The following is a 210,691-nucleotide window of genomic DNA, read 5'->3' as shown; positions in this document are numbered from 1 at the left end:
GAGAAGCGATAACCGTGAAAGGGGCGGGCCCAACAAGGTCCCCTTCATGGGCACTATCACTGCTTGCTGTCAGGGAGGCTGCCAGACAATTTTCCATGCACACTCTGGGCTGGGGGGCAGTCAACCACCAGTACACACAGCAGAACCTAAACCCATACCATTATTGCTAAGCAGCAAGACAGGGGCCCATTGCACTCCCACGGGGCCTTTTTAAATGCAATCCATAACCCGGATTTGCCAGGAACCCTTCTTACTCCTCCTACTTGCATGTGACACTGGGCTTAGGATCTGCATAGGAAACACACACACAAGCACACACCTACCTTTGTTGCCTGCAGATGCCTCCTTGGCTGTCCCCAAACGGTATCAAACCAACACCCACGGGAAGCTGTAAGCATAGAGGACATGCCTGCACCCCATTGGACTTACCTGTGTGGGTTAAATCCGGGTTATTTGACAACCTATGGCGGTGATGGTTCTGCTCAGGCAGAGCAGTGCTGATGCTCCTCATAAAGCTGTCGCTGCTGTGAAGGTTCTAGGTGACATCACAAATCCCTATGGTTACATACACAACAAAGCTGGGTTGTTGTTGTTTACACTCTGCAAGGCCTGTGGAAGTGAGTGACATCATAGCACTGTAGTTCTGAGGGTTCTAGATGGATGCAACAATCTCCTGTTGCTTCTATGAAGGCCATAATAGACGACATCACCAAACAGCTCCATAGTCACATACACAGCAAAGGAGAGATGTTGTTTACACCTAGTGATGTCAGTGGTATTGAGTGACATCACAGCACAGTGCTAAGGCTCCTGGGCCTGGACACAGCAGCGGCTGCAATATCTCAACGGAGAATACGTTTATATATATGTGTGTGTGTGCGCGTATGTATATATATATATATATATATATATATATATATATATATTTCTCCGCCGAAATCACTTTTAAACCCATTTCCACCTTTTTTTCCCTTCTCTTCCTCTTACTTTTTTTTCACGTTTTTTTACGTTTTTCTCCTTTTCGCCTCTTTTCTGGGCGTATTATTCTTCTTTTTCTTCTTTTTTTTCGTCTAATGCATACCCCATCAGTGCAGCAATGCTTATTCAATACCGCCAGCAGATGGAGACACTGGGGGATAATTTTCTAAGGATTTATACTGATTTTTCCTGTCTGAATTTGTCGCACAGAAAGTTGCAGGCCAAATATGTGTGACATTTCTGCGACTTTAGCTTCTAGAGCATTTTTACAACATTATACATAGGTGCTGAATACATAAAAAGCGACTGTTCAGCGACAGACAAGTCGCATCGGCTGAAAGTAGGCCAGAATGTCAGTCCATGTTGGAGCAGGTTTAGATACAGTCTAAAGCATAGATCTCAAAGTCTGTGCACAGAATTTAGCAAGGGCCTCGCACCTTCTGATGCATCAGGTAGGTGCACAATAGCATAGCCTAACCCTCTGTACTTTGGTCTATATTGATGCGGGACATAGACAGCCAGCTGATGACCAATCCATTAGTGCAATGGATGGCTGGAAGCATTTGTCTTTGCCTTTGCAATACCACAGAAGCAATGCATGGTCAATGTACAGCAATGACACACCTGTGTGAACAGCCAGGAGACCCCCCCCCCCCCCCCATGTTATGTTACATAGTTACATAGTTAGTACGGTCGAAAAAAGACATATGTCCATCAAGTTCAACCAGGGAATTAAGGGGTAGGGGTGTGGCGCGATATTGGGGAAGGGATGAGATTTTATATTTCTTCATAAGCATTAATCTTATTTTGTCAATTAGGAACATTCAGCACCCACCCGCTATCAAGGCAGCTGCCTATCATGTCATGCCCTACCTGCACAGGTGTGCTGGCTACTCAAATGATCCAATTAAGGAGGCCATTTAGTCAGCAGCAGCAGAAGTCCTGTGCCTGGACGCTCCAACAGCGGCCAGACACAAGCAGAAGCAGAAGCAGCAGCAGCACCACCTTTTGTTTTTTGGCTGCAGCAGCAGCAGCAGCAGCAGCAGCAAGGCCCACAGGGCTGGCTAGCTGGCTAGCCAGCAAGCAGGTTGCAATGAAAGTAGGAATCTTTCTTTTTAACCCTGTAAGGGGGTGGTGCACTGTACCCGAAGATACTGCCATATCGGGTCAATGCATAGGGCGACGGAAGCAAGCTTCGAAATCGGCCCCCGTTCTCAAAAATCCATTTAATATATGGTCCCCAGATAGGGGACGTATCAGATATTAAACTGATAAGAACAGATACTACACTTGATCTTAGCCAAAAGGCCGAGAAGCGATAACCGTGAAAGGGGCGGGCCCAACAAGGTCCCCTTCATGGGCACTATCACTGCTTGCTGTCAGGGAGGCTGCCAGACAATTTTCCATGCACACTCTGGGCTGGGGGGCAGTCAACCACCAGTACACACAGCAGAACCTAAACCCATACCATTATTGCTAAGCAGCAAGACAGGGGCCCATTGCACTCCCACGGGGCCTTTTTAAATGCAATCCATAACCCGGATTTGCCAGGAACCCTTCTTACTCCTCCTACTTGCATGTGACACTGGGCTTAGGATCTGCATAGGAAACACACACACAAGCACACACCTACCTTTGTTGCCTGCAGATGCCTCCTTGGCTGTCCCCAAACGGTATCAAACCAACACCCACGGGAAGCTGTAAGCATAGAGGACATGCCTGCACCCCATTGGACTTACCTGTGTGGGTTAAATCCGGGTTATTTGACAACCTATGGCGGTGATGGTTCTGCTCAGGCAGAGCAGTGCTGATGCTCCTCATAAAGCTGTCGCTGCTGTGAAGGTTCTAGGTGACATCACAAATCCCTATGGTTACATACACAACAAAGCTGGGTTGTTGTTGTTTACACTCTGCAAGGCCTGTGGAAGTGAGTGACATCATAGCACTGTAGTTCTGAGGGTTCTAGATGGATGCAACAATCTCCTGTTGCTTCTATGAAGGCCGTAATAGACGACATCACCAAACAGCTCCATAGTCACATACACAGCAAAGGAGAGATGTTGTTTACACCTAGTGATGTCAGTGGTATTGAGTGACATCACAGCACAGTGCTAAGGCTCCTGGGCCTGGACACAGCAGCGGCTGCAATATCTCAACGGAGAATACGTTTATATATATGTGTGTGTGTGCGCGTATATATATATATATATATATATATATATATATATATATATATATATATTTCTCCGCCGAAATCACTTTTAAACCCATTTCCACCTTTTTTTCCCTTCTCTTCCTCTTACTTTTTTTTCACGTTTTTTTACGTTTTTCTCCTTTTCGCCTCTTTTCTGGGCGTATTATTCTTCTTTTTCTTCTTTTTTTTCGTCTAATGCATACCCCATCAGTGCAGCAATGCTTATTCAATACCGCCAGCAGATGGAGACACTGGGGGATAATTTTCTAAGGATTTATACTGATTTTTCCTGTCTGAATTTGTCGCACAGAAAGTTGCAGGCCAAATATGTGTGACATTTCTGCGACTTTAGCTTCTAGAGCATTTTTACAACATTATACATAGGTGCTGAATACATAAAAAGCGACTGTTCAGCGACAGACAAGTCGCATCGGCTGAAAGTAGGCCAGAATGTCAGTCCATGTTGGAGCAGGTTTAGATACAGTCTAAAGCATAGATCTCAAAGTCTGTGCACAGAATTTAGCAAGGGCCTCGCACCTTCTGATGCATCAGGTAGGTGCACAATAGCATAGCCTAACCCTCTGTACTTTGGTCTATATTGATGCGGGACATAGACAGCCAGCTGATGACCAATCCATTAGTGCAATGGATGGCTGGAAGCATTTGTCTTTGCCTTTGCAATACCACAGAAGCAATGCATGGTCAATGTACAGCAATGACACACCTGTGTGAACAGCCAGGAGACCCCCCCCCCCCCCCATGTTATGTTACATAGTTACATAGTTAGTACGGTCGAAAAAAGACATATGTCCATCAAGTTCAACCAGGGAATTAAGGGGTAGGGGTGTGGCGCGATATTGGGGAAGGGATGAGATTTTATATTTCTTCATAAGCATTAATCTTATTTTGTCAATTAGGAACATTCAGCACCCACCCGCTATCAAGGCAGCTGCCTATCATGTCATGCCCTACCTGCACAGGTGTGCTGGCTACTCAAATGATCCAATTAAGGAGGCCATTTAGTCAGCAGCAGCAGAAGTCCTGTGCCTGGACGCTCCAACAGCGGCCAGACACAAGCAGAAGCAGAAGCAGCAGCAGCACCACCTTTTGTTTTTTGGCTGCAGCAGCAGCAGCAGCAGCAGCAAGGCCCACAGGGCTGGCTAGCTGGCTAGCCAGCAAGCAGGTTGCAATGAAAGTAGGAATCTTTCTTTTTAACCCTGTAAGGGGGTGGTGCACTGTACCCGAAGATACTGCCATATCGGGTCAATGCATAGGGCGACGGAAGCAAGCTTCGAAATCGGCCCCCGTTCTCAAAAATCCATTTAATATATGGTCCCCAGATAGGGGACGTATCAGATATTAAACTGATAAGAACAGATTTTTTTTTTTTTTTATCTAAAGCCGAGGAACGTGCTTTCGATTCACCCAAAGTGCAAGAAAAAGTGCAAACGTGTTACACTAAAAAAAACGTGCACAAAGGATGCGGTCTATCGCAAGCCCTTCTCCGATAGGAGAGAGGCCCCCCAACAAACCTTACCCTTCGCCTCCGGACCAAAAGGTACCTGCGAGGTTCCAGGTTCGATGTCCCTTTTCGCCGAAGCTACTAGGAGACCACAAATGCTCCCGGCATCCCCCTTGGCGTTAGCCAAGGTATCTGCCCGCAGAGCCGATTACGGTAGGTACCCTGCGAAGCAGGAGTACCCGGGGTGTTTGCAGGGAGGTGCGGAACCTAATGGCCACACACACCTCCCCTAGACCGCCAGGAGGGACACCCAGAAGGGCTACCGCATCCTGACAAATCCTGTGAACACACAACACGCAAAAAGTGACACAGTGAGACAAAAAATAAATAAATAAGTGAATGTGTGCAGATATACTGCCCGGACATCCGGCCGGATCTATAAAAATTTCTCTGATCCTAGCCAGAAGGCCGGGAATCAAGAGGTGAGTGCCACAAGGTGAAGAGATTATGGTGCCCGTGCTTCAACTCAGTGAGCCTATTCTCCCAGTGAGTTTCGGCACCTCGGGGTCTCACCACTCCCCGAGGCACAAAAGTACCTCGGCTCTAGACCCTCTCAGCCTCATGGCGAGACCCGGAGGGAACAGGTCACATCGGGGCAGCCGTCGAGCTGATTCCTCAGAACCAGCCCCGGAAAGCCCTGGTACACCTGCATCCTCCATGCAGCACCCATCCCCACCAGCATGAAAACTGATAAGAACAGATACTACACTTGATCTTAGCCAAAAGGCCGAGAAGCGATAACCGTGAAAGGGGCGGGCCCAACAAGGTCCCCTTCATGGGCACTATCACTGCTTGCTGTCAGGGAGGCTGCCAGACAATTTTCCATGCACACTCTGGGCTGGGGGGCAGTCAACCACCAGTACACACAGCAGAACCTAAACCCATACCATTATTGCTAAGCAGCAAGACAGGGGCCCATTGCACTCCCACGGGGCCTTTTTAAATGCAATCCATAACCCGGATTTGCCAGGAACCCTTCTTACTCCTCCTACTTGCATGTGACACTGGGCTTAGGATCTGCATAGGAAACACACACACAAGCACACACCTACCTTTGTTGCCTGCAGATGCCTCCTTGGCTGTCCCCAAACGGTATCAAACCAACACCCACGGGAAGCTGTAAGCATAGAGGACATGCCTGCACCCCATTGGACTTACCTGTGTGGGTTAAATCCGGGTTATTTGACAACCTATGGCGGTGATGGTTCTGCTCAGGCAGAGCAGTGCTGATGCTCCTCATAAAGCTGTCGCTGCTGTGAAGGTTCTAGGTGACATCACAAATCCCTATGGTTACATACACAACAAAGCTGGGTTGTTGTTGTTTACACTCTGCAAGGCCTGTGGAAGTGAGTGACATCATAGCACTGTAGTTCTGAGGGTTCTAGATGGATGCAACAATCTCCTGTTGCTTCTATGAAGGCCATAATAGACGACATCACCAAACAGCTCCATAGTCACATACACAGCAAAGGAGAGATGTTGTTTACACCTAGTGATGTCAGTGGTATTGAGTGACATCACAGCACAGTGCTAAGGCTCCTGGGCCTGGACACAGCAGCGGCTGCAATATCTCAACGGAGAATACGTTTATATATATGTGTGTGTGTGCGCGTATATATATATATATATATATATATATATATTTCTCCGCCGAAATCACTTTTAAACCCATTTCCACCTTTTTTTCCCTTCTCTTCCTCTTACTTTTTTTTCACGTTTTTTTACGTTTTTCTCCTTTTCGCCTCTTTTCTGGGCGTATTATTCTTCTTTTTCTTCTTTTTTTTCGTCTAATGCATACCCCATCAGTGCAGCAATGCTTATTCAATACCGCCAGCAGATGGAGACACTGGGGGATAATTTTCTAAGGATTTATACTGATTTTTCCTGTCTGAATTTGTCGCACAGAAAGTTGCAGGCCAAATATGTGTGACATTTCTGCGACTTTAGCTTCTAGAGCATTTTTACAACATTATACATAGGTGCTGAATACATAAAAAGCGACTGTTCAGCGACAGACAAGTCGCATCGGCTGAAAGTAGGCCAGAATGTCAGTCCATGTTGGAGCAGGTTTAGATACAGTCTAAAGCATAGATCTCAAAGTCTGTGCACAGAATTTAGCAAGGGCCTCGCACCTTCTGATGCATCAGGTAGGTGCACAATAGCATAGCCTAACCCTCTGTACTTTGGTCTATATTGATGCGGGACATAGACAGCCAGCTGATGACCAATCCATTAGTGCAATGGATGGCTGGAAGCATTTGTCTTTGCCTTTGCAATACCACAGAAGCAATGCATGGTCAATGTACAGCAATGACACACCTGTGTGAACAGCCAGGAGACCCCCCCCCCCCCCCCATGTTATGTTACATAGTTACATAGTTAGTACGGTCGAAAAAAGACATATGTCCATCAAGTTCAACCAGGGAATTAAGGGGTAGGGGTGTGGCGCGATATTGGGGAAGGGATGAGATTTTATATTTCTTCATAAGCATTAATCTTATTTTGTCAATTAGGAACATTCAGCACCCACCCGCTATCAAGGCAGCTGCCTATCATGTCATGCCCTACCTGCACAGGTGTGCTGGCTACTCAAATGATCCAATTAAGGAGGCCATTTAGTCAGCAGCAGCAGAAGTCCTGTGCCTGGACGCTCCAACAGCGGCCAGACACAAGCAGAAGCAGAAGCAGCAGCAGCACCACCTTTTGTTTTTTGGCTGCAGCAGCAGCAGCAGCAGCAGCAAGGCCCACAGGGCTGGCTAGCTGGCTAGCCAGCAAGCAGGTTGCAATGAAAGTAGGAATCTTTCTTTTTAACCCTGTAAGGGGGTGGTGCACTGTACCCGAAGATACTGCCATATCGGGTCAATGCATAGGGCGACGGAAGCAAGCTTCGAAATCGGCCCCCGTTCTCAAAAATCCATTTAATATATGGTCCCCAGATAGGGGACGTATCAGATATTAAACTGATAAGAACAGATACTACACTTGATCTTAGCCAAAAGGCCGAGAAGCGATAACCGTGAAAGGGGCGGGCCCAACAAGGTCCCCTTCATGGGCACTATCACTGCTTGCTGTCAGGGAGGCTGCCAGACAATTTTCCATGCACACTCTGGGCTGGGGGGCAGTCAACCACCAGTACACACAGCAGAACCTAAACCCATACCATTATTGCTAAGCAGCAAGACAGGGGCCCATTGCACTCCCACGGGGCCTTTTTAAATGCAATCCATAACCCGGATTTGCCAGGAACCCTTCTTACTCCTCCTACTTGCATGTGACACTGGGCTTAGGATCTGCATAGGAAACACACACACAAGCACACACCTACCTTTGTTGCCTGCAGATGCCTCCTTGGCTGTCCCCAAACGGTATCAAACCAACACCCACGGGAAGCTGTAAGCATAGAGGACATGCCTGCACCCCATTGGACTTACCTGTGTGGGTTAAATCCGGGTTATTTGACAACCTATGGCGGTGATGGTTCTGCTCAGGCAGAGCAGTGCTGATGCTCCTCATAAAGCTGTCGCTGCTGTGAAGGTTCTAGGTGACATCACAAATCCCTATGGTTACATACACAACAAAGCTGGGTTGTTGTTGTTTACACTCTGCAAGGCCTGTGGAAGTGAGTGACATCATAGCACTGTAGTTCTGAGGGTTCTAGATGGATGCAACAATCTCCTGTTGCTTCTATGAAGGCCATAATAGACGACATCACCAAACAGCTCCATAGTCACATACACAGCAAAGGAGAGATGTTGTTTACACCTAGTGATGTCAGTGGTATTGAGTGACATCACAGCACAGTGCTAAGGCTCCTGGGCCTGGACACAGCAGCGGCTGCAATATCTCAACGGAGAATACGTTTATATATATGTGTGTGTGTGCGCGTATATATATATATATATATATATATATATATATATATATATATATTTCTCCGCCGAAATCACTTTTAAACCCATTTCCACCTTTTTTTCCCTTCTCTTCCTCTTACTTTTTTTTCACGTTTTTTTACGTTTTTCTCCTTTTCGCCTCTTTTCTGGGCGTATTATTCTTCTTTTTCTTCTTTTTTTTCGTCTAATGCATACCCCATCAGTGCAGCAATGCTTATTCAATACCGCCAGCAGATGGAGACACTGGGGGATAATTTTCTAAGGATTTATACTGATTTTTCCTGTCTGAATTTGTCGCACAGAAAGTTGCAGGCCAAATATGTGTGACATTTCTGCGACTTTAGCTTCTAGAGCATTTTTACAACATTATACATAGGTGCTGAATACATAAAAAGCGACTGTTCAGCGACAGACAAGTCGCATCGGCTGAAAGTAGGCCAGAATGTCAGTCCATGTTGGAGCAGGTTTAGATACAGTCTAAAGCATAGATCTCAAAGTCTGTGCACAGAATTTAGCAAGGGCCTCGCACCTTCTGATGCATCAGGTAGGTGCACAATAGCATAGCCTAACCCTCTGTACTTTGGTCTATATTGATGCGGGACATAGACAGCCAGCTGATGACCAATCCATTAGTGCAATGGATGGCTGGAAGCATTTGTCTTTGCCTTTGCAATACCACAGAAGCAATGCATGGTCAATGTACAGCAATGACACACCTGTGTGAACAGCCAGGAGACCCCCCCCCCCCCCCATGTTATGTTACATAGTTACATAGTTAGTACGGTCGAAAAAAGACATATGTCCATCAAGTTCAACCAGGGAATTAAGGGGTAGGGGTGTGGCGCGATATTGGGGAAGGGATGAGATTTTATATTTCTTCATAAGCATTAATCTTATTTTGTCAATTAGGAACATTCAGCACCCACCCGCTATCAAGGCAGCTGCCTATCATGTCATGCCCTACCTGCACAGGTGTGCTGGCTACTCAAATGATCCAATTAAGGAGGCCATTTAGTCAGCAGCAGCAGAAGTCCTGTGCCTGGACGCTCCAACAGCGGCCAGACACAAGCAGAAGCAGAAGCAGCAGCAGCACCACCTTTTGTTTTTTGGCTGCAGCAGCAGCAGCAGCAGCAAGGCCCACAGGGCTGGCTAGCTGGCTAGCCAGCAAGCAGGTTGCAATGAAAGTAGGAATCTTTCTTTTTAACCCTGTAAGGGGGTGGTGCACTGTACCCGAAGATACTGCCATATCGGGTCAATGCATAGGGCGACGGAAGCAAGCTTCGAAATCGGCCCCCGTTCTCAAAAATCCATTTAATATATGGTCCCCAGATAGGGGACGTATCAGATATTAATTAAACTGATAAGAACAGATACTACACTTGATCTTAGCCAAAAGGCCGAGAAGCGATAACCGTGAAAGGGGCGGGCCCAACAAGGTCCCCTTCATGGGCACTATCACTGCTTGCTGTCAGGGAGGCTGCCAGACAATTTTCCATGCACACTCTGGGCTGGGGGGCAGTCAACCACCAGTACACACAGCAGAACCTAAACCCATACCATTATTGCTAAGCAGCAAGACAGGGGCCCATTGCACTCCCACGGGGCCTTTTTAAATGCAATCCATAACCCGGATTTGCCAGGAACCCTTCTTACTCCTCCTACTTGCATGTGACACTGGGCTTAGGATCTGCATAGGAAACACACACACAAGCACACACCTACCTTTGTTGCCTGCAGATGCCTCCTTGGCTGTCCCCAAACGGTATCAAACCAACACCCACGGGAAGCTGTAAGCATAGAGGACATGCCTGCACCCCATTGGACTTACCTGTGTGGGTTAAATCCGGGTTATTTGACAACCTATGGCGGTGATGGTTCTGCTCAGGCAGAGCAGTGCTGATGCTCCTCATAAAGCTGTCGCTGCTGTGAAGGTTCTAGGTGACATCACAAATCCCTATGGTTACATACACAACAAAGCTGGGTTGTTGTTGTTTACACTCTGCAAGGCCTGTGGAAGTGAGTGACATCATAGCACTGTAGTTCTGAGGGTTCTAGATGGATGCAACAATCTCCTGTTGCTTCTATGAAGGCCATAATAGACGACATCACCAAACAGCTCCATAGTCACATACACAGCAAAGGAGAGATGTTGTTTACACCTAGTGATGTCAGTGGTATTGAGTGACATCACAGCACAGTGCTAAGGCTCCTGGGCCTGGACACAGCAGCGGCTGCAATATCTCAACGGAGAATACGTTTATATATATGTGTGTGTGTGCGCGTATATATATATATATATATATATATATATATATATATATTTCTCCGCCGAAATCACTTTTAAACCCATTTCCACCTTTTTTTCCCTTCTCTTCCTCTTACTTTTTTTTCACGTTTTTTTACGTTTTTCTCCTTTTCGCCTCTTTTCTGGGCGTATTATTCTTCTTTTTCTTCTTTTTTTTCGTCTAATGCATACCCCATCAGTGCAGCAATGCTTATTCAATACCGCCAGCAGATGGAGACACTGGGGGATAATTTTCTAAGGATTTATACTGATTTTTCCTGTCTGAATTTGTCGCACAGAAAGTTGCAGGCCAAATATGTGTGACATTTCTGCGACTTTAGCTTCTAGAGCATTTTTACAACATTATACATAGGTGCTGAATACATAAAAAGCGACTGTTCAGCGACAGACAAGTCGCATCGGCTGAAAGTAGGCCAGAATGTCAGTCCATGTTGGAGCAGGTTTAGATACAGTCTAAAGCATAGATCTCAAAGTCTGTGCACAGAATTTAGCAAGGGCCTCGCACCTTCTGATGCATCAGGTAGGTGCACAATAGCATAGCCTAACCCTCTGTACTTTGGTCTATATTGATGCGGGACATAGACAGCCAGCTGATGACCAATCCATTAGTGCAATGGATGGCTGGAAGCATTTGTCTTTGCCTTTGCAATACCACAGAAGCAATGCATGGTCAATGTACAGCAATGACACACCTGTGTGAACAGCCAGGAGACCCCCCCCCCCCCCCATGTTATGTTACATAGTTACATAGTTAGTACGGTCGAAAAAAGACATATGTCCATCAAGTTCAACCAGGGAATTAAGGGGTAGGGGTGTGGCGCGATATTGGGGAAGGGATGAGATTTTATATTTCTTCATAAGCATTAATCTTATTTTGTCAATTAGGAACATTCAGCACCCACCCGCTATCAAGGCAGCTGCCTATCATGTCATGCCCTACCTGCACAGGTGTGCTGGCTACTCAAATGATCCAATTAAGGAGGCCATTTAGTCAGCAGCAGCAGAAGTCCTGTGCCTGGACGCTCCAACAGCGGCCAGACACAAGCAGAAGCAGAAGCAGCAGCAGCACCACCTTTTGTTTTTTGGCTGCAGCAGCAGCAGCAGCAGCAGCAGCACAGCGCCACAGGGCTGGCTAGCTGGCTAGCCAGCAAGCAGGTTGCAATGAAAGTAGGAATCTTTCTTTTTAACCCTGTAAGGGGGTGGTGCACTGTACCCGAAGATACTGCCATATCGGGTCAATGCATAGGGCGACGGAAGCAAGCTTCGAAATCGGCCCCCGTTCTCAAAAATCCATTTAATATATGGTCCCCAGATAGGGGACGTATCAGATATTAAACTGATAAGAACAGATACTACACTTGATCTTAGCCAAAAGGCCGAGAAGCGATAACCGTGAAAGGGGCGGGCCCAACAAGGTCCCCTTCATGGGCACTATCACTGCTTGCTGTCAGGGAGGCTGCCAGACAATTTTCCATGCACACTCTGGGCTGGGGGGCAGTCAACCACCAGTACACACAGCAGAACCTAAACCCATACCATTATTGCTAAGCAGCAAGACAGGGGCCCATTGCACTCCCACGGGGCCTTTTTAAATGCAATCCATAACCCGGATTTGCCAGGAACCCTTCTTACTCCTCCTACTTGCATGTGACACTGGGCTTAGGATCTGCATAGGAAACACACACACAAGCACACACCTACCTTTGTTGCCTGCAGATGCCTCCTTGGCTGTCCCCAAACGGTATCAAACCAACACCCACGGGAAGCTGTAAGCATAGAGGACATGCCTGCACCCCATTGGACTTACCTGTGTGGGTTAAATCCGGGTTATTTGACAACCTATGGCGGTGATGGTTCTGCTCAGGCAGAGCAGTGCTGATGCTCCTCATAAAGCTGTCGCTGCTGTGAAGGTTCTAGGTGACATCACAAATCCCTATGGTTACATACACAACAAAGCTGGGTTGTTGTTGTTTACACTCTGCAAGGCCTGTGGAAGTGAGTGACATCATAGCACTGTAGTTCTGAGGGTTCTAGATGGATGCAACAATCTCCTGTTGCTTCTATGAAGGCCATAATAGACGACATCACCAAACAGCTCCATAGTCACATACACAGCAAAGGAGAGATGTTGTTTACACCTAGTGATGTCAGTGGTATTGAGTGACATCACAGCACAGTGCTAAGGCTCCTGGGCCTGGACACAGCAGCGGCTGCAATATCTCAACGGAGAATACGTTTATATATATGTGTGTGTGTGCGCGTATATATATATATATATATATATATATATATATATATATATATTTCTCCGCCGAAATCACTTTTAAACCCATTTCCACCTTTTTTTCCCTTCTCTTCCTCTTACTTTTTTTTCACGTTTTTTTACGTTTTTCTCCTTTTCGCCTCTTTTCTGGGCGTATTATTCTTCTTTTTCTTCTTTTTTTTCGTCTAATGCATACCCCATCAGTGCAGCAATGCTTATTCAATACCGCCAGCAGATGGAGACACTGGGGGATAATTTTCTAAGGATTTATACTGATTTTTCCTGTCTGAATTTGTCGCACAGAAAGTTGCAGGCCAAATATGTGTGACATTTCTGCGACTTTAGCTTCTAGAGCATTTTTACAACATTATACATAGGTGCTGAATACATAAAAAGCGACTGTTCAGCGACAGACAAGTCGCATCGGCTGAAAGTAGGCCAGAATGTCAGTCCATGTTGGAGCAGGTTTAGATACAGTCTAAAGCATAGATCTCAAAGTCTGTGCACAGAATTTAGCAAGGGCCTCGCACCTTCTGATGCATCAGGTAGGTGCACAATAGCATAGCCTAACCCTCTGTACTTTGGTCTATATTGATGCGGGACATAGACAGCCAGCTGATGACCAATCCATTAGTGCAATGGATGGCTGGAAGCATTTGTCTTTGCCTTTGCAATACCACAGAAGCAATGCATGGTCAATGTACAGCAATGACACACCTGTGTGAACAGCCAGGAGACCCCCCCCCCCCCCCCATGTTATGTTACATAGTTACATAGTTAGTACGGTCGAAAAAAGACATATGTCCATCAAGTTCAACCAGGGAATTAAGGGGTAGGGGTGTGGCGCGATATTGGGGAAGGGATGAGATTTTATATTTCTTCATAAGCATTAATCTTATTTTGTCAATTAGGAACATTCAGCACCCACCCGCTATCAAGGCAGCTGCCTATCATGTCATGCCCTACCTGCACAGGTGTGCTGGCTACTCAAATGATCCAATTAAGGAGGCCATTTAGTCAGCAGCAGCAGAAGTCCTGTGCCTGGACGCTCCAACAGCGGCCAGACACAAGCAGAAGCAGAAGCAGCAGCAGCACCACCTTTTGTTTTTTGGCTGCAGCAGCAGCAGCAGCAGCAAGCCACAGGGCTGGCTAGCTGGCTAGCCAGCAAGCAGGTTGCAATGAAAGTAGGAATCTTTCTTTTTAACCCTGTAAGGGGGTGGTGCACTGTACCCGAAGATACTGCCATATCGGGTCAATGCATAGGGCGACGGAAGCAAGCTTCGAAATCGGCCCCCGTTCTCAAAAATCCATTTAATATATGGTCCCCAGATAGGGGACGTATCAGATATTAAACTGATAAGAACAGATACTACACTTGATCTTAGCCAAAAGGCCGAGAAGCGATAACCGTGAAAGGGGCGGGCCCAACAAGGTCCCCTTCATGGGCACTATCACTGCTTGCTGTCAGGGAGGCTGCCAGACAATTTTCCATGCACACTCTGGGCTGGGGGGCAGTCAACCACCAGTACACACAGCAGAACCTAAACCCATACCATTATTGCTAAGCAGCAAGACAGGGGCCCATTGCACTCCCACGGGGCCTTTTTAAATGCAATCCATAACCCGGATTTGCCAGGAACCCTTCTTACTCCTCCTACTTGCATGTGACACTGGGCTTAGGATCTGCATAGGAAACACACACACAAGCACACACCTACCTTTGTTGCCTGCAGATGCCTCCTTGGCTGTCCCCAAACGGTATCAAACCAACACCCACGGGAAGCTGTAAGCATAGAGGACATGCCTGCACCCCATTGGACTTACCTGTGTGGGTTAAATCCGGGTTATTTGACAACCTATGGCGGTGATGGTTCTGCTCAGGCAGAGCAGTGCTGATGCTCCTCATAAAGCTGTCGCTGCTGTGAAGGTTCTAGGTGACATCACAAATCCCTATGGTTACATACACAACAAAGCTGGGTTGTTGTTGTTTACACTCTGCAAGGCCTGTGGAAGTGAGTGACATCATAGCACTGTAGTTCTGAGGGTTCTAGATGGATGCAACAATCTCCTGTTGCTTCTATGAAGGCCATAATAGACGACATCACCAAACAGCTCCATAGTCACATACACAGCAAAGGAGAGATGTTGTTTACACCTAGTGATGTCAGTGGTATTGAGTGACATCACAGCACAGTGCTAAGGCTCCTGGGCCTGGACACAGCAGCGGCTGCAATATCTCAACGGAGAATACGTTTATATATATGTGTGTGTGTGCGCGTATATATATATATATATATATATATATATATATATATATATATATTCTCCGCCGAAATCACTTTTAAACCCATTTCCACCTTTTTTTCCCTTCTCTTCCTCTTACTTTTTTTTCACGTTTTTTTACGTTTTTCTCCTTTTCGCCTCTTTTCTGGGCGTATTATTCTTCTTTTTCTTCTTTTTTTTCGTCTAATGCATACCCCATCAGTGCAGCAATGCTTATTCAATACCGCCAGCAGATGGAGACACTGGGGGATAATTTTCTAAGGATTTATACTGATTTTTCCTGTCTGAATTTGTCGCACAGAAAGTTGCAGGCCAAATATGTGTGACATTTCTGCGACTTTAGCTTCTAGAGCATTTTTACAACATTATACATAGGTGCTGAATACATAAAAAGCGACTGTTCAGCGACAGACAAGTCGCATCGGCTGAAAGTAGGCCAGAATGTCAGTCCATGTTGGAGCAGGTTTAGATACAGTCTAAAGCATAGATCTCAAAGTCTGTGCACAGAATTTAGCAAGGGCCTCGCACCTTCTGATGCATCAGGTAGGTGCACAATAGCATAGCCTAACCCTCTGTACTTTGGTCTATATTGATGCGGGACATAGACAGCCAGCTGATGACCAATCCATTAGTGCAATGGATGGCTGGAAGCATTTGTCTTTGCCTTTGCAATACCACAGAAGCAATGCATGGTCAATGTACAGCAATGACACACCTGTGTGAACAGCCAGGAGACCCCCCCCCCCCCCCCATGTTATGTTACATAGTTACATAGTTAGTACGGTCGAAAAAAGACATATGTCCATCAAGTTCAACCAGGGAATTAAGGGGTAGGGGTGTGGCGCGATATTGGGGAAGGGATGAGATTTTATATTTCTTCATAAGCATTAATCTTATTTTGTCAATTAGGAACATTCAGCACCCACCCGCTATCAAGGCAGCTGCCTATCATGTCATGCCCTACCTGCACAGGTGTGCTGGCTACTCAAATGATCCAATTAAGGAGGCCATTTAGTCAGCAGCAGCAGAAGTCCTGTGCCTGGACGCTCCAACAGCGGCCAGACACAAGCAGAAGCAGAAGCAGCAGCAGCACCACCTTTTGTTTTTTGGCTGCAGCAGCAGCAGCAGCAGCAAGGCCCACAGGGCTGGCTAGCTGGCTAGCCAGCAAGCAGGTTGCAATGAAAGTAGGAATCTTTCTTTTTAACCCTGTAAGGGGGTGGTGCACTGTACCCGAAGATACTGCCATATCGGGTCAATGCATAGGGCGACGGAAGCAAGCTTCGAAATCGGCCCCCGTTCTCAAAAATCCATTTAATATATGGTCCCCAGATAGGGGACGTATCAGATATTAAACTGATAAGAACAGATACTACACTTGATCTTAGCCAAAAGGCCGAGAAGCGATAACCGTGAAAGGGGCGGGCCCAACAAGGTCCCCTTCATGGGCACTATCACTGCTTGCTGTCAGGGAGGCTGCCAGACAATTTTCCATGCACACTCTGGGCTGGGGGGCAGTCAACCACCAGTACACACAGCAGAACCTAAACCCATACCATTATTGCTAAGCAGCAAGACAGGGGCCCATTGCACTCCCACGGGGCCTTTTTAAATGCAATCCATAACCCGGATTTGCCAGGAACCCTTCTTACTCCTCCTACTTGCATGTGACACTGGGCTTAGGATCTGCATAGGAAACACACACACAAGCACACACCTACCTTTGTTGCCTGCAGATGCCTCCTTGGCTGTCCCCAAACGGTATCAAACCAACACCCACGGGAAGCTGTAAGCATAGAGGACATGCCTGCACCCCATTGGACTTACCTGTGTGGGTTAAATCCGGGTTATTTGACAACCTATGGCGGTGATGGTTCTGCTCAGGCAGAGCAGTGCTGATGCTCCTCATAAAGCTGTCGCTGCTGTGAAGGTTCTAGGTGACATCACAAATCCCTATGGTTACATACACAACAAAGCTGGGTTGTTGTTGTTTACACTCTGCAAGGCCTGTGGAAGTGAGTGACATCATAGCACTGTAGTTCTGAGGGTTCTAGATGGATGCAACAATCTCCTGTTGCTTCTATGAAGGCCATAATAGACGACATCACCAAACAGCTCCATAGTCACATACACAGCAAAGGAGAGATGTTGTTTACACCTAGTGATGTCAGTGGTATTGAGTGACATCACAGCACAGTGCTAAGGCTCCTGGGCCTGGACACAGCAGCGGCTGCAATATCTCAACGGAGAATACGTTTATATATATGTGTGTGTGTGCGCGTATATATATATATATATATATATATATATATATATATATATATATTTCTCCGCCGAAATCACTTTTAAACCCATTTCCACCTTTTTTTCCCTTCTCTTCCTCTTACTTTTTTTTCACGTTTTTTTACGTTTTTCTCCTTTTCGCCTCTTTTCTGGGCGTATTATTCTTCTTTTTCTTCTTTTTTTTCGTCTAATGCATACCCCATCAGTGCAGCAATGCTTATTCAATACCGCCAGCAGATGGAGACACTGGGGGATAATTTTCTAAGGATTTATACTGATTTTTCCTGTCTGAATTTGTCGCACAGAAAGTTGCAGGCCAAATATGTGTGACATTTCTGCGACTTTAGCTTCTAGAGCATTTTTACAACATTATACATAGGTGCTGAATACATAAAAAGCGACTGTTCAGCGACAGACAAGTCGCATCGGCTGAAAGTAGGCCAGAATGTCAGTCCATGTTGGAGCAGGTTTAGATACAGTCTAAAGCATAGATCTCAAAGTCTGTGCACAGAATTTAGCAAGGGCCTCGCACCTTCTGATGCATCAGGTAGGTGCACAATAGCATAGCCTAACCCTCTGTACTTTGGTCTATATTGATGCGGGACATAGACAGCCAGCTGATGACCAATCCATTAGTGCAATGGATGGCTGGAAGCATTTGTCTTTGCCTTTGCAATACCACAGAAGCAATGCATGGTCAATGTACAGCAATGACACACCTGTGTGAACAGCCAGGAGACCCCCCCCCCCCCCCATGTTATGTTACATAGTTACATAGTTAGTACGGTCGAAAAAAGACATATGTCCATCAAGTTCAACCAGGGAATTAAGGGGTAGGGGTGTGGCGCGATATTGGGGAAGGGATGAGATTTTATATTTCTTCATAAGCATTAATCTTATTTTGTCAATTAGGAACATTCAGCACCCACCCGCTATCAAGGCAGCTGCCTATCATGTCATGCCCTACCTGCACAGGTGTGCTGGCTACTCAAATGATCCAATTAAGGAGGCCATTTAGTCAGCAGCAGCAGAAGTCCTGTGCCTGGACGCTCCAACAGCGGCCAGACACAAGCAGAAGCAGAAGCAGCAGCAGCACCACCTTTTGTTTTTTGGCTGCAGCAGCAGCAAGGCCCACAGGGCTGGCTAGCTGGCTAGCCAGCAAGCAGGTTGCAATGAAAGTAGGAATCTTTCTTTTTAACCCTGTAAGGGGGTGGTGCACTGTACCCGAAGATACTGCCATATCGGGTCAATGCATAGGGCGACGGAAGCAAGCTTCGAAATCGGCCCCCGTTCTCAAAAATCCATTTAATATATGGTCCCCAGATAGGGGACGTATCAGATATTAAACTGATAAGAACAGATACTACACTTGATCTTAGCCAAAAGGCCGAGAAGCGATAACCGTGAAAGGGGCGGGCCCAACAAGGTCCCCTTCATGGGCACTATCACTGCTTGCTGTCAGGGAGGCTGCCAGACAATTTTCCATGCACACTCTGGGCTGGGGGGCAGTCAACCACCAGTACACACAGCAGAACCTAAACCCATACCATTATTGCTAAGCAGCAAGACAGGGGCCCATTGCACTCCCACGGGGCCTTTTTAAATGCAATCCATAACCCGGATTTGCCAGGAACCCTTCTTACTCCTCCTACTTGCATGTGACACTGGGCTTAGGATCTGCATAGGAAACACACACACAAGCACACACCTACCTTTGTTGCCTGCAGATGCCTCCTTGGCTGTCCCCAAACGGTATCAAACCAACACCCACGGGAAGCTGTAAGCATAGAGGACATGCCTGCACCCCATTGGACTTACCTGTGTGGGTTAAATCCGGGTTATTTGACAACCTATGGCGGTGATGGTTCTGCTCAGGCAGAGCAGTGCTGATGCTCCTCATAAAGCTGTCGCTGCTGTGAAGGTTCTAGGTGACATCACAAATCCCTATGGTTACATACACAACAAAGCTGGGTTGTTGTTGTTTACACTCTGCAAGGCCTGTGGAAGTGAGTGACATCATAGCACTGTAGTTCTGAGGGTTCTAGATGGATGCAACAATCTCCTGTTGCTTCTATGAAGGCCATAATAGACGACATCACCAAACAGCTCCATAGTCACATACACAGCAAAGGAGAGATGTTGTTTACACCTAGTGATGTCAGTGGTATTGAGTGACATCACAGCACAGTGCTAAGGCTCCTGGGCCTGGACACAGCAGCGGCTGCAATATCTCAACGGAGAATACGTTTATATATATGTGTGTGTGTGCGCGTATATATATATATATATATATATATATATATATATATATATATTTCTCCGCCGAAATCACTTTTAAACCCATTTCCACCTTTTTTTCCCTTCTCTTCCTCTTACTTTTTTTTCACGTTTTTTTACGTTTTTCTCCTTTTCGCCTCTTTTCTGGGCGTATTATTCTTCTTTTTCTTCTTTTTTTTCGTCTAATGCATACCCCATCAGTGCAGCAATGCTTATTCAATACCGCCAGCAGATGGAGACACTGGGGGATAATTTTCTAAGGATTTATACTGATTTTTCCTGTCTGAATTTGTCGCACAGAAAGTTGCAGGCCAAATATGTGTGACATTTCTGCGACTTTAGCTTCTAGAGCATTTTTACAACATTATACATAGGTGCTGAATACATAAAAAGCGACTGTTCAGCGACAGACAAGTCGCATCGGCTGAAAGTAGGCCAGAATGTCAGTCCATGTTGGAGCAGGTTTAGATACAGTCTAAAGCATAGATCTCAAAGTCTGTGCACAGAATTTAGCAAGGGCCTCGCACCTTCTGATGCATCAGGTAGGTGCACAATAGCATAGCCTAACCCTCTGTACTTTGGTCTATATTGATGCGGGACATAGACAGCCAGCTGATGACCAATCCATTAGTGCAATGGATGGCTGGAAGCATTTGTCTTTGCCTTTGCAATACCACAGAAGCAATGCATGGTCAATGTACAGCAATGACACACCTGTGTGAACAGCCAGGAGACCCCCCCCCCCCCCCATGTTATGTTACATAGTTACATAGTTAGTACGGTCGAAAAAAGACATATGTCCATCAAGTTCAACCAGGGAATTAAGGGGTAGGGGTGTGGCGCGATATTGGGGAAGGGATGAGATTTTATATTTCTTCATAAGCATTAATCTTATTTTGTCAATTAGGAACATTCAGCACCCACCCGCTATCAAGGCAGCTGCCTATCATGTCATGCCCTACCTGCACAGGTGTGCTGGCTACTCAAATGATCCAATTAAGGAGGCCATTTAGTCAGCAGCAGCAGAAGTCCTGTGCCTGGACGCTCCAACAGCGGCCAGACACAAGCAGAAGCAGAAGCAGCAGCAGCACCACCTTTTGTTTTTTGGCTGCAGCAGCAGCAGCAGCAGCAGCAGCAAGGCCCACAGGGCTGGCTAGCTGGCTAGCCAGCAAGCAGGTTGCAATGAAAGTAGGAATCTTTCTTTTTAACCCTGTAAGGGGGTGGTGCACTGTACCCGAAGATACTGCCATATCGGGTCAATGCATAGGGCGACGGAAGCAAGCTTCGAAATCGGCCCCCGTTCTCAAAAATCCATTTAATATATGGTCCCCAGATAGGGGACGTATCAGATATTAAACTGATAAGAACAGATACTACACTTGATCTTAGCCAAAAGGCCGAGAAGCGATAACCGTGAAAGGGGCGGGCCCAACAAGGTCCCCTTCATGGGCACTATCACTGCTTGCTGTCAGGGAGGCTGCCAGACAATTTTCCATGCACACTCTGGGCTGGGGGGCAGTCAACCACCAGTACACACAGCAGAACCTAAACCCATACCATTATTGCTAAGCAGCAAGACAGGGGCCCATTGCACTCCCACGGGGCCTTTTTAAATGCAATCCATAACCCGGATTTGCCAGGAACCCTTCTTACTCCTCCTACTTGCATGTGACACTGGGCTTAGGATCTGCATAGGAAACACACACACAAGCACACACCTACCTTTGTTGCCTGCAGATGCCTCCTTGGCTGTCCCCAAACGGTATCAAACCAACACCCACGGGAAGCTGTAAGCATAGAGGACATGCCTGCACCCCATTGGACTTACCTGTGTGGGTTAAATCCGGGTTATTTGACAACCTATGGCGGTGATGGTTCTGCTCAGGCAGAGCAGTGCTGATGCTCCTCATAAAGCTGTCGCTGCTGTGAAGGTTCTAGGTGACATCACAAATCCCTATGGTTACATACACAACAAAGCTGGGTTGTTGTTGTTTACACTCTGCAAGGCCTGTGGAAGTGAGTGACATCATAGCACTGTAGTTCTGAGGGTTCTAGATGGATGCAACAATCTCCTGTTGCTTCTATGAAGGCCATAATAGACGACATCACCAAACAGCTCCATAGTCACATACACAGCAAAGGAGAGATGTTGTTTACACCTAGTGATGTCAGTGGTATTGAGTGACATCACAGCACAGTGCTAAGGCTCCTGGGCCTGGACACAGCAGCGGCTGCAATATCTCAACGGAGAATACGTTTATATATATGTGTGTGTGTGCGCGTATATATATATATATATATATATATATATATATATATATATTTCTCCGCCGAAATCACTTTTAAACCCATTTCCACCTTTTTTTCCCTTCTCTTCCTCTTACTTTTTTTTCACGTTTTTTTACGTTTTTCTCCTTTTCGCCTCTTTTCTGGGCGTATTATTCTTCTTTTTCTTCTTTTTTTTCGTCTAATGCATACCCCATCAGTGCAGCAATGCTTATTCAATACCGCCAGCAGATGGAGACACTGGGGGATAATTTTCTAAGGATTTATACTGATTTTTCCTGTCTGAATTTGTCGCACAGAAAGTTGCAGGCCAAATATGTGTGACATTTCTGCGACTTTAGCTTCTAGAGCATTTTTACAACATTATACATAGGTGCTGAATACATAAAAAGCGACTGTTCAGCGACAGACAAGTCGCATCGGCTGAAAGTAGGCCAGAATGTCAGTCCATGTTGGAGCAGGTTTAGATACAGTCTAAAGCATAGATCTCAAAGTCTGTGCACAGAATTTAGCAAGGGCCTCGCACCTTCTGATGCATCAGGTAGGTGCACAATAGCATAGCCTAACCCTCTGTACTTTGGTCTATATTGATGCGGGACATAGACAGCCAGCTGATGACCAATCCATTAGTGGAATGGATGGCTGGAAGCATTTGTCTTTGCCTTTGCAATACCACAGAAGCAATGCATGGTCAATGTACAGCAATGACACACCTGTGTGAACAGCCAGGAGACCCCCCCCCCCCCCCCCCATGTTATGTTACATAGTTACATAGTTAGTACGGTCGAAAAAAGACATATGTCCATCAAGTTCAACCAGGGAATTAAGGGGTAGGGGTGTGGCGCGATATTGGGGAAGGGATGAGATTTTATATTTCTTCATAAGCATTAATCTTATTTTGTCAATTAGGAACATTCAGCACCCACCCGCTATCAAGGCAGCTGCCTATCATGTCATGCCCTACCTGCACAGGTGTGCTGGCTACTCAAATGATCCAATTAAGGAGGCCATTTAGTCAGCAGCAGCAGAAGTCCTGTGCCTGGACGCTCCAACAGCGGCCAGACACAAGCAGAAGCAGAAGCAGCAGCAGCACCACCTTTTGTTTTTTGGCTGCAGCAGCAGCAAGGCCCACAGGGCTGGCTAGCTGGCTAGCCAGCAAGCAGGTTGCAATGAAAGTAGGAATCTTTCTTTTTAACCCTGTAAGGGGGTGGTGCACTGTACCCGAAGATACTGCCATATCGGGTCAATGCATAGGGCGACGGAAGCAAGCTTCGAAATCGGCCCCCGTTCTCAAAAATCCATTTAATATATGGTCCCCAGATAGGGGACGTATCAGATATTAAACTGATAAGAACAGATACTACACTTGATCTTAGCCAAAAGGCCGAGAAGCGATAACCGTGAAAGGGGCGGGCCCAACAAGGTCCCCTTCATGGGCACTATCACTGCTTGCTGTCAGGGAGGCTGCCAGACAATTTTCCATGCACACTCTGGGCTGGGGGGCAGTCAACCACCAGTACACACAGCAGAACCTAAACCCATACCATTATTGCTAAGCAGCAAGACAGGGGCCCATTGCACTCCCACGGGGCCTTTTTAAATGCAATCCATAACCCGGATTTGCCAGGAACCCTTCTTACTCCTCCTACTTGCATGTGACACTGGGCTTAGGATCTGCATAGGAAACACACACACAAGCACACACCTACCTTTGTTGCCTGCAGATGCCTCCTTGGCTGTCCCCAAACGGTATCAAACCAACACCCACGGGAAGCTGTAAGCATAGAGGACATGCCTGCACCCCATTGGACTTACCTGTGTGGGTTAAATCCGGGTTATTTGACAACCTATGGCGGTGATGGTTCTGCTCAGGCAGAGCAGTGCTGATGCTCCTCATAAAGCTGTCGCTGCTGTGAAGGTTCTAGGTGACATCACAAATCCCTATGGTTACATACACAACAAAGCTGGGTTGTTGTTGTTTACACTCTGCAAGGCCTGTGGAAGTGAGTGACATCATAGCACTGTAGTTCTGAGGGTTCTAGATGGATGCAACAATCTCCTGTTGCTTCTATGAAGGCCATAATAGACGACATCACCAAACAGCTCCATAGTCACATACACAGCAAAGGAGAGATGTTGTTTACACCTAGTGATGTCAGTGGTATTGAGTGACATCACAGCACAGTGCTAAGGCTCCTGGGCCTGGACACAGCAGCGGCTGCAATATCTCAACGGAGAATACGTTTATATATATGTGTGTGTGTGCGCGTATATATATATATATATATATATATATATATATATTTCTCCGCCGAAATCACTTTTAAACCCATTTCCACCTTTTTTTCCCTTCTCTTCCTCTTACTTTTTTTTCACGTTTTTTTACGTTTTTCTCCTTTTCGCCTCTTTTCTGGGCGTATTATTCTTCTTTTTCTTCTTTTTTTTCGTCTAATGCATACCCCATCAGTGCAGCAATGCTTATTCAATACCGCCAGCAGATGGAGACACTGGGGGATAATTTTCTAAGGATTTATACTGATTTTTCCTGTCTGAATTTGTCGCACAGAAAGTTGCAGGCCAAATATGTGTGACATTTCTGCGACTTTAGCTTCTAGAGCATTTTTACAACATTATACATAGGTGCTGAATACATAAAAAGCGACTGTTCAGCGACAGACAAGTCGCATCGGCTGAAAGTAGGCCAGAATGTCAGTCCATGTTGGAGCAGGTTTAGATACAGTCTAAAGCATAGATCTCAAAGTCTGTGCACAGAATTTAGCAAGGGCCTCGCACCTTCTGATGCATCAGGTAGGTGCACAATAGCATAGCCTAACCCTCTGTACTTTGGTCTATATTGATGCGGGACATAGACAGCCAGCTGATGACCAATCCATTAGTGCAATGGATGGCTGGAAGCATTTGTCTTTGCCTTTGCAATACCACAGAAGCAATGCATGGTCAATGTACAGCAATGACACACCTGTGTGAACAGCCAGGAGACCCCCCCCCCCCCCCCCATGTTATGTTACATAGTTACATAGTTAGTACGGTCGAAAAAAGACATATGTCCATCAAGTTCAACCAGGGAATTAAGGGGTAGGGGTGTGGCGCGATATTGGGGAAGGGATGAGATTTTATATTTCTTCATAAGCATTAATCTTATTTTGTCAATTAGGAACATTCAGCACCCACCCGCTATCAAGGCAGCTGCCTATCATGTCATGCCCTACCTGCACAGGTGTGCTGGCTACTCAAATGATCCAATTAAGGAGGCCATTTAGTCAGCAGCAGCAGAAGTCCTGTGCCTGGACGCTCCAACAGCGGCCAGACACAAGCAGAAGCAGAAGCAGCAGCAGCACCACCTTTTGTTTTTTGGCTGCAGCAGCAGCAGCAGCAGCAGCAGCAAGGCCCACAGGGCTGGCTAGCTGGCTAGCCAGCAAGCAGGTTGCAATGAAAGTAGGAATCTTTCTTTTTAACCCTGTAAGGGGGTGGTGCACTGTACCCGAAGATACTGCCATATCGGGTCAATGCATAGGGCGACGGAAGCAAGCTTCGAAATCGGCCCCCGTTCTCAAAAATCCATTTAATATATGGTCCCCAGATAGGGGACGTATCAGATATTAAACTGATAAGAACAGATTTTTTTTTTTTTTTTTTTTTTTTCCTCAGTTACAGACTATTGTTCAAGCGATCATCAGGTCACCTACCAAAACTCATCACTTCTAAACAAAGTCTGAAAAAACATCATGCGGAAAAATATCTCAATAAGAAAACTATAAGAGAAGCACAAATTCAAAACCTTGATCAGGATACTTACAACTTTCTCCATTCCTTGTATCTCCAAATCTTTTCATCCTCTTCCTCTCCCATTCTCTTCTTGTCAAATAGAAAAATAATAAACAACCTTCCAAAAAAAAGTCTCTTCAACTCCCTTGGAGAAATACACACATTTTTAAAAACAAGCAGGTTTCTAGAATCCCATAAAACTTCTTTAAAAACAGAAAATACAATCCAGCTTTCACGTGTGTCCTCTCTCCTGCTAAAATCCTGACCAATAAAAATCTTCTCAAAATTAAAATCAACATATCCCGTGATTGCAGAAAAAAACCTCTGTAGAAGCATAAAAAATTCTCTTGCATAAAAACAGTTCCAAAATAAGTGCACTGTATCCTCCCTGCCTCCACAACCCTCTCTTGGACATTTCTCGCTCACTCTTATTCCTCGTCCATTCAGGAAAGCTCTGGTTGGGAGGCAGCCATGAAAAGTCATCCAGTTTACATCTCTCTGTCTATTGGATAATCCTCTAACATTAAAAAAATTCCAGATCTTCATAGACTGAGCAGTAGTGCAGAATGGTACTTCATATAATCTCTCATTTTTTCTTATTTCATTTTCAATTTTCTTTTTCTCAGGTTTTCCCAGGGAACTCAAACCAAATTGATCACTGAAAGACCCGAGAACCACATAGAAGGTAGGTATAACTTGCGCTATTGGTCTCCTCAGATCCTTCTCACACCAGCCCCATTTGGAAAACAACCATCCTGCCAAATACCTGCTCATGTCTGCCACCCAATTATTGCACTGAGACACTTTATAAATTAAAAGAAAGTAATGAGTCTTTAAAAACAGATTAATATCCGGGAAATTATATCCGCCTTTCTTCACGCTCTTCATCACTTCCTCCCTCTTCATCTTTTCCATCTTTGAACCCCAGAAAAAAATAAACAACTTCCTTGTCATCCTTCTGGTCCATAATTTGCCGGGTGGGAAAACCATTGCAGTATATAATAGTAGTGGCAAAATTACTGCCTTTAAAATCAGAACTTTACCTTTAAGGGACAAGTTTCTCAATTTCCAAAAAGATAATTTCTTCTCTATCTTCTCCTCCAACTTCTCATAACTTTTCCCTCCTTTTAGATTTTTTTCAAAAACAACCCCTAACACTTCAATATCTTCCTTCTCATCCACGCCATCCACCACCACTTTTCCTTGCTTTCCAAAATTACTCAATTGGCACTTCCCCCAATTGACTTTCATACCAGCAATACAACAAAAAATCTTTACATGCAAATTCACTCTATTAAGATCAGCTTGGGAAGTGCAAGTAAAAACCACATCATCCATGTAACTTAAAACCTTCAAATTCCTTCCATTACTTCCCGGGATAAAAACACCACTCACACATTTGTCCTTCTGTACATTTTTGAGCAAGGCCTCAATGACACAAATGAATAAAATTGGGGAGAGTGGGCATCCCTGTCGTACTCCTGATAAAATATTAAAACCCGGCCCCACATGTCCATTGACTAAAATCTGACTTGTTGCCCCATAATAAAAACTTTTAATCACAAACAGTAGCTTCTCAGGAATACCCATATGCTTTAAAACCATAAACATAAAATCATGAGCAACTCTGTCATAAGCTTTTTCAAAATCAATGGATTCCACAAAAAGTGCATTCTTATTAAAATTACTATAATAAATAGAGTCTCTTAAAACTAATAAATTATCAGTTATTCTCCTATTTGGCACTGCACAAACTTGGTATTCTCCAACAAGGTGCTCAACTATGTCACTCATCCTGTTCGCCACAATCTTTGCAATGATCTTATAATCTGTATTCAATAATGTGATCGGCCTCCAGTTTTTCAAATCTCTTTCATCACCTTTCTTATGTATCAAGGTAATAACTCCTTTCTTCATAGACTCCGCTAAAATACCTGAGTTAAAAACATATTGCACCACCCGTGTAAAATCTTGCTTTAAAATATGCCAAAAAACTGAATAAAACTCAAAGGGGAGGCCATCACAGCCCGGTGTCTTCCCTTTCGCTGTCTTGTCCAGAGCCTGCTTGATCTCCCCTTCACAAACTTCCTCAATTAAAAATGCACTTTTTCCTTCAGGGACATTATTCTCTAAAATATTACAATAATCATTCATCTCCGTCTCACTGGCTCTGCTCTTATTACTAAAAAGTGTTTCATAAAATCTGCCAATCTCCTTCACCATCTCATCACCAACAACTTCCCCTGTAGGAGTTAAAACAGACTTAAAAACACCCCTAGCATTAAAACATTTTTTAAAGAAATATCTTGTACATTGTTCATTTTCCTCCAAATGTTGAACTTTGGATTTAAAAACAATATTTCTACCTCTTTCCAACAACCTGTTCTTCATCTCAATTTTCACCTTCTCAATTTCCTCCTCCACCTCCACACCAACATGTTTAAACTTAAAGAGAGTTTCTAAACGTGAGATAAGCCTTTCATAACCCCTCCTCTTTTCTTGTGCCCTCCTTATGCAAATGAACTTAAAATACTTAGCAAACTCACTTTTTGCCCAATCCCACCAAGCTAAAACATTACTAAAAACAGATTGTTTAGAAGTACAAGATAAAAAAAAATCTTTAAAACCGGCCAGTACTTCTTCATCTTCTAATAGACTTACATTTAATTTCCAGAGCCCTCTACCAAAATGAAAGGACTCTGCAATACTTATTTCTGCCGACACCATCTTATGATCTGAGAAAGTTGACATCATTTGATTGCACCGGACCACCTTAATCCCCTCAGAGACAAGAATGTAATCAATCCGGGATTTACAGCGGCCACTATCTGATATATAGGTGTATCTTTCATCAGTGCTAACCATCAGTCCCACATCAGAATAATGTAAGTCTTGTATAATTTGGTTTAAAACATTTGAAGTAATATCAGTTCTAACCTTAGCAGAGCTCTCACGATCATTGACGGATCTAATGCAGTTAAAATCACCAACAATAATAGTACCATCACGACCAGGAATAAAAAGTTTAAGAGACTCTAAAAATAACACACGTGCCTGTTTTTCTGCTGGCGCATATACATTAAAAACTCTCATTCTCTGGCCTAAAAACTCAAAATTTAAAACCATACAACGACCTGGTACTAAAACTTGGCAATTTAAAACTTTAATGTCCCTGTTACACAATAAAATCCCCACACCTTCATTTTTATTCTCTGTGCATGTAGACCAAAAAGACTGCCCTCTCTTCCATTCATCTACATAAGGTGCAGACTTAATTGCACACTCCTGTAAACAAAATATATCTCCCTTCACATTCTCCAAAAAATCAAAAACTGCTGCTCTTCTGATGGTTGTTCCTATACTCCGAACATTAAGAGTAGCCACAACCAATGCCATTAAAAAGGAAAGAAGGCAATCCCTTTTCTTAACATCCATTTTAACTAGAAGTTAGTATTCTGACCTTCAACCTTCCTTAGCAGCATCCCATAGCAATCAGGCGACCCCACTTGAGAGTCCCTGTCCATCATTTTCTCACCTCCATACACAGGATCCGTCTGATCCCCTGACCAACTCCCTTTCTTACACCTTTTACTTTTACCTTGAAAGCCTCCATTTGCATCTTCATCTTCATCTTCCCCCTCCTCCTCCTCCTTCTCCTCCTCTTCAGATGTTACATTCTCCTCCCCACTAATCACCCTCTGCCCAGGTGTTAGGGATCTCTCACTCTCATTCTCCTGAAACTCCATCCCCTCCTCCTCCCCCACCACTGGGTTTGGGCATTCAAAATCCTCAATTGTTTCTTCACATGGGGGAACCTCCCTACACACAGTCTCCACACTCTCCACCACTTTCTCTTTTTTCCCTTTACGTGCTTTCTTCTTACTGACCTCAGTAAACTCTTCACCAACACCAGTCTCCTCACAATGCACACCAGTGGAGTCACCCTCCTCCCCTTTTCCAGATTTTTCCTGAGTATTCATGTGCTGCACTGTCACACCTGCTGCACTCCCTTTTACAGAGTTCTCGTCAATCACCTGAGTCACCTCAGCATTCACACCAAAAACACGTGGAAATGGCCTTTCTCCTCTTTCCTCTCTTCTATTTCCTGCTGCGTCAGCATAGCTCATTTTCTTTCTATACCATAAACTGCATCCTCTAGCCAAATGCTCCTCACTACCACAGATATCACACGTTTTCTTCTCAGTACATTCACCCGAGTTGTGACCTGATTTCCCACAATTCCTACAGCATACTCCTTGCTCAGGGCAAGACTCCTGTACATGTCCATAAGCGTGACAACGTCTACAGTACTGCAACTGTCCTTCATAAAAACAAAAACCTCTTTCTCCTCCAATAGAAAATACCTGTGGTATACTCTTCCTTCCCTCTTCCATTCCTTCGTCCTTTTTAAATTTTACAACAAATTTCCTTTTACAATTAAAGTACCCATGTCTGTTCTTGAGTCTTCCAAGAAATTTAACTTCATCACAATATCGGTACAAAAAATTGGTCACCATCTCATCCGAAACCTTCGGGTTGTACATATGGACTATAACAACCTTAGACATATTCATGAATAATGGCTCCACTTTCACCTTACTCATTATAGCTGGCTCATTCCTCCTCTTCATCACTTCTAAGTCCATGTAGACCCTCTGGCAAACCTCAGAATCATAAAAGGTTATATCGTAAATCCCTTGCCTAGGGAAGTCTTGCATAGCGATTACATGCCATACCTGAAGGTACTGGAGCTTGCGAAGAATCTCCAGCACAACTTGATCCAATCCAATCGTCCCCCGGTGTTCGCCAGGAACGTAAATCCGCACCGTATCCTCGAGTCCTCGAGTCCTCTCTCCGCTCATTTTTGCAGGTTAAGATACCCACTATCGCAACCCAGTAACAATCCAGGGCCCCCCGCAAAAGAGGGCCCCGATCACCACCCCTTCCGACTCCTACCCTGCCCGGTAAACCGCACAGGATCGAAGCCAAAAGGCCGAGAAGCGATAACCGTGAAAGGGGCGGGCCCAACAAGGTGCCCTTCATGGGCACTATCACTGCTTGCTGTCAGGGAGGCTGCCAGACAATTTTCCATGCACACTCTGGGCTGGGGGGCAGTCAACCACCAGTACACACAGCAGAACCTAAACCCATACCATTATTGCTAAGCAGCAAGACAGGGGCCCATTGCACTCCCACGGGGCCTTTTTAAATGCAATCCATAACCCGGATTTGCCAGGAACCCTTCTTACTCCTCCTACTTGCATGTGACACTGGGCTTAGGATCTGCATAGGAAACACACACACAAGCACACACCTACCTTTGTTGCCTGCAGATGCCTCCTTGGCTGTCCCCAAACGGTATCAAACCAACACCCACGGGAAGCTGTAAGCATAGAGGACATGCCTGCACCCCATTGGACTTACCTGTGTGGGTTAAATCCGGGTTATTTGACAACCTATGGCGGTGATGGTTCTGCTCAGGCAGAGCAGTGCTGATGCTCCTCATAAAGCTGTCGCTGCTGTGAAGGTTCTAGGTGACATCACAAATCCCTATGGTTACATACACAACAAAGCTGGGTTGTTGTTGTTTACACTCTGCAAGGCCTGTGGAAGTGAGTGACATCATAGCACTGTAGTTCTGAGGGTTCTAGATGGATGCAACAATCTCCTGTTGCTTCTATGAAGGCCATAATAGACGACATCACCAAACAGCTCCATAGTCACATACACAGCAAAGGAGAGATGTTGTTTACACCTAGTGATGTCAGTGGTATTGAGTGACATCACAGCACAGTGCTAAGGCTCCTGGGCCTGGACACAGCAGCGGCTGCAATATCTCAACGGAGAATACGTTTATATATATGTGTGTGTGTGCGCGTATATATATATATATATATATATATATATATATATATATATATATATATTTCTCCGCCGAAATCACTTTTAAACCCATTTCCACCTTTTTTTCCCTTCTCTTCCTCTTACTTTTTTTTCACGTTTTTTTACGTTTTTCTCCTTTTCGCCTCTTTTCTGGGCGTATTATTCTTCTTTTTCTTCTTTTTTTTCGTCTAATGCATACCCCATCAGTGCAGCAATGCTTATTCAATACCGCCAGCAGATGGAGACACTTGGGGATAATTTTCTAAGGATTTATACTGATTTTTCCTGTCTGAATTTGTCGCACAGAAAGTTGCAGGCCAAATATGTGTGACATTTCTGCGACTTTAGCTTCTAGAGCATTTTTACAACATTATACATAGGTGCTGAATACATAAAAAGCGACTGTTCAGCGACAGACAAGTCGCATCGGCTGAAAGTAGGCCAGAATGTCAGTCCATGTTGGAGCAGGTTTAGATACAGTCTAAAGTATAGATCTCAAAGTCTGTGCACAGAATTTAGCAAGGGCCTCGCACCTTCTGATGCATCAGGTAGGTGCACAATAGCATAGCCTAACCCTCTGTACTTTGGTCTATATTGATGCGGGACATAGACAGCCAGCTGATGACCAATCCATTAGTGCAATGGATGGCTGGAAGCATTTGTCTTTGCCTTTGCAATACCACAGAAGCAATGCATGGTCAATGTACAGCAATGACACACCTGTGTGAACAGCCAGGAGACCCCCCCCCCCCCCATGTTATGTTACATAGTTACATAGTTAGTACGGTCGAAAAAAGACATATGTCCATCAAGTTCAACCAGGGAATTAAGGGGTAGGGGTGTGGCGCGATATTGGGGAAGGGATGAGATTTTATATTTCTTCATAAGCATTAATCTTATTTTGTCAATTAGGAACATTCAGCACCCACCCGCTATCAAGGCAGCTGCCTATCATGTCATGCCCTACCTGCACAGGTGTGCTGGCTACTCAAATGATCCAATTAAGGAGGCCATTTAGTCAGCAGCAGCAGAAGTCCTGTGCCTGGACGCTCCAACAGCGGCCAGACACAAGCAGAAGCAGAAGCAGCAGAAGCAGCAGCAGCACCACCTTTTGTTTTTTGGCTGCAGCAGCAGCAAGGCCCACAGGGCTGGCTAGCTGGCTAGCCAGCAAGCAGGTAGCAATGAAAGTAGGAATCTTTCTTTTTAACCCTGTAAGGGGGTGGTGCACTGTACCCGAAGATACTGCCATATCGGGTCAATGCATAGGGCGACGGAAGCAAGCTTCGGAATCCGCCCCCGTTCTCAAAAATCCATTTAATATATGGTCCCCAGATAGGGGACGTATCAGATATTAAACTGATAAGAACAGATACTACACTTGATCTTAGCCAAAAGGCCGAGAAGCGATAACCGTGAAAGGGGCGGGCCCAACAAGGTGCCCTTCATGGGCACTATCACTGCTTGCTGTCAGGGAGGCTGCCAGACAATTTTCCATGCACACTCTGGGCTGGGGGGCAGTCAACCACCAGTACACACAGCAGAACCTAAACCCATACCATTATTGCTAAGCAGCAAGACAGGGGCCCATTGCACTCCCACGGGGCCTTTTTAAATGCAATCCATAACCCGGATTTGCCAGGAACCCTTCTTACTCCTCCTACTTGCATGTGACACTGGGCTTAGGATCTGCATAGGAAACACACACACAAGCACACACCTACCTTTGTTGCCTGCAGATGCCTCCTTGGCTGTCCCCAAACGGTATCAAACCAACACCCACGGGAAGCTGTAAGCATAGAGGACATGCCTGCACCCCATTGGACTTACCTGTGTGGGTTAAATCCGGGTTATTTGACAACCTATGGCGGTGATGGTTCTGCTCAGGCAGAGCAGTGCTGATGCTCCTCATAAAGCTGTCGCTGCTGTGAAGGTTCTAGGTGACATCACAAATCCCTATGGTTACATACACAACAAAGCTGGGTTGTTGTTGTTTACACTCTGCAAGGCCTGTGGAAGTGAGTGACATCATAGCACTGTAGTTCTGAGGGTTCTAGGTGGATGCAACAATCTCCTGTTGCTTCTATGAAGGCCATAATAGACGACATCACCAAACAGCTCCATAGTCACATACACAGCAAAGGAGAGATGTTGTTTACACCTAGTGATGTCAGTGGTATTGAGTGACATCACAGCACAGTGCTAAGGCTCCTGGGCCTGGACACAGCAGCGGCTGCAATATCTCAACGGAGAATACGTTTATATATATGTGTGTGTGTGCGCGTATATATATATATATATATATATATATATATATATATTTCTCCGCCGAAATCACTTTTAAACCCATTTCCACCTTTTTTTCCCTTCTCTTCCTCTTACTTTTTTTTCACGTTTTTTTACGTTTTTCTCATTTTCGCCTCTTTTCTGGGCGTATTATTCTTCTTTTTCTTCTTTTTTTTCGTCTAATGCATACCCCATCAGTGCAGCAATGCTTATTCAATACCGCCAGCAGATGGAGACACTGGGGGATAATTTTCTAAGGATTTATACTGATTTTTCCTGTCTGAATTTGTCGCACAGAAAGTTGCAGGCCAAATATGTGTGACATTTCTGCGACTTTAGCTTCTAGAGCATTTTTACAACATTATACATAGGTGCTGAATACATAAAAAGCGACTGTTCAGCGACAGACAAGTCGCATCGGCTGAAAGTAGGCCAGAATGTCAGTCCATGTTGGAGCAGGTTTAGATACAGTCTAAAGTATAGATCTCAAAGTCTGTGCACAGAATTTAGCAAGGGCCTCGCACCTTCTGATGCATCAGGTAGGTGCACAATAGCATAGCCTAACCCTCTGTACTTTGGTCTATATTGATGCGGGACATAGACAGCCAGCTGATGACCAATCCATTAGTGCAATGGATGGCTGGAAGCATTTGTCTTTGCCTTTGCAATACCACAGAAGCAATGCATGGTCAATGTACAGCAATGACACACCTGTGTGAACAGCCAGGAGACCCCCCCCCCCCCCATGTTATGTTACATAGTTACATAGTTAGTACGGTCGAAAAAAGACATATGTCCATCAAGTTCAACCAGGGAATTAAGGGGTAGGGGTGTGGCGCGATATTGGGGAAGGGATGAGATTTTATATTTCTTCATAAGCATTAATCTTATTTTGTCAATTAGGAACATTCAGCACCCACCCGCTATCAAGGCAGCTGCCTATCATGTCATGCCCTACCTGCACAGGTGTGCTGGCTACTCAAATGATCCAATTAAGGAGGCCATTTAGTCAGCAGCAGCAGAAGTCCTGTGCCTGGACGCTCCAACAGCGGCCAGACACAAGCAGAAGCAGAAGCAGCAGAAGCAGCAGCAGCACCACCTTTTGTTTTTTGGCTGCAGCAGCAGCAAGGCCCACAGGGCTGGCTAGCTGGCTAGCCAGCAAGCAGGTAGCAATGAAAGTAGGAATCTTTCTTTTTAACCCTGTAAGGGGGTGGTGCACTGTACCCGAAGATACTGCCATATCGGGTCAATGCATAGGGCGACGGAAGCAAGCTTCGAAATCGGCCCCCGTTCTCAAAAATCCATTTAATATATGGTCCCCAGATAGGGGACGTATCAGATATTAAACTGATAAGAACAGATACTACACTTGATCTTAGCCAAAAGGCCGAGAAGCGATAACCGTGAAAGGGGCGGGCCCAACAAGGTGCCCTTCATGGGCACTATCACTGCTTGCTGTCAGGGAGGCTGCCAGACAATTTTCCATGCACACTCTGGGCTGGGGGGCAGTCAACCACCAGTACACACAGCAGAACCTAAACCCATACCATTATTGCTAAGCAGCAAGACAGGGGCCCATTGCACTCCCACGGGGCCTTTTTAAATGCAATCCATAACCCGGATTTGCCAGGAACCCTTCTTACTCCTCCTACTTGCATGTGACACTGGGCTTAGGATCTGCATAGGAAACACACACACAAGCACACACCTACCTTTGTTGCCTGCAGATGCCTCCTTGGCTGTCCCCAAACGGTATCAAACCAACACCCACGGGAAGCTGTAAGCATAGAGGACATGCCTGCACCCCATTGGACTTACCTGTGTGGGTTAAATCCGGGTTATTTGACAACCTATGGCGGTGATGGTTCTGCTCAGGCAGAGCAGTGCTGATGCTCCTCATAAAGCTGTCGCTGCTGTGAAGGTTCTAGGTGACATCACAAATCCCTATGGTTACATACACAACAAAGCTGGGTTGTTGTTGTTTACACTCTGCAAGGCCTGTGGAAGTGAGTGACATCATAGCACTGTAGTTCTGAGGGTTCTAGATGGATGCAACAATCTCCTGTTGCTTCTATGAAGGCCATAATAGACGACACCACCAAACAGCTCCATAGTCACATACACAGCAAAGGAGAGATGTTGTTTACACCTAGTGATGTCAGTGGTATTGAGTGACATCACAGCACAGTGCTAAGGCTCCTGGGCCTGGACACAGCAGCGGCTGCAATATCTCAACGGAGAATACGTTTATATATATGTGTGTGTGTGCGCGTATATATATATATATATATATATATATATATATATATATATTTCTCCGCCGAAATCACTTTTAAACCCATTTCCACCTTTTTTTCCCTTCTCTTCCTCTTACTTTTTTTTCACGTTTTTTTTACGTTTTTCTCCTTTTCGCCTCTTTTCTGGGCGTATTATTCTTCTTTTTCTTCTTTTTTTTCGTCTAATGCATACCCCATCAGTGCAGCAATGCTTATTCAATACCGCCAGCAGATGGAGACACTGGGGGATAATTTTCTAAGGATTTATACTGATTTTTCCTGTCTGAATTTGTCGCACAGAAAGTTGCAGGCCAAATATGTGTGACATTTCTGCGACTTTAGCTTCTAGAGCATTTTTACAACATTATACATAGGTGCTGAATACATAAAAAGCGACTGTTCAGCGACAGACAAGTCGCATCGGCTGAAAGTAGGCCAGAATGTCAGTCCATGTTGGAGCAGGTTTAGATACAGTCTAAAGTATAGATCTCAAAGTCTGTGCACAGAATTTAGCAAGGGCCTCGCACCTTCTGATGCATCAGGTAGGTGCACAATAGCATAGCCTAACCCTCTGTACTTTGGTCTATATTGATGCGGGACATAGACAGCCAGCTGATGACCAATCCATTAGTGCAATGGATGGCTGGAAGCATTTGTCTTTGCCTTTGCAATACCACAGAAGCAATGCATGGTCAATGTACAGCAATGACACACCTGTGTGAACAGCCAGGAGACCCCCCCCCCCCCCCCATGTTATGTTACATAGTTACATAGTTAGTACGGTCGAAAAAAGACATATGTCCATCAAGTTCAACCAGGGAATTAAGGGGTAGGGGTGTGGCGCGATATTGGGGAAGGGATGAGATTTTATATTTCTTCATAAGCATTAATCTTATTTTGTCAATTAGGAACATTCAGCACCCACCCGCTATCAAGGCAGCTGCCTATCATGTCATGCCCTACCTGCACAGGTGTGCTGGCTACTCAAATGATCCAATTAAGGAGGCCATTTAGTCAGCAGCAGCAGAAGTCCTGTGCCTGGACGCTCCAACAGCGGCCAGACACAAGCAGAAGCAGAAGCAGCAGAAGCAGCAGCAGCACCACCTTTTGTTTTTTGGCTGCAGCAGCAGCAAGGCCCACAGGGCTGGCTAGCTGGCTAGCCAGCAAGCAGGTAGCAATGAAAGTAGGAATCTTTCTTTTTAACCCTGTAAGGGGGTGGTGCACTGTACCCGAAGATACTGCCATATCGGGTCAATGCATAGGGCGACGGAAGCAAGCTTCGAAATCGGCCCCCGTTCTCAAAAATCCATTTAATATATGGTCCCCAGATAGGGGACGTATCAGATATTAAACTGATAAGAACAGATACTACACTTGATCTTAGCCAAAAGGCCGAGAAGCGATAACCGTGAAAGGGGCGGGCCCAACAAGGTGCCCTTCATGGGCACTATCACTGCTTGCTGTCAGGGAGGCTGCCAGACAATTTTCCATGCACACTCTGGGCTGGGGGGCAGTCAACCACCAGTACACACAGCAGAACCTAAACCCATACCATTATTGCTAAGCAGCAAGACAGGGGCCCATTGCACTCCCACGGGGCCTTTTTAAATGCAATCCATAACCCGGATTTGCCAGGAACCCTTCTTACTCCTCCTACTTGCATGTGACACTGGGCTTAGGATCTGCATAGGAAACACACACACAAGCACACACCTACCTTTGTTGCCTGCAGATGCCTCCTTGGCTGTCCCCAAACGGTATCAAACCAACACCCACGGGAAGCTGTAAGCATAGAGGACATGCCTGCACCCCATTGGACTTACCTGTGTGGGTTAAATCCGGGTTATTTGACAACCTATGGCGGTGATGGTTCTGCTCAGGCAGAGCAGTGCTGATGCTCCTCATAAAGCTGTCGCTGCTGTGAAGGTTCTAGGTGACATCACAAATCCCTATGGTTACATACACAACAAAGCTGGGTTGTTGTTGTTTACACTCTGCAAGGCCTGTGGAAGTGAGTGACATCATAGCACTGTAGTTCTGAGGGTTCTAGATGGATGCAACAATCTCCTGTTGCTTCTATGAAGGCCATAATAGACGACATCACCAAACAGCTCCATAGTCACATACACAGCAAAGGAGAGATGTTGTTTACACCTAGTGATGTCAGTGGTATTGAGTGACATCACAGCACAGTGCTAAGGCTCCTGGGCCTGGACACAGCAGCGGCTGCAATATCTCAACGGAGAATACGTTTATATATATGTGTGTGTGTGCGCGTATATATATATATATATATATATATATATATATATATATATATATTTCTCCGCCGAAATCACTTTTAAACCCATTTCCACCTTTTTTTCCCTTCTCTTCCTCTTACTTTTTTTTCACGTTTTTTTACGTTTTTCTCCTTTTCGCCTCTTTTCTGGGCGTATTATTCTTCTTTTTCTTCTTTTTTTTCGTCTAATGCATACCCCATCAGTGCAGCAATGCTTATTCAATACCGCCAGCAGATGGAGACACTGGGGGATAATTTTCTAAGGATTTATACTGATTTTTCCTGTCTGAATTTGTCGCACAGAAAGTTGCAGGCCAAATATGTGTGACATTTCTGCGACTTTAGCTTCTAGAGCATTTTTACAACATTATACATAGGTGCTGAATACATAAAAAGCGACTGTTCAGCGACAGACAAGTCGCATCGGCTGAAAGTAGGCCAGAATGTCAGTCCATGTTGGAGCAGGTTTAGATACAGTCTAAAGTATAGATCTCAAAGTCTGTGCACAGAATTTAGCAAGGGCCTCGCACCTTCTGATGCATCAGGTAGGTGCACAATAGCATAGCCTAACCCTCTGTACTTTGGTCTATATTGATGCGGGACATAGACAGCCAGCTGATGACCAATCCATTAGTGCAATGGATGGCTGGAAGCATTTGTCTTTGCCTTTGCAATACCACAGAAGCAATGCATGGTCAATGTACAGCAATGACACACCTGTGTGAACAGCCAGGAGACCCCCCCCCCCCCCCATGTTATGTTACATAGTTACATAGTTAGTACGGTCGAAAAAAGACATATGTCCATCAAGTTCAACCAGGGAATTAAGGGGTAGGGGTGTGGCGCGATATTGGGGAAGGGATGAGATTTTATATTTCTTCATAAGCATTAATCTTATTTTGTCAATTAGGAACATTCAGCACCCACCCGCTATCAAGGCAGCTGCCTATCATGTCATGCCCTACCTGCACAGGTGTGCTGGCTACTCAAATGATCCAATTAAGGAGGCCATTTAGTCAGCAGCAGCAGAAGTCCTGTGCCTGGACGCTCCAACAGCGGCCAGACACAAGCAGAAGCAGAAGCAGCAGAAGCAGCAGCAGCACCACCTTTTGTTTTTTGGCTGCAGCAGCAGCAAGGCCCACAGGGCTGGCTAGCTGGCTAGCCAGCAAGCAGGTAGCAATGAAAGTAGGAATCTTTCTTTTTAACCCTGTAAGGGGGTGGTGCACTGTACCCGAAGATACTGCCATATCGGGTCAATGCATAGGGCGACGGAAGCAAGCTTCGAAATCGGCCCCCGTTCTCAAAAATCCATTTAATATATGGTCCCCAGATAGGGGACGTATCAGATATTAAACTGATAAGAACAGATACTACACTTGATCTTAGCCAAAAGGCCGAGAAGCGATAACCGTGAAAGGGGCAGGCCCAACAAGGTGCCCTTCATGGGCACTATCACTGCTTGCTGTCAGGGAGGCTGCCAGACAATTTTCCATGCACACTCTGGGCTGGGGGGCAGTCAACCACCAGTACACACAGCAGAACCTAAACCCATACCATTATTGCTAAGCAGCAAGACAGGGGCCCATTGCACTCCCACGGGGCCTTTTTAAATGCAATCCATAACCCGGATTTGCCAGGAACCCTTCTTACTCCTCCTACTTGCATGTGACACTGGGCTTAGGATCTGCATAGGAAACACACACACAAGCACACACCTACCTTTGTTGCCTGCAGATGCCTCCTTGGCTGTCCCCAAACGGTATCAAACCAACACCCACGGGAAGCTGTAAGCATAGAGGACATGCCTGCACCCCATTGGACTTACCTGTGTGGGTTAAATCCGGGTTATTTGACAACCTATGGCGGTGATGGTTCTGCTCAGGCAGAGCAGTGCTGATGCTCCTCATAAAGCTGTCACTGCTGTGAAGGTTCTAGGTGACATCACAAATCCCTATGGTTACATACACAACAAAGCTGGGTTGTTGTTGTTTACACTCTGCAAGGCCTGTGGAAGTGAGTGACATCATAGCACTGTAGTTCTGAGGGTTCTAGATGGATGCAACAATCTCCTGTTGCTTCTATGAAGGCCATAATAGACGACATCACCAAACAGCTCCATAGTCACATACACAGCAAAGGAGAGATGTTGTTTACACCTAGTGATGTCAGTGGTATTGAGTGACATCACAGCACAGTGCTAAGGCTCCTGGGCCTGGACACAGCAGCGGCTGCAATATCTCAACGGAGAATACGTTTATATCTATGTGTGTGTGTGCGCATATATATATATATATATATATATATATATATATATATATATATATATATATATATTTCTCCGCCGAAATCACTTTTAAACCCATTTCCACCTTTTTTTCCCTTCTCTTCCTCTTACTTTTTTTTCACGTTTTTTTACGTTTTTCTCCTTTTCGCCTCTTTTCTGGGCGTATTATTCTTCTTTTTCTTCTTTTTTTTCGTCTAATGCATACCCCATCAGTGCAGCAATGCTTATTCAATACCGCCAGCAGATGGAGACACTGGGGGATAATTTTCTAAGGATTTATACTGATTTTTCCTGTCTGAATTTGTCGCACAGAAAGTTGCAGGCCAAATATGTGTGACATTTCTGCGACTTTAGCTTCTAGAGCATTTTTACAACATTATACATAGGTGCTGAATACATAAAAAGCGACTGTTCAGCGACAGACAAGTCGCATCGGCTGAAAGTAGGCCAGAATGTCAGTCCATGTTGGAGCAGGTTTAGATACAGTCTAAAGTATAGATCTCAAAGTCTGTGCACAGAATTTAGCAAGGGCCTCGCACCTTCTGATGCATCAGGTAGGTGCACAATAGCATAGCCTAACCCTCTGTACTTTGGTCTATATTGATGCGGGACATAGACAGCCAGCTGATGACCAATCCATTAGTGCAATGGATGGCTGGAAGCATTTGTCTTTGCCTTTGCAATACCACAGAAGCAATGCATGGTCAATGTACAGCAATGACACACCTGTGTGAACAGCCAGGAGACCCCCCCCCCCCCCATGTTATGTTACATAGTTACATAGTTAGTACGGTCGAAAAAAGACATATGTCCATCAAGTTCAACCAGGGAATTAAGGGGTAGGGGTGTGGCGCGATATTGGGGAAGGGATGAGATTTTATATTTCTTCATAAGCATTAATCTTATTTTGTCAATTGGGAACATTCAGCACCCACCCGCTATCAAGGCAGCTGCCTATCATGTCATGCCCTACCTGCACAGGTGTGCTGGCTACTCAAATGATCCAATTAAGGAGGCCATTTAGTCAGCAGCAGCAGAAGTCCTGTGCCTGGACGCTCCAACAGCGGCCAGACACAAGCAGAAGCAGAAGCAGCAGAAGCAGCAGCAGCACCACCTTTTGTTTTTTGGCTGCAGCAGCAGCAAGGCCCACAGGGCTGGCTAGCTGGCTAGCCAGCAAGCAGGTAGCAATGAAAGTAGGAATCTTTCTTTTTAACCCTGTAAGGGGGTGGTGCACTGTACCCGAAGATACTGCCATATCGGGTCAATGCATAGGGCGACGGAAGCAAGCTTCGAAATCGGCCCCCGTTCTCAAAAATCCATTTAATATATGGTCCCCAGATAGGGGACGTATCAGATATTAAACTGATAAGAACAGATTTTTTATTTTTTTTTCTAAAGCCGAGGAACGTGCTTTCGATTCACCCAAAGTGCAAGAAAAAGTGCAAACGTGTTACACTAAAAAAACGTGCACAAAGGATGCGGTCTATCGCAAGCCCTTCTCCGATAGGAGAGAGGCCCCCCAACAAACCTTACCCTTCGCCTCCGGACCAAAAGGTACCTGCGAGGTTCCAGGTTCGATGTCCCTTTTCGCCGAAGCTACTAGGGGACCACAAATGCTCCCGGCATCCCCCTTGGCGTTAGCCAAGGTATCTGCCCGCAGAGCCGATTACGGTAGGTACCCTGCCAAAGCAGGAGTACCCGGGGTGTTTGCAGGGAGGTGCGGAACCTAATGGCCACACACACCTCCCCTAGACCGCCAGGAGGGACACCCAGAAGGGCTACCGCATCCTGACCAATCCTGTGAACACACAACACGCAAAAAGTGACACAGTGAGACAAAAAAGAAATAAATAAGTGAATGTGTGCAGATATACTGCCCGGACATCCGGCCGGATCTATAAAAATTTCTCTGATCCTAGCCAGAAGGCCGGGAATCAAGAGGTGAGTGCCACAAGGTGAAGAGATTATGGTGCCCGTGCTTCAACTCAGTGAGTCTATTCTCCCAGTGAGTTTCGGCACCTCGGGGTCACCACTCCCCGAGGCACAAAAGTACCTCGGCTCTAGACCCTCTCAGCCTCATGGCGAGACCCGGAGGGAACAGGTCACATCGGGGCAGCCGTCGAGCTGATTCCTCAGAACCAGCCCCGGAAAGCCCTGGTACACCTGCATCCTCCATGCAGCACCCATCCCCACCAGCATGAAAACTGATAAGAACAGATACTACACTTGATCTTAGCCAAAAGGCCGAGAAGCGATAACCGTGAAAGGGGCGGGCCCAACAAGGTGCCCTTCATGGGCACTATCACTGCTTGCTGTCAGGGAGGCTGCCAGACAATTTTCCATGCACACTCTGGGCTGGGGGGCAGTCAACCACCAGTACACACAGCAGAACCTAAACCCATACCATTATTGCTAAGCAGCAAGACAGGGGCCCATTGCACTCCCACGGGGCCTTTTTAAATGCAATCCATAACCCGGATTTGCCAGGAACCCTTCTTACTCCTCCTACTTGCATGTGACACTGGGCTTAGGATCTGCATAGGAAACACACACACAAGCACACACCTACCTTTGTTGCCTGCAGATGCCTCCTTGGCTGTCCCCAAACGGTATCAAACCAACACCCACGGGAAGCTGTAAGCATAGAGGACATGCCTGCACCCCATTGGACTTACCTGTGTGGGTTAAATCCGGGTTATTTGACAACCTATGGCGGTGATGGTTCTGCTCAGGCAGAGCAGTGCTGATGCTCCTCATAAAGCTGTCGCTGCTGTGAAGGTTCTAGGTGACATCACAAATCCCTATGGTTACATACACAACAAAGCTGGGTTGTTGTTGTTTACACTCTGCAAGGCCTGTGGAAGTGAGTGACATCATAGCACTGTAGTTCTGAGGGTTCTAGATGGATGCAACAATCTCCTGTTGCTTCTATGAAGGCCATAATAGACGACATCACCAAACAGCTCCATAGTCACATACACAGCAAAGGAGAGATGTTGTTTACACCTAGTGATGTCAGTGGTATTGAGTGACATCACAGCACAGTGCTAAGGCTCCTGGGCCTGGACACAGCAGCGGCTGCAATATCTCAACGGAGAATACGTTTATATATATGTGTGTGTGTGCGCCTATATATATATATATATATATATATATATATATATATATATATTTCTCCGCCGAAATCACTTTTAAACCCATTTCCACCTTTTTTTCCCTTCTCTTCCTCTTACTTTTTTTTCACGTTTTTTTACGTTTTTCTCCTTTTCGCCTCTTTTCTGGGCGTATTATTCTTCTTTTTCTTCTTTTTTTTCGTCTAATGCATACCCCATCAGTGCAGCAATGCTTATTCAATACCGCCAGCAGATGGAGACACTGGGGGATAATTTTCTAAGGATTTATACTGATTTTTCCTGTCTGAATTTGTCGCACAGAAAGTTGCAGGCCAAATATGTGTGACATTTCTGCGACTTTAGCTTCTAGAGCATTTTTACAACATTATACATAGGTGCTGAATACATAAAAAGCGACTGTTCAGCGACAGACAAGTCGCATCGGCTGAAAGTAGGCCAGAATGTCAGTCCATGTTGGAGCAGGTTTAGATACAGTCTAAAGTATAGATCTCAAAGTCTGTGCACAGAATTTAGCAAGGGCCTCGCACCTTCTGATGCATCAGGTAGGTGCACAATAGCATAGCCTAACCCTCTGTACTTTGGTCTATATTGATGCGGGACATAGACAGCCAGCTGATGACCAATCCATTAGTGCAATGGATGGCTGGAAGCATTTGTCTTTGCCTTTGCAATACCACAGAAGCAATGCATGGTCAATGTACAGCAATGACACACCTGTGTGAACAGCCAGGAGACCCCCCCCCCCCCATGTTATGTTACATAGTTACATAGTTAGTACGGTCGAAAAAAGACATATGTCCATCAAGTTCAACCAGGGAATTAAGGGGTAGGGGTGTGGCGCGATATTGGGGAAGGGATGAGATTTTATATTTCTTCATAAGCATTAATCTTATTTTGTCAATTAGGAACATTCAGCACCCACCCGCTATCAAGGCAGCTGCCTATCATGTCATGCCCTACCTGCACAGGTGTGCTGGCTACTCAAATGATCCAATTAAGGAGGCCATTTAGTCAGCAGCAGCAGAAGTCCTGTGCCTGGACGCTCCAACAGCGGCCAGACACAAGCAGAAGCAGAAGCAGCAGAAGCAGCAGCAGCACCACCTTTTGTTTTTTGGCTGCAGCAGCAGCAAGGCCCACAGGGCTGGCTAGCTGGCTAGCCAGCAAGCAGGTAGCAATGAAAGTAGGAATCTTTCTTTTTAACCCTGTAAGGGGGTGGTGCACTGTACCCGAAGATACTGCCATATTGGGTCAATGCATAGGGCGACGGAAGCAAGCTTCGAAATCGGCCCCCGTTCTCAAAAATCCATTTAATATATGGTCCCCAGATAGGGGACGTATCAGATATTAAACTGATAAGAACAGATACTACACTTGATCTTAGCCAAAAGGCCGAGAAGCGATAACCGTGAAAGGGGCGGGCCCAACAAGGTGCCCTTCATGGGCACTATCACTGCTTGCTGTCAGGGAGGCTGCCAGACAATTTTCCATGCACACTCTGGGCTGGGGGGCAGTCAACCACCAGTACACACAGCAGAACCTAAACCCATACCATTATTGCTAAGCAGCAAGACAGGGGCCCATTGCACTCCCACGGGGCCTTTTTAAATGCAATCCATAACCCGGATTTGCCAGGAACCCTTCTTACTCCTCCTACTTGCATGTGACACTGGGCTTAGGATCTGCATAGGAAACACACACACAAGCACACACCTACCTTTGTTGCCTGCAGATGCCTCCTTGGCTGTCCCCAAACGGTATCAAACCAACACCCACGGGAAGCTGTAAGCATAGAGGACATGCCTGCACCCCATTGGACTTACCTGTGTGGGTTAAATCCGGGTTATTTGACAACCTATGGCGGTGATGGTTCTGCTCAGGCAGAGCAGTGCTGATGCTCCTCATAAAGCTGTCGCTGCTGTGAAGGTTCTAGGTGACATCACAAATCCCTATGGTTACATACACAACAAAGCTGGGTTGTTGTTGTTTACACTCTGCAAGGCCTGTGGAAGTGAGTGACATCATAGCACTGTAGTTCTGAGGGTTCTAGATGGATGCAACAATCTCCTGTTGCTTCTATGAAGGCCATAATAGACGACATCACCAAACAGCTCCATAGTCACATACACAGCAAAGGAGAGATGTTGTTTACACCTAGTGATGTCAGTGGTATTGAGTGACATCACAGCACAGTGCTAAGGCTCCTGGGCCTGGACACAGCAGCGGCTGCAATATCTCAACGGAGAATACGTTTATATATATGTGTGTGTGTGCGCGTATATATATATATATATATATATATATATATATATATATATATATTTCTCCGCCGAAATCACTTTTAAACCCATTTCCACCTTTTTTTCCCTTCTCTTCCTCTTACTTTTTTTTCACGTTTTTTTACGTTTTTCTCCTTTTCGCCTCTTTTCTGGGCGTATTATTCTTCTTTTTCTTCTTTTTTTTCGTCTAATGCATACCCCATCAGTGCAGCAATGCTTATTCAATACCGCCAGCAGATGGAGACACTGGGGGATAATTTTCTAAGGATTTATACTGATTTTTCCTGTCTGAATTTGTCGCACAGAAAGTTGCAGGCCAAATATGTGTGACATTTCTGCGACTTTAGCTTCTAGAGCATTTTTACAACATTATACATAGGTGCTGAATACATAAAAAGCGACTGTTCAGCGACAGACAAGTCGCATCGGCTGAAAGTAGGCCAGAATGTCAGTCCATGTTGGAGCAGGTTTAGATACAGTCTAAAGTATAGATCTCAAAGTCTGTGCACAGAATTTAGCAAGGGCCTCGCACCTTCTGATGCATCAGGTAGGTGCACAATAGCATAGCCTAACCCTCTGTACTTTGGTCTATATTGATGCGGGACATAGACAGCCAGCTGATGACCAATCCATTAGTGCAATGGATGGCTGGAAGCATTTGTCTTTGCCTTTGCAATACCACAGAAGCAATGCATGGTCAATGTACAGCAATGACACACCTGTGTGAACAGCCAGGAGACCCCCCCCCATGTTATGTTACATAGTTACATAGTTAGTACGGTCGAAAAAAGACATATGTCCATCAAGTTCAACCAGGGAATTAAGGGGTAGGGGTGTGGCGCGATATTGGGGAAGGGATGAGATTTTATATTTCTTCATAAGCATTAATCTTATTTTGTCAATTAGGAACATTCAGCACCCACCCGCTATCAAGGCAGCTGCCTATCATGTCATGCCCTACCTGCACAGGTGTGCTGGCTACTCAAATGATCCAATTAAGGAGGCCATTTAGTCAGCAGCAGCAGAAGTCCTGTGCCTGGACGCTCCAACAGCGGCCAGACACAAGCAGAAGCAGAAGCAGCAGAAGCAGCAGCAGCACCACCTTTTGTTTTTTGGCTGCAGCAGCAGCAAGGCCCACAGGGCTGGCTAGCTGGCTAGCCAGCAAGCAGGTAGCAATGAAAGTAGGAATCTTTCTTTTTAACCCTGTAAGGGGGTGGTGCACTGTACCCGAAGATACTGCCATATCGGGTCAATGCATAGGGCGACGGAAGCAAGCTTCGAAATCGGCCCCCGTTCTCAAAAATCCATTTAATATATGGTCCCCAGATAGGGGACGTATCAGATATTAAACTGATAAGAACAGATACTACACTTGATCTTAGCCAAAAGGCCGAGAAGCGATAACCTTGAAAGGGGCGGGCCCAACAAGGTGCCCTTCATGGGCACTATCACTGCTTGCTGTCAGGGAGGCTGCCAGACAATTTTCCATGCACACTCTGGGCTGGGGGGCAGTCAACCACCAGTACACACAGCAGAACCTAAACCCATACCATTATTGCTAAGCAGCAAGACAGGGGCCCATTGCACTCCCACGGGGCCTTTTTAAATGCAATCCATAACCCGGATTTGCCAGGAACCCTTCTTACTCCTCCTACTTGCATGTGACACTGGGCTTAGGATCTGCATAGGAAACACACACACAAGCACACACCTACCTTTGTTGCCTGCAGATGCCTCCTTGGCTGTCCCCAAACGGTATCAAACCAACACCCACGGGAAGCTGTAAGCATAGAGGACATGCCTGCACCCCATTGGACTTACCTGTGTGGGTTAAATCCGGGTTATTTGACAACCTATGGCGGTGATGGTTCTGCTCAGGCAGAGCAGTGCTGATGCGCTCCTCATAAAGCTGTCGCTGCTGTGAAGGTTCTAGGTGACATCACAAATCCCTATGGTTACATACACAACAAAGCTGGGTTGTTGTTGTTTACACTCTGCAAGGCCTGTGGAAGTGAGTGACATCATAGCACTGTAGTTCTGAGGGTTCTAGATGGATGCAACAATCTCCTGTTGCTTCTATGAAGGCCATAATAGACGACATCACCAAACAGCTCCATAGTCACATACACAGCAAAGGAGAGATGTTGTTTACACCTAGTGATGTCAGTGGTATTGAGTGACATCACAGCACAGTGCTAAGGCTCCTGGGCCTGGACACAGCAGCGGCTGCAATATCTCAACGGAGAATACGTTTATATATATGTGTGTGTGTGCGCGTATATATATATATATATATATATATATATATATATATATATATATATTTCTCCGCCGAAATCACTTTTAAACCCATTTCCACCTTTTTTTCCCTTCTCTTCCTCTTACTTTTTTTTCACGTTTTTTTACGTTTTTCTCCTTTTCGCCTCTTTTCTGGGCGTATTATTCTTCTTTTTCTTCTTTTTTTTCGTCTAATGCATACCCCATCAGTGCAGCAATGCTTATTCAATACCGCCAGCAGATGGAGACACTGGGGGATAATTTTCTAAGGATTTATACTGATTTTTCCTGTCTGAATTTGTCGCACAGAAAGTTGCAGGCCAAATATGTGTGACATTTCTGCGACTTTAGCTTCTAGAGCATTTTTACAACATTATACATAGGTGCTGAATACATAAAAAGCGACTGTTCAGCGACAGACAAGTCGCATCGGCTGAAAGTAGGCCAGAATGTCAGTCCATGTTGGAGCAGGTTTAGATACAGTCTAAAGTATAGATCTCAAAGTCTGTGCACAGAATTTAGCAAGGGCCTCGCACCTTCTGATGCATCAGGTAGGTGCACAATAGCATAGCCTAACCCTCTGTACTTTGGTCTATATTGATGCGGGACATAGACAGCCAGCTGATGACCAATCCATTAGTGCAATGGATGGCTGGAAGCATTTGTCTTTGCCTTTGCAATACCACAGAAGCAATGCATGGTCAATGTACAGCAATGACACACCTGTGTGAACAGCCAGGAGACCCCCCCCCCCCCCCATGTTATGTTACATAGTTACATAGTTAGTACGGTCGAAAAAAGACATATGTCCATCAAGTTCAACCAGGGAATTAAGGGGTAGGGGTGTGGCGCGATATTGGGGAAGGGATGAGATTTTATATTTCTTCATAAGCATTAATCTTATTTTGTCAATTAGGAACATTCAGCACCCACCCGCTATCAAGGCAGCTGCCTATCATGTCATGCCCTACCTGCACAGGTGTGCTGGCTACTCAAATGATCCAATTAAGGAGGCCATTTAGTCAGCAGCAGCAGAAGTCCTGTGCCTGGACGCTCCAACAGCGGCCAGACACAAGCAGAAGCAGAAGCAGCAGAGAGCAGCAGCAGCACCACCTTTTGTTTTTTGGCTGCAGCAGCAGCAAGGCCCACAGGGCTGGCTAGCTGGCTAGCCAGCAAGCAGGTAGCAATGAAAGTAGGAATCTTTCTTTTTAACCCTGTAAGGGGGTGGTGCACTGTACCCGAAGATACTGCCATATCGGGTCAATGCATAGGGCGACGGAAGCAAGCTTCGAAATCGGCCCCCGTTCTCAAAAATCCATTTAATATATGGTCCCCAGATAGGGGACGTATCAGATATTAAACTGATAAGAACAGATACTACACTTGATCTTAGCCAAAAGGCCGAGAAGCGATAACCGTGAAAGGGGCGGGCCCAACAAGGTGCCCTTCATGGGCACTATCACTGCTTGCTGTCAGGGAGGCTGCCAGACAATTTTCCATGCACACTCTGGGCTGGGGGGCAGTCAACCACCAGTACACACAGCAGAACCTAAACCCATACCATTATTGCTAAGCAGCAAGACAGGGGCCCATTGCACTCCCACGGGGCCTTTTTAAATGCAATCCATAACCCGGATTTGCCAGGAACCCTTCTTACTCCTCCTACTTGCATGTGACACTGGGCTTAGGATCTGCATAGGAAACACACACACAAGCACACACCTACCTTTGTTGCCTGCAGATGCCTCCTTGGCTGTCCCCAAACGGTATCAAACCAACACCCACGGGAAGCTGTAAGCATAGAGGACATGCCTGCACCCCATTGGACTTACCTGTGTGGGTTAAATCCGGGTTATTTGACAACCTATGGCGGTGATGGTTCTGCTCAGGCAGAGCAGTGCTGATGCTCCTCATAAAGCTGTCGCTGCTGTGAAGGTTCTAGGTGACATCACAAATCCCTATGGTTACATACACAACAAAGCTGGGTTGTTGTTGTTTACACTCTGCAAGGCCTGTGGAAGTGAGTGACATCATAGCACTGTAGTTCTGAGGGTTCTAGATGGATGCAACAATCTCCTGTTGCTTCTATGAAGGCCATAATAGACGACATCACCAAACAGCTCCATAGTCACATACACAGCAAAGGAGAGATGTTGTTTACACCTAGTGATGTCAGTGGTATTGAGTGACATCACAGCACAGTGCTAAGGCTCCTGGGCCTGGACACAGCAGCGGCTGCAATATCTCAACGGAGAATACGTTTATATATATGTGTGTGTGTGCGCGTATATATATATATATATATATATATATATATATATATATATATATTTCTCCGCCGAAATCACTTTTAAACCCATTTCCACCTTTTTTTCCCTTCTCTTCCTCTTACTTTTTTTTCACGTTTTTTTACGTTTTTCTCCTTTTCGCCTCTTTTCTGGGCGTATTATTCTTCTTTTTCTTCTTTTTTTTCGTCTAATGCATACCCCATCAGTGCAGCAATGCTTATTCAATACCGCCAGCAGATGGAGACACTGGGGGATAATTTTCTAAGGATTTATACTGATTTTTCCTGTCTGAATTTGTCGCACAGAAAGTTGCAGGCCAAATATGTGTGACATTTCTGCGACTTTAGCTTCTAGAGCATTTTTACAACATTATACATAGGTGCTGAATACATAAAAAGCGACTGTTCAGCGACAGACAAGTCGCATCGGCTGAAAGTAGGCCAGAATGTCAGTCCATGTTGGAGCAGGTTTAGATACAGTCTAAAGTATAGATCTCAAAGTCTGTGCACAGAATTTAGCAAGGGCCTCGCACCTTCTGATGCATCAGGTAGGTGCACAATAGCATAGCCTAACCCTCTGTACTTTGGTCTATATTGATGCGGGACATAGACAGCCAGCTGATGACCAATCCATTAGTGCAATGGATGGCTGGAAGCATTTGTCTTTGCCTTTGCAATACCACAGAAGCAATGCATGGTCAATGTACAGCAATGACACACCTGTGTGAACAGCCAGGAGACCCCCCCCCCCCCCCCATGTTATGTTACATAGTTACATAGTTAGTACGGTCGAAAAAAGACATATGTCCATCAAGTTCAACCAGGGAATTAAGGGGTAGGGGTGTGGCGCGATATTGGGGAAGGGATGAGATTTTATATTTCTTCATAAGCATTAATCTTATTTTGTCAATTAGGAACATTCAGCACCCACCCGCTATCAAGGCAGCTGCCTATCATGTCATGCCCTACCTGCACAGGTGTGCTGGCTACTCAAATGATCCAATTAAGGAGGCCATTTAGTCAGCAGCAGCAGAAGTCCTGTGCCTGGACGCTCCAACAGCGGCCAGACACAAGCAGAAGCAGAAGCAGCAGAAGCAGCAGCAGCACCACCTTTTGTTTTTTGGCTGCAGCAGCAGCAAGGCCCACAGGGCTGGCTAGCTGGCTAGCCAGCAAGCAGGTAGCAATGAAAGTAGGAATCTTTCTTTTTAACCCTGTAAGGGGGTGGTGCACTGTACCCGAAGATACTGCCATATCGGGTCAATGCATAGGGCGACGGAAGCAAGCTTCGAAATCGGCCCCCGTTCTCAAAAATCCATTTAATATATGGTCCCCAGATAGGGGACGTATCAGATATTAAACTGATAAGAACAGATACTACACTTGATCTTAGCCAAAAGGCCGAGAAGCGATAACCGTGAAAGGGGCGGGCCCAACAAGGTGCCCTTCATGGGCACTATCACTGCTTGCTGTCAGGGAGGCTGCCAGACAATTTTCCATGCACACTCTGGGCTGGGGGGCAGTCAACCACCAGTACACACAGCAGAACCTAAACCCATACCATTATTGCTAAGCAGCAAGACAGGGGCCCATTGCACTCCCACGGGGCCTTTTTAAATGCAATCCATAACCCGGATTTGCCAGGAACCCTTCTTACTCCTCCTACTTGCATGTGACACTGGGCTTAGGATCTGCATAGGAAACACACACACAAGCACACACCTACCTTTGTTGCCTGCAGATGCCTCCTTGGCTGTCCCCAAACGGTATCAAACCAACACCCACGGGAAGCTGTAAGCATAGAGGACATGCCTGCACCCCATTGGACTTACCTGTGTGGGTTAAATCCGGGTTATTTGACAACCTATGGCGGTCATGGTTCTGCTCAGGCAGAGCAGTGCTGATGCTCCTCATAAAGCTGTCGCTGCTGTGAAGGTTCTAGGTGACATCACAAATCCCTATGGTTACATACACAACAAAGCTGGGTTGTTGTTGTTTACACTCTGCAAGGCCTGTGGAAGTGAGTGACATCATAGCACTGTAGTTCTGAGGGTTCTAGATGGATGCAACAATCTCCTGTTGCTTCTATGAAGGCCATAATAGACGACATCACCAAACAGCTCCATAGTCACATACACAGCAAAGGAGAGATGTTGTTTACACCTAGTGATGTCAGTGGTATTGAGTGACATCACAGCACAGTGCTAAGGCTCCTGGGCCTGGACACAGCAGCGGCTGCAATATCTCAACGGAGAATACGTTTATATATATGTGTGTGTGTGCGCGTATATATATATATATATATATATATATATATATATATATATTTCTCCGCCGAAATCACTTTTAAACCCATTTCCACCTTTTTTTCCCTTCTCTTCCTCTTACTTTTTTTTCACGTTTTTTTACGTTTTTCTCCTTTTCGCCTCTTTTCTGGGCGTATTATTCTTCTTTTTCTTCTTTTTTTTCGTCTAATGCATACCCCATCAGTGCAGCAATGCTTATTCAATACCGCCAGCAGATGGAGACACTGGGGGATAATTTTCTAAGGATTTATACTGATTTTTCCTGTCTGAATTTGTCGCACAGAAAGTTGCAGGCCAAATATGTGTGACATTTCTGCGACTTTAGCTTCTAGAGCATTTTTACAACATTATACATAGGTGCTGAATACATAAAAAGCGACTGTTCAGCGACAGACAAGTCGCATCGGCTGAAAGTAGGCCAGAATGTCAGTCCATGTTGGAGCAGGTTTAGATACAGTCTAAAGTATAGATCTCAAAGTCTGTGCACAGAATTTAGCAAGGGCCTCGCACCTTCTGATGCATCAGGTAGGTGCACAATAGCATAGCCTAACCCTCTGTACTTTGGTCTATATTGATGCGGGACATAGACAGCCAGCTGATGACCAATCCATTAGTGCAATGGATGGCTGGAAGCATTTGTCTTTGCCTTTGCAATACCACAGAAGCAATGCATGGTCAATGTACAGCAATGACACACCTGTGTGAACAGCCAGGAGACCCCCCCCCCCCCCCATGTTATGTTACATAGTTACATAGTTAGTACGGTCGAAAAAAGACATATGTCCATCAAGTTCAACCAGGGAATTAAGGGGTAGGGGTGTGGCGCGATATTGGGGAAGGGATGAGATTTTATATTTCTTCATAAGCATTAATCTTATTTTGTCAATTAGGAACATTCAGCACCCACCCGCTATCAAGGCAGCTGCCTATCATGTCATGCCCTACCTGCACAGGTGTGCTGGCTACTCAAATGATCCAATTAAGGAGGCCATTTAGTCAGCAGCAGCAGAAGTCCTGTGCCTGGACGCTCCAACAGCGGCCAGACACAAGCAGAAGCAGAAGCAGCAGAAGCAGCAGCAGCACCACCTTTTGTTTTTTGGCTGCAGCAGCAGCAAGGCCCACAGGGCTGGCTAGCTGGCTAGCCAGCAAGCAGGTAGCAATGAAAGTAGGAATCTTTCTTTTTAACCCTGTAAGGGGGTGGTGCACTGTACCCGAAGATACTGCCATATCGGGTCAATGCATAGGGCGACGGAAGCAAGCTTCGAAATCGGCCCCCGTTCTCAAAAATCCATTTAATATATGGTCCCCAGATAGGGGACGTATCAGATATTAAACTGATAAGAACAGATACTACACTTGATCTTAGCCAAAAGGCCGAGAAGCGATAACCGTGAAAGGGGCGGGCCCAACAAGGTGCCCTTCATGGGCACTATCACTGCTTGCTGTCAGGGAGGCTGCCAGACAATTTTCCATGCACACTCTGGGCTGGGGGGCAGTCAACCACCAGTACACACAGCAGAACCTAAACCCATACCATTATTGCTAAGCAGCAAGACAGGGGCCCATTGCACTCCCACGGGGCCTTTTTAAATGCAATCCATAACCCGGATTTGCCAGGAACCCTTCTTACTCCTCCTACTTGCATGTGACACTGGGCTTAGGATCTGCATAGGAAACACACACACAAGCACACACCTACCTTTGTTGCCTGCAGATGCCTCCTTGGCTGTCCCCAAACGGTATCAAACCAACACCCACGGGAAGCTGTAAGCATAGAGGACATGCCTGCACCCCATTGGACTTACCTGTGTGGGTTAAATCCGGGTTATTTGACAACCTATGGCGGTCATGGTTCTGCTCAGGCAGAGCAGTGCTGATGCTCCTCATAAAGCTGTCGCTGCTGTGAAGGTTCTAGGTGACATCACAAATCCCTATGGTTACATACACAACAAAGCTGGGTTGTTGTTGTTTACACTCTGCAAGGCCTGTGGAAGTGAGTGACATCATAGCACTGTAGTTCTGAGGGTTCTAGATGGATGCAACAATCTCCTGTTGCTTCTATGAAGGCCATAATAGACGACATCACCAAACAGCTCCATAGTCACATACACAGCAAAGGAGAGATGTTGTTTACACCTAGTGATGTCAGTGGTATTGAGTGACATCACAGCACAGTGCTAAGGCTCCTGGGCCTGGACACAGCAGCGGCTGCAATATCTCAACGGAGAATACGTTTATATATATGTGTGTGTGTGCGCGTATATATATATATATATATATATATATATATATATATATATTTCTCCGCCGAAATCACTTTTAAACCCATTTCCACCTTTTTTTCCCTTCTCTTCCTCTTACTTTTTTTTCACGTTTTTTTACGTTTTTCTCCTTTTCGCCTCTTTTCTGGGCGTATTATTCTTCTTTTTCTTCTTTTTTTTCGTCTAATGCATACCCCATCAGTGCAGCAATGCTTATTCAATACCGCCAGCAGATGGAGACACTGGGGGATAATTTTCTAAGGATTTATACTGATTTTTCCTGTCTGAATTTGTCGCACAGAAAGTTGCAGGCCAAATATGTGTGACATTTCTGCGACTTTAGCTTCTAGAGCATTTTTACAACATTATACATAGGTGCTGAATACATAAAAAGCGACTGTTCAGCGACAGACAAGTCGCATCGGCTGAAAGTAGGCCAGAATGTCAGTCCATGTTGGAGCAGGTTTAGATACAGTCTAAAGTATAGATCTCAAAGTCTGTGCACAGAATTTAGCAAGGCCTCGCACCTTCTGATGCATCAGGTAGGTGCACAATAGCATAGCCTAACCCTCTGTACTTTGGTCTATATTGATGCGGGACATAGACAGCCAGCTGATGACCAATCCATTAGTGCAATGGATGGCTGGAAGCATTTGTCTTTGCCTTTGCAATACCACAGAAGCAATGCATGGTCAATGTACAGCAATGACACACCTGTGTGAACAGCCAGGAGACCCCCCCCCCCCCCATGTTATGTTACATAGTTACATAGTTAGTACGGTCGAAAAAAGACATATGTCCATCAAGTTCAACCAGGGAATTAAGGGGTAGGGGTGTGGCGCGATATTGGGGAAGGGATGAGATTTTATATTTCTTCATAAGCATTAATCTTATTTTGTCAATTAGGAACATTCAGCACCCACCCGCTATCAAGGCAGCTGCCTATCATGTCATGCCCTACCTGCACAGGTGTGCTGGCTACTCAAATGATCCAATTAAGGAGGCCATTTAGTCAGCAGCAGCAGCAGAAGTCCTGTGCCTGGACGCTCCAACAGCGGCCAGACACAAGCAGAAGCAGAAGCAGCAGAAGCAGCAGCAGCACCACCTTTTGTTTTTTGGCTGCAGCAGCAGCAAGGCCCACAGGGCTGGCTAGCTGGCTAGCCAGCAAGCAGGTAGCAATGAAAGTAGGAATCTTTCTTTTTAACCCTGTAAGGGGGTGGTGCACTGTACCCGAAGATACTGCCATATCGGGTCAATGCATAGGGCGACGGAAGCAAGCTTCGAAATCGGCCCCCGTTCTCAAAAATCCATTTAATATATGGTCCCCAGATAGGGGACGTATCAGATATTAAACTGATAAGAACAGATACTACACTTGATCTTAGCCAAAAGGCCGAGAAGCGATAACCGTGAAAGGGGCGGGCCCAACAAGGTGCCCTTCATGGGCACTATCACTGCTTGCTGTCAGGGAGGCTGCCAGACAATTTTCCATGCACACTCTGGGCTGGGGGGCAGTCAACCACCAGTACACACAGCAGAACCTAAACCCATACCATTATTGCTAAGCAGCAAGACAGGGGCCCATTGCACTCCCACGGGGCCTTTTTAAATGCAATCCATAACCCGGATTTGCCAGGAACCCTTCTTACTCCTCCTACTTGCATGTGACACTGGGCTTAGGATCTGCATAGGAAACACACACACAAGCACACACCTACCTTTGTTGCCTGCAGATGCCTCCTTGGCTGTCCCCAAACGGTATCAAACCAACACCCACGGGAAGCTGTAAGCATAGAGGACATGCCTGCACCCCATTGGACTTACCTGTGTGGGTTAAATCCGGGTTATTTGACAACCTATGGCGGTGATGGTTCTGCTCAGGCAGAGCAGTGCTGATGCTCCTCATAAAGCTGTCGCTGCTGTGAAGGTTCTAGGTGACATCACAAATCCCTATGGTTACATACACAACAAAGCTGGGTTGTTGTTGTTTACACTCTGCAAGGCCTGTGGAAGTGAGTGACATCATAGCACTGTAGTTCTGAGGGTTCTAGATGGATGCAACAATCTCCTGTTGCTTCTATGAAGGCCATAATAGACGACATCACCAAACAGCTCCATAGTCACATACACAGCAAAGGAGAGATGTTGTTTACACCTAGTGATGTCAGTGGTATTGAGTGACATCACAGCACAGTGCTAAGGCTCCTGGGCCTGGACACAGCAGCGGCTGCAATATCTCAACGGAGAATACGTTTATATATATGTGTGTGTGTGCGCGTATATATATATATATATATATATATATATATATATATATATATATATATTCTCCGCCGAAATCACTTTTAAACCCATTTCCACCTTTTTTTCCCTTCTCTTCCTCTTACTTTTTTTTCACGTTTTTTTACGTTTTTCTCCTTTTCGCCTCTTTTCTGGGCGTATTATTCTTCTTTTTCTTCTTTTTTTTCGTCTAATGCATACCCCATCAGTGCAGCAATGCTTATTCAATACCGCCAGCAGATGGAGACACTGGGGGATAATTTTCTAAGGATTTATACTGATTTTTCCTGTCTGAATTTGTCGCACAGAAAGTTGCAGGCCAAATATGTGTGACATTTCTGCGACTTTAGCTTCTAGAGCATTTTTACAACATTATACATAGGTGCTGAATACATAAAAAGCGACTGTTCAGCGACAGACAAGTCGCATCGGCTGAAAGTAGGCCAGAATGTCAGTCCATGTTGGAGCAGGTTTAGATACAGTCTAAAGTATAGATCTCAAAGTCTGTGCACAGAATTTAGCAAGGGCCTCGCACCTTCTGATGCATCAGGTAGGTGCACAATAGCATAGCCTAACCCTCTGTACTTTGGTCTATATTGATGCGGGACATAGACAGCCAGCTGATGACCAATCCATTAGTGCAATGGATGGCTGGAAGCATTTGTCTTTGCCTTTGCAATACCACAGAAGCAATGCATGGTCAATGTACAGCAATGACACACCTGTGTGAACAGCCAGGAGACCCCCCCATGTTATGTTACATAGTTACATAGTTAGTACGGTCGAAAAAAGACATATGTCCATCAAGTTCAACCAGGGAATTAAGGGGTAGGGGTGTGGCGCGATATTGGGGAAGGGATGAGATTTTATATTTCTTCATAAGCATTAATCTTATTTTGTCAATTAGGAACATTCAGCACCCACCCGCTATCAAGGCAGCTGCCTATCATGTCATGCCCTACCTGCACAGGTGTGCTGGCTACTCAAATGATCCAATTAAGGAGGCCATTTAGTCAGCAGCAGCAGAAGTCCTGTGCCTGGACGCTCCAACAGCGGCCAGACACAAGCAGAAGCAGAAGCAGCAGAAGCAGCAGCAGCACCACCTTTTGTTTTTTGGCTGCAGCAGCAGCAAGGCCCACAGGGCTGGCTAGCTGGCTAGCCAGCAAGCAGGTAGCAATGAAAGTAGGAATCTTTCTTTTTAACCCTGTAAGGGGGTGGTGCACTGTACCCGAAGATACTGCCATATCGGGTCAATGCATAGGGCGACGGAAGCAAGCTTCGAAATCGGCCCCCGTTCTCAAAAATCCATTTAATATATGGTCCCCAGATAGGGGACGTATCAGATATTAAACTGATAAGAACAGATACTACACTTGATCTTAGCCAAAAGGCCGAGAAGCGATAACCGTGAAAGGGGCGGGCCCAACAAGGTGCCCTTCATGGGCACTATCACTGCTTGCTGTCAGGGAGGCTGCCAGACAATTTTCCATGCACACTCTGGGCTGGGGGGCAGTCAACCACCAGTACACACAGCAGAACCTAAACCCATACCATTATTGCTAAGCAGCAAGACAGGGGCCCATTGCACTCCCACGGGGCCTTTTTAAATGCAATCCATAACCCGGATTTGCCAGGAACCCTTCTTACTCCTCCTACTTGCATGTGACACTGGGCTTAGGATCTGCATAGGAAACACACACACAAGCACACACCTACCTTTGTTGCCTGCAGATGCCTCCTTGGCTGTCCCCAAACGGTATCAAACCAACACCCACGGGAAGCTGTAAGCATAGAGGACATGCCTGCACCCCATTGGACTTACCTGTGTGGGTTAAATCCGGGTTATTTGACAACCTATGGCGGTGATGGTTCTGCTCAGGCAGAGCAGTGCTGATGCTCCTCATAAAGCTGTCGCTGCTGTGAAGGTTCTAGGTGACATCACAAATCCCTATGGTTACATACACAACAAAGCTGGGTTGTTGTTGTTTACACTCTGCAAGGCCTGTGGAAGTGAGTGACATCATAGCACTGTAGTTCTGAGGGTTCTAGATGGATGCAACAATCTCCTGTTGCTTCTACGAAGGCCATAATAGACGACATCACCAAACAGCTCCATAGTCACATACACAGCAAAGGAGAGATGTTGTTTACACCTAGTGATGTCAGTGGTATTGAGTGACATCACAGCACAGTGCTAAGGCTCCTGGGCCTGGACACAGCAGCGGCTGCAATATCTCAACGGAGAATACGTTTATATATATGTGTGTGTGTGCGCGTATATATATATATATATATATATATATATATATATATATATATATATATATATATTCTCCGCCGAAATCACTTTTAAACCCATTTCCACCTTTTTTTCCCTTCTCTTCCTCTTACTTTTTTTTCACGTTTTTTTACGTTTTTCTCCTTTTCGCCTCTTTTCTGGGCGTATTATTCTTCTTTTTCTTCTTTTTTTTCGTCTAATGCATACCCCATCAGTGCAGCAATGCTTATTCAATACCGCCAGCAGATGGAGACACTGGGGGATAATTTTCTAAGGATTTATACTGATTTTTCCTGTCTGAATTTGTCGCACAGAAAGTTGCAGGCCAAATATGTGTGACATTTCTGCGACTTTAGCTTCTAGAGCATTTTTACAACATTATACATAGGTGCTGAATACATAAAAAGCGACTGTTCAGCGACAGACAAGTCGCATCGGCTGAAAGTAGGCCAGAATGTCAGTCCATGTTGGAGCAGGTTTAGATACAGTCTAAAGTATAGATCTCAAAGTCTGTGCACAGAATTTAGCAAGGGCCTCGCACCTTCTGATGCATCAGGTAGGTGCACAATAGCATAGCCTAACCCTCTGTACTTTGGTCTATATTGATGCGGGACATAGACAGCCAGCTGATGACCAATCCATTAGTGCAATGGATGGCTGGAAGCATTTGTCTTTGCCTTTGCAATACCACAGAAGCAATGCATGGTCAATGTACAGCAATGACACACCTGTGTGAACAGCCAGGAGACCCCCCCCCCCCCCCCATGTTATGTTACATAGTTACATAGTTAGTACGGTCGAAAAAAGACATATGTCCATCAAGTTCAACCAGGGAATTAAGGGGTAGGGGTGTGGCGCGATATTGGGGAAGGGATGAGATTTTATATTTCTTCATAAGCATTAATCTTATTTTGTCAATTAGGAACATTCAGCACCCACCCGCTATCAAGGCAGCTGCCTATCATGTCATGCCCTACCTGCACAGGTGTGCTGGCTACTCAAATGATCCAATTAAGGAGGCCATTTAGTCAGCAGCAGCAGAAGTCCTGTGCCTGGACGCTCCAACAGCGGCCAGACACAAGCAGAAGCAGAAGCAGCAGAAGCAGCAGCAGCACCACCTTTTGTTTTTTGGCTGCAGCAGCAGCAAGGCCCACAGGGCTGGCTAGCTGGCTAGCCAGCAAGCAGGTAGCAATGAAAGTAGGAATCTTTCTTTTTAACCCTGTAAGGGGGTGGTGCACTGTACCCGAAGATACTGCCATATCGGGTCAATGCATAGGGCGACGGAAGCAAGCTTCGAAATCGGCCCCCGTTCTCAAAAATCCATTTAATATATGGTCCCCAGATAGGGGACGTATCAGATATTAAACTGATAAGAACAGATACTACACTTGATCTTAGCCAAAAGGCCGAGAAGCGATAACCGTGAAAGGGGCGGGCCCAACAAGGTGCCCTTCATGGGCACTATCACTGCTTGCTGTCAGGGAGGCTGCCAGACAATTTTCCATGCACACTCTGGGCTGGGGGGCAGTCAACCACCAGTACACACAGCAGAACCTAAACCCATACCATTATTGCTAAGCAGCAAGACAGGGGCCCATTGCACTCCCACGGGGCCTTTTTAAATGCAATCCATAACCCGGATTTGCCAGGAACCCTTCTTACTCCTCCTACTTGCATGTGACACTGGGCTTAGGATCTGCATAGGAAACACACACACAAGCACACACCTACCTTTGTTGCCTGCAGATGCCTCCTTGGCTGTCCCCAAACGGTATCAAACCAACACCCACGGGAAGCTGTAAGCATAGAGGACATGCCTGCACCCCATTGGACTTACCTGTGTGGGTTAAATCCGGGTTATTTGACAACCTATGGCGGTGATGGTTCTGCTCAGGCAGAGCAGTGCTGATGCTCCTCATAAAGCTGTCGCTGCTGTGAAGGTTCTAGGTGACATCACAAATCCCTATGGTTACATACACAACAAAGCTGGGTTGTTGTTGTTTACACTCTGCAAGGCCTGTGGAAGTGAGTGACATCATAGCACTGTAGTTCTGAGGGTTCTAGATGGATGCAACAATCTCCTGTTGCTTCTACGAAGGCCATAATAGACGACATCACCAAACAGCTCCATAGTCACATACACAGCAAAGGAGAGATGTTGTTTACACCTAGTGATGTCAGTGGTATTGAGTGACATCACAGCACAGTGCTAAGGCTCCTGGGCCTGGACACAGCAGCGGCTGCAATATCTCAACGGAGAATACGTTTATATATATGTGTGTGTGTGCGCGTATATATATATATATATATATATATATATATATATATATATATATATATTTCTCCGCCGAAATCACTTTTAAACCCATTTCCACCTTTTTTTCCCTTCTCTTCCTCTTACTTTTTTTTCACGTTTTTTTACGTTTTTCTCCTTTTCGCCTCTTTTCTGGGCGTATTATTCTTCTTTTTCTTCTTTTTTTTCGTCTAATGCATACCCCATCAGTGCAGCAATGCTTATTCAATACCGCCAGCAGATGGAGACACTGGGGGATAATTTTCTAAGGATTTATACTGATTTTTCCTGTCTGAATTTGTCGCACAGAAAGTTGCAGGCCAAATATGTGTGACATTTCTGCGACTTTAGCTTCTAGAGCATTTTTACAACATTATACATAGGTGCTGAATACATAAAAAGCGACTGTTCAGCGACAGACAAGTCGCATCGGCTGAAAGTAGGCCAGAATGTCAGTCCATGTTGGAGCAGGTTTAGATACAGTCTAAAGTATAGATCTCAAAGTCTGTGCACAGAATTTAGCAAGGGCCTCGCACCTTCTGATGCATCAGGTAGGTGCACAATAGCATAGCCTAACCCTCTGTACTTTGGTCTATATTGATGCGGGACATAGACAGCCAGCTGATGACCAATCCATTAGTGCAATGGATGGCTGGAAGCATTTGTCTTTGCCTTTGCAATACCACAGAAGCAATGCATGGTCAATGTACAGCAATGACACACCTGTGTGAACAGCCAGGAGACCCCCCCCCCCCCCCCATGTTATGTTACATAGTTACATAGTTAGTACGGTCGAAAAAAGACATATGTCCATCAAGTTCAACCAGGGAATTAAGGGGTAGGGGTGTGGCGCGATATTGGGGAAGGGATGAGATTTTATATTTCTTCATAAGCATTAATCTTATTTTGTCAATTAGGAACATTCAGCACCCACCCGCTATCAAGGCAGCTGCCTATCATGTCATGCCCTACCTGCACAGGTGTGCTGGCTACTCAAATGATCCAATTAAGGAGGCCATTTAGTCAGCAGCAGCAGAAGTCCTGTGCCTGGACGCTCCAACAGGGGCCAGACACAAGCAGAAGCAGAAGCAGCAGAAGCAGCAGCAGCACCACCTTTTGTTTTTTGGCTGCAGCAGCAGCAAGGCCCACAGGGCTGGCTAGCTGGCTAGCCAGCAAGCAGGTAGCAATGAAAGTAGGAATCTTTCTTTTTAACCCTGTAAGGGGGTGGTGCACTGTACCCGAAGATACTGCCATATCGGGTCAATGCATAGGGCGACGGAAGCAAGCTTCGAAATCGGCCCCCGTTCTCAAAAATCCATTTAATATATGGTCCCCAGATAGGGGACGTATCAGATATTAAACTGATAAGAACAGATACTACACTTGATCTTAGCCAAAAGGCCGAGAAGCGATAACCGTGAAAGGGGCGGGCCCAACAAGGTGCCCTTCATGGGCACTATCACTGCTTGCTGTCAGGGAGGCTGCCAGACAATTTTCCATGCACACTCTGGGCTGGGGGGCAGTCAACCACCAGTACACACAGCAGAACCTAAACCCATACCATTATTGCTAAGCAGCAAGACAGGGGCCCATTGCACTCCCACGGGGCCTTTTTAAATGCAATCCATAACCCGGATTTGCCAGGAACCCTTCTTACTCCTCCTACTTGCATGTGACACTGGGCTTAGGATCTGCATAGGAAACACACACACAAGCACACACCTACCTTTGTTGCCTGCAGATGCCTCCTTGTCTGTCCCCAAACGGTATCAAACCAACACCCACGGGAAGCTGTAAGCATAGAGGACATGCCTGCACCCCATTGGACTTACCTGTGTGGGTTAAATCCGGGTTATTTGACAACCTATGGCGGTGATGGTTCTGCTCAGGCAGAGCAGTGCTGATGCTCCTCATAAAGCTGTCGCTGCTGTGAAGGTTCTAGGTGACATCACAAATCCCTATGGTTACATACACAACAAAGCTGGGTTGTTGTTGTTTACACTCTGCAAGGCCTGTGGAAGTGAGTGACATCATAGCACTGTAGTTCTGAGGGTTCTAGATGGATGCAACAATCTCCTGTTGCTTCTATGAAGGCCATAATAGACGACATCACCAAACAGCTCCATAGTCACATACACAGCAAAGGAGAGATGTTGTTTACACCTAGTGATGTCAGTGGTATTGAGTGACATCACAGCACAGTGCTAAGGCTCCTGGGCCTGGACACAGCAGCGGCTGCAATATCTCAACGGAGAATACGTTTATATATATGTGTGTGTGTGCGCGTATATATATATATATATATATATATATATATATATATATATATATATTTCTCCGCCGAAATCACTTTTAAACCCATTTCCACCTTTTTTTCCCTTCTCTTCCTCTTACTTTTTTTTCACGTTTTTTCACGTTTTTCTCCTTTTCGCCTCTTTTCTGGGCGTATTATTCTTCTTTTTCTTCTTTTTTTTCGTCTAATGCATACCCCATCAGTGCAGCAATGCTTATTCAATACCGCCAGCAGATGGAGACACTGGGGGATAATTTTCTAAGGATTTATACTGATTTTTCCTGTCTGAATTTGTCGCACAGAAAGTTGCAGGCCAAATATGTGTGACATTTCTGCGACTTTAGCTTCTAGAGCATTTTTACAACATTATACATAGGTGCTGAATACATAAAAAGCGACTGTTCAGCGACAGACAAGTCGCATCGGCTGAAAGTAGGCCAGAATGTCAGTCCATGTTGGAGCAGGTTTAGATACAGTCTAAAGTATAGATCTCAAAGTCTGTGCACAGAATTTAGCAAGGGCCTCGCACCTTCTGATGCATCAGGTAGGTGCACAATAGCATAGCCTAACCCTCTGTACTTTGGTCTATATTGATGCGGGACATAGACAGCCAGCTGATGACCAATCCATTAGTGCAATGGATGGCTGGAAGCATTTGTCTTTGCCTTTGCAATACCACAGAAGCAATGCATGGTCAATGTACAGCAATGACACACCTGTGTGAACAGCCAGGAGACCCCCCCCCCCCCCCCCATGTTATGTTACATAGTTAGTACGGTCGAAAAAAGACATATGTCCATCAAGTTCAACCAGGGAATTAAGGGGTAGGGGTGTGGCGCGATATTGGGGAAGGGATGAGATTTTATATTTCTTCATAAGCATTAATCTTATTTTGTCAATTAGGAACATTCAGCACCCACCCGCTATCAAGGCAGCTGCCTATCATGTCATGCCCTACCTGCACAGGTGTGCTGGCTACTCAAATGATCCAATTAAGGAGGCCATTTAGTCAGCAGCAGCAGAAGTCCTGTGCCTGGACGCTCCAACAGCGGCCAGACACAAGCAGAAGCAGAAGCAGCAGAAGCAGCAGCAGCACCACCTTTTGTTTTTTGGCTGCAGCAGCAGCAGCAAGGCCCACAGGGCTGGCTAGCTGGCTAGCCAGCAAGCAGGTAGCAATGAAAGTAGGAATCTTTCTTTTTAACCCTGTAAGGGGGTGGTGCACTGTACCCGAAGATACTGCCATATCGGGTCAATGCATAGGGCGACGGAAGCAAGCTTCGAAATCGGCCCCCGTTCTCAAAAATCCATTTAATATATGGTCCCCAGATAGGGGACGTATCAGATATTAAACTGATAAGAACAGATACTACACTTGATCTTAGCCAAAAGGCCGAGAAGCGATAACCGTGAAAGGGGCGGGCCCAACAAGGTGCCCTTCATGGGCACTATCACTGCTTGCTGTCAGGGAGGCTGCCAGACAATTTTCCATGCACACTCTGGGCTGGGGGGCAGTCAACCACCAGTACACACAGCAGAACCTAAACCCATACCATTATTGCTAAGCAGCAAGACAGGGGCCCATTGCACTCCCACGGGGCCTTTTTAAATGCAATCCATAACCCGGATTTGCCAGGAACCCTTCTTACTCCTCCTACTTGCATGTGACACTGGGCTTAGGATCTGCATAGGAAACACACACACAAGCACACACCTACCTTTGTTGCCTGCAGATGCCTCCTTGGCTGTCCCCAAACGGTATCAAACCAACACCCACGGGAAGCTGTAAGCATAGAGGACATGCCTGCACCCCATTGGACTTACCTGTGTGGGTTAAATCCGGGTTATTTGACAACCTATGGCGGTGATGGTTCTGCTCAGGCAGAGCAGTGCTGATGCTCCTCATAAAGCTGTCGCTGCTGTGAAGGTTCTAGGTGACATCACAAATCCCTATGGTTACATACACAACAAAGCTGGGTTGTTGTTGTTTACACTCTGCAAGGCCTGTGGAAGTGAGTGACATCATAGCACTGTAGTTCTGAGGGTTCTAGATGGATGCAACAATCTCCTGTTGCTTCTATGAAGGCCATAATAGACGACATCACCAAACAGCTCCATAGTCACATACACAGCAAAGGAGAGATGTTGTTTACACCTAGTGATGTCAGTGGTATTGAGTGACATCACAGCACAGTGCTAAGGCTCCTGGGCCTGGACACAGCAGCGGCTGCAATATCTCAACGGAGAATACGTTTATATATATGTGTGTGTGTGCGCGTATATATATATATATATATATATATATATATATATATATATATATATATATATATATTTCTCCGCCGAAATCACTTTTAAACCCATTTCCACCTTTTTTTCCCTTCTCTTCCTCTTACTTTTTTTTCACGTTTTTTTACGTTTTTCTCCTTTTCGCCTCTTTTCTGGGCGTATTATTCTTCTTTTTCTTCTTTTTTTTCGTCTAATGCATACCCCATCAGTGCAGCAATGCTTATTCAATACCGCCAGCAGATGGAGACACTGGGGGATAATTTTCTAAGGATTTATACTGATTTTTCCTGTCTGAATTTGTCGCACAGAAAGTTGCAGGCCAAATATGTGTGACATTTCTGCGACTTTAGCTTCTAGAGCATTTTTACAACATTATACATAGGTGCTGAATACATAAAAAGCGACTGTTCAGCGACAGACAAGTCGCATCGGCTGAAAGTAGGCCAGAATGTCAGTCCATGTTGGAGCAGGTTTAGATACAGTCTAAAGTATAGATCTCAAAGTCTGTGCACAGAATTTAGCAAGGGCCTCGCACCTTCTGATGCATCAGGTAGGTGCACAATAGCATAGCCTAACCCTCTGTACTTTGGTCTATATTGATGCGGGACATAGACAGCCAGCTGATGACCAATCCATTAGTGCAATGGATGGCTGGAAGCATTTGTCTTTGCCTTTGCAATACCACAGAAGCAATGCATGGTCAATGTACAGCAATGACACACCTGTGTGAACAGCCAGGAGACCCCCCCCCCCCCCATGTTATGTTACATAGTTACATAGTTAGTACGGTCGAAAAAAGACATATGTCCATCAAGTTCAACCAGGGAATTAAGGGGTAGGGGTGTGGCGCGATATTGGGGAAGGGATGAGATTTTATATTTCTTCATAAGCATTAATCTTATTTTGTCAATTAGGAACATTCAGCACCCACCCGCTATCAAGGCAGCTGCCTATCATGTCATGCCCTACCTGCACAGGTGTGCTGGCTACTCAAATGATCCAATTAAGGAGGCCATTTAGTCAGCAGCAGCAGAAGTCCTGTGCCTGGACGCTCCAACAGCGGCCAGACACAAGCAGAAGCAGAAGCAGCAGAAGCAGCAGCAGCACCACCTTTTGTTTTTTGGCTGCAGCAGCAGCAAGGCCCACAGGGCTGGCTAGCTGGCTAGCCAGCAAGCAGGTAGCAATGAAAGTAGGAATCTTTCTTTTTAACCCTGTAAGGGGGTGGTGCACTGTACCCGAAGATACTGCCATATCGGGTCAATGCATAGGGCGACGGAAGCAAGCTTCGAAATCGGCCCCCGTTCTCAAAAATCCATTTAATATATGGTCCCCAGATAGGGGACGTATCAGATATTAAACTGATAAGAACAGATACTACACTTGATCTTAGCCAAAAGGCCGAGAAGCGATAACCGTGAAAGGGGCGGGCCCAACAAGGTGCCCTTCATGGGCACTATCACTGCTTGCTGTCAGGGAGGCTGCCAGACAATTTTCCATGCACACTCTGGGCTGGGGGGCAGTCAACCACCAGTACACACAGCAGAACCTAAACCCATACCATTATTGCTAAGCAGCAAGACAGGGGCCCATTGCACTCCCACGGGGCCTTTTTAAATGCAATCCATAACCCGGATTTGCCAGGAACCCTTCTTACTCCTCCTACTTGCATGTGACACTGGGCTTAGGATCTGCATAGGAAACACACACACAAGCACACACCTACCTTTGTTGCCTGCAGATGCCTCCTTGGCTGTCCCCAAACGGTATCAAACCAACACCCACGGGAAGCTGTAAGCATAGAGGACATGCCTGCACCCCATTGGACTTACCTGTGTGGGTTAAATCCGGGTTATTTGACAACCTATGGCGGTGATGGTTCTGCTCAGGCAGAGCAGTGCTGATGCTCCTCATAAAGCTGTCGCTGCTGTGAAGGTTCTAGGTGACATCACAAATCCCTATGGTTACATACACAACAAAGCTGGGTTGTTGTTGTTTACACTCTGCAAGGCCTGTGGAAGTGAGTGACATCATAGCACTGTAGTTCTGAGGGTTCTAGATGGATGCAACAATCTCCTGTTGCTTCTATGAAGGCCATAATAGACGACATCACCAAACAGCTCCATAGTCACATACACAGCAAAGGAGAGATGTTGTTTACACCTAGTGATGTCAGTGGTATTGAGTGACATCACAGCACAGTGCTACTAAGGCTCCTGGGCCTGGACACAGCAGCGGCTGCAATATCTCAACGGAGAATACGTTTATATATATGTGTGTGTGTGCGCGTATATATATATATATATATATATATATATATATATATATATATATTCTCCGCCGAAATCACTTTTAAACCCATTTCCACCTTTTTTTCCCTTCTCTTCCTCTTACTTTTTTTTCACGTTTTTTTACGTTTTTCTCCTTTTCGCCTCTTTTCTGGGCGTATTATTCTTCTTTTTCTTCTTTTTTTTCGTCTAATGCATACCCCATCAGTGCAGCAATGCTTATTCAATACCGCCAGCAGATGGAGACACTGGGGGATAATTTTCTAAGGATTTATACTGATTTTTCCTGTCTGAATTTGTCGCACAGAAAGTTGCAGGCCAAATATGTGTGACATTTCTGCGACTTTAGCTTCTAGAGCATTTTTACAACATTATACATAGGTGCTGAATACATAAAAAGCGACTGTTCAGCGACAGACAAGTCGCATCGGCTGAAAGTAGGCCAGAATGTCAGTCCATGTTGGAGCAGGTTTAGATACAGTCTAAAGTATAGATCTCAAAGTCTGTGCACAGAATTTAGCAAGGGCCTCGCACCTTCTGATGCATCAGGTAGGTGCACAATAGCATAGCCTAACCCTCTGTACTTTGGTCTATATTGATGCGGGACATAGACAGCCAGCTGATGACCAATCCATTAGTGCAATGGATGGCTGGAAGCATTTGTCTTTGCCTTTGCAATACCACAGAAGCAATGCATGGTCAATGTACAGCAATGACACACCTGTGTGAACAGCCAGGAGACCCCCCCCCCCCCCCCATGTTATGTTACATAGTTACATAGTTAGTACGGTCGAAAAAAGACATATGTCCATCAAGTTCAACCAGGGAATTAAGGGGTAGGGGTGTGGCGCGATATTGGGGAAGGGATGAGATTTTATATTTCTTCATAAGCATTAATCTTATTTTGTCAATTAGGAACATTCAGCACCCACCCGCTATCAAGGCAGCTGCCTATCATGTCATGCCCTACCTGCACAGGTGTGCTGGCTACTCAAATGATCCAATTAAGGAGGCCATTTAGTCAGCAGCAGCAGAAGTCCTGTGCCTGGACGCTCCAACAGCGGCCAGACACAAGCAGAAGCAGAAGCAGCAGAAGCAGCAGCAGCACCACCTTTTGTTTTTTGGCTGCAGCAGCAGCAAGGCCCACAGGGCTGGCTAGCTGGCTAGCCAGCAAGCAGGTAGCAATGAAAGTAGGAATCTTTCTTTTTAACCCTGTAAGGGGGTGGTGCACTGTACCCGAAGATACTGCCATATCGGGTCAATGCATAGGGCGACGGAAGCAAGCTTCGAAATCGGCCCCCGTTCTCAAAAATCCATTTAATATATGGTCCCCAGATAGGGGACGTATCAGATATTAAACTGATAAGAACAGATACTACACTTGATCTTAGCCAAAAGGCCGAGAAGCGATAACCGTGAAAGGGGCGGGCCCAACAAGGTGCCCTTCATGGGCACTATCACTGCTTGCTGTCAGGGAGGCTGCCAGACAATTTTCCATGCACACTCTGGGCTGGGGGGCAGTCAACCACCAGTACACACAGCAGAACCTAAACCCATACCATTATTGCTAAGCAGCAAGACAGGGGCCCATTGCACTCCCACGGGGCCTTTTTAAATGCAATCCATAACCCGGATTTGCCAGGAACCCTTCTTACTCCTCCTACTTGCATGTGACACTGGGCTTAGGATCTGCATAGGAAACACACACACAAGCACACACCTACCTTTGTTGCCTGCAGATGCCTCCTTGGCTGTCCCCAAACGGTATCAAACCAACACCCACGGGAAGCTGTAAGCATAGAGGACATGCCTGCACCCCATTGGACTTACCTGTGTGGGTTAAATCCGGGTTATTTGACAACCTATGGCGGTCATGGTTCTGCTCAGGCAGAGCAGTGCTGATGCTCCTCATAAAGCTGTCGCTGCTGTGAAGGTTCTAGGTGACATCACAAATCCCTATGGTTACATACACAACAAAGCTGGGTTGTTGTTGTTTACACTCTGCAAGGCCTGTGGAAGTGAGTGACATCATAGCACTGTAGTTCTGAGGGTTCTAGATGGATGCAACAATCTCCTGTTGCTTCTATGAAGGCCATAATAGACGACATCACCAAACAGCTCCATAGTCACATACACAGCAAAGGAGAGATGTTGTTTACACCTAGTGATGTCAGTGGTATTGAGTGACATCACAGCACAGTGCTAAGGCTCCTGGGCCTGGACACAGCAGCGGCTGCAATATCTCAACGGAAAATACGTTTATATATATGTGTGTGTGTGCACGTATATATATATATATATATATATATATATATATATATATATATATATATATATATATTTCTCCGCCGAAATCACTTTTAAACCCATTTCCACCTTTTTTTCCCTTCTCTTCCTCTTACTTTTTTTTCACGTTTTTTTACGTTTTTCTCCTTTTTGCCTCTTTTCTGGGCGTATTATTCTTCTTTTTCTTCTTTTTTTTCGTCTAATGCATACCCCATCAGTGCAGCAATGCTTATTCAATACCGCCAGCAGATGGAGACACTGGGGGATAATTTTCTAAGGATTTATACTGATTTTTCCTGTCTGAATTTGTCGCACAGAAAGTTGCAGGCCAAATATGTGTGACATTTCTGCGACTTTAGCTTCTAGAGCATTTTTACAACATTATACATAGGTGCTGAATACATAAAAAGCGACTGTTCAGCGACAGACAAGTCGCATCGGCTGAAAGTAGGCCAGAATGTCAGTCCATGTTGGAGCAGGTTTAGATACAGTCTAAAGTATAGATCTCAAAGTCTGTGCACAGAATTTAGCAAGGGCCTCGCACCTTCTGATGCATCAGGTAGGTGCACAATAGCATAGCCTAACCCTCTGTACTTTGGTCTATATTGATGCGGGACATAGACAGCCAGCTGATGACCAATCCATTAGTGCAATGGATGGCTGGAAGCATTTGTCTTTGCCTTTGCAATACCACAGAAGCAATGCATGGTCAATGTACAGCAATGACACACCTGTGTGAACAGCCAGGAGACCCCCCCCCCCCCATGTTATGTTACATAGTTACATAGTTAGTACGGTCGAAAAAAGACATATGTCCATCAAGTTCAACCAGGGAATTAAGGGGTAGGGGTGTGGCGCGATATTGGGGAAGGGATGAGATTTTATATTTCTTCATAAGCATTAATCTTATTTTGTCAATTAGGAACATTCAGCACCCACCCGCTATCAAGGCAGCTGCCTATCATGTCATGCCCTACCTGCACAGGTGTGCTGGCTACTCAAATGATCCAATTAAGGAGGCCATTTAGTCAGCAGCAGCAGAAGTCCTGTGCCTGGACGCTCCAACAGCGGCCAGACACAAGCAGAAGCAGAAGCAGCAGAAGCAGCAGCAGCACCACCTTTTGTTTTTTGGCTGCAGCAGCAGCAAGGCCCACAGGGCTGGCTAGCTGGCTAGCCAGCAAGCAGGTAGCAATGAAAGTAGGAATCTTTCTTTTTAACCCTGTAAGGGGGTGGTGCACTGTACCCGAAGATACTGCCATATCGGGTCAATGCATAGGGCGACGGAAGCAAGCTTCGAAATCGGCCCCCGTTCTCAAAAATCCATTTAATATATGGTCCCCAGATAGGGGACGTATCAGATATTAAACTGATAAGAACAGATACTACACTTGATCTTAGCCAAAAGGCCGAGAAGCGATAACCGTGAAAGGGGCGGGCCCAACAAGGTGCCCTTCATGGGCACTATCACTGCTTGCTGTCAGGGAGGCTGCCAGACAATTTTCCATGCACACTCTGGGCTGGGGGGCAGTCAACCACCAGTACACACAGCAGAACCTAAACCCATACCATTATTGCTAAGCAGCAAGACAGGGGCCCATTGCACTCCCACGGGGCCTTTTTAAATGCAATCCATAACCCGGATTTGCCAGGAACCCTTCTTACTCCTCCTACTTGCATGTGACACTGGGCTTAGGATCTGCATAGGAAACACACACACAAGCACACACCTACCTTTGTTGCCTGCAGATGCCTCCTTGGCTGTCCCCAAACGGTATCAAACCAACACCCACGGGAAGCTGTAAGCATAGAGGACATGCCTGCACCCCATTGGACTTACCTGTGTGGGTTAAATCCGGGTTATTTGACAACCTATGGCGGTGATGGTTCTGCTCAGGCAGAGCAGTGCTGATGCTCCTCATAAAGCTGTCGCTGCTGTGAAGGTTCTAGGTGACATCACAAATCCCTATGGTTACATACACAACAAAGCTGGGTTGTTGTTGTTTACACTCTGCAAGGCCTGTGGAAGTGAGTGACATCATAGCACTGTAGTTCTGAGGGTTCTAGATGGATGCAACAATCTCCTGTTGCTTCTATGAAGGCCATAATAGACGACATCACCAAACAGCTCCATAGTCGCATACACAGCAAAGGAGAGATGTTGTTTACACCTAGTGATGTCAGTGGTATTGAGTGACATCACAGCACAGTGCTAAGGCTCCTGGGCCTGGACACAGCAGCGGCTGCAATATCTCAACGGAGAATACGTTTATATATATGTGTGTGTGTGCGCGATATATATATATATATATATATATATATATATATATATATATATTTCTCCGCCGAAATCACTTTTAAACCCATTTCCACCTTTTTTTCCCTTCTCTTCCTCTTACTTTTTTTTCACGTTTTTTTACGTTTTTCTCCTTTTCGCCTCTTTTCTGGGCGTATTATTCTTCTTTTTCTTCTTTTTTTTCGTCTAATGCATACCCCATCAGTGCAGCAATGCTTATTCAATACCGCCAGCAGATGGAGACACTGGGGGATAATTTTCTAAGGATTTATACTGATTTTTCCTGTCTGAATTTGTCGCACAGAAAGTTGCAGGCCAAATATGTGTGACATTTCTGCGACTTTAGCTTCTAGAGCATTTTTACAACATTATACATAGGTGCTGAATACATAAAAAGCGACTGTTCAGCGACAGACAAGTCGCATCGGCTGAAAGTAGGCCAGAATGTCAGTCCATGTTGGAGCAGGTTTAGATACAGTCTAAAGTATAGATCTCAAAGTCTGTGCACAGAATTTAGCAAGGGCCTCGCACCTTCTGATGCATCAGGTAGGTGCACAATAGCATAGCCTAACCCTCTGTACTTTGGTCTATATTGATGCGGGACATAGACAGCCAGCTGATGACCAATCCATTAGTGCAATGGATGGCTGGAAGCATTTGTCTTTGCCTTTGCAATACCACAGAAGCAATGCATGGTCAATGTACAGCAATGACACACCTGTGTGAACAGCCAGGAGACCCCCCCCCCCCCATGTTATGTTACATAGTTACATAGTTAGTACGGTCGAAAAAAGACATATGTCCATCAAGTTCAACCAGGGAATTAAGGGGTAGGGGTGTGGCGCGATATTGGGGAAGGGATGAGATTTTATATTTCTTCATAAGCATTAATCTTATTTTGTCAATTAGGAACATTCAGCACCCACCCGCTATCAAGGCAGCTGCCTATCATGTCATGCCCTACCTGCACAGGTGTGCTGGCTACTCAAATGATCCAATTAAGGAGGCCATTTAGTCAGCAGCAGCAGAAGTCCTGTGCCTGGACGCTCCAACAGCGGCCAGACACAAGCAGAAGCAGAAGCAGCAGAAGCAGCAGCAGCACCACCTTTTGTTTTTTGGCTGCAGCAGCAGCAAGGCCCACAGGGCTGGCTAGCTGGCTAGCCAGCAAGCAGGTAGCAATGAAAGTAGGAATCTTTCTTTTTAACCCTGTAAGGGGGTGGTGCACTGTACCCGAAGATACTGCCATATCGGGTCAATGCATAGGGCGACGGAAGCAAGCTTCGAAATCGGCCCCCGTTCTCAAAAATCCATTTAATATATGGTCCCCAGATAGGGGACGTATCAGATATTAAACTGATAAGAACAGATACTACACTTGATCTTAGCCAAAAGGCCGAGAAGCGATAACCGTGAAAGGGGCGGGCCCAACAAGGTGCCCTTCATGGGCACTATCACTGCTTGCTGTCAGGGAGGCTGCCAGACAATTTTCCATGCACACTCTGGGCTGGGGGGCAGTCAACCACCAGTACACACAGCAGAACCTAAACCCATACCATTATTGCTAAGCAGCAAGACAGGGGCCCATTGCACTCCCACGGGGCCTTTTTAAATGCAATCCATAACCCGGATTTGCCAGGAACCCTTCTTACTCCTCCTACTTGCATGTGACACTGGGCTTAGGATCTGCATAGGAAACACACACACAAGCACACACCTACCTTTGTTGCCTGCAGATGCCTCCTTGGCTGTCCCCAAACGGTATCAAACCAACACCCACGGGAAGCTGTAAGCATAGAGGACATGCCTGCACCCCATTGGACTTACCTGTGTGGGTTAAATCCGGGTTATTTGACAACCTATGGCGGTGATGGTTCTGCTCAGGCAGAGCAGTGCTGATGCTCCTCATAAAGCTGTCGCTGCTGTGAAGGTTCTAGGTGACATCACAAATCCCTATGGTTACATACACAACAAAGCTGGGTTGTTGTTGTTTACACTCTGCAAGGCCTGTGGAAGTGAGTGACATCATAGCACTGTAGTTCTGAGGGTTCTAGATGGATGCAACAATCTCCTGTTGCTTCTATGAAGGCCATAATAGACGACATCACCAAACAGCTCCATAGTCACATACACAGCAAAGGAGAGATGTTGTTTACACCTAGTGATGTCAGTGGTATTGAGTGACATCACAGCACAGTGCTAAGGCTCCTGGGCCTGGACACAGCAGCGGCTGCAATATCTCAACGGAGAATACGTTTATATATATGTGTGTGTGTGCGCGTATATATATATATATATATATATATATATATATATATATATATATATTTCTCCGCCGAAATCACTTTTAAACCCATTTCCACCTTTTTTTCCCTTCTCTTCCTCTTACTTTTTTTTCACGTTTTTTTACGTTTTTCTCCTTTTCGCCTCTTTTCTGGGCGTATTATTCTTCTTTTTCTTCTTTTTTTTCGTCTAATGCATACCCCATCAGTGCAGCAATGCTTATTCAATACCGCCAGCAGATGGAGACACTGGGGGATAATTTTCTAAGGATTTATACTGATTTTTCCTGTCTGAATTTGTCGCACAGAAAGTTGCAGGCCAAATATGTGTGACATTTCTGCGACTTTAGCTTCTAGAGCATTTTTACAACATTATACATAGGTGCTGAATACATAAAAAGCGACTGTTCAGCGACAGACAAGTCGCATCGGCTGAAAGTAGGCCAGAATGTCAGTCCATGTTGGAGCAGGTTTAGATACAGTCTAAAGTATAGATCTCAAAGTCTGTGCACAGAATTTAGCAAGGGCCTCGCACCTTCTGATGCATCAGGTAGGTGCACAATAGCATAGCCTAACCCTCTGTACTTTGGTCTATATTGATGCGGGACATAGACAGCCAGCTGATGACCAATCCATTAGTGCAATGGATGGCTGGAAGCATTTGTCTTTGCCTTTGCAATACCACAGAAGCAATGCATGGTCAATGTACAGCAATGACACACCTGTGTGAACAGCCAGGAGACCCCCCCCCCCCCCCCCATGTTATGTTACATAGTTACATAGTTAGTACGGTCGAAAAAAGACATATGTCCATCAAGTTCAACCAGGGAATTAAGGGGTAGGGGTGTGGCGCGATATTGGGGAAGGGATGAGATTTTATATTTCTTCATAAGCATTAATCTTATTTTGTCAATTAGGAACATTCAGCACCCACCCGCTATCAAGGCAGCTGCCTATCATGTCATGCCCTACCTGCACAGGTGTGCTGGCTACTCAAATGATCCAATTAAGGAGGCCATTTAGTCAGCAGCAGCAGAAGTCCTGTGCCTGGACGCTCCAACAGCGGCCAGACACAAGCAGAAGCAGAAGCAGCAGAAGCAGCAGCAGCACCACCTTTTGTTTTTTGGCTGCAGCAGCAGCAAGGCCCACAGGGCTGGCTAGCTGGCTAGCCAGCAAGCAGGTAGCAATGAAAGTAGGAATCTTTCTTTTTAACCCTGTAAGGGGGTGGTGCACTGTACCCGAAGATACTGCCATATCGGGTCAATGCATAGGGCGACGGAAGCAAGCTTCGAAATCGGCCCCCGTTCTCAAAAATCCATTTAATATATGGTCCCCAGATAGGGGACGTATCAGATATTAAACTGATAAGAACAGATACTACACTTGATCTTAGCCAAAAGGCCGAGAAGCGATAACCGTGAAAGGGGCGGGCCCAACAAGGTGCCCTTCATGGGCACTATCACTGCTTGCTGTCAGGGAGGCTGCCAGACAATTTTCCATGCACACTCTGGGCTGGGGGGCAGTCAACCACCAGTACACACAGCAGAACCTAAACCCATACCATTATTGCTAAGCAGCAAGACAGGGGCCCATTGCACTCCCACGGGGCCTTTTTAAATGCAATCCATAACCCGGATTTGCCAGGAACCCTTCTTACTCCTCCTACTTGCATGTGACACTGGGCTTAGGATCTGCATAGGAAACACACACACAAGCACACACCTACCTTTGTTGCCTGCAGATGCCTCCTTGGCTGTCCCCAAACGGTATCAAACCAACACCCACGGGAAGCTGTAAGCATAGAGGACATGCCTGCACCCCATTGGACTTACCTGTGTGGGTTAAATCCGGGTTATTTGACAACCTATGGCGGTGATGGTTCTGCTCAGGCAGAGCAGTGCTGATGCTCCTCATAAAGCTGTCGCTGCTGTGAAGGTTCTAGGTGACATCACAAATCCCTATGGTTACATACACAACAAAGCTGGGTTGTTGTTGTTTACACTCTGCAAGGCCTGTGGAAGTGAGTGACATCATAGCACTGTAGTTCTGAGGGTTCTAGATGGATGCAACAATCTCCTGTTGCTTCTATGAAGGCCATAATAGACGACATCACCAAACAGCTCCATAGTCACATACACAGCAAAGGAGAGATGTTGTTTACACCTAGTGATGTCAGTGGTATTGAGTGACATCACAGCACAGTGCTAAGGCTCCTGGGCCTGGACACAGCAGCGGCTGCAATATCTCAACGGAGAATACGTTTATATATATGTGTGTGTGTGCGCGTATATATATATATATATATATATATATATATATATATTTCTCCGCCGAAATCACTTTTAAACCCATTTCCACCTTTTTTTCCCTTCTCTTCCTCTTACTTTTTTTTCACGTTTTTTTACGTTTTTCTCCTTTTCGCCTCTTTTCTGGGCGTATTATTCTTCTTTTTCTTCTTTTTTTTCGTCTAATGCATACCCCATCAGTGCAGCAATGCTTATTCAATACCGCCAGCAGATGGAGACACTGGGGGATAATTTTCTAAGGATTTATACTGATTTTTCCTGTCTGAATTTGTCGCACAGAAAGTTGCAGGCCAAATATGTGTGACATTTCTGCGACTTTAGCTTCTAGAGCATTTTTGCAACATTATACATAGGTGCTGAATACATAAAAAGCGACTGTTCAGCGACAGACAAGTCGCATCGGCTGAAAGTAGGCCAGAATGTCAGTCCATGTTGGAGCAGGTTTAGATACAGTCTAAAGTATAGATCTCAAAGTCTGTGCACAGAATTTAGCAAGGGCCTCGCACCTTCTGATGCATCAGGTAGGTGCACAATAGCATAGCCTAACCCTCTGTACTTTGGTCTATATTGATGCGGGACATAGACAGCCAGCTGATGACCAATCCATTAGTGCAATGGATGGCTGGAAGCATTTGTCTTTGCCTTTGCAATACCACAGAAGCAATGCATGGTCAATGTACAGCAATGACACACCTGTGTGAACAGCCAGGAGACCCCCCCCCCCCCCCCCCCATGTTATGTTACATAGTTACATAGTTAGTACGGTCGAAAAAAGACATATGTCCATCAAGTTCAACCAGGGAATTAACGGGTAGGGGTGTGGCGCGATATTGGGGAAGGGATGAGATTTTATATTTCTTCATAAGCATTAATCTTATTTTGTCAATTAGGAACATTCAGCACCCACCCGCTATCAAGGCAGCTGCCTATCATGTCATGCCCTACCTGCACAGGTGTGCTGGCTACTCAAATGATCCAATTAAGGAGGCCATTTAGTCAGCAGCAGCAGAAGTCCTGTGCCTGGACGCTCCAACAGCGGCCAGACACAAGCAGAAGCAGAAGCAGCAGAAGCAGCAGCAGCACCACCTTTTGTTTTTTGGCTGCAGCAGCAGCAAGGCCCACAGGGCTGGCTAGCTGGCTAGCCAGCAAGCAGGTAGCAATGAAAGTAGGAATCTTTCTTTTTAACCCTGTAAGGGGGTGGTGCACTGTACCCGAAGATACTGCCATATCGGGTCAATGCATAGGGCGACGGAAGCAAGCTTCGAAATCGGCCCCCGTTCTCAAAAATCCATTTAATATATGGTCCCCAGATAGGGGACGTATCAGATATTAAACTGATAAGAACAGATACTACACTTGATCTTAGCCAAAAGGCCGAGAAGCGATAACCGTGAAAGGGGCGGGCCCAACAAGGTGCCCTTCATGGGCACTATCACTGCTTGCTGTCAGGGAGGCTGCCAGACAATTTTCCATGCACACTCTGGGCTGGGGGGCAGTCAACCACCAGTACACACAGCAGAACCTAAACCCATACCATTATTGCTAAGCAGCAAGACAGGGGCCCATTGCACTCCCACGGGGCCTTTTTAAATGCAATCCATAACCCGGATTTGCCAGGAACCCTTCTTACTCCTCCTACTTGCATGTGACACTGGGCTTAGGATCTGCATAGGAAACACACACACAAGCACACACCTACCTTTGTTGCCTGCAGATGCCTCCTTGGCTGTCCCCAAACGGTATCAAACCAACACCCACGGGAAGCTGTAAGCATAGAGGACATGCCTGCACCCCATTGGACTTACCTGTGTGGGTTAAATCCGGGTTATTTGACAACCTATGGCGGTGATGGTTCTGCTCAGGCAGAGCAGTGCTGATGCTCCTCATAAAGCTGTCGCTGCTGTGAAGGTTCTAGGTGACATCACAAATCCCTATGGTTACATACACAACAAAGCTGGGTTGTTGTTGTTTACACTCTGCAAGGCCTGTGGAAGTGAGTGACATCATAGCACTGTAGTTCTGAGGGTTCTAGATGGATGCAACAATCTCCTGTTGCTTCTATGAAGGCCATAATAGACGACATCACCAAACAGCTCCATAGTCACATACACAGCAAAGGAGAGATGTTGTTTACACCTAGTGATGTCAGTGGTATTGAGTGACATCACAGCACAGTGCTAAGGCTCCTGGGCCTGGACACAGCAGCGGCTGCAATATCTCAACGGAGAATACGTTTATATATATGTGTGTGTGTGCGCGTATATATATATATATATATATATATATATATATATATATTTCTCCGCCGAAATCACTTTTAAACCCATTTCCACCTTTTTTTCCCTTCTCTTCCTCTTACTTTTTTTTCACGTTTTTTTACGTTTTTCTCCTTTTCGCCTCTTTTCTGGGCGTATTATTCTTCTTTTTCTTCTTTTTTTTCGTCTAATGCATACCCCATCAGTGCAGCAATGCTTATTCAATACCGCCAGCAGATGGAGACACTGGGGGATAATTTTCTAAGGATTTATACTGATTTTTCCTGTCTGAATTTGTCGCACAGAAAGTTGCAGGCCAAATATGTGTGACATTTCTGCGACTTTAGCTTCTAGAGCATTTTTACAACATTATACATAGGTGCTGAATACATAAAAAGCGACTGTTCAGCGACAGACAAGTCGCATCGGCTGAAAGTAGGCCAGAATGTCAGTCCATGTTGGAGCAGGTTTAGATACAGTCTAAAGTATAGATCTCAAAGTCTGTGCACAGAATTTAGCAAGGGCCTCGCACCTTCTGATGCATCAGGTAGGTGCACAATAGCATAGCCTAACCCTCTGTACTTTGGTCTATATTGATGCGGGACATAGACAGCCAGCTGATGACCAATCCATTAGTGCAATGGATGGCTGGAAGCATTTGTCTTTGCCTTTGCAATACCACAGAAGCAATGCATGGTCAATGTACAGCAATGACACACCTGTGTGAACAGCCAGGAGACCCCCCCCCCCCCCCCCCATGTTATGTTACATAGTTACATAGTTAGTACGGTCGAAAAAAGACATATGTCCATCAAGTTCAACCAGGGAATTAAGGGGTAGGGGTGTGGCGCGATATTGGGGAAGGGATGAGATTTTATATTTCTTCATAAGCATTAATCTTATTTTGTCAATTAGGAACATTCAGCACCCACCCGCTATCAAGGCAGCTGCCTATCATGTCATGCCCTACCTGCACAGGTGTGCTGGCTACTCAAATGATCCAATTAAGGAGGCCATTTAGTCAGCAGCAGCAGAAGTCCTGTGCCTGGACGCTCCAACAGCGGCCAGACACAAGCAGAAGCAGAAGCAGCAGAAGCAGCAGCAGCACCACCTTTTGTTTTTTGGCTGCAGCAGCAGCAAGGCCCACAGGGCTGGCTAGCTGGCTAGCCAGCAAGCAGGTAGCAATGAAAGTAGGAATCTTTCTTTTTAACCCTGTAAGGGGGTGGTGCACTGTACCCGAAGATACTGCCATATCGGGTCAATGCATAGGGCGACGGAAGCAAGCTTCGAAATCGGCCCCCGTTCTCAAAAATCCATTTAATATATGGTCCCCAGATAGGGGACGTATCAGATATTAAACTGATAAGAACAGATACTACACTTGATCTTAGCCAAAAGGCCGAGAAGCGATAACCGTGAAAGGGGCGGGCCCAACAAGGTGCCCTTCATGGGCACTATCACTGCTTGCTGTCAGGGAGGCTGCCAGACAATTTTCCATGCACACTCTGGGCTGGGGGGCAGTCAACCACCAGTACACACAGCAGAACCTAAACCCATACCATTATTGCTAAGCAGCAAGACAGGGGCCCATTGCACTCCCACGGGGCCTTTTTAAATGCAATCCATAACCCGGATTTGCCAGGAACCCTTCTTACTCCTCCTACTTGCATGTGACACTGGGCTTAGGATCTGCATAGGAAACACACACACAAGCACACACCTACCTTTGTTGCCTGCAGATGCCTCCTTGGCTGTCCCCAAACGGTATCAAACCAACACCCACGGGAAGCTGTAAGCATAGAGGACATGCCTGCACCCCATTGGACTTACCTGTGTGGGTTAAATCCGGGTTATTTGACAACCTATGGCGGTGATGGTTCTGCTCAGGCAGAGCAGTGCTGATGCTCCTCATAAAGCTGTCGCTGCTGTGAAGGTTCTAGGTGACATCACAAATCCCTATGGTTACATACACAACAAAGCTGGGTTGTTGCTGTTTACACTCTGCAAGGCCTGTGGAAGTGAGTGACATCATAGCACTGTAGTTCTGAGGGTTCTAGATGGATGCAACAATCTCCTGTTGCTTCTATGAAGGCCATAATAGACGACATCACCAAACAGCTCCATAGTCACATACACAGCAAAGGAGAGATGTTGTTTACACCTAGTGATGTCAGTGGTATTGAGTGACATCACAGCACAGTGCTAAGGCTCCTGGGCCTGGACACAGCAGCGGCTGCAATATCTCAACGGAGAATACGTTTATATATATGTGTGTGTGTGCGCGTATATATATATATATATATATATATATATATATATATTTCTCCGCCGAAATCACTTTTAAACCCATTTCCACCTTTTTTTCCCTTCTCTTCCTCTTACTTTTTTTCACGTTTTTTTACGTTTTTCTCCTTTTCGCCTCTTTTCTGGGCGTATTATTCTTCTTTTTCTTCTTTTTTTTCGTCTAATGCATACCCCATCAGTGCAGCAATGCTTATTCAATACCGCCAGCAGATGGAGACACTGGGGGATAATTTTCTAAGGATTTATACTGATTTTTCCTGTCTGAATTTGTCGCACAGAAAGTTGCAGGCCAAATATGTGTGACATTTCTGCGACTTTAGCTTCTAGAGCATTTTTACAACATTATACATAGGTGCTGAATACATAAAAAGCGACTGTTCAGCGACAGACAAGTCGCATCGGCTGAAAGTAGGCCAGAATGTCAGTCCATGTTGGAGCAGGTTTAGATACAGTCTAAAGTATAGATCTCAAAGTCTGTGCACAGAATTTAGCAAGGGCCTCGCACCTTCTGATGCATCAGGTAGGTGCACAATAGCATAGCCTAACCCTCTGTACTTTGGTCTATATTGATGCGGGACATAGACAGCCAGCTGATGACCAATCCATTAGTGCAATGGATGGCTGGAAGCATTTGTCTTTGCCTTTGCAATACCACAGAAGCAATGCATGGTCAATGCTGTGTGAACAGCCAGGAGACCCCCCCCCCCCCCATGTTATGTTACATAGTTACATAGTTAGTACGGTCGAAAAAAGACATATGTCCATCAAGTTCAACCAGGGAATTAAGGGGTAGGGGTGTGGCGCGATATTGGGGAAGGGATGAGATTTTATATTTCTTCATAAGCATTAATCTTATTTTGTCAATTAGGAACATTCAGCACCCACCCGCTATCAAGGCAGCTGCCTATCATGTCATGCCCTACCTGCACAGGTGTGCTGGCTACTCAAATGATCCAATTAAGGAGGCCATTTAGTCAGCAGCAGCAGAAGTCCTGTGCCTGGACGCTCCAACAGCGGCCAGACACAAGCAGAAGCAGAAGCAGCAGAAGCAGCAGCAGCACCACCTTTTGTTTTTTGGCTGCAGCAGCAGCAAGGCCCACAGGGCTGGCTAGCTGGCTAGCCAGCAAGCAGGTAGCAATGAAAGTAGGAATCTTTCTTTTTAACCCTGTAAGGGGGTGGTGCACTGTACCCGAAGATACTGCCATATCGGGTCAATGCATAGGGCGACGGAAGCAAGCTTCGAAATCGGCCCCCGTTCTCAAAAATCCATTTAATATATGGTCCCCAGATAGGGGACGTATCAGATATTAAACTGATAAGAACAGATTTTTTTTTTTTTTTTTTTTTTTTTTTTATCTAAAGCCGAGGAACGTGCTTTCGATTCACCCAAAGTGCAAGAAAAAGTGCAAACGTGTTACACTAAAAAAACGTGCACAAAGGATGCGGTCTATCGCAAGCCCTTCTCCGATAGGAGAGAGGCCCCCCAACAAGAGAGGCCCCCCAACAAACCTTACCCTTCGCCTCCGGACCAAGAGGTACCTGCGAGGTTCCAGGTTCGATGTCCCTTTTCGCCGAAGCTACTAGGAGACCACAAATGCTCCCGGCATCCCCCTTGGCGTTAGCCAAGGTATCTGCCCGCAGAGCCGATTACGGTAGGTACCCTGCGAAGCAGGAGTACCCGGGGTGTTTGCAGGGAGGTGCGGAACCTAATGGCCACACACACCTCCCCTAGACCGCCAGGAGGGACACCCAGAAGGGCTACCGCATCCTGACAAATCCTGTGAACACACAACACGCAAAAAGTGACACAGTGAGACAAAAAATAAATAAATAAGTGAATGTGTGCAGATATACTGCCCGGACATCCGGCCGGATCTATAAAAATTTCTCTGATCCTAGCCAGAAGGCCGGGAATCAAGAGGTGAGTGCCACAAGGTGAAGAGATTATGGTGCCCGTGCTTCAACTCAGTGAGCCTATTCTCCCAGTGAGTTTCGGCACCTCGGGGTCACCACTCCCCGAGGCACAAAAGTACCTCGGCTCTAGACCCTCTCAGCCTCATGGCGAGACCCGGAGGGAACAGGTCACATCGGGGCAGCCGTCGAGCTGATTCCTCAGAACCAGCCCCGGAAAGCCCTGGTACACCTGCATCCTCCATGCAGCACCCATCCCCACCAGCATGAAAACTGATAAGAACAGATACTACACTTGATCTTAGCCAAAAGGCCGAGAAGCGATAACCGTGAAAGGGGCGGGCCCAACAAGGTGCCCTTCATGGGCACTATCACTGCTTGCTGTCAGGGAGGCTGCCAGACAATTTTCCATGCACACTCTGGGCTGGGGGGCAGTCAACCACCAGTACACACAGCAGAACCTAAACCCATACCATTATTGCTAAGCAGCAAGACAGGGGCCCATTGCACTCCCACGGGGCCTTTTTAAATGCAATCCATAACCCGGATTTGCCAGGAACCTTTCTTACTCCTCCTACTTGCATGTGACACTGGGCTTAGGATCTGCATAGGAAACACACACACAAGCACACACCTACCTTTGTTGCCTGCAGATGCCTCCTTGGCTGTCCCCAAACGGTATCAAACCAACACCCACGGGAAGCTGTAAGCATAGAGGACATGCCTGCACCCCATTGGACTTACCTGTGTGGGTTAAATCCGGGTTATTTGACAACCTATGGCGGTCATGGTTCTGCTCAGGCAGAGCAGTGCTGATGCTCCTCATAAAGCTGTCGCTGCTGTGAAGGTTCTAGGTGACATCACAAATCCCTATGGTTACATACACAACAAAGCTGGGTTGTTGTTGTTTACACTCTGCAAGGCCTGTGGAAGTGAGTGACATCATAGCACTGTAGTTCTGAGGGTTCTAGATGGATGCAACAATCTCCTGTTGCTTCTATGAAGGCCATAATAGACGACATCACCAAACAGCTCCATAGTCACATACACAGCAAAGGAGAGATGTTGTTTACACCTAGTGATGTCAGTGGTATTGAGTGACATCACAGCACAGTGCTAAGGCTCCTGGGCCTGGACACAGCAGCGGCTGCAATATCTCAACGGAGAATACGTTTATATATATGTGTGTGTGTGCGCGTATATATATATATATATATATATATATATATATATATATTTCTCCGCCGAAATCACTTTTAAACCCATTTCCACCTTTTTTTCCCTTCTCTTCCTCTTACTTTTTTTTCACGTTTTTTTACGTTTTTCTCCTTTTCGCCTCTTTTCTGGGCGTATTATTCTTCTTTTTCTTCTTTTTTTTCGTCTAATGCATACCCCATCAGTGCAGCAATGCTTATTCAATACCGCCAGCAGATGGAGACACTGGGGGATAATTTTCTAAGGATTTATACTGATTTTTCCTGTCTGAATTTGTCGCACAGAAAGTTGCAGGCCAAATATGTGTGACATTTCTGCGACTTTAGCTTCTAGAGCATTTTTACAACATTATACATAGGTGCTGAATACATAAAAAGCGACTGTTCAGCGACAGACAAGTCGCATCGGCTGAAAGTAGGCCAGAATGTCAGTCCATGTTGGAGCAGGTTTAGATACAGTCTAAAGTATAGATCTCAAAGTCTGTGCACAGAATTTAGCAAGGGCCTCGCACCTTCTGATGCATCAGGTAGGTGCACAATAGCATAGCCTAACCCTCTGTACTTTGGTCTATATTGATGCGGGACATAGACAGCCAGCTGATGACCAATCCATTAGTGCAATGGATGGCTGGAAGCATTTGTCTTTGCCTTTGCAATACCACAGAAGCAATGCATGGTCAATGTACAGCAATGACACACCTGTGTGAACAGCCAGGAGACCCCCCCCCCCCCCATGTTATGTTACATAGTTACATAGTTAGTACGGTCGAAAAAAGACATATGTCCATCAAGTTCAACCAGGGAATTAAGGGGTAGGGGTGTGGCGCGATATTGGGGAAGGGATGAGATTTTATATTTCTTCATAAGCATTAATCTTATTTTGTCAATTAGGAACATTCAGCACCCACCCGCTATCAAGGCAGCTGCCTATCATGTCATGCCCTACCTGCACAGGTGTGCTGGCTACTCAAATGATCCAATTAAGGAGGCCATTTAGTCAGCAGCAGCAGAAGTCCTGTGCCTGGACGCTCCAACAGCGGCCAGACACAAGCAGAAGCAGAAGCAGCAGCAGCACCACCTTTTGTTTTTTGGCTGCAGCAGCAGCAAGGCCCACAGGGCTGGCTAGCTGGCTAGCCAGCAAGCAGGTAGCAATGAAAGTAGGAATCTTTCTTTTTAACCCTGTAAGGGGGTGGTGCACTGTACCCGAAGATACTGCCATATCGGGTCAATGCATAGGGCGACGGAAGCAAGCTTCGAAATCGGCCCCCGTTCTCAAAAATCCATTTAATATATGGTCCCCAGATAGGGGACGTATCAGATATTAAACTGATAAGAACAGATACTACACTTGATCTTAGCCAAAAGGCCGAGAAGCGATAACCGTGAAAGGGGCGGGCCCAACAAGGTGCCCTTCATGGGCACTATCACTGCTTGCTGTCAGGGAGGCTGCCAGACAATTTTCCATGCACACTCTGGGCTGGGGGGCAGTCAACCACCAGTACACACAGCAGAACCTAAACCCATACCATTATTGCTAAGCAGCAAGACAGGGGCCCATTGCACTCCCACGGGGCCTTTTTAAATGCAATCCATAACCCGGATTTGCCAGGAACCCTTCTTACTCCTCCTACTTGCATGTGACACTGGGCTTAGGATCTGCATAGGAAACACACACACAAGCACACACCTACCTTTGTTGCCTGCAGATGCCTCCTTGGCTGTCCCCAAACGGTATCAAACCAACACCCACGGGAAGCTGTAAGCATAGAGGACATGCCTGCACCCCATTGGACTTACCTGTGTGGGTTAAATCCGGGTTATTTGACAACCTATGGCGGTCATGGTTCTGCTCAGGCAGAGCAGTGCTGATGCTCCTCATAAAGCTGTCGCTGCTGTGAAGGTTCTAGGTGACATCACAAATCCCTATGGTTACATACACAACAAAGCTGGGTTGTTGTTGTTTACACTCTGCAAGGCCTGTGGAAGTGAGTGACATCATAGCACTGTAGTTCTGAGGGTTCTAGATGGATGCAACAATCTCCTGTTGCTTCTATGAAGGCCATAATAGACGACATCACCAAACAGCTCCATAGTCACATACACAGCAAAGGAGAGATGTTGTTTACACCTAGTGATGTCAGTGGTATTGAGTGACATCACAGCACAGTGCTAAGGCTCCTGGGCCTGGACACAGCAGCGGCTGCAATATCTCAACGGAGAATACGTTTATATATATGTGTGTGTGTGCACGTATATATATATATATATATATATATATATATATATATATATATATATATTTCTCCGCCGAAATCACTTTTAAACCCATTTCCACCTTTTTTTCCCTTCTCTTCCTCTTACTTTTTTTTCACGTTTTTTTACGTTTTTCTCCTTTTTGCCTCTTTTCTGGGCGTATTATTCTTCTTTTTCTTCTTTTTTTTCGTCTAATGCATACCCCATCAGTGCAGCAATGCTTATTCAATACCGCCAGCAGATGGAGACACTGGGGGATAATTTTCTAAGGATTTATACTGATTTTTCCTGTCTGAATTTGTCGCACAGAAAGTTGCAGGCCAAATATGTGTGACATTTCTGCGACTTTAGCTTCTAGAGCATTTTTACAACATTATACATAGGTGCTGAATACATAAAAAGCGACTGTTCAGCGACAGACAAGTCGCATCGGCTGAAAGTAGGCCAGAATGTCAGTCCATGTTGGAGCAGGTTTAGATACAGTCTAAAGTATAGATCTCAAAGTCTGTGCACAGAATTTAGCAAGGGCCTCGCACCTTCTGATGCATCAGGTAGGTGCACAATAGCATAGCCTAACCCTCTGTACTTTGGTCTATATTGATGCGGGACATAGACAGCCAGCTGATGACCAATCCATTAGTGCAATGGATGGCTGGAAGCATTTGTCTTTGCCTTTGCAATACCACAGAAGCAATGCATGGTCAATGTACAGCAATGACACACCTGTGTGAACAGCCAGGAGACCCCCCCCCCCCCATGTTATGTTACATAGTTACATAGTTAGTACGGTCGAAAAAAGACATATGTCCATCAAGTTCAACCAGGGAATTAAGGGGTAGGGGTGTGGCGCGATATTGGGGAAGGGATGAGATTTTATATTTCTTCATAAGCATTAATCTTATTTTGTCAATTAGGAACATTCAGCACCCACCCGCTATCAAGGCAGCTGCCTATCATGTCATGCCCTACCTGCACAGGTGTGCTGGCTACTCAAATGATCCAATTAAGGAGGCCATTTAGTCAGCAGCAGCAGAAGTCCTGTGCCTGGACGCTCCAACAGCGGCCAGACACAAGCAGAAGCAGAAGCAGCAGAAGCAGCAGCAGCACCACCTTTTGTTTTTTGGCTGCAGCAGCAGCAAGGCCCACAGGGCTGGCTAGCTGGCTAGCCAGCAAGCAGGTAGCAATGAAAGTAGGAATCTTTCTTTTTAACCCTGTAAGGGGGTGGTGCACTGTACCCGAAGATACTGCCATATCGGGTCAATGCATAGGGCGACGGAAGCAAGCTTCGAAATCGGCCCCCGTTCTCAAAAATCCATTTAATATATGGTCCCCAGATAGGGGACGTATCAGATATTAAACTGATAAGAACAGATACTACACTTGATCTTAGCCAAAAGGCCGAGAAGCGATAACCGTGAAAGGGGCGGGCCCAACAAGGTGCCCTTCATGGGCACTATCACTGCTTGCTGTCAGGGAGGCTGCCAGACAATTTTCCATGCACACTCTGGGCTGGGGGGCAGTCAACCACCAGTACACACAGCAGAACCTAAACCCATACCATTATTGCTAAGCAGCAAGACAGGGGCCCATTGCACTCCCACGGGGCCTTTTTAAATGCAATCCATAACCCGGATTTGCCAGGAACCCTTCTTACTCCTCCTACTTGCATGTGACACTGGGCTTAGGATCTGCATAGGAAACACACACACAAGCACACACCTACCTTTGTTGCCTGCAGATGCCTCCTTGGCTGTCCCCAAACGGTATCAAACCAACACCCACGGGAAGCTGTAAGCATAGAGGACATGCCTGCACCCCATTGGACTTACCTGTGTGGGTTAAATCCGGGTTATTTGACAACCTATGGCGGTGATGGTTCTGCTCAGGCAGAGCAGTGCTGATGCTCCTCATAAAGCTGTCGCTGCTGTGAAGGTTCTAGGTGACATCACAAATCCCTATGGTTACATACACAACAAAGCTGGGTTGTTGTTGTTTACACTCTGCAAGGCCTGTGGAAGTGAGTGACATCATAGCACTGTAGTTCTGAGGGTTCTAGATGGATGCAACAATCTCCTGTTGCTTCTATGAAGGCCATAATAGACGACATCACCAAACAGCTCCATAGTCACATACACAGCAAAGGAGAGATGTTGTTTACACCTAGTGATGTCAGTGGTATTGAGTGACATCACAGCACAGTGCTAAGGCTCCTGGGCCTGGACACAGCAGCGGCTGCAATATCTCAACGGAGAATACGTTTATATATATGTGTGTGTGTGCGCGTATATATATATATATATATATATATATATATATATATATATATATATTTCTCCGCCGAAATCACTTTTAAACCCATTTCCACCTTTTTTTCCCTTCTCTTCCTCTTACTTTTTTTTCACGTTTTTTTACGTTTTTCTCCTTTTCGCCTCTTTTCTGGGCGTATTATTCTTCTTTTTCTTCTTTTTTTTCGTCTAATGCATACCCCATCAGTGCAGCAATGCTTATTCAATACCGCCAGCAGATGGAGACACTGGGGGATAATTTTCTAAGGATTTATACTGATTTTTCCTGTCTGAATTTGTCGCACAGAAAGTTGCAGGCCAAATATGTGTGACATTTCTGCGACTTTAGCTTCTAGAGCATTTTTACAACATTATACATAGGTGCTGAATACATAAAAAGCGACTGTTCAGCGACAGACAAGTCGCATCGGCTGAAAGTAGGCCAGAATGTCAGTCCATGTTGGAGCAGGTTTAGATACAGTCTAAAGTATAGATCTCAAAGTCTGTGCACAGAATTTAGCAAGGGCCTCGCACCTTCTGATGCATCAGGTAGGTGCACAATAGCATAGCCTAACCCTCTGTACTTTGGTCTATATTGATGCGGGACATAGACAGCCAGCTGATGACCAATCCATTAGTGCAATGGATGGCTGGAAGCATTTGTCTTTGCCTTTGCAATACCACAGAAGCAATGCATGGTCAATGTACAGCAATGACACACCTGTGTGAACAGCCAGGAGACCCCCCCCCCCCCCCCCATGTTATGTTACATAGTTACATAGTTAGTACGGTCGAAAAAAGACATATGTCCATCAAGTTCAACCAGGGAATTAAGGGGTAGGGGTGTGGCGCGATATTGGGGAAGGGATGAGATTTTATATTTCTTCATAAGCATTAATCTTATTTTGTCAATTAGGAACATTCAGCACCCACCCGCTATCAAGGCAGCTGCCTATCATGTCATGCCCTACCTGCACAGGTGTGCTGGCTACTCAAATGATCCAATTAAGGAGGCCATTTAGTCAGCAGCAGCAGAAGTCCTGTGCCTGGACGCTCCAACAGCGGCCAGACACAAGCAGAAGCAGCAGAAGCAGCAGCAGCACCACCTTTTGTTTTTTGGCTGCAGCAGCAGCAAGGCCCACAGGGCTGGCTAGCTGGCTAGCCAGCAAGCAGGTAGCAATGAAAGTAGGAATCTTTCTTTTTAACCCTGTAAGGGGGTGGTGCACTGTACCCGAAGATACTGCCATATCGTGTCAATGCATAGGGCGACGGAAGCAAGCTTCGAAATCGGCCCCCGTTCTCAAAAATCCATTTAATATATGGTCCCCAGATAGGGGACGTATCAGATATTAAACTGATAAGAACAGATACTACACTTGATCTTAGCCAAAAGGCCGAGAAGCGATAACCGTGAAAGGGGCGGGCCCAACAAGGTGTCCTTCATGGGCACTATCACTGCTTGCTGTCAGGGAGGCTGCCAGACAATTTTCCATGCACACTCTGGGCTGGGGGGCAGTCAACCACCAGTACACACAGCAGAACCTAAACCCATACCATTATTGCTAAGCAGCAAGACAGGGGCCCATTGCACTCCCACGGGGCCTTTTTAAATGCAATCCATAACCCGGATTTGCCAGGAACCCTTCTTACTCCTCCTACTTGCATGTGACACTGGGCTTAGGATCTGCATAGGAAACACACACACAAGCACACACCTACCTTTGTTGCCTGCAGATGCCTCCTTGGCTGTCCCCAAACGGTATCAAACCAACACCCACGGGAAGCTGTAAGCATAGAGGACATGCCTGCACCCCATTGGACTTACCTGTGTGGGTTAAATCCGGGTTATTTGACAACCTATGGCGGTGATGGTTCTGCTCAGGCAGAGCAGTGCTGATGCTCCTCATAAAGCTGTCGCTGCTGTGAAGGTTCTAGGTGACATCACAAATCCCTATGGTTACATACACAACAAAGCTGGGTTGTTGTTGTTTACACTCTGCAAGGCCTGTGGAAGTGAGTGACATCATAGCACTGTAGTTCTGAGGGTTCTAGATGGATGCAACAATCTCCTGTTGCTTCTATGAAGGCCATAATAGACGACATCACCAAACAGCTCCATAGTCACATACACAGCAAAGGAGAGATGTTGTTTACACCTAGTGATGTCAGTGGTATTGAGTGACATCACAGCACAGTGCTAAGGCTCCTGGGCCTGGACACAGCAGCGGCTGCAATATCTCAACGGAGAATACGTTTATATATATGTGTGTGTGTGCGCGTATATATATATATATATATATATATATATATATATATATATATATTTCTCCGCCGAAATCACTTTTAAACCCATTTCCACCTTTTTTTCCCTTCTCTTCCTCTTACTTTTTTTTCACGTTTTTTTACGTTTTTCTCCTTTTCGCCTCTTTTCTGGGCGTATTATTCTTCTTTTTCTTCTTTTTTTTCGTCTAATGCATACCCCATCAGTGCAGCAATGCTTATTCAATACCGCCAGCAGATGGAGACACTGGGGGATAATTTTCTAAGGATTTATACTGATTTTTCCTGTCTGAATTTGTCGCACAGAAAGTTGCAGGCCAAATATGTGTGACATTTCTGCGACTTTAGCTTCTAGAGCATTTTTACAACATTATACATAGGTGCTGAATACATAAAAAGCGACTGTTCAGCGACAGACAAGTCGCATCGGCTGAAAGTAGGCCAGAATGTCAGTCCATGTTGGAGCAGGTTTAGATACAGTCTAAAGTATAGATCTCAAAGTCTGTGCACAGAATTTAGCAAGGGCCTCGCACCTTCTGATGCATCAGGTAGGTGCACAATAGCATAGCCTAACCCTCTGTACTTTGGTCTATATTGATGCGGGACATAGACAGCCAGCTGATGACCAATCCATTAGTGCAATGGATGGCTGGAAGCATTTGTCTTTGCCTTTGCAATACCACAGAAGCAATGCATGGTCAATGTACAGCAATGACACACCTGTGTGAACAGCCAGGAGACCCCCCCCCCCCCCCCCCATGTTATGTTACATAGTTACATAGTTAGTACGGTCGAAAAAAGACATATGTCCATCAAGTTCAACCAGGGAATTAACGGGTAGGGGTGTGGCGCGATATTGGGGAAGGGATGAGATTTTATATTTCTTCATAAGCATTAATCTTATTTTGTCAATTAGGAACATTCAGCACCCACCCGCTATCAAGGCAGCTGCCTATCATGTCATGCCCTACCTGCACAGGTGTGCTGGCTACTCAAATGATCCAATTAAGGAGGCCATTTAGTCAGCAGCAGCAGAAGTCCTGTGCCTGGACGCTCCAACAGCGGCCAGACACAAGCAGAAGCAGAAGCAGCAGAAGCAGCAGCAGCACCACCTTTTGTTTTTTGGCTGCAGCAGCAGCAAGGCCCACAGGGCTGGCTAGCTGGCTAGCCAGCAAGCAGGTAGCAATGAAAGTAGGAATCTTTCTTTTTAACCCTGTAAGGGGGTGGTGCACTGTACCCGAAGATACTGCCATATCGGGTCAATGCATAGGGCGACGGAAGCAAGCTTCGAAATCGGCCCCCGTTCTCAAAAATCCATTTAATATATGGTCCCCAGATAGGGGACGTATCAGATATTAAACTGATAAGAACAGATACTACACTTGATCTTAGCCAAAAGGCCGAGAAGCGATAACCGTGAAAGGGGCGGGCCCAACAAGGTGCCCTTCATGGGCACTATCACTGCTTGCTGTCAGGGAGGCTGCCAGACAATTTTCCATGCACACTCTGGGCTGGGGGGCAGTCAACCACCAGTACACACAGCAGAACCTAAACCCATACCATTATTGCTAAGCAGCAAGACAGGGGCCCATTGCACTCCCACGGGGCCTTTTTAAATGCAATCCATAACCCGGATTTGCCAGGAACCCTTCTTACTCCTCCTACTTGCATGTGACACTGGGCTTAGGATCTGCATAGGAAACACACACACAAGCACACACCTACCTTTGTTGCCTGCAGATGCCTCCTTGGCTGTCCCCAAACGGTATCAAACCAACACCCACGGGAAGCTGTAAGCATAGAGGACATGCCTGCACCCCATTGGACTTACCTGTGTGGGTTAAATCCGGGTTATTTGACAACCTATGGCGGTGATGGTTCTGCTCAGGCAGAGCAGTGCTGATGCTCCTCATAAAGCTGTCGCTGCTGTGAAGGTTCTAGGTGACATCACAAATCCCTATGGTTACATACACAACAAAGCTGGGTTGTTGTCGTTTACACTCTGCAAGGCCTGTGGAAGTGAGTGACATCATAGCACTGTAGTTCTGAGGGTTCTAGATGGATGCAACAATCTCCTGTTGCTTCTATGAAGGCCATAATAGACGACATCACCAAACAGCTCCATAGTCACATACACAGCAAAGGAGAGATGTTGTTTACACCTAGTGATGTCAGTGGTATTGAGTGACATCACAGCACAGTGCTAAGGCTCCTGGGCCTGGACACAGCAGCGGCTGCAATATCTCAACGGAGAATACGTTTATATATATGTGTGTGTGTGCGCGTATATATATATATATATATATATATATATATATATATATATATATTTCTCCGCCGAAATCACTTTTAAACCCATTTCCACCTTTTTTTCCCTTCTCTTCCTCTTACTTTTTTTTCACGTTTTTTTACGTTTTTCTCCTTTTCGCCTCTTTTCTGGGCGTATTATTCTTCTTTTTCTTCTTTTTTTTCGTCTAATGCATACCCCATCAGTGCAGCAATGCTTATTCAATACCGCCAGCAGATGGAGACACTGGGGGATAATTTTCTAAGGATTTATACTGATTTTTCCTGTCTGAATTTGTCGCACAGAAAGTTGCAGGCCAAATATGTGTGACATTTCTGCGACTTTAGCTTCTAGAGCATTTTTACAACATTATACATAGGTGCTGAATACATAAAAAGCGACTGTTCAGCGACAGACAAGTCGCATCGGCTGAAAGTAGGCCAGAATGTCAGTCCATGTTGGAGCAGGTTTAGATACAGTCTAAAGTATAGATCTCAAAGTCTGTGCACAGAATTTAGCAAGGGCCTCGCACCTTCTGATGCATCAGGTAGGTGCACAATAGCATAGCCTAACCCTCTGTACTTTGGTCTATATTGATGCGGGACATAGACAGCCAGCTGATGACCAATCCATTAGTGCAATGGATGGCTGGAAGCATTTGTCTTTGCCTTTGCAATACCACAGAAGCAATGCATGGTCAATGTACAGCAATGACACACCTGTGTGAACAGCCAGGAGACCCCCCCCCCCCCCCCCATGTTATGTTACATAGTTACATAGTTAGTACGGTCGAAAAAAGACATATGTCCATCAAGTTCAACCAGGGAATTAAGGGGTAGGGGTGTGGCGCGATATTGGGGAAGGGATGAGATTTTATATTTCTTCATAAGCATTAATCTTATTTTGTCAATTAGGAACATTCAGCACCCACCCGCTATCAAGGCAGCTGCCTATCATGTCATGCCCTACCTGCACAGGTGTGCTGGCTACTCAAATGATCCAATTAAGGAGGCCATTTAGTCAGCAGCAGCAGAAGTCCTGTGCCTGGACGCTCCAACAGCGGCCAGACACAAGCAGAAGCAGAAGCAGCAGAAGCAGCAGCAGCACCACCTTTTGTTTTTTGGCTGCAGCAGCAGCAAGGCCCACAGGGCTGGCTAGCTGGCTAGCCAGCAAGCAGGTAGCAATGAAAGTAGGAATCTTTCTTTTTAACCCTGTAAGGGGGTGGTGCACTGTACCCGAAGATACTGCCATATCGGGTCAATGCATAGGGCGACGGAAGCAAGCTTCGAAATCGGCCCCCGTTCTCAAAAATCCATTTAATATATGGTCCCCAGATAGGGGACGTATCAGATATTAAACTGATAAGAACAGATTTTTTTTTTTTTTTTTTTTTTTTTTTTTTTTAAAGCCGAGGAACGTGCTTTCGATTCACCCAAAGTGCAAGAAAAAGTGCAAACGTGTTACACTAAAAAAAACGTGCACAAAGGATGCGGTCTATCGCAAGCCCTTCTCCGATAGGAGAGAGGCCCCCCAACAAACCTTACCCTTCGCCTCCGGACCAAAAGGTACCTGCGAGGTTCCAGGTTCGATGTCCCTTTTCGCCGAAGCTACTAGGGGACCACAAATGCTCCCGGCATCCCCCTTGGCGTTAGCCAAGGTATCTGCCCGCAGAGCCGATTACGGTAGGTACCCTGCCAAAGCAGGAGTACCCGGGGTGTTTGCAGGGAGGTGCGGAACCTAATGGCCACACACACCTCCCCTAGACCGCCAGGAGGGACACCCAGAAGGGCTACCGCATCCTGACCAATCCTGTGAACACACAACACGCAAAAAGTGACACAGTGAGACAAAAAAGAAATAAATAAGTGAATGTGTGCAGATATACTGCCCGGACATCCGGCCGGATCAATAAAAATTTCTCTGATCCTAGCCAGAAGGCCGGGAATCAAGAGGTGAGTGCCACAAGGTGAAGAGATTATGGTGCCCGTGCTTCAACTCAGTGAGTCTATTCTCCCAGTGAGTTTCGGCACCTCGGGGTCACCACTCCCCGAGGCACAAAAGTACCTCGGCTCTAGACCCTCTCAGCCTCATGGCGAGACCCGGAGGGAACAGGTCACATCGGGGCAGCCGTCGAGCTGATTCCTCAGAACCAGCCCCGGAAAGCCCTGGTACACCTGCATCCTCCATGCAGCACCCATCCCCACCAGCATGAAAACTGATAAGAACAGATACTACACTTGATCTTAGCCAAAAGGCCGAGAAGCGATAACCGTGAAAGGGGCGGGCCCAACAAGGTGCCCTTCATGGGCACTATCACTGCTTGCTGTCAGGGAGGCTGCCAGACAATTTTCCATGCACACTCTGGGCTGGGGGGCAGTCAACCACCAGTACACACAGCAGAACCTAAACCCATACCATTATTGCTAAGCAGCAAGACAGGGGCCCATTGCACTCCCACGGGGCCTTTTTAAATGCAATCCATAACCCGGATTTGCCAGGAACCCTTCTTACTCCTCCTACTTGCATGTGACACTGGGCTTAGGATCTGCATAGGAAACACACACACAAGCACACACCTACCTTTGTTGCCTGCAGATGCCTCCTTGGCTGTCCCCAAACGGTATCAAACCAACACCCACGGGAAGCTGTAAGCATAGAGGACATGCCTGCACCCCATTGGACTTACCTGTGTGGGTTAAATCCGGGTTATTTGACAACCTATGGCGGTGATGGTTCTGCTCAGGCAGAGCAGTGCTGATGCTCCTCATAAAGCTGTCGCTGCTGTGAAGGTTCTAGGTGACATCACAAATCCCTATGGTTACATACACAACAAAGCTGGGTTGTTGTTGTTTACACTCTGCAAGGCCTGTGGAAGTGAGTGACATCATAGCACTGTAGTTCTGAGGGTTCTAGATGGATGCAACAATCTCCTGTTGCTTCTATGAAGGCCATAATAGACGACATCACCAAACAGCTCCATAGTCACATACACAGCAAAGGAGAGATGTTGTTTACACCTAGTGATGTCAGTGGTATTGAGTGACATCACAGCACAGTGCTAAGGCTCCTGGGCCTGGACACAGCAGCGGCTGCAATATCTCAACGGAGAATACGTTTATATATATGTGTGTGTGTGCGCGTATATATATATATATATATATATATATATATATATATATATATATATATTCTCCGCCGAAATCACTTTTAAACCCATTTCCACCTTTTTTTCCCTTCTCTTCCTCTTACTTTTTTTTCACGTTTTTTTACGTTTTTCTCCTTTTCGCCTCTTTTCTGGGCGTATTATTCTTCTTTTTCTTCTTTTTTTTCGTCTAATGCATACCCCATCAGTGCAGCAATGCTTATTCAATACCGCCAGCAGATGGAGACACTGGGGGATAATTTTCTAAGGATTTATACTGATTTTTCCTGTCTGAATTTGTCGCACAGAAAGTTGCAGGCCAAATATGTGTGACATTTCTGCGACTTTAGCTTCTAGAGCATTTTTACAACATTATACATAGGTGCTGAATACATAAAAAGCGACTGTTCAGCGACAGACAAGTCGCATCGGCTGAAAGTAGGCCAGAATGTCAGTCCATGTTGGAGCAGGTTTAGATACAGTCTAAAGTATAGATCTCAAAGTCTGTGCACAGAATTTAGCAAGGGCCTCGCACCTTCTGATGCATCAGGTAGGTGCACAATAGCATAGCCTAACCCTCTGTACTTTGGTCTATATTGATGCGGGACATAGACAGCCAGCTGATGACCAATCCATTAGTGCAATGGATGGCTGGAAGCATTTGTCTTTGCCTTTGCAATACCACAGAAGCAATGCATGGTCAATGTACAGCAATGACACACCTGTGTGAACAGCCAGGAGACCCCCCCCCCCCCCCATGTTATGTTACATAGTTACATAGTTAGTACGGTCGAAAAAAGACATATGTCCATCAAGTTCAACCAGGGAATTAAGGGGTAGGGGTGTGGCGCGATATTGGGGAAGGGATGAGATTTTATATTTCTTCATAAGCATTAATCTTATTTTGTCAATTAGGAACATTCAGCACCCACCCGCTATCAAGGCAGCTGCCTATCATGTCATGCCCTACCTGCACAGGTGTGCTGGCTACTCAAATGATCCAATTAAGGAGGCCATTTAGTCAGCAGCAGCAGAAGTCCTGTGCCTGGACGCTCCAACAGCGGCCAGACACAAGCAGAAGCAGAAGCAGCAGAAGCAGCAGCAGCACCACCTTTTGTTTTTTGGCTGCAGCAGCAGCAAGGCCCACAGGGCTGGCTAGCTGGCTAGCCAGCAAGCAGGTAGCAATGAAAGTAGGAATCTTTCTTTTTAACCCTGTAAGGGGGTGGTGCACTGTACCCGAAGATACTGCCATATCGGGTCAATGCATAGGGCGACGGAAGCAAGCTTCGAAATCGGCCCCCGTTCTCAAAAATCCATTTAATATATGGTCCCCAGATAGGGGACGTATCAGATATTAAACTGATAAGAACAGATACTACACTTGATCTTAGCCAAAAGGCCGAGAAGCGATAACCGTGAAAGGGGCGGGCCCAACAAGGTGCCCTTCATGGGCACTATCACTGCTTGCTGTCAGGGAGGCTGCCAGACAATTTTCCATGCACACTCTGGGCTGGGGGGCAGTCAACCACCAGTACACACAGCAGAACCTAAACCCATACCATTATTGCTAAGCAGCAAGACAGGGGCCCATTGCACTCCCACGGGGCCTTTTTAAATGCAATCCATAACCCGGATTTGCCAGGAACCCTTCTTACTCCTCCTACTTGCATGTGACACTGGGCTTAGGATCTGCATAGGAAACACACACACAAGCACACACCTACCTTTGTTGCCTGCAGATGCCTCCTTGGCTGTCCCCAAACGGTATCAAACCAACACCCACGGGAAGCTGTAAGCATAGAGGACATGCCTGCACCCCATTGGACTTACCTGTGTGGGTTAAATCCGGGTTATTTGACAACCTATGGCGGTGATGGTTCTGCTCAGGCAGAGCAGTGCTGATGCTCCTCATAAAGCTGTCGCTGCTGTGAAGGTTCTAGGTGACATCACAAATCCCTATGGTTACATACACAACAAAGCTGGGTTGTTGTTGTTTACACTCTGCAAGGCCTGTGGAAGTGAGTGACATCATAGCACTGTAGTTCTGAGGGTTCTAGATGGATGCAACAATCTCCTGTTGCTTCTATGAAGGCCATAATAGACGACATCACCAAACAGCTCCATAGTCACATACACAGCAAAGGAGAGATGTTGTTTACACCTAGTGATGTCAGTGGTATTGAGTGACATCACAGCACAGTGCTAAGGCTCCTGGGCCTGGACACAGCAGCGGCTGCAATATCTCAACGGAGAATACGTTTATATATATGTGTGTGTGTGCGCGTATATATATATATATATATATATATATATATATATATATTTCTCCGCCGAAATCACTTTTAAACCCATTTCCACCTTTTTTTCCCTTCTCTTCCTCTTACTTTTTTTTCACGTTTTTTTACGTTTTTCTCCTTTTCGCCTCTTTTCTGGGCGTATTATTCTTCTTTTTCTTCTTTTTTTTCGTCTAATGCATACCCCATCAGTGCAGCAATGCTTATTCAATACCGCCAGCAGATGGAGACACTGGGGGATAATTTTCTAAGGATTTATACTGATTTTTCCTGTCTGAATTTGTCGCACAGAAAGTTGCAGGCCAAATATGTGTGACATTTCTGCGACTTTAGCTTCTAGAGCATTTTTACAACATTATACATAGGTGCTGAATACATAAAAAGCGACTGTTCAGCGACAGACAAGTCGCATCGGCTGAAAGTAGGCCAGAATGTCAGTCCATGTTGGAGCAGGTTTAGATACAGTCTAAAGTATAGATCTCAAAGTCTGTGCACAGAATTTAGCAAGGGCCTCGCACCTTCTGATGCATCAGGTAGGTGCACAATAGCATAGCCTAACCCTCTGTACTTTGGTCTATATTGATGCGGGACATAGACAGCCAGCTGATGACCAATCCATTAGTGCAATGGATGGCTGGAAGCATTTGTCTTTGCCTTTGCAATACCACAGAAGCAATGCATGGTCAATGTACAGCAATGACACACCTGTGTGAACAGCCAGGAGACCCCCCCCCCCCCCCCATGTTATGTTACATAGTTACATAGTTAGTACGGTCGAAAAAAGACATATGTCCATCAAGTTCAACCAGGGAATTAAGGGGTAGGGGTGTGGCGCGATATTGGGGAAGGGATGAGATTTTATATTTCTTCATAAGCATTAATCTTATTTTGTCAATTAGGAACATTCAGCACCCACCCGCTATCAAGGCAGCTGCCTATCATGTCATGCCCTACCTGCACAGGTGTGCTGGCTACTCAAATGATCCAATTAAGGAGGCCATTTAGTCAGCAGCAGCAGAAGTCCTGTGCCTGGACGCTCCAACAGCGGCCAGACACAAGCAGAAGCAGAAGCAGCAGAAGCAGCAGCAGCACCACCTTTTGTTTTTTGGCTGCAGCAGCAGCAAGGCCCACAGGGCTGGCTAGCTGGCTAGCCAGCAAGCAGGTAGCAATGAAAGTAGGAATCTTTCTTTTTAACCCTGTAAGGGGGTGGTGCACTGTACCCGAAGATACTGCCATATCGGGTCAATGCATAGGGCGACGGAAGCAAGCTTCGAAATCGGCCCCCGTTCTCAAAAATCCATTTAATATATGGTCCCCAGATAGGGGACGTATCAGATATTAAACTGATAAGAACAGATACTACACTTGATCTTAGCCAAAAGGCCGAGAAGCGATAACCGTGAAAGGGGCGGGCCCAACAAGGTGCCCTTCATGGGCACTATCACTGCTTGCTGTCAGGGAGGCTGCCAGACAATTTTCCATGCACACTCTGGGCTGGGGGGCAGTCAACCACCAGTACACACAGCAGAACCTAAACCCATACCATTATTGCTAAGCAGCAAGACAGGGGCCCATTGCACTCCCACGGGGCCTTTTTAAATGCAATCCATAACCCGGATTTGCCAGGAACCCTTCTTACTCCTCCTACTTGCATGTGACACTGGGCTTAGGATCTGCATAGGAAACACACACACAAGCACACACCTACCTTTGTTGCCTGCAGATGCCTCCTTGGCTGTCCCCAAACGGTATCAAACCAACACCCACGGGAAGCTGTAAGCATAGAGGACATGCCTGCACCCCATTGGACTTACCTGTGTGGGTTAAATCCGGGTTATTTGACAACCTATGGCGGTGATGGTTCTGCTCAGGCAGAGCAGTGCTGATGCTCCTCATAAAGCTGTCGCTGCTGTGAAGGTTCTAGGTGACATCACAAATCCCTATGGTTACATACACAACAAAGCTGGGTTGTTGTTGTTTACACTCTGCAAGGCCTGTGGAAGTGAGTGACATCATAGCACTGTAGTTCTGAGGGTTCTAGATGGATGCAACAATCTCCTGTTGCTTCTATGAAGGCCATAATAGACGACATCACCAAACAGCTCCATAGTCACATACACAGCAAAGGAGAGATGTTGTTTACACCTAGTGATGTCAGTGGTATTGAGTGACATCACAGCACAGTGCTAAGGCTCCTGGGCCTGGACACAGCAGCGGCTGCAATATCTCAACGGAGAATACGTTTATATATATGTGTGTGTGTGCGCGTATATATATATATATATATATATATATATATATATATATATATATATTTCTCCGCCGAAATCACTTTTAAACCCATTTCCACCTTTTTTTCCCTTCTCTTCCTCTTACTTTTTTTTCACGTTTTTTTACGTTTTTCTCCTTTTCGCCTCTTTTCTGGGCGTATTATTCTTCTTTTTCTTCTTTTTTTTCGTCTAATGCATACCCCATCAGTGCAGCAATGCTTATTCAATACCGCCAGCAGATGGAGACACTGGGGGATAATTTTCTAAGGATTTATACTGATTTTTCCTGTCTGAATTTGTCGCACAGAAAGTTGCAGGCCAAATATGTGTGACATTTCTGCGACTTTAGCTTCTAGAGCATTTTTACAACATTATACATAGGTGCTGAATACATAAAAAGCGACTGTTCAGCGACAGACAAGTCGCATCGGCTGAAAGTAGGCCAGAATGTCAGTCCATGTTGGAGCAGGTTTAGATACAGTCTAAAGTATAGATCTCAAAGTCTGTGCACAGAATTTAGCAAGGGCCTCGCACCTTCTGATGCATCAGGTAGGTGCACAATAGCATAGCCTAACCCTCTGTACTTTGGTCTATATTGATGCGGGACATAGACAGCCAGCTGATGACCAATCCATTAGTGCAATGGATGGCTGGAAGCATTTGTCTTTGCCTTTGCAATACCACAGAAGCAATGCATGGTCAATGTACAGCAATGACACACCTGTGTGAACAGCCAGGAGACCCCCCCCCATGTTATGTTACATAGTTACATAGTTAGTACGGTCGAAAAAAGACATATGTCCATCAAGTTCAACCAGGGAATTAAGGGGTAGGGGTGTGGCGCGATATTGGGGAAGGGATGAGATTTTATATTTCTTCATAAGCATTAATCTTATTTTGTCAATTAGGAACATTCAGCACCCACCCGCTATCAAGGCAGCTGCCTATCATGTCATGCCCTACCTGCACAGGTGTGCTGGCTACTCAAATGATCCAATTAAGGAGGCCATTTAGTCAGCAGCAGCAGAAGTCCTGTGCCTGGACGCTCCAACAGCGGCCAGACACAAGCAGAAGCAGAAGCAGAAGCAGCAGAAGCAGCAGAAGCAGCAGCAGCACCACCTTTTGTTTTTTGGCTGCAGCAGCAGCAAGGCCCACAGGGCTGGCTAGCTGGCTAGCCAGCAAGCAGGTAGCAATGAAAGTAGGAATCTTTCTTTTTAACCCTGTAAGGGGGTGGTGCACTGTACCCGAAGATACTGCCATATCGGGTCAATGCATAGGGCGACGGAAGCAAGCTTCGAAATCGGCCCCCGTTCTCAAAAATCCATTTAATATATGGTCCCCAGATAGGGGACGTATCAGATATTAAACTGATAAGAACAGATACTACACTTGATCTTAGCCAAAAGGCCGAGAAGCGATAACCGTGAAAGGGGCGGGCCCAACAAGGTGCCCTTCATGGGCACTATCACTGCTTGCTGTCAGGGAGGCTGCCAGACAATTTTCCATGCACACTCTGGGCTGGGGGGCAGTCAACCACCAGTACACACAGCAGAACCTAAACCCATACCATTATTGCTAAGCAGCAAGACAGGGGCCCATTGCACTCCCACGGGGCCTTTTTAAATGCAATCCATCACCCGGATTTGCCAGGAACCCTTCTTACTCCTCCTACTTGCATGTGACACTGGGCTTAGGATCTGCATAGGAAACACACACACAAGCACACACCTACCTTTGTTGCCTGCAGATGCCTCCTTGGCTGTCCCCAAACGGTATCAAACCAACACCCACGGGAAGCTGTAAGCATAGAGGACATGCCTGCACCCCATTGGACTTACCTGTGTGGGTTAAATCCGGGTTATTTGACAACCTATGGCGGTGATGGTTCTGCTCAGGCAGAGCAGTGCTGATGCTCCTCATAAAGCTGTCGCTGCTGTGAAGGTTCTAGGTGACATCACAAATCCCTATGGTTACATACACAACAAAGCTGGGTTGTTGTTGTTTACACTCTGCAAGGCCTGTGGAAGTGAGTGACATCATAGCACTGTAGTTCTGAGGGTTCTAGATGGATGCAACAATCTCCTGTTGCTTCTATGAAGGCCATAATAGACGACATCACCAAACAGCTCCATAGTCACATACACAGCAAAGGAGAGATGTTGTTTACACCTAGTGATGTCAGTGGTATTGAGTGACATCACAGCACAGTGCTAAGGCTCCTGGGCCTGGACACAGCAGCGGCTGCAATATCTCAACGGAGAATACGTTTATATATATGTGTGTGTGTGCGCGTATATATATATATATATATATATATATATATATATATATATATATATATTTCTCCGCCGAAATCACTTTTAAACCCATTTCCACCTTTTTTTCCCTTCTCTTCCTCTTACTTTTTTTTCACGTTTTTTTACGTTTTTCTCCTTTTCGCCTCTTTTCTGGGCGTATTATTCTTCTTTTTCTTCTTTTTTTTCGTCTAATGCATACCCCATCAGTGCAGCAATGCTTATTCAATACCGCCAGCAGATGGAGACACTGGGGGATAATTTTCTAAGGATTTATACTGATTTTTCCTGTCTGAATTTGTCGCACAGAAAGTTGCAGGCCAAATATGTGTGACATTTCTGCGACTTTAGCTTCTAGAGCATTTTTACAACATTATACATAGGTGCTGAATACATAAAAAGCGACTGTTCAGCGACAGACAAGTCGCATCGGCTGAAAGTAGGCCAGAATGTCAGTCCATGTTGGAGCAGGTTTAGATACAGTCTAAAGTATAGATCTCAAAGTCTGTGCACAGAATTTAGCAAGGGCCTCGCACCTTCTGATGCATCAGGTAGGTGCACAATAGCATAGCCTAACCCTCTGTACTTTGGTCTATATTGATGCGGGACATAGACAGCCAGCTGATGACCAATCCATTAGTGCAATGGATGGCTGGAAGCATTTGTCTTTGCCTTTGCAATACCACAGAAGCAATGCATGGTCAATGTACAGCAATGACACACCTGTGTGAACAGCCAGGAGACCCCCCCCCCCCCCCCCATGTTATGTTACATAGTTACATAGTTAGTACGGTCGAAAAAAGACATATGTCCATCAAGTTCAACCAGGGAATTAAGGGGTAGGGGTGTGGCGCGATATTGGGGAAGGGATGAGATTTTATATTTCTTCATAAGCATTAATCTTATTTTGTCAATTAGGAACATTCAGCACCCACCCGCTATCAAGGCAGCTGCCTATCATGTCATGCCCTACCTGCACAGGTGTGCTGGCTACTCAAATGATCCAATTAAGGAGGCCATTTAGTCAGCAGCAGCAGAAGTCCTGTGCCTGGACGCTCCAACAGCGGCCAGACACAAGCAGAAGCAGAAGCAGCAGAAGCAGCAGCAGCACCACCTTTTGTTTTTTGGCTGCAGCAGCAGCAAGGCCCACAGGGCTGGCTAGCTGGCTAGCCAGCAAGCAGGTAGCAATGAAAGTAGGAATCTTTCTTTTTAACCCTGTAAGGGGGTGGTGCACTGTACCCGAAGATACTGCCATATCGGGTCAATGCATAGGGCGACGGAAGCAAGCTTCGAAATCGGCCCCCGTTCTCAAAAATCCATTTAATATATGGTCCCCAGATAGGGGACGTATCAGATATTAAACTGATAAGAACAGATACTACACTTGATCTTAGCCAAAAGGCCGAGAAGCGATAACCGTGAAAGGGGCGGGCCCAACAAGGTGCCCTTCATGGGCACTATCACTGCTTGCTGTCAGGGAGGCTGCCAGACAATTTTCCATGCACACTCTGGGCTGGGGGGCAGTCAACCACCAGTACACACAGCAGAACCTAAACCCATACCATTATTGCTAAGCAGCAAGACAGGGGCCCATTGCACTCCCACGGGGCCTTTTTAAATGCAATCCATAACCCGGATTTGCCAGGAACCCTTCTTACTCCTCCTACTTGCATGTGACACTGGGCTTAGGATCTGCATAGGAAACACACACACAAGCACACACCTACCTTTGTTGCCTGCAGATGCCTCCTTGGCTGTCCCCAAACGGTATCAAACCAACACCCACGGGAAGCTGTAAGCATAGAGGACATGCCTGCACCCCATTGGACTTACCTGTGTGGGTTAAATCCGGGTTATTTGACAACCTATGGCGGTGATGGTTCTGCTCAGGCAGAGCAGTGCTGATGCTCCTCATAAAGCTGTCGCTGCTGTGAAGGTTCTAGGTGACATCACAAATCCCTATGGTTACATACACAACAAAGCTGGGTTGTTGTTGTTTACACTCTGCAAGGCCTGTGGAAGTGAGTGACATCATAGCACTGTAGTTCTGAGGGTTCTAGATGGATGCAACAATCTCCTGTTGCTTCTATGAAGGCCATAATAGACGACATCACCAAACAGCTCCATAGTAACATACACAGCAAAGGAGAGATGTTGTTTACACCTAGTGATGTCAGTGGTATTGAGTGACATCACAGCACAGTGCTAAGGCTCCTGGGCCTGGACACAGCAGCGGCTGCAATATCTCAATGGAGAATACGTTTATATATATGTGTGTGTGCGCGTATATATATATATATATATATATATATATATATATATTTCTCCGCCGAAATCACTTTTAAACCCATTTCCACCTTTTTTTCCCTTCTCTTCCTCTTACTTTTTTTTCACGTTTTTTTAAGTTTTTCTCCTTTTCGCCTCTTTTCTGGGCGTATTATTCTTCTTTTTCTTCTTTTTTTTCGTCTAATGCATACCCCATCAGTGCAGCAATGCTTATTCAATACCGCCAGCAGATGGAGACACTGGGGGATAATTTTCTAAGGATTTATACTGATTTTTCCTGTCTGAATTTGTCGCACAGAAAGTTGCAGGCCAAATATGTGTGACATTTCTGCGACTTTAGCTTCTAGAGCATTTTTACAACATTATACATAGGTGCTGAATACATAAAAAGCGACTGTTCAGCGACAGACAAGTCGCATCGGCTGAAAGTAGGCCAGAATGTCAGTCCATGTTGGAGCAGGTTTAGATACAGTCTAAAGTATAGATCTCAAAGTCTGTGCACAGAATTTAGCAAGGGCCTCGCACCTTCTGATGCATCAGGTAGGTGCACAATAGCATAGCCTAACCCTCTGTACTTTGGTCTATATTGATGCGGGACATAGACAGCCAGCTGATGACCAATCCATTAGTGCAATGGATGGCTGGAAGCATTTGTCTTTGCCTTTGCAATACCACAGAAGCAATGCATGGTCAATGTACAGCAATGACACACCTGTGTGAACAGCCAGGAGACCCCCCCCCCCCCCCCATGTTATGTTACATAGTTACATAGTTAGTACGGTCGAAAAAAGACATATGTCCATCAAGTTCAACCAGGGAATTAAGGGGTAGGGGTGTGGCGCGATATTGGGGAAGGGATGAGATTTTATATTTCTTCATAAGCATTAATCTTATTTTGTCAATTAGGAACATTTAGCACCCACCCGCTATCAAGGCAGCTGCCTATCATGTCATGCCCTACCTGCACAGGTGTGCTGGCTACTCAAATGATCCAATTAAGGAGGCCATTTAGTCAGCAGCAGCAGAAGTCCTGTGCCTGGACGCTCCAACAGCGGCCAGACACAAGCAGAAGCAGAAGCAGAAGCAGCAGAAGCAGCAGCAGCACCACCTTTTGTTTTTTGGCTGCAGCAGCAGCAAGGCCCACAGGGCTGGCTAGCTGGCTAGCCAGCAAGCAGGTAGCAATGAAAGTAGGAATCTTTCTTTTTAACCCTGTAAGGGGGTGGTGCACTGTACCCGAAGATACTGCCATATCGGGTCAATGCATAGGGCGACGGAAGCAAGCTTCGAAATCGGCCCCCGTTCTCAAAAATCCATTTAATATATGGTCCCCAGATAGGGGACGTATCAGATATTAAACTGATAAGAACAGATACTACACTTGATCTTAGCCAAAAGGCCGAGAAGCGATAACCGTGAAAGGGGCGGGCCCAACAAGGTGCCCTTCATGGGCACTATCACTGCTTGCTGTCAGGGAGGCTGCCAGACAATTTTCCATGCACACTCTGGGCTGGGGGGCAGTCAACCACCAGTACACACAGCAGAACCTAAACCCATACCATTATTGCTAAGCAGCAAGACAGGGGCCCATTGCACTCCCACGGGGCCTTTTTAAATGCAATCCATAACCCGGATTTGCCAGGAACCCTTCTTACTCCTCCTACTTGCATGTGACACTGGGCTTAGGATCTGCATAGGAAACACACACACAAGCACACACCTACCTTTGTTGCCTGCAGATGCCTCCTTGGCTGTCCCCAAACGGTATCAAACCAACACCCACGGGAAGCTGTAAGCATAGAGGACATGCCTGCACCCCATTGGACTTACCTGTGTGGGTTAAATCCGGGTTATTTGACAACCTATGGCGGTGATGGTTCTGCTCAGGCAGAGCAGTGCTGATGCTCCTCATAAAGCTGTCGCTGCTGTGAAGGTTCTAGGTGACATCACAAATCCCTATGGTTACATACACAACAAAGCTGGGTTGTTGTTGTTTACACTCTGCAAGGCCTGTGGAAGTGAGTGACATCATAGCACTGTAGTTCTGAGGGTTCTAGATGGATGCAACAATCTCCTGTTGCTTCTATGAAGGCCATAATAGACGACATCACCAAACAGCTCCATAGTCACATACACAGCAAAGGAGAGATGTTGTTTACACCTAGTGATGTCAGTGGTATTGAGTGACATCACAGCACAGTGCTAAGGCTCCTGGGCCTGGACACAGCAGCGGCTGCAATATCTCAACGGAGAATACGTTTATATATATGTGTGTGTGTGCGCGTATATATATATATATATATATATATATATATATATATATATATATTTCTCCGCCGAAATCACTTTTAAACCCATTTCCACCTTTTTTTCCCTTCTCTTCCTCTTACTTTTTTTTCACGTTTTTTTACGTTTTTCTCCTTTTCGCCTCTTTTCTGGGCGTATTATTCTTCTTTTTCTTCTTTTTTTTCGTCTAATGCATACCCCATCAGTGCAGCAATGCTTATTCAATACCGCCAGCAGATGGAGACACTGGGGGATAATTTTCTAAGGATTTATACTGATTTTTCCTGTCTGAATTTGTCGCACAGAAAGTTGCAGGCCAAATATGTGTGACATTTCTGCGACTTTAGCTTCTAGAGCATTTTTACAACATTATACATAGGTGCTGAATACATAAAAAGCGACTGTTCAGCGACAGACAAGTCGCATCGGCTGAAAGTAGGCCAGAATGTCAGTCCATGTTGGAGCAGGTTTAGATACAGTCTAAAGTATAGATCTCAAAGTCTGTGCACAGAATTTAGCAAGGGCCTCGCACCTTCTGATGCATCAGGTAGGTGCACAATAGCATAGCCTAACCCTCTGTACTTTGGTCTATATTGATGCGGGACATAGACAGCCAGCTGATGACCAATCCATTAGTGCAATGGATGGCTGGAAGCATTTGTCTTTGCCTTTGCAATACCACAGAAGCAATGCATGGTCAATGTACAGCAATGACACACCTGTGTGAACAGCCAGGAGACCCCCCCCCCATGTTATGTTACATAGTTACATAGTTAGTACGGTCGAAAAAAGACATATGTCCATCAAGTTCAACCAGGGAATTAAGGGGTAGGGGTGTGGCGCGATATTGGGGAAGGGATGAGATTTTATATTTCTTCATAAGCATTAATCTTATTTTGTCAATTAGGAACATTCAGCACCCACCCGCTATCAAGGCAGCTGCCTATCATGTCATGCCCTACCTGCACAGGTGTGCTGGCTACTCAAATGATCCAATTAAGGAGGCCATTTAGTCAGCAGCAGCAGAAGTCCTGTGCCTGGACGCTCCAACAGGGGCCAGACACAAGCAGAAGCAGAAGCAGCAGAAGCAGCAGCAGCACCACCTTTTGTTTTTTGGCTGCAGCAGCAGCAAGGCCCACAGGGCTGGCTAGCTGGCTAGCCAGCAAGCAGGTAGCAATGAAAGTAGGAATCTTTCTTTTTAACCCTGTAAGGGGGTGGTGCACTGTACCCGAAGATACTGCCATATCGGGTCAATGCATAGGGCGACGGAAGCAAGCTTCGAAATCGGCCCCCGTTCTCAAAAATCCATTTAATATATGGTCCCCAGATAGGGGACATATCAGATATTAAACTGATAAGAACAGATACTACACTTGATCTTAGCCAAAAGGCCGAGAAGCGATAACCGTGAAAGGGGCGGGCCCAACAAGGTGCCCTTCATGGGCACTATCACTGCTTGCTGTCAGGGAGGCTGCCAGACAATTTTCCATGCACACTCTGGGCTGGGGGGCAGTCAACCACCAGTACACACAGCAGAACCTAAACCCATACCATTATTGCTAAGCAGCAAGACAGGGGCCCATTGCACTCCCACGGGGCCTTTTTAAATGCAATCCATAACCCGGATTTGCCAGGAACCCTTCTTACTCCTCCTACTTGCATGTGACACTGGGCTTAGGATCTGCATAGGAAACACACACACAAGCACACACCTACCTTTGTTGCCTGCAGATGCCTCCTTGGCTGTCCCCAAACGGTATCAAACCAACACCCACGGGAAGCTGTAAGCATAGAGGACATGCCTGCACCCCATTGGACTTACCTGTGTGGGTTAAATCCGGGTTATTTGACAACCTATGGCGGTGATGGTTCTGCTCAGGCAGAGCAGTGCTGATGCTCCTCATAAAGCTGTCGCTGCTGTGAAGGTTCTAGGTGACATCACAAATCCCTATGGTTACATACACAACAAAGCTGGGTTGTTGTTGTTTACACTCTGCAAGGCCTGTGGAAGTGAGTGACATCATAGCACTGTAGTTCTGAGGGTTCTAGATGGATGCAACAATCTCCTGTTGCTTCTATGAAGGCCATAATAGACGACATCACCAAACAGCTCCATAGTCACATACACAGCAAAGGAGAGATGTTGTTTACACCTAGTGATGTCAGTGGTATTGAGTGACATCACAGCACAGTGCTAAGGCTCCTGGGCCTGGACACAGCAGCGGCTGCAATATCTCAACGGAGAATACGTTTATATATATGTGTGTGTGTGCGCGTATATATATATATATATATATATACATATATATATATATATATATATATATATATATATTTCTCCGCCGAAATCACTTTTAAACCCATTTCCACCTTTTTTTCCCTTCTCTTCCTCTTACTTTTTTTTCACGTTTTTTTACGTTTTTCTCCTTTTCGCCTCTTTTCTGGGCGTATTATTCTTCTTTTTCTTCTTTTTTTTCGTCTAATGCATACCCCATCAGTGCAGCAATGCTTATTCAATACCGCCAGCAGATGGAGACACTGGGGGATAATTTTCTAAGGATTTATACTGATTTTTCCTGTCTGAATTTGTCGCACAGAAAGTTGCAGGCCAAATATGTGTGACATTTCTGCGACTTTAGCTTCTAGAGCATTTTTACAACATTATACATAGGTGCTGAATACATAAAAAGCGACTGTTCAGCGACAGACAAGTCGCATCGGCTGAAAGTAGGCCAGAATGTCAGTCCATGTTGGAGCAGGTTTAGATACAGTCTAAAGTATAGATCTCAAAGTCTGTGCACAGAATTTAGCAAGGGCCTCGCACCTTCTGATGCATCAGGTAGGTGCACAATAGCATAGCCTAACCCTCTGTACTTTGGTCTATATTGATGCGGGACATAGACAGCCAGCTGATGACCAATCCATTAGTGCAATGGATGGCTGGAAGCATTTGTCTTTGCCTTTGCAATACCACAGAAGCAATGCATGGTCAATGTACAGCAATGACACACCTGTGTGAACAGCCAGGAGACCCCCCCCCCCCCCCATGTTATGTTACATAGTTACATAGTTAGTACGGTCGAAAAAAGACATATGTCCATCAAGTTCAACCAGGGAATTAAGGGGTAGGGGTGTGGCGCGATATTGGGGAAGGGATGAGATTTTATATTTCTTCATAAGCATTAATCTTATTTTGTCAATTAGGAACATTCAGCACCCACCCGCTATCAAGGCAGCTGCCTATCATGTCATGCCCTACCTGCACAGGTGTGCTGGCTACTCAAATGATCCAATTAAGGAGGCCATTTAGTCAGCAGCAGCAGAAGTCCTGTGCCTGGACGCTCCAACAGCGGCCAGACACAAGCAGAAGCAGAAGCAGCAGAAGCAGCAGCAGCACCACCTTTTGTTTTTTGGCTGCAGCAGCAGCAAGGCCCACAGGGCTGGCTAGCTGGCTAGCCAGCAAGCAGGTAGCAATGAAAGTAGGAATCTTTCTTTTTAACCCTGTAAGGGGGTGGTGCACTGTACCCGAAGATACTGCCATATCGGGTCAATGCATAGGGCGACGGAAGCAAGCTTCGAAATCGGCCCCCGTTCTCAAAAATCCATTTAATATATGGTCCCCAGATAGGGGACGTATCAGATATTAAACTGATAAGAACAGATACTACACTTGATCTTAGCCAAAAGGCCGAGAAGCGATAACCGTGAAAGGGGCGGGCCCAACAAGGTGCCCTTCATGGGCACTATCACTGCTTGCTGTCAGGGAGGCTGCCAGACAATTTTCCATGCACACTCTGGGCTGGGGGGCAGTCAACCACCAGTACACACAGCAGAACCTAAACCCATACCATTATTGCTAAGCAGCAAGACAGGGGCCCATTGCACTCCCACGGGGCCTTTTTAAATGCAATCCATAACCCGGATTTGCCAGGAACCCTTCTTACTCCTCCTACTTGCATGTGACACTGGGCTTAGGATCTGCATAGGAAACACACACACAAGCACACACCTACCTTTGTTGCCTGCAGATGCCTCCTTGGCTGTCCCCAAACGGTATCAAACCAACACCCACGGGAAGCTGTAAGCATAGAGGACATGCCTGCACCCCATTGGACTTACCTGTGTGGGTTAAATCCGGGTTATTTGACAACCTATGGCGGTGATGGTTCTGCTCAGGCAGAGCAGTGCTGATGCTCCTCATAAAGCTGTCGCTGCTGTGAAGGTTCTAGGTGACATCACAAATCCCTATGGTTACATACACAACAAAGCTGGGTTGTTGTTGTTTACACTCTGCAAGGCCTGTGGAAGTGAGTGACATCATAGCACTGTAGTTCTGAGGGTTCTAGATGGATGCAACAATCTCCTGTTGCTTCTATGAAGGCCATAATAGACGACATCACCAAACAGCTCCATAGTCACATACACAGCAAAGGAGAGATGTTGTTTACACCTAGTGATGTCAGTGGTATTGAGTGACATCACAGCACAGTGCTAAGGCTCCTGGGCCTGGACACAGCAGCGGCTGCAATATCTCAACGGAGAATAACGGAGAATACGTTTATATATATGTGTGTGTGTGCGCGTATATATATATATATATATATATATATATATATATATATATATATTTCTCCGCCGAAATCACTTTTAAACCCATTTCCACCTTTTTTTCCCTTCTCTTCCTCTTACTTTTTTTTCACGTTTTTTTACATTTTTCTCCTTTTCGCCTCTTTTCTGGGCGTATTATTCTTCTTTTTCTTCTTTTTTTTCGTCTAATGCATACCCCATCAGTGCAGCAATGCTTATTCAATACCGCCAGCAGATGGAGACACTGGGGGATAATTTTCTAAGGATTTATACTGATTTTTCCTGTCTGAATTTGTCGCACAGAAAGTTGCAGGCCAAATATGTGTGACATTTCTGCGACTTTAGCTTCTAGAGCATTTTTACAACATTATACATAGGTGCTGAATACATAAAAAGCGACTGTTCAGCGACAGACAAGTCGCATCGGCTGAAAGTAGGCCAGAATGTCAGTCCATGTTGGAGCAGGTTTAGATACAGTCTAAAGTATAGATCTCAAAGTCTGTGCACAGAATTTAGCAAGGGCCTCGCACCTTCTGATGCATCAGGTAGGTGCACAATAGCATAGCCTAACCCTCTGTACTTTGGTCTATATTGATGCGGGACATAGACAGCCAGCTGATGACCAATCCATTAGTGCAATGGATGGCTGGAAGCATTTGTCTTTGCCTTTGCAATACCACAGAAGCAATGCATGGTCAATGTACAGCAATGACACACCTGTGTGAACAGCCAGGAGACCCCCCCCATGTTATGTTACATAGTTACATAGTTAGTACGGTCGAAAAAAGACATATGTCCATCAAGTTCAACCAGGGAATTAAGGGGTAGGGGTGTGGCGCGATATTGGGGAAGGGATGAGATTTTATATTTCTTCATAAGCATTAATCTTATTTTGTCAATTAGGAACATTCAGCACCCACCCGCTATCAAGGCAGCTGCCTATCATGTCATGCCCTACCTGCACAGGTGTGCTGGCTACTCAAATGATCCAATTAAGGAGGCCATTTAGTCAGCAGCAGCAGAAGTCCTGTGCCTGGACGCTCCAACAGCGGCCAGACACAAGCAGAAGCAGAAGCAGCAGAAGCAGCAGCAGCACCACCTTTTGTTTTTTGGCTGCAGCAGCAGCAAGGCCCACAGGGCTGGCTAGCTGGCTAGCCAGCAAGCAGGTAGCAATGAAAGTAGGAATCTTTCTTTTTAACCCTGTAAGGGGGTGGTGCACTGTACCCGAAGATACTGCCATATCGGGTCAATGCATAGGGCGACGGAAGCAAGCTTCGAAATCGGCCCCCGTTCTCAAAAATCCATTTAATATATGGTCCCCAGATAGGGGACGTATCAGATATTAAACTGATAAGAACAGATACTACACTTGATCTTAGCCAAAAGGCCGAGAAGCGATAACCGTGAAAGGGGCGGGCCCAACAAGGTGCCCTTCATGGGCACTATCACTGCTTGCTGTCAGGGAGGCTGCCAGACAATTTTCCATGCACACTCTGGGCTGGGGGGCAGTCAACCACCAGTACACACAGCAGAACCTAAACCCATACCATTATTGCTAAGCAGCAAGACAGGGGCCCATTGCACTCCCACGGGGCCTTTTTAAATGCAATCCATAACCCGGATTTGCCAGGAACCCTTCTTACTCCTCCTACTTGCATGTGACACTGGGCTTAGGATCTGCATAGGAAACACACACACAAGCACACACCTACCTTTGTTGCCTGCAGATGCCTCCTTGGCTGTCCCCAAACGGTATCAAACCAACACCCACGGGAAGCTGTAAGCATAGAGGACATGCCTGCACCCCATTGGACTTACCTGTGTGGGTTAAATCCGGGTTATTTGACAACCTATGGCGGTGATGGTTCTGCTCAGGCAGAGCAGTGCTGATGCTCCTCATAAAGCTGTCGCTGCTGTGAAGGTTCTAGGTGACATCACAAATCCCTATGGTTACATACACAACAAAGCTGGGTTGTTGTTGTTTACACTCTGCAAGGCCTGTGGAAGTGAGTGACATCATAGCACTGTAGTTCTGAGGGTTCTAGATGGATGCAACAATCTCCTGTTGCTTCTATGAAGGCCATAATAGACGACATCACCAAACAGCTCCATAGTCACATACACAGCAAAGGAGAGATGTTGTTTACACCTAGTGATGTCAGTGGTATTGAGTGACATCACAGCACAGTGCTAAGGCTCCTGGGCCTGGACACAGCAGCGGCTGCAATATCTCAACGGAGAATACGTTTATATATATGTGTGTGTGTGCGCGTATATATATATATATATATATATATATATATATATATATATATATATTCTCCGCCGAAATCACTTTTAAACCCATTTCCACCTTTTTTTCCCTTCTCTTCCTCTTACTTTTTTTTCACGTTTTTTTACGTTTTTCTCCTTTTCGCCTCTTTTCTGGGCGTATTATTCTTCTTTTTCTTCTTTTTTTTCGTCTAATGCATACCCCATCAGTGCAGCAATGCTTATTCAATACCGCCAGCAGATGGAGACACTGGGGGATAATTTTCTAAGGATTTATACTGATTTTTCCTGTCTGAATTTGTCGCACAGAAAGTTGCAGGCCAAATATGTGTGACATTTCTGCGACTTTAGCTTCTAGAGCATTTTTACAACATTATACATAGGTGCTGAATACATAAAAAGCGACTGTTCAGCGACAGACAAGTCGCATCGGCTGAAAGTAGGCCAGAATGTCAGTCCATGTTGGAGCAGGTTTAGATACAGTCTAAAGTATAGATCTCAAAGTCTGTGCACAGAATTTAGCAAGGGCCTCGCACCTTCTGATGCATCAGGTAGGTGCACAATAGCATAGCCTAACCCTCTGTACTTTGGTCTATATTGATGCGGGACATAGACAGCCAGCTGATGACCAATCCATTAGTGCAATGGATGGCTGGAAGCATTTGTCTTTGCCTTTGCAATACCACAGAAGCAATGCATGGTCAATGTACAGCAATGACACACCTGTGTGAACAGCCAGGAGACCCCCCCATGTTATGTTACATAGTTACATAGTTAGTACGGTCGAAAAAAGACATATGTCCATCAAGTTCAACCAATTAAGGGGTAGGGGTGTGGCGCGATATTGGGGAAGGGATGAGATTTTATATTTCTTCATAAGCATTAATCTTATTTTGTCAATTAGGAACATTCAGCACCCACCCGCTATCAAGGCAGCTGCCTATCATGTCATGCCCTACCTGCACAGGTGTGCTGGCTACTCAAATGATCCAATTAAGGAGGCCATTTAGTCAGCAGCAGCAGAAGTCCTGTGCCTGGACGCTCCAACAGCGGCCAGACACAAGCAGAAGCAGAAGCAGCAGAAGCAGCAGCAGCACCACCTTTTGTTTTTTGGCTGCAGCAGCAGCAAGGCCCACAGGGCTGGCTAGCTGGCTAGCCAGCAAGCAGGTAGCAATGAAAGTAGGAATCTTTCTTTTTAACCCTGTAAGGGGGTGGTGCACTGTACCCGAAGATACTGCCATATCGGGTCAATGCATAGGGCGACGGAAGCAAGCTTCGAAATCGGCCCCCGTTCTCAAAAATCCATTTAATATATGGTCCCCAGATAGGGGACGTATCAGATATTAAACTGATAAGAACAGATACTACACTTGATCTTAGCCAAAAGGCCGAGAAGCGATAACCGTGAAAGGGGCGGGCCCAACAAGGTGCCCTTCATGGGCACTATCACTGCTTGCTGTCAGGGAGGCTGCCAGACAATTTTCCATGCACACTCTGGGCTGGGGGGCAGTCAACCACCAGTACACACAGCAGAACCTAAACCCATACCATTATTGCTAAGCAGCAAGACAGGGGCCCATTGCACTCCCACGGGGCCTTTTTAAATGCAATCCATAACCCGGATTTGCCAGGAACCCTTCTTACTCCTCCTACTTGCATGTGACACTGGGCTTAGGATCTGCATAGGAAACACACACACAAGCACACACCTACCTTTGTTGCCTGCAGATGCCTCCTTGGCTGTCCCCAAACGGTATCAAACCAACACCCACGGGAAGCTGTAAGCATAGAGGACATGCCTGCACCCCATTGGACTTACCTGTGTGGGTTAAATCCGGGTTATTTGACAACCTATGGCGGTGATGGTTCTGCTCAGGCAGAGCAGTGCTGATGCTCCTCATAAAGCTGTCGCTGCTGTGAAGGTTCTAGGTGACATCACAAATCCCTATGGTTACATACACAACAAAGCTGGGTTGTTGTTGTTTACACTCTGCAAGGCCTGTGGAAGTGAGTGACATCATAGCACTGTAGTTCTGAGGGTTCTAGATGGATGCAACAATCTCCTGTTGCTTCTATGAAGGCCATAATAGACGACATCACCAAACAGCTCCATAGTCACATACACAGCAAAGGAGAGATGTTGTTTACACCTAGTGATGTCAGTGGTATTGAGTGACATCACAGCACAGTGCTAAGGCTCCTGGGCCTGGACACAGCAGCGGCTGCAATATCTCAACGGAGAATACGTTTATATATATGTGTGTGTGTGCGCGTATATATATATATATATATATATATATATATATATATATATTTCTCCGCCGAAATCACTTTTAAACCCATTTCCACCTTTTTTTCCCTTCTCTTCCTCTTACTTTTTTTTCACGTTTTTTTACGTTTTTCTCCTTTTCGCCTCTTTTCTGGGCGTATTATTCTTCTTTTTCTTCTTTTTTTTCGTCTAATGCATACCCCATCAGTGCAGCAATGCTTATTCAATACCGCCAGCAGATGGAGACACTGGGGGATAATTTTCTAAGGATTTATACTGATTTTTCCTGTCTGAATTTGTCGCACAGAAAGTTGCAGGCCAAATATGTGTGACATTTCTGCGACTTTAGCTTCTAGAGCATTTTTACAACATTATACATAGGTGCTGAATACATAAAAAGCGACTGTTCAGCGACAGACAAGTCGCATCGGCTGAAAGTAGGCCAGAATGTCAGTCCATGTTGGAGCAGGTTTAGATACAGTCTAAAGTATAGATCTCAAAGTCTGTGCACAGAATTTAGCAAGGGCCTCGCACCTTCTGATGCATCAGGTAGGTGCACAATAGCATAGCCTAACCCTCTGTACTTTGGTCTATATTGATGCGGGACATAGACAGCCAGCTGATGACCAATCCATTAGTGCAATGGATGGCTGGAAGCATTTGTCTTTGCCTTTGCAATACCACAGAAGCAATGCATGGTCAATGTACAGCAATGACACACCTGTGTGAACAGCCAGGAGACCCCCCCCCCCCCCCATGTTATGTTACATAGTTACATAGTTAGTACGGTCGAAAAAAGACATATGTCCATCAAGTTCAACCAGGGAATTAAGGGGTAGGGGTGTGGCGCGATATTGGGGAAGGGATGAGATTTTATATTTCTTCATAAGCATTAATCTTATTTTGTCAATTAGGAACATTCAGCACCCACCCGCTATCAAGGCAGCTGCCTATCATGTCATGCCCTACCTGCAAAGGTGTGCTGGCTACTCAAATGATCCAATTAAGGAGGCCATTTAGTCAGCAGCAGCAGAAGTCCTGTGCCTGGATGCTCCAACAGCGGCCAGACACAAGCAGAAGCAGAAGCAGCAGAAGCAGCAGCAGCACCACCTTTTGTTTTTTGGCTGCAGCAGCAGCAAGGCCCACAGGGCTGGCTAGCTGGCTAGCCAGCAAGCAGGTAGCAATGAAAGTAGGAATCTTTCTTTTTAACCCTGTAAGGGGGTGGTGCACTGTACCCGAAGATACTGCCATATCGGGTCAATGCATAGGGCAACGGAAGCAAGCTTCGAAATCGGCCCCCGTTCTCAAAAATCCATTTAATATATGGTCCCCAGATAGGGGACGTATCAGATATTAAACTGATAAGAACAGATACTACACTTGATCTTAGCCAAAAGGCCGAGAAGCGATAACCGTGAAAGGGGCGGGCCCAACAAGGTGCCCTTCATGGGCACTATCACTGCTTGCTGTCAGGGAGGCTGCCAGACAATTTTCCATGCACACTCTGGGCTGGGGGGCAGTCAACCACCAGTACACACAGCAGAACCTAAACCCATACCATTATTGCTAAGCAGCAAGACAGGGGCCCATTGCACTCCCACGGGGCCTTTTTAAATGCAATCCATAACCCGGATTTGCCAGGAACCCTTCTTACTCCTCCTACTTGCATGTGACACTGGGCTTAGGATCTGCATAGGAAACACACACACAAGCACACACCTACCTTTGTTGCCTGCAGATGCCTCCTTGGCTGTCCCCAAACGGTATCAAACCAACACCCACGGGAAGCTGTAAGCATAGAGGACATGCCTGCACCCCATTGGACTTACCTGTGTGGGTTAAATCCGGGTTATTTGACAACCTATGGCGGTGATGGTTCTGCTCAGGCAGAGCAGTGCTGATGCTCCTCATAAAGCTGTCGCTGCTGTGAAGGTTCTAGGTGACATCACAAATCCCTATGGTTACATACACAACAAAGCTGGGTTGTTGTTGTTTACACTCTGCAAGGCCTGTGGAAGTGAGTGACATCATAGCACTGTAGTTCTGAGGGTTCTAGATGGATGCAACAATCTCCTGTTGCTTCTATGAAGGCCATAATAGACGACATCACCAAACAGCTCCATAGTCACATACACAGCAAAGGAGAGATGTTGTTTACACCTAGTGATGTCAGTGGTATTGAGTGACATCACAGCACAGTGCTAAGGCTCCTGGGCCTGGACACAGCAGCGGCTGCAATATCTCAACGGAGAATACGTTTATATATATGTGTGTGTGTGCGCGTATATATATATATATATATATATATATATATATATATATATATTTCTCCGCCGAAATCACTTTTAAACCCATTTCCACCTTTTTTTCCCTTCTCTTCCTCTTACTTTTTTTTCACGTTTTTTTACGTTTTTCTCCTTTTCGCCTCTTTTCTGGGCGTATTATTCTTCTTTTTCTTCTTTTTTTTCGTCTAATGCATACCCCATCAGTGCAGCAATGCTTATTCAATACCGCCAGCAGATGGAGACACTGGGGGATAATTTTCTAAGGATTTATACTGATTTTTCCTGTCTGAATTTGTCGCACAGAAAGTTGCAGGCCAAATATGTGTGACATTTCTGCGACTTTAGCTTCTAGAGCATTTTTACAACATTATACATAGGTGCTGAATACATAAAAAGCGACTGTTCAGCGACAGACAAGTCGCATCGGCTGAAAGTAGGCCAGAATGTCAGTCCATGTTGGAGCAGGTTTAGATACAGTCTAAAGTATAGATCTCAAAGTCTGTGCACAGAATTTAGCAAGGGCCTCGCACCTTCTGATGCATCAGGTAGGTGCACAATAGCATAGCCTAACCCTCTGTACTTTGGTCTATATTGATGCGGGACATAGACAGCCAGCTGATGACCAATCCATTAGTGCAATGGATGGCTGGAAGCATTTGTCTTTGCCTTTGCAATACCACAGAAGCAATGCATGGTCAATGTACAGCAATGACACACCTGTGTGAACAGCCAGGAGACCCCCCCCCCCCCCCCCATGTTATGTTACATAGTTACATAGTTAGTACGGTCGAAAAAAGACATATGTCCATCAAGTTCAACCAGGGAATTAAGGGGTAGGGGTGTGGCGCGATATTGGGGAAGGGATGAGATTTTATATTTCTTCATAAGCATTAATCTTATTTTGTCAATTAGGAACATTCAGCACCCACCCGCTATCAAGGCAGCTGCCTATCATGTCATGCCCTACCTGCACAGGTGTGCTGGCTACTCAAATGATCCAATTAAGGAGGCCATTTAGTCAGCAGCAGCAGAAGTCCTGTGCCTGGACGCTCCAACAGCGGCCAGACACAAGCAGAAGCAGAAGCAGCAGAAGCAGCAGCAGCACCACCTTTTGTTTTTTGGCTGCAGCAGCAGCAAGGCCCACAGGGCTGGCTAGCTGGCTAGCCAGCAAGCAGGTAGCAATGAAAGTAGGAATCTTTCTTTTTAACCCTGTAAGGGGGTGGTGCACTGTACCCGAAGATACTGCCATATCGGGTCAATGCATAGGGCGACGGAAGCAAGCTTCGAAATCGGCCCCCGTTCTCAAAAATCCATTTAATATATGGTCCCCAGATAGGGGACGTATCAGATATTAAACTGATAAGAACAGATTTTTTTTTTTTTTTTTTTTCCTCAGTTACAGACTATTGTTCAAGCGATCATCAGGTCACCTACCAAAACTCATCACTTCTAAACAAAGTCTGAAAAAACATCATGCGGAAAAATATCTCAATAAGAAAACTATAAGAGAAGCACAAATTCAAAACCTTGATCAGGATACTTACAACTTTCTCCATTCCTTGTATCTCCAAATCTTTTCAGCCTCTTCCTCTCCCATTCTCTTCTTGTCAAATAGAAAAATAATAAACAACCTTCCAAAAAAAAGTCTCTTCAACTCCCTTGGAGAAATACACACATTTTTAAAAACAAGCAGGTTTCTAGAATCCCATAAAACTTCTTTAAAAACAGAAAATACAATCCAGCTTTCACGTGTGTCCTCTCTCCTGCTAAAATCCTGACCAATAAAAATCTTCTCAAAATTAAAATCAACATATCCCGTGATTGCAGAAAAAAACCTCTGTAGAAGCATAAAAAATTCTCTTGCATAAAAACAGTTCCAAAATAAGTGCACTGTATCCTCCCTGCCTCCACAACCCTCTCTTGGACATTTCTCACTCACTCTTATTCCTCGTCCATTCAGGAAAGCTCTGGTTGGGAGGCAGCCATGAAAAGTCATCCAGTTTACATCTCTCTGTCTATTCGATAATCCTCTAACATTAAAAAGATTCCAGATCTTCACAGACTGAGCAGTAGTGCAGAATGGTACTTCATATAATCTCTCATTTTTTCTTATTTCATTTTCAATTTTCTTTTTCTCAGGTTTTCCCAGGGAACTCAAACCAAATTGATCACTGAAAGACCTGAGAACCACATAGAAGGTAGGTATAACTTGCGCTATTGGTCTCCTCAGATCCTTCTCACACCAGCCCCATTTGGAAAACAACCATCCTGCCAAATACCTGCTCATGTCTGCCACCCAATTATTACACTGAGACACTTTATAAATTAAAAGAAAGTAATGAGTCTTTAAAAACAGATTAATATCCGGGAAATTATATCCGCCTTTCTTCACGCTCTTCATCACTTCCTCCCTCTTCATCTTTTCCATCTTTGAACCCCAGAAAAAAATAAACAACTTCCTTGTCATCCTTCTGGTCCATAATTTGCCGGGTGGGAAAACCATTGCAGTATATAATAGTAGTGGCAAAATTACTGCCTTTAAAATCAGAACTTTACCTTTAAGGGACAAGTTTCTCAATTTCCAAAAAGATAATTTCTTCTCTATCTTCTCCTCCAACTTCTCATAACTTTTCCCTCCTTTTAGATTTTTTTCAAAAACAACCCCTAACACTTCAATATCTTCCTTCTCATCCACGCCATCCACCACCACTTTTCCTTGCTTTCCAAAATTACTCAATTGGCACTTCCCCCAATTGACTTTCATACCAGCAATACAACAAAAAATCTTTACATGCAAATTCACTCTATTAAGATCAGCTTGGGAAGTGCAAGTAAAAACCACATCATCCATGTAACTTAAAACCTTCAAATTCCTTCCATTACTTCCCGGGATAAAAACACCACTCACACATTTGTCCTTCTGTACATTTTTGAGCAAGGCCTCAATGACACAAATGAATAAAATTGGGGAGAGTGGGCATCCCTGTCGTACTCCTGATAAAATATTAAAACCCGGCCCCACATGTCCATTGACTAAAATCTGACTTGTTGCCCCATAATAAAAACTTTTAATCACAAACAGTAGCTTCTCAGGAATACCCATATGCTTTAAAACCATAAACATAAAATCATGAGCAACTCTGTCATAAGCTTTTTCAAAATCAATGGATTCCACAAAAAGTGCATTCTTATTAAAATTACTATAATAAATAGAGTCTCTTAAAACTAATAAATTATCAGTTATTCTCCTATTTGGCACTGCACAAACTTGGTATTCTCCAACAAGGTGCTCAACTATGTCACTCATCCTGTTCGCCACAATCTTTGCAATGATCTTATAATCTGTATTCAATAATGTGATCGGCCTCCAGTTTTTCAAATCTCTTTCATCACCTTTCTTATGTATCAAGGTAATAACTCCTTTCTTCATAGACTCCGCTAAAATACCTGAGTTAAAAACATATTGCACCACCCGTGTAAAATCTTGCTTTAAAATATGCCAAAAAACTGAATAAAACTCAAAGGGGAGGCCATCACAGCCCGGTGTCTTCCCTTTCGCTGTCTTGTCCAGAGCCTGCTTGATCTCCCCTTCACAAACTTCCTCAATTAAAAATGCACTTTTTCCTTCAGGGACATTATTCTCTAAAATATTACAATAATCATTCATCTCCGTCTCACTGGCTCTGCTCTTATTACTAAAAAGTGTTTCATAAAATCTGCCAATCTCCTTCACCATCTCATCACCAACAACTTCCCCTGTAGGAGTTAAAACAGACTTAAAAACACCCCTAGCATTAAAACATTTTTTAAAGAAATATCTTGTACATTGTTCATTTTCCTCCAAATGTTGAACTTTGGATTTAAAAACAATATTTCTACCTCTTTCCAACAACCTGTTCTTCATCTCAATTTTCACCTTCTCAATTTCCTCCTCCACCTCCACACCAACATGTTTAAACTTAAAGAGAGTTTCTAAACGTGAGATAAGCCTTTCATAACCCCTCCTCTTTTCTTGTGCCCTCCTTATGCAAATGAACTTAAAATACTTAGCAAACTCACTTTTTGCCCAATCCCACCAAGCTAAAACATTACTAAAAACAGATTGTTTAGAAGTACAAGATAAAAAAAAATCTTTAAAACCGGCCATTACTTCTTCATCTTCTAATAGACTTACATTTAATTTCCAGAGCCCTCTACCAAAATGAAAGGACTCTGCAATACTTATTTCTGCCGACACCATCTTATGATCTGAGAAAGTTGACATCATTTGATTGCACCGGACCACCTTAATCCCCTCAGAGACAAGAATGTAATCAATCCGAGATTTACAGCGGCCACTATCTGATATATAGGTGTATCTTTCATCAGTGCTAACCATCAGTCCCACATCAGAATAATGTAAGTCTTGAATAATTTGGTTTAAAACATTTGAAGTAATATCAGTTCTAACCTTAGCAGAGCTCTCACGATCATTGACGGATCTAATGCAGTTAAAATCACCAACAATAATAGTACCATCACGACCAGGAATAAAAAGTTTAAGAGACTCTAAAAATAACACACGTGCCTGTTTTTCTGCTGGCGCATATACATTAAAAACTCTCATTCTCTGGCTTAAAACTCAAAATTTAAAACCATACAACGACCTGGTACTAAAACTTGGCAATTTAAAACTTTAATGTCCCTGTTACACAATAAAATCCCCACACCTTCATTTTTATTCTCTGTGCATGTAGACCAAAAAGACTGCCCTCTCTTCCATTCATCTACATAAGGTGCAGACTTAATTGCACACTCCTGTAAACAAAATATATCTCCCTTCACATTCTCCAAAAAATCAAAAACTGCTGCTCTTCTGATAGTTGTTCCTATACTCCGAACATTAAGAGTAGCCACAACCAATGCCATTAAAAAGGAAAGAAGGCAATCCATTTTCTTAACATCCATTTTAACTAGAAGTTAGTATTCTGACCTTCAACCTTCCTTAGCAGCATCCCATAGCAATCAGGCGACCCCACTTGAGAGTCCCTGTCCATCATTTTCTCACCTCCATACACAGGATCCGTCTGATCCCCTGACCAACTCCCTTTCTTACACCTTTTACTTTTACCTTGAAAGCCTCCATTTGCATCTTCATCTTCATCTTCCCCCTCCTCCTCCTCCTTCTCCTCCTCTTCAGATGTTACATTCTCCTCCCCACTAATCACCCTCTGCCCAGGTGTTAGGGATCTCTCACTCTCATTCTCCTGAAACTCCATCCCCTCCTCCTCCCCCACCACTGGGTTTGGGCATTCAAAATTCTCAATTGTTTCTTCACATGGGGGAACCTCCCTACACACAGTCTCCACACTCTCCACCACTTTCTCTTTTTTCCCTTTACGTGCTTTCTTCTTACTGACCTCAGTAAACTCTTCACCAACACCAGTCTCCTCACAATGCACACCAGTGGAGTCACCCTCCTCCCCTTTTCCAGATTTTTCCTGAGTATTCATGTGCTGCACTGTCACACCTGCTGCACTCCCTTTTACAGAGTTCTCGTCAATCACCTGAGTCACCTCAGCATTCACACCAAAAACACGTGGAAATGGCCTTTCTCCTCTTTCCTCTCTTCTATTTCCTGCTGCGTCAGCATAGCTCATTTTCTTTCTATACCATAAGCTGCATCCTCTAGCCAAATGCTCCTCACTACCACAGATATCACACGTTTTCTTCTCAGTACATTCACCCGAGTTGTGACCTGATTTCCCACAATTCCTGCAGCATACTCCTTGCTCAGGGCAAGACTCCTGTACATGTCCATAAGCGTGACAACGTCTACAGTACTGCAACTGTCCTTCATAAAAACAAAAACCTCTTTCTCCTCCAATAGAAAATACCTGTGGTATACTCTTCCTTCCCTCTTCCATTCCTTCGTCCTTTTTAAATTTTACAACAAATTTCCTTTTACAATTAAAGTACCCATGTCTGTTCTTGAGTCTTCCAAGAAATTTAACTTCATCACAATATCGGTACAAAAAATTGGTCACCATCTCATCCGAAACCTTCGGGTTGTACATATGGACTATAACAACCTTAGACATATTCATGAATAATGGCTCCACTTTCACCTTACTCATTATAGCTGGCTCATTCCTCCTCTTCATCACTTCTAAGTCCATGTAGACCCTCTGGCAAACCTCAGAATCATAAAAGGTTATATCGTAAATCCCTTGCCTAGGGAAGTCTTGCATAGCGATTACATGCCATACCTGAAGGTACTGGAGCTTGCGAAGAATCTCCAGCACAACTTGATCCAATCCAATCGTCCCCCGGTGTTCGCCAGGAACGTAAATTCGCACCGTATCCTCGAGTCCTCGAGTCCTCTCTCCGCTCATTTTTGCAGGTTAAGATACCCACTATCGCAACCCAGTAACAATCCAGGGCCCCCCGCAAAAGAGGGCCCCGATCACCACCCCTTCCGACTCCTACCCTGCCCGGTAAACCGCACAGGATCGAAGCCAAAAGGCCGAGAAGCGATAACCGTGAAAGGGGCGGGCCCAACAAGGTGCCCTTCATGGGCACTATCACTGCTTGCTGTCAGGGAGGCTGCCAGACAATTTTCCATGCACACTCTGGGCTGGGGGGCAGTCAACCACCAGTACACACAGCAGAACCTAAACCCATACCATTATTGCTAAGCAGCAAGACAGGGGCCCATTGCACTCCCACGGGGCCTTTTTAAATGCAATCCATCACCCGGATTTGCCAGGAACCCTTCTTACTCCCCCTACTTGCATGTGACACTGGGCTTAGGATCTGCATAGGAAACACACACACAAGCACACACCTACCTTTGTTGCCTGCAGATGCCTCCTTGGCTGTCCCCAAACGGTATCAAACCAACACCCACGGGAAGCTGTAAGCATAGAGGACATGCCTGCACCCCATTGGACTTACCTGTGTGGGTTAAATCCGGGTTATTTGACAACCTATGGCGGTGATGGTTCTGCTCAGGCAGAGCAGTGCTGATGCTCCTCATAAAGCTGTCGCTGCTGTGAAGGTTCTAGGTGACATCACAAATCCCTATGGTTACATACACAACAAAGCTGGGTTGTTGTTGTTTACACTCTGCAAGGCCTGTGGAAGTGAGTGACATCATAGCACTGTAGTTCTGAGGGTTCTAGATGGATGCAACAATCTCCTGTTGCTTCTATGAAGGCCATAATAGACGACATCACCAAACAGCTCCATAGTCACATACACAGCAAAGGAGAGATGTTGTTTACACCTAGTGATGTCAGTGGTATTGAGTGACATCACAGCACAGTGCTAAGGCTCCTGGGCCTGGACACAGCAGCGGCTGCAATATCTCAACGGAGAATACGTTTATATATATGTGTGTGTGTGCGCGTATATATATATATATATATATATATATATATATATATATATATTTCTCCGCCGAAATCACTTTTAAACCCATTTCCACCTTTTTTTCCCTTCTCTTCCTCTTACTTTTTTTTCACGTTTTTTTACGTTTTTCTCCTTTTCGCCTCTTTTCTGGGCGTATTATTCTTCTTTTTCTTCTTTTTTTTCGTCTAATGCATACCCCATCAGTGCAGCAATGCTTATTCAATACCGCCAGCAGATGGAGACACTGGGGGATAATTTTCTAAGGATTTATACTGATTTTTCCTGTCTGAATTTGTCGCACAGAAAGTTGCAGGCCAAATATGTGTGACATTTCTGCGACTTTAGCTTCTAGAGCATTTTTACAACATTATACATAGGTGCTGAATACATAAAAAGCGACTGTTCAGCGACAGACAAGTCGCATCGGCTGAAAGTAGGCCAGAATGTCAGTCCATGTTGGAGCAGGTTTAGATACAGTCTAAAGTATAGATCTCAAAGTCTGTGCACAGAATTTAGCAAGGGCCTCGCACCTTCTGATGCATCAGGTAGGTGCACAATAGCATAGCCTAACCCTCTGTACTTTGGTCTATATTGATGCGGGACATAGACAGCCAGCTGATGACCAATCCATTAGTGCAATGGATGGCTGGAAGCATTTGTCTTTGCCTTTGCAATACCACAGAAGCAATGCATGGTCAATGTACAGCAATGACACACCTGTGTGAACAGCCAGGAGACCCCCCCCCCCCCCCCATGTTATGTTACATAGTTACATAGTTAGTACGGTCGAAAAAAGACATATGTCCATCAAGTTCAACCAGGGAATTAAGGGGTAGGGGTGTGGCGCGATATTGGGGAAGGGATGAGATTTTATATTTCTTCATAAGCATTAATCTTATTTTGTCAATTAGGAACATTCAGCACCCACCCGCTATCAAGGCAGCTGCCTATCATGTCATGCCCTACCTGCACAGGTGTGCTGGCTACTCAAATGATCCAATTAAGGAGGCCATTTAGTCAGCAGCAGCAGAAGTCCTGTGCCTGGACGCTCCAACAGCGGCCAGACACAAGCAGAAGCAGAAGCAGCAGAAGCAGCAGCAGCACCACCTTTTGTTTTTTGGCTGCAGCAGCAGCAAGGCCCACAGGGCTGGCTAGCTGGCTAGCCAGCAAGTAGCAATGAAAGTAGGAATCTTTCTTTTTAACCCTGTAAGGGGGTGGTGCACTGTACCCGAAGATACTGCCATATCGGGTCAATGCATAGGGCGACGGAAGCAAGCTTCGAAATCGGCCCCCGTTCTCAAAAATCCATTTAATATATGGTCCCCAGATAGGGGACGTATCAGATATTAAACTGATAAGAACAGATACTACACTTGATCTTAGCCAAAAGGCCGAGAAGCGATAACCGTGAAAGGGGCGGGCCCAACAAGGTGCCCTTCATGGGCACTATCACTGCTTGCTGTCAGGGAGGCTGCCAGACAATTTTCCATGCACACTCTGGGCTGGGGGGCAGTCAACCACCAGTACACACAGCAGAACCTAAACCCATACCATTATTGCTAAGCAGCAAGACAGGGGCCCATTGCACTCCCACGGGGCCTTTTTAAATGCAATCCATAACCCGGATTTGCCAGGAACCCTTCTTACTCCTCCTACTTGCATGTGACACTGGGCTTAGGATCTGCATAGGAAACACACACACAAGCACACACCTACCTTTGTTGCCTGCAGATGCCTCCTTGGCTGTCCCCAAACGGTATCAAACCAACACCCACGGGAAGCTGTAAGCATAGAGGACATGCCTGCACCCCATTGGACTTACCTGTGTGGGTTAAATCCGGGTTATTTGACAACCTATGGCGGTGATGGTTCTGCTCAGGCAGAGCAGTGCTGATGCTCCTCATAAAGCTGTCGCTGCTGTGAAGGTTCTAGGTGACATCACAATCCCTATGGTTACATACACAACAAAGCTGGGTTGTTGTTGTTTACACTCTGCAAGGCCTGTGGAAGTGAGTGACATCATAGCACTGTAGTTCTGAGGGTTCTAGATGGATGCAACAATCTCCTGTTGCTTCTATGAAGGCCATAATAGACGACATCACCAAACAGCTCCATAGTCACATACACAGCAAAGGAGAGATGTTGTTTACACCTAGTGATGTCAGTGGTATTGAGTGACATCACAGCACAGTGCTAAGGCTCCTGGGCCTGGACACAGCAGCGGCTGCAATATCTCAACGGAGAATACGTTTATATATATGTGTGTGTGTGCGCGTATATATATATATATATATATATATATATATATATATATATATATATATATATTTCTCCGCCGAAATCACTTTTAAACCCATTTCCACCTTTTTTTCCCTTCTCTTCCTCTTACTTTTTTTTCACGTTTTTTTACGTTTTTCTCCTTTTCGCCTCTTTTCTGGGCGTATTATTCTTCTTTTTCTTCTTTTTTTTCGTCTAATGCATACCCCATCAGTGCAGCAATGCTTATTCAATACCGCCAGCAGATGGAGACACTGGGGGATAATTTTCTAAGGATTTATACTGATTTTTCCTGTCTGAATTTGTCGCACAGAAAGTTGCAGGCCAAATATGTGTGACATTTCTGTGACTTTAGCTTCTAGAGCATTTTTACAACATTATACATAGGTGCTGAATACATAAAAAGCGACTGTTCAGCGACAGACAAGTCGCATCGGCTGAAAGTAGGCCAGAATGTCAGTCCATGTTGGAGCAGGTTTAGATACAGTCTAAAGTATAGATCTCAAAGTCTGTGCACAGAATTTAGCAAGGGCCTCGCACCTTCTGATGCATCAGGTAGGTGCACAATAGCATAGCCTAACCCTCTGTACTTTGGTCTATATTGATGCGGGACATAGACAGCCAGCTGATGACCAATCCATTAGTGCAATGGATGGCTGGAAGCATTTGTCTTTGCCTTTGCAATACCACAGAAGCAATGCATGGTCAATGTACAGCAATGACACACCTGTGTGAACAGCCAGGAGACCCCCCCCCCCCCCCCCATGTTATGTTACATAGTTACATAGTTAGTACGGTCGAAAAAAGACATATGTCCATCAAGTTCAACCAGGGAATTAAGGGGTAGGGGTGTGGCGCGATATTGGGGAAGGGATGAGATTTTATATTTCTTCATAAGCATTAATCTTATTTTGTCAATTAGGAACATTCAGCACCCACCCGCTATCAAGGCAGCTGCCTATCATGTCATGCCCTACCTGCACAGGTGTGCTGGCTACTCAAATGATCCAATTAAGGAGGCCATTTAGTCAGCAGCAGCAGAAGTCCTGTGCCTGGACGCTCCAACAGCGGCCAGACACAAGCAGAAGCAGAAGCAGCAGAAGCAGCAGCAGCACCACCTTTTGTTTTTTGGCTGCAGCAGCAGCAAGGCCCACAGGGCTGGCTAGCTGGCTAGCCAGCAAGCAGGTAGCAATGAAAGTAGGAATCTTTCTTTTTAACCCTGTAAGGGGGTGGTGCACTGTACCCGAAGATACTGCCATATCGGGTCAATGCATAGGGCGACGGAAGCAAGCTTCGAAATCGGCCCCCGTTCTCAAAAATCCATTTAATATATGGTCCCCAGATAGGGGACGTATCAGATATTAAACTGATAAGAACAGATACTACACTTGATCTTAGCCAAAAGGCCGAGAAGCGATAACCGTGAAAGGGGCGGGCCCAACAAGGTGCCCTTCATGGGCACTATCACTGCTTGCTGTCAGGGAGGCTGCCAGACAATTTTCCATGCACACTCTGGGCTGGGGGGCAGTCAACCACCAGTACACACAGCAGAACCTAAACCCATACCATTATTGCTAAGCAGCAAGACAGGGGCCCATTGCACTCCCACGGGGCCTTTTTAAATGCAATCCATAACCCGGATTTGCCAGGAACCCTTCTTACTCCTCCTACTTGCATGTGACACTGGGCTTAGGATCTGCATAGGAAACACACACACAAGCACACACCTACCTTTGTTGCCTGCAGATGCCTCCTTGGCTGTCCCCAAACGGTATCAAACCAACACCCACGGGAAGCTGTAAGCATAGAGGACATGCCTGCACCCCATTGGACTTACCTGTGTGGGTTAAATCCGGGTTATTTGACAACCTATGGCGGTGATGGTTCTGCTCAGGCAGAGCAGTGCTGATGCTCCTCATAAAGCTGTCGCTGCTGTGAAGGTTCTAGGTGACATCACAAATCCCTATGGTTACATACACAACAAAGCTGGGTTGTTGTTGTTTACACTCTGCAAGGCCTGTGGAAGTGAGTGACATCATAGCACTGTAGTTCTGAGGGTTCTAGATGGATGCAACAATCTCCTGTTGCTTCTATGAAGGCCATAATAGACGACATCACCAAACAGCTCCATAGTCACATACACAGCAAAGGAGAGATGTTGTTTACACCTAGTGATGTCAGTGGTATTGAGTGACATCACAGCACAGTGCTAAGGCTCCTGGGCCTGGACACAGCAGCGGCTGCAATATCTCAACGGAGAATACGTTTATATATATGTGTGTGTGTGCGCGTATATATATATATATATATATATATATATATATATATATATATTTCTCCGCCGAAATCACTTTTAAACCCATTTCCACCTTTTTTTCCCTTCTCTTCCTCTTACTTTTTTTTCACGTTTTTTTACGTTTTTCTCCTTTTCGCCTCTTTTCTGGGCGTATTATTCTTCTTTTTCTTCTTTTTTTTCGTCTAATGCATACCCCATCAGTGCAGCAATGCTTATTCAATACCGCCAACAGATGGAGACACTGGGGGATAATTTTCTAAGGATTTATACTGATTTTTCCTGTCTGAATTTGTCGCACAGAAAGTTGCAGGCCAAATATGTGTGACATTTCTGCGACTTTAGCTTCTAGAGCATTTTTACAACATTATACATAGGTGCTGAATACATAAAAAGCGACTGTTCAGCGACAGACAAGTCGCATCGGCTGAAAGTAGGCCAGAATGTCAGTCCATGTTGGAGCAGGTTTAGATACAGTCTAAAGTATAGATCTCAAAGTCTGTGCACAGAATTTAGCAAGGGCCTCGCACCTTCTGATGCATCAGGTAGGTGCACAATAGCATAGCCTAACCCTCTGTACTTTGGTCTATATTGATGCGGGACATAGACAGCCAGCTGATGACCAATCCATTAGTGCAATGGATGGCTGGAAGCATTTGTCTTTGCCTTTGCAATACCACAGAAGCAATGCATGGTCAATGTACAGCAATGACACACCTGTGTGAACAGCCAGGAGACCCCCCCCCCCCCCCCCCATGTTATGTTACATAGTTACATAGTTAGTACGGTCGAAAAAAGACATATGTCCATCAAGTTCAACCAGGGAATTAAGGGGTAGGGGTGTGGCGCGATATTGGGGAAGGGATGAGATTTTATATTTCTTCATAAGCATTAATCTTATTTTGTCAATTAGGAACATTCAGCACCCACCCGCTATCAAGGCAGCTGCCTATCATGTCATGCCCTACCTGCACAGGTGTGCTGGCTACTCAAATGATCCAATTAAGGAGGCCATTTAGTCAGCAGCAGCAGAAGTCCTGTGCCTGGACGCTCCAACAGCGGCCAGACACAAGCAGAAGCAGAAGCAGCAGCAGCACCACCTTTTGTTTTTTGGCTGCAGCAGCAGCAAGGCCCACAGGGCTGGCTAGCTGGCTAGCCAGCAAGCAGGTAGCAATGAAAGTAGGAATCTTTCTTTTTAACCCTGTAAGGGGGTGGTGCACTGTACCCGAAGATACTGCCATATCGGGTCAATGCATAGGGCGACGGAAGCAAGCTTCGAAATCGGCCCCCGTTCTCAAAAATCCATTTAATATATGGTCCCCAGATAGGGGACGTATCAGATATTAAACTGATAAGAACAGATACTACACTTGATCTTAGCCAAAAGGCCGAGAAGCGATAACCGTGAAAGGGGCGGGCCCAACAAGGTGCCCTTCATGGGCACTATCACTGCTTGCTGTCAGGGAGGCTGCCAGACAATTTTCCATGCACACTCTGGGCTGGGGGGCAGTCAACCACCAGTACACACAGCAGAACCTAAACCCATACCATTATTGCTAAGCAGCAAGACAGGGGCCCATTGCACTCCCACGGGGCCTTTTTAAATGCAATCCATAACCCGGATTTGCCAGGAACCCTTCTTACTCCTCCTACTTGCATGTGACACTGGGCTTAGGATCTGCATAGGAAACACACACACAAGCACACACCTACCTTTGTTGCCTGCAGATGCCTCCTTGGCTGTCCCCAAACGGTATCAAACCAACACCCACGGGAAGCTGTAAGCATAGAGGACATGCCTGCACCCCATTGGACTTACCTGTGTGGGTTAAATCCGGGTTATTTGACAACCTATGGCGGTGATGGTTCTGCTCAGGCAGAGCAGTGCTGATGCTCCTCATAAAGCTGTCGCTGCTGTGAAGGTTCTAGGTGACATCACAAATCCCTATGGTTACATACACAACAAAGCTGGGTTGTTGTTGTTTACACTCTGCAAGGCCTGTGGAAGTGAGTGACATCATAGCACTGTAGTTCTGAGGGTTCTAGATGGATGCAACAATCTCCTGTTGCTTCTATGAAGGCCATAATAGACGACATCACCAAACAGCTCCATAGTCACATACACAGCAAAGGAGAGATGTTGTTTACACCTAGTAATGTCAGTGGTATTGAGTGACATCACAGCACAGTGCTAAGGCTCCTGGGCCTGGACACAGCAGCGGCTGCAATATCTCAACGGAGAATACGTTTATATATATGTGTGTGTGTGCGCGTATATATATATATATATATATATATATATATATATATATATATATTTCTCCGCCGAAATCACTTTTAAACCCATTTCCACCTTTTTTTCCCTTCTCTTCCTCTTACTTTTTTTTCACGTTTTTTTACGTTTTTCTCCTTTTCGCCTCTTTTCTGGGCGTATTATTCTTCTTTTTCTTCTTTTTTTTCGTCTAATGCATACCCCATCAGTGCAGCAATGCTTATTCAATACCGCCAGCAGATGGAGACACTGGGGGATAATTTTCTAAGGATTTATACTGATTTTTCCTGTCTGAATTTGTCGCACAGAAAGTTGCAGGCCAAATATGTGTGACATTTCTGCGACTTTAGCTTCTAGAGCATTTTTACAACATTATACATAGGTGCTGAATACATAAAAAGCGACTGTTCAGCGACAGACAAGTCGCATCGGCTGAAAGTAGGCCAGAATGTCAGTCCATGTTGGAGCAGGTTTAGATACAGTCTAAAGTATAGATCTCAAAGTCTGTGCACAGAATTTAGCAAGGGCCTCGCACCTTCTGATGCATCAGGTAGGTGCACAATAGCATAGCCTAACCCTCTGTACTTTGGTCTATATTGATGCGGGACATAGACAGCCAGCTGATGACCAATCCATTAGTGCAATGGATGGCTGGAAGCATTTGTCTTTGCCTTTGCAATACCACAGAAGCAATGCATGGTCAATGTACAGCAATGACACACCTGTGTGAACAGCCAGGAGACCCCCCCCCCCCCCCCATGTTATGTTACATAGTTACATAGTTAGTACGGTCGAAAAAAGACATATGTCCATCAAGTTCAACCAGGGAATTAAGGGGTAGGGGTGTGGCGCGATATTGGGGAAGGGATGAGATTTTATATTTCTTCATAAGCATTAATCTTATTTTGTCAATTAGGAACATTCAGCACCCACCCGCTATCAAGGCAGCTGCCTATCATGTCATGCCCTACCTGCACAGGTGTGCTGGCTACTCAAATGATCCAATTAAGGAGGCCATTTAGTCAGCAGCAGCAGAAGTCCTGTGCCTGGACGCTCCAACAGCGGCCAGACACAAGCAGAAGCAGAAGCAGCAGAAGCAGCAGCAGCACCACCTTTTGTTTTTTGGCTGCAGCAGCAGCAAGGCCCACAGGGCTGGCTAGCTGGCTAGCCAGCAAGCAGGTAGCAATGAAAGTAGGAATCTTTCTTTTTAACCCTGTAAGGGGGTGGTGCACTGTACCCGAAGATACTGCCATATCGGGTCAATGCATAGGGCGACGGAAGCAAGCTTCGAAATCGGCCCCCGTTCTCAAAAATCCATTTAATATATGGTCCCCAGATAGGGGACGTATCAGATATTAAACTGATAAGAACAGATACTACACTTGATCTTAGCCAAAAGGCCGAGAAGCGATAACCGTGAAAGGGGCGGGCCCAACAAGGTGCCCTTCATGGGCACTATCACTGCTTGCTGTCAGGGAGGCTGCCAGACAATTTTCCATGCACACTCTGGGCTGGGGGGCAGTCAACCACCAGTACACACAGCAGAACCTAAACCCATACCATTATTGCTAAGCAGCAAGACAGGGGCCCATTGCACTCCCACGGGGCCTTTTTAAATGCAATCCATAACCCGGATTTGCCAGGAACCCTTCTTACTCCTCCTACTTGCATGTGACACTGGGCTTAGGATCTGCATAGGAAACACACACACAAGCACACACCTACCTTTGTTGCCTGCAGATGCCTCCTTGGCTGTCCCCAAACGGTATCAAACCAACACCCACGGGAAGCTGTAAGCATAGAGGACATGCCTGCACCCCATTGGACTTACCTGTGTGGGTTAAATCCGGGTTATTTGACAACCTATGGCGGTGATGGTTCTGCTCAGGCAGAGCAGTGCTGATGCTCCTCATAAAGCTGTCGCTGCTGTGAAGGTTCTAGGTGACATCACAAATCCCTATGGTTACATACACAACAAAGCTGGGTTGTTGTTGTTTACACTCTGCAAGGCCTGTGGAAGTGAGTGACATCATAGCACTGTAGTTCTGAGGGTTCTAGATGGATGCAACAATCTCCTGTTGCTTCTATGAAGGCCATAATAGACGACATCACCAAACAGCTCCATAGTCACATACACAGCAAAGGAGAGATGTTGTTTACACCTAGTGATGTCAGTGGTATTGAGTGACATCACAGCACAGTGCTAAGGCTCCTGGGCCTGGACACAGCAGCGGCTGCAATATCTCAACGGAGAATACGTTTATATATATGTGTGTGTGTGCGCGTATATATATATATATATATATATATATATATATATATATATATATTTCTCCGCCGAAATCACTTTTAAACCCATTTCCACCTTTTTTTCCCTTCTCTTCCTCTTACTTTTTTTTCACGTTTTTTTACGTTTTTCTCCTTTTCGCCTCTTTTCTGGGCGTATTATTCTTCTTTTTCTTCTTTTTTTTCGTCTAATGCATACCCCATCAGTGCAGCAATGCTTATTCAATACCGCCAGCAGATGGAGACACTGGGGGATAATTTTCTAAGGATTTATACTGATTTTTCCTGTCTGAATTTGTCGCACAGAAAGTTGCAGGCCAAATATGTGTGACATTTCTGCGACTTTAGCTTCTAGAGCATTTTTACAACATTATACATAGGTGCTGAATACATAAAAAGCGACTGTTCAGCGACAGACAAGTCGCATCGGCTGAAAGTAGGCCAGAATGTCAGTCCATGTTGGAGCAGGTTTAGATACAGTCTAAAGTATAGATCTCAAAGTCTGTGCACAGAATTTAGCAAGGGCCTCGCACCTTCTGATGCATCAGGTAGGTGCACAATAGCATAGCCTAACCCTCTGTACTTTGGTCTATATTGATGCGGGACATAGACAGCCAGCTGATGACCAATCCATTAGTGCAATGGATGGCTGGAAGCATTTGTCTTTGCCTTTGCAATACCACAGAAGCAATGCATGGTCAATGTACAGCAATGACACACCTGTGTGAACAGCCAGGAGACCCCCCCCCCCCCCCCATGTTATGTTACATAGTTACATAGTTAGTACGGTCGAAAAAAGACATATGTCCATCAAGTTCAACCAGGGAATTAAGGGGTAGGGGTGTGGCGCGATATTGGGGAAGGGATGAGATTTTATATTTCTTCATATGCATTAATCTTATTTTGTCAATTAGGAACATTCAGCACCCACCCGCTATCAAGGCAGCTGCCTATCATGTCATGCCCTACCTGCACAGGTGTGCTGGCTACTCAAATGATCCAATTAAGGAGGCCATTTAGTCAGCAGCAGCAGAAGTCCTGTGCCTGGACGCTCCAACAGCGGCCAGACACAAGCAGAAGCAGAAGCAGCAGAAGCAGCAGCAGCACCACCTTTTGTTTTTTGGCTGCAGCAGCAGCAAGGCCCACAGGGCTGGCTAGCTGGCTAGCCAGCAAGCAGGTAGCAATGAAAGTAGGAATCTTTCTTTTTAACCCTGTAAGGGGGTGGTGCACTGTACCCAAAGATACTGCCATATCGGGTCAATGCATAGGGCGACGGAAGCAAGCTTCGAAATCGGCCCCCGTTCTCAAAAATCCATTTAATATATGGTCCCCAGATAGGGGACGTATCAGATATTAAACTGATAAGAACAGATACTACACTTGATCTTAGCCAAAAGGCCGAGAAGCGATAACCGTGAAAGGGGCGGGCCCAACAAGGTGCCCTTCATGGGCACTATCACTGCTTGCTGTCAGGGAGGCTGCCAGACAATTTTCCATGCACACTCTGGGCTGGGGGGCAGTCAACCACCAGTACACACAGCAGAACCTAAACCCATACCATTATTGCTAAGCAGCAAGACAGGGGCCCATTGCACTCCCACGGGGCCTTTTTAAATGCAATCCATAACCCGGATTTGCCAGGAACCCTTCTTACTCCTCCTACTTGCATGTGACACTGGGCTTAGGATCTGCATAGGAAACACACACACAAGCACACACCTACCTTTGTTGCCTGCAGATGCCTCCTTGGCTGTCCCCAAACGGTATCAAACCAACACCCACGGGAAGCTGTAAGCATAGAGGACATGCCTGCACCCCATTGGACTTACCTGTGTGGGTTAAATCCGGGTTATTTGACAACCTATGGCGGTGATGGTTCTGCTCAGGCAGAGCAGTGCTGATGCTCCTCATAAAGCTGTCGCTGCTGTGAAGGTTCTAGGTGACATCACAAATCCCTATGGTTACATACACAACAAAGCTGGGTTGTTGTTGTTTACACTCTGCAAGGCCTGTGGAAGTGAGTGACATCATAGCACTGTAGTTCTGAGGGTTCTAGATGGATGCAACAATCTCCTGTTGCTTCTATGAAGGCCATAATAGACGACATCACCAAACAGCTCCATAGTCACATACACAGCAAAGGAGAGATGTTGTTTACACCTAGTGATGTCAGTGGTATTGAGTGACATCACAGCACAGTGCTAAGGCTCCTGGGCCTGGACACAGCAGCGGCTGCAATATCTCAACGGAGAATACGTTTATATATATGTGTGTGTGTGCGCGTATATATATATATATATATATATATATATATATATATATATATATATATATATTTCTCCGCCGAAATCACTTTTAAACCCATTTCCACCTTTTTTTCCCTTCTCTTCCTCTTACTTTTTTTTCACGTTTTTTTACGTTTTTCTCCTTTTCGCCTCTTTTCTGGGCGTATTATTCTTCTTTTTCTTCTTTTTTTTCGTCTAATGCATACCCCATCAGTGCAGCAATGCGTATTCAATACCGCCAGCAGATGGAGACACTGGGGGATAATTTTCTAAGGATTTATAATGATTTTTCCTGTCTGAATTTGTCGCACAGAAAGTTGCAGGCCAAATATGTGTGACATTTCTGCGACTTTAGCTTCTAGAGCATTTTTACAACATTATACATAGGTGCTGAATACATAAAAAGCGACTGTTCAGCGACAGACAAGTCGCATCGGCTGAAAGTAGGCCAGAATGTCAGTCCATGTTGGAGCGGGTTTAGATACAGTCTAAAGTATAGATCTCAAAGTCTGTGCACAGAATTTAGCAAGGGCCTCGCACCTTCTGATGCATCAGGTAGGTGCACAATAGCATAGCCTAACCCTCTGTACTTTGGTCTATATTGATGCGGGACATAGACAGCCAGCTGATGACCAATCCATTAGTGCAATGGATGGCTGGAAGCATTTGTCTTTGCCTTTGCAATACCACAGAAGCAATGCATGGTCAATGTACAGCAATGACACACCTGTGTGAACAGCCAGGAGACCCCCCCCCCCCCCCCCCCATGTTATGTTACATAGTTACATAGTTAGTACGGTCGAAAAAAGACATATGTCCATCAAGTTCAACCAGGGAATTAAGGGGTAGGGGTGTGGCGCGATATTGGGGAAGGGATGAGATTTTATATTTCTTCATAAGCATTAATCTTATTTTGTCAATTAGGAACATTCAGCACCCACCCGCTATCAAGGCAGCTGCCTATCATGTCATGCCCTACCTGCACAGGTGTGCTGGCTACTCAAATGATCCAATTAAGGAGGCCATTTAGTCAGCAGCAGCAGAAGTCCTGTGCCTGGACGCTCCAACAGCGGCCAGACACAAGCAGAAGCAGAAGCAGCAGAAGCAGCAGCAGCACCACCTTTTGTTTTTTGGCTGCAGCAGCAGCAAGGCCCACAGGGCTGGCTAGCTGGCTAGCCAGCAAGCAGGTAGCAATGAAAGTAGGAATCTTTCTTTTTAACCCTGTAAGGGGGTGGTGCACTGTACCCGAAGATACTGCCATATCGGGTCAATGCATAGGGCGACGGAAGCAAGCTTCGAAATCGGCCCCCGTTCTCAAAAATCCATTTAATATATGGTCCCCAGATAGGGGACATATCAGATATTAAACTGATAAGAACAGATTTTTTTTTTTTTTTTTTTTATTGAAAAGGAAATATACAATACATAACCAAGTAAATCATTCACAAAATTACATATTCATCTGAAAACACATGAATAACACATATTTGACATATACAATATATACAGGAAGCATGTCTTTACATGTACATATAACAAAAAGCTTTCCCTTCATGACTTTCCCTCAGAAAAAATTAATTGCAGCGGATTCTGTCCCTCCAACTGTCCCTTCATATCAAGATATAATCTGTAAGAAAAGAAAAAGAAAGACAAATAAGAATACACTCATAACCAGTGCTTCCATTTTTTGTGTTTCCAGATCCCCTCTGCATCATCAGAACCATAGTTTTTCCTATCACATAATACGTAAAGGTAAATTTTACCACGGATCATGCCCAGACACTCCTTCACACTTACTTCACTTTGATTGAAAATCCTAATATTCCTTACATCCCACAGAACCTCTTTTACACAATTTACTATGAACCATAACACTCTTGCCTTCTCTCTCTCCACTGCACACAAACCAAACATCATCATATTAAAGGATAAGATTTCAATTCCAGTAAGATTTTTAATTAGACCAGACATTTTTCTCCACACAGACTTCGCATAACCACACTCCCAAAACACATGTACATAATTCTCACATCCACCGCAACCATCCCTGGGACACACTTCACTGTCTACCAATCTCCTTCTCCTCTGAAATTCCCTTGTTGGCAGACACCCATGAGCTAACATCCAAGACAAGTCCTTTTGTTTATTTGTCAGTTCCTTGTGACTGACATTTTTCCACACTACCTTACAATCCTTCTCAGACAGACCTCCCACACATTCCACTGTTTCTCTCTGCTCCAACACTTTCATCACCTTCTTACTATCATTCCATTCAGTCACACATTCCAGATTATTTTTCCTGACACACCGCCCTATTCTCTGATAGAACCAAGGAACCTCAAAACTTACAGGTACCCTTAAGTCCCTTTCCATTAGCTTATATTTCAACAACACATTACCAGCCAAATACCTTACCATGCACCCAAACACACATTCCTTCTTACTTACAGCGAGACAAAAACTGACATACTTCACAGCCAGGAACACTTCCACATTCATCATTCCTTTCCCACCATGCATTCTGCTTTTCACCACCTTCCCACGACTCAATTTCTCCATCCTTGAATTCCATAAGAAAACAAAGATCTGCCTGATAATTCTTGCCAGACACCTATCCGGTGGAGGAAACACATAATTAACATAAAGCAAAATAGGAATTATAACAGCTTTAATAACCAGAATTCTTCCCTCAATCGATAAAGTCCTTAAAGACCAGAAGTTTATTTTATTCCCCACCCTCCCCAAAACCCTCTCCCAACTTTCTTTCCCATACAAATCATTATCAAACACCACCCCAAGCACTTCCACACCCCCCTCTCTCACAGGCCACTCGCACAACCCACTCTCTCCCCACCCCTCAAAAAATTTACAACCACTCTTCCCAACATTAAGCTTAAACCCACTCATTAAACAGAAACACTCAATCAATAACTTAGCACGCCTTACCCCTGCCATTGACTTACATACAACAGTAACATCATCCATGTAACCAATCACTCGCATATCCTTCCCATGACTACCAGGTATTTCTATACCCCGCATCACCTTATCTCTCCTAATCATCCCCAACAAAGGCTCAATCATACAAATAAAAAGAATTGGCGACAGGGGACACCCCTGCCGCACTCCAGATTTTATACTCACCTCCCTACTCAGAAAACCATTGACCTGAATCTTACTATAAATGTCCCTATACAAACATTCAATCCACTTCACCATTCTGTCCGGCACATTCATCCTCCTCAAAACCCTAAACAATAAATCATGCACCACCCTATCATACGCTTTTTCAAAATCCACCGTAACAACAGCCACACCTTGCTTCCTAGTTTTACAGTCCCACAATACATCCCTCAGACCTAACAGACATTCAGAAATCCTACGATCAGGCACTGCACACATTTGCTCCTCACCTACCATACAATCAATCACATCCTTTAACCTATTCGCAATAACTTTAGCAATAATTTTGTAATCACAATTCAAGAGCGCTATAGGCCTCCAATTTTTAAGATCCCTCTTATCCCCTTTTTTAAACAATAACACAGTCACACTCTCACTCATACTTTTAGATAACTTCCCTCTCCTAAGTACTTCCTTACACACCTCCCATACATAATCCCCTAACATATCCCAAAACACAAGATAAAATTCCACAGGCAAACCATCACTCCCTGCCACCTTTCCTTTCTTCATCCCATTCACAGCATCCTCCACCTCACTCTTCCTCACATCCTCTTCCATAAAGAACCCATCAATTTCATCCAAACGCTTATCCACATATCCCAAACATTCCTCCTCTAGAGTCACGTCCCGCTCCTTCTCCGTGAATAAATCAGAATAAAACTTCCACACTTCCTCTAACACCTCATCCTTACCAAAGACCTCTACCCCATCATTCTTAAAAACACTCATCATCTCAGTTTTTTTACTGAATGCCTTTTTAAAGAAAAATTTGCTACATTTCTCATCCTTCTCTTTCACTTCAACCCTAGCCTGTGCAATAATCTTCCTTCCATTCCTCTCCAGACACTCATTCACACTTCCACGAGCTTCCTCAATCTCCTTCTCAACACTCATCCCCAAACGCCTCAATTCATACAAATACTCTAACCTTCTTTGCCATCTCTCATACTCTTCTCTATCTTTCCTCCCTTTCTCACACCCTTTTTTAATAAAAAACCTTTTAGTCTCTAACTTCACCCACTCCCACCACTCAACCACACTATAAAATGCATCCTTCCTCAACACCCATCCATCAAAACGCTCCCTATATTCTTGTAATACACATTCATTATCCAATAAAGACACATTCAACTTCCAAACACCCTTTCCATACTCACTTAGACCACCACCTTTTACCACACACTCAATCCAGGCATGATCCGTGAACGGTAACCTCCTCCGTCTGAAATTAGAAACAGACATTAGTTTTGAGACAAAAATGAAATCAATACGCGAACTTGTATTGTTAGAAAAATATGTATAACCGATAGTACCATCATTATGGGCAACAAAGGAATCCTTTAACCCAAATAAATTTACAATCTCTTTAAGCTGCTTACTAGTACTGTCTAAACCAGACCCACCACCCACCGTAGTACTACTCCTATCCCCCTCTGTTATTATACAATTGAAATCCCCTATAAGGAACACATCATCCCTCCCACTCAAAAAGAAATATAATTTCTCAAACACCTCCCCTCTTTCCTTCCTCCCAGTTGGAGCATAAACATTAATTACTTTATATGTGAAACCCCTGAAAATAAAATGCACTAATAATACCCTACCCGGCACAATATGGACAACTTTTTTAACAACAAACTCATTACTTTTGAACAAAATCCCCACCCCCGAATTACGTTCCATTGAACCAGACCATACCGATTGCCCATAAGGCCAGGAGATATTTGGCTCCCCATCCAAGCAGCACTCCTGGAGACCTAGAACATCAAAAGAATATCTAGAAAGTAAATCAAAAATGGCGGATCTCCTTTCTAAAGATCTAATACTGCGGACATTTAGAGAACCAATTGTTAAACTCATTCAAACATTTGAAGGAAAAAAAGGAAATACAAAATCAAGCATTATCAAAAGGAGGCCTAGCCTTTCCCCGACCTCTACCCTTATTTTTTGCCTCCCCTTCCTTAAACTTAAGAGTCTTTGTCAATTTTTTGACTGAACATTCCTCCAAATAACCTGTGCCCAGGGAGGATAAAGAGGAGTCAGAATCAATCTGACATGACGACCCTCCACCTGCCTCCTCCCTTCCCGGGCTAGGAAAGTCCTCAATCCTTTGACTCTGAGGAGTCGGACAGTCATCCTCCGATTCTTCCACCGACATCTTTCTCTTCAAGGATTCTTTGTCCACAGTCATCTCCTCTGGGGGATCAGAGGCCTCCGAAACAGATGCCCCCGAAACAGACTCCGCCTTCTCCCCCTCTGCCACCAAAGCATCCGGAACAGACCTAGAAATGGAAGGAAAAACAGGGGCAGACTCTGCTTCACTGGTCAGCACGCTAACCTCTGCATCGCCTGCCCTGGCAGCATTGGAGTCCTCAGGAACTGTCCCACCTCGAAGAGCCATTGCATATGATCGGGGTGCCCCGGACTGGTAAGTGGGGCAACTCCTAGCCAGGTGGTCCGAAGAACCACAGAAATGACACTTGCGTTTCTCGGGACAGTCTGCAGTGCGGTGATCAGGCTTGTGGCAGTTCCTGCAAACCTGCCCGGTTGTACAGTTCTCTCTGGTATGACCAAAGCAAAAACAGTCCCGGCAAAAACTTGGCATCCCCGGGTAGTGCAGAAACCCCCTGTTGTTCCCTATCGCAAAGTTCTGCGGGGGGTGACAAAAACCTTCAGCACCACCCTCGGGGGCAGGCCTAAACTCCACCCAAAAACGTCTCATGCCTGTGAAAGTCCCCAGGATGTTATTTTTCCTCTCCGCACCAGAAACAGACACACAATACCTTCTTAGAAAGGTCTGGATCTCCTCATCCCGCACAAAAGGGTTGTACATATGCACTACCACTGGAACTTTCTTAGGCCGAGCCTCGCAGGAAATGAATCGGATCCCTTGTAGGTCAGGGTGAGAAGCATTCTCCTTACTCCGGTAGAGACAGGTACGGAGATCATCCAGGTTGTAGAAGGTCACGTCAAAGAATCCTTGGCTGGGAAAGACCTGGACACAGAAGATGGAAGCATGCGGCATCCTCAGCACTCCCTCCACGACCTTCTGCTGGACATGCAAAATCCCGTAGGCACTCCTCTTTTCCTCCTCGATAAACAGCCGTACTGTATTAGGAGCGTTCGGCGCATTAGCCATCCTCTCCGGCAGACCCGTCCTCCGATGATCACCTTCCCGTTATCCTGGGACTAAGCCCTCTCCCCAATAGCAGCAGGTGGGTGAAGCCCAGGCAATAAACCTGGACGATCCCACAAGGCCGAGGAGAGGGGTACCCGAATACCTTAGGGCAAGACACTTGATCTTAGCCAAAAGGCCGAGAAGCGATAACCGTGAAAGGGGCGGGCCCAACAAGGTCCCCTTCATGGGCACTATCACTGCTTGCTGTCAGGGAGGCTGCCAGACAATTTTCCATGCACACTCTGGGCTGGGGGGCAGTCAACCACCAGTACACACAGCAGAACCTAAACCCATACCATTATTGCTAAGCAGCAAGACAGGGGCCCATTGCACTCCCACGGGGCCTTTTTAAATGCAATCCATAACCCGGATTTGCCAGGAACCCTTCTTACTCCTCCTACTTGCATGTGACACTGGGCTTAGGATCTGCATAGGAAACACACACACAAGCACACACCTACCTTTGTTGCCTGCAGATGCCTCCTTGGCTGTCCCCAAACGGTATCAAACCAACACCCACGGGAAGCTGTAAGCATAGAGGACATGCCTGCACCCCATTGGACTTACCTGTGTGGGTTAAATCCGGGTTATTTGACAACCTATGGCGGTGATGGTTCTGCTCAGGCAGAGCAGTGCTGATGCTCCTCATAAAGCTGTCGCTGCTGTGAAGGTTCTAGGTGACATCACAAATCCCTTTGGTTACATACACAACAAAGCTGGGTTGTTGTTGTTTACACTCTGCAAGGCCTGTGGAAGTGAGTGACATCATAGCACTGTAGTTCTGAGGGTTCAAGATGGATGCAACAATCTCCTGTTGCTTCTATGAAGGCCGTAATAGACGACATCACCAAACAGCTCCATAGTCACATACACAGCAAAGGAGAGATGTTGTTTACACCTAGTGATGTCAGTGGTATTGAGTGACATCACAGCACAGTGCTAAGGCTCCTGGGCCTGGACACAGCAGCGGCTGCAATATCTCAACGGAGAATACGTTTATATCTATGTGTGTGTGTGCGCATATATATATATATATATATATATATATATATATATATATATATATTTCTCCGCCGAAATCACTTTTAAACCCATTTCCACCTTTTTTTCCCTTCTCTTCCTCTTACTTTTTTTTCACGTTTTTTTACGTTTTTCTCCTTTTCGCCTCTTTTCTGGGCGTATTATTCTTCTTTTTCTTCTTTTTTTTCGTCTAATGCATACCCCATCAGTGCAGCAATGCTTATTCAATACCGCCAGCAGATGGAGACACTGGGGGATAATTTTCTAAGGATTTATACTGATTTTTCCTGTCTGAATTTGTCGCACAGAAAGTTGCAGGCCAAATATGTGTGACATTTCTGCGACTTTAGCTTCTAGAGCATTTTTACAACATTATACATAGGTGCTGAATACATAAAAAGCGACTGTTCAGCGACAGACAAGTCGCATCGGCTGAAAGTAGGCCAGAATGTCAGTCCATGTTGGAGCAGGTTTAGATACAGTCTAAAGCATAGATCTCAAAGTCTGTGCACAGAATTTAGCAAGGGCCTCGCACCTTCTGATGCATCAGGTAGGTGCACAATAGCATAGCCTAACCCTCTGTACTTTGGTCTATATTGATGCGGGACATAGACAGCCAGCTGATGACCAATCCATTAGTGCAATGGATGGCTGGAAGCATTTGTCTTTGCCTTTGCAATACCACAGAAGCAATGCATGGTCAATGTACAGCAATGACACACCTGTGTGAACAGCCAGGAGACCCCCCCCCCCCCCCCCATGTTATGTTACATAGTTACATAGTTAGTACGGTCGAAAAAAGACATATGTCCATCACGTTCAACCAGGGAATTAAGGGGTAGGGGTGTGGCGCGATATTGGGGAAGGGATGAGATTTTATATTTCTTCATAAGCATTAATCTTATTTTGTCAATTAGGAACATTCAGCACCCACCCGCTATCAAGGCAGCTGCCTATCATGTCATGCCCTACCTGCACAGGTGTGCTGGCTACTCAAATGATCCAATTAAGGAGGCCATTTAGTCAGCAGCAGCAGAAGTCCTGTGCCTGGACGCTCCAACAGGGGCCAGACACAAGCAGAAGCAGAAGCAGCAGAAGCAGCAGCAGCACCACCTTTTGTTTTTTGGCTGCAGCAGCAGCAAGGCCCACAGGGCTGGCTAGCTGGCTAGCCAGCAAGCAGGTAGCAATGAAAGTAGGAATCTTTCTTTTTAACCCTGTAAGGGGGTGGTGCACTGTACCCGAAGATACTGCCATATCGGGTCAATGCATAGGGCGACGGAAGCAAGCTTCGAAATCGGCCCCCGTTCTCAAAAATCCATTTAATATATGGTCCCCAGATAGGGGACGTATCAGATATTAAACTGATAAGAACAGATACTACACTTGATCTTAGCCAAAAGGCCGAGAAGCGATAACCGTGAAAGGGGCGGGCCCAACAAGGTCCCCTTCATGGGCACTATCACTGCTTGCTGTCAGGGAGGCTGCCAGACAATTTTCCATGCACACTCTGGGCTGGGGGGCAGTCAACCACCAGTACACACAGCAGAACCTAAACCCATACCATTATTGCTAAGCAGCAAGACAGGGGCCCATTGCACTCCCACGGGGCCTTTTTAAATGCAATCCATAACCCGGATTTGCCAGGAACCCTTCTTACTCCTCCTACTTGCATGTGACACTGGGCTTAGGATCTGCATAGGAAACACACACACAAGCACACACCTACCTTTGTTGCCTGCAGATGCCTCCTTGGCTGTCCCCAAACGGTATCAAACCAACACCCACGGGAAGCTGTAAGCATAGAGGACATGCCTGCACCCCATTGGACTTACCTGTGTGGGTTAAATCCGGGTTATTTGACAACCTATGGCGGTGATGGTTCTGCTCAGGCAGAGCAGTGCTGATGCTCCTCATAAAGCTGTCGCTGCTGTGAAGGTTCTAGGTGACATCACAAATCCCTTTGGTTACATACACAACAAAGCTGGGTTGTTGTTGTTTACACTCTGCAAGGCCTGTGGAAGTGAGTGACATCATAGCACTGTAGTTCTGAGGGTTCAAGATGGATGCAACAATCTCCTGTTGCTTCTATGAAGGCCGTAATAGACGACATCACCAAACAGCTCCATAGTCACATACACAGCAAAGGAGAGATGTTGTTTACACCTAGTGATGTCAGTGGTATTGAGTGACATCACAGCACAGTGCTAAGGCTCCTGGGCCTGGACACAGCAGCGGCTGCAATATCTCAACGGAGAATACGTTTATATCTATGTGTGTGTGTGCGCATATATATATATATATATATATATATATATATATATATATATATATATTTCTCCGCCGAAATCACTTTTAAACCCATTTCCACCTTTTTTTCCCTTCTCTTCCTCTTACTTTTTTTTCACGTTTTTTTACGTTTTTCTCCTTTTCGCCTCTTTTCTGGGCGTATTATTCTTCTTTTTCTTCTTTTTTTTCGTCTAATGCATACCCCATCAGTGCAGCAATGCTTATTCAATACCGCCAGCAGATGGAGACACTGGGGGATAATTTTCTAAGGATTTATACTGATTTTTCCTGTCTGAATTTGTCGCACAGAAAGTTGCAGGCCAAATATGTGTGACATTTCTGCGACTTTAGCTTCTAGAGCATTTTTACAACATTATACATAGGTGCTGAATACATAAAAAGCGACTGTTCAGCGACAGACAAGTCGCATCGGCTGAAAGTAGGCCAGAATGTCAGTCCATGTTGGAGCAGGTTTAGATACAGTCTAAAGCATAGATCTCAAAGTCTGTGCACAGAATTTAGCAAGGGCCTCGCACCTTCTGATGCATCAGGTAGGTGCACAATAGCATAGCCTAACCCTCTGTACTTTGGTCTATATTGATGCGGGACATAGACAGCCAGCTGATGACCAATCCATTAGTGCAATGGATGGCTGGAAGCATTTGTCTTTGCCTTTGCAATACCACAGAAGCAATGCATGGTCAATGTACAGCAATGACACACCTGTGTGAACAGCCAGGAGACCCCCCCCCCCCCCCCATGTTATGTTACATAGTTACATAGTTAGTACGGTCGAAAAAAGACATATGTCCATCACGTTCAACCAGGGAATTAAGGGGTAGGGGTGTGGCGCGATATTGGGGAAGGGATGAGATTTTATATTTCTTCATAAGCATTAATCTTATTTTGTCAATTAGGAACATTCAGCACCCACCCGCTATCAAGGCAGCTGCCTATCATGTCATGCCCTACCTGCACAGGTGTGCTGGCTACTCAAATGATCCAATTAAGGAGGCCATTTAGTCAGCAGCAGCAGAAGTCCTGTGCCTGGACGCTCCAACAGGGGCCAGACACAAGCAGAAGCAGAAGCAGCAGAAGCAGCAGCAGCAGCACCACCTTTTGTTTTTTGGCTGCAGCAGCAGCAAGGCCCACAGGGCTGGCTAGCTGGCTAGCCAGCAAGCAGGTAGCAATGAAAGTAGGAATCTTTCTTTTTAACCCTGTAAGGGGGTGGTGCACTGTACCCGAAGATACTGCCATATCGGGTCAATGCATAGGGCGACGGAAGCAAGCTTCGAAATCGGCCCCCGTTCTCAAAAATCCATTTAATATATGGTCCCCAGATAGGGGACGTATCAGATATTAAACTGATAAGAACAGATACTACACTTGATCTTAGCCAAAAGGCCGAGAAGCGATAACCGTGAAAGGGGCGGGCCCAACAAGGTCCCCTTCATGGGCACTATCACTGCTTGCTGTCAGGGAGGCTGCCAGACAATTTTCCATGCACACTCTGGGCTGGGGGGCAGTCAACCACCAGTACACACAGCAGAACCTAAACCCATACCATTATTGCTAAGCAGCAAGACAGGGGCCCATTGCACTCCCACGGGGCCTTTTTAAATGCAATCCATAACCCGGATTTGCCAGGAACCCTTCTTACTCCTCCTACTTGCATGTGACACTGGGCTTAGGATCTGCATAGGAAACACACACACAAGCACACACCTACCTTTGTTGCCTGCAGATGCCTCCTTGGCTGTCCCCAAACGGTATCAAACCAACACCCACGGGAAGCTGTAAGCATAGAGGACATGCCTGCACCCCATTGGACTTACCTGTGTGGGTTAAATCCGGGTTATTTGACAACCTATGGCGGTGATGGTTCTGCTCAGGCAGAGCAGTGCTGATGCTCCTCATAAAGCTGTCGCTGCTGTGAAGGTTCTAGGTGACATCACAAATCCCTTTGGTTACATACACAACAAAGCTGGGTTGTTGTTGTTTACACTCTGCAAGGCCTGTGGAAGTGAGTGACATCATAGCACTGTAGTTCTGAGGGTTCAAGATGGATGCAACAATCTCCTGTTGCTTCTATGAAGGCCGTAATAGACGACATCACCAAACAGCTCCATAGTCACATACACAGCAAAGGAGAGATGTTGTTTACACCTAGTGATGTCAGTGGTATTGAGTGACATCACAGCACAGTGCTAAGGCTCCTGGGCCTGGACACAGCAGCGGCTGCAATATCTCAACGGAGAATACGTTTATATCTATGTGTGTGTGTGCGCATATATATATATATATATATATATATATATATATATATATATATTTCTCCGCCGAAATCACTTTTAAACCCATTTCCACCTTTTTTTCCCTTCTCTTCCTCTTACTTTTTTTTCACGTTTTTTTACGTTTTTCTCCTTTTCGCCTCTTTTCTGGGCGTATTATTCTTCTTTTTCTTCTTTTTTTTCGTCTAATGCATACCCCATCAGTGCAGCAATGCTTATTCAATACCGCCAGCAGATGGAGACACTGGGGGATAATTTTCTAAGGATTTATACTGATTTTTCCTGTCTGAATTTGTCGCACAGAAAGTTGCAGGCCAAATATGTGTGACATTTCTGCGACTTTAGCTTCTAGAGCATTTTTACAACATTATACATAGGTGCTGAATACATAAAAAGCGACTGTTCAGCGACAGACAAGTCGCATCGGCTGAAAGTAGGCCAGAATGTCAGTCCATGTTGGAGAAGGTTTAGATACAGTCTAAAGCATAGATCTCAAAGTCTGTGCACAGAATTTAGCAAGGGCCTCGCACCTTCTGATGCATCAGGTAGGTGCACAATAGCATAGCCTAACCCTCTGTACTTTGGTCTATATTGATGCGGGACATAGACAGCCAGCTGATGACCAATCCATTAGTGCAATGGATGGCTGGAAGCATTTGTCTTTGCCTTTGCAATACCACAGAAGCAATGCATGGTCAATGTACAGCAATGACACACCTGTGTGAACAGCCAGGAGACCCCCCCCCCCCCCCCATGTTATGTTACATAGTTACATAGTTAGTACGGTCGAAAAAAGACATATGTCCATCACGTTCAACCAGGGAATTAAGGGGTAGGGGTGTGGCGCGATATTGGGGAAGGGATGAGATTTTATATTTCTTCATAAGCATTAATCTTATTTTGTCAATTAGGAACATTCAGCACCCACCCGCTATCAAGGCAGCTGCCTATCATGTCATGCCCTACCTGCACAGGTGTGCTGGCTACTCAAATGATCCAATTAAGGAGGCCATTTAGTCAGCAGCAGCAGAAGTCCTGTGCCTGGACGCTCCAACAGGGGCCAGACACAAGCAGAAGCAGAAGCAGCAGAAGCAGCAGCAGCACCACCTTTTGTTTTTTGGCTGCAGCAGCAGCAAGGCCCACAGGGCTGGCTAGCTGGCTAGCCAGCAAGCAGGTAGCAATGAAAGTAGGAATCTTTCTTTTTAACCCTGTAAGGGGGTGGTGCACTGTACCCGAAGATACTGCCATATCGGGTCAATGCATAGGGCGACGGAAGCAAGCTTCGAAATCGGCCCCCGTTCTCAAAAATCCATTTAATATATGGTCCCCAGATAGGGGACGTATCAGATATTAAACTGATAAGAACAGATACTACACTTGATCTTAGCCAAAAGGCCGAGAAGCGATAACCGTGAAAGGGGCGGGCCCAACAAGGTCCCCTTCATGGGCACTATCACTGCTTGCTGTCAGGGAGGCTGCCAGACAATTTTCCATGCACACTCTGGGCTGGGGGGCAGTCAACCACCAGTACACACAGCAGAACCTAAACCCATACCATTATTGCTAAGCAGCAAGACAGGGGCCCATTGCACTCCCACGGGGCCTTTTTAAATGCAATCCATAACCCGGATTTGCCAGGAACCCTTCTTACTCCTCCTACTTGCATGTGACACTGGGCTTAGGATCTGCATAGGAAACACACACACAAGCACACACCTACCTTTGTTGCCTGCAGATGCCTCCTTGGCTGTCCCCAAACGGTATCAAACCAACACCCACGGGAAGCTGTAAGCATAGAGGACATGCCTGCACCCCATTGGACTTACCTGTGTGGGTTAAATCCGGGTTATTTGACAACCTATGGCGGTGATGGTTCTGCTCAGGCAGAGCAGTGCTGATGCTCCTCATAAAGCTGTCGCTGCTGTGAAGGTTCTAGGTGACATCACAAATCCCTTTGGTTACATACACAACAAAGCTGGGTTGTTGTTGTTTACACTCTGCAAGGCCTGTGGAAGTGAGTGACATCATAGCACTGTAGTTCTGAGGGTTCAAGATGGATGCAACAATCTCCTGTTGCTTCTATGAAGGCCGTAATAGACGACATCACCAAACAGCTCCATAGTCACATACACAGCAAAGGAGAGATGTTGTTTACACCTAGTGATGTCAGTGGTATTGAGTGACATCACAGCACAGTGCTAAGGCTCCTGGGCCTGGACACAGCAGCGGCTGCAATATCTCAACGGAGAATACGTTTATATCTATGTGTGTGTGTGCGCATATATATATATATATATATATATATATATATATATATATATATTTCTCCGCCGAAATCACTTTTAAACCCATTTCCACCTTTTTTTCCCTTCTCTTCCTCTTACTTTTTTTTCACGTTTTTTTACGTTTTTCTCCTTTTCGCCTCTTTTCTGGGCGTATTATTCTTCTTTTTCTTCTTTTTTTTCGTCTAATGCATACCCCATCAGTGCAGCAATGCTTATTCAATACCGCCAGCAGATGGAGACACTGGGGGATAATTTTCTAAGGATTTATACTGATTTTTCCTGTCTGAATTTGTCGCACAGAAAGTTGCAGGCCAAATATGTGTGACATTTCTGCGACTTTAGCTTCTAGAGCATTTTTACAACATTATACATAGGTGCTGAATACATAAAAAGCGACTGTTCAGCGACAGACAAGTCGCATCGGCTGAAAGTAGGCCAGAATGTCAGTCCATGTTGGAGCAGGTTTAGATACAGTCTAAAGCATAGATCTCAAAGTCTGTGCACAGAATTTAGCAAGGGCCTCGCACCTTCTGATGCATCAGGTAGGTGCACAATAGCATAGCCTAACCCTCTGTACTTTGGTCTATATTGATGCGGGACATAGACAGCCAGCTGATGACCAATCCATTAGTGCAATGGATGGCTGGAAGCATTTGTCTTTGCCTTTGCAATACCACAGAAGCAATGCATGGTCAATGTACAGCAATGACACACCTGTGTGAACAGCCAGGAGACCCCCCCCCCCCCCCCATGTTATGTTACATAGTTACATAGTTAGTACGGTCGAAAAAAGACATATGTCCATCACGTTCAACCAGGGAATTAAGGGGTAGGGGTGTGGCGCGATATTGGGGAAGGGGAAGGGATGAGATTTTATATTTCTTCATAAGCATTAATCTTATTTTGTCAATTAGGAACATTCAGCACCCACCCGCTATCAAGGCAGCTGCCTATCATGTCATGCCCTACCTGCACATGTGTGCTGGCTACTCAAATGATCCAATTAAGGAGGCCATTTAGTCAGCAGCAGCAGAAGTCCTGTGCCTGGACGCTCCAACAGGGGCCAGACACAAGCAGAAGCAGAAGCAGCAGAAGCAGCAGCAGCACCACCTTTTGTTTTTTGGCTGCAGCAGCAGCAAGGCCCACAGGGCTGGCTAGCTGGCTAGCCAGCAAGCAGGTAGCAATGAAAGTAGGAATCTTTCTTTTTAACCCTGTAAGGGGGTGGTGCACTGTACCCGAAGATACTGCCATATCGGGTCAATGCATAGGGCGACGGAAGCAAGCTTCGAAATCGGCCCCCGTTCTCAAAAATCCATTTAATATATGGTCCCCAGATAGGGGACGTATCAGATATTAAACTGATAAGAACAGATACTACACTTGATCTTAGCCAAAAGGCCGAGAAGCGATAACCGTGAAAGGGGCGGGCCCAACAAGGTCCCCTTCATGGGCACTATCACTGCTTGCTGTCAGGGAGGCTGCCAGACAATTTTCCATGCACACTCTGGGCTGGGGGGCAGTCAACCACCAGTACACACAGCAGAACCTAAACCCATACCATTATTGCTAAGCAGCAAGACAGGGGCCCATTGCACTCCCACGGGGCCTTTTTAAATGCAATCCATAACCCGGATTTGCCAGGAACCCTTCTTACTCCTCCTACTTGCATGTGACACTGGGCTTAGGATCTGCATAGGAAACACACACACAAGCACACACCTACCTTTGTTGCCTGCAGATGCCTCCTTGGCTGTCCCCAAACGGTATCAAACCAACACCCACGGGAAGCTGTAAGCATAGAGGACATGCCTGCACCCCATTGGACTTACCTGTGTGGGTTAAATCCGGGTTATTTGACAACCTATGGCGGTGATGGTTCTGCTCAGGCAGAGCAGTGCTGATGCTCCTCATAAAGCTGTCGCTGCTGTGAAGGTTCTAGGTGACATCACAAATCCCTTTGGTTACATACACAACAAAGCTGGGTTGTTGTTGTTTACACTCTGCAAGGCCTGTGGAAGTGAGTGACATCATAGCACTGTAGTTCTGAGGGTTCAAGATGGATGCAACAATCTCCTGTTGCTTCTATGAAGGCCGTAATAGACGACATCACCAAACAGCTCCATAGTCACATACACAGCAAAGGAGAGATGTTGTTTACACCTAGTGATGTCAGTGGTATTGAGTGACATCACAGCACAGTGCTAAGGCTCCTGGGCCTGGACACAGCAGCGGCTGCAATATCTCAACGGAGAATACGTTTATATCTATGTGTGTGTGTGCGCATATATATATATATATATATACATATATATATATATATATATATATATATATATATTTCTCCGCCGAAATCACTTTTAAACCCATTTCCACCTTTTTTTCCCTTCTCTTCCTCTTACTTTTTTTTCACGTTTTTTTACGTTTTTCTCCTTTTCGCCTCTTTTCTGGGCGTATTATTCTTCTTTTTCTTCTTTTTTTTCGTCTAATGCATACCCCATCAGTGCAGCAATGCTTATTCAATACCGCCAGCAGATGGAGACACTGGGGGATAATTTTCTAAGGATTTATACTGATTTTTCCTGTCTGAATTTGTCGCACAGAAAGTTGCAGGCCAAATATGTGTGACATTTCTGCGACTTTAGCTTCTAGAGCATTTTTACAACATTATACATAGGTGCTGAATACATAAAAAGCGACTGTTCAGCGACAGACAAGTCGCATCGGCTGAAAGTAGGCCAGAATGTCAGTCCATGTTGGAGCAGGTTTAGATACAGTCTAAAGCATAGATCTCAAAGTCTGTGCACAGAATTTAGCAAGGGCCTCGCACCTTCTGATGCATCAGGTAGGTGCACAATAGCATAGCCTAACCCTCTGTACTTTGGTCTATATTGATGCGGGACATAGACAGCCAGCTGATGACCAATCCATTAGTGCAATGGATGGCTGGAAGCATTTGTCTTTGCCTTTGCAATACCACAGAAGCAATGCATGGTCAATGTACAGCAATGACACACCTGTGTGAACAGCCAGGAGACCCCCCCCCCCCCCCCCATGTTATGTTACATAGTTACATAGTTAGTACGGTCGAAAAAAGACATATGTCCATCACGTTCAACCAGGGAATTAAGGGGTAGGGGTGTGGCGCGATATTGGGGAAGGGATGAGATTTTATATTTCTTCATAAGCATTAATCTTATTTTGTCAATTAGGAACATTCAGCACCCACCCGCTATCAAGGCAGCTGCCTATCATGTCATGCCCTACCTGCACAGGTGTGCTGGCTACTCAAATGATCCAATTAAGGAGGCCATTTAGTCAGCAGCAGCAGAAGTCCTGTGCCTGGACGCTCCAACAGGGGCCAGACACAAGCAGAAGCAGAAGCAGCAGAAGCAGCAGCAGCACCACCTTTTGTTTTTTGGCTGCAGCAGCAGCAAGGCCCACAGGGCTGGCTAGCTGGCTAGCCAGCAAGCAGGTAGCAATGAAAGTAGGAATCTTTCTTTTTAACCCTGTAAGGGGGTGGTGCACTGTACCCGAAGATACTGCCATATCGGGTCAATGCATAGGGCGACGGAAGCAAGCTTCGAAATCGGCCCCCGTTCTCAAAAATCCATTTAATATATGGTCCCCAGATAGGGGACGTATCAGATATTAAACTGATAAGAACAGATACTACACTTGATCTTAGCCAAAAGGCCGAGAAGCGATAACCGTGAAAGGGGCGGGCCCAACAAGGTCCCCTTCATGGGCACTATCACTGCTTGCTGTCAGGGAGGCTGCCAGACAATTTTCCATGCACACTCTGGGCTGGGGGGCAGTCAACCACCAGTACACACAGCAGAACCTAAACCCATACCATTATTGCTAAGCAGCAAGACAGGGGCCCATTGCACTCCCACGGGGCCTTTTTAAATGCAATCCATAACCCGGATTTGCCAGGAACCCTTCTTACTCCTCCTACTTGCATGTGACACTGGGCTTAGGATCTGCATAGGAAACACACACACAAGCACACACCTACCTTTGTTGCCTGCAGATGCCTCCTTGGCTGTCCCCAAACGGTATCAAACCAACACCCACGGGAAGCTGTAAGCATAGAGGACATGCCTGCACCCCATTGGACTTACCTGTGTGGGTTAAATCCGGGTTATTTGACAACCTATGGCGGTGATGGTTCTGCTCAGGCAGAGCAGTGCTGATGCTCCTCATAAAGCTGTCGCTGCTGTGAAGGTTCTAGGTGACATCACAAATCCCTTTGGTTACATACACAACAAAGCTGGGTTGTTGTTGTTTACACTCTGCAAGGCCTGTGGAAGTGAGTGACATCATAGCACTGTAGTTCTGAGGGTTCAAGATGGATGCAACAATCTCCTGTTGCTTCTATGAAGGCCGTAATAGACGACATCACCAAACAGCTCCATAGTCACATACACAGCAAAGGAGAGATGTTGTTTACACCTAGTGATGTCAGTGGTATTGAGTGACATCACAGCACAGTGCTAAGGCTCCTGGGCCTGGACACAGCAGCGGCTGCAATATCTCAACGGAGAATACGTTTATATCTATGTGTGTGTGTGCGCATATATATATATATATATATATATATATATATATATATATATATATTTCTCCGCCGAAATCACTTTTAAACCCATTTCCACCTTTTTTTCCCTTCTCTTCCTCTTACTTTTTTTTCACGTTTTTTTACGTTTTTCTCCTTTTCGCCTCTTTTCTGGGCGTATTATTCTTCTTTTTCTTCTTTTTTTTCGTCTAATGCATACCCCATCAGTGCAGCAATGCTTATTCAATACCGCCAGCAGATGGAGACACTGGGGGATAATTTTCTAAGGATTTATACTGATTTTTCCTGTCTGAATTTGTCGCACAGAAAGTTGCAGGCCAAATATGTGTGACATTTCTGCGACTTTAGCTTCTAGAGCATTTTTACAACATTATACATAGGTGCTGAATACATAAAAAGCGACTGTTCAGCGACAGACAAGTCGCATCGGCTGAAAGTAGGCCAGAATGTCAGTCCATGTTGGAGCAGGTTTAGATACAGTCTAAAGCATAGATCTCAAAGTCTGTGCACAGAATTTAGCAAGGGCCTCGCACCTTCTGATGCATCAGGTAGGTGCACAATAGCATAGCCTAACCCTCTGTACTTTGGTCTATATTGATGCGGGACATAGACAGCCAGCTGATGACCAATCCATTAGTGCAATGGATGGCTGGAAGCATTTGTCTTTGCCTTTGCAATACCACAGAAGCAATGCATGGTCAATGTACAGCAATGACACACCTGTGTGAACAGCCAGGAGACCCCCCCCCCCCCCCATGTTATGTTACATAGTTACATAGTTAGTACGGTCGAAAAAAGACATATGTCCATCACGTTCAACCAGGGAATTAAGGGGTAGGGGTGTGGCGCGATATTGGGGAAGGGATGAGATTTTATATTTCTTCATAAGCATTAATCTTATTTTGTCAATTAGGAACATTCAGCACCCACCCGCTATCAAGGCAGCTGCCTATCATGTCATGCCCTACCTGCACAGGTGTGCTGGCTACTCAAATGATCCAATTAAGGAGGCCATTTAGTCAGCAGCAGCAGAAGTCCTGTGCCTGGACGCTCCAACAGGGGCCAGACACAAGCAGAAGCAGAAGCAGCAGAAGCAGCAGCAGCACCACCTTTTGTTTTTTGGCTGCAGCAGCAGCAAGGCCCACAGGGCTGGCTAGCTGGCTAGCCAGCAAGCAGGTAGCAATGAAAGTAGGAATCTTTCTTTTTAACCCTGTAAGGGGGTGGTGCACTGTACCCGAAGATACTGCCATATCGGGTCAATGCATAGGGCGACGGAAGCAAGCTTCGAAATCGGCCCCCGTTCTCAAAAATCCATTTAATATATGGTCCCCAGATAGGGGACGTATCAGATATTAAACTGATAAGAACAGATACTACACTTGATCTTAGCCAAAAGGCCGAGAAGCGATAACCGTGAAAGGGGCGGGCCCAACAAGGTCCCCTTCATGGGCACTATCACTGCTTGCTGTCAGGGAGGCTGCCAGACAATTTTCCATGCACACTCTGGGCTGGGGGGCAGTCAACCACCAGTACACACAGCAGAACCTAAACCCATACCATTATTGCTAAGCAGCAAGACAGGGGCCCATTGCACTCCCACGGGGCCTTTTTAAATGCAATCCATAACCCGGATTTGCCAGGAACCCTTCTTACTCCTCCTACTTGCATGTGACACTGGGCTTAGGATCTGCATAGGAAACACACACACAAGCACACACCTACCTTTGTTGCCTGCAGATGCCTCCTTGGCTGTCCCCAAACGGTATCAAACCAACACCCACGGGAAGCTGTAAGCATAGAGGACATGCCTGCACCCCATTGGACTTACCTGTGTGGGTTAAATCCGGGTTATTTGACAACCTATGGCGGTGATGGTTCTGCTCAGGCAGAGCAGTGCTGATGCTCCTCATAAAGCTGTCGCTGCTGTGAAGGTTCTAGGTGACATCACAAATCCCTTTGGTTACATACACAACAAAGCTGGGTTGTTGTTGTTTACACTCTGCAAGGCCTGTGGAAGTGAGTGACATCATAGCACTGTAGTTCTGAGGGTTCAAGATGGATGCAACAATCTCCTGTTGCTTCTATGAAGGCCGTAATAGACGACATCACCAAACAGCTCCATAGTCACATACACAGCAAAGGAGAGATGTTGTTTACACCTAGTGATGTCAGTGGTATTGAGTGACATCACAGCACAGTGCTAAGGCTCCTGGGCCTGGACACAGCAGCGGCTGCAATATCTCAACGGAGAATACGTTTATATCTATGTGTGTGTGTGCGCATATATATATATATATATATATATATATATATATATATATATATATTTCTCCGCCGAAATCACTTTTAAACCCATTTCCACCTTTTTTTCCCTTCTCTTCCTCTTACTTTTTTTTCACGTTTTTTTACGTTTTTCTCCTTTTCGCCTCTTTTCTGGGCGTATTATTCTTCTTTTTCTTCTTTTTTTTCGTCTAATGCATACCCCATCAGTGCAGCAATGCTTATTCAATACCGCCAGCAGATGGAGACACTGGGGGATAATTTTCTAAGGATTTATACTGATTTTTCCTGTCTGAATTTGTCGCACAGAAAGTTGCAGGCCAAATATGTGTGACATTTCTGCGACTTTAGCTTCTAGAGCATTTTTACAACATTATACATAGGTGCTGAATACATAAAAAGCGACTGTTCAGCGACAGACAAGTCGCATCGGCTGAAAGTAGGCCAGAATGTCAGTCCATGTTGGAGCAGGTTTAGATACAGTCTAAAGCATAGATCTCAAAGTCTGTGCACAGAATTTAGCAAGGGCCTCGCACCTTCTGATGCATCAGGTAGGTGCACAATAGCATAGCCTAACCCTCTGTACTTTGGTCTATATTGATGCGGGACATAGACAGCCAGCTGATGACCAATCCATTAGTGCAATGGATGGCTGGAAGCATTTGTCTTTGCCTTTGCAATACCACAGAAGCAATGCATGGTCAATGTACAGCAATGACACACCTGTGTGAACAGCCAGGAGACCCCCCCCCCCCCCATGTTATGTTACATAGTTACATAGTTAGTACGGTCGAAAAAAGACATATGTCCATCACGTTCAACCAGGGAATTAAGGGGTAGGGGTGTGGCGCGATATTGGGGAAGGGATGAGATTTTATATTTCTTCATAAGCATTAATCTTATTTTGTCAATTAGGAACATTCAGCACCCACCCGCTATCAAGGCAGCTGCCTATCATGTCATGCCCTACCTGCACAGGTGTGCTGGCTACTCAAATGATCCAATTAAGGAGGCCATTTAGTCAGCAGCAGCAGAAGTCCTGTGCCTGGACGCTCCAACAGGGGCCAGACACAAGCAGAAGCAGAAGCAGCAGAAGCAGCAGCAGCACCACCTTTTGTTTTTTGGCTGCAGCAGCAGCAAGGCCCACAGGGCTGGCTAGCTGGCTAGCCAGCAAGCAGGTAGCAATGAAAGTAGGAATCTTTCTTTTTAACCCTGTAAGGGGGTGGTGCACTGTACCCGAAGATACTGCCATATCGGGTCAATGCATAGGGCGACGGAAGCAAGCTTCGAAATCGGCCCCCGTTCTCAAAAATCCATTTAATATATGGTCCCCAGATAGGGGACGTATCAGATATTAAACTGATAAGAACAGATACTACACTTGATCTTAGCCAAAAGGCCGAGAAGATAACCGTGAAAGGGGCGGGCCCAACAAGGTCCCCTTCATGGGCACTATCACTGCTTGCTGTCAGGGAGGCTGCCAGACAATTTTCCATGCACACTCTGGGCTGGGGGGCAGTCAACCACCAGTACACACAGCAGAACCTAAACCCATACCATTATTGCTAAGCAGCAAGACAGGGGCCCATTGCACTCCCACGGGGCCTTTTTAAATGCAATCCATAACCCGGATTTGCCAGGAACCCTTCTTACTCCTCCTACTTGCATGTGACACTGGGCTTAGGATCTGCATAGGAAACACACACACAAGCACACACCTACCTTTGTTGCCTGCAGATGCCTCCTTGGCTGTCCCCAAACGGTATCAAACCAACACCCACGGGAAGCTGTAAGCATAGAGGACATGCCTGCACCCCATTGGACTTACCTGTGTGGGTTAAATCCGGGTTATTTGACAACCTATGGCGGTGATGGTTCTGCTCAGGCAGAGCAGTGCTGATGCTCCTCATAAAGCTGTCGCTGCTGTGAAGGTTCTAGGTGACATCACAAATCCCTTTGGTTACATACACAACAAAGCTGGGTTGTTGTTGTTTACACTCTGCAAGGCCTGTGGAAGTGAGTGACATCATAGCACTGTAGTTCTGAGGGTTCAAGATGGATGCAACAATCTCCTGTTGCTTCTATGAAGGCCGTAATAGACGACATCACCAAACAGCTCCATAGTCACATACACAGCAAAGGAGAGATGTTGTTTACACCTAGTGATGTCAGTGGTATTGAGTGACATCACAGCACAGTGCTAAGGCTCCTGGGCCTGGACACAGCAGCGGCTGCAATATCTCAACGGAGAATACGTTTATATCTATGTGTGTGTGTGCGCATATATATATATATATATATATATATATATATATATATATATATATCTCCGCCGAAATCACTTTTAAACCCATTTCCACCTTTTTTTCCCTTCTCTTCCTCTTACTTTTTTTTCACGTTTTTTTACGTTTTTCTCCTTTTCGCCTCTTTTCTGGGCGTATTATTCTTCTTTTTCTTCTTTTTTTTCGTCTAATGCATACCCCATCAGTGCAGCAATGCTTATTCAATACCGCCAGCAGATGGAGACACTGGGGGATAATTTTCTAAGGATTTATACTGATTTTTCCTGTCTGAATTTGTCGCACAGAAAGTTGCAGGCCAAATATGTGTGACATTTCTGCGACTTTAGCTTCTAGAGCATTTTTACAACATTATACATAGGTGCTGAATACATAAAAAGCGACTGTTCAGCGACAGACAAGTCGCATCGGCTGAAAGTAGGCCAGAATGTCAGTCCATGTTGGAGCAGGTTTAGATACAGTCTAAAGCATAGATCTCAAAGTCTGTGCACAGAATTTAGCAAGGGCCTCGCACCTTCTGATGCATCAGGTAGGTGCACAATAGCATAGCCTAACCCTCTGTACTTTGGTCTATATTGATGCGGGACATAGACAGCCAGCTGATGACCAATCCATTAGTGCAATGGATGGCTGGAAGCATTTGTCTTTGCCTTTGCAATACCACAGAAGCAATGCATGGTCAATGTACAGCAATGACACACCTGTGTGAACAGCCAGGAGACCCCCCCCCCCCCCCCCCCATGTTATGTTACATAGTTACATAGTTAGTACGGTCGAAAAAAGACATATGTCCATCACGTTCAACCAGGGAATTAAGGGGTAGGGGTGTGGCGCGATATTGGGGAAGGGATGAGATTTTATATTTCTTCATAAGCATTAATCTTATTTTGTCAATTAGGAACATTCAGCACCCACCCGCTATCAAGGCAGCTGCCTATCATGTCATGCCCTACCTGCACAGGTGTGCTGGCTACTCAAATGATCCAATTAAGGAGGCCATTTAGTCAGCAGCAGCAGAAGTCCTGTGCCTGGACGCTCCAACAGGGGCCAGACACAAGCAGAAGCAGAAGCAGCAGAAGCAGCAGCAGCACCACCTTTTGTTTTTTGGCTGCAGCAGCAGCAAGGCCCACAGGGCTGGCTAGCTGGCTAGCCAGCAAGCAGGTAGCAATGAAAGTAGGAATCTTTCTTTTTAACCCTGTAAGGGGGTGGTGCACTGTACCCGAAGATACTGCCATATCGGGTCAATGCATAGGGCGACGGAAGCAAGCTTCGAAATCGGCCCCCGTTCTCAAAAATCCATTTAATATATGGTCCCCAGATAGGGGACGTATCAGATATTAAACTGATAAGAACAGATACTACACTTGATCTTAGCCAAAAGGCCGAGAAGCGATAACCGTGAAAGGGGCGGGCCCAACAAGGTCCCCTTCATGGGCACTATCACTGCTTGCTGTCAGGGAGGCTGCCAGACAATTTTCCATGCACACTCTGGGCTGGGGGGCAGTCAACCACCAGTACACACAGCAGAACCTAAACCCATACCATTATTGCTAAGCAGCAAGACAGGGGCCCATTGCACTCCCACGGGGCCTTTTTAAATGCAATCCATAACCCGGATTTGCCAGGAACCCTTCTTACTCCTCCTACTTGCATGTGACACTGGGCTTAGGATCTGCATAGGAAACACACACACAAGCACACACCTACCTTTGTTGCCTGCAGATGCCTCCTTGGCTGTCCCCAAACGGTATCAAACCAACACCCACGGGAAGCTGTAAGCATAGAGGACATGCCTGCACCCCATTGGACTTACCTGTGTGGGTTAAATCCGGGTTATTTGACAACCTATGGCGGTGATGGTTCTGCTCAGGCAGAGCAGTGCTGATGCTCCTCATAAAGCTGTCGCTGCTGTGAAGGTTCTAGGTGACATCACAAATCCCTTTGGTTACATACACAACAAAGCTGGGTTGTTGTTGTTTACACTCTGCAAGGCCTGTGGAAGTGAGTGACATCATAGCACTGTAGTTCTGAGGGTTCAAGATGGATGCAACAATCTCCTGTTGCTTCTATGAAGGCCGTAATAGACGACATCACCAAACAGCTCCATAGTCACATACACAGCAAAGGAGAGATGTTGTTTACACCTAGTGATGTCAGTGGTATTGAGTGACATCACAGCACAGTGCTAAGGCTCCTGGGCCTGGACACAGCAGCGGCTGCAATATCTCAACGGAGAATACGTTTATATCTATGTGTGTGTGTGCGCATATATATATATATATATATATATATATATATATATATATATATTTCTCCGCCGAAATCACTTTTAAACCCATTTCCACCTTTTTTTCCCTTCTCTTCCTCTTACTTTTTTTTCACGTTTTTTTACGTTTTTCTCCTTTTCGCCTCTTTTCTGGGCGTATTATTCTTCTTTTTCTTCTTTTTTTTCGTCTAATGCATACCCCATCAGTGCAGCAATGCTTATTCAATACCGCCAGCAGATGGAGACACTGGGGGATAATTTTCTAAGGATTTATACTGATTTTTCCTGTCTGAATTTGTCGCACAGAAAGTTGCAGGCCAAATATGTGTGACATTTCTGCGACTTTAGCTTCTAGAGCATTTTTACAACATTATACATAGGTGCTGAATACAAAAAGCGACTGTTCAGCGACAGACAAGTCGCATCGGCTGAAAGTAGGCCAGAATGTCAGTCCATGTTGGAGCAGGTTTAGATACAGTCTAAAGCATAGATCTCAAAGTCTGTGCACAGAATTTAGCAAGGGCCTCGCACCTTCTGATGCATCAGGTAGGTGCACAATAGCATAGCCTAACCCTCTGTACTTTGGTCTATATTGATGCGGGACATAGACAGCCAGCTGATGACCAATCCATTAGTGCAATGGATGGCTGGAAGCATTTGTCTTTGCCTTTGCAATACCACAGAAGCAATGCATGGTCAATGTACAGCAATGACACACCTGTGTGAACAGCCAGGAGACCCCCCCCCCCCCCCCATGTTATGTTACATAGTTACATAGTTAGTACGGTCGAAAAAAGACATATGTCCATCACGTTCAACCAGGGAATTAAGGGGTAGGGGTGTGGCGCGATATTGGGGAAGGGATGAGATTTTATATTTCTTCATAAGCATTAATCTTATTTTGTCAATTAGGAACATTCAGCACCCACCCGCTATCAAGGCAGCTGCCTATCATGTCATGCCCTACCTGCACAGGTGTGCTGGCTACTCAAATGATCCAATTAAGGAGGCCATTTAGTCAGCAGCAGCAGAAGTCCTGTGCCTGGACGCTCCAACAGGGGCCAGACACAAGCAGAAGCAGAAGCAGCAGAAGCAGCAGCAGCACCACCTTTTGTTTTTTGGCTGCAGCAGCAGCAAGGCCCACAGGGCTGGCTAGCTGGCTAGCCAGCAAGCAGGTAGCAATGAAAGTAGGAATCTTTCTTTTTAACCCTGTAAGGGGGTGGTGCACTGTACCCGAAGATACTGCCATATCGGGTCAATGCATAGGGCGACGGAAGCAAGCTTCGAAATCGGCCCCCGTTCTCAAAAATCCATTTAATATATGGTCCCCAGATAGGGGACGTATCAGATATTAAACTGATAAGAACAGATACTACACTTGATCTTAGCCAAAAGGCCGAGAAGCGATAACCGTGAAAGGGGCGGGCCCAACAAGGTCCCCTTCATGGGCACTATCACTGCTTGCTGTCAGGGAGGCTGCCAGACAATTTTCCATGCACACTCTGGGCTGGGGGGCAGTCAACCACCAGTACACACAGCAGAACCTAAACCCATACCATTATTGCTAAGCAGCAAGACAGGGGCCCATTGCACTCCCACGGGGCCTTTTTAAATGCAATCCATAACCCGGATTTGCCAGGAACCCTTCTTACTCCTCCTACTTGCATGTGACACTGGGCTTAGGATCTGCATAGGAAACACACACACAAGCACACACCTACCTTTGTTGCCTGCAGATGCCTCCTTGGCTGTCCCCAAACGGTATCAAACCAACACCCACGGGAAGCTGTAAGCATAGAGGACATGCCTGCACCCCATTGGACTTACCTGTGTGGGTTAAATCCGGGTTATTTGACAACCTATGGCGGTGATGGTTCTGCTCAGGCAGAGCAGTGCTGATGCTCCTCATAAAGCTGTCGCTGCTGTGAAGGTTCTAGGTGACATCACAAATCCCTTTGGTTACATACACAACAAAGCTGGGTTGTTGTTGTTTACACTCTGCAAGGCCTGTGGAAGTGAGTGACATCATAGCACTGTAGTTCTGAGGGTTCAAGATGGATGCAACAATCTCCTGTTGCTTCTATGAAGGCCGTAATAGACGACATCACCAAACAGCTCCATAGTCACATACACAGCAAAGGAGAGATGTTGTTTACACCTAGTGATGTCAGTGGTATTGAGTGACATCACAGCACAGTGCTAAGGCTCCTGGGCCTGGACACAGCAGCGGCTGCAATATCTCAACGGAGAATACGTTTATATCTATGTGTGTGTGTGCGCATATATATATATATATATATATATATATATATATATATATATATATATTCTCCGCCGAAATCACTTTTAAACCCATTTCCACCTTTTTTTCCCTTCTCTTCCTCTTACTTTTTTTTCACGTTTTTTTACGTTTTTCTCCTTTTCGCCTCTTTTCTGGGCGTATTATTCTTCTTTTTCTTCTTTTTTTTCGTCTAATGCATACCCCATCAGTGCAGCAATGCTTATTCAATACCGCCAGCAGATGGAGACACTGGGGGATAATTTTCTAAGGATTTATACTGATTTTTCCTGTCTGAATTTGTCGCACAGAAAGTTGCAGGCCAAATATGTGTGACATTTCTGCGACTTTAGCTTCTAGAGCATTTTTACAACATTATACATAGGTGCTGAATACATAAAAAGCGACTGTTCAGCGACAGACAAGTCGCATCGGCTGAAAGTAGGCCAGAATGTCAGTCCATGTTGGAGCAGGTTTAGATACAGTCTAAAGCATAGATCTCAAAGTCTGTGCACAGAATTTAGCAAGGGCCTCGCACCTTCTGATGCATCAGGTAGGTGCACAATAGCATAGCCTAACCCTCTGTACTTTGGTCTATATTGATGCGGGACATAGACAGCCAGCTGATGACCAATCCATTAGTGCAATGGATGGCTGGAAGCATTTGTCTTTGCCTTTGCAATACCACAGAAGCAATGCATGGTCAATGTACAGCAATGACACACCTGTGTGAACAGCCAGGAGACCCCCCCCCCCCCCCCATGTTATGTTACATAGTTACATAGTTAGTACGGTCGAAAAAAGACATATGTCCATCACGTTCAACCAGGGAATTAAGGGGTAGGGGTGTGGCGCGATATTGGGGAAGGGATGAGATTTTATATTTCTTCATAAGCATTAATCTTATTTTGTCAATTAGGAACATTCAGCACCCACCCGCTATCAAGGCAGCTGCCTATCATGTCATGCCCTACCTGCACAGGTGTGCTGGCTACTCAAATGATCCAATTAAGGAGGCCATTTAGTCAGCAGCAGCAGAAGTCCTGTGCCTGGACGCTCCAACAGGGGCCAGACACAAGCAGAAGCAGAAGCAGCAGAAGCAGCAGCAGCACCACCTTTTGTTTTTTGGCTGCAGCAGCAGCAAGGCCCACAGGGCTGGCTAGCTGGCTAGCCAGCAAGCAGGTAGCAATGAAAGTAGGAATCTTTCTTTTTAACCCTGTAAGGGGGTGGTGCACTGTACCCGAAGATACTGCCATATCGGGTCAATGCATAGGGCGACGGAAGCAAGCTTCGAAATCGGCCCCCGTTCTCAAAAATCCATTTAATATATGGTCCCCAGATAGGGGACGTATCAGATATTAAACTGATAAGAACAGATACTACACTTGATCTTAGCCAAAAGGCCGAGAAGCGATAACCGTGAAAGGGGCGGGCCCAACAAGGTCCCCTTCATGGGCACTATCACTGCTTGCTGTCAGGGAGGCTGCCAGACAATTTTCCATGCACACTCTGGGCTGGGGGGCAGTCAACCACCAGTACACACAGCAGAACCTAAACCCATACCATTATTGCTAAGCAGCAAGACAGGGGCCCATTGCACTCCCACGGGGCCTTTTTAAATGCAATCCATAACCCGGATTTGCCAGGAACCCTTCTTACTCCTCCTACTTGCATGTGACACTGGGCTTAGGATCTGCATAGGAAACACACACACAAGCACACACCTACCTTTGTTGCCTGCAGATGCCTCCTTGGCTGTCCCCAAACGGTATCAAACCAACACCCACGGGAAGCTGTAAGCATAGAGGACATGCCTGCACCCCATTGGACTTACCTGTGTGGGTTAAATCCGGGTTATTTGACAACCTATGGCGGTGATGGTTCTGCTCAGGCAGAGCAGTGCTGATGCTCCTCATAAAGCTGTCGCTGCTGTGAAGGTTCTAGGTGACATCACAAATCCCTTTGGTTACATACACAACAAAGCTGGGTTGTTGTTGTTTACACTCTGCAAGGCCTGTGGAAGTGAGTGACATCATAGCACTGTAGTTCTGAGGGTTCAAGATGGATGCAACAATCTCCTGTTGCTTCTATGAAGGCCGTAATAGACGACATCACCAAACAGCTCCATAGTCACATACACAGCAAAGGAGAGATGTTGTTTACACCTAGTGATGTCAGTGGTATTGAGTGACATCACAGCACAGTGCTAAGGCTCCTGGGCCTGGACACAGCAGCGGCTGCAATATCTCAACGGAGAATACGTTTATATCTATGTGTGTGTGTGCGCACATATATATATATATATATATATATATATATATATATATATATATATTTCTCCGCCGAAATCACTTTTAAACCCATTTCCACCTTTTTTTCCCTTCTCTTCCTCTTACTTTTTTTTCACGTTTTTTTACGTTTTTCTCCTTTTCGCCTCTTTTCTGGGCGTATTATTCTTCTTTTTCTTCTTTTTTTTCGTCTAATGCATACCCCATCAGTGCAGCAATGCTTATTCAATACCGCCAGCAGATGGAGACACTGGGGGATAATTTTCTAAGGATTTATACTGATTTTTCCTGTCTGAATTTGTCGCACAGAAAGTTGCAGGCCAAATATGTGTGACATTTCTGCGACTTTAGCTTCTAGAGCATTTTTACAACATTATACATAGGTGCTGAATACATAAAAAGCGACTGTTCAGCGACAGACAAGTCGCATCGGCTGAAAGTAGGCCAGAATGTCAGTCCATGTTGGAGCAGGTTTAGATACAGTCTAAAGCATAGATCTCAAAGTCTGTGCACAGAATTTAGCAAGGGCCTCGCACCTTCTGATGCATCAGGTAGGTGCACAATAGCATAGCCTAACCCTCTGTACTTTGGTCTATATTGATGCGGGACATAGACAGCCAGCTGATGACCAATCCATTAGTGCAATGGATGGCTGGAAGCATTTGTCTTTGCCTTTGCAATACCACAGAAGCAATGCATGGTCAATGTACAGCAATGACACACCTGTGTGAACAGCCAGGAGACCCCCCCCCCCCCCCATGTTATGTTACATAGTTACATAGTTAGTACGGTCGAAAAAAGACATATGTCCATCACGTTCAACCAGGGAATTAAGGGGTAGGGGTGTGGCGCGATATTGGGGAAGGGATGAGATTTTATATTTCTTCATAAGCATTAATCTTATTTTGTCAATTAGGAACATTCAGCACCCACCCGCTATCAAGGCAGCTGCCTATCATGTCATGCCCTACCTGCACAGGTGTGCTGGCTACTCAAATGATCCAATTAAGGAGGCCATTTAGTCAGCAGCAGCAGAAGTCCTGTGCCTGGACGCTCCAACAGGGGCCAGACACAAGCAGAAGCAGAAGCAGCAGAAGCAGCAGCAGCACCACCTTTTGTTTTTTGGCTGCAGCAGCAGCAAGGCCCACAGGGCTGGCTAGCTGGCTAGCCAGCAAGCAGGTAGCAATGAAAGTAGGAATCTTTCTTTTTAACCCTGTAAGGGGGTGGTGCACTGTACCCGAAGATACTGCCATATCGGGTCAATGCATAGGGCGACGGAAGCAAGCTTCGAAATCGGCCCCCGTTCTCAAAAATCCATTTAATATATGGTCCCCAGATAGGGGACGTATCAGATATTAAACTGATAAGAACAGATACTACACTTGATCTTAGCCAAAAGGCCGAGAAGCGATAACCGTGAAAGGGGCGGGCCCAACAAGGTCCCCTTCATGGGCACTATCACTGCTTGCTGTCAGGGAGGCTGCCAGACAATTTTCCATGCACACTCTGGGCTGGGGGGCAGTCAACCACCAGTACACACAGCAGAACCTAAACCCATACCATTATTGCTAAGCAGCAAGACAGGGGCCCATTGCACTCCCACGGGGCCTTTTTAAATGCAATCCATAACCCGGATTTGCCAGGAACCCTTCTTACTCCTCCTACTTGCATGTGACACTGGGCTTAGGATCTGCATAGGAAACACACACACAAGCACACACCTACCTTTGTTGCCTGCAGATGCCTCCTTGGCTGTCCCCAAACGGTATCAAACCAACACCCACGGGAAGCTGTAAGCATAGAGGACATGCCTGCACCCCATTGGACTTACCTGTGTGGGTTAAATCCGGGTTATTTGACAACCTATGGCGGTGATGGTTCTGCTCAGGCAGAGCAGTGCTGATGCTCCTCATAAAGCTGTCGCTGCTGTGAAGGTTCTAGGTGACATCACAAATCCCTTTGGTTACATACACAACAAAGCTGGGTTGTTGTTGTTTACACTCTGCAAGGCCTGTGGAAGTGAGTGACATCATAGCACTGTAGTTCTGAGGGTTCAAGATGGATGCAACAATCTCCTGTTGCTTCTATGAAGGCCGTAATAGACGACATCACCAAACAGCTCCATAGTCACATACACAGCAAAGGAGAGATGTTGTTTACACCTAGTGATGTCAGTGGTATTGAGTGACATCACAGCACAGTGCTAAGGCTCCTGGGCCTGGACACAGCAGCGGCTGCAATATCTCAACGGAGAATACGTTTATATCTATGTGTGTGTGTGCGCATATATATTATATATATATATATATATATATATATATATATATATATTCTCCGCCGAAATCACTTTTAAACCCATTTCCACCTTTTTTTCCCTTCTCTTCCTCTTACTTTTTTTTCACGTTTTTTTACGTTTTTCTCCTTTTCGCCTCTTTTCTGGGCGTATTATTCTTCTTTTTCTTCTTTTTTTTCGTCTAATGCATACCCCATCAGTGCAGCAATGCTTATTCAATACCGCCAGCAGATGGAGACACTGGGGGATAATTTTCTAAGGATTTATACTGATTTTTCCTGTCTGAATTTGTCGCACAGAAAGTTGCAGGCCAAATATGTGTGACATTTCTGCGACTTTAGCTTCTAGAGCATTTTTACAACATTATACATAGGTGCTGAATACATAAAAAGCGACTGTTCAGCGACAGACAAGTCGCATCGGCTGAAAGTAGGCCAGAATGTCAGTCCATGTTGGAGCAGGTTTAGATACAGTCTAAAGCATAGATCTCAAAGTCTGTGCACAGAATTTAGCAAGGGCCTCGCACCTTCTGATGCATCAGGTAGGTGCACAATAGCATAGCCTAACCCTCTGTACTTTGGTCTATATTGATGCGGGACATAGACAGCCAGCTGATGACCAATCCATTAGTGCAATGGATGGCTGGAAGCATTTGTCTTTGCCTTTGCAATACCACAGAAGCAATGCATGGTCAATGTACAGCAATGACACACCTGTGTGAACAGCCAGGAGACCCCCCCCCCCCATGTTATGTTACATAGTTACATAGTTAGTACGGTCGAAAAAAGACATATGTCCATCACGTTCAACCAGGGAATTAAGGGGTAGGGGTGTGGCGCGATATTGGGGAAGGGATGAGATTTTATATTTCTTCATAAGCATTAATCTTATTTTGTCAATTAGGAACATTCAGCACCCACCCGCTATCAAGGCAGCTGCCTATCATGTCATGCCCTACCTGCACAGGTGTGCTGGCTACTCAAATGATCCAATTAAGGAGGCCATTTAGTCAGCAGCAGCAGAAGTCCTGTGCCTGGACGCTCCAACAGGGGCCAGACACAAGCAGAAGCAGAAGCAGCAGAAGCAGCAGCAGCACCACCTTTTGTTTTTTGGCTGCAGCAGCAGCAAGGCCCACAGGGCTGGCTAGCTGGCTAGCCAGCAAGCAGGTAGCAATGAAAGTAGGAATCTTTCTTTTTAACCCTGTAAGGGGGTGGTGCACTGTACCCGAAGATACTGCCATATCGGGTCAATGCATAGGGCGACGGAAGCAAGCTTCGAAATCGGCCCCCGTTCTCAAAAATCCATTTAATATATGGTCCCCAGATAGGGGACGTATCAGATATTAAACTGATAAGAACAGATACTACACTTGATCTTAGCCAAAAGGCCGAGAAGCGATAACCGTGAAAGGGGCGGGCCCAACAAGGTCCCCTTCATGGGCACTATCACTGCTTGCTGTCAGGGAGGCTGCCAGACAATTTTCCATGCACACTCTGGGCTGGGGGGCAGTCAACCACCAGTACACACAGCAGAACCTAAACCCATACCATTATTGCTAAGCAGCAAGACAGGGGCCCATTGCACTCCCACGGGGCCTTTTTAAATGCAATCCATAACCCGGATTTGCCAGGAACCCTTCTTACTCCTCCTACTTGCATGTGACACTGGGCTTAGGATCTGCATAGGAAACACACACACAAGCACACACCTACCTTTGTTGCCTGCAGATGCCTCCTTGGCTGTCCCCAAACGGTATCAAACCAACACCCACGGGAAGCTGTAAGCATAGAGGACATGCCTGCACCCCATTGGACTTACCTGTGTGGGTTAAATCCGGGTTATTTGACAACCTATGGCGGTGATGGTTCTGCTCAGGCAGAGCAGTGCTGATGCTCCTCATAAAGCTGTCGCTGCTGTGAAGGTTCTAGGTGACATCACAAATCCCTTTGGTTACATACACAACAAAGCTGGGTTGTTGTTGTTTACACTCTGCAAGGCCTGTGGAAGTGAGTGACATCATAGCACTGTAGTTCTGAGGGTTCAAGATGGATGCAACAATCTCCTGTTGCTTCTATGAAGGCCGTAATAGACGACATCACCAAACAGCTCCATAGTCACATACACAGCAAAGGAGAGATGTTGTTTACACCTAGTGATGTCAGTGGTATTGAGTGACATCACAGCACAGTGCTAAGGCTCCTGGGCCTGGACACAGCAGCGGCTGCAATATCTCAACGGAGAATACGTTTATATCTATGTGTGTGTGTGCGCATATATATATATATATATATATATATATATATATATATATTATATATTCTCCGCCGAAATCACTTTTAAACCCATTTCCACCTTTTTTTCCCTTCTCTTCCTCTTACTTTTTTTTCACGTTTTTTTACGTTTTTCTCCTTTTCGCCTCTTTTCTGGGCGTATTATTCTTCTTTTTCTTCTTTTTTTTCGTCTAATGCATACCCCATCAGTGCAGCAATGCTTATTCAATACCGCCAGCAGATGGAGACACTGGGGGATAATTTTCTAAGGATTTATACTGATTTTTCCTGTCTGAATTTGTCGCACAGAAAGTTGCAGGCCAAATATGTGTGACATTTCTGCGACTTTAGCTTCTAGAGCATTTTTACAACATTATACATAGGTGCTGAATACATAAAAAGCGACTGTTCAGCGACAGACAAGTCGCATCGGCTGAAAGTAGGCCAGAATGTCAGTCCATGTTGGAGCAGGTTTAGATACAGTCTAAAGCATAGATCTCAAAGTCTGTGCACAGAATTTAGCAAGGGCCTCGCACCTTCTGATGCATCAGGTAGGTGCACAATAGCATAGCCTAACCCTCTGTACTTTGGTCTATATTGATGCGGGACATAGACAGCCAGCTGATGACCAATCCATTAGTGCAATGGATGGCTGGAAGCATTTGTCTTTGCCTTTGCAATACCACAGAAGCAATGCATGGTCAATGTACAGCAATGACACACCTGTGTGAACAGCCAGGAGACCCCCCCCCCCCCCATGTTATGTTACATAGTTACATAGTTAGTACGGTCGAAAAAAGACATATGTCCATCACGTTCAACCAGGGAATTAAGGGGTAGGGGTGTGGCGCGATATTGGGGAAGGGATGAGATTTTATATTTCTTCATAAGCATTAATCTTATTTTGTCAATTAGGAACATTCAGCACCCACCCGCTATCAAGGCAGCTGCCTATCATGTCATGCCCTACCTGCACAGGTGTGCTGGCTACTCAAATGATCCAATTAAGGAGGCCATTTAGTCAGCAGCAGCAGAAGTCCTGTGCCTGGACGCTCCAACAGGGGCCAGACACAAGCAGAAGCAGAAGCAGCAGAAGCAGCAGCAGCACCACCTTTTGTTTTTTGGCTGCAGCAGCAGCAAGGCCCACAGGGCTGGCTAGCTGGCTAGCCAGCAAGCAGGTAGCAATGAAAGTAGGAATCTTTCTTTTTAACCCTGTAAGGGGGTGGTGCACTGTACCCGAAGATACTGCCATATCGGGTCAATGCATAGGGCGACGGAAGCAAGCTTCGAAATCGGCCCCCGTTCTCAAAAATCCATTTAATATATGGTCCCCAGATAGGGGACGTATCAGATATTAAACTGATAAGAACAGATACTACACTTGATCTTAGCCAAAAGGCCGAGAAGCGATAACCGTGAAAGGGGCGGGCCCAACAAGGTCCCCTTCATGGGCACTATCACTGCTTGCTGTCAGGGAGGCTGCCAGACAATTTTCCATGCACACTCTGGGCTGGGGGGCAGTCAACCACCAGTACACACAGCAGAACCTAAACCCATACCATTATTGCTAAGCAGCAAGACAGGGGCCCATTGCACTCCCACGGGGCCTTTTTAAATGCAATCCATAACCCGGATTTGCCAGGAACCCTTCTTACTCCTCCTACTTGCATGTGACACTGGGCTTAGGATCTGCATAGGAAACACACACACAAGCACACACCTACCTTTGTTGCCTGCAGATGCCTCCTTGGCTGTCCCCAAACGGTATCAAACCAACACCCACGGGAAGCTGTAAGCATAGAGGACATGCCTGCACCCCATTGGACTTACCTGTGTGGGTTAAATCCGGGTTATTTGACAACCTATGGCGGTGATGGTTCTGCTCAGGCAGAGCAGTGCTGATGCTCCTCATAAAGCTGTCGCTGCTGTGAAGGTTCTAGGTGACATCACAAATCCCTTTGGTTACATACACAACAAAGCTGGGTTGTTGTTGTTTACACTCTGCAAGGCCTGTGGAAGTGAGTGACATCATAGCACTGTAGTTCTGAGGGTTCAAGATCTCCTGTTGCTTCTATGAAGGCCGTAATAGACGACATCACCAAACAGCTCCATAGTCACATACACAGCAAAGGAGAGATGTTGTTTACACCTAGTGATGTCAGTGGTATTGAGTGACATCACAGCACAGTGCTAAGGCTCCTGGGCCTGGACACAGCAGCGGCTGCAATATCTCAACGGAGAATACGTTTATATCTATGTGTGTGTGTGCGCATATATATATATATATATATATATATATATATATATATATATATATATATTTCTCCGCCGAAATCACTTTTAAACCCATTTCCACCTTTTTTTCCCTTCTCTTCCTCTTACTTTTTTTTCACGTTTTTTTACGTTTTTCTCCTTTTCGCCTCTTTTCTGGGCGTATTATTCTTCTTTTTCTTCTTTTTTTTCGTCTAATGCATACCCCATCAGTGCAGCAATGCTTATTCAATACCGCCAGCAGATGGAGACACTGGGGGATAATTTTCTAAGGATTTATACTGATTTTTCCTGTCTGAATTTGTCGCACAGAAAGTTGCAGGCCAAATATGTGTGACATTTCTGCGACTTTAGCTTCTAGAGCATTTTTACAACATTATACATAGGTGCTGAATACATAAAAAGCGACTGTTCAGCGACAGACAAGTCGCATCGGCTGAAAGTAGGCCAGAATGTCAGTCCATGTTGGAGCAGGTTTAGATACAGTCTAAAGCATAGATCTCAAAGTCTGTGCACAGAATTTAGCAAGGGCCTCGCACCTTCTGATGCATCAGGTAGGTGCACAATAGCATAGCCTAACCCTCTGTACTTTGGTCTATATTGATGCGGGACATAGACAGCCAGCTGATGACCAATCCATTAGTGCAATGGATGGCTGGAAGCATTTGTCTTTGCCTTTGCAATACCACAGAAGCAATGCATGGTCAATGTACAGCAATGACACACCTGTGTGAACAGCCAGGAGACCCCCCCCCCCCCCATGTTATGTTACATAGTTACATAGTTAGTACGGTCGAAAAAAGACATATGTCCATCACGTTCAACCAGGGAATTAAGGGGTAGGGGTGTGGCGCGATATTGGGGAAGGGATGAGATTTTATATTTCTTCATAAGCATTAATCTTATTTTGTCAATTAGGAACATTCAGCACCCACCCGCTATCAAGGCAGCTGCCTATCATGTCATGCCCTACCTGCACAGGTGTGCTGGCTACTCAAATGATCCAATTAAGGAGGCCATTTAGTCAGCAGCAGCAGAAGTCCTGTGCCTGGACGCTCCAACAGGGGCCAGACACAAGCAGAAGCAGAAGCAGCAGAAGCAGCAGCAGCACCACCTTTTGTTTTTTGGCTGCAGCAGCAGCAAGGCCCACAGGGCTGGCTAGCTGGCTAGCCAGCAAGCAGGTAGCAATGAAAGTAGGAATCTTTCTTTTTAACCCTGTAAGGGGGTGGTGCACTGTACCCGAAGATACTGCCATATCGGGTCAATGCATAGGGCGACGGAAGCAAGCTTCGAAATCGGCCCCCGTTCTCAAAAATCCATTTAATATATGGTCCCCAGATAGGGGACGTATCAGATATTAAACTGATAAGAACAGATACTACACTTGATCTTAGCCAAAAGGCCGAGAAGCGATAACCGTGAAAGGGGCGGGCCCAACAAGGTCCCCTTCATGGGCACTATCACTGCTTGCTGTCAGGGAGGCTGCCAGACAATTTTCCATGCACACTCTGGGCTGGGGGGCAGTCAACCACCAGTACACACAGCAGAACCTAAACCCATACCATTATTGCTAAGCAGCAAGACAGGGGCCCATTGCACTCCCACGGGGCCTTTTTAAATGCAATCCATAACCCGGATTTGCCAGGAACCCTTCTTACTCCTCCTACTTGCATGTGACACTGGGCTTAGGATCTGCATAGGAAACACACACACAAGCACACACCTACCTTTGTTGCCTGCAGATGCCTCCTTGGCTGTCCCCAAACGGTATCAAACCAACACCCACGGGAAGCTGTAAGCATAGAGGACATGCCTGCACCCCATTGGACTTACCTGTGTGGGTTAAATCCGGGTTATTTGACAACCTATGGCGGTGATGGTTCTGCTCAGGCAGAGCAGTGCTGATGCTCCTCATAAAGCTGTCGCTGCTGTGAAGGTTCTAGGTGACATCACAAATCCCTTTGGTTACATACACAACAAAGCTGGGTTGTTGTTGTTTACACTCTGCAAGGCCTGTGGAAGTGAGTGACATCATAGCACTGTAGTTCTGAGGGTTCAAGATGGATGCAACAATCTCCTGTTGCTTCTATGAAGGCCGTAATAGACGACATCACCAAACAGCTCCATAGTCACATACACAGCAAAGGAGAGATGTTGTTTACACCTAGTGATGTCAGTGGTATTGAGTGACATCACAGCACAGTGCTAAGGCTCCTGGGCCTGGACACAGCAGCGGCTGCAATATCTCAACGGAGAATACGTTTATATCTATGTGTGTGTGTGCGCATATATATATATATATATATATATATATATATATATATATATATATATATATATTTCTCCGCCGAAATCACTTTTAAACCCATTTCCACCTTTTTTTCCCTTCTCTTCCTCTTACTTTTTTTTCACGTTTTTTTACGTTTTTCTCCTTTTCGCCTCTTTTCTGGGCGTATTATTCTTCTTTTTCTTCTTTTTTTTCGTCTAATGCATACCCCATCAGTGCAGCAATGCTTATTCAATACCGCCAGCAGATGGAGACACTGGGGGATAATTTTCTAAGGATTTATACTGATTTTTCCTGTCTGAATTTGTCGCACAGAAAGTTGCAGGCCAAATATGTGTGACATTTCTGCGACTTTAGCTTCTAGAGCATTTTTACAACATTATACATAGGTGCTGAATACATAAAAAGCGACTGTTCAGCGACAGACAAGTCGCATCGGCTGAAAGTAGGCCAGAATGTCAGTCCATGTTGGAGCAGGTTTAGATACAGTCTAAAGCATAGATCTCAAAGTCTGTGCACAGAATTTAGCAAGGGCCTCGCACCTTCTGATGCATCAGGTAGGTGCACAATAGCATAGCCTAACCCTCTGTACTTTGGTCTATATTGATGCGGGACATAGACAGCCAGCTGATGACCAATCCATTAGTGCAATGGATGGCTGGAAGCATTTGTCTTTGCCTTTGCAATACCACAGAAGCAATGCATGGTCAATGTACAGCAATGACACACCTGTGTGAACAGCCAGGAGACCCCCCCCCCATGTTATGTTACATAGTTACATAGTTAGTACGGTCGAAAAAAGACATATGTCCATCACGTTCAACCAGGGAATTAAGGGGTAGGGGTGTGGCGCGATATTGGGGAAGGGATGAGATTTTATATTTCTTCATAAGCATTAATCTTATTTTGTCAATTAGGAACATTCAGCACCCACCCGCTATCAAGGCAGCTGCCTATCATGTCATGCCCTACCTGCACAGGTGTGCTGGCTACTCAAATGATCCAATTAAGGAGGCCATTTAGTCAGCAGCAGCAGAAGTCCTGTGCCTGGACGCTCCAACAGGGGCCAGACACAAGCAGAAGCAGAAGCAGCAGAAGCAGCAGCAGCACCACCTTTTGTTTTTTGGCTGCAGCAGCAGCAAGGCCCACAGGGCTGGCTAGCTGGCTAGCCAGCAAGCAGGTAGCAATGAAAGTAGGAATCTTTCTTTTTAACCCTGTAAGGGGGTGGTGCACTGTACCCGAAGATACTGCCATATCGGGTCAATGCATAGGGCGACGGAAGCAAGCTTCGAAATCGGCCCCCGTTCTCAAAAATCCATTTAATATATGGTCCCCAGATAGGGGACGTATCAGATATTAAACTGATAAGAACAGATACTACACTTGATCTTAGCCAAAAGGCCGAGAAGCGATAACCGTGAAAGGGGCGGGCCCAACAAGGTCCCCTTCATGGGCACTATCACTGCTTGCTGTCAGGGAGGCTGCCAGACAATTTTCCATGCACACTCTGGGCTGGGGGGCAGTCAACCACCAGTACACACAGCAGAACCTAAACCCATACCATTATTGCTAAGCAGCAAGACAGGGGCCCATTGCACTCCCACGGGGCCTTTTTAAATGCAATCCATAACCCGGATTTGCCAGGAACCCTTCTTACTCCTCCTACTTGCATGTGACACTGGGCTTAGGATCTGCATAGGAAACACACACACAAGCACACACCTACCTTTGTTGCCTGCAGATGCCTCCTTGGCTGTCCCCAAACGGTATCAAACCAACACCCACGGGAAGCTGTAAGCATAGAGGACATGCCTGCACCCCATTGGACTTACCTGTGTGGGTTAAATCCGGGTTATTTGACAACCTATGGCGGTGATGGTTCTGCTCAGGCAGAGCAGTGCTGATGCTCCTCATAAAGCTGTCGCTGCTGTGAAGGTTCTAGGTGACATCACAAATCCCTTTGGTTACATACACAACAAAGCTGGGTTGTTGTTGTTTACACTCTGCAAGGCCTGTGGAAGTGAGTGACATCATAGCACTGTAGTTCTGAGGGTTCAAGATGGATGCAACAATCTCCTGTTGCTTCTATGAAGGCCGTAATAGACGACATCACCAAACAGCTCCATAGTCACATACACAGCAAAGGAGAGATGTTGTTTACACCTAGTGATGTCAGTGGTATTGAGTGACATCACAGCACAGTGCTAAGGCTCCTGGGCCTGGACACAGCAGCGGCTGCAATATCTCAACGGAGAATACGTTTATATCTATGTGTGTGTGTGCGCATATATATATATATATATATATATATATATATATATATATATATATATATATTTCTCCGCCGAAATCACTTTTAAACCCATTTCCACCTTTTTTTCCCTTCTCTTCCTCTTACTTTTTTTTCACGTTTTTTTACGTTTTTCTCCTTTTCGCCTCTTTTCTGGGCGTATTATTCTTCTTTTTCTTCTTTTTTTTCGTCTAATGCATACCCCATCAGTGCAGCAATGCTTATTCAATACCGCCAGCAGATGGAGACACTGGGGGATAATTTTCTAAGGATTTATACTGATTTTTCCTGTCTGAATTTGTCGCACAGAAAGTTGCAGGCCAAATATGTGTGACATTTCTGCGACTTTAGCTTCTAGAGCATTTTTACAACATTATACATAGGTGCTGAATACATAAAAAGCGACTGTTCAGCGACAGACAAGTCGCATCGGCTGAAAGTAGGCCAGAATGTCAGTCCATGTTGGAGCAGGTTTAGATACAGTCTAAAGCATAGATCTCAAAGTCTGTGCACAGAATTTAGCAAGGGCCTCGCACCTTCTGATGCATCAGGTAGGTGCACAATAGCATAGCCTAACCCTCTGTACTTTGGTCTATATTGATGCGGGACATAGACAGCCAGCTGATGACCAATCCATTAGTGCAATGGATGGCTGGAAGCATTTGTCTTTGCCTTTGCAATACCACAGAAGCAATGCATGGTCAATGTACAGCAATGACACACCTGTGTGAACAGCCAGGAGACCCCCCCCCCATGTTATGTTACATAGTTACATAGTTAGTACGGTCGAAAAAAGACATATGTCCATCACGTTCAACCAGGGAATTAAGGGGTAGGGGTGTGGCGCGATATTGGGGAAGGGATGAGATTTTATATTTCTTCATAAGCATTAATCTTATTTTGTCAATTAGGAACATTCAGCACCCACCCGCTATCAAGGCAGCTGCCTATCATGTCATGCCCTACCTGCACAGGTGTGCTGGCTACTCAAATGATCCAATTAAGGAGGCCATTTAGTCAGCAGCAGCAGAAGTCCTGTGCCTGGACGCTCCAACAGGGGCCAGACACAAGCAGAAGCAGAAGCAGCAGAAGCAGCAGCAGCACCACCTTTTGTTTTTTGGCTGCAGCAGCAGCAAGGCCCACAGGGCTGGCTAGCTGGCTAGCCAGCAAGCAGGTAGCAATGAAAGTAGGAATCTTTCTTTTTAACCCTGTAAGGGGGTGGTGCACTGTACCCGAAGATACTGCCATATCGGGTCAATGCATAGGGCGACGGAAGCAAGCTTCGAAATCGGCCCCCGTTCTCAAAAATCCATTTAATATATGGTCCCCAGATAGGGGACGTATCAGATATTAAACTGATAAGAACAGATACTACACTTGATCTTAGCCAAAAGGCCGAGAAGCGATAACCGTGAAAGGGGCGGGCCCAACAAGGTCCCCTTCATGGGCACTATCACTGCTTGCTGTCAGGGAGGCTGCCAGACAATTTTCCATGCACACTCTGGGCTGGGGGGCAGTCAACCACCAGTACACACAGCAGAACCTAAACCCATACCATTATTGCTAAGCAGCAAGACAGGGGCCCATTGCACTCCCACGGGGCCTTTTTAAATGCAATCCATAACCCGGATTTGCCAGGAACCCTTCTTACTCCTCCTACTTGCATGTGACACTGGGCTTAGGATCTGCATAGGAAACACACACACAAGCACACACCTACCTTTGTTGCCTGCAGATGCCTCCTTGGCTGTCCCCAAACGGTATCAAACCAACACCCACGGGATGCTGTAAGCATAGAGGACATGCCTGCACCCCATTGGACTTACCTGTGTGGGTTAAATCCGGGTTATTTGACAACCTATGGCGGTGATGGTTCTGCTCAGGCAGAGCAGTGCTGATGCTCCTCATAAAGCTGTCGCTGCTGTGAAGGTTCTAGGTGACATCACAAATCCCTTTGGTTACATACACAACAAAGCTGGGTTGTTGTTGTTTACACTCTGCAAGGCCTGTGGAAGTGAGTGACATCATAGCACTGTAGTTCTGAGGGTTCAAGATGGATGCAACAATCTCCTGTTGCTTCTATGAAGGCCGTAATAGACGACATCACCAAACAGCTCCATAGTCACATACACAGCAAAGGAGAGATGTTGTTTACACCTAGTGATGTCAGTGGTATTGAGTGACATCACAGCACAGTGCTAAGGCTCCTGGGCCTGGACACAGCAGCGGCTGCAATATCTCAACGGAGAATACGTTTATATCTATGTGTGTGTGTGCGCATATATATATATATATATATATATATATATATATATATATATATATATATATATTTCTCCGCCGAAATCACTTTTAAACCCATTTCCACCTTTTTTTCCCTTCTCTTCCTCTTACTTTTTTTTCACGTTTTTTTACGTTTTTCTCCTTTTCGCCTCTTTTCTGGGCGTATTATTCTTCTTTTTCTTCTTTTTTTTCGTCTAATGCATACCCCATCAGTGCAGCAATGCTTATTCAATACCGCCAGCAGATGGAGACACTGGGGGATAATTTTCTAAGGATTTATACTGATTTTTCCTGTCTGAATTTGTCGCACAGAAAGTTGCAGGCCAAATATGTGTGACATTTCTGCGACTTTAGCTTCTAGAGCATTTTTACAACATTATACATAGGTGCTGAATACATAAAAAGCGACTGTTCAGCGACAGACAAGTCGCATCGGCTGAAAGTAGGCCAGAATGTCAGTCCATGTTGGAGCAGGTTTAGATACAGTCTAAAGCATAGATCTCAAAGTCTGTGCACAGAATTTAGCAAGGGCCTCGCACCTTCTGATGCATCAGGTAGGTGCACAATAGCATAGCCTAACCCTCTGTACTTTGGTCTATATTGATGCGGGACATAGACAGCCAGCTGATGACCAATCCATTAGTGCAATGGATGGCTGGAAGCATTTGTCTTTGCCTTTGCAATACCACAGAAGCAATGCATGGTCAATGTACAGCAATGACACACCTGTGTGAACAGCCAGGAGACCCCCCCCCCATGTTATGTTACATAGTTACATAGTTAGTACGGTCGAAAAAAGACATATGTCCATCACGTTCAACCAGGGAATTAAGGGGTAGGGGTGTGGCGCGATATTGGGGAAGGGATGAGATTTTATATTTCTTCATAAGCATTAATCTTATTTTGTCAATTAGGAACATTCAGCACCCACCCGCTATCAAGGCAGCTGCCTATCATGTCATGCCCTACCTGCACAGGTGTGCTGGCTACTCAAATGATCCAATTAAGGAGGCCATTTAGTCAGCAGCAGCAGAAGTCCTGTGCCTGGACGCTCCAACAGGGGCCAGACACAAGAAGCAGAAGCAGAAGCAGCAGAAGCAGCAGCAGCACCACCTTTTGTTTTTTGGCTGCAGCAGCAGCAAGGCCCACAGGGCTGGCTAGCTGGCTAGCCAGCAAGCAGGTAGCAATGAAAGTAGGAATCTTTCTTTTTAACCCTGTAAGGGGTGGTGCACTGTACCCGAAGATACTGCCATATCGGGTCAATGCATAGGGCGACGGAAGCAAGCTTCGAAATCGGCCCCCGTTCTCAAAAATCCATTTAATATATGGTCCCCAGATAGGGGACGTATCAGATATTAAACTGATAAGAACAGATACTACACTTGATCTTAGCCAAAAGGCCGAGAAGCGATAACCCGTGAAAGGGGCGGGCCCAACAAGGTCCCCTTCATGGGCACTATCACTGCTTGCTGTCAGGGAGGCTGCCAGACAATTTTTCCATGCACACTCTGGGCTGGGGGGCAGTCAACCACAGTACACACAGCAGAACCTAAACCCATACCATTATTGCTAAGCAGCAAGACAGGGGCCCATTGCACTCCCACGGGGCCTTTTTAAATGCAATCCATAACCCAGGATTTGCCAGGAACCCTCTTACTCCTCCTACTTGCATGTGACACTGGGCTTAGGATCTGCATAGGAAACACACAACACAAGCACACACCTACCTTTGTTGCCTGCAGATGCCTCCTTGGCTGTCCCCAAACGGTATCAAACCAACACCACGGGAAGCTGTAAGCATAGAGGACATGCTGCACCCCATTGGACTTACCTGTGTGGGTAAATCCGGGTTATTTGACAACCTATGGCGGTGATGGTTCTGCTCAGGCAGAGCAGTGCTGATGCTCCTCATAAAGCTGTCGCTGCTGTGAAGGTTCTAGGTGACATCACAATTCCCCTTTGGTTACATACACAACAAAGCTGGTTGTTGTTGTTTACACTCTGCAAGGCCTGTGGAAGTGAGTGACATCATAGCACTGTAGTTCTGAGGGTTCAAGATGGATGCAACAATCTCCTGTTGCTTCTATGAAGGCCGTAATAGACGACATCACCAAACAGCTCCATAGTCACATACACAGCAAAGGAGAGATGTTGTTTACACCTAGTGATGTCAGTGGTATTGAGTGACATCACAGCACAGTGCTAAGGCTCCTGGGCCTGGACACAGCAGCGGCTGCAATATCTCAACGGAGAATACGTTTATATCTATGTGTGTGTGTGCGCATATATATATATATATATATATATATATATATATATATATATATATATATATATATTTCTCCGCCGAAATCACTTTTAAACCATTTCCACCTTTTTTTCCCTTCTCTTCCTCTTACTTTTTTTTCACGTTTTTTTACGTTTTTCCTCCTTTTCGCCTCTTTTCTGGGCGTATTATTCTTCTTTTTCTTCTTTTTTTTCGTCTAATGCATACCCCATCAGTGCAGCAATGCTTATTCAATACCGCCAGCAGATGGAGACACTGGGGGATAATTTTCTAAGGATTTATACTGATTTTTCCAGTCTGAATTGTCGCCACAGAAAGTTGCAGGCCAAATATGTGTGACATTTCTGCGACTTTAGCTTCTAGAGCATTTTTACAACATTATACATAGGTGCTGAATACATAAAAAGCGACTGTTCAGCGACAGACAAGTCGCATCGGCTGAAAGTAGGCCAGAATGTCAGTCCATGTTGGAGCAGTTTAGATACAGTCTAAAGCATAGATCTCAAAGTCTGTGCACAGAATTTAGCAAGGGCCTCGCACCTTCTGATGCATCAGGTAGGTGCACAATAGCATAGCCTAACCCTCTGTACTTTGGTCTATATTGATGCGGGACATAGACAGCCAGCTGATGACCAATCCATTAGTGCAATGGATGGCTGAAGCATTTGTCTTTGCCTTTGCAATACCACAGAAGCAATGCATGGTCAATGTACAGCAATGACACACCTGTGTGAACAGCCAGGAGACCCCCCCCCCATGTTATGTTACATAGTTACATAGTTAGTACGGTCGAAAAAAGACATATGTCCATCACGTTCAACCAGGGAATTAAGGGGTAGGGGTGTGGCGCGATATTGGGGAAGGGATGAGATTTTATATTTCTTCATAAGCATTAATCTTATTTTGTCAATTAGGAACATTCAGCACCCACCCGCTATCAAGGCAGCTGCCTATCATGTCATGCCCTACCTGCACAGGTGTGCTGGCTACTCAAATGATCCAATTAAGGAGGCCATTTAGTCAGCAGCAGCAGAAGTCCTGTGCCTGGACGCTCCAACAGGGGCCAGACACAAGCAGAAGCAGAAGCAGCAGAAGCAGCAGCAGCACCACCTTTTGTTTTTTGGCTGCAGCAGCAGCAAGGCCCACAGGGCTGGCTAGCTGGCTAGCCAGCAAGCAGGTAGCAATGAAAGTAGGAATCTTTCTTTTAACCCTGTAAGGGGGTGGTGCACTGTACCCGAAGATACTGCCATATCGGGTCAATGCATAGGGCGACGGAAGCAAGCTTCGAAATCGGCCCCCGTTCTCAAAAATCCATTTAATATATGGTCCCCAGATAGGGGACGTATCAGATATTAAACTGATAAGAACAGATACTACACTTGATCTTAGCCAAAAGGCCGAGAAGCGATAACCGTGAAAGGGGCGGGCCCAACAAGGTCCCCTTCATGGGCACTATCACTGCTTGCTGTCAGGGAGGCTGCCAGACAATTTTCCATGCACACTCTGGGCTGGGGGGCAGTCAACCACCAGTACACACAGCAGAACCTAAACCCATACCATTATTGCTAAGCAGCAAGACAGGGGCCCATTGCAGGGGCCCATTGCACTCCCACGGGGCCTTTTTAAATGCAATCCATAACCCGGATTTGCCAGGAACCCTTCTTACTCCTCCTACTTGCATGTGACACTGGGCTTAGGATCTGCATAGGAAACACACACACAAGCACACACCTACCTTTGTTGCCTGCAGATGCCTCCTTGGCTGTCCCCAAACGGTATCAAACCAACACCCACGGGAAGCTGTAAGCATAGAGGACATGCCTGCACCCCATTGGACTTACCTGTGTGGGTTAAATCCGGGTTATTTGACAACCTATGGCGGTGATGGTTCTGCTCAGGCAGAGCAGTGCTGATGCTCCTCATAAAGCTGTCGCTGCTGTGAAGGTTCTAGGTGACATCACAAATCCCTTTGGTTACATACACAACAAAGCTGGGTTGTTGTTGTTTACACTCTGCAAGGCCTGTGGAAGTGAGTGACATCATAGCACTGTAGTTCTGAGGGTTCAAGATGGATGCAACAATCTCCTGTTGCTTCTATGAAGGCCGTAATAGACGACATCACCAAACAGCTCCATAGTCACATACACAGCAAAGGAGAGATGTTGTTTACACCTAGTGATGTCAGTGGTATTGAGTGACATCACAGCACAGTGCTAAGGCTCCTGGGCCTGGACACAGCAGCGGCTGCAATATCTCAACGGAGAATACGTTTATATCTATGTGTGTGTGTGCGCATATATATATATATATATATATATATATATATATATATATATATATATTCTCCGCCGAAATCACTTTTAAACCCATTTCCACCTTTTTTTCCCTTCTCTTCCTCTTACTTTTTTTTCACGTTTTTTTACGTTTTTCTCCTTTTCGCCTCTTTTCTGGGCGTATTATTCTTCTTTTTCTTCTTTTTTTTCGTCTAATGCATACCCCATCAGTGCAGCAATGCTTATTCAATACCGCCAGCAGATGGAGACACTGGGGGATAATTTTCTAAGGATTTATACTGATTTTTCCTGTCTGAATTTGTCGCACAGAAAGTTGCAGGCCAAATATGTGTGACATTTCTGCGACTTTAGCTTCTAGAGCATTTTTACAACATTATACATAGGTGCTGAATACATAAAAAGCGACTGTTCAGCGACAGACAAGTCGCATCGGCTGAAAGTAGGCCAGAATGTCAGTCCATGTTGGAGCAGGTTTAGATACAGTCTAAAGCATAGATCTCAAAGTCTGTGCACAGAATTTAGCAAGGGCCTCGCACCTTCTGATGCATCAGGTAGGTGCACAATAGCATAGCCTAACCCTCTGTACTTTGGTCTATATTGATGCGGGACATAGACAGCCAGCTGATGACCAATCCATTAGTGCAATGGATGGCTGGAAGCATTTGTCTTTGCCTTTGCAATACCACAGAAGCAATGCATGGTCAATGTACAGCAATGACACACCTGTGTGAACAGCCAGGAGACCCCCCCCCCATGTTATGTTACATAGTTACATAGTTAGTACGGTCGAAAAAAGACATATGTCCATCACGTTCAACCAGGGAATTAAGGGGTAGGGGTGTGGCGCGATATTGGGGAAGGGATGAGATTTTATATTTCTTCATAAGCATTAATCTTATTTTGTCAATTAGGAACATTCAGCACCCACCCGCTATCAAGGCAGCTGCCTATCATGTCATGCCCTACCTGCACAGGTGTGCTGGCTACTCAAATGATCCAATTAAGGAGGCCATTTAGTCAGCAGCAGCAGAAGTCCTGTGCCTGGACGCTCCAACAGGGGCCAGACACAAGCAGAAGCAGAAGCAGCAGAAGCAGCAGCAGCACCACCTTTTGTTTTTTGGCTGCAGCAGCAGCAAGGCCCACAGGGCTGGCTAGCTGGCTAGCCAGCAAGCAGGTAGCAATGAAAGTAGGAATCTTTCTTTTTAACCCTGTAAGGGGGTGGTGCACTGTACCCGAAGATACTGCCATATCGGGTCAATGCATAGGGCGACGGAAGCAAGCTTCGAAATCGGCCCCCGTTCTCAAAAATCCATTTAATATATGGTCCCCAGATAGGGGACGTATCAGATATTAAACTGATAAGAACAGATACTACACTTGATCTTAGCCAAAAGGCCGAGAAGCGATAACCGTGAAAGGGGCGGGCCCAACAAGGTCCCCTTCATGGGCACTATCACTGCTTGCTGTCAGGGAGGCTGCCAGACAATTTTCCATGCACACTCTGGGCTGGGGGGCAGTCAACCACCAGTACACACAGCAGAACCTAAACCCATACCATTATTGCTAAGCAGCAAGACAGGGGCCCATTGCACTCCCACGGGGCCTTTTTAAATGCAATCCATAACCCGGATTTGCCAGGAACCCTTCTTACTCCTCCTACTTGCATGTGACACTGGGCTTAGGATCTGCATAGGAAACACACACACAAGCACACACCTACCTTTGTTGCCTGCAGATGCCTCCTTGGCTGTCCCCAAACGGTATCAAACCAACACCCACGGGAAGCTGTAAGCATAGAGGACATGCCTGCACCCCATTGGACTTACCTGTGTGGGTTAAATCCGGGTTATTTGACAACCTATGGCGGTGATGGTTCTGCTCAGGCAGAGCAGTGCTGATGCTCCTCATAAAGCTGTCGCTGCTGTGAAGGTTCTAGGTGACATCACAAATCCCTTTGGTTACATACACAACAAAGCTGGGTTGTTGTTGTTTACACTCTGCAAGGCCTGTGGAAGTGAGTGACATCATAGCACTGTAGTTCTGAGGGTTCAAGATGGATGCAACAATCTCCTGTTGCTTCTATGAAGGCCGTAATAGACGACATCACCAAACAGCTCCATAGTCACATACACAGCAAAGGAGAGATGTTGTTTACACCTAGTGATGTCAGTGGTATTGAGTGACATCACAGCACAGTGCTAAGGCTCCTGGGCCTGGACACAGCAGCGGCTGCAATATCTCAACGGAGAATACGTTTATATCTATGTGTGTGTGTGCGCATATATATATATATATATATATATATATATATATATATATATATATTTCTCCGCCGAAATCACTTTTAAACCCATTTCCACCTTTTTTTCCCTTCTCTTCCTCTTACTTTTTTTTCACGTTTTTTTACGTTTTTCTCCTTTTCGCCTCTTTTCTGGGCGTATTATTCTTCTTTTTCTTCTTTTTTTTCGTCTAATGCATACCCCATCAGTGCAGCAATGCTTATTCAATACCGCCAGCAGATGGAGACACTGGGGGATAATTTTCTAAGGATTTATACTGATTTTTCCTGTCTGAATTTGTCGCACAGAAAGTTGCAGGCCAAATATGTGTGACATTTCTGCGACTTTAGCTTCTAGAGCATTTTTACAACATTATACATAGGTGCTGAATACATAAAAAGCGACTGTTCAGCGACAGACAAGTCGCATCGGCTGAAAGTAGGCCAGAATGTCAGTCCATGTTGGAGCAGGTTTAGATACAGTCTAAAGCATAGATCTCAAAGTCTGTGCACAGAATTTAGCAAGGGCCTCGCACCTTCTGATGCATCAGGTAGGTGCACAATAGCATAGCCTAACCCTCTGTACTTTGGTCTATATTGATGCGGGACATAGACAGCCAGCTGATGACCAATCCATTAGTGCAATGGATGGCTGGAAGCATTTGTCTTTGCCTTTGCAATACCACAGAAGCAATGCATGGTCAATGTACAGCAATGACACACCTGTGTGAACAGCCAGGAGACCCCCCCCCCCATGTTATGTTACATAGTTACATAGTTAGTACGGTCGAAAAAAGACATATGTCCATCACGTTCAACCAGGGAATTAAGGGGTAGGGGTGTGGCGCGATATTGGGGAAGGGATGAGATTTTATATTTCTTCATAAGCATTAATCTTATTTTGTCAATTAGGAACATTCAGCACCCACCCGCTATCAAGGCAGCTGCCTATCATGTCATGCCCTACCTGCACAGGTGTGCTGGCTACTCAAATGATCCAATTAAGGAGGCCATTTAGTCAGCAGCAGCAGAAGTCCTGTGCCTGGACGCTCCAACAGGGGCCAGACACAAGCAGAAGCAGAAGCAGCAGAAGCAGCAGCAGCACCACCTTTTGTTTTTTGGCTGCAGCAGCAGCAAGGCCCACAGGGCTGGCTAGCTGGCTAGCCAGCAAGCAGGTAGCAATGAAAGTAGGAATCTTTCTTTTTAACCCTGTAAGGGGGTGGTGCACTGTACCCGAAGATACTGCCATATCGGGTCAATGCATAGGGCGACGGAAGCAAGCTTCGAAATCGGCCCCCGTTCTCAAAAATCCATTTAATATATGGTCCCCAGATAGGGGACGTATCAGATATTAAACTGATAAGAACAGATACTACACTTGATCTTAGCCAAAAGGCCGAGAAGCGATAACCGTGAAAGGGGCGGGCCCAACAAGGTCCCCTTCATGGGCACTATCACTGCTTGCTGTCAGGGAGGCTGCCAGACAATTTTCCATGCACACTCTGGGCTGGGGGGCAGTCAACCACCAGTACACACAGCAGAACCTAAACCCATACCATTATTGCTAAGCAGCAAGACAGGGGCCCATTGCACTCCCACGGGGCCTTTTTAAATGCAATCCATAACCCGGATTTGCCAGGAACCCTTCTTACTCCTCCTACTTGCATGTGACACTGGGCTTAGGATCTGCATAGGAAACACACACACAAGCACACACCTACCTTTGTTGCCTGCAGATGCCTCCTTGGCTGTCCCCAAACGGTATCAAACCAACACCCACGGGAAGCTGTAAGCATAGAGGACATGCCTGCACCCCATTGGACTTACCTGTGTGGGTTAAATCCGGGTTATTTGACAACCTATGGCGGTGATGGTTCTGCTCAGGCAGAGCAGTGCTGATGCTCCTCATAAAGCTGTCGCTGCTGTGAAGGTTCTAGGTGACATCACAAATCCCTTTGGTTACATACACAACAAAGCTGGGTTGTTGTTGTTTACACTCTGCAAGGCCTGTGGAAGTGAGTGACATCATAGCACTGTAGTTCTGAGGGTTCAAGATGGATGCAACAATCTCCTGTTGCTTCTATGAAGGCCGTAATAGACGACATCACCAAACAGCTCCATAGTCACATACACAGCAAAGGAGAGATGTTGTTTACACCTAGTGATGTCAGTGGTATTGAGTGACATCACAGCACAGTGCTAAGGCTCCTGGGCCTGGACACAGCAGCGGCTGCAATATCTCAACGGAGAATACGTTTATATCTATGTGTGTGTGTGCGCATATATATATATATATATATATATATATATATATATATATATATTTCTCCGCCGAAATCACTTTTAAACCCATTTCCACCTTTTTTTCCCTTCTCTTCCTCTTACTTTTTTTTCACGTTTTTTTACGTTTTTCTCCTTTTCGCCTCTTTTCTGGGCGTATTATTCTTCTTTTTCTTCTTTTTTTTCGTCTAATGCATACCCCATCAGTGCAGCAATGCTTATTCAATACCGCCAGCAGATGGAGACACTGGGGGATAATTTTCTAAGGATTTATACTGATTTTTCCTGTCTGAATTTGTCGCACAGAAAGTTGCAGGCCAAATATGTGTGACATTTCTGCGACTTTAGCTTCTAGAGCATTTTTACAACATTATACATAGGTGCTGAATACATAAAAAGTGACTGTTCAGCGACAGACAAGTCGCATCGGCTGAAAGTAGGCCAGAATGTCAGTCCATGTTGGAGCAGGTTTAGATACAGTCTAAAGCATAGATCTCAAAGTCTGTGCACAGAATTTAGCAAGGGCCTCGCACCTTCTGATGCATCAGGTAGGTGCACAATAGCATAGCCTAACCCTCTGTACTTTGGTCTATATTGATGCGGGACATAGACAGCCAGCTGATGACCAATCCATTAGTGCAATGGATGGCTGGAAGCATTTGTCTTTGCCTTTGCAATACCACAGAAGCAATGCATGGTCAATGTACAGCAATGACACACCTGTGTGAACAGCCAGGAGACCCCCCCCCCATGTTATGTTACATAGTTACATAGTTAGTACGGTCGAAAAAAGACATATGTCCATCACGTTCAACCAGGGAATTAAGGGGTAGGGGTGTGGCGCGATATTGGGGAAGGGATGAGATTTTATATTTCTTCATAAGCATTAATCTTATTTTGTCAATTAGGAACATTCAGCACCCACCCGCTATCAAGGCAGCTGCCTATCATGTCATGCCCTACCTGCACAGGTGTGCTGGCTACTCAAATGATCCAATTAAGGAGGCCATTTAGTCAGCAGCAGCAGAAGTCCTGTGCCTGGACGCTCCAACAGGGGCCAGACACAAGCAGAAGCAGAAGCAGCAGAAGCAGCAGCAGCACCACCTTTTGTTTTTTGGCTGCAGCAGCAGCAAGGCCCACAGGGCTGGCTAGCTGGCTAGCCAGCAAGCAGGTAGCAATGAAAGTAGGAATCTTTCTTTTTAACCCTGTAAGGGGGTGGTGCACTGTACCCGAAGATACTGCCATATCGGGTCAATGCATAGGGCGACGGAAGCAAGCTTCGAAATCGGCCCCCGTTCTCAAAAATCCATTTAATATATGGTCCCCAGATAGGGGACGTATCAGATATTAAACTGATAAGAACAGATACTACACTTGATCTTAGCCAAAAGGCCGAGAAGCGATAACCGTGAAAGGGGCGGGCCCAACAAGGTCCCCTTCATGGGCACTATCACTGCTTGCTGTCAGGGAGGCTGCCAGACAATTTTCCATGCACACTCTGGGCTGGGGGGCAGTCAACCACCAGTACACACAGCAGAACCTAAACCCATACCATTATTGCTAAGCAGCAAGACAGGGGCCCATTGCACTCCCACGGGGCCTTTTTAAATGCAATCCATAACCCGGATTTGCCAGGAACCCTTCTTACTCCTCCTACTTGCATGTGACACTGGGCTTAGGATCTGCATAGGAAACACACACACAAGCACACACCTACCTTTGTTGCCTGCAGATGCCTCCTTGGCTGTCCCCAAACGGTATCAAACCAACACCCACAGGAAGCTGTAAGCATAGAGGACATGCCTGCACCCCATTGGACTTACCTGTGTGGGTTAAATCCGGGTTATTTGACAACCTATGGCGGTGATGGTTCTGCTCAGGCAGAGCAGTGCTGATGCTCCTCATAAAGCTGTCGCTGCTGTGAAGGTTCTAGGTGACATCACAAATCCCTTTGGTTACATACACAACAAAGCTGGGTTGTTGTTGTTTACACTCTGCAAGGCCTGTGGAAGTGAGTGACATCATAGCACTGTAGTTCTGAGGGTTCAAGATGGATGCAACAATCTCCTGTTGCTTCTATGAAGGCCGTAATAGACGACATCACCAAACAGCTCCATAGTCACATACACAGCAAAGGAGAGATGTTGTTTACACCTAGTGATGTCAGTGGTATTGAGTGACATCACAGCACAGTGCTAAGGCTCCTGGGCCTGGACACAGCAGCGGCTGCAATATCTCAACGGAGAATACGTTTATATCTATGTGTGTGTGTGCGCATATATATATATATATATATATATATATATATATATATATATATATATATATATTTCTCCGCCGAAATCACTTTTAAACCCATTTCCACCTTTTTTTCCCTTCTCTTCCTCTTACTTTTTTTTCACGTTTTTTTACGTTTTTCTCCTTTTCGCCTCTTTTCTGGGCGTATTATTCTTCTTTTTCTTCTTTTTTTTTCGTCTAATGCATACCCCATCAGTGCAGCAATGCTTATTCAATACCGCCAGCAGATGGAGACACTGGGGGATAATTTTCTAAGGATTTATACTGATTTTTCCTGTCTGAATTTGTCGCACAGAAAGTTGCAGGCCAAATATGTGTGACATTTCTGCGACTTTAGCTTCTAGAGCATTTTTACAACATTATACATAGGTGCTGAATACATAAAAAGCGACTGTTCAGCGACAGACAAGTCGCATCGGCTGAAAGTAGGCCAGAATGTCAGTCCATGTTGGAGCAGGTTTAGATACAGTCTAAAGCATAGATCTCAAAGTCTGTGCACAGAATTTAGCAAGGGCCTCGCACCTTCTGATGCATCAGGTAGGTGCACAATAGCATAGCCTAACCCTCTGTACTTTGGTCTATATTGATGCGGGACATAGACAGCCAGCTGATGACCAATCCATTAGTGCAATGGATGGCTGGAAGCATTTGTCTTTGCCTTTGCAATACCACAGAAGCAATGCATGGTCAATGTACAGCAATGACACACCTGTGTGAACAGCCAGGAGACCCCCCCCCCATGTTATGTTACATAGTTACATAGTTAGTACGGTCGAAAAAAGACATATGTCCATCACGTTCAACCAGGGAATTAAGGGGTAGGGGTGTGGCGCGATATTGGGGAAGGGATGAGATTTTATATTTCTTCATAAGCATTAATCTTATTTTGTCAATTAGGAACATTCAGCACCCACCCGCTATCAAGGCAGCTGCCTATCATGTCATGCCCTACCTGCACAGGTGTGCTGGCTACTCAAATGATCCAATTAAGGAGGCCATTTAGTCAGCAGCAGCAGAAGTCCTGTGCCTGGACGCTCCAACAGGGGCCAGACACAAGCAGAAGCAGAAGCAGCAGAAGCAGCAGCAGCACCACCTTTTGTTTTTTGGCTGCAGCAGCAGCAAGGCCCACAGGGCTGGCTAGCTGGCTAGCCAGCAAGCAGGTAGCAATGAAAGTAGGAATCTTTCTTTTTAACCCTGTAAGGGGGTGGTGCACTGTACCCGAAGATACTGCCATATCGGGTCAATGCATAGGGCGACGGAAGCAAGCTTCGAAATCAGCCCCCGTTCTCAAAAATCCATTTAATATATGGTCCCCAGATAGGGGACGTATCAGATATTAAACTGATAAGAACAGATACTACACTTGATCTTAGCCAAAAGGCCGAGAAGCGATAACCGTGAAAGGGGCGGGCCCAACAAGGTCCCCTTCATGGGCACTATCACTGCTTGCTGTCAGGGAGGCTGCCAGACAATTTTCCATGCACACTCTGGGCTGGGGGGCAGTCAACCACCAGTACACACAGCAGAACCTAAACCCATACCATTATTGCTAAGCAGCAAGACAGGGGCCCATTGCACTCCCACGGGGCCTTTTTAAATGCAATCCATAACCCGGATTTGCCAGGAACCCTTCTTACTCCTCCTACTTGCATGTGACACTGGGCTTAGGATCTGCATAGGAAACACACACACAAGCACACACCTACCTTTGTTGCCTGCAGATGCCTCCTTGGCTGTCCCCAAACGGTATCAAACCAACACCCACGGGAAGCTGTAAGCATAGAGGACATGCCTGCACCCCATTGGACTTACCTGTGTGGGTTAAATCCGGGTTATTTGACAACCTATGGCGGTGATGGTTCTGCTCAGGCAGAGCAGTGCTGATGCTCCTCATAAAGCTGTCGCTGCTGTGAAGGTTCTAGGTGACATCACAAATCCCTTTGGTTACATACACAACAAAGCTGGGTTGTTGTTGTTTACACTCTGCAAGGCCTGTGGAAGTGAGTGACATCATAGCACTGTAGTTCTGAGGGTTCAAGATGGATGCAACAATCTCCTGTTGCTTCTATGAAGGCCGTAATAGACGACATCACCAAACAGCTCCATAGTCACATACACAGCAAAGGAGAGATGTTGTTTACACCTAGTGATGTCAGTGGTATTGAGTGACATCACAGCACAGTGCTAAGGCTCCTGGGCCTGGACACAGCAGCGGCTGCAATATCTCAACGGAGAATACGTTTATATCTATGTGTGTGTGTGTGCCCATATATATATATATATATATATATATATATATATATATATATATTTCTCCGCCGAAATCACTTTTAAACCCATTTCCACCTTTTTTTCCCTTCTCTTCCTCTTACTTTTTTTTCACGTTTTTTTACGTTTTTCTCCTTTTCGCCTCTTTTCTGGGCGTATTATTCTTCTTTTTCTTCTTTTTTTTCGTCTAATGCATACCCCATCAGTGCAGCAATGCTTATTCAATACCGCCAGCAGATGGAGACACTGGGGGATAATTTTCTAAGGATTTATACTGATTTTTCCTGTCTGAATTTGTCGCACAGAAAGTTGCAGGCCAAATATGTGTGACATTTCTGCGACTTTAGCTTCTAGAGCATTTTTACAACATTATACATAGGTGCTGAATACATAAAAAGCGACTGTTCAGCGACAGACAAGTCGCATCGGCTGAAAGTAGGCCAGAATGTCAGTCCATGTTGGAGCAGGTTTAGATACAGTCTAAAGCATAGATCTCAAAGTCTGTGCACAGAATTTAGCAAGGGCCTCGCACCTTCTGATGCATCAGGTAGGTGCACAATAGCATAGCCTAACCCTCTGTACTTTGGTCTATATTGATGCGGGACATAGACAGCCAGCTGATGACCAATCCATTAGTGCAATGGATGGCTGGAAGCATTTGTCTTTGCCTTTGCAATACCACAGAAGCAATGCATGGTCAATGTACAGCAATGACACACCTGTGTGAACAGCCAGGAGACCCCCCCCCATGTTATGTTACATAGTTACATAGTTAGTACGGTCGAAAAAAGACATATGTCCATCACGTTCAACCAGGGAATTAAGGGGTAGGGGTGTGGCGCGATATTGGGGAAGGGATGAGATTTTATATTTCTTCATAAGCATTAATCTTATTTTGTCAATTTGGAACATTCAGCACCCACCCGCTATCAAGGCAGCTGCCTATCATGTCATGCCCTACCTGCACAGGTGTGCTGGCTACTCAAATGATCCAATTAAGGAGGCCATTTAGTCAGCAGCAGCAGAAGTCCTGTGCCTGGACGCTCCAACAGGGGCCAGACACAAGCAGAAGCAGAAGCAGCAGAAGCAGCAGCAGCACCACCTTTTGTTTTTTGGCTGCAGCAGCAGCAAGGCCCACAGGGCTGGCTAGCTGGCTAGCCAGCAAGCAGGTAGCAATGAAAGTAGGAATCTTTCTTTTTAACCCTGTAAGGGGGTGGTGCACTGTACCCGAAGATACTGCCATATCGGGTCAATGCATAGGGCGACGGAAGCAAGCTTCGAAATCGGCCCCCGTTCTCAAAAATCCATTTAATATATGGTCCCCAGATAGGGGACGTATCAGATATTAAACTGATAAGAACAGATACTACACTTGATCTTAGCCAAAAGGCCGAGAAGCGATAACCGTGAAAGGGGCGGGCCCAACAAGGTCCCCTTCATGGGCACTATCACTGCTTGCTGTCAGGGAGGCTGCCAGACAATTTTCCATGCACACTCTGGGCTGGGGGGCAGTCAACCACCAGTACACACAGCAGAACCTAAACCCATACCATTATTGCTAAGCAGCAAGACAGGGGCCCATTGCACTCCCACGGGGCCTTTTTAAATGCAATCCATAACCCGGATTTGCCAGGAACCCTTCTTACTCCTCCTACTTGCATGTGACACTGGGCTTAGGATCTGCATAGGAAACACACACACAAGCACACACCTACCTTTGTTGCCTGCAGATGCCTCCTTGGCTGTCCCCAAACGGTATCAAACCAACACCCACAGGAAGCTGTAAGCATAGAGGACATGCCTGCACCCCATTGGACTTACCTGTGTGGGTTAAATCCGGGTTATTTGACAACCTATGGCGGTGATGGTTCTGCTCAGGCAGAGCAGTGCTGATGCTCCTCATAAAGCTGTCGCTGCTGTGAAGGTTCTAGGTGACATCACAAATCCCTTTGGTTACATACACAACAAAGCTGGGTTGTTGTTGTTTACACTCTGCAAGGCCTGTGGAAGTGAGTGACATCATAGCACTGTAGTTCTGAGGGTTCAAGATGGATGCAACAATCTCCTGTTGCTTCTATGAAGGCCGTAATAGACGACATCACCAAACAGCTCCATAGTCACATACACAGCAAAGGAGAGATGTTGTTTACACCTAGTGATGTCAGTGGTATTGAGTGACATCACAGCACAGTGCTAAGGCTCCTGGGCCTGGACACAGCAGCGGCTGCAATATCTCAACGGAGAATACGTTTATATCTATGTGTGTGTGTGCGCATATATATATATATATATATATATATATATATATATATATATATATATATTTCTCCGCCGAAATCACTTTTAAACCCATTTCCACCTTTTTTTCCCTTCTCTTCCTCTTACTTTTTTTTCACGTTTTTTTACGTTTTTCTCCTTTTCGCCTCTTTTCTGGGCGTATTATTCTTCTTTTTCTTCTTTTTTTTTCGTCTAATGCATACCCCATCAGTGCAGCAATGCTTATTCAATACCGCCAGCAGATGGAGACACTGGGGGATAATTTTCTAAGGATTTATACTGATTTTTCCTGTCTGAATTTGTCGCACAGAAAGTTGCAGGCCAAATATGTGTGACATTTCTGCGACTTTAGCTTCTAGAGCATTTTTACAACATTATACATAGGTGCTGAATACATAAAAAGCGACTGTTCAGCGACAGACAAGTCGCATCGGCTGAAAGTAGGCCAGAATGTCAGTCCATGTTGGAGCAGGTTTAGATACAGTCTAAAGCATAGATCTCAAAGTCTGTGCACAGAATTTAGCAAGGGCCTCGCACCTTCTGATGCATCAGGTAGGTGCACAATAGCATAGCCTAACCCTCTGTACTTTGGTCTATATTGATGCGGGACATAGACAGCCAGCTGATGACCAATCCATTAGTGCAATGGATGGCTGGAAGCATTTGTCTTTGCCTTTGCAATACCACAGAAGCAATGCATGGTCAATGTACAGCAATGACACACCTGTGTGAACAGCCAGGAGACCCCCCCCCCATGTTATGTTACATAGTTACATAGTTAGTACGGTCGAAAAAAGACATATGTCCATCACGTTCAACCAGGGAATTAAGGGGTAGGGGTGTGGCGCGATATTGGGGAAGGGATGAGATTTTATATTTCTTCATAAGCATTAATCTTATTTTGTCAATTAGGAACATTCAGCACCCACCCGCTATCAAGGCAGCTGCCTATCATGTCATGCCCTACCTGCACAGGTGTGCTGGCTACTCAAATGATCCAATTAAGGAGGCCATTTAGTCAGCAGCAGCAGAAGTCCTGTGCCTGGACGCTCCAACAGGGGCCAGACACAAGCAGAAGCAGAAGCAGCAGAAGCAGCAGCAGCACCACCTTTTGTTTTTTGGCTGCAGCAGCAGCAAGGCCCACAGGGCTGGCTAGCTGGCTAGCCAGCAAGCAGGTAGCAATGAAAGTAGGAATCTTTCTTTTTAACCCTGTAAGGGGGTGGTGCACTGTACCCGAAGATACTGCCATATCGGGTCAATGCATAGGGCGACGGAAGCAAGCTTCGAAATCAGCCCCCGTTCTCAAAAATCCATTTAATATATGGTCCCCAGATAGGGGACGTATCAGATATTAAACTGATAAGAACAGATACTACACTTGATCTTAGCCAAAAGGCCGAGAAGCGATAACCGTGAAAGGGGCGGGCCCAACAAGGTCCCCTTCATGGGCACTATCACTGCTTGCTGTCAGGGAGGCTGCCAGACAATTTTCCATGCACACTCTGGGCTGGGGGGCAGTCAACCACCAGTACACACAGCAGAACCTAAACCCATACCATTATTGCTAAGCAGCAAGACAGGGGCCCATTGCACTCCCACGGGGCCTTTTTAAATGCAATCCATAACCCGGATTTGCCAGGAACCCTTCTTACTCCTCCTACTTGCATGTGACACTGGGCTTAGGATCTGCATAGGAAACACACACACAAGCACACACCTACCTTTGTTGCCTGCAGATGCCTCCTTGGCTGTCCCCAAACGGTATCAAACCAACACCCACGGGAAGCTGTAAGCATAGAGGACATGCCTGCACCCCATTGGACTTACCTGTGTGGGTTAAATCCGGGTTATTTGACAACCTATGGCGGTGATGGTTCTGCTCAGGCAGAGCAGTGCTGATGCTCCTCATAAAGCTGTCGCTGCTGTGAAGGTTCTAGGTGACATCACAAATCCCTTTGGTTACATACACAACAAAGCTGGGTTGTTGTTGTTTACACTCTGCAAGGCCTGTGGAAGTGAGTGACATCATAGCACTGTAGTTCTGAGGGTTCAAGATGGATGCAACAATCTCCTGTTGCTTCTATGAAGGCCGTAATAGACGACATCACCAAACAGCTCCATAGTCACATACACAGCAAAGGAGAGATGTTGTTTACACCTAGTGATGTCAGTGGTATTGAGTGACATCACAGCACAGTGCTAAGGCTCCTGGGCCTGGACACAGCAGCGGCTGCAATATCTCAACGGAGAATACGTTTATATCTATGTGTGTGTGTGTGCCCATATATATATATATATATATATATATATATATATATATATATTTCTCCGCCGAAATCACTTTTAAACCCATTTCCACCTTTTTTTCCCTTCTCTTCCTCTTACTTTTTTTTCACGTTTTTTTACGTTTTTCTCCTTTTCGCCTCTTTTCTGGGCGTATTATTCTTCTTTTTCTTCTTTTTTTTCGTCTAATGCATACCCCATCAGTGCAGCAATGCTTATTCAATACCGCCAGCAGATGGAGACACTGGGGGATAATTTTCTAAGGATTTATACTGATTTTTCCTGTCTGAATTTGTCGCACAGAAAGTTGCAGGCCAAATATGTGTGACATTTCTGCGACTTTAGCTTCTAGAGCATTTTTACAACATTATACATAGGTGCTGAATACATAAAAAGCGACTGTTCAGCGACAGACAAGTCGCATCGGCTGAAAGTAGGCCAGAATGTCAGTCCATGTTGGAGCAGGTTTAGATACAGTCTAAAGCATAGATCTCAAAGTCTGTGCACAGAATTTAGCAAGGGCCTCGCACCTTCTGATGCATCAGGTAGGTGCACAATAGCATAGCCTAACCCTCTGTACTTTGGTCTATATTGATGCGGGACATAGACAGCCAGCTGATGACCAATCCATTAGTGCAATGGATGGCTGGAAGCATTTGTCTTTGCCTTTGCAATACCACAGAAGCAATGCATGGTCAATGTACAGCAATGACACACCTGTGTGAACAGCCAGGAGACCCCCCCCCATGTTATGTTACATAGTTACATAGTTAGTACGGTCGAAAAAAGACATATGTCCATCACGTTCAACCAGGGAATTAAGGGGTAGGGGTGTGGCGCGATATTGGGGAAGGGATGAGATTTTATATTTCTTCATAAGCATTAATCTTATTTTGTCAATTTGGAACATTCAGCACCCACCCGCTATCAAGGCAGCTGCCTATCATGTCATGCCCTACCTGCACAGGTGTGCTGGCTACTCAAATGATCCAATTAAGGAGGCCATTTAGTCAGCAGCAGCAGAAGTCCTGTGCCTGGACGCTCCAACAGGGGCCAGACACAAGCAGAAGCAGAAGCAGCAGAAGCAGCAGCAGCACCGCCTTTTGTTTTTTGGCTGCAGCAGCAGCAAGGCCCACAGGGCTGGCTAGCTGGCTAGCCAGCAAGCAGGTAGCAATGAAAGTAGGAATCTTTCTTTTTAACCCTGTAAGGGGGTGGTGCACTGTACCCGAAGATACTGCCATATCGGGTCAATGCATAGGGCGACGGAAGCAAGCTTCGAAATCGGCCCCCGTTCTCAAAAATCCATTTAATATATGGTCCCCAGATAGGGGACGTATCAGATATTAAACTGATAAGAACAGATACTACACTTGATCTTAGCCAAAAGGCCGAGAAGCGATAACCGTGAAAGGGGCGGGCCCAACAAGGTCCCCTTCATGGGCACTATCACTGCTTGCTGTCAGGGAGGCTGCCAGACAATTTTCCATGCACACTCTGGGCTGGGGGGCAGTCAACCACCAGTACACACAGCAGAACCTAAACCCATACCATTATTGCTAAGCAGCAAGACAGGGGCCCATTGCACTCCCACGGGGCCTTTTTAAATGCAATCCATAACCCGGATTTGCCAGGAACCCTTCTTACTCCTCCTACTTGCATGTGACACTGGGCTTAGGATCTGCATAGGAAACACACACACAAGCACACACCTACCTTTGTTGCCTGCAGATGCCTCCTTGGCTGTCCCCAAACGGTATCAAACCAACACCCACGGGAAGCTGTAAGCATAGAGGACATGCCTGCACCCCATTGGACTTACCTGTGTGGGTTAAATCCGGGTTATTTGACAACCTATGGCGGTGATGGTTCTGCTCAGGCAGAGCAGTGCTGATGCTCCTCATAAAGCTGTCGCTGCTGTGAAGGTTCTAGGTGACATCACAAATCCCTTTGGTTACATACACAACAAAGCTGGGTTGTTGTTGTTTACACTCTGCAAGGCCTGTGGAAGTGAGTGACATCATAGCACTGTAGTTCTGAGGGTTCAAGATGGATGCAACAATCTCCTGTTGCTTCTATGAAGGCCGTAATAGACGACATCACCAAACAGCTCCATAGTCACATACACAGCAAAGGAGAGATGTTGTTTACACCTAGTGATGTCAGTGGTATTGAGTGACATCACAGCACAGTGCTAAGGCTCCTGGGCCTGGACACAGCAGCGGCTGCAATATCTCAACGGAGAATACGTTTATATCTATGTGTGTGTGTGCGCATATATATATATATATATATATATATATATATATATATATATATATTTCTCCGCCGAAATCACTTTTAAACCCATTTCCACCTTTTTTTCCCTTCTCTTCCTCTTACTTTTTTTTCACGTTTTTTTACGTTTTTCTCCTTTTCGCCTCTTTTCTGGGCGTATTATTCTTCTTTTTCTTCTTTTTTTTCGTCTAATGCATACCCCATCAGTGCAGCAATGCTTATTCAATACCGCCAGCAGATGGAGACACTGGGGGATAATTTTCTAAGGATTTATACTGATTTTTCCTGTCTGAATTTGTCGCACAGAAAGTTGCAGGCCAAATATGTGTGACATTTCTGCGACTTTAGCTTCTAGAGCATTTTTACAACATTATACATAGGTGCTGAATACATAAAAAGCGACTGTTCAGCGACAGACAAGTCGCATCGGCTGAAAGTAGGCCAGAATGTCAGTCCATGTTGGAGCAGGTTTAGATACAGTCTAAAGCATAGATCTCAAAGTCTGTGCACAGAATTTAGCAAGGGCCTCGCACCTTCTGATGCATCAGGTAGGTGCACAATAGCATAGCCTAACCCTCTGTACTTTGGTCTATATTGATGCGGGACATAGACAGCCAGCTGATGACCAATCCATTAGTGCAATGGATGGCTGGAAGCATTTGTCTTTGCCTTTGCAATACCACAGAAGCAATGCATGGTCAATGTACAGCAATGACACACCTGTGTGAACAGCCAGGAGACCCCCCCCCCCATGTTATGTTACATAGTTACATAGTTAGTACGGTCGAAAAAAGACATATGTCCATCACGTTCAACCAGGGAATTAAGGGGTAGGGGTGTGGCGCGATATTGGGGAAGGGATGAGATTTTATATTTCTTCATAAGCATTAATCTTATTTTGTCAATTAGGAACATTCAGCACCCACCCGCTATCAAGGCAGCTGCCTATCATGTCATGCCCTACCTGCACAGGTGTGCTGGCTACTCAAATGATCCAATTAAGGAGGCCATTTAGTCAGCAGCAGCAGAAGTCCTGTGCCTGGACGCTCCAACAGGGGCCAGACACAAGCAGAAGCAGAAGCAGCAGAAGCAGCAGCAGCACCACCTTTTGTTTTTTGGCTGCAGCAGCAGCAAGGCCCACAGGGCTGGCTAGCTGGCTAGCCAGCAAGCAGGTAGCAATGAAAGTAGGAATCTTTCTTTTTAACCCTGTAAGGGGGTGGTGCACTGTACCCGAAGATACTGCCATATCGGGTCAATGCATAGGGCGACGGAAGCAAGCTTCGAAATCGGCCCCCGTTCTCAAAAATCCATTTAATATATGGTCCCCAGATAGGGGACGTATCAGATATTAAACTGATAAGAACAGATACTACACTTGATCTTAGCCAAAAGGCCGAGAAGCGATAACCGTGAAAGGGGCGGGCCCAACAAGGTCCCCTTCATGGGCACTATCACTGCTTGCTGTCAGGGAGGCTGCCAGACAATTTTCCATGCACACTCTGGGCTGGGGGGCAGTCAACCACCAGTACACACAGCAGAACCTAAACCCATACCATTATTGCTAAGCAGCAAGACAGGGGCCCATTGCACTCCCACGGGGCCTTTTTAAATGCAATCCATAACCCGGATTTGCCAGGAACCCTTCTTACTCCTCCTACTTGCATGTGACACTGGGCTTAGGATCTGCATAGGAAACACACACACAAGCACACACCTACCTTTGTTGCCTGCAGATGCCTCCTTGGCTGTCCCCAAACGGTATCAAACCAACACCCACGGGAAGCTGTAAGCATAGAGGACATGCCTGCACCCCATTGGACTTACCTGTGTGGGTTAAATCCGGGTTATTTGACAACCTATGGCGGTGATGGTTCTGCTCAGGCAGAGCAGTGCTGATGCTCCTCATAAAGCTGTCGCTGCTGTGAAGGTTCTAGGTGACATCACAAATCCCTTTGGTTACATACACAACAAAGCTGGGTTGTTGTTGTTTACACTCTGCAAGGCCTGTGGAAGTGAGTGACATCATAGCACTGTAGTTCTGAGGGTTCAAGATGGATGCAACAATCTCCTGTTGCTTCTATGAAGGCCGTAATAGACGACATCACCAAACAGCTCCATAGTCACATACACAGCAAAGGAGAGATGTTGTTTACACCTAGTGATGTCAGTGGTATTGAGTGACATCACAGCACAGTGCTAAGGCTCCTGGGCCTGGACACAGCAGCGGCTGCAATATCTCAACGGAGAATACGTTTATATCTATGTGTGTGTGTGCGCATATATATATATATATATATATATATATATATATATATATATATATTTCTCCGCCGAAATCACTTTTAAACCCATTTCCACCTTTTTTTCCCTTCTCTTCCTCTTACTTTTTTTTCACGTTTTTTTACGTTTTTCTCCTTTTCGCCTCTTTTCTGGGCGTATTATTCTTCTTTTTCTTCTTTTTTTTCGTCTAATGCATACCCCATCAGTGCAGCAATGCTTATTCAATACCGCCAGCAGATGGAGACACTGGGGGATAATTTTCTAAGGATTTATACTGATTTTTCCTGTCTGAATTTGTCGCACAGAAAGTTGCAGGCCAAATATGTGTGACATTTCTGCGACTTTAGCTTCTAGAGCATTTTTACAACATTATACATAGGTGCTGAATACATAAAAAGCGACTGTTCAGCGACAGACAAGTCGCATCGGCTGAAAGTAGGCCAGAATGTCAGTCCATGTTGGAGCAGGTTTAGATACAGTCTAAAGCATAGATCTCAAAGTCTGTGCACAGAATTTAGCAAGGGCCTCGCACCTTCTGATGCATCAGGTAGGTGCACAATAGCATAGCCTAACCCTCTGTACTTTGGTCTATATTGATGCGGGACATAGACAGCCAGCTGATGACCAATCCATTAGTGCAATGGATGGCTGGAAGCATTTGTCTTTGCCTTTGCAATACCACAGAAGCAATGCATGGTCAATGTACAGCAATGACACACCTGTGTGAACAGCCAGGAGACCCCCCCCCCCCCCCCCATGTTATGTTACATAGTTACATAGTTAGTACGGTCGAAAAAAGACATATGTCCATCACGTTCAACCAGGGAATTAAGGGGTAGGGGTGTGGCGCGATATTGGGGAAGGGATGAGATTTTATATTTCTTCATAAGCATTAATCTTATTTTGTCAATTAGGAACATTCAGCACCCACCCGCTATCAAGGCAGCTGCCTATCATGTCATGCCCTACCTGCACAGGTGTGCTGGCTACTCAAATGATCCAATTAAGGAGGCCATTTAGTCAGCAGCAGCAGAAGTCCTGTGCCTGGACGCTCCAACAGGGGCCAGACACAAGCAGAAGCAGCAGAAGCAGCAGCAGCACCACCTTTTGTTTTTTGGCTGCAGCAGCAGCAAGGCCCACAGGGCTGGCTAGCTGGCTAGCCAGCAAGCAGGTAGCAATGAAAGTAGGAATCTTTCTTTTTAACCCTGTAAGGGGGTGGTGCACTGTACCCGAAGATACTGCCATATCGGGTCAATGCATAGGGCGACGGAAGCAAGCTTCGAAATCGGCCCCCGTTCTCAAAAATCCATTTAATATATGGTCCCCAGATAGGGGACGTATCAGATATTAAACTGATAAGAACAGATACTACACTTGATCTTAGCCAAAAGGCCGAGAAGCGATAACCGTGAAAGGGGCGGGCCCAACAAGGTCCCCTTCATGGGCACTATCACTGCTTGCTGTCAGGGAGGCTGCCAGACAATTTTCCATGCACACTCTGGGCTGGGGGGCAGTCAACCACCAGTACACACAGCAGAACCTAAACCCATACCATTATTGCTAAGCAGCAAGACAGGGGCCCATTGCACTCCCACGGGGCCTTTTTAAATGCAATCCATAACCCGGATTTGCCAGGAACCCTTCTTACTCCTCCTACTTGCATGTGACACTGGGCTTAGGATCTGCATAGGAAACACACACACAAGCACACACCTACCTTTGTTGCCTGCAGATGCCTCCTTGGCTGTCCCCAAACGGTATCAAACCAACACCCACGGGAAGCTGTAAGCATAGAGGACATGCCTGCACCCCATTGGACTTACCTGTGTGGGTTAAATCCGGGTTATTTGACAACCTATGGCGGTGATGGTTCTGCTCAGGCAGAGCAGTGCTGATGCTCCTCATAAAGCTGTCGCTGCTGTGAAGGTTCTAGGTGACATCACAAATCCCTTTGGTTACATACACAACAAAGCTGGGTTGTTGTTGTTTACACTCTGCAAGGCCTGTGGAAGTGAGTGACATCATAGCACTGTAGTTCTGAGGGTTCAAGATGGATGCAACAATCTCCTGTTGCTTCTATGAAGGCCGTAATAGACGACATCACCAAACAGCTCCATAGTCACATACACAGCAAAGGAGAGATGTTGTTTACACCTAGTGATGTCAGTGGTATTGAGTGACATCACAGCACAGTGCTAAGGCTCCTGGGCCTGGACACAGCAGCGGCTGCAATATCTCAACGGAGAATACGTTTATATCTATGTGTGTGTGTGCGCATATATATATATATATATATATATATATATATATATATATATATTTCTCCGCCGAAATCACTTTTAAACCCATTTCCACCTTTTTTTCCCTTCTCTTCCTCTTACTTTTTTTTCACGTTTTTTTACGTTTTTCTCCTTTTCGCCTCTTTTCTGGGCGTATTATTCTTCTTTTTCTTCTTTTTTTTCGTCTAATGCATACCCCATCAGTGCAGCAATGCTTATTCAATACCGCCAGCAGATGGAGACACTGGGGGATAATTTTCTAAGGATTTATACTGATTTTTCCTGTCTGAATTTGTCGCACAGAAAGTTGCAGGCCAAATATGTGTGACATTTCTGCGACTTTAGCTTCTAGAGCATTTTTACAACATTATACATAGGTGCTGAATACATAAAAAGCGACTGTTCAGCGACAGACAAGTCGCATCGGCTGAAAGTAGGCCAGAATGTCAGTCCATGTTGGAGCAGGTTTAGATACAGTCTAAAGCATAGATCTCAAAGTCTGTGCACAGAATTTAGCAAGGGCCTCGCACCTTCTGATGCATCAGGTAGGTGCACAATAGCATAGCCTAACCCTCTGTACTTTGGTCTATATTGATGCGGGACATAGACAGCCAGCTGATGACCAATCCATTAGTGCAATGGATGGCTGGAAGCATTTGTCTTTGCCTTTGCAATACCACAGAAGCAATGCATGGTCAATGTACAGCAATGACACACCTGTGTGAACAGCCAGGAGACCCCCCCCCCCCCCCATGTTATGTTACATAGTTACATAGTTAGTACGGTCGAAAAAAGACATATGTCCATCACGTTCAACCAGGGAATTAAGGGGTAGGAGTGTGGCGCGATATTGGGGAAGGGATGAGATTTTATATTTCTTCATAAGCATTAATCTTATTTTGTCAATTAGGAACATTCAGCACCCACCCGCTATCAAGGCAGCTGCCTATCATGTCATGCCCTACCTGCACAGGTGTGCTGGCTACTCAAATGATCCAATTAAGGAGGCCATTTAGTCAGCAGCAGCAGAAGTCCTGTGCCTGGACGCTCCAACAGGGGCCAGACACAAGCAGAAGCAGAAGCAGCAGAAGCAGCAGCAGCACCACCTTTTGTTTTTTGGCTGCAGCAGCAGCAAGGCCCACAGGGCTGGCTAGCTGGCTAGCCAGCAAGCAGGTAGCAATGAAAGTAGGAATCTTTCTTTTTAACCCTGTAAGGGGGTGGTGCACTGTACCCGAAGATACTGCCATATCGGGTCAATGCATAGGGCGACGGAAGCAAGCTTCGAAATCGGCCCCCGTTCTCAAAAATCCATTTAATATATGGTCCCCAGATAGGGGACGTATCAGATATTAAACTGATAAGAACAGATACTACACTTGATCTTAGCCAAAAGGCCGAGAAGCGATAACCGTGAAAGGGGCGGGCCCAACAAGGTCCCCTTCATGGGCACTATCACTGCTTGCTGTCAGGGAGGCTGCCAGACAATTTTCCATGCACACTCTGGGCTGGGGGGCAGTCAACCACCAGTACACACAGCAGAACCTAAACCCATACCATTATTGCTAAGCAGCAAGACAGGGGCCCATTGCACTCCCACGG

The 210,691-nt window shown here is 45.8% G+C and overlaps 80 non-coding genes and 8 pseudogenes across 80 annotated transcripts; all 88 read right to left on the bottom strand.

The window, feature by feature from the left end:
• Positions 1 to 2,107: 2,107 nt before the first annotated feature.
• On the bottom strand, positions 2,108 to 2,298 carry LOC130340822 (U2 spliceosomal RNA). Its single transcript, XR_008880870.1, has one exon. It is a non-coding gene; the product is annotated as a U2 spliceosomal RNA (small nuclear RNA).
• A 2,099-nt stretch (positions 2,299 to 4,397) lies between these two features.
• LOC130340835 (U2 spliceosomal RNA) lies at positions 4,398 to 4,578 on the bottom strand (annotated as a pseudogene).
• A 695-nt stretch (positions 4,579 to 5,273) lies between these two features.
• On the bottom strand, positions 5,274 to 5,433 carry LOC130340843 (U2 spliceosomal RNA; annotated as a pseudogene).
• Positions 5,434 to 7,515: 2,082 nt separating this feature from the next.
• Positions 7,516 to 7,706, bottom strand: LOC130340821 (U2 spliceosomal RNA). The gene has a single exon (XR_008880869.1). It is a non-coding gene; the product is annotated as a U2 spliceosomal RNA (small nuclear RNA).
• A 2,092-nt stretch (positions 7,707 to 9,798) lies between these two features.
• On the bottom strand, positions 9,799 to 9,993 carry LOC130340830 (U2 spliceosomal RNA). Its single transcript, XR_008880877.1, has one exon. It is a non-coding gene; the product is annotated as a U2 spliceosomal RNA (small nuclear RNA).
• Positions 9,994 to 12,086: 2,093 nt separating this feature from the next.
• LOC130340820 (U2 spliceosomal RNA) lies at positions 12,087 to 12,277 on the bottom strand. The gene has a single exon (XR_008880868.1). It is a non-coding gene; the product is annotated as a U2 spliceosomal RNA (small nuclear RNA).
• Positions 12,278 to 14,366: 2,089 nt separating this feature from the next.
• On the bottom strand, positions 14,367 to 14,557 carry LOC130340819 (U2 spliceosomal RNA). The gene has a single exon (XR_008880867.1). It is a non-coding gene; the product is annotated as a U2 spliceosomal RNA (small nuclear RNA).
• Positions 14,558 to 16,649: 2,092 nt separating this feature from the next.
• LOC130340818 (U2 spliceosomal RNA) lies at positions 16,650 to 16,840 on the bottom strand. Its single transcript, XR_008880866.1, has one exon. It is a non-coding gene; the product is annotated as a U2 spliceosomal RNA (small nuclear RNA).
• A 2,083-nt stretch (positions 16,841 to 18,923) lies between these two features.
• On the bottom strand, positions 18,924 to 19,114 carry LOC130340817 (U2 spliceosomal RNA). Its single transcript, XR_008880865.1, has one exon. It is a non-coding gene; the product is annotated as a U2 spliceosomal RNA (small nuclear RNA).
• Positions 19,115 to 21,210: 2,096 nt separating this feature from the next.
• LOC130340814 (U2 spliceosomal RNA) lies at positions 21,211 to 21,401 on the bottom strand. Its single transcript, XR_008880863.1, has one exon. It is a non-coding gene; the product is annotated as a U2 spliceosomal RNA (small nuclear RNA).
• Positions 21,402 to 23,483: 2,082 nt separating this feature from the next.
• LOC130340813 (U2 spliceosomal RNA) lies at positions 23,484 to 23,674 on the bottom strand. Its single transcript, XR_008880862.1, has one exon. It is a non-coding gene; the product is annotated as a U2 spliceosomal RNA (small nuclear RNA).
• A 2,090-nt stretch (positions 23,675 to 25,764) lies between these two features.
• Positions 25,765 to 25,970, bottom strand: LOC130340834 (U2 spliceosomal RNA; annotated as a pseudogene).
• A 7,194-nt stretch (positions 25,971 to 33,164) lies between these two features.
• Positions 33,165 to 33,355, bottom strand: LOC130340796 (U2 spliceosomal RNA). Its single transcript, XR_008880847.1, has one exon. It is a non-coding gene; the product is annotated as a U2 spliceosomal RNA (small nuclear RNA).
• A 2,083-nt stretch (positions 33,356 to 35,438) lies between these two features.
• On the bottom strand, positions 35,439 to 35,629 carry LOC130340812 (U2 spliceosomal RNA). The gene has a single exon (XR_008880861.1). It is a non-coding gene; the product is annotated as a U2 spliceosomal RNA (small nuclear RNA).
• A 2,090-nt stretch (positions 35,630 to 37,719) lies between these two features.
• On the bottom strand, positions 37,720 to 37,910 carry LOC130340811 (U2 spliceosomal RNA). The gene has a single exon (XR_008880860.1). It is a non-coding gene; the product is annotated as a U2 spliceosomal RNA (small nuclear RNA).
• A 2,092-nt stretch (positions 37,911 to 40,002) lies between these two features.
• LOC130340810 (U2 spliceosomal RNA) lies at positions 40,003 to 40,193 on the bottom strand. Its single transcript, XR_008880859.1, has one exon. It is a non-coding gene; the product is annotated as a U2 spliceosomal RNA (small nuclear RNA).
• A 2,101-nt stretch (positions 40,194 to 42,294) lies between these two features.
• On the bottom strand, positions 42,295 to 42,474 carry LOC130340832 (U2 spliceosomal RNA; annotated as a pseudogene).
• Positions 42,475 to 43,167: 693 nt separating this feature from the next.
• Positions 43,168 to 43,327, bottom strand: LOC130340842 (U2 spliceosomal RNA; annotated as a pseudogene).
• A 2,088-nt stretch (positions 43,328 to 45,415) lies between these two features.
• On the bottom strand, positions 45,416 to 45,606 carry LOC130340829 (U2 spliceosomal RNA). Its single transcript, XR_008880876.1, has one exon. It is a non-coding gene; the product is annotated as a U2 spliceosomal RNA (small nuclear RNA).
• A 2,086-nt stretch (positions 45,607 to 47,692) lies between these two features.
• On the bottom strand, positions 47,693 to 47,883 carry LOC130340809 (U2 spliceosomal RNA). Its single transcript, XR_008880858.1, has one exon. It is a non-coding gene; the product is annotated as a U2 spliceosomal RNA (small nuclear RNA).
• Positions 47,884 to 49,980: 2,097 nt separating this feature from the next.
• LOC130340808 (U2 spliceosomal RNA) lies at positions 49,981 to 50,171 on the bottom strand. Its single transcript, XR_008880857.1, has one exon. It is a non-coding gene; the product is annotated as a U2 spliceosomal RNA (small nuclear RNA).
• A 2,093-nt stretch (positions 50,172 to 52,264) lies between these two features.
• LOC130340807 (U2 spliceosomal RNA) lies at positions 52,265 to 52,455 on the bottom strand. The gene has a single exon (XR_008880856.1). It is a non-coding gene; the product is annotated as a U2 spliceosomal RNA (small nuclear RNA).
• Positions 52,456 to 54,543: 2,088 nt separating this feature from the next.
• On the bottom strand, positions 54,544 to 54,734 carry LOC130340806 (U2 spliceosomal RNA). The gene has a single exon (XR_008880855.1). It is a non-coding gene; the product is annotated as a U2 spliceosomal RNA (small nuclear RNA).
• A 2,089-nt stretch (positions 54,735 to 56,823) lies between these two features.
• Positions 56,824 to 57,014, bottom strand: LOC130340805 (U2 spliceosomal RNA). The gene has a single exon (XR_008880854.1). It is a non-coding gene; the product is annotated as a U2 spliceosomal RNA (small nuclear RNA).
• Positions 57,015 to 59,101: 2,087 nt separating this feature from the next.
• LOC130340802 (U2 spliceosomal RNA) lies at positions 59,102 to 59,292 on the bottom strand. Its single transcript, XR_008880852.1, has one exon. It is a non-coding gene; the product is annotated as a U2 spliceosomal RNA (small nuclear RNA).
• Positions 59,293 to 61,394: 2,102 nt separating this feature from the next.
• LOC130340801 (U2 spliceosomal RNA) lies at positions 61,395 to 61,585 on the bottom strand. Its single transcript, XR_008880851.1, has one exon. It is a non-coding gene; the product is annotated as a U2 spliceosomal RNA (small nuclear RNA).
• A 2,097-nt stretch (positions 61,586 to 63,682) lies between these two features.
• On the bottom strand, positions 63,683 to 63,873 carry LOC130340800 (U2 spliceosomal RNA). Its single transcript, XR_008880850.1, has one exon. It is a non-coding gene; the product is annotated as a U2 spliceosomal RNA (small nuclear RNA).
• Positions 63,874 to 65,964: 2,091 nt separating this feature from the next.
• On the bottom strand, positions 65,965 to 66,155 carry LOC130340799 (U2 spliceosomal RNA). The gene has a single exon (XR_008880849.1). It is a non-coding gene; the product is annotated as a U2 spliceosomal RNA (small nuclear RNA).
• Positions 66,156 to 68,258: 2,103 nt separating this feature from the next.
• On the bottom strand, positions 68,259 to 68,449 carry LOC130340797 (U2 spliceosomal RNA). The gene has a single exon (XR_008880848.1). It is a non-coding gene; the product is annotated as a U2 spliceosomal RNA (small nuclear RNA).
• A 2,095-nt stretch (positions 68,450 to 70,544) lies between these two features.
• LOC130340893 (U2 spliceosomal RNA) lies at positions 70,545 to 70,735 on the bottom strand. The gene has a single exon (XR_008880926.1). It is a non-coding gene; the product is annotated as a U2 spliceosomal RNA (small nuclear RNA).
• A 2,102-nt stretch (positions 70,736 to 72,837) lies between these two features.
• Positions 72,838 to 73,028, bottom strand: LOC130340891 (U2 spliceosomal RNA). The gene has a single exon (XR_008880925.1). It is a non-coding gene; the product is annotated as a U2 spliceosomal RNA (small nuclear RNA).
• A 2,089-nt stretch (positions 73,029 to 75,117) lies between these two features.
• Positions 75,118 to 75,308, bottom strand: LOC130340890 (U2 spliceosomal RNA). The gene has a single exon (XR_008880924.1). It is a non-coding gene; the product is annotated as a U2 spliceosomal RNA (small nuclear RNA).
• Positions 75,309 to 77,404: 2,096 nt separating this feature from the next.
• On the bottom strand, positions 77,405 to 77,595 carry LOC130340889 (U2 spliceosomal RNA). The gene has a single exon (XR_008880923.1). It is a non-coding gene; the product is annotated as a U2 spliceosomal RNA (small nuclear RNA).
• A 2,088-nt stretch (positions 77,596 to 79,683) lies between these two features.
• LOC130340888 (U2 spliceosomal RNA) lies at positions 79,684 to 79,874 on the bottom strand. Its single transcript, XR_008880922.1, has one exon. It is a non-coding gene; the product is annotated as a U2 spliceosomal RNA (small nuclear RNA).
• Positions 79,875 to 81,963: 2,089 nt separating this feature from the next.
• On the bottom strand, positions 81,964 to 82,154 carry LOC130340886 (U2 spliceosomal RNA). The gene has a single exon (XR_008880920.1). It is a non-coding gene; the product is annotated as a U2 spliceosomal RNA (small nuclear RNA).
• A 2,066-nt stretch (positions 82,155 to 84,220) lies between these two features.
• Positions 84,221 to 84,414, bottom strand: LOC130340838 (U2 spliceosomal RNA). The gene has a single exon (XR_008880880.1). It is a non-coding gene; the product is annotated as a U2 spliceosomal RNA (small nuclear RNA).
• Positions 84,415 to 85,123: 709 nt separating this feature from the next.
• On the bottom strand, positions 85,124 to 85,283 carry LOC130340841 (U2 spliceosomal RNA; annotated as a pseudogene).
• A 2,076-nt stretch (positions 85,284 to 87,359) lies between these two features.
• Positions 87,360 to 87,550, bottom strand: LOC130340885 (U2 spliceosomal RNA). The gene has a single exon (XR_008880919.1). It is a non-coding gene; the product is annotated as a U2 spliceosomal RNA (small nuclear RNA).
• Positions 87,551 to 89,644: 2,094 nt separating this feature from the next.
• LOC130340884 (U2 spliceosomal RNA) lies at positions 89,645 to 89,835 on the bottom strand. The gene has a single exon (XR_008880918.1). It is a non-coding gene; the product is annotated as a U2 spliceosomal RNA (small nuclear RNA).
• Positions 89,836 to 91,925: 2,090 nt separating this feature from the next.
• LOC130340827 (U2 spliceosomal RNA) lies at positions 91,926 to 92,116 on the bottom strand. The gene has a single exon (XR_008880874.1). It is a non-coding gene; the product is annotated as a U2 spliceosomal RNA (small nuclear RNA).
• A 2,095-nt stretch (positions 92,117 to 94,211) lies between these two features.
• LOC130340883 (U2 spliceosomal RNA) lies at positions 94,212 to 94,402 on the bottom strand. Its single transcript, XR_008880917.1, has one exon. It is a non-coding gene; the product is annotated as a U2 spliceosomal RNA (small nuclear RNA).
• Positions 94,403 to 96,496: 2,094 nt separating this feature from the next.
• LOC130340836 (U2 spliceosomal RNA) lies at positions 96,497 to 96,690 on the bottom strand. The gene has a single exon (XR_008880879.1). It is a non-coding gene; the product is annotated as a U2 spliceosomal RNA (small nuclear RNA).
• A 694-nt stretch (positions 96,691 to 97,384) lies between these two features.
• LOC130340839 (U2 spliceosomal RNA) lies at positions 97,385 to 97,544 on the bottom strand (annotated as a pseudogene).
• Positions 97,545 to 99,639: 2,095 nt separating this feature from the next.
• On the bottom strand, positions 99,640 to 99,830 carry LOC130340882 (U2 spliceosomal RNA). Its single transcript, XR_008880916.1, has one exon. It is a non-coding gene; the product is annotated as a U2 spliceosomal RNA (small nuclear RNA).
• A 2,087-nt stretch (positions 99,831 to 101,917) lies between these two features.
• LOC130340880 (U2 spliceosomal RNA) lies at positions 101,918 to 102,108 on the bottom strand. Its single transcript, XR_008880915.1, has one exon. It is a non-coding gene; the product is annotated as a U2 spliceosomal RNA (small nuclear RNA).
• A 2,103-nt stretch (positions 102,109 to 104,211) lies between these two features.
• On the bottom strand, positions 104,212 to 104,402 carry LOC130340879 (U2 spliceosomal RNA). The gene has a single exon (XR_008880914.1). It is a non-coding gene; the product is annotated as a U2 spliceosomal RNA (small nuclear RNA).
• A 2,098-nt stretch (positions 104,403 to 106,500) lies between these two features.
• Positions 106,501 to 106,691, bottom strand: LOC130340878 (U2 spliceosomal RNA). The gene has a single exon (XR_008880913.1). It is a non-coding gene; the product is annotated as a U2 spliceosomal RNA (small nuclear RNA).
• Positions 106,692 to 108,780: 2,089 nt separating this feature from the next.
• On the bottom strand, positions 108,781 to 108,971 carry LOC130340877 (U2 spliceosomal RNA). The gene has a single exon (XR_008880912.1). It is a non-coding gene; the product is annotated as a U2 spliceosomal RNA (small nuclear RNA).
• Positions 108,972 to 111,058: 2,087 nt separating this feature from the next.
• Positions 111,059 to 111,249, bottom strand: LOC130340875 (U2 spliceosomal RNA). The gene has a single exon (XR_008880910.1). It is a non-coding gene; the product is annotated as a U2 spliceosomal RNA (small nuclear RNA).
• A 2,106-nt stretch (positions 111,250 to 113,355) lies between these two features.
• Positions 113,356 to 113,546, bottom strand: LOC130340876 (U2 spliceosomal RNA). Its single transcript, XR_008880911.1, has one exon. It is a non-coding gene; the product is annotated as a U2 spliceosomal RNA (small nuclear RNA).
• Positions 113,547 to 115,641: 2,095 nt separating this feature from the next.
• Positions 115,642 to 115,832, bottom strand: LOC130340874 (U2 spliceosomal RNA). Its single transcript, XR_008880909.1, has one exon. It is a non-coding gene; the product is annotated as a U2 spliceosomal RNA (small nuclear RNA).
• Positions 115,833 to 117,913: 2,081 nt separating this feature from the next.
• Positions 117,914 to 118,104, bottom strand: LOC130340873 (U2 spliceosomal RNA). Its single transcript, XR_008880908.1, has one exon. It is a non-coding gene; the product is annotated as a U2 spliceosomal RNA (small nuclear RNA).
• A 2,088-nt stretch (positions 118,105 to 120,192) lies between these two features.
• On the bottom strand, positions 120,193 to 120,383 carry LOC130340823 (U2 spliceosomal RNA). Its single transcript, XR_008880871.1, has one exon. It is a non-coding gene; the product is annotated as a U2 spliceosomal RNA (small nuclear RNA).
• A 2,092-nt stretch (positions 120,384 to 122,475) lies between these two features.
• On the bottom strand, positions 122,476 to 122,677 carry LOC130340833 (U2 spliceosomal RNA; annotated as a pseudogene).
• Positions 122,678 to 129,862: 7,185 nt separating this feature from the next.
• Positions 129,863 to 130,053, bottom strand: LOC130340872 (U2 spliceosomal RNA). The gene has a single exon (XR_008880907.1). It is a non-coding gene; the product is annotated as a U2 spliceosomal RNA (small nuclear RNA).
• Positions 130,054 to 132,154: 2,101 nt separating this feature from the next.
• Positions 132,155 to 132,345, bottom strand: LOC130340871 (U2 spliceosomal RNA). The gene has a single exon (XR_008880906.1). It is a non-coding gene; the product is annotated as a U2 spliceosomal RNA (small nuclear RNA).
• Positions 132,346 to 134,429: 2,084 nt separating this feature from the next.
• LOC130340869 (U2 spliceosomal RNA) lies at positions 134,430 to 134,620 on the bottom strand. The gene has a single exon (XR_008880905.1). It is a non-coding gene; the product is annotated as a U2 spliceosomal RNA (small nuclear RNA).
• Positions 134,621 to 136,713: 2,093 nt separating this feature from the next.
• On the bottom strand, positions 136,714 to 136,904 carry LOC130340868 (U2 spliceosomal RNA). Its single transcript, XR_008880904.1, has one exon. It is a non-coding gene; the product is annotated as a U2 spliceosomal RNA (small nuclear RNA).
• Positions 136,905 to 138,997: 2,093 nt separating this feature from the next.
• On the bottom strand, positions 138,998 to 139,188 carry LOC130340825 (U2 spliceosomal RNA). The gene has a single exon (XR_008880873.1). It is a non-coding gene; the product is annotated as a U2 spliceosomal RNA (small nuclear RNA).
• Positions 139,189 to 141,292: 2,104 nt separating this feature from the next.
• Positions 141,293 to 141,478, bottom strand: LOC130340831 (U2 spliceosomal RNA). Its single transcript, XR_008880878.1, has one exon. It is a non-coding gene; the product is annotated as a U2 spliceosomal RNA (small nuclear RNA).
• Positions 141,479 to 148,669: 7,191 nt separating this feature from the next.
• On the bottom strand, positions 148,670 to 148,860 carry LOC130340867 (U2 spliceosomal RNA). The gene has a single exon (XR_008880903.1). It is a non-coding gene; the product is annotated as a U2 spliceosomal RNA (small nuclear RNA).
• Positions 148,861 to 150,958: 2,098 nt separating this feature from the next.
• LOC130340866 (U2 spliceosomal RNA) lies at positions 150,959 to 151,149 on the bottom strand. Its single transcript, XR_008880902.1, has one exon. It is a non-coding gene; the product is annotated as a U2 spliceosomal RNA (small nuclear RNA).
• A 2,091-nt stretch (positions 151,150 to 153,240) lies between these two features.
• On the bottom strand, positions 153,241 to 153,431 carry LOC130340865 (U2 spliceosomal RNA). Its single transcript, XR_008880901.1, has one exon. It is a non-coding gene; the product is annotated as a U2 spliceosomal RNA (small nuclear RNA).
• Positions 153,432 to 155,528: 2,097 nt separating this feature from the next.
• LOC130340864 (U2 spliceosomal RNA) lies at positions 155,529 to 155,719 on the bottom strand. The gene has a single exon (XR_008880900.1). It is a non-coding gene; the product is annotated as a U2 spliceosomal RNA (small nuclear RNA).
• Positions 155,720 to 157,823: 2,104 nt separating this feature from the next.
• Positions 157,824 to 158,014, bottom strand: LOC130340862 (U2 spliceosomal RNA). The gene has a single exon (XR_008880898.1). It is a non-coding gene; the product is annotated as a U2 spliceosomal RNA (small nuclear RNA).
• A 2,092-nt stretch (positions 158,015 to 160,106) lies between these two features.
• Positions 160,107 to 160,297, bottom strand: LOC130340861 (U2 spliceosomal RNA). Its single transcript, XR_008880897.1, has one exon. It is a non-coding gene; the product is annotated as a U2 spliceosomal RNA (small nuclear RNA).
• Positions 160,298 to 162,388: 2,091 nt separating this feature from the next.
• LOC130340824 (U2 spliceosomal RNA) lies at positions 162,389 to 162,579 on the bottom strand. Its single transcript, XR_008880872.1, has one exon. It is a non-coding gene; the product is annotated as a U2 spliceosomal RNA (small nuclear RNA).
• A 2,092-nt stretch (positions 162,580 to 164,671) lies between these two features.
• LOC130340860 (U2 spliceosomal RNA) lies at positions 164,672 to 164,862 on the bottom strand. Its single transcript, XR_008880896.1, has one exon. It is a non-coding gene; the product is annotated as a U2 spliceosomal RNA (small nuclear RNA).
• A 2,089-nt stretch (positions 164,863 to 166,951) lies between these two features.
• On the bottom strand, positions 166,952 to 167,142 carry LOC130340858 (U2 spliceosomal RNA). Its single transcript, XR_008880895.1, has one exon. It is a non-coding gene; the product is annotated as a U2 spliceosomal RNA (small nuclear RNA).
• A 2,094-nt stretch (positions 167,143 to 169,236) lies between these two features.
• Positions 169,237 to 169,427, bottom strand: LOC130340857 (U2 spliceosomal RNA). The gene has a single exon (XR_008880894.1). It is a non-coding gene; the product is annotated as a U2 spliceosomal RNA (small nuclear RNA).
• A 2,094-nt stretch (positions 169,428 to 171,521) lies between these two features.
• Positions 171,522 to 171,712, bottom strand: LOC130340856 (U2 spliceosomal RNA). The gene has a single exon (XR_008880893.1). It is a non-coding gene; the product is annotated as a U2 spliceosomal RNA (small nuclear RNA).
• A 2,089-nt stretch (positions 171,713 to 173,801) lies between these two features.
• LOC130340855 (U2 spliceosomal RNA) lies at positions 173,802 to 173,992 on the bottom strand. Its single transcript, XR_008880892.1, has one exon. It is a non-coding gene; the product is annotated as a U2 spliceosomal RNA (small nuclear RNA).
• Positions 173,993 to 176,083: 2,091 nt separating this feature from the next.
• On the bottom strand, positions 176,084 to 176,274 carry LOC130340854 (U2 spliceosomal RNA). The gene has a single exon (XR_008880891.1). It is a non-coding gene; the product is annotated as a U2 spliceosomal RNA (small nuclear RNA).
• A 2,083-nt stretch (positions 176,275 to 178,357) lies between these two features.
• On the bottom strand, positions 178,358 to 178,548 carry LOC130340853 (U2 spliceosomal RNA). Its single transcript, XR_008880890.1, has one exon. It is a non-coding gene; the product is annotated as a U2 spliceosomal RNA (small nuclear RNA).
• A 2,095-nt stretch (positions 178,549 to 180,643) lies between these two features.
• LOC130340852 (U2 spliceosomal RNA) lies at positions 180,644 to 180,834 on the bottom strand. Its single transcript, XR_008880889.1, has one exon. It is a non-coding gene; the product is annotated as a U2 spliceosomal RNA (small nuclear RNA).
• A 2,093-nt stretch (positions 180,835 to 182,927) lies between these two features.
• Positions 182,928 to 183,118, bottom strand: LOC130340850 (U2 spliceosomal RNA). Its single transcript, XR_008880887.1, has one exon. It is a non-coding gene; the product is annotated as a U2 spliceosomal RNA (small nuclear RNA).
• Positions 183,119 to 185,215: 2,097 nt separating this feature from the next.
• On the bottom strand, positions 185,216 to 185,406 carry LOC130340849 (U2 spliceosomal RNA). The gene has a single exon (XR_008880886.1). It is a non-coding gene; the product is annotated as a U2 spliceosomal RNA (small nuclear RNA).
• Positions 185,407 to 187,499: 2,093 nt separating this feature from the next.
• Positions 187,500 to 187,690, bottom strand: LOC130340847 (U2 spliceosomal RNA). Its single transcript, XR_008880885.1, has one exon. It is a non-coding gene; the product is annotated as a U2 spliceosomal RNA (small nuclear RNA).
• A 2,101-nt stretch (positions 187,691 to 189,791) lies between these two features.
• Positions 189,792 to 189,982, bottom strand: LOC130340846 (U2 spliceosomal RNA). The gene has a single exon (XR_008880884.1). It is a non-coding gene; the product is annotated as a U2 spliceosomal RNA (small nuclear RNA).
• A 2,088-nt stretch (positions 189,983 to 192,070) lies between these two features.
• LOC130340845 (U2 spliceosomal RNA) lies at positions 192,071 to 192,261 on the bottom strand. Its single transcript, XR_008880883.1, has one exon. It is a non-coding gene; the product is annotated as a U2 spliceosomal RNA (small nuclear RNA).
• Positions 192,262 to 194,346: 2,085 nt separating this feature from the next.
• Positions 194,347 to 194,537, bottom strand: LOC130340844 (U2 spliceosomal RNA). The gene has a single exon (XR_008880882.1). It is a non-coding gene; the product is annotated as a U2 spliceosomal RNA (small nuclear RNA).
• Positions 194,538 to 196,633: 2,096 nt separating this feature from the next.
• Positions 196,634 to 196,824, bottom strand: LOC130340863 (U2 spliceosomal RNA). The gene has a single exon (XR_008880899.1). It is a non-coding gene; the product is annotated as a U2 spliceosomal RNA (small nuclear RNA).
• Positions 196,825 to 198,910: 2,086 nt separating this feature from the next.
• Positions 198,911 to 199,101, bottom strand: LOC130340840 (U2 spliceosomal RNA). The gene has a single exon (XR_008880881.1). It is a non-coding gene; the product is annotated as a U2 spliceosomal RNA (small nuclear RNA).
• A 2,092-nt stretch (positions 199,102 to 201,193) lies between these two features.
• LOC130340851 (U2 spliceosomal RNA) lies at positions 201,194 to 201,384 on the bottom strand. The gene has a single exon (XR_008880888.1). It is a non-coding gene; the product is annotated as a U2 spliceosomal RNA (small nuclear RNA).
• A 2,084-nt stretch (positions 201,385 to 203,468) lies between these two features.
• Positions 203,469 to 203,659, bottom strand: LOC130340828 (U2 spliceosomal RNA). Its single transcript, XR_008880875.1, has one exon. It is a non-coding gene; the product is annotated as a U2 spliceosomal RNA (small nuclear RNA).
• Positions 203,660 to 205,747: 2,088 nt separating this feature from the next.
• Positions 205,748 to 205,938, bottom strand: LOC130340816 (U2 spliceosomal RNA). The gene has a single exon (XR_008880864.1). It is a non-coding gene; the product is annotated as a U2 spliceosomal RNA (small nuclear RNA).
• Positions 205,939 to 208,026: 2,088 nt separating this feature from the next.
• Positions 208,027 to 208,217, bottom strand: LOC130340803 (U2 spliceosomal RNA). Its single transcript, XR_008880853.1, has one exon. It is a non-coding gene; the product is annotated as a U2 spliceosomal RNA (small nuclear RNA).
• Positions 208,218 to 210,307: 2,090 nt separating this feature from the next.
• LOC130340887 (U2 spliceosomal RNA) lies at positions 210,308 to 210,498 on the bottom strand. The gene has a single exon (XR_008880921.1). It is a non-coding gene; the product is annotated as a U2 spliceosomal RNA (small nuclear RNA).
• Positions 210,499 to 210,691: the final 193 nt, after the last annotated feature.

This window comes from Hyla sarda, unplaced genomic scaffold (genome assembly GCF_029499605.1).
Source record: "Hyla sarda isolate aHylSar1 unplaced genomic scaffold, aHylSar1.hap1 scaffold_603, whole genome shotgun sequence".
Lineage (NCBI taxonomy): Eukaryota > Metazoa > Chordata > Amphibia > Anura > Hylidae > Hyla > Hyla sarda.
Note: the sequence above shows the minus strand (reverse complement) of the source record. Positions and strands in the feature narration are given on the sequence as shown.